The sequence below is a fragment of the Nyctibius grandis genome, chromosome 7 (genome assembly GCF_013368605.1).
Source record: "Nyctibius grandis isolate bNycGra1 chromosome 7, bNycGra1.pri, whole genome shotgun sequence".
In the NCBI taxonomy this organism is placed as follows: Eukaryota; Metazoa; Chordata; class Aves; order Nyctibiiformes; family Nyctibiidae; genus Nyctibius; species Nyctibius grandis.
Genome location: NC_090664.1, coordinates 32,377,639 through 32,625,584, shown reverse-complemented (window position 1 = coordinate 32,625,584; position 247,946 = coordinate 32,377,639). Strand labels below are relative to the sequence as shown.

At 40.1% G+C, this 247,946-nt stretch overlaps 1 protein-coding gene and 1 pseudogene across 3 annotated transcripts; both read right to left on the bottom strand.

Annotated features, from left to right (window-relative positions):
- Positions 1 to 4,432: 4,432 nt before the first annotated feature.
- Positions 4,433 to 148,389, bottom strand: CDK6 (cyclin dependent kinase 6). 3 transcript variants are annotated; one of them, XM_068404465.1, is made up of 8 exons: positions 148,221 to 148,389; positions 145,654 to 146,128; positions 119,251 to 119,386; positions 92,735 to 92,902; positions 51,856 to 51,965; positions 24,001 to 24,051; positions 19,901 to 20,036; positions 4,433 to 18,043 (listed from the first exon to the last, which is right to left on the bottom strand). In XM_068404465.1, the coding sequence occupies exons 2-8, from the start codon at positions 145,884 to 145,886 to the stop codon at positions 17,897 to 17,899; spliced, it is 981 nt and encodes a 326-aa protein (XP_068260566.1). In that variant the 5' UTR covers positions 145,887 to 146,128; positions 148,221 to 148,389; the 3' UTR covers positions 4,433 to 17,896. The 3 variants fall into 3 exon arrangements, with proteins under 3 accessions (XP_068260566.1, XP_068260567.1, XP_068260569.1); XM_068404466.1 differs by lacking the exon at positions 148,221 to 148,389 and adding an exon at positions 148,110 to 148,154; XM_068404468.1 differs by lacking the exon at positions 148,221 to 148,389 and adding an exon at positions 147,180 to 147,221.
- A 99,104-nt stretch (positions 148,390 to 247,493) lies between these two features.
- LOC137665970 (sterile alpha motif domain-containing protein 9-like) overlaps positions 247,494 to 247,946 on the bottom strand; it is a 10,753-nt pseudogene continuing 10,300 nt past the window's right edge.

The window sequence follows — 247,946 nt, the reverse complement described above, 5'->3', positions numbered from 1 at the left end:
GGTTAATATTGCACTAGGTTAATGCAAATGCTAAAGGAAGCCTGGGAGTTACCACGATCTAACTCAGAATTTCAGATGTCCTTTTCTTAAAATGTTGCTGTTAAAAATCACTCTGTGTTAGTTTTTAGCTTTGTAAACATGAATAAAAGTAATTACATATTAACACATTAATCATACAAAGCACAAATGAGTTTTGTTTCTGAAATAGCATTGCTGCGGTCATATTTAGCAATAGCTGGAAAAATTGGTGAGGCCACGGGAATTTGTGATACCAAGAGCAGGCTTTGAGGAACTAGAAGAAAACTAACAAGGTGACTACACCAGAACTGCAAGTAAAATTTGCTAATAAAATTTACTGTTAAAAATTGCAAGGTAGTGGATAAGGGAAGGGATAACTTTAATTCCTCAGAAAATAGTTGGCATGTTCTGAAACAAGGATGGCTACTCTGGAAAAACACCAGGCAGAAGTTCTCACTGAGCGCCTGTGATGCTGGAGGAGTACACCGAAGACAGAAGAAACAAACTGCATTAAATTATATAAAAAATAAGGAGTATTACTAAATATATTATGGTACCCCCTTTGTGAAGCATGGGACGTCCTGACCCTGAACACATTTTCAGATTTGGGCCGTTTTGGAGCACAGCCACGCAATCCAGCATTAGGTGACTACTGCCACAACACCGCCCTCGTGCAGGCTGTCCCCAGCGCTGCTGCAGCCCTTGGCGGCCCAAGGGTGGCCCCCAGGTGTGGGAGCATGGCTGTCTGCCTGTCCCTGCGCTCACAGGGTGGTAGGACTGCAGGTCTCACAGAATCACAGAATGTTAGGGATTGGAAGGGACCTCGAAAGATCATCTAGTCCAATCCCCCTGCCGGAGCAGGATTGCCTAGACCATATCACACAGGAACGCGTCCAGGCGGGTTTTGAATGTCTCCAGAGAAGGAGACTCCACAACCTCTCTGGGCAGCCTGTTCCAGTGTTCAGTCACCCTCACCGTAAAGAAGTTTTTCCTCAAATTTAAGTGGAACCTCCTGTGTTCCAGCTTGCACCCATTGCCCCTTGTCCTGTCAAGGGATGTCACTGAGAAGAGCCTGGCTCCATCCTCTTGACACTTGCCCTTTACATATTTATAAACATTAATGAGGTCACCCCTCAGTCTCCTCTTCTCTAAGCTAAAGAGACCCAGCTTCCTCAGCCTCTCCTCATAAGGGAGATGTTCCACTTCCTTAATCATCTTCGTGGCTCTGCGCTGGACTCTCTCTAGCAGTTCCCTGTCCTTCTTGAACGGAGGGGCCCAGAACTGGACACAATACTCCAGATGCGGCCTCACCAGGGCAGAGTAGAGGGGGAGGAGAACCTCTCTTGACCTGCTAACCACACCCCTTCTAATACACCCCAGGATGCCATTGGCCTTCTTGGCCACAAGGGCACATTGCTGGCTCATGGTCATCCTGCTGTCCACGAGGACCCCCAGGTCCCTTTCCCCTACGCTGGTCTCCAACAGGTCTGTCCCCAACTTGTACTGGTACATGGGGTTGTTCTTGCCCAGATGCAGGACTCTACACTTGCCCTTGTTATATTTCATTAAATTTCTCCCCGCCCAACTCTCCAGCCTGTCCATGTCTCTCTGAATGGCTGCGCAGCCTTCCGGTGTGTCAGCCACTCCTCCCAGTTTTGTGTCATCAGCGAACTTGCTGACAGTGCACTCTATTCCCTCATCCAAGTCATTAATGAATATATTGAATAGTACTGGTCCCAGTACCGACCCTTGAGGGACTCCGCTAGACACAGGCCTCCAACTGGACTCTGTCCCATTGACCACCACTCTCTGGCTTCGTTCCTTCAGCCAGTTCACAATCCACCTCACTACCCGATCATCCAGACCACACTTCCTCAGTTTAGCTGCGAGGATGCTGTGGGAGACCGTGTCAAACGCTTTACTGAAATCGAGATAGACCACATCCACAGCTTTACCATCATCTATCCACCGGGTTACGTCCTCATAAAAGGCTATCAAGTTGGTTAAGCATGACTTCCCTTTGGTGAAGCCATGCTGAGTGCCCCTAATGATCCCCCTATACTTGATGTGCCTAGAGACAGCACCAAGGACAAGTTGTTCCATCACCTTTCCGGGGATGGAGGTGAGGCTGACCGGTCTATAGTTACCCGGTCCTCCTTCTTGCCCTTTTTGAAGACTGGAGTGACATTCGCTTTCCTCCATGGGCTTCAGCTGAGCTGCAGCAGCATAGGCAATACCTAAGCTGCATGAAGTCTGCCAGGACAGAATTACTCTTCACAAATTTGAACCAGGAGAGTTTATTCATCCAACGTGTGAGGCTCTGGTGGCTTTGAGCTGGTGCCTAGTGCCTGAAAAGACGAAGACTTGACATTGCACGAAGCCGTGGGTGAGGAGTCCTTCCCTCCCAGTGCAGGCAGTGGGGAGAAGGGAGTCCTCCGCTGGGCATGCTGGAGTGTTTTAATTAGACTTCCATTAGCTTTTCTTCCCTGGCTGCGAAGGAGGCTTGGGAGTCCAGCCAGACAATTCAGCCAGCTAAATCAGATGTCTAAAAATGGATGAAAATACTGAGAGAAAGGACTTCTGTGTGACAGGAGACTGGCAGATGACCTCGTTTATTGAAGGGGGGGTGGGGTGGAAAGCAACACAACTGATGGGTGTAAAATAAGGAATGATACAGATATTGTAAATCTTGCTTTCTGTGTATCAGTAAATGGCAGGCAAATTATTTTAATCCTGGTAGACAAGGACGACGCGTTTAAATTTTTTAAAATGAACATTAGTTTCTATGGTGCTAATAAGCATGTGACATCTAGTGTCATTAGATAATTTTGAGGCAAAGAGGATGAGAATATTTATGTGAATAATAAGAAGAGTAACATTTGTTCTTATTTCCACAAGGTCCTTAGTATTTTGCTTAATGGATTTTTTTTTAAAATTTAATTTTCTCTTCCATAATTGGGTTATATGGACTTCATGGAGGGGATAAGTCACCTTCTCACAGATGAGGGCTAGGAAGAAAATTCCCATATGAAGAATTTGTTCCATAATTGTCCACAGGCTGTTAGATTTTCTTCTGTGGTATCTTGCCCTGAGCACTATCAGATATGACACTGGAGAGTATCCAGATCCATATGATAGCTCTTACTTCATCTGTTAAATATTTCCATTATTATTTCACTTTTTCACAACGCATTAGCTGTGGCTAATACGGGTATTTATGATGCTGACTGTTCTGCTCAGCCACAGGCCTCACGGCAGTTGATTTTGTGTCTGTCCCTGGCTGGACTGCTGCTTGTAATCTTATAATGTGCTTAAAGACTAATTTGGAATGTCACATAACGTAAAGGTAGCTGCTGTTTTTATTTAATGCTGCGTCACATCTGCAGTGTATATAACTATGTTTTGTGAAGGACTTTCATGGGTCGTTGTATTTTCTAGGGGCAGCACAAAGTTTTGGTTCTAAGTTATAAAATCGTTGGTGGCTTTGGGGTCTGGTTAGCTTTGCAATCATTTCTGTCTAGAGCTTTCACCCAGAAGCTGAAATCGGTTTGGATGCTTGAGCTAATAGTTTTTAGTTTCCTATGTCTGGTGGCTCATTGGAGGCCTCATTAGTAGAAACTAGTTGTATCCTGCTCTAAAGAGCACTTAATGATCTTTACAATAAGCTGAAGCTTTATTTGAGTTGTTTTGATGACGATTTTTTTGTTGGTTAGGAGCGAAGACAGAAAATATGCATCTGGTTTTAGAGTTTGATGTTGTGTCATTTTGTGTTTGAGTCAAAACATGCACTTTTACCATTTCTATATACCCAGAAATGTTATTAGTCATATTTGTAGCCAACAAAGAAAAAACAGTCAATGAAGTGTACTTAGATTCTTAAAAGATGGAAGATGAAAGCAGCAGAATCTTTAGGAATACATAAAATATCACGTGTTAGCGCAACAGTTGGATCAAGTAACATCTGGGGAAAATACCGCATTTCATGATGATGGATAGCTGAATGAAAGCACAATTTGCCTAAAACAACACAAAGAAGGTTTCAGTAAAGACAAACTAGTGCTGAAGGGTATAGCGTTCATAGCAATTGCAACTATTTTATGCCTTTGAAAGAAGAAGTGATCACTCAAATTTTTATTTTTTTAAATAGAATTTATCCTAGGTAAGCAATAAAGGAATTCAGAAATGAGAAATCAGGACAAAAATGAGGTTAGATTTTTATAAACTAAAGGTATATGGTAAGGTGCTTGAAAGGATGTGCGTGTGCTTATGTTTCTGTGTCTGGTTGTGTGTATGTATGTTTGTTGATTTTCTAGAATACCCAGGATGTTGAGAAAAACACTTGCAAACATAAACACTAGAAACCAATGTTGCTAATTTTCTGTATTTAATATACAATACTTACTTACTGCATTTGTATTCATTTTACATTTTTAGATAAAAGAAAAATATAGCTAGAAACATGAAGTAAACCTCAGGAAAGCAGTTTTAAATACAAAACTAATTTTTTGCCTTTTTACTTTCCAATAACTTGGGAACGACTAAAAAGAACTTGACACCATGAACATTTTTATTATATTGATTTTCATACTGAACCCTCAGCACCTAACAATAAATACACAACTTTGCTTTTCTTGCACTGCCAGCAGCAAAACGTTCAGTTCCAAAGGACTGTAATTCTGATATAATACAATATTGATAACCTTCTGTGTGCCTTAATTTAATTTCGCTGTATTGACACATGATTATTTTTGCAGTCAACCATCTTTACAAACTTGTAAAAGCCAGAGAATATGTTGTATGGCAAGGTGCATGCTCCGATGAACTTCAATGCAGTCAACATAAAGTAGCCCCAGCTGAGGGTGTTCTTAAAGCAGAAAGCCCCACGGGGCGAAATTTGGGACACAGAGCAGGCATGCAGTTAGATCAAGGGGCTTTGTTTGAAAGCTTGCAAAGGGAGCTCTAGAGTTTCCAAAGTGTCTGCATTATTTCCCAGCCATTTTCTGTACAGCAGAAATGTACTCGTTTCCAATGCGTATATGGTAATCGGCAGCTGTGCAAGAAGAGGCGAGAGGCTGCAAGATTTCATGTACAGCAACGGTGCAATACTTTTATATACCACAGTTTGCACGTTGTAGCCCCTTGATGTTGTATTGATGAATAAAAGGTAAACCAGTATATTTGAGTAACAATTCAGTAAATCACCGTTACGTTTTTCTGTACCTCTGTAGGTGATATTCCGTTTCACGCATCGGTGATTTTAATGCTGAATGCCAAGAATGTAAAGAACACTGAATAGTAACTATTAAGCACACAGAATAAAAAAAAAATGATGCACCTTTAAAAGAAACAGTAACACATGCACCTTTTCATGTTTGTACCCTGATTAAAAGAACACCATGAATTTCAAGTATGAAGTGATACAGTGAAATCATGTCCTGTGAATAGGTATCAATGGTAGTCTAGGTAGTACAGGTTGCACCGTAGGTAACTTTCTATCTTGCAAAATAAAATCCTACTGCATATGTAGGTAAAGTGACTTGAAATGCTAAAACTCGACGTGCCAGCTGTTTTGCTGGTGTAAGCTGATACAATGCTGTAGAAGTCAACAGGACTATGCTGATTTTCACCAGCTGAGTATATGCCCTAAGGTGAATGAAAAAAAAAATCCAAAACTGCTTTGCCAAGTTTTCCTTGAATTATCAAATCCTAGACACCTCGAGAGCAACAGTATTTTATTACCAAAAAAAGGGGGAGGAGGGGGGAGATAAAAAATAAGCCAAACAGCATTAGAGGCTGTTTTAACTTTCTGAATGTTTTTCATGTTATTTTTTGTAAAATCATACCAAGAAATAAAGGTACTGAGACAGATTTTTATTTGCTAATGGATGTTGGTCTGACGTAATATCAATTAAGTTACTCTGGATGTGTCTCAGAAGGTGTCCTCACCGTTCATAGTATTCTGTAAACCTGAAACCACAAATTTTAATACTCGCTTTTGAGAACATAACTTATCTTGCAGATTCTGAAACCAGTATCCCATGAGAGTTACAAACAGGCTTAACTTTATACATGTCTTCTGTTAACTTCAGTGGGATTTGTAACGCGTAAGGTAGGCACACATGGAGTGTCTGGAGCAGGAAAAACTGAATCTTATTTCTGATACATTTCTGTACCAGCATCATGCTTTTCTCCACATATCCTAATGCCACTAAGTGCACTTCTGAACTTTTGTATTAGAAAAGTAATGAATAGACATTTTGAGAGAAATAATGTTACTAGAGTTAAGATTTTTATCACACATTACTATTTATATAGTATTCTTGCTGATTTACTAAGCTTAAGTATCTTTATATAGACCCGAGCTGCCTGACACTGGAATTTGTAGACTTACAAGGTCAAATTCTTGGGTTTAATTTAACTGTAGTCAGTGGAGTTACAACAAGAGTAAATTACGCTAAATGATTTAAAATACTTTGAAACTTCAATCCTATTTCATGCTGTTGTCCATGCACAAAAAAAAAAACCCTAAATTTGCTGCCTTTATGCTTTTGTTTAGCCAACAATGTTACTTAAAGCCCAGACAGGCAACTTTATCACTGCAAAAAAAACTTTCTTCAGTTACAAGATGCCACAGAAGCTTGGCCCCTGGCTCAAGCGTCTGGAATCAACAGATACCTGCTGGACTTCTACAAACAAAATAAAGCCCAAGGCAGCCTATGTAATGTTTTCTAATTTTAATTTTCCAGACAACATTCCCCCACTATGTGTAAAATCAGCTCTACAATAGCATTTCAAAGTAATCTGCTTATTCCTTTACATATTAAAACAAACAAAAATACCCTAAAGCATAAAAATACTACATCTGAACACACGTACTACTCTAGTTGCAAAATTCAATGTACAGTATGAAGCTTATTTATAGGTTTTTTTTGACTGATCTAGCTTTCTGCCTCTCTATGAAACTAGCTTCACTTCAACAACCAAAGTGTATACTAAATGCAAATAAACAATAAAGCAGCAAGACCCGACACATTTTTTGGCAACTACCCTTTCACAGGACTAGTGTGTTTTCATAAGAAATAATATACTGAATTATAACAGCAATAATTTAGGTTAATGTCAATAGCTTGCAGATAAACGTGTCCACATCTTCAGTAAACACTGACCCCATTGGCTGGTGTCTTGGTGCTGTGTCCTCACATGTGTCCTCAGAACTGCAGTCAATGACTAAAGGAAAGCCTTTTTCCGCAAATACTTTTTGTGAGCGACTATACTCACATGAGTAACACCCCTCAGCCTTGAGTATTCATGTATTTGCATACTTGGGCCTTCAGACTGAAGAGTATCAAGCAAGTGAGGAAATACAACTACACGCTGTTACATAGAAAGTAGACGACCGACATACAGATGAAAGCACCCTGTGATGCTTTCGGGAGTTATAAACATAATTTCCAAAGTATGCCGTTCAACTTCTAAGACATCATTTTGAGGGTATGATTTTTCTTTAACTAGAGCACTCAAAGACATTGTACTTTTAAAGCTGTTCAAAGTAATTCAGCTAAATATTACATTGAAAGTAAAACCCATATGAGATTCAATGGCAGATATTGACCACTTAAATGAACTGGAATAAAACGGACCATAAATACATTAATCTGAATGCCTGAAAAGAATTTACAAAGAAATTAAAGACTGAAAGAATAAATGGGTGCCTGTGGGCTTGGTTTCAGTGCCAAAATCATACAGCTTTGTGTAGAAAACAGGTTCTATCAGAAAAATAAATGTCATCTTTATATTTTCTCTATCTATCATAAGTATTTTAAAATGTTCTTCTCACTTTAACAGAAGTGACTGCCTTGCCTGTGACAGGCACCTGGCTAAGAGTCCTCAAGACTCTTTCAGTCCTTATTTCAATTGGAACCGGCTCTCATTCCTTACTGAAAAGCACCACCATAATGTAAACTTCTTTTGCCCACATTGCTGTGACTCTAAGTGGGTTGCAGGGGGGGAGTTCAGTCTCCAGGAAAAGAGATTTTTGAACACTGTGGAGAATGACAGTGAGTTTATTTAACAGTGCTGAATGCAAGGAGGGTGTCATGTATTGAATTCTATTTGTTGGAATCTAAACAGAGACAAACAATTCACTTACTGACCACCAGAGAGTGATCAACATTTTTATCGACAGTGCTGGCCTGCTCTGGTTTTAAGCCGGTAAACTAGAGTAATGCTGTTCTATTCAACTTATTATGCACAATAGGAAGGAGAATGGTGGTGGTGGAGGTGAAATAAACCAAACCAAACCAAGCCAAAGCTGGAAAACCACTGGGTTGCTAGTCATCTAGAGAGAAAAAGGAAAGGATGGATCAATCTTTGTAACCCCTTCAGCCTCTAATCTCATGCCACTGCAGTTCTTCTGTCATGTTATGACAGGTAACTTCAGTTCAAAATGTGTGTGGCAATCAATGCTTTCAGATGAGCACATCCCCACTGAGCTTATGTAAGCCACCTTTTACAGCTTCACATCCACAAACTTCTTGCCAGCATCCACGTTCTGATGTACTTCTTTTTATAGTTGCAAGCCATGTTTACAGCCACCTTTGTAACAAGGGACTCCAAGTCCCTGCAACAAATCGTGATGGATTTTTGTGTCTTGCTGGAAAAAGACTGAGAAGCCCTGCTTATTTAACCAGCACTCTGCAGACCCGGCTGTATTTTGAACCCAGTTTGGTTTTTTTTTCTGTCACTGATGAAGGATGGTTGTTTGAGACACATCACCATCCACCTGGAATAAAACACTTTTGTCTTTTCCCACAGCATGTCCAGAATTCACAGTCATCCTTTTTGTGTAGTGAGGGAGGTTTCTTAGGGAAGTTCTTACAACACTGCTGTTCAAAATGCAAAAAAGTCAACTGTCATAGAAACAGTAAGCATAATGTCCCCTCTAGGTCCTGGAAAGACTTTTCCTCAGGAGGATATATTGGAGGTTAAGGTCTGTCTGTGCCTAGTACTTGTGGCAGGGCTCTGTACTCAAAACTGCCATGGCAAAAAAATGAGCTTGATTGCCTACATGCACCCCAGTTGAGAGTTGGGGACCTTCATATAAGGAAGAACTGTTTCTTAGTTGCTCTGCCTCATGCTGGGAGGAAACCTCTCCCTGGGAACAGTGATCTTGGGGAAGGGGAAGGGAAAGGGGGGTAAGCAGTAAGAGGCTGGCATTGCTAGTCTTGTTTGTATCTGTTAAAAACTTCTGTATAACAGAAGCATCATTGGCTGCTCTTGTAAACATGTACATCACAGACAGTTGTCTAGGGATCTTCTATACTTAGTAAATAATCTTCTGAATCAAAAATTGCTTTAGCTGATCAAACATACTGTGTTCAATCTAATCTGTTCTATTTCATCTCTTTGCTTGAACTGAAGAGTGTAAAAGTAGCATACACTTTGCCATATTCTACTGTAGGATTTCACAGTTCCTAATGAAAAGCAAGGAAAAACTACAGGACAAATCATTGGCTGCCTGCAGACTAGGGGGCTGCAGAATCACAAGGTAGTAATTTAGCTCACAGCTTCTTAAGTGGCCATGGAAGTATCAGCAGGGTCAGATACAAGTGACAGGTAATTGTCACTGCAGTGAGAGGAAGCAGGGTGTTGAAAGACTGTTGAGGCGTAGACTCCTCAGGGCTTCTTTCACAGTGTCACAGTAGGGTGATCTGGGATAAGGAAAGGACAGCTCGAGTGGCCAGGTGATCTATCACTATATGTATTTAACAAATACCAGAGAACTACTGTGTAGAATTACAGGTTTTCCATCCCTGGAACTGTGAAATTTGTCTCTGTGCCAAGCCTAGTTGCTCATGCTTAATGGAAGGACCAAAATTAGCCGCTCTGTGCCAACACTTACCCAGCCACCCTCACACATGGACTAAAGACAACAAAAAGCTACACAGGCCTTATGTTCTGTATTTTTGGAGGTGGCATAGCAATAGTTAACGGTAGCTGTCAGATTGGCACAGCAGCTCAGAAAGCTCCATTCCTGCTGTACAACCTACGAAAAGACTTTTTTTTCATGGCAGATGGTTCTGCAGTATTCCTTACACTGAAGGCGGACAGACTTGCTAGGCTCTCAGACTCGCTCCTGTAAGATGGTGAACCACTTGGACTGATCCAGCAAAACTTGCATGCGGATAATGTTATCAAAATCCAAGTGCTCAAAAACATGCCATTTTGGGTTGCCAAAGGATTTTCAATTTGCAGCAGGAGTCAGCTTGCAACGCACAACAATATTGCACACACTAATGGACACTGTCAGTGACTCTCCTGCATTAGAGCTGTACGTTCTCCATGTCTGCAGCTGAACTACAGGCAGTGTCTGTGTGGCCAGCTTAATCAGCTCCCAGGCTGTCTCATAAGACTTTATTTTTTGTATCTACACAGAAAAACCTCTAGCTTCTGCAAAATCTGATTTAAAAAATAGAGCTGTTGCTATGTTGAAAAACTGCACTGCAACTCATGACTTGAGCTGGCATAATAAGTAGCTGGAAATAAAATCCCGTGCAAAAGTCTTGCTCTGTCATCTTATGCTTACGAAAGTGAATGACAGGAGTAAACAAAACATGTGGAAAAAAAGTCTTCACCCTACACTTACACGTAACTTTTCCACATATTCAAATTCACTTGCCAAAATTTTCCTGAGCTCTCCTAATCTCTGCCCATTTTTCCTATCTTTGCAGCACTTCACAATTTTCCTCCCTCATCTAGCTACTCAAAATTGATCCTAACATTCAAGAACTGTTTTTTTTTTAAAAGAAAAGGCTGAGGATTTGCATAACATGCGATACATATGAAACATAGAATAAGAAAGGCTGCATATTGCAGAATGTTAATTACAGACTCTTTAGGAGTAATTGCACCAAGGAAGCTGGCAGGCTGTGAAAATTCATTTTCCGTTCAGTGGCAGAGACAGTGCTCTTTGGCTGGGTTTAACATGAGCATGTCAATGGGAGCAAGTATCCATGTAAATACTAGAAAAGGTGTTTTTTTTCTGGCATGTGGATGGGTTTAAGGTGCAGAAAGCTAAATAGTGTGGATGCAAATTTAGGTCACTCAAAAATGGACAGCGAGCTAGAGAGCTTAACAGCATATCCATGTAGACGTCACCAAAGTAAATCACAAGTTAAACATTACCTGTTTTCCCTTCTCCTTTCAGTCAAATAGAATAGGTTGCTTTAGTGCAAATGAACATTAAAATGGTAGTTAGAATAAGTTCATATTTGGATTCTTTTCTTCCATAAAACCCTAGCAACTTTGCAAGGTCAGTGAAAAACTATCAGTTTCAATGCATATTTAATACACACTGTTTGTATTTACATTTATCATATTATAAATATGCTCCTTTTCCCTTATACCAACAATATTTTCCCAATAGTTCCTTAAAATTTCCTTTTAAATCTTCACTAAGTGTCAGCTGTTTGTTGTTTTTAAAAGAAGGCAGTATCTTTTGTCTGATCTTTTTCTGGAAACAAAAAACCCTACTCTACCACAATCACCCAGTATCAAAATATCCATAACAGAATCCCTTCTTACTTTCTCTAGCCATACAAAAGTCTCATTGACGTTGGGCTGGATGAAGCCCACAAATATATTCTAACACAGATAAAACATTTACTCTGAAGGAAAGATAGCCACATGGTTAGGGAGTTTTGGTTTATCTTAGCTGTTTTGCACAGTCTTTCAGTGAAGGCTGGAAATTTGCATATTGCAGAAGCTCTCAAAGGACTTTATGTAAGTCCAGGTAAATTTTCCAGTAACTTTACTCACAGCAACCTTGGGCGTTTCTGCCCAGAAAGCAAAAGGCTCATCTAAGCATGGTGCAGGCTAATTTCAGCTTCCTCTGAACACATAAAGAACTGATGGTATCTACTTGGCCTTGCAGAATCAATTTTGAGAACGAGTTCCTAATTGATTCAGTTCTGCTTGGGTGCCTATCACTGTCTGAACTAAAAACATATACATAATTTTCAGGAATATTTTTTAATGAAAAAAGGCCTCTGTTTCAAAATTTTGAGTGTTTCAGTTAAAAGAATGTTTTTTAGCTGGTTTCTGCAAGAATCTACTGAGCCATTTTTTTATACTATCTGTGCACACTACTCCTAAGTGTTTCTTAGGGTTCTTGTATTGTGTATATATTGCATATCAGTATGCAATACTTGCTAAGCTTCAAACTAAAGGAAAGAAATAACACTTGGCAAAAGTATATTTGTCAGTTCATATGTCCACATCTATCTTCTTTTAATGGCCTAGTTCATTTAGATCGATTAGAAAGCTTCTTACTGTTTTACATAAATTACCAGGATTTGATGGTAACAGAGTCTGGTCCAGAAACTAGAATTATATTACAGCCATTATCTAATAATTTGCAAAACAAAGAGATATAATAAGCTAAACAGGTCACAAATAAAACTCATATTTGAGTTGTACAGCCTGTTAGACTGTTAAAATTGTAGTCGTGTTTTTGCGCACCTGAACTGTACTTGCACAAAGAAACTGGATACGAAATTGGAATTTGGAAGATTAAACATACAAAATCCCATAGTTTTCTAGAGGTTGTTCTGCTTTTTTTCTTCATGGAAAGTAATCTGTATACTCCAATACTTAGTAAACAAAGGAAGTAAAAGTGATAGCTTATTAACAGTCAGTTACTGAAGATTTCAGTATATAACATGTTATCATTCTCCGTGAAAGTAAAAATATATTTCTTAAATTTTCCCCCGCAACTGCAGTTTGGAAAAACACTTTTTCTAATATACTAGTTTCAAGAAAATCATTTCCACATTAAGAGAAGTGTGAAATCCTGTTAACATCAAAAAAGATCTTGATATTTAGAAGCAGTTTTGTAGCAATAAAAAAAATACGTTAGATTCCTAAGCTTGTGATCAGTTCAAGCTTCAAGCATCACACAACAAAATCACTCTAATAGCCTAGCATCTTCTAATTCACATTGTATATAAAAATCAGTCTATTCCTGAAACTACTGTATATGAAAAATACTAGCGAAGTGGTTCTATAAAACAGAGTTCTTAGAATAAACTTCCTCATTATTCAACTGTGTCTTATACATGGAACATAATTAATTTACATGGCCTTTTAAACCGAACTGTGTGGTTTATGATTCATATATATATATATATTTGACAACTGATGTGCTTTCAGTTGTGAGTCAGATAAGTGCTCCAAGTTTGTTGGCTAAAAGACCAAACCAGCATCTTTTCTCTTTATTTTCCATATTAAAGTTGGCCTAATACCTAACAGCAGAGAGAATCATATATGTAATAAAACATGCTTCTCAAAGACAGTGAGTGAACCTGTGAAAAGTAGCAATGCACAGTATTTTCTTCTTATTCACCAAAACAACCATTGAGTGTAAAAACCACATAAGAGTTACAATGCTGGATACCATTCCCCACACAGAAGATGCTCAAATGCTACAACTTACTGATTCCTTTCACGTAAAAGGCTCTGTACACATAGCACCACATTTCAGTATGTTGCAAACACGACGTCCTCATTTTTTGGTGTGCTTTAGGACAGAAACAACAGAGAAAGGTACTCTAACATTTACCATTGTGGACTAACAGGCTGAAAAAAAACCTGGAGTGTGGGCACAGCCTACACAGAAATATGCACAAATCCCATTTTTAGAATTTTATTTGGCACACAGAAAGCAACATAGGTGTTTGCAAAACTAAGGGTAAGCAAGGAGGTGCACAAAGAGATTCCTTTTTAATCATTGGTTCTGTGCTGCTGGACTAAAAGAAGCAACACTTGGTAATAGGGACGTAGGGGACACTGACACTGTGTAGCTATCAGAAGTTTGGAAGAATCTTGTTGGAAATAGCACCTGTGAGTGTCACTGAAATGTGTTTCCATAAGGGAGCTGAAGGAGAACTGGAGAGCTGGAGTGAGTGTGGAGATGGTGAAGAGAGAAAAGGGCTGCTCCAGCTGTATCGCTATGGTTCAGCAATTAGCACTTCAGTAGCTGGCTTTGGTGATTTTTTTCCTTGGCTATTGGTTCTGTTTTTCCTGCAGAATTATGTAGTAGTGACAAAAAAAAGGTTGGTGGGAGACAGAAATTGCACCTTCCACTACTTGGAACACCCTGTTCTCTGCTGAGAAAAGCACAGTGCCTGGTTGTGGGTGCTCTAGGAGCTAAACATCTATACTTATTTTTAATATATTTTTTGTTATTCAGTGTTTTTTAGCTGCTGTTGAACCGCTCCTGTAGAATATATACAGGCATAGTTATCGCTAAGAAGATTGCACTGTGAAGTCTTACTTAAAGGGAGTATGAAGAGTTTTCATCACAGTCTGGAACACGTGTGTCAAGGAGCACTTTCTTTTTCACATATCCAGTTCCTACGTCCTACACATATGGCAGTAATGAGTAAAGGTACTCAAATACTAGAGCTATATCAGTAAAATAAAAAGAGCAAGGGCATGGGCTCGAGCACAGTCCCACAGTTGTCTGTACTGTCTAATTACGAGCATGATTCCTGGCATGATTTTAGCCAGTGCCAGCACTTTGCCCCACCAGAGAACAGGCTTTCTTGTTTTGCTAGTGTAAGTGAAGCCCCATGGTTTGGTGGGGAAGGCTGGAATAAGAGTCAGCCTATGGCGTATCAAATGGAATTTCTTCCTAAAGAGATTTTGAAAAGGAGGTCATTTGAAAAGTCATTGGTCCTTTGAATCTAGGCCCTTGCTACCACAAGGACCCCATTAGATAAATCTTCTGCCTAAACCTGTCAAGACAGAACTTAGATCTCTTTTTTTGTTCCTGTCGTTCCCACTGGTAGGATGTTCCGGAACGTGATCATTACTGCAGCCTTTCTCAATCTGTTCTCCTGAATACCCCCATTTATAACCTGATCCTATATTAGACAACATACAACACCATGCTGCAGAAGCTCTGCTTCTGATTCCATAAACTAGCCCCTGTTTTTCTCTGCTGCTCTCTGAGCTCTTCTTCTGATACTACTGATTGGGAAATACTGCTCCAGTAGTTAACTTCCTTGTGATTTCCATATTGTCATTAGTTTTTGGGCCAACACTAAACTTTGGCTTAAAGTGTTCTCTTCCTCCTTTTTGTTTTACCCTAATAATGTACCTACATTCAGCAATCCTATTCTCTTCTAGCTTTTGCTTTGCTAAGCTTAAAACAGCAAGCTCTTCTAACACGGAACGATGCACATCTCTATCTGAGAGTTTCGAGCCTAATTTGAAAATACCCTCTCCTCCGCTAGATTTTCAGCCTGCGTTAGTTGTTGGAGAGCTCTGGAAGAGTTCCCTGACAGCTGCTGAAAGCCACACCAGCTAAATGTCCTGATCAAGTGTGTATGATAGCTCGGCGCTAGGTAAAATGTGGAATGTTTTTAAAAGTGCTAAACTATGTAGAAAACTTTTCTATTTGTTACTGTGAGAAGATTCTCCTGAATTTTGGCTCTGTTTGTTGTTCTAATTAGTGTTTAAAAATGGTTAGCAAAAATTTCACTCTGGCCCATCCTCTTCTATGACTGTTAAAACCTGTTCACACTCAGGTCCATTGACCCATGGAGAAACAGGGCTGGGACAACGCCAGCGCAGTGGGTTCGCAGTTCCCCTTGGATGTAGGAACAGAGAGAATGACAGAGACAAGGCCAAGATTAGAGAGTTAGCTGACGTGACTGCTCCCTGGCCTTCAGCTTGCCGCTCATAGAGCTTCCAAAATTCTTGTGTTATGCATCTGTAGTATCTCTGCGTGCAGATGCCTCGTGCATGCTCTTGCCAGGTGTAATTTGCAACTTGCCTGTTCATGCTGGTAGGTTTTGCATAGGCATCATTCTGGGCATGAAGAAAAGCACAGGCCACTGCATGCATGCGTGCAAGTGGTCCTTTTAAAATCTGGCTTAATTAAAACAGACCTAATTTAACCATACATCGTGTACTTATGTGTCTAACAGTAACGAAAAGCGTTATCCAAGAGACAGATAAGATCCACTCACTACCCTAGCAATGGACCCTGTCCCAGACAGTGCAGATACCTGAAACAGAGTTAACAGTGAAGTTCGCCACGACAGCCAGTCTGTCTCAGGAGTGAGAAACCTGCCAGGGAGACGGCTACATGTTCCTGTGCCACAGCTGGAAAAATTATATTGCTCAACTCACTGCTAAGGACCTGCTTCTGCCAAGCATGCTGTGAATGAGGATATCATGCTGGCTCACTAGCTAGGCAAGATGAAATAGAGATGAGGGAGACAGAAGCCTAAGGGACTATCACAGGAGTAAGCAAAGCTAGCTGCCTCACTTATCAGTTATACTGCAATAGGGTATATTTATGGTTTTATGGTAAGGGCTAACTCGTTGGACCAATATTCTCCCCTAAGTCATATTCAGGTAAATGCACTAAAGTCATGCTAGGGAACAGCTTTTGTGGATTTAAAATATTTCTTTTTCCCCAGTACAGTATTAAAAAAATAAAAGCTTCTTTTTAAAATGCTGAAAATATATTTTAGTTAAGGTAAAAATACTAAATATAAAAATTTAATGTAATATTTAAAATAACTGTGCTATAAAGGCATGTGAATTGCTTAGTTAGTTTGACATTCAACAATGGCACATTAACCCTGGTGGAGAAGCATGTGCCAGTATATCCACATGGTGGTTTCGGAGAGAAGCTCATGCATTTCTGCATAGAAAACAAGTCTGCTTAATAAATGACATCTGAGGGATTTTGAGACAGTAATATTCATGCACTTGTGATGCATGGGGGAGGTGTTGCAGTTAAGGCAGCGCAGTATACAGCATACAATTTGGCACAAATACATATCTGTGCTTATTACAGGTATAGGATTCTCTGCTTCTGAACTGGAAATAGTTTTTCTATTTTCCTTTCTGGCTGATAATCAGAACAGGTTGAAGGCAAAAAATCTGTATTGATTTTCATTGGCTCTGCTCATGTCTTTGAGCTGCATATCAGAAAATTTGGAATGAGATAAAGAAAATGTGCTTGCAGCTGCCTCCAGAGAGGAATGATGGGTTAGATGATAGGCTAGAATGTGCCTGGATTTCAACACAAACTGACCATTTGGAAACTGAAAGAGTCTTTAAGAACAGGACTCTAGAAGTTTTTTAAAACACTTTTTTTTGCAACACGCACACAAACGTAGCTAGATCATAACTCGTTTGTGTATGAAAAAAACTAAAAGTTGAGACATTTATTATGATCATCATCATCACTGTTGTCTTTATAGAGCAATGAAATGATAAAATAATCCATCAAGTTTTCAAGTGGGGAAGCACCTGCATATATGCTATGAATGAACAGTAGCTGGATGTATTAATGCATGTATCAGTTAACTGCAGGTTGCAGAGATCTGATATTTCAATGCCATTCTTTAAAGATCACTGTAAGAGATCACATAATAATAATTTACAAAGTACCAAATCATGCTTCAGCAGCTAGAGAGAGAGATTGCATCGTGTTTTGGCAGTGACTTGATCATCCTACTCCACACTGGCAGCATTCAATATTAAAAGGATAAAATGGCAGCAAAACTGATCAGCAGCTTCTCTTCATCTGGAGTTTTCCCAGGCAGATAAACAAAACAAACCCAAAACAAACATAAAGCTGCAATGGGAGCAGGTCAAAGCCCTGGCCCTTGCGTTGCTCTGATGAAAGTAAACTAGATTGATTTCCTTGGATAAGCACATCACAATCCCAAAATAAAAGGTAAGTGCATAAAACCTCCAAATAATTATCTTCGTTAGAACAGCTATGTGGTTTGTATGGGGCAGTGGCCTTGTCAGCTACACGTCTTGTTCATCTATGGTTCATCTTCAGTCAGCATTATGATACATTCACCTCACTGGAGTTTTGGCTGGATGACATGTGAGAGTCCAGATTCTCCTTGCATTTCTCCAGATCATGGAAATATGGGTGAGAGAGGGCAACATAGGCAGATATTCTCTTGGCTGGATTGAATGCTAAGCATTTCTGTAAGTATGAAAGAAGTTGGTTTTAACTAAAATGTACAGTTAACAATGCTAACATTGCATATATACATTAATGCATGCCACCTTCAATTTATGATCAGTATGAGACACAACAGCATCTCAGTAGGTGCTGCGTGATAAAGATGACCATCCATATTAAAACAAGCATTGGGGTCATAGTATATGAATATGGCATCCCCAAAGCTAATAGAAAATAACAAGTTAGAAAATTCAAGTATTCATAGTTTAGGAAATCCCAGAATTCAGGTTTTCTTGAATTCACATGCACAGGACATCTGTCTCACAGACTGCAGGGAGCAACTATTCATGAACAACTTCTGAATCCCCTCAGTGTCAATGCACTGTTCTTTTGTGGTTATATAAACATGGACAGCATCATAAGGTATATATTCATTCCTAGGCTCAGCATTTCTATAGGTGTTGGGTCTTTGACTTTATAACCTTCATATGCTAATGTTTTGTGTTCAGTTTCTCCTGTTTCTTTCTAGTTGTACTTTGCTCCTTCTTTCCAGATACTTATCCCAGCCTTTGTCCAGCTAGCACTGAAATCTCTCACAGCCTTGTGTTTTATACCTTGTTCTTCTATTTTCCTTCATTCATCTCCAAATCTTATTCTTCCTACTATCCTTGTCTAACCACTTCCTACTCCTATGTTCTTTTCTTGCATCAGAATTTCTATCATTTAACTTCTGAAATTTAATTCAGTGACTTCCAGTCCTACTCTCCCCTTTCATCTGTGGCTCCCAGTTCTCATCTCTTTGCCTAACAGGAATAGCTTCCATTCCCACCTCACCTTCTACGCATAGATATTTGCCTTCTTCCTCCCTCCCATCATGCCTCACACTCACTAAGCTCTCTGCCATATTTTATTCCTTGTTGTTCCCAGAATCTAATTCTTGTCCCATGTCTAGCTTCCATTTCCAGGCTGCCTGCAAGCACAACAGATGCGTTTCTCCCCTGTCAGTTCAAGTGTCCAGATGTAGTCCAGCTTACCACAGCTGGGAGCTGCAGCCATAAGGACAATGGAGGACGACCTGCTGTTCTGTGGAGATAACGTTGGCCAGAGACAGCAGTTCCTGAAGGCATGCAGCAAGTCTTTCAAGAGTTGCAATGAGCCCACTCTACTGAGCCCACGTGAGCCAAGATCTTTTAAAGGCTTCCAGAGAATAAATGTAGCTAGATTTCAACAAACACGGCAAAAGGCAAACTGAGGCAAGGCCATTGCCTATATTCCATTTCAAGACTGAACTTCAGGGCTGAGGTTTATAACATATCTATAAAAATGATGGAAATAATTTAATTTAATTCAGTGTTACCAGTTGTACTAGCACCATTTGCTTGCTTTTGTTCAATCCTGCCTTTTGTAAGAGGCAACAATTGGTGAATTCCAAATCTCAAGTTTTCAGCATTCAATAGAAGGCATGGAGATGTCATCTGCCTCTACAGCCTATTTTGTGCTTTATACTGGGTCCACTATACCATGAAAAATGATAGATAGGTTTTTGAACTCATGTCAGGCTTATACTGTAAGAATGGCTGAATCAGTGGCACAACAGTGGTCAGTAATGACGATCTAAGCATAAGGTCTAAAGACAGGTCAAACAGGTACTTCCCTGACACAGTTTCCTAGTCTCTTACTATTCTCACATCTGACACCTCTTGAGCCAAAGGTGGTGTCTTTCTGCTGATGTTTCACATTTACATGAAATTGTCTACCTGCTTTTGAGCTTTTCTTTAGTAACTTCATTAAATGGAAACGTAAATGTTTCTTGGCATATTGCATGCACAGTGGGAACTATCAGTCACGTGGCTTGGAGAACAACAAATAGAAACTCACAAGAAGCAAGTCTTTGCCCAGTTCATCAATATCTGGTACAAATTTTTCAATAGGTTGTGCGGGTCTGGAAGTGAAAGCATTTCTTGGAAGGGCAACGTCATTAGGCCAGTCCTCTTCTTCTGGGAGTCCAATTACACTGTGAAAGGAAAAACGGAATGTTAGGTCTGAACACTAATGCAGTCTCCCCTTTACATTTATTATACTGAGTGGCAGTTTACTTCATAAGTCTTTTCATTTAAATGAGATTAATTGTACAGTAGTGCACTGATCTCTGTGAATAGAGGCTGATGAGTGTAGGTCCTCAGTGTGCTTGGTAGAAAACATTCTGTGGCCAGCACAATTTTCTGGCCTAGGTCTCAATTTTCTGAGTCTTTTTGTTGAAAAGGGGCTGAGTGCTTTGGCAGAAAGTTGCTCAGCTCTTGACTGGATGGTGCAACATATGTCGCTCCAGGATGATTAAAAGCAGTAAGTTTCAAAGGGGAATTGCATGCAAGGATCTTTATTCACAAGAATAGGGACTGAGAGAAGAGTGTGGGTCAAGACGAGGGTAAGGCAATAAAAGGGATGTTTCATAATGCTTCAAAGCTATGTGCAGTAATTGTTGCCCAAATTTAAACAATTTATTTGCTTCACAATACGCGTTTTAAAGTCTCAATTCAGAAGTGCATAGGACTCGAGTGTCTTAATGTTTTTACTTTCAATTGTATTTTAGTTTTTCTTTAACCTTTAATAGAAGATTTTAATTTCTTTTTATAATTTATTTCTTTATTCTTAAAATTATAGAGGATACTTGTACTTATTAAATAACCATGCTAAGGCTTAAAACCCAAATAAATGAAATAGTAGGTAAACCTCCAATGATGGATCATGTCTCATGCATTTTGTGTTTTAGTGTGATGCTAATATTTGTGGGGTTGAAATGCCAGTTTCTGATGGAAACTCTGGAAAAGACCATACATTACTTGTCAGGTTTCAGGGAAAATCAATTTCTATAGCCTGTAAAATAGAGATTTTTAATGGAAACTCTGACGGGGTAAGATAAGAAGGAACATGGAAAAAAAGTCTCTGAATCCTTGGGTCTGCACTAAGCCCAATGCCACTAGGGAGCAGCATTGACCTTTCTTCTTACTGAGGTTGGTTGTAAGACTGGGTGAGGCCATGGGCCAAACACTTTGATGGAAATCATAGGTTACCTCAGTGAACTTAGTGGAATTACTCCACATCTACCTACATGGATTTTAGATTGTAATTTGGCTCATCTGAAATACCTCAAAAAATTAATACGTCCTCAAAACAACAGCACGGCTAGAAGGGCAAAGCAATTAAAATCTCAGGACAATTTAATTTTACTACATCTGAAGATATCGAAGCTCTTGGGAAATGATAAGTTAAATCTGTATGAAAAATTGAATTTGACACTTATCACCACAGGTGCGGTGGGGGTACAGGGAACTCCCTTGGCCATGGCGGTTAAAGCTATGTGATTAGCTGTCTGAGGATCTGGACCCGTATTAAATATAATACAAATAGCACCGTAGGAAGACGGGGAAGTTCAATATTTTAAATAACAATGAAGTTTAGCCTGCCATTCAGATGTGTTTGGTTAGTCCCAGTTTTTTTAACATTTGCATGAGAGAGCATGAACAGGGCAGACTAAGCACAGGCACAGGCAAAGCTAACAAAAAGAAACAAGGAGGCAGCCTGTCAGACAGGTAGGGTGGACAAGACCAAGAGTGGAAAGGAAAGACATTTTTAGTTACACACTCAGGCACTCAGGTAATACTCAAAACTCTTAATAATGAATGTCTGAGTAGATGCCCTCACTCTGATCTGGTAGCACTACCATTTCAGTGACTAAGTTTGTGAGTATCTTGGATGAGTTTCACCTCCGGCCAAAGGTTCAGGCCTGGTCTTGAGAAACGCTGAGTACTTTCCACTCCCATTGATCACAATGGGAGACAAGTCTGCTCAAACCATTGCAGTGTTTAGCCTGAAATCTATGAGGATATCCCACACACTGACAGTGTCCTGGAAAAGCAGGAAATAGTTTTGGGCCACCTCCGAGGGATTTACCCTCAAAACGCTGTAGAATTTTACCTGATGCAAATCAGAACGCACATGTAAAGCAAAGGTAGACCACAGACCCATTATCTGAAAGAATGCATCAGTCCAGATTGCACGAAAATCCCGAAACTACTTTCTGTCCAAATTAGTCTGGAGAATGAGTCACTACTGCAGAAAGAAACAATCTTCCTACAAGAAGAGCTATGCCTAACTGTAGGGGGTTCTCCAGCTGTGAAAACACAAAATAAACACTATTTAGCATAACCCCCCCCCAGAACCCAAGAAAGAAACTTTTGAACTATTTAAGGAGAACTGCACAAAAGAAGCAAAACCAAACTTTCTCTTTAAGTAGATGTGTAATAAGGCATTTCTTCTAAAATTAGCAAGGCATTTTCTCTTCTTGATGAATTCTTTTCTGCACAGGTAATCTCATCCCCTAGGGATGGAAAGATCCCCGTCGGAGGCTGCCGCTAGCAGCTATGCATTTAATCCTAGCCCAGTTAATTTTGATTTTTCCCCTTAAATGTCATAAACAAATCAAAATCCTTAAAAAAATCACAGCTATGTCTTTTTTAATTATAAAATATGTTGTATGTATCAAAACTGTCTTAATTTAATAAAGCAGAATATTGTAGGACTAACTGAGTAGCTTTGGCAGAAGAAGAAAAAGTGAACTTTAAGGACTGATTTTTCTGGATTGGGCAGGAAGAGCTATTCAGCGCATGACAAATTAACCACACAAGTGAGTCACATACACTGGTATGGTATGCAGGAAAGGGAAGTCAACTGTGTGAAATCAAGACCTGTAATTTAGGAACCTCATATTAAATAATGAAAATGCTTAGAAACAGATCTGTTATGATTTGAGAACTGGAAAAACGGTTAAACAGAGAAATTCATTATTTGTTCTGTTTAAGCTCTTCTCCCTAGAAATGTTACTATCTTCTCTTTGGAATATCTTCAAGAGATTAATATTTCAGCCTTCTTTCTCTCTCTCTTTGCCTATGTGTTTCTTATTTCATCAAGATCCCTGGATCTCTGAAGCCCCTCCATATGAAAAGGGAAGAGAGAGCTACAGAGGGAAATGGGCATTAATTCTCTGGAGTGGGACCAGCCCTATGTGACTTTGATTTCCTAACTTCATGATATATACATCAGATCTTAAATTTACACGGTTCTTATAAATTCAGAAACATTCCTTGCCCTGAAGAGCTATTACAAGAAAAAGTGATATAATCCTACTAAATCATTATATCGGTAATATTAATAACTTAATTTTTTTGTTTTTTAACTAAGAACGTCTTTTGGAAGAGAACTATTCTGCCTCAGAGTTTAGAGCCTCCCCACCTCCTCAATGCATTTGATGTATCTGAAGAAGAAAAACACAAACTCCTAGAATTGTAAAATGGTTTTGAAATAAAGCAGATTAGTTCATCTCCGACACAGCACATGTTAAAATGCTGATACTCCTTCTGTTCTCACAGTTACCTTCCCGACCAAAATACGGACTGTTAATCATTTTAACAGGCTACACAGTGTATTTTAAAAGCTAAAATATTTTCTTATGTACAGTCTTTTCTGCAAAGAAGCTGTTGGTAATAATCTTAGAGATTTCAGTTTAATAACAATTTTAAAGTATTCTAATGTTGTTTTCTGAAATACACAAAGAAGTTACTGAAAAATAAAACCTATGCATTTGTTTATGTGAAGAGACTCTCTTGGATCTAACTGTTTAGAAATACGCATGAATGGTACATGCACAATACGTTTAAGAGATTTAAAAAGCCCAAAACAGAAGTCTCTCATAACTTCCTGATGATGGCTGTTAGTTCTGCAGAACTATATTCCATGTTGCTTCCTCCTCCCACTCTGACACAGAATGCACGGAAATATCGTGTTGCATACGGTAGCAATAGGAAGTATGTTCTAGGAATACTTTGTTCTAGTCACATTATTGCATAAAAACATGGCAAAGAAAGCTTACAGTGTTTCAATGTTAAACAGATATTGACATAATGCAACTAGTTATTACTTACTCAAAGATTTTTCCTAGCTGATCAACATCTGAATTTCCACGGAAAAGTGGTCTGAAACAATAAAGAAATATTTTTAGCATGTGACTTGCTTTAATTAATGTGAATGTATATTTGTCATAGACAGCTGCCAACATAGGGTGAAAATGTGTTATTTTTTTGAGACCTCACTTCTTCTGCGTCCATGCTTTATCCGGTCTGTGAGCGTACCTTTCAAGTTTCTACTAAAACTAATAAAAAGGGGGACAGAGGAGACATATTTTTGAATATGCTACTGTTGAAAATTTAATTGCATCCTTTAACATTAATGAAATAACTTTCTCTCAACTAATACCATCCTGTGAATTATATCATTAATAAAATAGTTTTCACTATAAAGATCATACTTTAATAGCTGTTTAGAGAGACAAAAACAGAGTGAATGTCATGCAATTCATTAAAACATAATAAAATTAGAGATGAATTATTATGGATATAAATTCAAAATTAAATTTCTTGTAATATTATATTGGAAATGTGCTCCTAAGTTTAAGGGGTCAAATAAATGACAATAGATTTATGAAGGTCTGTAAAGAATAGGGTGTGAAACGGTGCAGATTTTACCTTGAAGGAGAGGAATACTTCTGCTGCATAAATAAAGATATGTTCAGGAAAGAAACAAATTAATAGGCTGAATGTCTGAAGGTATTCAGAAAAAACAGTGACTAAAAATACTTTCAGAGAGTGGTACACACTTTTTCTTTTCAAAGTGCAATTTAAAATATTTTCACTCATCCTTTATAAAATACTATCACTTCATAGTGCCTAAGTAAAATATGAAATTCAGATTTGTATGGTTATATGGCTGTATTGACATCTTTGTGTTGAATTCAGTAAGGTGTGATCAACAGTGGAATTTTATGTTTAAACTCCCAAGACGTTCCAACAGATTACTGATGGCTGGTTAAGGATCCAGCCAAAAATGAGGGCATCTGTGAAGATCACGCCCCAGATGTTGCATACCATTTTGGTTCAACAAATGGTAGATTACTCTAAGAAATGCAATTCAAACACACCGCAAACAGATACTAACTTGGGTCGACTGGTAGCCAGGCTGTCCCTCTCTTCTGGAGCACAGCTCTCAGAGTACTAAACATGCATTTTGTCTCCTTCATGTTTGCTGCCATTCAGGTCATGTGGTATCAACTTACACTGCAAACTGCTTTGTGCAGGGACATTCAGAGAACAATTTCATGAAGTCTGATTTGAAACTATACGACACCAGATTGAAACTGACAGGGTAAAATGCGGTAACCTGTTACTTGTCCTTAAAGGGCTTTATTTATTTTGACTCTGAATAAATATAAATAATGGTATGTGCTGCTTCCTAGATACACATGATATTTACTATCTGCAGCCTCTTTAACAAGATCGCTTCAACTCATACTTGGAGGTTTCTGTATTTTTTTAAGCTTTAAGGTATCCAGCAATACTGGCTTCTACAAAAAAACATGGCTTAACTTCACTCAGACAGCAGCATCTACTTCTGCTGTAAGTTGTGAGCCTGATTTTCAAAGCGGTCAGTAGCTACAATCCTAGTATTGTTTGTGGCAGCAGACACACTCCAGGTCTTCCAAAGTCAGACACTATGACAACCTTAGACATTTTTTTGAATGACTGCTTAAAATTATTAACATACAGTTACTCTGAGTATTTAATTTTGGCTCCAGCATTAGAATATTGGGGCCCTTTAAACTAAGAAAATCTACACAATCAAATAATCCTATCCATGCAAATGGAAAGCTGATTTAATGTTTTAAAATGTATGCTGAACCTCGCGTTAATGTGAAAGCTTGGCAAAGTCAGCCTTGTTCGCAAATCACCTTAGGCAGTGTCATGCCAAAACAAGTATGATTCTTGGGATTTTTAAGGGTGGTTTTTCCCATCGCTGCTTCTGTCTCAGATTCACTAAGGGCTGAAGCAAGAATTTAAATTCTTTTGAATATATAATTATACAATACAAGGTGACCTTCCAACATACTTTGATATTCCATCATAATGAAGTGTTATTAATTCATCTTTCAGCCTCCTATCCATCCCACCATCACGACTACAACAGAATGCCAACTCCAGGCTAGGCACCGCTCATATAATGAAATTTGCCTCATGAATTTTGGCTGGAGGTTCAATTGGAATATTGGACGGATGATTGGGGAAGTAGATCCACTTAATCAGCAGCTGTATGAAGATCTCATCTCATATTTTGGCACTAGTTACTCTTTAGTAATAACTTGCCAACACTGCAAGTCCAATACACATAAAAACTTTCACCTCAAGTCGATAATTTTAAAAATTCTATTCTTAAAGGTGGACATCACTCTCCCAGTACCACTGAACTGGGAGCATACTCAGCAGCCACAGAAATGTAAAATTTCACCTTTGTTCTTGGTATCTTTCACTTGACTCACTCACCCACTCACTCCCTGAGGTTTATTTATGCAAGTTGAATCCAGAAGTCCTTACTTGGGGATATGTTCTCCTCTCTGTGATGATAATCTGTGTAAGACTGTTTCAACTCTGAGAGTCTGATTAGTAGAATTCCTTCTTTTTTCCTTGGGAAAGGCATGGTGCTGGATTTGTCTCCTGTGGCAGAAGATGTGAGTCTGTCCTCTGACTTCAAAGAAATAAAATCTGTGTGTACGTGTGTTGCAGGAAAGAGAGTTACCCCAATGGAGGAAAGGGCTATCCATGGGGATACGCTTGCCTTTTGTGTGGTTCCTTGATTCTCTCAACCTTCCGTTACTTTGCTTGCTACAAAATCCATGTTCTGAGGGCTCCAACACCATTTCTGTTACAAAACACACACTCGAGGAGGGAAGAAGATAGAATGAAGATTTACAGTGCACATAAGATATTTAATTTCCCTATTTGCTCAAGAAGTCTCAGATGTTGTTGTGTCTCAATAATTTATGATTTTTGTTGGTTGTTGCTTCTTTGATTTTTTAGGGAGAGGAGAGGAGGGAAATGTTACAGGGAATCTGCGGGTGTTCATCTTGTTTGACCACTCCTCCAGGCCTTGGAGCTAGACTTTTATCCACTGCCTCTGGAATAGTGTCCACTGAATGGAGGAAAACCTCTTTCATGTCTAATGGAGGACCAGAATGCCCTTAGCCTACAGATGTGAAGATGAGTTGGAGGCACCATATTACTACCCTGTCCTCCTAAAATAAACTCCTACTGAGTCAATAAGCATGTACCTTAGTTCCTGAGGTACAAAATGTGCAGCTGCACAATTAAATAGATGATAGCTATGAGTCTGCATTGTGACTATTTTCACAGGATAAATCTACCTACTTTTTATGTGGCAGTCCAACACAAAGATGCATATAACTTTTGGGCTGCGTGAGGAACAGCGATGCCAGCAGGTCGAGGGAGATGATCCTTCTCTGCTCAGCACTGGTGAGGCCACACTTGGAATTCTGGGTCCAGTTCTGGGTTCCCCAGTACAAGAGAGACATGGACATACGTGAGAGAGACCAGCAAAGGGCCACAAAGATGATTAAGGGACTGGAGCATCTGACATATGAGGAAAGGCTGAGGGAGCTGCGACTGTTTAGCCTGGAGAAGAGAAGGCTCAGGGGGATCTTCTTAATACATACATATATAGCAGAAGGGAGGGTGCAAAGAAGATGGAGCCAGCCTCTTTTCAGTGGTGCCCAGTGACAGGACAAGAGGCAATGGGCACAAATGGAAGCACAGGAGGTTCCCTCTGAACATAAGGAAACACTTTCTTACTGTGAGGGCGACTGGGCACCTGCACAAAGAGGTTGTGGAGTCTCCAACCTTGGAGATATTCAAAAGCCATCTGGACATGGTCCTGGGCAACCAGTTCTAGGTGGCCCTGCTTGACCAGGAGGAATTGGACCAGATGATCTCCAGAGATCCCTTCCAAACTCAACCATTCTGTGATAATACAGAAATAAAAATACAGATCATGACATAAGGTTGTAATGTAAAGCCTCACAAATCCTGAAAAAGTTACCATCTGCTTATAGTTTAGAAGGACTTGCACCCCTAATCTTCTGGCTGAACAGCTCTCATGCTTATATGTAGCTGAACAAATTAGATTTTACCATTCACCAACTTTAGGCTCTTTTCTCTTGTCCAAAGGAATATACTCAGCTCATGTTGTTGTTTCATGCTGAGTTTCACCTTCACTGAATACTCTACCTATCTGAACTGGATATTGGTGTCTGAAAGGTTGAGTACTTTATTTTATAGACGCTATGTTTCATGTCTGTGCTACTCTGTAAAAACTGAGTTATAAACATTTAATAAGCAAGTCTCCATGAAAAAATTTTCCCTGCTGCAACTCCATGGACATGCCAAAGCAATTCGAAAAGTATTGTATACAATGATAATGCAATGACACCCAAAAGATAAATGAGGTTTAACTGTAAACTGGCCACATTACTTCTAGACTTTACTTTCAGCCTTTGCTCTACAATGCAAAGAGGGTCTGTAACTTTTCGTAAGAAAAGTTAGAATTTTCATAAAGATTGGAATTAAAGATATTGATAAGCACTGCTCTAGTCTATATTGCAGTGTAGACACAAGATAAAAATAGTCTAATAAAATCACAGAATCACAGAATCACAGAATCACAGAATGTTAGGGATTGGAAGGGACCTCGAAAGATCATCCAGTCCAATCCCCCTGCCGGGGCAGGATTACCTAGACCATATCACACAGGAACGCGTCCAGGCGGGTTTTGAATGTCTCCAGAGAAGGAGACTCCACAACCTCTCTGGGCAGCCTGTTCCAGTGTTCAGTCACCCTCACCGTAAAGAAGTTTTTCCTCAAATTTAAGTGGAACCTCCTGTGTTCCAGCTTGCACCCATTGCCCCTTGTCCTGTCAAGGGATGTCACTGAGAAGAGCCTGGCTCCATCCTCATGACACTTGCCCTTTACATATTTATAAACATTAATGAGGTCACCCCTCAGTCTCCTCTAAGCTAAAGAGACACAGATCCCTCAGCCTCTCCTCATAAGGGAGATGTTCCACTCCCTTAATCATCTTCGTGGCTCTGCGCTGGACTCTCTCTAGCACTTCCCTGTCCTTCTTGAACGGAGGGGCCCAGAACTGGACACAATACTCCAGGTGCGGCCTCACCAGGGCAGAGTAGAGGGGGAGGAGAACCTCTCTTGACCTGCTGACCACACCCCTTCTAATACACCCCAGGATGCCATTGGCCTTCTTGGCCACAAGGGCACACTGCTGGCTCATGGTCATCCTGTTGCCCATTAGGACCCCCAGGTCCCTTTCCCCTACGCTGCTCTCCAACAGGTCTACCCCCAACTTGTACTGGTACATGGGGTTGTTCTTGCCCAGATGCAGGACTCTACACTTGCCCTTGTTATATTTCATTAAATTTCTCCCTGCCCAACTCTCCAGCCTGTCCAGGTCTCTCTGAATGGCTGTGCAGCCTTCTGATGTGTCAGCCACTCCTCCCAGCTTTGTGTCATCAGCGAACTTGCTGACAGCACACTCTAATCCCTCATCCAAGTCATTAATGAATATATTGAATAGAACTGGTCCCAGAACCGACCCTTGAGGGACTCCGCTAGACACAGACCTCCAACTGGACTCTGTCCCACTGACCACCACTCTCTGGCTTCTTTCCTTCAGCCAGTTCACAATCCACCTCACTACCCGATCATCCAGACCACACTTCCCCAGTTTAGCTGCGAGGATGCTGTGGGAGACTGTGTCAAACGCTTTACTGAAATCGAGATAGACCACATCCACAGCTTTACCATCATCTATCCACCGGGTAACATCCTCATAAAAGGCTATCAAGTTGGTTGAGCAAGACTTCCCGTTGGTGAAGCCATGCTGAGTGCCCCTAATGATCCCCCTATCCTTGATGTGCCTAGAGACAGCACCAAGAACAAGTTGTTCCATCACCTTTCCGGGGATGGAGGTGAGGCTGACCGGTCTATAGTTACCCGTGTCCTCCTTCTTGCCCTTTTTGAAGACTGGAGTGACATTCGCTTTCCTCCAGTCCTCAGGCACCTCTCCCGTTGCCCACGACTTAGCAAAGATGATGGAGAGTGGCCTGGCAATGACTTCCGCCAGCTCCCTCAGCACCCGCGGGTGCATCCCATCAGGGCCCATGGATTTGTGGGCGTCCAAGTTGCTTAATTGGTCCCTGACCCAGCCCTCATCAACCAAGACAGATTCCTCCTCTATCCTGACTTCTTCTGAGGCCTCAGGGGTCCGGGGCTCCTCAGGACAGCCTCCAACAGTATAGACAGAGGCAAAGAAGGCATTCAGTAACTCCGCCTTCTTTTTATCCTCTGTCTCCAGGACCCCCACCTCATTCCTCAGTGGGCCTACATTGCCTCTAGTGTTGGCTTTACCTGCAATGTAAAATCACATGCATTGAGGCACAGGAAAAGATTTCTGCAGGTTTCTTGATAGTGGCTGGCATTTTGAACCAATTAGGGACGTTCTGATTCAATTTCTGACATTGAGTTATTAAACTACAGGTAAAATGGATACATGGAAGAAAGGTCATGTGAAGAAAAACGGTATTGAAGGAGGAAAAACAGTCAAGAAATTATCTTTCTAACCAAAACATATTACAGAGGTATCATGACAATTCTAGAGTTGCCAATACAATTGCCTCCAAGCCTAGACACGCCTTGTATCTTTCCAGATATGTAAGAAATAACTTCCAAAATTACCATCTGCATTCTTTCTGCTAGCCCATTTGCTCAGTGTGGTGACAGCAGCAGTGGGGAATCCCATCTGCTTCCTTGTTATCACAGAAAAACAATAAGGTTAATCTCTTGATTACTGACTTGAATATATAAAAAATTCTCAGTGAAAAGTCTGTATATTGGCAATCCACATGTACTCAGTGAAGTCGTACAAGAACTGGGAAAGGTACAACTTGTTTTTTGGGCAAGTAGGGCTTAGACAGTCTGGTTGAAGAGATGGCAAGAAGTGTTGTGAAGAAGATCAGACATTTCAGAACAGGTAGCTGCTGCTTTAAAGGCATTAGACAAGATGGGGGAGGTGTTCAAAGTCTATGATAATTTGACATACTGGAGAGAAAAATGTAAAGGGAAAGAATATAGCAGCAGGTCATGGAAGTGGTACAAGGAATTTTAGAAGTTGGTAAGGTCGTAGTAGTTAAGTCTAGGAGTTTGTATGTCTATGTGTATAAGAGCAACAAGGTGACAGTGAAGAAACTTAAAAAGCTAAAGCCAAGAAACATTTGCCAAGGAATCCTGCATCGTGCCATGGGAAACCTGCCAAGTTACATAGTCTGTGACTCAGAGATATATTTAAATGATTTTTTTTTTCTTTTCATATTACAAAATGTGAATAGCTGGCAAATAATTTTGTCAGATTCTTAGTTACTTGTTTTGTCAGATTCTTAGTCTGGTTGAAGAGGTGAAGGTTGAGGGCAGCCTTGGTTGTAGTGACCATGAGATGGTAGAGTTCAGGATCTCATGTGGCAGGAACAGAATAGCTAGCAGAATCACAACCCTGGACTTCAGGAGGGCCAACTTTGGCCTTTTCAAGCAATTGCTAGGGGAAATTCCATGGGACAGGGTACTAGAAGGTAAGGGGGCCCAAGATAGTTGGTTAGCATTCAAGGACTGCTTCTTCCGAGCTCAAGATCAGAGCATCCCAACAGGTAGGAAGTCAAGGAAGGGTAGCAGGAGACCTGCATGGTTAAAGAGGGAACTGCTGGGCAAACTCAAGTGGAAGAAGAGGGTGTACAGATCATGGAAGGAGGGGCTGGCCACTTGGGAGGAATATAAGTCTGTTGTCAGAGGATGTAGGGAGGCAACTAGGAAAGCTAAGGCCTCCTTGGAATTAAACCTTGCAAGAGAGGTCAAGGACAACAGAAAGGGCTTCTTCAAATACATGGCAGGTAAAGCCAACACTAGAGGCAATGTAGGCCCACTGAGGAATGAGGTGGGGGCCCTGGAGACAGACGATAAAAAGAAGGCGGAGTTACTGAATGCCTTCTTTGCCTCTGTCTATACTGTTGGAGGCTGTCCTGAGGAGCCCCAGACCCCTGAGGCCCCAGAAGAAGTCAGGATAGAGGAGGAATCTGTCTTGGTAGATGAGGGCTGGGTCAGGGACCAATTAAGCAATCTGGATGTCCATAAATCCATGGGCCCTGATGGGATGCACCCGCAGGTGCTGAGGGAGCTGGCGGAAGTCATTGCTAGGCCACTCTCCATCATCTTTGCTAAGTCGTGGACAACGGGAGAGGTGCCTGAGGACTGGAGGAAAGCGAATGTCACTCCAGTCTTCAAAAAGGGCAAGAAGGAGGACCCGGGTAACTATAGACCGGTCAGCCTCACCTCCATCCCCGGAAAGGTGATGGAACAACTTGTCCTTGGTGCTGTCTCTAGGCACATCAAGGACAGGGGGATCATTAGGGGCACTCAGCATGGCTTCACCAAGGGGAAGTCATGCTTAACCAACTTGATAGCCTTTTATGAGGACATAACCCGGTGGATAGATGATGGTAAAGCTGTGGATGTGGTCTATCTCGATTTCAGTAAAGCGTTTGACACAGTCTCCCACAGCATCCTCGCAGCTAAACTGAGGAAGTGTGGTCTGGATGATCGGGTAGTGAGGTGGATTGTGAACTGGCTGAAGGAAAGAAGCCAGAGAGTGGTGGTCAATGGGACTGAGTCCAGTTGGAGGCCTGTGTCTAGCGGAGTCCCTCAAGGGTCGGTACTGGGACCAGTACTATTCAATATATTCATTAATGACTTGGATGAGGGAATAGAGTGCACTGTCAGCAAGTTCGCTGATGACACAAATCTGGGAGGAGTGGCTGAGATGCCGGAAGGCTGCGCAGCCATTCAGAGAGACCTGGACAGGCTGGAGAGTTGGGCGGGGAGAAATTTAATGAAATATAACAAGGGCAAGTGTAGAGTCCTGCATCTGGGCAAGAACAACCCTATGTACCAGTACAAGTTGGGGACAGAGCTGTTGGAGAGCAGCGTAGGGGAAAGGGACCTGGGGGTCCTAATGGGCAACAGGATGACCATGAGCCAGCAGTGTGCCCTTGTGGCCAAGAAGGCCAATGGCATCCTGGGGTGTATTAGAAGGGGTGTGGTTAGCAGGTCGAGAGAGGTTCTCCTCCCCCTCTACTCTGCCCTGGTGAGGCCGCATCTGGAATATTGTGTCCAGTTCTGGGCCCCTCAGTTCAAGAAGGACAGGGAACTGCTAGAGAGAGTCCAGTGCAGAGCCACAAAGATGATTAAGGGAGTGGAACATCTCCCTTATGAGGAGAGGCTGAGGGAGCTGGGTCTCTTTAGCTTAGAGAAGAGGAGACTGAGGGGTGACCTCATTAATGTTTATAAATATGTAAAGGGCAAGTGTCATGAGGATGGAGCCAGGCTCTTCTCAGTGACATCCCTTGACAGGACAAGAGGCAATGGGTGCAAGCTGGAGCACAGGAGGTTCCACTTAAATTTGAGGAAAAACTTCTTTACGGTGAGGGTGACTGAACACTGGAACAGGCTGCCCAGAGAGGTTGTGGAGTCTCCTTCTCTGGAGACATTCAAAACCCGCCTGGACGTGTTCCTGTGTGATATGGTCCAGGCAATCCTGCTCCGGCAGGGGGATTTGACTAGATGATCTTTCGAGGTCCCTTCCAATCCCTAACATTCTGTGATTCTGTGATTCTGTGATTATGAAGAAAATATTTTCATTTTTAGAATTAAAAACAAATAAGTCCTAAAACTAGAATTATGACTAGACATAACATGATTTGGACTGTCCCGTGGAAACCTTTATTCAGAGGGATTATTTCTGAGCTGATTCCCCACTCTTGTTCCTACCACTGTTTCTCTTTGACAGATCCCCTGGACAAGTCTGTATGCAGGCATGAAAAGACAAACTAAGGCAAGATAAAAGGAAAAAATATGTATCACTGTTTAAAGATGATGATCATTGGCCCTCTGATAGGTAATATGAATATGGTACAGCATAAAACTTAACTCTGAAAACAGTCCACAGCTGACAACATTGCATGCTCTGGACAGTTACCCACTTCCAGTCACAAGTGACTTGCCTCAGCTGTTGTGCAATTCAGAGTTCTCATTTTAAACATCATTAACATTTTTTGTACTTCTCCCTCTCCTTTCCCTTTAATAATATCTTTGTGTGGGTGGGTGCCAGACACAGCATAGGAAGAAGTTACTTCATGTAGAGCTTATTATACTTGATCACAGATTGCTCAAAACTTTTAAGAAACTTCTCTTCTCCTACATATAAGAAGAAAGATGACATAGATAAACATTACGACTGAGGAAATACTCTTCAGCTAAAATCTGACAGAATACAGATCAGCCATCTTGAGTTTCTCATTTTAGTCTTTAACAGTCCAATTTTTTCACTTGAAATCTATCATTCTTCAAGTAGGATAGTACCACGATCATGAATAACATCTCCAAGATCATTTGGGCTATGTCAGTATTAAACTATTATTAGAATCAGACCTAATGCATCAAAATATTATTATTTTCTCTGGAGTTTCTCATGTCACCCAGTAGAGAGAAGCAGATAAAGGAAAACAGGTAGTTTCTTAAAAACTACTGCAAACTTCCAGTGCTGTAATCTGTTGAATTTGCTCCCCATTGTTATTTAAAGTGAAGCAAATGAATTCTAAAACTAACGATAATATTCTGACCCCTAAATACACATACAGTCTATTTCCTAAGAAATGTATGGGATTTCTGCCTGAACTGAGAAAGCAAGGTGCTTTCTGAGCTGTGTGTAGATACAAGGCAACAAGGGAAAGACCCAGCTGGTACAGTGAGCTTCTAGGACACTGTTCATGTACGGGTCCAAAGCTGCTAGAAATGTGGCTGGAAGCTGCAAAGCCACTGGTGTGCAAGAGGAGGTAAAATAGAAAAGAATAGTAATAGTGAGAGAGAACACATTAAAAAAGATTAGGCATCATTTTGGCAATCTACTTTGGGGTTATGATTGCTCGTCAGATGAATGTTTCCTGGTGTGGGTTTTCATCATGAAAAGTTTGCACTCCTTTGATGCAAATGATTGTATTACATGGAGCTGCTGGACTTCCTGAAGGTTTTTAACATACAGGTTGGCAGCCTGGGAAGAATCAGAGTTGTAAAGTGGACCAATCACAAGAAATTTGCAGATTGATATGCGTGTTCCCTTTGCATGCATAACTGAAAGAGAAACGTTAGTAAAAGAGAAACCCAACAGAGGCACTGTGTACAGCTTTATGACCAAAGCAGGGCCAGCCTACTGTGTAGATTCAGCTGTTGATTAAAAATACAGCAAAAAGCAAGAGAAAGAGCATCGATGAGAGAAAATATAAACATCTTCAAAGCTCCCTTAGGAACGGGGCAAAGGAAGATCTTTTTCTCAGTGCTTGACATTTGCTTGACACCTTTCATGTAAGCGTTGTGTTTCAAGGTCCCACCAGGTGGCCTTGGAGCAGAATCATGGGCCTCATGCCCCACTACTGACATAAAAGGGAGCTTTACCACAGACATCAATGACCTCAGGATCAAGCCAAGTCATATCTGGTTTCACAACCTCGATACGCATATATATATATAAAACACTCAAAAAGTAAGGTAAGTGCAGATATTATCTTTGACCAGAATATGCTCTAACGTGGGCAGATCTCATTTGTTCCTGGGCAGAACTGCTTCAGCATTCATCATTTAACACTACTTTTTGAAATGGAAGAGCCTTGATAGGTTGAACGTCCTTCACTTATTCCCTCAGCACGCACGTCACAGTTCTCTTATCTGTGGACATTTGCTTCTCCAGAAGATTTGTAGGTTTATTTCACCAGGGTTTTAAGAGTCGTTATCTCAGCTCAGGGAGAATGATGTAACAGTGGTATTTTGAAAATTGTCTGAACATTTGAAGCAAGTTCTGGAAATACATACACAACTGACCTTGGAAAAAGGGAAAGGAAAAAAATGTATGGTCTCTGCTCAGAGCAGAAAAAGAAGCATTCCTCTTGTTTGTACTGACAGTTCTACCAGCAATATGATTTAACCGTTTGTGTGTTAAGCACCCACCTCATCACTGCATACAGTTAAATTACATCTATCTTGTCAGTCAGAAGTTTGAAGTTTAATTATATAATTCAGCTGCAGGCTTCTGCATTTTTATAGCACCCTGAAAGAACTACTGGTATGACAAATACAATATGGTCGTGCTCTTCCCTTGATCATTCATTTAGTTTTCTGTATTCTCTTCTCTCTCATGAATCTATTTCGTATCCCCTTTCTAAACTTGCACTCTCTAAAACTGCCATGCTGCTTTGCTCTTCTTGTGCAACTCAGTTTTAGGGTTTGAAGGCGGTAATTGAACTATGGACTAGATAAAGGCTGTCTTGTGTGGATGGATAGGAGCCAAGAGGGCTCCTTCCTTTCCAGTTCACTCACATAAGCAATAGTGCAAACCAGTGTGCAGGATGCTGTGCACAGGCAGTGCATGTGTGTGTAAGGAGCTCAGGAAAATCCTCATTTCCAGGTGTTTGTGCCTGTGAATAAATTTGCCCATATTTTCCTTGAAAAGATCTAAATCCTCCTCCCAGAGCATGCCAGAGCTGTTTTTCACCACTCCTTTCATTTAGCTCATAATTTACTGCTCACTCAAAAATATAGCAGACAGCACTCCAGAATAACACATTTTAGTCAGTGTGAAGGTGCTCTTTAATGCTATATTTTAAAGAAGTGGTTTTAAAACATCTGTATGACAGCAAAGGACCTAACTTCAAGGTAAGCAATAGGAGTTTAAGTCTGTTTCTAGTCTTTATCAGTTACGCAAATAAAATGAAAGCAATCTTCTATATGAACTATCTACTCCTTTATCCTGTATGAAATTTCATTGTGAAAATCTATTCAAATCACAATTGTCAGAGATAGAGAATTAATTTTTTATAGTTCCACAACTTTTCTTGCAGTGCCAAGATGACTCTGAGAAAGCTCATCAGTTGACATCTACCGTATTTACTGGTCTAAAAAAACCTTTTAAAACGGACTTTGCTCTGAAAGTGCTTCTAATGCTGGAACTAGTTTTCATCAAGGGGATATGTAATAAGTTTTCAAGCCCTCTGATTAAAATCTAATTCATGTTCCACAAACTGAATATATTTTCAATCAGATTACTTATCCAGTAAAGCTTTAAACTGAAAGGTTTTGTGCCATTAGGTTGATTTCTCTTGGAATAAACTCTTTTTAACCAAATGTGTAACACCGTTGTCATTCTTGTATCAGCTGAAAGTCTATGCACACATAATGTGCATAGGAAACTAATTCTTACGTACCCCTGATTCTTCTATATCAAAGGAGAAGCAAGTTAATGCAAAAGGGACAGATGTATTGCACATACTGGTTCACTCAATCTGTCCAAAGATACTTAGCAAATTAACATCCAAGTATGTGTTTCCAGGTTTTCTAGGGTTTTATTTCTTTCTCAATAATGCTAAGCAAGGAGCTTCACAGACTGAAGTATACCCTATAGATAAAAGAGCTTATACTCTAAATATGTAATATAAAACCATGAGAAAGGACAGTGTTATAAATGATGCTTTAGTTCCATCATTATGAGTTACACATAAAACGGTACATCTATTTGACTAAATTACTAGTCTACTTTTTTAAAAAAAATCTAGGACTGGGAAGAGTAAAGCAGAAAAGCAAATATCCAACTATAAAAGCATTGGAAAAAAAATCTGAAAGACAAAATCTTTTCTGTCACCTGCAGTGGTACAGTAACAGAGTGATAATGAGGTAACAGAGGCTACACATGGGCACCCTCTGAGACTTCAGAAAAGAGAGCTCCAATAGATGTCAAATTTTCATATTTGAAGGGAAGTATTGAATTCAAAATGTTCTACACAATCTAGAACAGAAAATTCTCAACCCAGAATAAAATCCAGGAAAAAGGGATTTTTTTTTCCCCCTGTGAAAATGTTACAAACTAAGAGAGAGAATCCTTGGGTTTTCTCTCCAACTGGGCTTGAGCTGCTCCTGTGTGGTATTGCGTACATGTTTTGTTCTATGATCATTTCTGTTGCCCCCATATTAGGTGTTAATGGCACCTGTTGCACTAAAGCCTTTCTAAATCTTTGGATAAACCTGAAACATCTGAAGAACTTCCACCACCCTCCCCCCTCCCACCCCCTGCAACTAATATGTCTCATCACCTTCAGCTGTAATAAAACACTCTAGGTCAGAAAAAAAATCTCTGAAAGGGGATTACAACCCTTCAGACAAGAAAGGCAGGGAAAACGTTTCAGTACTAAACAGTAAACTGTGATGTAAGCAGAGGTGAAATTTCAACTTCAAACTTCACCAGCTGCTGAGTCTGAGTGTCAAAAGACATGAAAGTGGATTAGAAGGATGGTGTGAAGAAAATACTTTAATTTTTAGCAGCTGTGCTGGCTTAAAGTGAATTAATAAACACCTGCAGAAAACCTTGAGATAAGCATTTAAGGTAGAAAATATGTATAGCAACCATGCAAGGAAAACTGATACAGTTTTCAAAGGCCAGTTAAACTAGATATAATTTTGCCCTAAGCAATACTTTGTCCCATGCACTCTTACTCAGGCTGGAGAAGCTGCAAGATTTACATTCACTGGCCCCTAACAGTGCATTGTAATTTGAGGAACGGCTAAGGGAGCTGGGGTTGTTTAGCCTGGAGAAGAGGAGGCTCAGAGGTGACCTTGTTGCAGTCTACAACTACCTGAAGGGAGGTTGTAGTGGAGTGGGAGTCGGCCTCTTCTCCCAGGCAACTAGTGATAGGACAAGAGGACACAGCCTCAAGCTTCGCCAGGGGAGGTTCAGGTTGGACATTAGGAAGAATTTCTTTTCAGAAAGGGTCATTAGACATTGGAATGGGCTGCCCAGGGAGGTGGTGGAGTCACCATCTCTGGCTGTGTTTAAGAAAAGACTGGACATGGCATTTAGTGCCATGGTCTAGTTGACGTGGTGGTGTCAGGGCAATGGTTGGACTCGATGATCCCAGAGGTCTCTTCCAACCTGATTGATTCTGTGATTCTGTGATTCTGAGTTCACCTACTGAGAGCTCTCCAGTTACTTATCCTGTTCAGCTATTAGTGATTTCACGTGAAATCTTTTTTTCCCACTTGAATCTTGACTATAAGAAAGAGTAAGTTAATTTCTTACATTAAACAAAAAAAAAAATAAATATTTTCCAGGTGATGACACTGCTCAGATGCCACCCTTCCCTATGCAACTGCAGCATTAACACACTTTATGCTGTAGATTTGTGTATGTTTCAAAGCTTCCCAAATGAATTTTGGGACAATATTTATGCTATTATCTCTGCTTTGACATTACTGAGCCATAGCCCGGCTTCTGTGTTGCCTGTGGCACAACTCCATTGGCTTTTGACATTAATTTAATGGGAATAGCATATAACTCTGTCTTTACAGGATGAATGTGTCCTCAGTATCTGAAGTACTGAGCACCTGTAGCTCCTTGAGCCACCCCACATCTTGAACTTTTCAGTCCCCACATCACCAGGTTGTTCACCACCTTCGTGTCCACTACAAGGAATTCCCTAAGATCCAGATGGAGTTGGCTGTAATTTCTGAAAAAAAAATCTGATTTGCTCAGAATTAAAAAACCATAATCCTCTTCTGGATAAGTGAATAACAGTAAAAGCTTCCTTCCATGGTAAGCCATTTTACGCCTTCCTTTTCATACAGTTGTGACTGGAGTGTTTGCCAAACAGCGAGAGTTTACCAAAAAGTCTGGGCCGTCTTTAAACTCCTCTCTCACTTTCCAGCAAAGTGCCCTCACCATCAAACTCTTAAAAGACCTAGGAGATGAAAAACACCTACCTCTCCTTTTGCAATTACTTTCCAGAAAAGGAAAACTGATTCCAAGGCAGGAGAGAAGCAAGCAAGCCTGTTTCTGTGCCTCAGTGGGTAGGACACCCAGCTAGGATACAGTTCTGACTTGGAGTACATACACTTTTTCATTGCTAATGGTCTGATGAGATCTAGTTGTAACTGAGCATCTTCATTCTTACAGCGGCGGAGTATGATTCATCACTGCCAAACAGGCTTAATTTAACAGCTACAGATAGCAACATTACTGAAAAATCTCTTGCTATGTATACTTCTTTAAATGCTGAAAGCTTGCACTCCAATTATTTGGATATAAAGAGTACTTAAAAAATTATTCAATTGCATAGAACAGTGTGTATGCTGTACTGACATAATAATAAAACCTGTTTCATGGACGTAATATAATAAAAAATGATCTGATAACCCACTATAGTTGGTCAAATTCTGGATGATATAGCTGGTTGGTTGAGTCATTTATCTTTAGGTAACTGATTCAGACTTGGTCAAAATCAATAGTAACTGAATCTTCATGCCAATTTATTGTAGCTCAGTAGAATAAATGAGTGGAAATGAAATAATCCCTTGGATTAAATTCTTATTTGACAAATGTCTGTATTCCAAAAGCACTTCTTACTGACAAACCTGGATACATTAGGAGAGAAGCTATGAATATGGAGAATATTTAAGTAAAAGAAGAAATACTGCATTAGAGTTACTTCTAGTTGGTATGCATTCAGTGCATCTATAAAAGGAAAGCAGAGCACATTATGCATGAGTTTCTGGAAGAAGTCATATGGTTTGACCACACATAGCCAGACTGCCGTTTCCTCAAAGACTGCAAAATGAAGCATGCCGCCAGCATATGAGGGCAGCCAGGCATGTCACATGTTGACATCAAGAGCTCTCGACTTGTCAGATCCTGGCTCTGTCTCTAGCAGACTCAGCCTACCATGGTGGCCATGTCTCGCACGGACTCATTTGTACAGGGCCAGCGTGTCTGCAGGTGAAGCAGAGTATGCAAGCAAATGCGATGGCAGTGCCACAGGCATTGTGCAAACAAAAATGAGAAGCAGGGCAACACCACATGTATTCATATCACAAGGTGAACTGAGACTTCAAAGGAAGAGGGGACAGGAACTAGTGTGAGCTGTATCCTGCCACGCCTCTTTTCTACTTTTAGTACACAGCCAACACCTGGACCATAAGGACTAACGGCAAAGGCGTCTCCAGCTACGTGTGGGAACCACGTGTGCTGCTCTGTGGCAGTCAGCACGCACATGCAGGAGAGGCTGTGGCCACCTCCCTTCCTCCCCAAATTAGGACTCTATCTAGGTCTTTGACATCTGCAACTACAGCCAAAGCACAGACTGCCAGACCAGCTGGCAAGTTTCTCTGCAGTGGTCCGAACCCTGTAGCATAGGTAAGCGTTTCCACAAAGGCAGCGGGGAGCTGCCTCTGGGCACTGCGGTTCCCTTGGAGAAATGGTTTTCCAGAAATCTAAATATCAAAATCCCTCTTGCTTTCTCTTTGACATTTTGAGCTTTACTCTCACAGCCAATTATTTACTTTGTACAAAGTAGTACAACATTTCAGAAAGCTGTTAATGTTTTGCTTTGCTGTCCTTAGCTGCTTTTAAACTCCTGCTGTCATCTGTTCCTTTAGGTGCACTCTCCACTTCTCTCATGCAGATTTATGGTTTTTTTAGATATAGAGAACATCGAACAGCTTTGGTGAGCATCTGCATATGGAGAAATGCTAGTGTGAAGCTGTTGAAAAGAAAAGACACAAATGTGAGACAGATTTGTCCTACATACTTCTGAACTATTACATACTGTGTTTTACGACTGACCAATGGTAGCTAATTATTAGATTTCTTTTCTGGACAATCAAATACAGAAAACTCAAGTAAAGCTGCCCAGATCAAAATTTCTGACTAGACACTCAATTTGGAAAAAAAACCCCACACTTGGGAGCTCAGCAACATGAGCCACAGTTAAAATCTAGTCTTTCTCTCCCCTCTCTCCAGAGTGCACCAGTGTCCAGGAAAGGATCCTGTACCCCCACTTGGAGTGTAAATACCTTTTTGTAGCCATTTTCTTATGAAAGAGAAAAGTAAATAAAAACAATGTTTAGTTCTATTACAAGTCAAACAAAAGTACACAGAGCTTCCCCCGGCCAAACTCTAGGCAAAAAGCAAATCCTCTCTCAGCCAAGTTCCGGAAGAGGGAAGCTGTGTGAAAGAGCCAGGAGACCCTTTCAAAAGGAAAGTCTTTGGGTAGCGTACAGCTGGCTGTCCCTCTCTGGGGTGGAGACGAAGGGGCACGGGTAACATTGCTCTGCTGCTCTCCCGTTCTCTGGCTGGTGGAGCGACCTCTGAAAGCCATCTGCAGCTGGGGATACCATCAAAGCAGCCCTCAGGCTGCTCTGGCTTATCCCAGGAATGAACATGTCTCTGAGACGCTCCAGAAGACACAAAGGTGGTACACCTTCACATCGACCGGCCAGCAGCTGTGCCAAGCGCAGCTCAGCATGAGGGAGCCAGGCGTTTCTGCTGCCAGCTGCATTTCCAAATATCCATTACAAATGCTACAATGTTAATACCAAGGACTTACAAATATCTACAGCCTGACTGACATGTTGTGGTCATTCTCCTAGCCACAAGGTCTTTTCCTCTGACCTCTGGCCAGGCTAATTCAGATTGTCACAGAGTGGAATATCACCCCTCTAAGGAATGTATATTTTTTTAAGGATGATGTGTTCAGGGAGATTTCAGACTAGTGCTGTGCCACTCGCACATGAATAAGGTACGGGAAGCTTTCCAGGAGCGGAGCTCTCTCGTGAGCTCCTGCTGGGCTTGAGCTGTGTGCAGCCACCGGCTGCCAGCCTGGAGCCACCCAGCCCCGGTCCCTTGGCCACTGCCTGGCCTGACATGACCACACACCTGAACTTAACAGTCAAATTAAACTTGGTCAGCTAACACCGTTTCTGCGGGTCTCCTTACCCCTGCCTCAGGGTTCCCTTCTGTTTTTTTGTCATGGGTAGTGACAGTTTCTGGTTTCTATGGTTTATCAACGGTTTCCCTTACCAACAGATCTATTCCTCCGACTGAAAGTCTGGCACAGCTGGAAACTAGAAGGAAAACCACAAGTGAATGGCCTGGCACTTGCTTACCACTCATCTCCAACCACAGACCGATACAGTTACTGGATTTGACTAACGGCTATCAATCAGCCCAACTGTAGACACTTAGAAAGATATCAGCTAGAAAAGGCTTGAGGGAAAATGTGAGCTAAAAACCAACAAGGTATTTTACTATTAATGGGGTGATGCTGTCTTGGAAACTCACATCTATTTTGTACTTGATAATTAGTGATATTATTCTGACTGTTTGCCCTTCTCCATTAATGTGCGCTTGTCGTCTGCCCAAAGCCAATGGGAGTTCTGCCTCTGAGGTGAGATTAAACAGAAAACAATCCTGCTTATCCGAAAACTGGAATAACATGAACAAGTGCAGTCTTCTGCCTTCCCTTGTTAGTCAAGTTTGAAGCAAAATGTCATTGTTGTTCCATCAGATCACTAAGGTCAATAAGCTAAATTGTGGCTTGGGTCCATTCAACTTAAAAAATGCTTGAAAAAAATCTTTATAATAGGCTGGCCACCTATCTGGGGAGGAAGAAAAAATCCTGTTTTATTAGGTCTGGTTTGGAAAAACCATCAGCCTCCCACACACGCATATGCACATGAATGGCAGAAGAATAAAGGAGGAAAAGTGCAAAGCACAGAATTTTGAACACTGACAAGATCTTTCCAAGGAATAAACCTTCTCCCAGTACAGTTGGTCTGGACTGTGGTGAACTTTTATGGCACTTGCAACTTAAATCATTCTTGTAACAAAACAAGATAAATTTCCAAAAATGGCAAAAACAAACTCAGGCCAGAACTGTACAGTACCTTGGTTCAAAGGTTGCAAATCAAGCTGTGTAGCTTTTACAGTTTTAAGCTGCAACATCCACCTTTGCTTGTTAAAAGAAAGACAAAACAGGAAAGGAAAAAAAAAGTTGTTGTTTCAATTTTCCTGCTACCAAAATCTAACTGTGAGCAAGCAGACAAGTGAATGATTACACTTCAGAGCTCTTGGTCCACTAGATACGTTGGTTTAAGGTTCACGGAAAATACCAGATAATATGATTGCAAAGTTTGTGTTTACAAATGCTGCATGATAAAGAGAACAGTTCTCTCTTAAACCACATTTAAGACGTTTGCCAGTTTATATGGAAAACCCAATTTATAAGCAGCATTCATGGCTGTATTTAGTCAGTTGCTTTTTGCCTAGACGTCTCTGCTGTCTTGGTTTTATTATACCTTCCCTCCCAATATCCAGTTATACATCCTTTTTTTTTTCTTTCACGGATTCCTCTTCTGCTCCCTCTATTTCTCTCTTCTTTCCAACATAAAGGAGATTTGAAAATATATTACAGCTCTCTTCTCTCTCTGCTTTTGAAAGGCATTTCAGAAATGTGTTGAAAATAAGAGAACAGAGCACAAAAAGGGAGGGTTAAGCTAAGAGCTGAAAAAAAGGTAGAAACTTTACCATATGGAGAAATACAGGATCTAGTAGGCAAAGCAAAATATTCCTACTTCTGCACAGCTACAGTGCTCACTTAAAAACAGTGAGGACTAAATGTTCAGATATGCTGAAGCACAGGAAAATAACTGCTGAAGAATTAAAATGCATCTGAAACGAGACAAAGCCATGTCATAGAAGTATGCCTCACAATTCCTTACATGGCCAAATTAATATTTTAGTCTCTATTATCTTTAGAGTCTCTTTTCAGACTCTGTTCATGGTACTATTCTTGTATGTGCAGAAAGGTAAAACAAAACTGAAGTCTGCCCTACTATGAGTCAGAGTTGCCTTTCTTTCTCTTGTGTTCCATATGACCAGGATTTCATCTGCAATATCCATACACATAGCAAGAAGTTAAAAACCCAGTTTGGTGACAATTCACAACAGTGTGCAAACCAACTCTTAATAAAGATAATTTTAAAAAGCCAAGGAATATAATCCTTCCCTACAGAAATCCTGGTGATTTTTCCATGATTTCCTACCCTACATAAATCATGCTAAGTTTATCCATTGATTTCAGTTTGAAATAGAGTTTCGTTTATGGTGCATTATATGAATATGTGGTCTCTCTCTTCTGGTCCTGTCCAAACCAAAGTATTTTCAGTCACATCTTTGCCTGCACTGATGCACTTGGGCTATGGCAAGAATATGTACTGCACTTAGAAAAACAAGCTCCGTACTAAGTTGCATAGTGTTTTGCTGCTAATGTTCCAGTATATGATACTTTACTGCTGATTACAGGCTTTAAACAAATGTTTCTGCTTCCTTCCATGCTTTGGATAATTGAACAATATTAATACAAAATATTTTAAGTGATGACGTACTGTTACTTAATTTGAAGTGAGGGTCACTTAGCAGATATAAATCCTCCCATCAGGTATGCATTTGCAAAGTTACAGATTCATTGTCTGTTCCTCAAGACCATTCAACAGCAAAGCAACTCATCACAAGGAATGACTAACCCAGCATATGTCTGGAGTAGAGGAAAGAGTACTTCAAATTTCCAAGCAATTCTCCGCAACAGCAGAATTTCTATGAATCACTTTCCCCAAAGCCCAGTGTCCTCTCTACTTCATTCTCCAGATGAAGAACATGCTTAGTTGAGAACCTGTGGTTCTGCTGTTGAACATACGTTGCCAGATGTATACCTAATCTTTTCAAAGTGCAACCTTAGAAGACTACATCTGTGAGTGATTAGCACCTATAGGAACAGCTAATTCAGGCCAAATGAGTGCATGATGAAACTGTTGCTAGTTAGAACAGGCTCAAGGATGAACTGGACTGCAGACCTCTTCTGAGATAAAAGCTGCCTGTCCCATTCAAAGCACCAGAGAACCTGTAGGCTCTGTTACAAGTTATCACTTAGTTGCCTACTGGTAAAAAATGGGAGCATGTACCTCCTTCTCTGGGTAAGGACATGCATACAGTAGCTCATATACTCATGGCCTGATCTCCTTTGAAACTACCTTTTTGTGTATGTATGTGTGATATTTTGGCAGACAGATAATAACATTCATACTAGCAGAGTGGCTTAAATTCTTGCAAATTTTGCTTGAACACACTCTTTTGCTTGTGCTGCACGGTCTCAGGAAGACCATAAGAGAGACACTGCAAATTCCAGTCTCAGCTCTTCAACTGACAGTTCTTCATATCTCCCACACACATTGCAACCCTTATCTTGAATGAAAGTCTCACAGTCCTGGGGAGTTACCTGTTGAGGTTTATTTCACAGATAAGACAACTGAAAGCTTGTACAGGATCACTGAAAGATGTGCAAGGAATGGAAGCTGGGACAACACTCTTCTCCTTGCCAGTTTGCAACACCATCTTTTACAAAGATCCCTCCAACTAAGTGCTGTACTATGCACAGTAACAGAGATTAGCTCTGCCACTCTTTGTGCCACTCTGTCGCCCTGAATTGTTTCTAGAGAGGTTACAATCCCCTTTGAAGTCAGGGTTAATTTCAACAATGATTTCAGTGAAGCCAAGACTTTACCACGTGATCCAGATAAAAAGAGTTATTCTTTTAACTCAGTGATAGAAGTTCAAACTTTCCTGTCCAGCTCCAGGTCTGGAGCATAAAGCCAGGTGTTCCTGTTAGATTTAGCTATTTTCTTCTGCAACTGCTTGACCATATTTATCCCACAAAGCATTAACTGAAACTTAAGCTGCAGAGACGACTGCTCTTCCCTCGCTCACAAATACAGGTGGAATCCAGGGGCAGGTGGGTGCCCCATCTCCTTCCAGAGATCTATCCTACCACCTGGTTCTGCAGCTGACGCAGAAAAAGCACATGCAATGAATCTGATGACTGTGTTTCAAACTCCGCTAATAACCTATGGCTTATTTGGAAAGGAGAATAAAGATTTACTATATTTCAGTGTGAAAGATGCTTTACAATTACTCTATACTGTATCTATTCTTAGATACATTGTATCTAAGAATGAATATGTGTGTATTGCTAGTTTTTTTAAACCTGTTAAATGTTTTATTATTAAAGGCAGCCTGTAGGTCCCAAATCCAGTGCCCACATCACAGCCTGATCACCAGATGAGGCTCTAAGCTTTGATTTTATCCCATCTGTATACATTACCTAGAGCAACAAAGTCCTGGGCTCAAGGCTTTTCTACACACAACGATGTACCTCCTCTAATTGGACAAATTTATACCATTGAAAGATGATTTATATGCCTATAGCTTGTTTCCCTATGTCCGTTGTTTGTGCCCATCAGGGAAATTGTCCCATCATAGGTGTTTTAGTACAGTCACACATCTCTTATCTGCTGCTACAATTTTCAAGCATGGTTGGTAATGCAATAACTGTCTCACATATATTAGGAGCCAGCAGAGTAAGCTGAAAAATGAGACAACTGCTAAAAACATGATTTAATATTTAAAAATGAATCAATAATAACCTCATGCTATTTGTGCCAATCTTGTGGCTTATGAAATTCTGGGACTGATGATCTTACCAACAGCAGGCTGATAAAAACACCATGGAGCTGGTGCATGAACAGCCTCGGTAAGAAGCCCATCTGCATGGAATTAATTTCCCGCTCTCCGCTGGATGAAGCTTGGGGCACTGAGATAATACTGTTTTACTTTTGGTTTGGGGAGGTGGAAAAGATTTTTGGGAGAGGACTGTCTTTCAAGTTTTGGGTTTGAATTTGTACCTGTAATGTTCCTGAAGATTGCACACGCAGTCACAACACTGGCCGCCCTCAAATGTAAGACTTCTTCAGCTTGACTGGGCTGTGAATATAACATAGGCTACAAAAACTGATGGTCTCTTCTGATGATTTTTAGCTCTATATTTACTACAAAGGAAGACAAACTCAGTTGCTTGTGCAATAGTATAGTTAAACTTGCCTAGCTGGAATTATTATGTAGATATCTGACTCATTAGTCCCACATACGCACCTACTAACATCCTAGTCTGTGCAGGATTGAAATCATACAGGATTGTGGTTTTGAAGACTGAGCACATATAGATGCAGTAAGAATTAAGCATCAAAATATTTCAACATTTTTTCTCAAGACTGCCTACTCAGAAGAGAGTCCAAGACTGGTGATCCCTGCTTTCTTATATAGCTCATTTCACCCATATTCAGATTCCAGTCTTCTTCTCCTCTCACACTCATTCACCTTGATTAAGTATTACCTAATCCAAGCAAGAAGAGAGACAGTCCCTTCTTCCCTAAAACACTGTTCAAGGCTTCCTGCTTTGGAGCCGCCTGCAGTCCTTGAGCCAGCTGGAAGAGTTTCATGTATCCAGACAGAAGTGGATGCTACTCCCATGTTTGGCTTTCTCTTTAATGAGTTGTTCACTGAGCAGGAGGTGCAAGGCCCTTTCCTACTGGCCAGGAAAATACTCAGCCTCAGAGTGAAACCTTTTTATAAGTAATCCTTATTTTTACTTAAACATAAAAAAAAATGCTAATCTTGCTGTGCCAAAGGATGCCCCCATGCCATCGGGCCTCCCATCAGTCCTGCCAGCTGTATGTCTGAAGGATTCTGTGATGTGGTAGCAAGCCATAGCATACCTTACAATCTTACTTAGTGGTTATTATTATCAATGCACCATAGCTTTTAAATCACAAAGAAAACAGTCACTGTGACAAATATGTTCACACTTTTGTTCGATAAGGACAGTCCATCCAAATGTGTCTAGAAGTCACTGCAACCTACTTAATTAGACAGGAAATTTAAAAACTGAAACTCTCATATAAGGAAATTTTCAAGTAATGCTTTATTTACAGGTGCTCTTATCAGCAGTGCACATGGACGGAAAAAGATGCACAGCGCAGAATAGTTTCTGCATACATAACACATACACCTGACTACTTAGCATTTTATTGCTGATCTGGAAGCAGAGTAGGATCCTTGGGAATCTGTGCGAGTGGTTTCAGGATACAGCCTTTGAGCATTCATATACGCAGAAGCCTACAAATCTGCACCAATATTAAACTATGCATGTTTTAAATATAGCTATGACTTTATACAAACCTCAGATTGCAGGAGGACTGGAGTCTTCAGCTGAGAAGCGTCATTTGTTTAGCTGAATCAGCCAAGATGAGAGAAATGTTCAAATTTACTCTAGGTGTATCTATACAGATATGTATTTATTTTATTCTTTGTGTCTATGAATTCCTTTATGCACTTATGTGTATTTTGGATCTATTTCTTAAATAAATACTTTGTTTGCATTTGTCTTAAACTGTTTTGCATCAAAGGTGATGTAAATTCAATGAGATGCCTTCTACTTAGAGACATAGCAATCTGTAACACAGGGACTGGACCATTCATACAGAGCTCACTTCTCTCCTATGCTTGTCCAAACCTACAGCACCCTGACTGCCCACAAAACTATATTCTAGCAAACTCAAACTGTCAAATGTCTTCTTGGCATAAAAAGGATTCTGATATGTTTTGTGATGCTGTGTAGTGTTTTATTTTGAAATGTGTTCCAGTGAAGTGTCCATGATATAAAAAAGCCCAGAGGAGTCTCAGTCCATTTCTTAAAAATGACAGAGCTTTAAAGTCTTCCAAAAAGAAAGCAAAAGAGAGTAGGGAAAGGAGGCAACAAGTACCCAGTAAGACAGTAAAAAGAAAAGGTTTTCTCAATGTCAAACCAACATCTACTTCTAAGCTTTAGCTTCATTCTCATACTCTTACCCTATCAACACCAGTGGAAATGCAGATCGGTGATTACCCAAGGGCACTACCATTTTCCAGCAGAAATAGCTGTTGCATTGATTCAATCTTTTGGAAATAACCCATGGAGTTTGCAAATTTTTACAGTTTATTGCTACCAAGGTCACAGTAACATGGGTTTTCTTTTGCAATCCACCAGCAGAATCAGAAAGACAACATATATCATACAGAGAGTATTGAAACATTAACCCAATACAACAGTCCATGGAGATAGCATTCAGTGCTGTTCATTGTAGCTTTATGGCAATGAGCCTTGAGATTAGTCTTCCAAATCATGCTTGTACACTGAAGTATCTGAAAGTCATATTCCTTCCAAGGAAACAACATAGTACATACAGACTTGGCAGATTCCTGACCTCTACAGTTTTTGACAGTGTCCCAAATTTAGGACTGAGAATGTCAGACTGACCCTGCATTTGGCAAGAATAATAGAAGTCCAGGTTTTATCAAACTTTGCTTCAAGTCAGATCTCATTTCCATTAAAAAAAAAATCTGATTTTGTAATATTAATGTAGTATTTGCATTTGTAAACAAGTAGGAAATTTAACTGTCCCTAATTTAATTTACTGTGTTGGATTTGGAGAGTCATTGGCTCATACATCATAAAAGGAAAAATAAAATTAAATTGGTGGTGCTTGTATATGGCAATATTTCTTATCTGTCAGAATACTGCAAATTAAATGAGAAAAAAAAAGAGAGTTTTGAGCATGTAATAAAGTTCTGTGTTCAGCTGTTTGTCCTGTATCACTCTTATTGCAAATGCAAAAATGAAGGTGCTGATTCTGCTCTTTAAATCAGAAAAAATATCAATGGTTTAATGCTATTATGAACCCGTCAATATATGAGATAAGACTAAATCCTTAAAAGTTTGCAATGGAGGGTTTAATTGATACTCCTAAAATCTGCATTCTTTTTTTCTGTCATTTTCTGAGCTCATTTCTGAGTCAGAGACAGAGAGGGTGGAGTATAATAATTCTACCCAGGCTATTTGACCAGGCAAGAAGCCCAAGAAAAATGATTTTTCCATCTACTAACATTAATAAGTAGTAGAATCCCGAAGTTATTTTGCAAGTCTTCAATTAGTATTTTGAACTTCACATTGCATAAATTAAATAGTTGTTTCTCAAGGCCCTTGCAGTATGGCTTCTCCTTGTAAATTATACTGATATTGGTTTTTAGGCCACCCAGTGTATCATTTTCTTTTGCATTTTCTTTATGTATATTCTTTGATTTCATAGTGGGTGTTACAAAATGCTATACAGTTTCTACATGGAGATCATCCAGATGATGACAACATGCACCTTTTGCAGTAAGCTCAACCAAAATGCATGTGATGAAGACATATTTACCTTTTTAAGGTTCTTGGGGGTTTGCTCCTCTCCACACCCTACACAGTACAACCTCTATATTAGAGTCCTTCCATGGGGAAAGACCAGTACACAAATGTGCCTTTCACATTCACAACTCATCTTCATCCAGCTGTAATATTTTTATCGCAAGACAGTTCTGATGATAGCCAATTTAATCGAGTTGGCCAAAAAAAAAAAAGTCTTTTATCTGTTTTTTTTTGGACTACATTTAACATCTCTGTTACCCTACACTTAGGCTAAATAGCTTATTCTTAAAAAAATCCTACCCATTTCCCACCTCTAGAAATCAACTTTACAGTGACTTCTAAGATTTTGAATATGCCAAGAGGGAACTACCAGCAAACACCTGATGCTCCAATGCATAAACTCCAGAGCAAGAAGACTCTGCTGACCATCATGCCCTACTTTCCTCAGGGTAAATCCTTTACAGAAAACAGCATTACTCAAATTGATCAACAGCTTCTCTAGCCCACTTTTATCTGCATTTGGATTCAGGTGTAACAGGAGTACAACAATGCTCATACAGGCTTTACCAAGAGCTGAGGCAGACTCCCATCAAAAAAGAAAGACTACAAGATGGCAACAAGTATGAATCCACAAGGGGCATTTACATTTTGCACTGCAAATAAAACATCCTATCAGGCCTTTCCAATGTAAACATGATCCAGTGTATTGTACCAGACATTACTGCACATTTTTTCCTATTTCAAATGAAAAACATGAAGAAAATAAAACTGTATATCTTACTTTCGACGGAACATTTCTGCAAATATGCAGCCAACACTCCAAAGATCAACTGGTGTTGCATAGCTGGACTGAAGTAAAACTTCAGGAGCTCTATACCACAAAGTAACAACCTGTAAAACAAAAAGGAGCATAAGAGAGAGCATGCTTAGCTATGGAATTACAACCTCCTAAGTGTTGTGTATACAGCTCCCATTTAGTTTAATCCAAATTGTAAAATCTCACAGATTAGAGCAAACTGGTTTGGCCAGTGCATGGAAAAGGGTCCTGTATGGAAAATCTCAGTATGGATAGCAGCAGTGATGATGAGTTGGGAAGTGAGACCACTTCTTGTCAAGAAGAGTGCAGTTCAGGGTACAACAAAAATACAATAACAGAGTACAGCGTTGGTGTGATATCATAAAATCACAGCACACTACCAGAACAAGTCTTCAAAGCTTTTGCAACTTACAGACCCCAAACACTTTCCAGTGGAGATTTGGAGTCTCTGTAGAGCAAATGTTAGTCTATTGAACAAGGCCTCCTTTTCTTGAAACAATTCTTGTGGACCCCTTAGATGTAGTCACTAGAGCCAAACTGGAAACAAATAAGCTATGGAATACTGTGGGCTTACCCATAGGACAAATCAGAACCTGAAGCCCATGTCTGTCCTAATTCCTTCATAGTTTATGTATTATTTCTTGTAAAAGAAATGGGGTTAGTTCAAGTGTATGGGCCAACCTAGGTAAACATCTCTGACCTGTCTTAAAAATTCTCTCTGAAGAAACTGAAGAAATTATAACTTTTTTTTTTATCAGTTGGATACAGATTAAGTCAAACCCTCCCCAAAGCTGTCCCTTACCAAAGGCATTTAGTGCTGTCCACTGTGGTTTCCTCACACACAGAGGTACCTTAAACTGTCAGTTTTCAACTAAGCGACACAGCACAGGGATCCCTGGCAGATTCCTGACCTTTACAGTTGTGTGACTGTCTGTCCCCACGTGCTGCTGGTTAGACCAGCGCTAACTTCTCTCACGATTTATTTCCAAATGATACACTCTTTCCCAGGGACATATGCCACGTAAAGCATCTGCTTTTAGGCTGTTCTTGTCCTGGTGGTCATGTCGCAACGTGTTGTAGAGACCCAGTGGGAATTTTACTGGCACTGCTCCATCGATGTACTTTGATGAGTCCTGCACATGGGACCCACAACAGAGATGGGACAGTTTATATTTATCCTTTTGTTTCCCACAAGTAGACCAAATACAGATGAGGCTGACTGTATGGTCAGTATATTTACAGAAGAACATAAGGAGCTTCTTCAGAGTCCTGTGTGAGCTATTATATTGCTAGAATATAATCTTAGAGCCACAGGAGTATCCTGCTCCTGAATACAGTTATAATCCAGCCATAACAACACATGATCATCAGCTAAATACCATTATTTTCTTAGTGTGCTATAATTTAAAACTCTGAGTATTAATCTGGGGGTAGGGAGGGTCTCAACAATTATTGGTTTGTTTCTCCAACAAACACAAAGGTGGGAGATGCAGCATTCAGGAGGAGCATGAAACAAAGCAAAAACACTGCAAAGAAACAAGTGCAAAGATAAGAATGAAAATAACTTGTAAAATTATGTTAACTAGGATAGTGAGTTCTGAATTTCAAGACCAGTATAAAGAAATGTGTAAGAAGAGTGGTTTTTTTTAATGATAACAATATAATTGTCTTCTAAGCAAAAATAACAATGGAAGTAATCAGCCGAATTTGCTGGTCAAAGCCAGTTGAAACAAAAGCAAATACAACATTTATTACAATCATTACATGCCCTGACAGCCTTTGGAACTACTGAATGGCGATTGAAGGGAGGTTCACGGATATTTACACAAGTGGTCATATTTGCTAACAGTCCTCTTAAACGCTTTGATCTCTATTCATAAAATTTGTCTTTGAAACAGTTCAATAACACAGTGCAAAGTACTGCACTGGCAAGCTAGATTTCCAGATACCTGTCTACAGAAACAGATTCCTGTGTGGAAGCTGGGCATTATTTAACTCCATTTGTCTTGTTCCTGATTTGGTACCATACCAGTGATGCTTTTGCAAAATATTTCTCTCTATAAAAACCAGAGAAGTTTCTTCAAGAGATTCTCTCCAGGACAAGAACACAAATGCAACCGGAGGTCAGGGATTTTTACCGGAGCTGCCCTATCTGAGTCAGATAGGATTCCTCCTTAAAACACAGACATATTTTTTCCTGATGGAGATATGTCTCTCAAACTGAACTGCACTTTTATTCTCTCAGGACATTTGTGGAAATGCTTATTGAAGAAATGTTGCTTTGAGAAATTAGATATAACAATTTCAACCCATTATTGTTTCTCAATGGCTGGGTGCAGTGTCAGGAGCAAGAGCTGTGTGATCTCGGATCTGTGGGAATACCACCAAACCTCACGATTCCTGGTTTGAGATCCACATGGCTCTTCTCACACAGAGTGAAAGGGTGCTTTATTTTCCCCAATCCCATCAGCCCTGTCACATTAAGGCTCGGCGCCTTCATAGGCAAAGGATCAGGGGGATGCGTGGTTGTGAGGCAGTTTGAATAGTTCTGACAATGTATGCCCCAAACTGAAGTCCCTTTTCCAGGGAAATGTGGCCGAGGACAGCTGCTCCTTTCCTGAGAGGAGCGTGGCAGCTCGTGGCCGGCCCCCGGGTGCTCGCTCAGGGGGAACAGTGCTGTTTTCAGCCGGCTGCGGAAGCGCCCAGCACATCAGCTGCTTCTCCCACGTGACCTCTTACTGGCACAGTTCCCCAAGCGCTCGCACCCTGCTACGCTCCATGCATGCGTACACAGGGGACTGGGAGATTTTACTTCTGAGTAACTGGGGAACTTAAACCTTAAAAAAAAAATTATTTCTAAAGTGTTACAGTTAAATTCCAGCAAACGCCTGATTGCTTCATAGTCAGAGAGGAAGCAATCTGTGTTGAGCTGTTTTGGTATACTCTGTTGTTACTCTGTAATTATAAAAGTGGCCAAATAACCTTTCTGGCTTGTAATAGGCAAGTCTGTGTTTCAAAATGTGAACCTGAAAGGGATCAAAATGTACTGAATGTCAGTTTGCACATAAGTAATGCCACAGATGACTCCTCTAGTGGTCAGGGTCTTCTGAAAAGCACAGGATGATGCAGATGATGCAGTGGTTTTGACACAGAGTTTCACACACTCTTTCTCTTACCATAGAAACCAAGAAAATATTTGTGGACATTCCTTTAACATTTGCAGATAAGTAGAAATTAAAATTGTTCTGAACACAGGATATGGTGAGGCTGAACAACTAGATCATCACTTCCTCTTTAGCATGGTTCTGACTTAGAATGAAAAAATGCTTTGCTTAGGTAAGCCACACCACCAGTGAAACAGGCTCTCCTTGAAAGACAGAGCACTTGATAAAGAGCTGCTTGATAAAGCCCCATTTTTAGGATGAAAAAAGCAAGCACCTGCATTAGTACATTTCACTTAAATTCTGCCTTTCCTGAAAATCCGACACACACATTAATGTGGCACATGGTGATTGCTCTGTAGGAAAAGGGGTTCATGCTCATATGCTGATGGAGATCCTAACTTCAGCGCAAGACTCCTAAATACTTTGGAGGTTGTATGCTTTAGTGACCATGTCCCATTTTAGTCCTTTCATCTAATAAACTTCCCTCCTTTGCCTCCTCCTTGCTTCTCCTCACCTTGCCTGGCCTCTTTAGCTCCTCTCTGACACCAGCCAGGTTCCTCTCAGCTGTCCCCCTCACTCCTGGCTCCTCTTCCCTGCTTCTGCCTTTCTGCCCCAAGCCAGCGGCCCCCCCGACAGTATCACCGAACAAGCCTAACCCTCTGCTGATCACGTGCAATGCCCAGGTGGACGTGGCCTGCTGCCCCGCCATGTCCCATGTGCTCTGCTTTCCCTCACGTTCCCCCTCTGCTTCCTTGCACCCTCAAACTCCCCCAGATTTCACACCCTGTCCCTTCTTCTTCCAATTGCCTCCAAATGCTCCTGGGCCAAATTAGCTCCTTGTCCCCCTTTAGCTTCTCAGCCCACTCTGCCTGTCCTGAGGATACCCTATGACATTTGTATTTCATAGATTAAGCTACATATGAAAAGACTGAGAATAATTCATACACTGGAAGGAGCACGTACCTAAAGGAGTAACCATGCTTCTTTTCCAGTGCACAGTTTATGTTTCCACTACCCAGATAAGATGGGGTGGTATCAGATAAGAACGGTATCAGTAGCTGCAGATCAGTGCTTCTAACAATTCAAATGTCAACAGATTTAGGCAGCACTTCAGGATGAAAATAAATGAAATGTGTATCTGAGAGGCATTAGAAAGGAAAATAACACCTGCAAAAGTCTGCTGAGGCTGTGTCTGACCCCTAAAGAAGGAAATGGGCTTGCTGAGAAGCAAGGGGAAAGACACATTGAGAGTCAAAAGAAGAAAGAGAACTTTATTTTGAAATAAAGCTTTCTGCCTTATTATACCAGACAGATGTTGCTATCTGGGACCATCTAGCCCCAGGAGTTTCAATCCTGCACTTTCTGGTAGCTGTTTCTGATGAAAAATCAAATTAGTGGCAAGTATCTGCTCACTAGCAATGCGAACACAAGATCTACCCATTGTGTCAGTCTCATTTAATTTCCATTTATTTTGCAGAGCAGATTTTCACTTTTGGATAACTGCTTAATTTAAATGGATCTGCGCAATACACAGCCCTTTCCAAATATAATTGCTGTCTGAATAACATACAGTTCAAAAAAGACAAAGACAAACAGAGGTTTAGGGATGGGGTTGAGTAACATAGACAGGAAAGACTACATTTCAGTTTGCCACAGACTTTAAGTACAGACCAACGCTCAGTTGCACAGCTACAGGAACAAAGCAGGGATCAGACTGTAACACAGCGGCTATGTCTGTGCTAGGAAATTAAATGGGACAGGAAATGTTCCTTTGGCACTGAGACCAACAGGCACAGAGTGGCCTATGTCCATGTTATTAAATTCTCAGCCTCCCAAAAAAGGTGACCGCATGCAAACTGCTTATTGGGAATGGTCTTTGGTCCATGCTTAACTGTGCTGAGGAACTGTCTGGGGAAAGGCTGGTTGGCATAACTCAAAACCATGCCAGGAACCATTCTAATAATTTAACCGTATAGACAATTGAGGTCCGGTACCCGCGGATGTTTCCTGGCACTCTTTAATCTACCAGCCAGTGAGTCATGCTGTGGCCCTGGGTCTTCCTTTCACTCCAGGGAGAAGGCACTTTGCTATGCTTCCCTCATCCCTGCTGATTCAGAGGGGGCTCCAGGAGGGTGACGGGTGGGGGAGGCACAGCCCACTCCTCATCTCACCCAGCAACTGATCTTATTTTACCCTAAGTGTGTTGTACAGGTCAGATGAAGACATATTGCAATTGCTGACCATCTATGAGGAGAATCTAACTGACTGGCCCACATGTAGACATCTTACTTTTAGACATCTAAAGCTGGATGCGACTAATTCTACCCTAATTGAAGAGGCCTATAAAACCTTTTAAAATACTAGCTTTCATAGAAATCCTGCCACAAAAGCAATTAGCAACATGCTTAAATTAAACAAAGTATCCTTGAATCCAAATAAAAACCTTCTTCCAAATCTTTTGCTTTTGTGATTGTGATTTCTACTGTACTCTTTTTGGTGCTGATTTTGTTAATAATATATGCCATTAGACACTGGTTCATTTCATTGATTAAAGCATTTCAGCCTCATGAAAGACTATTTGTAAATTTTTTTTTTTAAGTTCCCTAACATGGTTTTTAAACTCAGTTATTTTGGTCAGTTCCCACTAACAGGGCTTTCACATTATCTTTGAGGCATCTTTTTGACTCTTTTTCATTTATTTTTTCTTTTTGATTAAAAATGAAGAAATGTAGCTATAGAATATATGGTGCAGTATGTAGAGTATAGCTCTCTAGTGTTACTTCATGGTCTCCCAACTTGACAAAAAATCTATCGCTTCAAACTGTTCTGGAAGATTTAAAGTGGAATCTTTCCAGCTTCACTGTGGAGCTGCTACTGCATGGCTTCTTCTTCAGGTCTGGGACTCTAAAATCACTTGCACAACTTTCTTCAAACTTTGTAGAAATATCTCTTCAGCTGTATGACTAAGCCTGACACATTCACCACAGAGTAGTTGGAGAGGACAGAATTACAGACGGCTAAAAATATAGGCTTGCATATTGATTGAAGCCTGGCTTCAATCTCCACCACGAAGAGACTCTCTCTCCCTAACCTACCTCCCTCTCACTTGCTAGAAATACCACGCTGAATCTCCACAGGGTCTGAAAAGAATAAACGTAATGTCTTAAATGAATGTGGTTAAAAATGGCTCACTGGTCTGACAGTGTAACGTTACTTAAAATGAAGTCAATGTAATATTAAAAATTGCTTAGGAAAAGAAAGAATTTGGCTAATCATGTTTCATTACCTGCAGCTTGGAATAGTGAGAGACATCCAGGATTGAGCAGGGCAGAGGTGGCAATTCAGAGGGCAGGTGACACTCAGTTACGAGGTGATGGCATTTCTGGAGGATCTGACACCTGCCCTGCATGCTGCTCTGTGCCTCCACGGGCAGCCCACAGTGGTCCTGCTCTGCGCTGTGCAGGCAGACCTTCAGCTACCTCATGCGCCCCAGGGACACCCCAAAGACCTGCAGGAGCACAGCACACCTATGCCATACAGGGGAAACTTTTTTTGTGTGTGCGTGCGTGTGTGTGTGAGTCACAGGAGACAAGGTAAGGGGTAGTCTGGGGTGTGCTGGAATGAGGGAGCAAGGAGAGAGGAGGATGAGGAAGGGAGAGAGGGATGATGCCTCACTGCACCCTGCAGCACCTTGCACAGCAACTTCCAGCATGAGGAGACAGCCCTTCCAAAACGCGCCTGTCCAAAAGGTGTAATAAGGCCAAGACAGGCGATGGCAGCGTAGGCTTTTTAGCCTTTGTACAATGACATCAATGCATTTTTCATCCCTCGTTTGGAAGAGGACTATGTCTGCTTTACTTGCTGGGGACTGCCTTATTGCATTTTCCCATTGCTGTCCTTAAATCGTTCACATGCTGTGTTTATAAAGCAAGCCTGGGGCTCTCTTTAATCTGTCTCTGAAGACCTATTATTATTTCTAACCGTGATGGAGAAGGTAATAATCACTACATTATAGAATGTGCTTTAGTTTCCAGGGATAATATCAGCCTGAATAATTATATTTGGTTAATCTCTTTCTTGAGTAGTGGTTCTTCCACTATTAGGTAAGTGTTTTCAGTTCCATCGCAGTGATAGGTATGGCTGGACAGAACGTTTCTTTCTTAAAGAAAGATTATTATATTTTGTCTGTTTATAGAAACATTAAAATAGTTTCCCTTTTAAAGTAAAAGTGAACCAAACAACCCTGGTGGCTTTTAGAAAGCACTTTATTTCTTGACAAAAGGTTTAATATATATATAAAAATGACATCCTTTCAAGTGCTATGGGTCTCATGAAGTGCACATGGTAATAGCAATTTTATCTCTTTATTCACACTTGTCTCCGTTTTAGGCACAAGCTGAATTAACTGCTTTGTGAAAAGTGGAAGGATCGTTGTTGTTCTTTCATTAGTTAAATCATCAAGCAAAAAATTATCTATTTACAGAATACACAAATCCTGATCACATGCACCAACTACTATCAAGTTGTTATTTTAGAATGTGATCTCCTCTTTTTGATGCTAAAACATTTGTGCTTTGAAGAAAGCAAGATTTAGCATCTACTGTAAGATAACTTGACAAATAAAGAAGCCATTCATTTCTTTGATGGTTTATACACACAAAACTAATCGGAATTTTGCTTTTTTTATTTCCAGGAAGAACCACATAACCCAGTGTGATGGTGGGGCTGAAGAATATTTCTAGGTACATCCGTTGTCAGTAGGAGTGTGTGTCTGTGTGTGCACATCATGCATGTGTATGTAAACACTAGCGGAAGATACTTTACCTACATTCAGTGGTTTTTACCTCAAAAGCCTCTGTGCACTAAGCAGCTGTATGCAATAGCTACTAGAAAGGAAAACTGTCTCTTAGATGAGGTAATGTTTTCAACCATTAGTGATAATTCAGAACTTACCTCAAAACTAATACAAGGAAATATATTTCCATTAAGCAGAATATTTCATAGAATTCTCTACTGACACCATATAGAGAACATTTCTGAGAGACTACCTGAAACTTCACTTGAAAAGTGTTTTGTCTTTATATGAAAAGAAAGAAGCAAAAATAATATCAGCAACACTGCCATACCTGATCCAGAGCCCACAAAAGTCAAAGAAAGACTTGACAGAGCTTGTTGTGTATTAAAATCAAAACCATGATGCCCTAATCTCTGAGCTGCAGAGCACCCTTCTATGGAATATGGGACAGTTCAGCTCTTTAGAGAAGTGGTCAGCTTTGCATGCAATGAGGCTTGTGCTGATATTGCAATGTATTTACCTGTAGAGATACTTGACAACACTGAGAGTGACATGCTTTAAAAAAAAGTAGCCATTCTTCAGTCATGCTTCAAGACTCAATAATCAAACAAAATTTGTAGACTGAAACAGCAAATTCTAATAATCCATCTCACAGCTGAAAAAAACACAAAGGCAGAAAGAAAGAAACACCATTGGCTTCTTACACTGATCAAGTTAAACATCTAATATAAGAAAGAAGAGAATTCCTTCCACAATACCAAAAGAAACAAAGCATTAAAAAGGTGGCAGCTTGTGACTCTGCCTTGGAGTACAGGTCTTGTTCTGGATCTGGCTGCAGCAATTTGGCACATTTCCACTCGTGTCAGTCACCTCTTGGCATTAGCTAGCTGAGGGAACAGTCATAATTTCTAGTACCAGGTCTTGGGGCCTTGTTCCAGTTGCTTTGCTTTACTCTACATCTTTAGGTAGCCACAAAACCAACTCATCTAGCACCCTACATATTCACACTGCATGGAATCCAGCTCTTTTACAATCTTTCACATCACTTATGCCCAGTCCCTGAGAGAAGGAGAACATGTAGCTCCAACTTGTGCCATGGACCAAACCATGGTCAGCTCCATGCTGGGATCCCCAGAAGCTGCCCTTGTGACTGCCTGGTCTCTTCCCGAGTTCATCACAGCTAGACTAGAGAATCTGAGACTTGCCACTTATGGTTTGGCTTTATAATGAAGACCAGCTTTCCATTGCTACTAGAAAAATAGAGTCTGGTTAATAGAAAAAAGTCTCCCCGCTTCCTGGGGTGCTGTGTTAGACTTCGGTTCTGAACAGAAAAAACCTAAATAAAGCAAAACCATGAAAGCCACCACAGACCTCTCTTCCATGGAACTTGAGCCCATTTCTGTTTCAAACCATCTTTAACAAAAGGAGACGATGCACAAAGAAAATACTGCCTCAAAGAATGGATTAAATACTTCCAGTTCTCTAGGTGAGAGGCTTTACCGTGGACTCTACAGCTGCTTCTAGACGAGAAAGAAGGTGGAATGAAAAAGTTTTTACTGAATACGACCATCAAAATTGGCCTGAACAAATGAGTCACTCTCAAAAAGAAATACTCTCTACCATTTTGAGTCAAATTTAACAACTGGGTGAGGGTTTAGCACAGAATTCTCTTAGGATCCTGAATTGTTATAGACTACTATGAATAAAACAAAGTTTTTTCAGCTTGGGACTCTAAAAATGGGGAAACTTGGTGCAAACAATTTTTACAAAATACTGTTTTCATTCAGTTGAGAATGAAAGTTATGAACTAATGCAGTGCTTTGAGCTAATGGACAGAGCTGAACAGAAAAGTAAGGATACAAATGGCAATCAGGGCATATAAGTAAGAGAGGTGTACCTTGTTTGCATATGGCAGGGTGAGCAGAGGACATGTGTGCATGAGCAGGTTAGCTGCTGAGTAAGAACTTACCTGATCTTTACCCAGAATGTGTAATGAAGGTAAAATAAGCTCAGTCCCAATTAATCTGAAAATATTTCTCCAAATGTCTTTTATACTGAAAGTCTGATTTGGACAAGAGTAGTCTCTGGCACATCTAAAATGAAGATATTTGTCTGGATAACTTATAAAGCTGATACGTACAAGAAATTTCATACCTCTACTACATTTTTGCTACAGTTGTTAAAAATTCTTGTTGTAACTTTGTGCTCTCTTCACTTCTATGTCCCATCAACTCCTAGAAGCACTCACCTACCAGTGGCACTAAGAGCTGTAACCTTTCCCCAGCAGCATGGCATGGTATGGTGGGAACTCCCATAGAACCTAATATAGTGTTATGCAGCCACGCAGCTCTCCTTTCCCAAAGCAGAATGGAGCTGTGATGCCTCTGTTGGAAGCGGAAACTCGTGCTCCTAGTGATACAGCCTCTACCAAGACTTGAGTAGGGGCCTGGATGCAAAGTACCAATTTCATTGATAGCCTAGTATAGTATATAACAGGACTGGTGGAGCAACATCTGTCAGTGATGCTCATGTGAAGCAATAGCTTACAGTTAAACCTCGTGTATTACAGCAAACCCCAAAGGGAATCCAGGGTTGCAAACAAGGCAGCTTCTCTGCAGTAGAAGCTCCTCTTGGGATGTACCTGCCCTCGCTACTTCACAAGGTGCAGAATTCAATCCTATTATCACCATGATGGCTGACGTGAAGCTGGATGTTCCTACATCTGTGGCATAAAGAATCTGCGCAACTCTAAACACTGCAAATCTGTTCTACATTTAAAATTGAATGCAGTAGATTTTACTATCGCTTTAAATAAATTCATGACTGTAAACTGAAGTAAATAACAATGTAAATAGTACCATAGAGATGAAACTCCTATGAAACGCCTTTCAAGGGCTCCTTGAAATCACATTTGGGAAACAAAACCCTCATGAAACATCTTTCTAAAAACAAATGAGAAAAGGTGTTTGGAGATATACAGGTTTCCAGAAAAAAAAAAGAAAAAGATGAACTTTCTATATACAGATGCAATATATGGATAGGTGTATGTGTTTATACATACTTAAACATACCACAGATCGTTAGAAATGAGTTGAGTTTTGAAGTAAATACCAGCAGGACAAGGATCTGCTGTAGACATATAGTTTCATGGCAAAACCAAGGACTGGATAGAAAGGACAAAAAGACCAAGGGGAGTCTTCAGGCTGTCTGAATCTCACATTTAAGTAGCTTTGTGAGCTTAAGACCAATAAAATGCTGAGCACAATCCTCTGACTTTCCAAAGCTATGAGCTTTGTAGGCATCTTTACTCATCAAATTCCTCTTCTTAGTCTGAAAGTGTCTATAGGTCTTAAGTGTAGATGGTTACACACATTAGAAAGGCCTGTGCTGGAGAAACAAGCATCTGCGTTTCAGCTGAACCTCTACTGCGTATGATGCATGTTCAGGCAGACAGACACCCTAGATAACTGGAAATTCTCAACAGAAGTCCATATGGAGTCCTACCCCGTGAAGCCTCTAACTAAGAGTGGTGGTGGAAGCAGTATGTGTTTGCATCCACATTAACTTCTTGTACAGATGTTATTATGTTAATCTCAAAGTGGAAACTCATCCTGAAGGGGACTTAATTGGCACCTCCTACATCCAAGCAAATACTTTGACCACTAAGCTAGGGTTTTTTTGTGTGACAGCTTGCCTTTGCTGAAGCCAAGTCGCTATTCTGCCAGGAGTATATGAGTCATGGGGCAAGACTGTGTCTGAAAGTAGCTGAGTGCTTAAGAACAATCAGCTGGAAGGGGCGAGGAGCTGAGTTTCTGGATACTGCTCTCTGGAATGTGTATGCATTTTACATTAGACCATCACTGGATAAAAATAAAAGCAGGCATTAATTACATTAACCAGGCTGGATTCTACTTTCGATCTAGGCAGATTGTATTCCATCTCTCTGACTCTAACGGATGGGACTCATAAAAACTCTAGAAGATGGCACTCAGTCTTGTTCTGTGGAGAAAGAAGCAAAATCTCCTCCCTTGCTACTTGATACACTACTCAGTAGCCAAAACTTAGGATTCACAGTACAAAGCAAAGCCCAAGATTTTTAAAGAATCCAAAAGAAAATTTCCTCCACTAATAAACACTAGAGGATTTTCTAAACTGATATTAAAAATCTGAAGATTTAGCAGAAAGCCAGGATATTACAGTTGGTCCAATACTAGACCTTGCTAGGCTTTATTTTCACATTTCAACTTCAAAGCTTGTATGATTAACTTATGTTATTTTCAAGAAGTCAGATTCCAAGGGAAATTAATTACAGATAACATATTGTATTAGTTGGATAAAAAAGATCTGAATTAGTCTAGATCACTGAAGACACTGCTCCAGAGTGGTTATAGCTTATAATAATATAAAATGTTCTATTTGTGAAAATGATGTTGTAGAACAGACTTCTACAGATGACTCCTCTCTCTCAAAATTGATACAAAGCATCTTATTTAAGCTAAAGAGATAATAGCTTAAGACAGTACAAACAGGAATGTTCAAGGTAATGAGTGCTTTCATGTTACAAGTTCTCATGTCTGAGGGCACTGCATCAGGCTAAAGGACAACGAGATAAGAACGATATTGCTAGTTACTAACAAATGACAGATAAAAGAGCTCTTCTGCATTCTGATTAAGTGACAGCATTCTACACATTCCTGTGAGTTGAGAAAGTTTGCCTGAGAACAGCAGCTATGTTACATGTGAAGTACCACTAAACAAGCATATCTCTATGTTTTCAAATTCCAGCATGAGTAATGGCTCTTTCCCTCATCTCTTTAACTTGAACAGAAGCTCCCTCTCTCGTTCTGGACATGCAGGAATAAGTTGCAGTGCTTCAGTTTCCATTAAGACGTATAAATGTATATGCGGAAAGTAAAGAGAAGTTCTGTAGGACTCCATGGCTGTGAGCCAATGTTTACAATCCCCTGGGTGGGAAATGCCGGGTGAAAGGCTCTCCATGGCAGGCTGTAGGAGTCTTTGCTGTTGCCGCCAATGACCTTCTGCCTCTGTTTTCAAAGTAGCTCCCTTCTTAACCCCTTGCACACTGTGTGCATAGAGGCCTTAGAGAGGAAACACTTTCTCTGAGAGTCCAAATCCACTTCCAGGCATCTGTTTGACAGACTCCGATTTCAGCAGTGGTTAAGGGAGTGTGGACTAATATAAGCACTCTGTATCTGCTGTTGGAGCTGTGGCACTGAGACATATTTTTAATAGTCCAGAACTGGGTTTAGCTGTGTTCTGCACTTTACAAAGTGAATGTTGTCAGCTTCAGGCAATGGACATCGGTTTACAGGCACAGGGGTTGTGAAACATGAGCATACTGAGTCTCCAGGAGAGAAGGAAACATCCAATTTACCGAGATTTGTTTAAGTTCTCTCTGGCCAATCGGTAGCAATATTGTTTGCTGGTAGTGGCAGTACCTCCTCCTGGGGTCTCCTTGGGAGAGGAATGATACTTAAAATTGAAGACAGGATGAACTGCCATTGGTACAATGAAGATACACCACAACGGAGCACCCAGTGTGGAATGGAGATCTACTTCTTTAAAAGGTTTTGTCCCTCTCCTGCCTGAGAATGAAAAATACAATATTCAGGAGGTCTCCTCCTGTGTCACATCCCTTTTGCAGCTCCGTGAATCACTCATGGCTCCTAATTGTTCAGGAAGAGTCCTTATAAAAATGACAAAAATGGACATACAAAAAAGGCCTTCTAAAATGTTCATCGCAATATGTAATCCATCCTTGAAAAGGGAGAATAAATCAAATGGGAACTAATATTCAAGAACTACTGTAAATGTTCTAATGATCTCAGAGAGGGGGACAAGAGCTCTTGTGATAACATCAACCTTACTACCAGCTGACCTTGGAATAATCAGTTTCATAGTCTATATGTGTTTCCCCATCATCATCGTGATGCTTGTCCATGCCTTTTCCCCAGAAAGATCTGTTCTCAGAAGCAACCATTCCTTGCAAAAATCTCCCTACATATTCCCTGCAAGGGAATAAGAGTGCCTGCCACCTCCAGAAAACTTCCAGAGCATTAAGAGCCACATAGTGACAGCAACATCCTACCCCCCTCCATGAACCTTCAGAGGAATTCCTGTAAATAACATCCTCATGTGGTCAGGAAATCCTTCAATGTGTGGCTCCATGGATGCTGAGGAGGAGAGAAAAGAGAAGCAGTGCTAGAAGCTAGAGTTTCTGCAGAGAGACCAAACCCAAGTGCCAACAGCTCTGAGATCGACACAGATCAATAGTCCCTACAGTTGCTGCATGGTCTAAGGGTCTAAACCTAAAGGCAGAGAAGGTACATAACAAGCTGATAGGCCCTCATGTATTCTTCTGAGACAAAAAATGTCATGCATGAAAAGGCTAATGTTATTAGGCTGTGTTAAAAAAGCCAAGTGGACATCTCATAAAAAGCTCCAACCTAACTCCAAATACGCATGGAGTTCCTACTGATTTCAGTGGAAGCTCTGGGTGGTTAGAGGAAGACATCTTCAGACAGTGGAATCATTTATATTTAGATCTATTCTTCGTTTTAATCGTTAATATTTTAAAAAGTAGAAACAAGAAATTAGAAATAACCTATGTTTTCTAGAGAGTATACAATTCAATCTAATAAATACTATATCTATTTTTTCTAGGATAGTAGTAGTCTGCAAAAAAAAGGAATTTTTAATGATAGCAAACAAAGAAAGTATTTAGTTTAGAATATTTTTCTTTTTTGTTAATATCTTGAAGTTATGTTACTGCTGTTTAAAATCATGAATGATTGTGGGATCAGAAACTAAGTGTTTTCAAGAGCTAACAGTATGATTGCTTTTAGAAGGATACTCTCAGGCTGAATTTAAAATATTAAGTTTTGTAATATGAACCTTTTACAAAACATGGGTCTAAATGACCCCTTCTTAAGCTTTTTTATTTACAAAGCATCTTTAAACACCAGATAAACTTTGTTTTGTTTTGGGCTACTGCAAGAAATCTGAAAATGAAACTTGTTGGAAACGAAGTAGGAACAAGAATAAAATAACCCATTAGTGTAATCCATCAGAAGGAAAACAGAAGTGAACAGCACAGCTAATAAGAAAACCAGAATGGATTTTAAATCTTTTAAGTTACACTAAAGGTGTTATCAGTAACAATAAAAGAGGCCTCTAGTGCTTCTTCTGAATAACTGAAATGTTAGTTTGGCAACATGCCTTGAAATCAATTATGTGGAGACTCACAGTATTTTTTAAAACAGTTCTGGGGTGTAATCTTCAGGCTGAAAAATAATGTAGCATACTGCAGATGACCTCTCCTAACCATCCTGTCGTTCCTGTCTCTAGGACCTGGGATGAACGACAGTGGACCGGGAAATGCTGTACACAAGAATGCCATGTGTTGTAGCTCACACGTGAGGCACAAATGTGATTTTAATCAATTACATCTCAGGCAAGTACAAAGTAGATTACTTACTGCTCCCATAATAAGTGATCTATAAATCAGCTTCTTTTTCAAAGTTTAAAAGACTTTCCTTGTCCTCGACTGGAGAAGGAACCAGTGTACTTACAGGAAATGAAGCCTATTCTAATTAACCTGACTTCCAGTGAAGTTTTACATATTTTATGGTGAATAGTAGCTCACTAGGTTGCGACTACATGATTTTTCATTTTCATGAGAGAAAAAGACAAATCTGTAATTTGGAAAGGAGTTTTGGTATCAGTACGTTTATGTTGCTAAGCACAGACCTGCTCTTGAACTTCGCTGACTTCAACGGGACTTAAGGAGTCTCATGCTTGTCAGTGATCAGTAGCTAGCCATGCTCATCTCTACCATAGATCTGGCCCGTTTCTTCATCTAGTGTTTTTACACCACTTTGACAGCTTGTTCCCAACTGACGTCCCTAATTGTGAATAAATTACATTTACTGATGCCATTAGGGACTGGAAATGTGTAGAGGGTCTTTAAGGTGAATAAGAATCAGTTTCCACATGTGGTAGGATACACAATGGTTGGTTATAAGGGTATGAAGAAGGGATCCATGCATAGGAAACAGCACACATATTAGTAAAAACTGAGTGATTTTGCACCTTGGCTTTTACTGAGGGAAACAGAAAGAACCCTTTGAGACTCTCTCAGAACTCTGCAGATTCCTCCTGGTAGGGGACAACCATCAGACGCAGCACGTATATAATACATTCAAGCTTCTAGCTTGGCCTGTTACTGAAGTTATTCGTATAAGACTCTGTTTTCAGCAGTTTTTAACTTCACCAAAATTTCACTGATTGCAATAACATTTTCCATGCTGGATTTCTCTGGAATATACTCAGCTTTACTGGAATATTTCAGTTGAAGCCTTTCAGGGGTTTCCATGAGTGAGGCTAGGGAACAATATATGGTTTGCCCATCTTAAATTTTGGTGACCTTCTTTTTGAGAAGGTGCCCTCATGTTTTGGAACAAGGGCTGTGGAACTTGGCCTCTATGTCAAGGAGAGGCCTCTTGCTGTCCTTGTAAAACTGGGCTCCAAATTTGGCCATGTCATAAATCTGAAAAACAGCACATGCTCAGTAAGGATTTATACTAGTGTATAATTATTACACTGTTGGAAGGTTTTGTTTTCAACGAGCATGCTTCAGGCCAGCTCCAGGGGGCTCAGTGGGATATCATGGTATCTCAAGCTTTTGACTGAGTGCAGAAAGCCTGTTACTCTATAAATGGTCTATCCCATCTTTGAAGAGGAACCTATCATCAGACTCAGACACAGAGATGAAAATAGCTGGAGACACTGGGGGAAGCTAGATTAAGAGAAGAGATTAAGACATCCCCTTGTTGGGTTGAAGAACAATGGGGAGTGGGAGTATGTGTGGAGACTTGGGGTAACCGACACTGACTGAGAAAGAAGACTATGAACTATGGAGGGAAGAAGAAGGAAAAATGACCAGTAAGGCATGTGAGACTGGGATCAGACAAAAACTTTTAAAGGAGATAGAGACTGCTGAGGAAGGCCTGAAGGTGAAAGCAGTGGAGACTGTGAAGTTGGTGAGGGGCATGTCTGGAGCCCAGAGGGAGGGCAGACTTCACAGAAGATTTTGGGTGGGAGCTAAATTTAGTAGAGAGAGGAGACTGGGCTGGAGGAGAGGTAGGAATACAGGTTTGAGAGGAAGGAATATCAGTAGTTGTGTGTTGGAAGATGAATGGGAAACTGGGAAACCCCTGGCAATGCATCCTGCTGCCTTCTAGTTTAATCAGCTACTTACAACAGCCACACTACAGCCACACAACCTGCTAGCTCAGGTTGAAGAATCTATGTGACTGATCCATAGGTTCAGCCCTGCTGATAACTAGCGTGCATATGAATATAATGCCAAGTGAATAAATTCCAATATATAAAGTATATTGAATAAAATTCAAAGTATATTGAATAAGTTTCAATATACTTTGCTTACAGAAGAATACTGCACATGTACAATGAAATAATGGAATAGATGACTTCCATATTTTGCAGCTAAAACCAATCACAAAAAAATCTGCCCTAAAACCAAAAACACAAACAAAGAAAGAAACAAAGTACTTAACGCCAGAAAGAACATGTGAGTTGGGAAGTGAAAACAAGCCTGTGGCAACAAGGGCCACTGGACACTGGAAGATGTACATTGAAAAATGCCATAGAAATATATGACAATTTAAGCTCATAACAATAATTTCTTTCCCATCAGTTGAACTACAGACCTACTGTAGCCGCAAACCCTGTCACTGCCCAGTACAGTTGCTTCTCTTCTCTATACATACTGACAGTCTTCACACCAACTTTCATCTTCTTTGGAGAGGCTGCCCAACATCTGCAAGGGTATTTTACCTGTAGAAGAAAATAACAGCAACCTGTTCTTGTTTCTTCTCTCCTTTGCTGTGTACTAGTAGTAGCAAAATCACTTACTACATCGCGTATAGTAAATCAGGAGTGTAAAACTTCCTTAGGAAGATGCCAATACCTTAACTGCTTGTAAGGAAAATAGAAAAACAGTATCAAACTAGCATGTTTATGCAGCCTCCTGTTTTTATCCAAGTGTTAATGCTATATTGTGGGCTTTTCCCTAAACCAGATAACTGTAAGGACTGATTTAATTGATGAGTTTAAAAAGGCAGCACATTCACTGCTACTGAGGGTCTCTTCCTTGCAGCTGTTGCTGTGATGGGTTGTACTTAATGAAATTTTCTCCTTCTTTCCTCTGAAAACTTAACACCTATAATTTAACATTTAAAACACAGCTTCTGTTTTAACATCTCACAACAGCAAAAATGCATATGCATTGACATAATTTTATTTCTTGTAACAAAATCATTAGATTCATGCAGCAACAACTGAACTGCTCCATACACAGTATATAGTTAAAACTGCACAACTGAAGCCAAAGTATGCACAGCTAAAAGGAATGTTACAGGGGGGCCTCTCTTAGTGAACAAAGCAGGCTCAGTTTGGCTCTTTTTCCCTAGCGCTACCACATCCGCACATCGTTAGTTGGAAAATTCCAGATATATGCTGTAATTTTTTGTGCTTTTTTTTTTCCCAGTACACTTGAGGCTTTAGTGTCCAGATGCCATTTTTCCCCCCTTATCTGTCCCTGCTAGTTTGGGTCTTTGCCAGTTGTGGTCAACAATTAATACAGCAAAAGAAAAATACAGTACACTCCCTGGCAACTGGCAGAGGCTCACAGGAAATACCAAATAAAAACTTTATTATGTATTGTTTAACTATTTTGTTTGCCTGTGGGCCACCCTGTTGTTGGTGTAATTTAGAAAAGCATGCTCCATCTGGATGATCTGTGCGCAGGCTCATTGTTCCCAGAATCTGTCACGCACAATCACTGCTTCAGCCTGTGGCCCTCTGCAGAAAGAAGCAAAGGCATGGCAGCCCTCCAGCCTGCATTCCTTTTCATTAGACAACTTGTGACCAAATGTTAGAATAGAAGAGCAACCTTTTAATATTCATGTAATTAATTTACTCTCCCCTTTAATTATAAACCTTCACGTGAAAAGAAGAAAATAAAAAGACTTCCCTTCATGATTCTCCTCCCTCCCCCATCCTTTCTATTTGTTTTTTGGGACACGGAAGGTGCTGGGAGTTTCATTATACATAGGTACCAATACCTCTGTGTACTGGGAAATTCTCATGGTCCTAATATGTTTGTGGGTTTTTACTTTATGTATTGATTACTCTGGTATGTGGAATAGATTTTGAATTACAATAAAATGGGAGAAATTAAATTCTTCCCTTCTATATGCAGCATCTTGCAGCATCTGCTTCCTTGTCTTAATCAGTGGGGTAATCCATTGAACACAAAGCCATTCTTCTATATTTGAAAACACAATAGACATCTAATTGAAGTTCCCTTTCATACTAAGGTCAGCATATGACTCAAAATACTGTGTCAGCTGGGATTTTGGTTCTGCAGGCTTAAGTGCATAGGCAGCACTTCGTCAGTTATGCTTTCCTGGAAAATGGTGCCATTTTTTTCAGCTGAGGTTAGACCAATGCTGAACTGATAAACGTGATGAAAAAGTTTGCTCCCCACAACTCAGAAAGTGCATTTGATTGCCAGGGAAAGCATCTGATCCTGTAAGGTCCCACCATATGAGTCAATTACAGCACACTGAACTGGGGCCCTGATTTCTGTGTGGGTAGTTTACCTCTTCATTGCTGCAGACTGTTCAAAGGAATCCAGTTGTAGTAGGTTGTAATTTGAGTAGATGAAGCTAAGATAGAAATTGCCTGTCTTCAGGTCGCAGCATTTAAGTTCTTGTTGCCTGATTTTGATTGCAGTTTCAATAGGCGATGAGGACATTAAGGGCTTGCAGAAAGCCACTCGGCATATCAAAGGATGGGGACCCAAAAGCAGTCAAGTATCCTATATAAGATGCAATGGTTTCTATGGCAACTGAGGAAATGTTACAGAACTTCACTCATTTTTCTTTTATTAAATAGGTATCCTGCCATGTAAGTCTGCAAAGTGATCAACGTAGACGTCAGATGTTTTGATGAGTTCGTGCACCAACTCATCACAGGAATGGAAAGTAGCACAAGAAATTTTCTGTTGTGGCCATGTGGGCACAAAGATAATGTAACAAGTCAGGTTGTTTTAGATGAGGGTAAGACTTAAAAAGTTTCTGGAATGTCTTTTAATTAGTTTTAAAATAGCACTTAATTGAGTTGGAATGATTCTGTCTGTGAAGCACCTTTAGCAGGGAATAGAACAAAAACGATGTCATTTGTCATATTAATTGCAAATTCAGGGTATAATATTTCACATATTCACTAGGAAAGAATTTCAGCTATGTGGCAAATTAAACTGCTTGCATATAAAAAAGTAGCATCTTCTGTCCAGAAGGCAAAGCAGCAACTAGAAATAAAAGTGAATTTAAACACTCCTTGGCCTAAAGCAACAAGAAATCAAAAAAACCCAAACAAGCAAAACCCAACAAAAAAATCCTTGCCATTGTATTTATTATGGCCTCATTTTCCCTGTCAATGCAATGACTGTCCTGGCCTTTTTATGCCTCCTCACTTTCTTTTTGCTCTGTTTTCTCCTAGCTCGCTCTACATACTCCACACAGAATATTAGGGATATGCCATCAAATACACAATATTTGCGGGAAACAAAGATGTTAGGAACTGTGCTAAGCAGAATTCAAAGAAAGAGGTAGGATGGGCTGTATGGTGCTGTTCAATAACTTTATAGATGATCTAGACGTAGAGTGCACCCTCAGTAAATTTGCAGATGACACCAAGCTGGGCGGGAGTGTTGATCTGCTGGAGGGTAGGAAGGCCCTACAGAGGGATCTGGACAGGTTAGATAGATAGGCCGAGACCAACGGCATGAGGTTCAACAAGAACAAGTGCCGGGTCTTACACTTCGGCCACAACAACCCCATGCAGCTCTACAGGCTGGGGGAAGAGTGGTTAGAAAGCGGTGCGGCGGAAAGAGACCTGGGGGTGCTGATCGACAGCCGGCTAAACATGAGCCAGCAGTGTGCCCAGGTGGCCAAGAAGGCCAGTGGCATCCTGGCCTCTATTAGGAATAGTGTAGCCAGCCAGTCTAGGGAAGTGATTGTCCCTCTGTACTCAGCACTGGTGAGGCTGCACCTTGAATACTGTGTCCAGTTCTGGGCCCCGCACTTCAAGAAAGATGTTGAGGTGTTGGAGCGAGTCCAGAGGAGGGTGACCAAGCTGGTGAAGGGTCTGGAGGGTATGACCTATGAGGAATGGCTGAGGGAGCTGGGGTTGTTTAGCCTGGAGAAGAGGAGGCTCAGAGGTGACCTTATTGCAGTCTGCAACTACCTGAAGGGAGGTTGTAGTGAAGTGGGAGTCAGCCTCTTCTCCTGGGCAACTAGCGAGAGGACAAGAGGACATAGCCTCAAGCTTCGCCAGGGGAGGTTCAGGTTGGACATTAGGAAGAATTTCTTCTCAGAAAGGGTCATTAGGCATTGGAACAGGCTGCCCAGGGAGGTGGTGGAGTCACCATCTCTGGCTGTGTTTAAGAAAAGACTGGCCATGGCACTTAGTGCCATGGTCTAGTTGACATGGTGGTGTCAGGGCAATGGTTGGGCTCGATGATCCCAAAGGTCTCTTCCAACCTGATTGATTCTGTGATTCTGTGATTCTGTATTCTAGCCAGAACACTGCAATTTTAAAAACTATTACAGTATACTTATGACAAGTGATTAAACATGTAACAGAGGTCAAGCTCCTCCTACAATTCCAAATTCTTCCCTATTTTCACTTCCTGACCAAATAAGCTTGAATACTAATGTAAAAACTCGGTAATTTAACTTACATGAATTTAAATTACATTCCTGGAAGGATAAAACACTGAGAATGAAGAGCAATATGCATAACTACACACAGATGCTTACAAATATCGAAGGAGAGTAATACACTCACATAAAGAAATCTTCTTTCCTCTGAGGAATAGGAGATATTGTTAAAATCCTTGATTGAAATAATTATGTTGACTAAGAGGAAAAATTAATATATTAAGTAGGAATTTATCATAGTGGAAAAATTTAATGCTTGGCCATAAATATGTAATATGATAAAATGTCTTCAAAAAAGGCTATGAAATAAAACTAGATCTTGATTCAAATTTGTACAGCTCTTAACACAACTATGTTCTGTCTCAAAAGGAATTGTTTCTGTTGAGGGAATTACGACAGCAAAGACTTAACTGTAGACAAGTTCTTTCCTGATATCAGAACATAAGTCTGTAGTTTCTCTGAATGAGCTTAGCCTGACAGGACAGTCCTATAAATTCCCTCATTTTACAGCCCATCCTCCTCAGTTCCACTGACCAAATCTGGAATCCTTTATAGTGTAAATACTGTCCCAATGCCATATGTATACACATACATGGCATGCAATAGGAGATTTCCTGAAGATTGTGGTGGAAGAACGCAGGAAGAGTTCTGTTGAGCTCTTCACTTAGACAAGGTGCTTATACAGACACATTAATTCTTGGAAATACCCAAAGCAGTGTTCAGGGCGGGACATTTCAGTCCTGAAATGAATGTTTAACCAGGATTAAAGGGCTTCTCTTCTCCATGTTAGCATGCACCTCACCAGGAATTACTGAGAGGTTTGTGCTCAAACCTCTGAATGGGCTCCAGAGCCTAAAGGACATGAAGGGAATCCTCAGAAGAAAATGTTAGATCCAACAGATATGATTGTCTGTTCAATACTCACGCTGTCTTTTCAGACTTCTGGGCTTAATTACAGCTACTGAGTTACAGCTACTGGGCTTAATTACAGCTACTGTCTACTGAGTTATTCATGTTATTAATCTAATGTAAATCTGACGTGAACATCTGCTCAAGGTACAAGGTGAAAGCTCCTCTGCCATGATGATTTGACTAGCAACACTGAAAAAGAAAATTAAGACCAGGATATCAACTGTATTAAAACCTTAACTCACTTCAGTTTCATAGAAAGCAGCGCGTGAACAGAGAGCCTACTTCAATGCACATCAAATACAAAATACATGGTTCCCTTCACCTTCAGCTGTTCTTCAGGATAAAGTATAAAGCGCCTTCCATTTTTTCATACTAGTTATCTGTGTACTGTAGCCTACTACCACTGCTTGTGATGTTACTGAATGTAAGGAGGAAAAAAAATCTCTTTGATTTTTAATATGACTTTAAAAGCTTCAGGTATTTTGCATATTTTTGATTGTACATGGCTATGATATGGGAAGATGTTCATAGTTCTCTTATTTTAAAAAATCTTTTTTTCATCCCTTGGTGTGAAAAATAATAAGAAAAACTTATTAGTGGAGTACCCAGGAGGAAGAGTGACACAATACACACAGTGATATTGAATACTCAGTATAAATAAGAATTAGCATCCACTTATGAACATTTTTATTTCTAGTCAGTCTAATAGCTTCCTCAGTTTGGTACGAATCTAAGAGTTTTTGAAAGATTTATGTATTTTACTTGCTAATAGTGTGAGGGTCAGATTACACTTGTGATGTATCAACTGTGGGAAAAGAAAGTTCTGCATAAGCATAGCAGTTCTCCTCTCAGACAACCTGGTGTTTGCACACTATCCTGCACACTAATGATGTAGAGAAGGGTAAATTATAGCTTCTTAATCCCTTCCTGGTGAATCCATTCTTGATAATAAAATTTATCTAAAAAAGGTGAGGACTGTCAGGCAGATCTGGATGACAAACATCACTCAGAATAGAAGGGAAATGAGAACATGTACACATAAAGTAAAAAAAAAAATAAAAGTTTTGGGGGAAAAGTATCATTGCTTGTAAATTCTAAGAACAGCTGTAGTTTTTGTCCTTGCTTTTCTGTGAGTTAGTGGCAATGTCCAAGACTACAGAAGGGGATAAATCTGTGCATGCGCTCAGAGTTAGCAGTGTACGACTCCCATTTTCAGAACCTGATGGTTTGATACTGGAGCAGTGCAGTAGTCAGTTTGTCAAAAGTGACTATACATAGAATATGCACAGAGCCTTCTCACAGCAGGGTGAGAACTCCACCCCCTTTAGGGCCTCAAGAAATCTCTACAGGGTAAATATATAGCTCATGTTGTAAACACAAAGTAGAGCGAGACAGAATTCAGGAAACTCAGGCTAAGTTCAGAACATGTTTACATTGACTATAAAAACCTGAAAACAGTGTTTACACTGAAAGAGGCTTTCTTCTTTTCTGGCTTAATACAGATTCTTTATCCAAACTTGTCAAAACCTAATGTACAGACTTTCTAATTTTTAAACTGAACTTACCCGATGCAAGCATTTTTTTTTCTTTGATTCACTTGTTTTACCTAATGCTGCTTTTTAAACAGTTGCATCTATTACTGCCTACCTCAAATTTAATTTTATAACATGGAAATGTTACTAGTTCAGTAGTTTCGTCAATAACTGCAGTTATGGATACATTTGCATTTTTATGCAGCAATGATTGTTGCATTAGATCTCAACTGGCTACTATGGTTTTAAAATTATGTACTCAAAGTCTTATTCAATAATGCCTTTCAATGTGAACTCATATTCTTGAACTGTCGTAAGATTTTTCATTCACTCTTGCATTAAAAACGGATCACCTGCAAGGCCTTGAGAGGTTTAATGTGTTATTAATATGCTATTGACACTGTTGTGTTAACACTAGGGGAAAAAAAAAGAGTCTATATTCTACAAAGTACCTGTGGGAATTCTGTGGCCAAAGCCCGTGAACTGGGTAGGCACTTATATCGATACCATTCCTGAAGGTCATTGCTGTTCTCTGTATACTCCACTCCTCCAAAGCAGCTTGAATATTTGTTCAGAGAAAGTGTCTGTATTTTTCAAATAGAATATGAAAACCTGGAATAAGATCCTGGCCACAATGAAGTTAAGGCGATGTTTCCCATTGACTGCATTGAAGCTAGGATTTCATACCATGGAGATTCAGCAATAGTGTGCCAGTTCACCTTCAGCAAAATTTGAAGCTAAATCCAAAATGGAGTAATTTTCTTGCTCCACATTTTTTCTTCTTTGTTTGTATCAAAAGATCCTTGCTACTGAAGTGACTATTTGTGTCTACACAAGTTTTATGTTTAAAACTTAGCTCATACTATAAATTCAGTTTTGCTACAGACTCATGGTTTTTACATTTTGAGATATTGATGGCAATACAAATAGCTTTGATTTCTGTTGAAAATAATTATTCACTTGTCCCATATATGACTTGAATTCATCTGGCTGCAGTGTATGACACTGTCTGCTTTTAATGTCCTCTGAAATTACGGTTCGAACCATGTTTAAAGGTCATAGCCAACTTCCCACAAACCAGAGAAGTCCATAGTTGAATAAAAATTTTTTTTCACTCTGTTCCATCTAGATAATATTTCCTCTAGAAAATCTGGTTGCATTTTTTATAAACTGATTATTTTTTTTTTTCACAGACTGGTGAAAACTAGTTTTCTGGAACTAGGTTATGCACGGACTTTGGTCCATTTAACAAGGTCAGACTGTTTATTCTTGACCAAATTCTTTCCCACTGTAAAAAGGTACTTTTAAATGCCACATTCCAAAATCAGTGCCAGTAAGTCACTGAAGCATATTTTCCCACAAGAACTGATACCGTGCACAGGCCCGTCCTTATTTAATTCTTCTGGCGTTTAAATTACATAAGGTGCAGGATGTCTTTAGTGTCACAAATCACTTAAATCTATCCATAGTTTAGTAGCACTGAATCTACACAGTGCCAGCTGTGTCTTTATTAACGTAAATAGTCCCATTCATTTCAAAGCAATAGTGTCTGAGCAGCATCAGACAGTGAAAGAGAAACAAAAAGACAATTAAGTACAAAATTTAAATATAAAATAAAAATAATCGGTATGCAAAATATTCACTGTTGATTTAAAGACAGACCCTCTTATTCGCCTTATAAATTGGCTTAGTCTGATAAAGCCATGCTGATTTATAGCAGCTGAAGTATGTGGCTATTATGACGTACTGCAATAGCCATAAGAAAATGTAAACCAGTAAAGCACTTCCAATTTTTAAGCTATGTTTCCAAGCTAGTTTTCATTTTATGGATCTACAATATAAATATGTAAACAAAATTAAGGAAAATAGCATTACATTAAGAAGAATAGACACAACATCCTCAGGCTGTATTTGTTTATAGCATCTTCTGCCTGAAAATTTAATCAAAATAGGGGACTCATATATTAATTTTTTATAGGCTAGGTGAGGAGGGGCAAGAAAACATGAAGTGATGATGGAAGTCATTTATTTCTTTGTTTTATTTCATAAAAAAAGGTGTAGAAAAACCTGTTTCCTTGGACAAATCAAACAGGAGGGTATAGTTTTCCTGCAGGACTTATTCCAAATACTCCATCCAGAAGCTCTCAGCTTTCTCAACATTTTGCTATATATGTTCCTATCGATGTCTGTGTGTGACTTGTGTGTGGGTACGTACTTGTGCACTGCTTCCCATTGCTTCTCTCACTCTCACATATATCTTCTCAAACACCACTGCCTCTTCTGTACTTCCATTCAGATTTCAGTCAAACCTGCTCACCCACATAGCTTAGATTCCTAGCTGGCCTTGCATATATCGTGTATTTTGGGTGGTGGTTCTTATTATTTCAGCTATATATTCCAGAAAAGTGCTTAATTGCTTTTACAGATTTATCCAAAACATACCACTGCTTTTATGCTTCAATTAGACTTCATTTCACCAGGAGCTGCCTCAGCTCTGCCCATATCGTGATGGAATCCTCGATAGTGATGTTCTTTATGACTCACCAAGAGCCCAAACGGCAATGGTATCAGGATTGACTTGTGATGGGCTCATCTCAGCTGACTTCAGATCTGAATACCATGTAGATGTTCGCATCTGAACTTGTCACCCTTGACAGTCAGTGGAAAGAAGTAGGTACTTTTAGAGTCTGATTCATCTGACCTATGTTAACTGTTGTCTTTAAGCTGAGATAACTCTCTTCACTTTACTGATTATACTGATTAGGAGATCTTCTTTGGTTACTACTAGGCTACTTACTCAGTGGACTAGCTTAGAGTTAGATGTCTGCTCTTGGTCAGATAAATCCCACTTACAGTATTTCTCTGTCAGGAGATATTCATATAGGCTTCCAAGTTCCCTTATAGTTTTTCCTCCTTTGTCCAATTTCCTTTCAATTATTTCTCAGATATCCCCAAGAAATGGTTTTTGCTTTTAACAATAATAGGTTGCCTGGGACACAGGGACACACCTTGATGGTTTTATCCTAATTGGGAATGTACCACTACTACAGTTTTTTCTACTTCCTTTCGGCAGCATGTATAGTATATATACTTGATAGGTGCTCAGTGGGGATTGGCTGGACAATGTTGAGTTTACTATAGGATCCATCTATTGGCTTCCTATTCACCACCCCATTTATTCATGTTAGCATTGGACAGTAGTACTCTCTGAATATCCTCAGTATTGATTTTTACCTCCTAATTTCTCCTAGCCCTCTGGGACAATATCAAACCCCCCTTTTTTAAAAGCTTTTGCACATGTTACAAGCCATTGCGCATTTTTAACTTATGAGAGATTTATCACCAATTTTTTCCTCAGAAAGGCATAAGCTCTTCCAAATTAGGACAGTTTCTTCATCAGCCAAGTGGTCCAAATCTCTTTGATTCCTGTCAGGAGATTCAATGTCCCTGCAGATCCATGCAGTGTCCATAATGTAAATGGAGATCATTAGCTCATACCTAGACATAATGAATGCTGAGGCACACTATAGATTTCATGACTTCTGTATGCTATCAGAATGAATATTATATGCCGATTCCAGTCCCTTTTGTGCTTGTTCTCCAAAGGTACACAGCTAAACTCCAGCTTTGACTGAAAAGTTTCGAAATTGCAGACTCCTGCCAGAATTCTTCACTTACGTTTGTGTGCAGTTTGCCTGGGATCCCGCACCTAGTGAAGAATTAATTCATTACAATGTCTCTTGGTTCCTTGCTTTGTGTATCTTCAGCCATCTCAAAAAATGGCCTACTGCTAACAGCTAATACTGACAAATGGGCTTCTCCTCCATGCTGAGGTCCAAACACATCGGTAGCCACGTGCTTCAGTGCTACTCTCAGTGATACTGTAGGAAAGTGGAACTATCTTTCTCTTAGGAAGAAACTTCTTTACCAATACAACAATGGCATATCTTGCACTTGTTTACCATTTTCTCAGTGCCCTCCACTAAGTAAAATTCTTCTTCTAGGTTGAGCAGGGATTTCCCAGTCCTAAAATGTGCAAGAGTTTAACAAGCACGGCTGAATCTTTCTTTCACTGATACCTGTAGGCATTGCCTGATCTTTCTCCCCACTCCTTTTTGATTCTGTATCTCATCTGTAACTTCCAGACTACTACCATCTGCCACCATAACTGTGTTATCCAAAGATGATACTAAATTCCACCTGCCAAACAACTTTTCAATTCACATATCATGATGCTCTCGTCTGAACAGGGGATCATTCCAGCTGTCCCAGTGGATAGGCCATAAACATTTGTCCTTCTGTAAACTACATGAAAGAAGAAAAAAAAAATCTTTTTGAGGATGCATGCTTCTTTGACAACATGTTCCTCATGGTTCCACTTAGGCCTGCGCTTGCAATCCGAACTTCGCCAAGGCACTCAATCTGTCCCATCCTCAAACTTTCTCTCATACAAATGACAGTGAAGATACTGTAGAGATTTAAGCAGTTCTAAATGTTTGGGTTTTGTTGAGTGGATTAAGTTCTTTCCATACTACTGAAATCATCATCTAAGTCTGTGGTGTTTCTGCATCAATATTGGCACGTAACTGTAAGCTCTAGAATTTGTGCGCAGTATGAGCCAAAAAGAGTTTTGAAAGGGTTTTGAAAAGAGATAGGTGAAGGGAGAAAAACTCCTCAGAACCATTTCCAACACTGAAAGTGAAAAAGTCTTACTCTTGTTCACTTATACAGCTTTTCACCTAAAATCAATTTGCAGTGTTGGTCAATGCATAAACAAACTTTCTGTAACAGGAACACAATGCTCCGTACAGGTGGGTGGCTGTGGAGTTGACAGTTCTGTACAGCTGCAAGTTTCTTGTCTTTAGTGGAAACTCCCTCATTCATAGACTGTGGGCACAAGGTAAAACATCTCTTTTGGAAGCAACTCACCAGCCAATAGGCATTCCTCCTGTTCTGCAGAACAGAATATATGTATTTTCAGATCATTTATGCTAGGAATAAGGCTGTTAAAAATGTTGAGTTTCTTCCAAAACCAGGTCATTTACCTTAAGTATGGCAGATGAATCTGTGCAGACTATGAGAAAGAAATACTGTGGACTGCCTTTTCCACTAGCTACTCAACTTGTCCCAGACAAAGACCTCTTACTCTGAATTGCCTCCAAAGTTTTTTGGATAGTTAGAGTACTTTCCCCTGTCCTTTGGACCTGCTTGACATTATCTGCTGCTAACAGTCAAGGTGAAAAACAAGTTCTACAGCATTAAGGGTACTACTTATTCATTGTAATATGCATTAATTGTTTTAAGTTAAAGGTATTAATTTTGGATGTTAATAGCCATACAAAATATGGTGCTGTCATTTTCTTCTGAATCATAGCTAAGGGTAAAGCCCAAGAACTAGCTGAAGGCACATCTCTGTCTCTACATATTTCTTCAAAACTTATTTCTTCTTTCCTGCTGGTCAACAATGAACTAACTGTTTAGATGGCAGATTTCCATGGTTACAATCTTGCATGGGGCCCACACGACACAACTTATATCTTTGTTAAATAAAAAAAAATATCTCCTGCTTCCTAAGCAGAAAGTCCCCACTCTTGTTATTCCTCTTTTAAATCTGCAACATGACTTCAGAAAAAAATCAGCATGAACTTGCAGGTGGTTGCTTTCCCTCCTTTTTTGCATCAGAGTTTTCTCCTGTATCTGTGCTTACGAGAGTCATTGCTCATGTTTTGTAGGGCTAGTTGTTTTTTTTTTCCTTTTTTTTATCTGCTCTTTGTCAGCAAATGATCAAAAATCTGATCCTGTTTCAAATCAGTCTGAACTTTAAAAGCAAAAATGTACTGAGTCTTCAAATAGTATGCAGTCATTCCTTTTTTTTTCTTCTTTACTGGGAAGCTACTACAAGATGCCTATGTCATTATGACGGTTGCCCTGGAGAGCATAACAACTTGCTGACTGCAAACCAACTGCCCACAAATCAGTTCTTCCATGTTGATCACAAGTTTAAAGGGTATTTTCATAGATCATATCTGTAGAACAACTTTGCCTTGCATTCATCACAGAGATAGCAAAATCCAAGGCAATCAGTTTATCCGCTACTTTAGCTGTTCTGATTTGCACTTGGATTCTACAGACTCCATTTCCAAATTCAGTTTTCCTGGTTTTGCAATGGACAACTTCTGTGTGCATTTCAGGACAATTAGAAGTTTTATTTTCAAATGTCCTGCTTAAGTTTTTTAGCATGTCTCATCCAGTAACTAATTTATGACCTTTCTGCACATTTCATAGAGCCAGATAAACATTTTAACAGACAAACATTTCAACTACTGCTATTCATCTGTCTGACCTAAACAAAAACTCAAGCCACTGCTTGTACCTCCAAGGTCTGACTTTCAGTCTAGAGGAATTTCCTGAACTATATTGGGAGTTTTTGATATATACTAATACGCCCTTGCTGGTTTTGTATTTTTGAAAAGCATTCTGCAGTCATCTTTCATGACACTTATGTCTTTTAAACATAGAACTGTTCTCCTAGAGTTTCAGACAAGCAGATTCTGCGGTAGCTATATCATCTTCTGATTCCTTTCCATAAGAAAATACCCGATTTCCATGGCAAATCTTACAGATCCCCAGAGAGCCTTTGGCTTCTTTGCTTTACCTTGATTGCAAAACCCAGTCATTGCTAATGTGTCTTGTCAGGCCCTGTGGCATCTATATTTTGTAAGAATGCAAGTGTCCTCAGGTGTCCCTCTCTTCTTCCTCTCTCTAGCTCTTAGTAGTATCCAAGCCCACTCAGGCTGATGGCTGTCCTTGACATATAGATCATGGCCTCATAGCAGATCTGAACAGCTGAGGCTGAGTATAAATTCTGAAGCACCATCAGAGCTGGGCTACCTAGAAAAGCTACTAGAAGTGCTCCTTTCTGCTCCTTTTCCTCACCATTCATACAGGGTACGACGCTGAAGTCAGCTTCCCTGGGATTTTCAGTAGGCATTTCTATTATTTAAGGTGGGAAAATGTAAGTCTGCAGGATGCACACTAAGTAAAAAAAATTATAAACAGTCTCCTGACAGGTTCATTTTCACATCCAGGTGTTCACTTTACTTCCACAGTAGCCTATGTTTCTGCTTACTTTCACGTGCTGATTTTTCAGCTCAAGTCCTTGTTGCAGGTTATTTCTGTTAGCCAGTTCCAAGTTTATCCAAGCTTTTCTGGTATCCCCTGTTTCATGGAAAGCCTTCTGATCAGGTTTTCAGCAGTCAGGTTGGTTGTTATTCACTGATGTGACTTGTCAGATTCATCCCACTTCCAGATGGGGAATGTGGCAACCAGACTTCCCACTCCATCTGGACTTTTTCAACTTGCTGTCCCAATGAAGGTTCCATTTTTGCCCTCATATCATCTTTCATCCCTACTTGGGAAACTTCCAGGTTGTCTTTTCACTTCTTTAGTGAAGTGTCTCTCTGTTTTATATCTCATTTTAATTCTTTACATTCTCATGCTAGCCTTTATTTTAACTGTAGCCTCCTCTGGTTTATGAGACCATCTCCACTATTTGCTCCATCTCATCTTAACAAAGCTAAGTAGCTCATCATTTCTTTCTTTGGAAAATGATTTTGCTCTGACATTTATGCCAATTCATCTGATCTGCTGAAAGCTCTTCCCATTTAGGGTGGAGCTCCTGAAGTGCATCTCTTTGATAAAGTTGACTATATAATGCACATGAAATCTTGAAGGGGCAAATACAGAGATAAGGAATTGGAATGGACTGCCTCAGTCATCAAGGTTTGCCAACTGCATCACAGACATTCATCAAGCTCTCTCTCAAAATCATTTGTATTTCTTGCCTGCATTGGTTGTATTGTAGGCTGCTTCAGAATCTCACTACTTGTTTTCTAACTTCCTGTCTAAAGTTATTTAAACTCAGTTTAAACTAACTACTTCTCATGCCGTCACTGTTTTTTTAACTCATATTCTCCCTCTCTGGCTCCTTCCTGATGCTTTTAGATATCAACTCTATCTACTCTCATGATTCATTTTGTAAAATTAAGTCAGGTTCTTCTTGCCTCACAGAAAATAGTGTCCCCCCTTCCCTGATTGTTAGAGAGAAATCTGTCCTTCCCCACGCTTGTTCCTGTCCAAAATCATCTCTCAACCAAGAGAAGCTGAACAGTATTCTAGATGAGGTCTGATCAAGTAATTTGTGTTGTGGCTTCAGTATTTTCTTATTTCTAATAAAATATCCTACACGTAACAGTCTAAATTTCCATTTGCTCATTTCATGCATCTAAACAGTGACTCATAGCCTGCCTGTAATCTTTGCAGCTTGTCACCAAGCTATTTGTAAGATTCCTAAAACCGAGGAATTCACCTTGTAGCTCAAGATTTCTTTTAGTGTAACATATTTTCTTCTGGATTTATTCACTTAATTCTAGAAGATGGGAAGTCTAGAGAAATCTACTTTAATTCATTGGTGCCCTATAATTTACTGAAGTCTGGATAATCTAGGTCTATTATAGCTCCACTGTTTATCAAATGAATTATCTTTTAATGTTTTGCAGGGACGAATGTATACAGCAACATGTAACTGATTCCTATAATGCAGGAAGCCAACTACAAGGCCTTGGTCATCTGCTACCATTCAGCATATAATAACAAAGAATATAACGGAGTTAAATTAAGAATGGGAAATTGAAGGCTGGACATCAAGGAAACTTTCTGAGAGTGATTATATAGAGGTTTTGGAACAGGCTCCCATGGGAAGCGATGGAATCCTTATTTCTTGTCACATTTAAAGTTAACATGGGCAAAACATTAGAAATTACATAACGGAGAACAATCCTGCCTGATTCAGAAAAGGACTGTATGATTTCATGTTTCTTCTGCTTTTGAGCTCTAGAATCCTACACCAGCGACACTGAACAAGTACTAAATATTATTAGGCTATGAGAAATTTCCTCAGGTGTACCTGTACAAGGGAATTTTCAGTTAGAAGTACCTTCTACAGCAGCACTTCGGCCAGTGCGCAGAGAAAATTTATGGATACTTCCCTGCCACAGCAAAAACATGTCAGTGACTCATTTTTATTATATATTAAGCCCTAAGAGTGTTTCCATCAGCAGTGTACTGACGCCTGCCTTCACTCTGGAATAGCATGAGCTCCAAGGAGGGTATGATATTTTCTCTACTCCCCTTCCTTTGGCTGTCTCACATTCAAGTACCAAACAGGCCCATGCCTGCTTATCCTGTGTGCTCTGATAAGAGCATAACCTGAGGCTGTATTTTAGTGTTTCAGGACGGTTTAAAATTATGTGGGAACAGTTTTGTAAATACACAGGGAGAGACCTTGTCAAACAATCAAATTGTTTTTACAATCCAACCCACCAATTATCTCTGGGAGTAGATGTAAAAACAGACCCGCTTAAATCAACAGAAAAATAGTACAAAGAAGATGTAAATCACTGGGTGGGGGAAATGCACCACATATTTTTATATCTGAAAACAGAAGATAGTAGTATGGTCACACAATAGCAGGATGCTCTTTTATAGTATACAGAAAATACACAGTAGTAATTTTCTGCCTTTCTTTCCCCCTTTTGCAACCTCCCCCCAGCCATTTTTTTTCGCAGATTAAGCGCAGCTTGTTCCTTATAAATTCCGTTCTACATCCTAAAGACCGTTCACCAGATAATTTGCATGAGAACTGTAAGTCAGTACCATACCATTACTAACAATATCTACTGTATGTCCTGAAGTGAAAGAGAAGGAAAACAAAGAGATGAGAAAAGAAAAAAGAACATTTCATTTTATCTTCACATCAACATGTGAAGGCCTACTTGCACTGAGTACATTTTTCTTGCACCAATGGAACCGTACTGCTGCAAAATAAGACCAAATTTCACCCAGAGGTGAAAAGGGAATGCTTCACAAAAGCAGAATTAAGAGGAACCTAAGTAAAACTATCAGGTGCCAGATTTAAACCAAAATAAAGAGCTTTTCTTACAGTGCAGAACATAACTGCAGCCCAAAGTATAAATGGTTCAAAAAGTAAGTAGATTAATTTATGGAGGATGGGTACTTCAGTAATTATTATAGACAATGATCCATATACAATTTCCAGCACTGGAAATATTGCTAAATTTCTGATTGCTGAAAGCTGGTTCTTACTCTCCTTCCTAAGCATCCTCCATTGGACATTATCCTTTGATAGTGTGCACAGTCAATGTTTGGTCTAGCCCAGCAGAAAATCCCTTTGTTCTGATATGAACTGTGCTCGAAGTTGTACCTTTTTTCCCTTTTTCCACCAGCACAAGGTAAATTTATTCTGCAAGGCTGCACTGGTACAGCTGCAGGGCTGCAAAACACGCTCAGCTCAGTGTGGACAAACTCTGTCATCACATGATATATATTCTAATGTTTGCAGCTCTGAAAAGGAGTTTTCTGGCACAGAAAATATTCTCATGTGGAGCCAATTTGCTTGTTTACTGTGAAATAATTTACTTTCTTTGAAAGATTAAAAGATAGGCTTTTTATGGTTGATGATAAACCTGGGCCTGAATCAGAGCTGAGGGTTGCATTCCCTGCATTCCTGACAGGTCTCAAGGGTGAGTTGTGGCATTAGCTGCAGAGGAACAGCACAGAGCCCTGAACCCAGGCCTTGGCATTGAGGGCGTAAAAAATACTTCAGACATTGATAAAGATACCCTTAAAACTTTTGTTAAAGTTGGATACAGCAGGAGCCTTAAATGAACCAGTAACTGGTTCATGTAACATCTTCAAAACAGTGTAAGTCAGCATGAGTTGCAAGGTTTTGAAACACATTTCCGCCTTTGAGTTAGTCTAGTTATTCGAGTCCTCAGCTGAAGACTTCAGATGTGGTTTCATAACTGACTCCAACAAATCTAAGACTGTGGTGTCTACAGAGTGGATGACCCCGTCTTTCTGCTCAGCCTCCCCTATGTGTCAGTGCTTTCACTCATGTCGCCGCGCGGTGATTTGCATCTGCTAATGCACCTGAAAATGAATAACTACTTTTTATGGGGTGCATTTTCAGTTGGACTGCAAGGGTGTGACCACTAATGCCAACGCAAGGGAAGTGATGGGAGCATGTGGTCAAAGGCAGGACCGTTCTTTCAGCAGCAGTAAAATGTTACATCTACTTATGCTGACTGTGAAACGGCACCCTTAGAAAATTATCTCTAGGATGTGTTTCTAAAAATAACAACCTTACCATAAGTCCTCCGTCTCTCTACGAGAGCAGCTAGTACTGCTCTGCCAGGCAAGTCTTAAAAACCTTAAAGTTTCTTAGGATGGGCAACAAAAATTATCAGTTTTGAAAATGATCTTATATGATCACAACGCAGATGAATAAGAGAAACTTCTAATTTCCTAACTTTGTCCACATGTATTTCTGTATTGCCTTTTTGATAATATTGTGATATTGAGCAATCCGTTTTTTCGTTGTTATTTTCATATAAATCTGAGCCCTCTTAGCGAACATCTGATCTGAGTGGAGTCAATGTATATATATATTGAAATGTTTTTAGTCAGCTACAGTCTTTACTGTCAATGTGCTGATAATGTTTTTTGTACTTAAGATGGCACCAGAGATAAATGACTCATTTTATGTGATGGAAATAACTTTCCTATAGAGTGTTTGGCAGGATGCAATAAAGATTCCTTCAGCTATCCAGATGTTAAAATATTAGAGAAATTCACTCGTTTGTTCACAAAGCCAGATACATGGGCTTTTTATGCAGAACTCTGTGTTAGTAGGGAAGACAGATTTTCCTTAAATAAACCAACCAATTTAATCATACTGCATTCCTAAATAGCCATAACCTTTCAGCAGCAGCACTGACAAGCTCAACAACACATATTTTGATCCTCTGGATGTCTGTCTGTGACTCATTTTCCTTTTCAGGGACATTTGGGTGGACCAGAGAAATGCACTATGAAGAAAGAAATGGATATTGGGGCTGAGATCTAAGGTGATGTGCTTCCTCAGAACAGTGAAGGCTCAGTGCATATCAAAACAATGTCACTTCCACCTGTCAGAGGGAGGAATATTTATGCTCTTATCAAATTATGTATGAGAGAAAATCTAGTGTCACTGTACTGATTCCATTAGGGCACTCTTTAACACAGCCCAGATGTTGACTTTGATTCTCTAGAGGCAGGTGCTTGATTAACTTCCATAGGTCTACTCCTATGTTTGATGTTAACTGCGAGCTTTAAATAGATTGCTCAATCAGATCCATTTAGAGATACCCAATGCATCTCAGGTTAAAGCTGTTCTGCAGCAGACTCCAGGTCTGCTGGAACATACCCAACATAGGAATGGACTCTGCAGGATGTATTACATACAAATAGATATGTGGATTTTTGGGAAGCATAGTATCAGGAAGAGGGAAAAACAAGGGGGAAAAAAAAAAACCAAAACAAGGCAAAGTAAAAGAAAGTTCTTTGACTGTGCTCTCAGCTACCATATTAGCTCAGACAAGAGTCTACATTCACATTATTTGCTAACAGGTGGCATTTATTAGAAAATTACAATGCAACAACCGTCAGAAAACAGCAAAGCACTTGTTCCTCTTTGGAAGAGGGTTTTTTTATCTTTTTTGTTGTTTTTTTTTGTTGCTGTAACTAATTTATATATTTATTTTTACAAAGTAAGCCCAGTTAGTGAAAGTTATTTTATGTTCCCTTGCTACTATACCAACAAAAAGAAATCCAAGTTCCTGCATGATGCGACATGTAAACCATTTGTGCTGAAGTGACTGCCAGAAATGGATGGAAAGTTTTCATCCTGAAGAAACACTCAAATAAAAAGCTAGCGCAATCTAAAATTATTCACTGACACTAACTGCAGGATTTTTTGTGTCTTCTCTTTTTAGTCATCAATTTAGCCGAGTCTAGTATTCAACAACTTAAGAGCATCAGCAGAGAAAGTGATGTGTTTTCCCTTCTGATGTTCAGTAAATCTGAAAATAAGTGTTTTTTTTTTTAAAGGAAGACATAAACCAATTTTGTTTGCATTTCATGCAAAAAAATCCCCATTAGTAGTGCTGGCATCTAAGGTAAAGCACACATCTTTTCAAAGAAAGCATTATGAGTGTGTTACAAACACTAACATTTTGCCAGTTTCACTCAGATCCTGATGCAGGTCAGGTTTTCAAAGCTGGACAGCCTCAGCTCCACCTAGATGCTGTGATCACAACTGCGTGCGCTTATCTCACTTAGCATTCTCATGTGCCATGATTCAGCTTCATTTCCTTTCTTTAAGGCAGTTAGAAGTCAACAAAAATAGATAAATGGCTTATTTCTTTTTCATAATACAACTTCAGATTTCCCAGACAGCCACTTGTTCCTTTGCTCAGAGAAACTTAGAACTGAGTGCCTGTTTTTCTGCACCAGGAAAAAAAAAGTGACAGTTCATTAGCTTTTGCTATCGAACTCTAAAATTACAGAGTCACAGCAATCCACCTCCTCTGCCCTATACAGCTTCTCTGTTATCACAAAACCCGTTCAAAATTTCCCCAAGGGCCAAGACCAACACTTGAAAAAGAGTCTAACTTTGTACGAAACCAAAAGCGTGCCCTATTACCCACCATCGGAGACACCCTTGCCCGACCTCGGTCTTTTAGTGCTGTTATTTCAGACCCATATCAGTTCTCAGTCTGACCACAGCTGGGAGTAGTGATCTCCATCCTGCACGCCCCGCCCCCCCAAGCTTCTGTAACATTAGTTTAAATCTTTCATTCATCCACTGACAGAAATATCAAGAGGTTTCTTTAAATGACAGCAATATGCCTGGATGACTGCTCTGCCAGAAGGATTCTTTAGCATTCTGGAAATAACTGGCTATCAGAGAGAGACTGCTTTGAAGTTACCATTTGCAGCTCCCAGAGTACTTGGGTTGGATCAGTTTGTACTGGATTACTTTCATGGCAAGCTCTTTTTGTCCCATCTGAAGAGTTTCTTTGTGAGCAAAGAATGAGGATGCATCTTGGGAATGATCTGATACTTCAAAAGATGATTCTTGTAGTTTATCTTGCAGTAGGCTACTCTTCTGAAGGAAATGCTGCAGAGCCCTCCTATTGATCACAATGATAGCGCATGCAATGTGCCTTTTATCACTGGGCTGTCTGCACCATAACTTTTCAATATAACTCTGAAGCAAATCATCGCAAGCTAGGACTTCTATTAATTGATATATGTGTAGATATATGCTGTCTTTTATAATGCACCTTTTTTTTTCTGCGAACACTTCAAAACAAAGCTGGTCCTGCTGAAGTCAATGAAAGTTTACTCACTGCCTGGCAAAGTTTTTTTAAAGTTTTGTTTCCTGTATTGAGTTTTAATGGAGGAAAAAAAAAGAATTCGCACACCAAAACAGCAAGCCAAAGGTAAAAGTTACATTCTGAAAAGGAAAACTGATGGCCTATGTCATCTAATACACATTTAGTAAAAGTATCTAACCAGCATGCAGACCGTAGGAGCAATGAGGACTGACATTTAAAACCATACCGCATTATCACATTGTAAGCAACGCTCCCCTATAGGTTTCTACATACCCAGACAAAAGGTGATTTGGAAGGTGTTAAACACTAAGTGTTTTAAAACCAATAATTTTTTAACTTAAAAAAGCCCTGGTCACAGCTGTTTTTTTAAAATAAGAAAATAATGAAACACTAAGTTCTAGGTGTGAAAGCCATTATTCACACCTATGCCCATATACTTTCTTTGTCATTGGTCACTGAATAATTCAATTATTTTAATACTCTTTCACATAGCTGCAATGACAATTGAATGCTTGTGCAAACCCAGTACAAACTTGCATGTGGACAATCCCTTAGTCTGAACAACTGTTGTTCACAGCAGCGCTAAAGGTACTAGCTAATGGGTTTTGAAACGATTTCTAGCACGCAAGTATTAGATCCTTGAGCATACATACATCCTTCACATAGCAATTCTGGCAACGTTCTCTTACAAGCAGGTCTTGGTACACTTTTGCCTCAGTAGATGCACTCTCTTTCTGGGTCTTTTGACCTTCCTTCCTACGCAGGCTACATGATCATGGACAAACTCCTGCTCAGTTCTGTAGACACTTTTTCCTCATTTTATGCAGAACTTTTAAAAAATGCACTGCTGGAAGCCTTACAGCACTCTGCAATTTTAGCTTAAAGAATTTTATGGATCAATAGAAATACTCATTGAAGCTGTTACTGACTGATAACTGGGAAACAAAGAATTACAGCAATTCAGGAACAACCTTTCTCTCCTTCTCTTCAAAGCTCTGTTTTTAGTTACAACATCATCAATCCTCACTGACCTCAGCAGAGAGATTCTTTCAGCTTTGCATTAGGCTACATCCTACAGGCAATTAAAAAAAACAGTCCCAAAATACAATTTTACATATGCTTTATGTGACAAGGATACTTTCCTATGTTTAGCAAGATGATGATATAATTTTCTGTTGCTTCCTGCCTTCATTCACACTGAAGCTGGGACCCAGGATGTCATAATTATATCACACAATAATGGGAAGACTCTTACAGTAACTAATAATAACAACGGATTTCTTTTTATCGTGAGACAGGCTAATTTCTACAATACAATGTAAAATGTAAAGTGGACTCCTTTCAGTTTCTTTTCTCAGCAGTTCTCCCTTTCCTGTCTTTAGCGTAAGTGATACTGCCATGGCAGTTGTGATGCCAGAATACAAAATGGAAACAAAAAAAATTCATGAGCAGGCAACATAACCAAATGACACCCACCATGCATACAGCACAGTTACTCTTCTATACACTTCAGAGATGCTGTGCCAAGCTAACAGCAGCTGATTCTGGGGGCAGGGCCAGCAAGCGTGGAAATGGGGTCAAAAAGCGAGGAGCTGGCAGGTCTTCTGTACCAGCATTAACACAGGAGGGGGCCAGACCTTCTGGGAGTGAGCTCATGTCTGAGCCAAGGACAACCAGGAGAGCTGCTGGGAGAAGGGCAACAGTGGCAGGGGGCCTAGAGATACTGGAGGTGCTCTTTAACAGCTGGCTTGGTAAAGAGCTGTGATTTTGGCTGCCAGGTCCACTTGAGCTGCCTCCAGCACAGCCCTGTTTGGAATCATTCAGTAACATATGGGAGCAAGCATCAAACCCATATTCACAGAGATGGAAAATCAGAGGGATAACAGTGTGGCATTTTCACAAGTATCTGTGTATTTTTTCAGGCAAGATACCTGGGGATTAGGAAGAGTTTTATCTTAAAACATGTACCTCTCAAACTTTCACCCTACTTGTCTGGCTTAATGTGCAAAAGAAGTCAGTATCACAACAGAAGCTAGACTGACAGAGTTCCAGAAACCTAGCACATACCTATCCTTCAGTAATCAGTCATGATTTAATTAGGAACCAGTAATCAGTAATTGATTACTTGTACAAAGTAACCACAACAACTTCAATTCTGTCTGGAAAACAATTGTTTTGGAGATACAAGTAACTTCAATTGCAGAGATGGTTTTAGAAGCAGCGTTATAATATGGGATAAAAAGCCAGGAACAGAGACAGTAAAGCGCACTGCTACATTAAAAGAAAAATAAAGCTTCCAGAAACTTACCACTGAGGTAAGAGCCATCTGAAAACTGTAGATTCGTGCAAGGCCAAAGTCAGCTAACTTTATCTGCCCGCTGCTGGTTACAAGGATATTTTGGGGTTTCAGGTCCCGATGCACCACACGATGTGAATGCAGAAAATCCAGTCCCCGAAACAGCTGAAGCATCATATCCTAAATATAAAGAAGAAATCAATATGCAATTATCAAGGCACGGTGGCAAACACGTAAACTCCCTGTCATAATCTGCAAAATTAATTTAATAAATATTGACTTAAATATGTGCACAGGAGATAAAAACAACTATTAATATAAAATGCACAGGATGTTGCTAGAACCAGCTGACTTGAGCAGGTGTCCTTATCAAGTTAATGTATTGTTTCTAGTTGGATTATTGAGGTTGATTGATAGAAGTATAAAGACTGGTCAACATACTTAAAAGGAATAGCAAAAGCACGTCTGTAAATCCCAGGACAACTTCAAAAGAATGCTGTCCGAGTAAGAAAAATACACAGCAGCTTTTTTTCTCTTAACTTTAAACCACACACCACTTCTCATCTCACAAGTTTATGCTTTGTCCTGCCCCAGTGAAGTGAAATTTTACCATTCAGTTCAACAGGCACAAGGATCTGTTTCAATCAGAAAAGCTGTTTAAATGACAAATTCGCCAGCATGTAATGTCATAGAGGGAAAAAGTGTACTCGGCAAAACGTGTTGTATAGAATTTACTGAATAGGACAGAAACTACCATTAGATCAAAGTTTAGCACTAAATCAGTGTAATAATCATAAGTAACAGTTCTCATTTTGCCTTCTGTTTTGTTACAGTGATGCAAACTTCTATGACATTTCCACAGCTGAAGAAACTATTTCATCTGTACTCATGTTTTCACATTAATCTTAGTAACGTGAAAGGAATGAACCAACAGACTCAAAACTAAATACTAGAAATCCCCTGAATTCCAAATTAGAAGGATACTGTCAACTTGAAAATTATATTTGCAAAACAGGCAGTTACAAGAAGATGCTGCAACAAGTAAGAAACAAAAGGGATAAAGAAAAAGCTTATTTTCTATATGCACTTGACTTGAGTTCGTGAAACTCCAGCTCTGTGTTTGCTGGTGACAGATGCCCTTTCCATAAGCCATGCAGCAGGGCATCCGCCAGTCCTGTTACTAGCAACCAAAATGATCTTGGAGAGGTGGATGGCATGAAACATGAGAAAAGGGAAGAAGGATAAATTGGTTGCTTTTGTTCTTCTCTATGGACTTGGACATGTTTCAAGTAAATATTCGAGTCACACTATTAAAAGGAATGATAACTGAAAACGGGTTTAAATATAGCTTAAAACATTCAACTTGACAATATTGCTTTAGCTGGATGCATTTTTAAGATACACTTTATATACATAGCTATATAATTTAATACAAAATTATTATTGTCATGTAATGTTCCCTGATCATCTCTACAGAAAGTATTACAAAATGTATAGATATTAAGGCTGGAAGCTCTAATCTGACCTCTGATAAAACATGGCCATTTCTATATACAGCCTATAACTCTGTCACAGAACCACAGAATCACAGAATGTTAGGGATTGGAAGGGACCTCGAAAGATCATCTAGTCCAATCCCCCTGCCGGAGCAGGATTACCTAGACCATATCACACAGGAACGCGTCCAGGCGGGTTTTGAATGTCTCCAGAGAAGGAGACTCCACAACCTCTCTGGGCAGCCTGTTCCAGTGTTCAGTCACCCTCACCGTAAAGAAGTTTTTCCTCAAATTTAAGTGGAACCTCCTGTGTTCCAGCTTGCACCCATTGCCCCTTGTCCTGTCAAGGGATGTCACTGAGAAGAGCCTGGCTCCATCCTCATGACACTTGCCCTTTACATATTTATAAACATTGATGAGGTCACCCCTCAGTCTCCTCTTCTGCAAGCTAAAGAGACCCAGCTCCCTCAGCCTCTCCTCATAAGGGAGATGTTCCACTCCCTACTGTCTACCAAACAGTAGTAACAGTGGACTGCTCATAAAGTAAACAGTTTTTATTTGAAGACCCTGATGATGGAGGTATTACCACGGAACTATGGATGCTGTGACAGCATTTAATTATTATCACCTCTGAAGGATGATGGTAAACTGAGAACCCCATTCCCTGTTAGCTGATGCCTTTTATTCCCTTTGCTTCCCAGGAAAAACTGAGATCTGATAATTTTGATAACTAGTATAATAGGGTTTGCACCTTTAAAACAAATACACAAAGTGTATTGAATCCTCTTGTATTTGTATAATTTCCCTTTGCAGTTCAGAAATATGTGGAAGAGCTAGGACAACAGCTCTGCAAGTTTCAGTCATTAGTAGAATTAATACATGTCTCATCTGCTCACTCTGTGCTATTATAACTTAAATCCCAACAGTCTTTGGATCAGTCTTGCAGGTGTAAAGAACACGCCAAGAACATTTAAGCACATGGTTATCTTAAGTATGTCCTTAATGGTTTCACTGAATTTGGGCCTAATTTTTTTTATTCCAGGTAGACATAATATCAGATAAAATGAGAAAATAATTTAAAGAACTTAAGGATTAGTCAGTAGACCCTGGTGAGTCCCTTCTTGGTGACATTTCTAAATCCTACTCATTTGTCAAGTATATAAACTCATTCCTGCAGTTACCAAACATACCAAGAATATTTTTTTCCTACAACTGATACTGGTTTTGTTTTGACTTTCTTCCTCAAGCTCAGCAAATGCAATTCTGCCCTGCTAGTTGCAAGCAATGTCTTCAGTTTTGAAATTCAGAGTCTTCTTCTCAGGCACAGGTAACAAAAGAAAATATTTGAAAATGGAAACTGGTATATCTTTCCCTCCTGCCACGGGACTCAAAAGATTAATATCATTTACTGAAGTTCTCTTCACACACAAAAAAATGAGATGTGCTGCAGAAAAGTGTACCAGGGAAGTGTAAATTTAAAAGGTATTAGAAGGAAGAAGGAAAACTGGGGGAAAGAGGGCTATATTTCCTCTTCCAGGAAATTCTGAGTTAGTCCATATAGGCTATTCTCTAGCATTCATTTTGGACTGTTGATTATGCTCTTTTGCTATCCCTTATTACTTACTATTACACATATGAAGAGATTTCAGTTCAAAATTATCTTGGAAGAACAGCCCAAAGATTCATGTGTGTAAAGAAGGGCACTTTGATGTAAAAAGACCGTTTGCTATTTGTGCTGCATGATTGTCGTGTTTTTAAATTCTCAGCCAGTTAGAAAAAGAGCAGAAACCAAAATCACATGACATAGGCTTATTATTATGCACTTTAAATACAGAATACCAAATTGTGCAGCTCAGCATTTGATATTTGTTTGCACAAACAGATTTTCAATATCAAAGCAAACAAAAGAGACAGCTTTTAAATTACTTTTTTATCCATAATGAATGATTAATTTTGTGCTGTACATAAGCCTAGTCAAAAACCATTACGCCTCACATTTAGAAAATGACTTCATACTCTTAGTCAGCCACTTGCAAGAAACATCAGTCAGTCTGGGCTGTGTGTTTTCTTTGATATCGTAACTAATATCAGAAGATACTAACCTTTGCTAGCAAACTGGATAAGGGCCATAAGCATGCATAAGCCAGATCACTAGCTAATTAAATCAGGATAATTCCACTCATCTGACAGAAATGCATCCATTTTTATTAGTGATGATTACCCAATATTATTGCAGTTACCAAGATCTAGAAATAACTGCAAGACAGTCTTCATGTGCCTCAAGGATTAGTTTGTTCCATGTCTGCTTTCCCCTGAGAAACTTTCTGTGGTAGCTAGGCATACCATACTTTGGAATTACAGTGAAAATCATATTTCAAAAATTAATTGAAAAATGATCAATTCTATTCAACAAACAACAAGATTCATGCCTTAGCACATTTAAGGAGCAAGCTCTAATGAGTCATGATCAAACCTCTACTGACATATATTAGATGTTCTTTGGATATTGTATGTTTACAAACATAGACACAGATTAGCGCTTGTTGCTTCAGATTAGAGATTTCTGCCATGCTTCTAATACCACAAAACCTATGATGGTTGTTGCCTGAGTTGAAGAGACATACATTATTCCACGGTGATTACTTTCAGATAATCACGGCTTTACAATGTTTTCCCTTTTCAGGCTACATTTGCAATGCGGTTTATGCACAAATCTAAAATATTTATCCGTAACTCAGTTGAAAACTGAACTATTTTGGGATGCAACGAACAAATACACTTTCCTTAGAGGCAAATATGTAGCTTTAATTTTGTAGAAGCCTCATAATGGAAACAGTTAGGAGCAAAATTTGTTATGGAAATGCTGCATCTTTTGCATGTTCCACCATATATGGTATCGGTGATGGCATTGCTCAGTCTGATATTTACTGAATTTACCAGTACTGAACATCAGGACCAAATTACAATGAACTTTTCAAGCAATACCATATTATGTCATGAGTCTCAGTAATACACAGAAATATGTCCTACATATTCTGCCTCTGGCATCAGCGAGGATGGGGATAGGCTTAGGCTAGGCTGAGCAGCTGCTGTTGCTGCCTCTGCCAAAGGTGGGCGGGCTTCACGGCTCACATTTCCTGACTCAGGGGCAGCAGGAGCAGAAAGCCTTGATTTCCTACAGACTTTTATCTCCTCCTTGTCCTATTCCCTCTCGATTCTATGCTTTGCTGACCCCTCTTAACCCTTCTCCGGCTCCTGATCCATAAATCCCTTCCAAGCCATTGGTTTTCAAAATACCACTCTGATCCTTTAAGAGCCACCCACTGTCTTGACTTCCAGCTAAAATATCTGTCAGTTGCCTGCAGTAACTTATTTCTTGTTTAAGACCATCCAGATTCTCTGGAGCACTCTGCCTGCCCAATCCAAAAGAGAATGGCATGGCTGTCAACCAAATAATTCAAGTATCATCTACTCAAAGAAAACAGAAAGTAGGGAGTTGTTTTGGGTGTTGGTGCCCATGTGCTGTTGGCCGGGGCTGCAGGGGCCTCTGTCAGGGGAGACCAGGGGCTGCCCTGTGCCAGACACAGTCAGTTCCAGACAGGTCCATCCAGGTCCAGCTGGCTCCAATGGACCCACCACAGGGCACAGCTGGGCCCGTCAGCCAAGATGGTGGTGCCTCCATGAAAACATATTTAAGAAAGGGCAGAAAAGGCTGGAGGGAAAGAGAAGGAGGGAACAAAAGGAGGGAGAAACAGCACAGGGAACACCAAGGTGAGAGGAAGAGAAGGAGGAGGAAGAGAAGAAAGAGGAGGCACTCCATGGTGGAGCAGATATCCACACTGCAGCTGTGGAGGACCTGCACTGGAGCAGGTGGATATTCCTGAGGGAACTGCAGCCTGTGGAGAGAACCTATGCTGGAGCAGGCAGAAAGTGTAAGAAAGAAGGAGCGGCAGAGAGGAGCTGCTGTGGACTAACCACAACCCCTCATACCCCATGCCCCTGTGCTGCTCAGGGTGGGGAGAGTCAGGAGCGATGTGGAGCCTGGAAAAAGGCAGGGGAAGGTGTTCTTCGAATGTTTGCTTTTTTTTCCCCACTACCCGAATTAGCAATTAAATATCTGTCTGAATTGGCATTAAGCTAAGTTCATTCTCCCCAATGTGAGTTTATTTTGCCCATAGCGGTAATGGGCAAGCAATCTCCTTGTCTTATCTCAGCCCATGAGCTTTCTTGTTCCTTGTTCTTCATTTTCTGTAGCCATCCTGCTGAGGCGGGGAAAGTTAGTGAGCAGCTGGGTGGGAGTTTGGCTGTTGGGCTAGGCTAACTCACTACCATGGTAAAGGTATAGACGCTAGATCTCATCTTTCTAAAGGGGGACATAGCACGATGCAACCTGAAGGAAAACACCAAGAGTAATAAGTCTTCAGAGAACACATACACCCAGAGGTAACATACACATATGAATGGCTGCTCATGTTGTGAAGGTCACGTTTTTCCTTCGTTGACTAGTATGTGAAGAAAGAAAAACCTTTAACCAGATTGCCCTTGGTCATGGTGACAGGAGTTCCTAATACCAGAGAAAGCAAGTCTGTGGAAGCCCACAAATATACTTGGTCATATCACCAAATAAAAGCAACACAGTAAAGATCCTTGTCAACTACAACAGATCCTAAATTTGTACTAACACACAGGCTTTTTATGTTTTTGTTTTTTTTTTTTACCTGCCTATTTTCCTCTTCCTGCTCAATTTCTGTGCTAACATTTAGTAAAACACAACAATTCTTTGGAATCTCCTAACATTTCTCCTGTTCCTCCGTGGAGTATCTCGTGCACCTGCACAACAACCTGCATCCTTCACACAGAGTTTCTCTCTACTTGTAACTCATTTTTCTCTTTTTGCTGAGTGGAATGGAACGTCCCTAATTTGGATGGCAGGTGTTGGGATACTCGTCCTGAACGTTTCCTGTAGGAGTGTTTGCGTAAGAGACAACTGCAAGTGTAAACAAAGGGGACAAGTTTTAGACAGCTATGTGTAATGAATCAGTCAAGCTAGTTTGATGAAAAGGCTCACTGCCTCTCACTGAACAGCACGACCTTCTCTGAGCAGAAGAGGAGAAGGATGAGGCTTCCTTTGTGTCCTACAGGATTATTCAGAATACCCAACCATCAAATTACTTTCATTTTAAAGGGTGTTTTTTAAACATGCTGGAATGAAAGTTTAAAGAGTTTTCACATTTTCTGGGGCCTATTTTTGAAGCAGAATAATTACAGCACTTCTGTGGTTATACTTTGTAACAAATAGTCAACATTAATGCCAAAAAAACAATGGCATTCCTGAGGAATTACACAGTACAGATACATGAATAGCAAAAGACATGATTAATGTTGTTACACTGAATCCCAAAGGCATTAGTAATAACGTAGTGACTCCTTGTTAAATGCAGTGATTTTCTTTTTTAAATCTTGTCCTCACACTGGGCTGGGAACCCATCACACCTGCCTATCTAAAATGCCATGACTGTGATGGTGGGGGCAGAGAAGCAATTTGCCACAGCCTGTGGAGCTGCAGCACGCTCTTCTCCATGCAGCCGTCTGGGTGCAGCAGCTGGGACACAGTAAGAGGCAGAGAGATCCCTGCCCTTGCGCCCTTTTCCTTCTTCTCTCAGGAGAAAGCTCTTATCAGTCTTCCTGCATGGCATTCAGAAAGGGGAGGAGGAGGCTGTGCTCTTTGCTTTCACCTAGACACCCTACAGCATCTCAGGCGTCATCCACGATCCAACCCCATATACACCCAGGATACAGAGCTCTTACTTTTCCTTATATTGAGTAACAGTTTATCTCAGAGTAGTCCTATTGCTTTCCATGAAAGTATTCAGAAGGTAAGGGTCAACCCCCAGAAGAGAAGACTACCACGATACTCCTGTCATCTAACTAAAGAGTACCAAAATGTGAACTTCACTGAATGTTCAATTTAAATATGTTCACTGTTTTGATAAGAGAACAATAAATCCAAATGACCCATTCACTTAGTCGTATTAATCAACCTTACTGTACAAGACAAAATGTTCATTTCCTGTTCATGGAATAAAATGCTGTGCAGAGAGAAAAATACAGCAAATTAATTTAGTGTATTATTAGCAGAAGGGAACTAATATCTGCCAAGTTCATGCAAGAAATTTGTCTAATAATTGTTGATGTTTTGTATGTTGCTACCCTAAAGTTAAACAATTTGTTGAAAACTAACTAACAGTTATATATATTTTAAAATATGAAGTAAAATATTTGCATAATTATTTTTGAATTGTAAAATTATTTTAATAATATCAAAGATACTTTAATACACTCAGAGAAGATTACCGGATATTGTAAAATATATTCTGATAAACAATTTCTAATCTATTTTAAACTACTTTTATAAGAAAGAAAGCACAGCTCAGACAAGTGATTATGGACTATCCAGTCGTTTGTTAGGATGAAGAACCCTACAGACACTCACAAAAGTATGCGTGTATGTATACATGCATTTTAGTGTTTTGAATAATCCCATTGATGGTGATGTTATCCATACTAGTCCACTGCAAAAGTATAAACACTGAAATGAATATAGTTGGGTTGGTTTTGGTTTTTCTTCTCTTTTTTGTTTGTTTGGGTTTTTTTTTTTTTTTAATGGCTAGAACTGTTTGTATAACAATTTAAAAGATACAATATCTGCAGGACTGGAGTCTCTAAAGCACTGTTTTGAAGACTATTTTGGTTGCTATTAGAAGTAGTAAGCTAATCAAGATTATAAAGTCCTAAATAAATTGCCATGGAATACAATAATCAGTCAATCAGTTAACAGTCAATCTAGTAAAACTTGCAAATGTTGCTGTTATGCATGGACCTGCCTGTATATCATGAACATTATATGTCAGTCAGAAGCAAAAGTATCGCAACTGTGCACAAGATTCAGGAAAAACGCAAAATTTTAACTGAATTATAAAGCTCCATAGTAGCCTCTGAAAAAGCTTGAGGCTTAACAATGCTATTGCATTGCCATAAGTTTATGATTGAATTTTATGTATGTATATAGTAGCTTTCAATATACTGAGGCACTATTTTCCTTTTATTGTCACGCTCCTGTTTGTAGACTGAATTCAATTAATGGCCAACACAGCAGGTTTAACATGTTCTAGTCCTTTTGCTTAAACTCATCAACTGTCCCTTCTGAGTCAGAAGGGAACCACTGAATTTGTACTGCCGCAGGAGATCCTGACCAAGTGTATTTTGGAGTGCTTCAAACACTCCCCCAACACCAGTGCTCACCAGCAGCAAAGGCGATATAACTAAGACTAGATTAAGACAAATAGATGCACCCGACTGTGTTCAAGGAACTGTTCTGAGTAACCTTCTGTCTGCTCTCCTTAAAACAGGGACCTGGATTAATATTTTAGAAGTCTTTAAAGTTTCAATCTTAGTACATGTCTGTTTTACCAGTATCTTAATATTGCCAGATTTTCATACTCATCTCAAAGACCAAATTCAGTATATGGAATGTGTACTTAACATCTGTGGGATACATACGTACATACACATGTATAGGCACACATGTGGATGCATTTCATTTTGGGTAGATCAATATTAATTTAAGTGTCTATAAGTCATTCCACATCAATTTCTCATTTTATAGCTCAACACCTGTCAAGTCAGTTTGCAATCTAGATCGTTCAAGTTTTACTTTATCAGCTGCTATTTTTCATATTTGATGAGAAGAATTTGCGTGACTGAAAGGAAACCTATACAATTATTGTCCTATTTACTTATTTTCAGTGATTCAGTGTACCAAAAATTCCTATCAAAGTGGAATTACCAGCCATGCAAATGAAGCACACAACATTTTCTATCTGGCTACTGGTATTTTTAAGAGAAAATACATGCAAATTAAATGAGAACGGAGGGGAACTTTGTTTTAACAATTTGTCAGAAATTGGCAAATGTGGCACTGTTACCCAGACCTGTCCTGGCTGTCAAATTTTTACAGCAGGTAATTGTAACTTTGTGATCAACAATCTTTTTCACCACTCAAACCTTTCCACTCTTTGTGCCCAGCAGAAAAAATAATAGCAGGCACGGCTCTTAACAGAATTTATGGATCTGAGCCTAGATAAGCAAACAAACAGATTTTTTTCCTATGTCTCTGGATAATATCATCACAGTTTTGTACATCCCCAAATACTTTCTGGGAACCTTCCTTTCTTTCATTACAAGCTTTTCGTAAAACTGTACTGGAGACAGTAGTCTCTCACAGTGCATCCTGGTTTGGCAGTTGTTACCCACTCTGTTCTTTTTTTTCCTCATACCATATGAAAAAGAGATGAGGACTAAAATGAACGAAGAAATCCCCCAAACTCTTTACTGGCTCACCCAGGTGGTAAGCCCCATACAAATGACTTGAAATAGCATCTGTAATTTGTATGCATTGGCTCTGAAGCCCCTTCTGGCACATGGCTGGGGACTGACACCAGTCAAAATTTGGTATCTAAGCATCACATCAAGTCAAGCTGGATAGCTGGGGCAGAGCTTCAGTCTGAATTCTGGAGTACACTTTTCATATAAATCCAGCTTCTTTAATGGTCATGTTTCTCAACAAGGCAAGTCATCCTTCCTTCAAATGATGCTATGAGCCTGTTCCTTCTGGGGTAAAACCCAGACTTCCGCTTGACTAAGTCAATCTATTCTGCAGCACTATGTATACTCCCCTATCTCTATCACTTCTCAGTAGAGCTTAGTACTTTCAGTTTTTAAAAAAGGTTTTTTTGATTGCTTCCAATAGTATGTATTTCCTTCTCTCATCGTGTGACATCACTGCCATTTACTCTTCATAGACTTTGCTTCTGCATTCCCAAGCTGTACTTTGGGACATTCTAAGCATATCATCACCTGTTGCAATCCTTGTAGAAGCTCTCCTGATGTAATCAGAGAAATTAGTCCACCCAGAAAATCCACAAAGCTGGATGCAACTCCCTTTAACTACTTCAGCATGCTTCTGAGAGGATTTCACAGGAAATCAGTCTCCCTCCCTGACAGAATCTACAAACTATAGTAAATTATCAACAACTGATGAGCCGATTCTCCTCCAGCGCTGCTCACACCGGTCCTTACAAGGAACGGTACCAACAAACAAACCCCTTCCCCAGAGGAGAACGCTGCTCAGCTATTTTCCAGCACCTTCGTGACACTGTTGGTCATAATAGCTCTTTTTAATTTACTCAGGCTCCATGAAGGGTTAAAAATATGGCATATGTTGACAGCCGACACTCCTCGCTAACAGGAAAGACACGTTGCTGTGGGGCCCAGATCTCGGCTCCTCCTTCCCTGCAGCTATCTGTGGATAGCAGCTAATTGTATCCACTTGTTTAACCTCCGGGATAGCATCTGGAGGGGACCAAGTGCCACAAGCATACTTTTTTTTTTTTAACGGTCATTTCCTCTCTGGTGTAACTTGCATGACAACATGTGACAAGCAGAAATTAATGGGGACACTGCTGTGCCAATACCTCCTGAATTGCTTTGACACTGGCTGCAGGCTGCCTGCTTGGCCACCCAGCCAAGACCTCACATGAAACGTGGCAAGGGGCCCACAGCTCTATTCACTAACAAGCCAGCTGGTCAGTGTTTAGAAAGCCGAAACAATGCTGTGCATATACATCAAGAAAAATGCTTTACGAACAGCTTTGGACTTAGGAGGTAAAGTCTCCTAGAAGAGTAAATCTGTAAATTTATCTTTTGGAGACTGCTAAGTTAAGCTAACATTAGATATAATGTGGAAGGCCCTGGAAGATGACTGCCCTACATTGTCACCTGAGCACAAGAAGGGCTAACCTCAGAACAAAGACTAACATCTTCACATGCTCAAAATCATGTGCCAACAGCTTAGACCACATGGATTCTGGTCCAGAGGAGCATTCAAATTATGTAAATACATAGAGATTTATGACAGACTACTCTTCCTAATGGTCTATCAACACCTTGGCAACATTACTGACATTTCTGCAGAAATTCTCATTGGATTTGTCTGCAGTGTGCCATCAAGAAGGCTGAGATTTGTTTATACGCTGACACATAACAACAAAGGATGAGACTTTAGAAGTATCCCAGGGGATCTGGATGACCAGATCTCCTACACCCAAGGCAGCTTTCAAGATTTCAGCCAAGAGTTTTTTGACAACTGTCAAATCCTTGGCTAGACACAAAAGGCTCAAGAAGACCGTTCCTTTAATTTCTCTCTCAGTTGTTTTTTTCAACGGTATCCACTAAAAATGCATGGGTTCTTTATGAAACACCTGCATGGCAACAAGAAAATAAGTTATGCTTTTTTAAAAGTGAGAAAAAAGCAGTCAATAGGATCCTACAGATTAGAAACCCAAACGTCATTTAAAATCAGTAAGACTTGGGCACCTAATTCCCATGGCTCCTTCAAAGTTAGAAACTCAGTCCAGTAACTTTTCTTTAATAGAAAACTTGTTTAAACTTATTATAACACAGGCTTGCTCCATTCCTGATATATAAGGAAATATATTTTGTGACATACACAGATACATAAGAGCTCAAGGCACTGTAAAAGAGGCTGGCAGGATAGCAGAGTCACTTTTGTGAATTAGAAATTTGGGTTACTGTAGAGTTTGGACTTCTAGCCTAATTAATTTTGTTTGCTTCCATCATAAAAATGTCTAGGAATTCAGCATGGTCATGAATGGCACTTACATGCTGAGGAAGAAGATGGCCTCATATTAGACACAACCAAAGCCCAGTGAAGTCACTGGGACTCTATCTATCAATTTTCAAAGACCGGAGCTGGTCCCACTGCTTTTTAATATCTCCATCCCCCTCCCACACTCACTGGAACCAGCAGGACCTTCAGAGAGATGTCGCCAACCTTCTCTGAGACAAAAGTGTCAGCATGACACCAGACATCAAAATACATCTATTCTCTAGTTAGACATTCTTTTAATAAATAGTTAATACTTTTTGTTAAAGATGTGAACACAAAGGAAAGTAAGAAGACAATCCCTTCCTAACCTCTTCAGGGAATACATAATAGACAAAGCTTGGTTGTGCGCTTTTTAAAAACCACTTTTCAATAATTTTTTTTGCTTGTAATGTACTTGCATGGCAGAAGTATCATGATGCTTGTCAGTGCTGTACAATGGCTCAATATTAGGGTCAATTACTACCTGAGCTCTAGTCACAGGAGTTCATTTAACTTTGCTGCCTCTCTTGCTCCATATTATAAATTCAGGGGTAATGGTTAACTACTTCATGAGTGTTGCAAAGATTAACTGGTTAATGTTTGTTAAGTACTCCAAAGATCTAGGATTTGCTTTCAGTTATAAAGGCATAACAACCTTCAAGAAAACCAAGGATATACATAAGAGGAAAGATTTCTTGGATATAAGTTATGGGTAGAAATGGGCTTCAAGGAAGAGATGAGAGGGGACAGTGACCTACTGGAACCAGGAGCCCCAATCCAAGAATTGTACATATAGCTTTGCAATGTTGTTCTAGCATTGTATGAACTGTCAAAATAGTCTTCAGGATGAGGATCCTACTGGTGCCTTAGTACACCTAAATCAAAAGTAGGGAAAAGGAGAATTGTTCCTTGGAAGCACACAGCAGATTGAGTTGTTCTACAGATTTGCAGTAGCAATTCATTCACAATTCTATTTCATTGAATTAAAAAATCAATATCTCTTGAACCAACAGTTTTACAAGGGGAACAGGCAAGCACTTTATCCTACAGACAAGGCATAGAGAAGAGATTCTGCAAGACGAATCAAACAAGTACACAAAGTCTTTTGTTTTCACTGAAAGCATGAGAAGTTTGCTGATAGCACCAGACTAGGGGAATGGCGGCCCATTCCATTCCACTTACACGGTCTATCACTTTCTCCTTTCTTTTCTGATTTCCTGCCTTCTCCTTTAGTTCTTTCTTTCCTCCTTTCATGTGCCCTGTTGTCCTTTCGTTCCCCATCCCCAGTTCTGACCCTTCTCTTCACCCCTTCACTGCACCCCATCCCACTCAGCCATTTCCTCTCCCATCACACTCACTCTCGGGCCCTGTGGTCCTACTCCATCCTTCGGGTTGCTGTCTCCCACAGGCTAGGTGATTGATTACCAAGAAAGGTAGATCAGCAGAAGATGCCAGCTATTAGCGTGCCTCAGCAGCTCATCTCTGGAATTCAGATATAACAAACTGTAACAGGTAGTGATGTGCCTGAGATGTTTGCTGTGGCTGCAGTGGTGCAATATGGTCCCACACATCTGCCGAGTCCCTCCAAAGTGCCATGGGCCACAGCCCCTCCAGTTCTGAGCAAAATGACACTGATTTACATTAGCGTAAATTAGTGTAAACCTCGTCTTGTTTTCTTTTGAACACTTCACTGGTTCTTAAAAAAGGAGGCATCTTCAACTCGCAGTGACACAATGAGCGATGAGCCTACTTATTTCTTAATGTTAGCACAGGAGACAAGAATCAGCTCTGCTTTGGGGGTGAAGGTGAGGCTTGGGGATGGGGGGAAAGGTGCAACATGAGAGTCAGTAGTCTTCTTGGGAGGGCAGAAGATTGCCTTCAATGTTTCACAGGCATGATATTCTCTCCCTTCCCCCACCTCCCCAAATGCTAAACAAAACAAACTCTAAGAGATTTTTAATAAAAAGCCAAAGGTATGCTAGAAGTTAACTTGTAAAAAGACCCAATCAATGGAACAAACTGCTTCCATGAAGAAATATCTTTTGAAAGTAAAGCGTCACAAATGATGCACATGACAAATGTAGCTTGTGACAAATGCATCATAGCTTCTCAAAAGGGTAACCTGTGAAAAGCAAAAAAGTATGCTATTGACTATGTAAGCCAATTTGGAAAAGAAAACTACATGTCTTCTTGTGTATCTTCACCGTAACCGTTAATGGAAAACCTATGAGAATAAAAGGAGCTACAATCCAGATGTGGAGCACATACGTTTGTGTTTTGCTGAATCAGGCCCTAGAAAGAGAAGTCTTTTGTTTTCCCTATTAACAAAAAAAACATTACAAATCATACCATACAATATCAAACTCTATGTTATTCCAAAATGACAGTTAATTAAGTAGAAACAAACTGTATCTTCAGAAGGGCAAATGAGAGAGGATAGGGTTCACTATCAAAGGACTTCTGTTTTCTTTTTTTTATTAAATAGCAACTGTATTATTTACTGCAGCTTTGCAAGATAGTGAGCAGCTGGGTGTAACACATTTCCATGCTGTGTAACCTCTCCTTATGCTTCGTTAGATTCCTTATCAGGACCAGAAGAAAAGAAATCTGTCTGTTATGCTTTTCCTGTGGCAAAGGAAAAGACAAGATGATGACTTTCCAGCTCATTTCACTTGTACAACGTTCTCATCAATCACCATGGGGTAGGTCTTTGTTATTTTCACTGAAGGACTGTTCTTAGTTTTCTGTCACAATAAAGCACGACTCCACTAACTAGCAAATCAAGGTTACCTCCACCACATTTGCAAAAGAACAAAATGCAAACATAAGGCTAAAGCTACTTCTGAAATATTTTCCAAGGCCCCGGTTTCACAGACATAAACCTAAGTTGAATTGGGTCTAAATTCTTGTCATTGAAATGAAGGTTAAAGTCTGAAACACTCAGAGCAGTTGAGGTAAGGAAGCTAAACTAACCATTTCATCAAGAACCAAAAGTTTTCTGCTTGTTTTGCGACTTTCTGCTCCAGAAACCAAGCAAAGAAACTGTGGTTTATTTTTATTTTAAACTCTCTGTCAAGTATGCATCTCTTTGCAGTTTTGGTTCACTATAGCCCACGCAGCTTGGCCTCTATTCTGCTTTCCCTATGTCTTCAACAAGCCCTACAGACATCAGCAGGAATTATGTGAGCAAACAAAAGGCAAGAAAGGGATATATTCTAATCAAGGCAAAAACAGAATAAAAAATGCTTTGTAAGATGGTCTCTCCTCCTTTAACTTCATGTTTTTATATGTCTTTTCCTTTTTGGTCTGTGTTGTTTCTCACTGAATGAGAGTTATACACAACATACTATTGTAATAACAAGCATATGGCTCAGAGATCGCTGTTGACTTTCTCAAGTCTCAAATTAGACATTTTTATTTAAAAAACATGAAAGACATCTGTATACTCTTTCATTAAATGCATTTTACATTTGTAACATCCTACGTATTCTTTTGGAACCATTTCCATTCAAATGCCGACTCTGAGTTTGGATAGCAAGTATTTCCTTTGTAACACTAAGGGAGAAGCATGTTACTGTCAAAATTTCTCTCTAAAAAGTCCTTGCTAAAATATTTACTCTGCTTGTCAGAACAGGAATATCTGAAGTTAATTCCAAACGAAAGAATATTTTAGAATGAATCATAAACTAGACATTAAAAAAAGGCAACACGCTGCCATTCCAGTGCCCCTTCCCTGCTATAAAACTAAATGAAAAATGACTCTGCATTTGCATCCACAGAATACTGTAACATTTCGGAGCCTTCTGAGATTCCTTAATTGTAGTTATGCAACAGAACTGTCACATCCTAAAACAAAGGACGAAAATTCAGCAGCTGAATTTATTGGCTTGGAAACGAAATGTTCTTAAGAGATGGCTAACATGTCTTCTTGATTATTTTTGGCATTTTAAAGTTACAGTGCAATGCTTCCTATTGCACAGACCAAAGACGTGGGACATTTTAGAAATACTTAGAATTTTTATGGCACTGTTTGTAAAGTCACATATTTAGCAACAGTGAAGACTGTTGATCAGTAACCTTCTTTGCAATTAAACCACTAATTTCAATGGGCCCTTTATGGTATAAGACACTGTTCAACATTAACAAAGATATAATGCGCTGACTTCTAATGAGTTGGTCATGATGGTAAAAAACAGCTTCCTCTTTTAAATGGGTATTCTCAAGGGTCACGATTTTCAAAGGCAAACGGGATAAATTCTGTGGCCAGAACAGTTATGTTATTAACGTATTCATGGAAAAAGAAATAAACAAACCAGTCCGTCAAACCTGTGATCCTCTGGAGCCTGTTTCCATTACTGAGTCAGTTTACTATGATGACCAACTATGACACACTTTTGTGGATAGTCAGGAGTCTGGTTCCAAAGGCACAGACATTGCTTACAGACAAGTTTTGAGGGAAGACTACTTCCTCGCTCTGACAAAGCATTTAAACACAAGCAAAATGCATGTTTATGACTAATCTGAGACTACGGAAACAATGGTTTCGATTCTTCTTTGCTCTAACCTTGGAATTCATCAGGTCAGTAGTACAGGATAACAACTGATTCTCCTTAGTTAGCTCCTCTAATTCACAGTCTTTGAACCTCACTTCTTCTAAAGCTGGAGCAATCTGTTTACATAAAATCAAGCAGAAGCTTAAGTGCTTTGCTGGAGCAGAGCCTCTGCTCCCTTAGGGGTTTCTCCTTTAAGGTCTGAAGTTGAACCAGAAGGTTCAGGTATATATTCCAGCATGCATTTAAATGTTTTATATATACTGACATAAGTGGTAGTACTGCATAGCTGTAACGATAACAGAGAAGTAAGAAGAACCTAAAATACTGATGTTTATGAGTCTTTGGATAAGACTTCCAACCCAAAAATTAAGGACAGATTTGATCTAGAAGCTTGAGCCTTTGTAATTTGCTCTTTCTTAATTGTAAATTGTTCAGGCTTTGCATGAAAACAAATGAAAGGCTGCTCACTAACTGATGCTAATAGCATTGCACCACACTCACCCCTGGAGGAACCCTAAGATGCCAACAGTTACACCACAGAAGAATTCGACCCATAGTTGTGCTCTGGAGTAGCAACATTGGCAAATATTACAAAACCATGTCTGCTTTATTAAAACTACAAATAAATTAATCATTTTAATTTCTAAATATTTGCCCTCGCTGTCACACCAAGAGCAAACAACAAACAGTATTTGTTATTTCACTCATGTTTCCATTCTAAATTTTCTGTCTTCTGGCAGCTGCTTGCGAACTTACTAATAATGTGGGTCTTTGTTTGGACTTCTTAAAAAGACGGGTATTCTCAAAATGGAAGAAAGCTCATTTTATTTCACTTTGAAACCTGAGAAACCTGTAACATGAACCATATGCTGATTACAGAGCACTGATATATAAAGGAAGCAGTTGTGTAAATGTGTGAAGTGGCTGTGGTAGGGAAACAGCAGAGCAGAGGAGAAGCATTATTTTAGACAAATAATGCTGTTGTAGGATCTGATTATCATGACTCATGTTTAACAAGGTATTGTGTAAGGCCAACCAAAAAGGAGGACCTATTATGGTGGTCACTATCCAGTCAAGGGTTTTCACATAGCCTCTTCCATTAAAAGCTCACAAATAAAATGGACAAGACAGACCCCAGGTGGAGAAACAGTGTGACAGTTCCATGATATTATTTTTTTAAGGGAGTAGAGTCAGTTAGGAGGGGATAAGCAATATGGAAAGAAAAATGATGGAGAGGAAAGTTCTGGAGGGAGGGAAAGAACAGAAGAGTGCTACACAGTGTAAATACAGAGTGAAAGTGAGGTAAAAAAATGAAGGTGGAAGGGAAGGATGGAAGGAAGAAAGGGCTAGAAAAAATGGGATTAGCACACACATTGGGTTCAAATCACTGGAAGCTCTCTGCGTGTCAGAGGTTTTGGCTTTGGTTGCTTCAGTAGCTGAGTGTAGCTGGCTGATGCCAGTGGCTGGTGCTTCTCTGCAGCTTTGTCTCTGATGACCAGAGGCCAGGAAGCAGGGAGGAACCGCGTCTCCTCTGGTATCTGCAGGGGCAGGTGGGACAGGGGCTCTCCATGTGTCTCTGATCTGACACACTGAGTAGGAGGGAGAGGCACAGCCTTGCCTGGGTCCCATTTTATTCCTTCCCTACGACAGTAAGAGCCCTCATTCCAGCTCAGCTGTATCTGATGATGAGCTGGAACATGAGCCTAGGGGATGGACTCTGGGAATCAGCAGATGTACATGTGTGTATATATATGTGTATGAGTATGTGTAGTATGCCTTCACATGTATACCTATAAAGACAATATATACCAAACCACTCCCTAGGCACAGGAGGAGAACTGGTACTACCCTTCTGTATTCTCGTACTTTTGACTTTTCTCTAAGCATTTGAGTTGCCAGTTCTGGCCTCTTCTGGCCCACAGATAAAATTTTGAGATCATGAACTTCACAGACAGTAAAGTGATGATCATCGAGTTTCCCTTTCCCTTTCTCCCACTTGCTCAAATAGCAACATTTTTTCTGTAAATATGTTAGAGGACTTTTACAACAATTATATGTATATACGTATGTGTGTCTATGTGCCTATATATATAAATAATTTAAAAATTCTTAAAGTTAATTTTAAGTTCTACATATGAAAACATCCAATACAAAAAAATTACGTCCCTATCCATTTGTATGGGACTTCGTTCTCTGACATAAGCTAAATACATCTGTTACAGAGGAAAAGAAGCAAACACAACATATCTTGATTAAATCAGTAGGTCACTAAAGCAAAACGCTTCAAATTAATTTTTACTGTGGCATACAATAACCTGCCTATTCACTGGCATAAAAGCAGTGCATGCAGCTAGCACAAGGGTATTAAATTTCTCTTGGGGTCGAATAGAGAAAAGAGTTTTATAAAAAATTAATTTAGTTGATTGCTATATTATCTTCTATTAGCTATGAATTGTCTGTGGCTAACTTGTGAATTATTTTACACTACAGCTGTATATTTGCTGTGAATAAATATGGACACTGTGAATATTCTAGTACAGAGAATCTGAGCTGCAGTAACTTGGGTTGGCTGAGATGGGAAAGGTATCCTGCGGCGATGCTTCAGATCAGCTGAGTTCGACCCTTAGAATCTAGAGTTCAACAAGAAAAAATACGTTGGCCAGGTTTCCCAAATATCTGTCTTGCCACAATTTGTGTCATTCTGTCTCCTCTTCCCCATCTCTGTGTACTTGTTTTGGGGTGAAGTATAGCTTTGCGGGTATGCAGAGGCATAGGGCCTGATTTCCTTCCAGTGCAGAAACTACTATTAAGAAAGTGATTCCTATCTGCCCCCATAAAAATCAAGAAAGGCTTTTTGAACATCTCTTTATCTCACATCTGCTGTAGTCCGACCTTCAAATTACTTGTCAAAAGTAACATATGGCTTGTAAACAAAATTTACAACATGGGTAAATCCAAGCATTTCAGTCTACTTTTCTGACGCTGCTTTATGTGCACCATGAGCTGCAACAGCTTTCTCTTAATTGCTTTAACTGTGGCATCTCATCTTTGATGATGAAAAAGACTCTGAAAACATGAATGACGCTTCTGCTGATCACTGAGGCACGATCTACTTGCAGAGCAAGTTGCGACTATACGCCGCCACCACCACGAGACAAAGCATCTCGCAAATACTCCCCACTCCGAGGAACTGCCACTGGCTCACTGCGGAACAGTACGGCACTGTCTCTGACATGCTGCCTGGCAGTCTGGCCCCCCTTTTACACCTGCTTGAGCATTATTCCTACCATGTGCTCGCTTTCTTTCTTTCAGCGTCACTAAAGCATTTCACATACCTATTGCTACCACACTGATGTTCCAATAGCAAAAACCCAGTGTCACTAATAATCTGAGAGCGTCTCAAGGGAATTCAGAGCAGTAGGATCCATAAGCTTTTTTTTTGCATCCCATCACCATCCAGCTCTGCAGAATTAACAGAAATGAAATGAGCTGACAGCAACATTTCACTTCCAGTGTTGGTAATAGTGCAATTTTGCAATCACATGATCATAAATTCTGTTCTACCAAAGGCTCAATCTCCATCCATGCCCACAATTCAGAATCTCTTCAGTTTCTTAATTCCCTTTGACTTTCTGAATAAAGATGATTTCTGGCCCTCCATCTATTGAAAACAATAGCTTCCTTCTGACTTCAAAAAGGATGTGTCCCTTAGGGCCCTACTGGACTGTACTGCTGCCTTGAGAGTTTGGGCCATAGAAGAAAAGTAGGTTGAGATGTCTATTTAGAGAGTCCTTGATAGACATCTTTTCATAGTGACATTTCTAATTCAGTGTTATTGTCTTGAAAGACAAAAATTATTATTTCAGGCAGGTTGCTTTCATGCATTATGCTACAATGTTGCTTGACTGCTTTCCAAACTGGAACAACCGAAAAAATGTGAAGCGCTCCAATGATTTTAAATCTCTCTAGTCAGGACAGAGTGATTTAAAATTATTGGAGTGCCTCACATTTTTATGAGCTCTCAGTTTGCAAGTAACGAAGGTCTGGGCAGTCCTGGGCTACAGCACTGCAAAAAACCAACTATGTATTATCATCAGTTTGAAAATGTTTGCATCTGAATTTGGAAATGGTAGGGATTTGGAGATATTTAATGCCACCATAATTAAAATCAGTGGTTGTTCACTGACTGTAAAAAGGTCCAAGCTAAAGAAGCAACTGTAGGGACACAACATCATATTTTGTAGCATCCTGTGCTCAGCAGTTCCTTCACTCGAATCACGGCTCCTCCTAGCCCCTTGGTCAGCCTGTACTTTACTACCTGCACCACCGCACCAAAGGAGATGTGGCTGTGTCTCTACATGCAGCACAGTATGGGAAAGAAACAACACCACCTGCAACAGAGGGAACCACCACCCTTTGGAGAATACCCTCTTTATAAGGTTTAGTTCCTTCAAAGCTGCCACTTGTGCAGGGTACCTGCTCTCTCTCCTGCTACCCTTCCAGGCAGCAGTCCAACTCCTGGTAGCAGGATAACAGAGAAGAAAATAAAAGATTTATCCCACAATAATCTATCAGTTCAGTCTTTTCCTTTTTCATTTAATTATAGTGGCAACTCTTCTTTAATTCATAATACAGATTCAGAACAAAATTTATTGCAAAAAAACCCACAAAGAATGACATCCTGAGCAGTTGTAAATGGGCATCATTTCACTGAAACTAATGGATTTACACCTCTTAGGATCAGTTGGGGATCTGCTCCATTACTTGTGGACTCTAAATTCCTCACTAAGTTTTGCTTCTTTCTTTCTTTACCACAAAAGTACTGACAGGAAAATATTAGTAACAGCTCTTCTCTTAGTATCTTTCTTATTAACTTGAGCAGGCTCTTTTTTTAGTGACTTTTAAGTTTGATGTTGTTAAATACAGCCACACTCTGAAGACTCTCAGTACTGGTTAATCTGTTTTCCTGGAATATCTTGTGCTGTTTTCAGAACTGAATGATTGTGTGACATCTGCTCCACATCTCATAAGTGATCGACTGAGTAGGTACAACTGTGGCAGATGGCTGATGACTCACCTCACAACACTGAACACTGGTTTGCTTTCTGAGAAGCAACATCTTCATATTTATTCTGAGTCTTGCAAAGACGTGACCGGTCTGCCTGGTTCGACAGCAGGGAATGTAAGTTACAGAAAATACACAGGGATGCAACAGCAACATTTATTCTAGGATGCGCGGTAGTATTTTAAAATTCAATTTATGAGCTACCATCAGATAAATCCACATAAGGAAATTAGGTTCACTGCTGTACTTTCTAAATTTTAGGCATCTAAACAGCAAAATCTGGATCCCTGAATCAGACAGAAATCTAGGCTTCCTATGCAAAGGAGATACAGAATAATATCTACAAAAGCCATTTGCTTGAGTGAGGAATCAGGAAACACCAGAGAAAAGGAGATACCTTAAACCCTGTTCTCTCTGTGACTTGGTTGCCCTGTTGCAGGCTGGGGGTAATACCATGAAGATTCACAGATCACAGACCTGGGTAGAAGGACATTCCCAGCTCTTCTAACATCCCATGATAGATAATGTATGCACCTGTTATACCAGGGACCTTTGTTCTGCTCCCTCCTCTGTTGACTGTCAGATTGAAACAGGCACAGCCCAGTTAGCACGTATAGCTTAGGTAGGCTAAGTTCTGATCAGTTGTAAGAAATCTATTGCACGAAGCCACAAGTTTACTTCTAATGACATTACCCTGCAAAGTTAACTTTGTTCATTGCTAAAATTAAGAACCTCGGTAACAGTTTGTTATCTCCTCTCATTCTTACAGACTCCTTAGCATGGTAGAACAAGATGACTGGAGGGAACTCCAAAGAGCCATTCCTAAACCACTTAATTTACAGCTCTATATACCAAGCCATCACATGTGTATATTACGTTAAAGATAAATATTGTTATATACATTGCACTAGCTTAAATCAATAAACATCAACTTGTTTGCATGCACATGATTTCTGTATTAGAAATGTAATTAGTGTTATAACAACCATATCCATATCCAGATCCTTTAGGATCAAAAAACACATGCCAGCCTCACAAGCATCACATCAAAATGTGATCACCCAGCTTAAACATGCTTCAGTCCCAAAGACTAACACATCAAAACGCTTTAGTGGCCTGCTAACTATTTTTTTTAATCTTTCTGTGGCAGAGACGTGTCATTCCCATTTCCACTACCCTTATGTCAACTAACAAAAGTTCCTAACGAGCCAAGTCTCTTGGAGGCTCAACTGCTAACGCCATTAACATTACCAAAGACCTGTGCATGACTAACAGCTGTGTCCTAAGGAAACTGAACTCATACCTTCCATTTCCACATAAACTGCCCTAAAGTTAAAGAGTATCCCAGGAAGGAAAGAAAGGAGGAGATGACTATTAGAGAGGAAAGAAGGAAGATGTTGTCATTGCTGATTCTGATTCATCCCGTATGGAATATAGATTAACCAGGTCTGACAGAGGAAGCCAGCAAGGGTGAGCAGGACTGTAATCCAATAGTTACAAAGACATATTAATTAGATTAAGGACTTGAACATAGTTCTCTTTCAAAGGTGAATGCCATGTCCACGAGTATTTGGAGTCATGTTCTCCATCCCTCTAGCCCAAAGTATACGCCATTAAAAAATGATGGAAGTGCTTCAGCAGAAAAGGTTTAAAATACCTCTATCCAGAATAACCTAGAACTCAGTTGCCAGAGCTACAGACACAGAAAAGGACTACAGCATTCATGCTCCTGGTAACAGGGAGGGAAAGCAAGCATGTCTGCCCTACATCCTGGGTAAATATTCCCACTACCAGGCAATGCCTCAAAGGGAAACTGCCTCTCTTCTATCATTTTATGGGTACCTGTGGATATGTTCCTAAAATACCCTCTGGGGTGACTCCCGCTGCCGGGCTTTAGAAATTAGAAAGTCATTGCTGAGCAACATTAAGACAAAAGCTTTAGTTGCGTTTAAATGATCGATATGGTTAGTTTCTCTGAACTGCTACAGTCTGATTACTATCCGCTAAACAAAAAGGAAATTCTTAAAATGGTACCAGTGTCACTTATATTCCTTGACAGTTGGTAACTAAAAATGCCAGCATGCTCCAAACCAGCAAAAGCTGAGTCTCCCTCCCCCAAATGGTATGTAATGATGGTAGTTAATTCACACAGAAAAGATCTTTTGGGGCTGATACTTCTCTCATAGTAATTTTATGTCATTCAAATTCCACTAACAACTGTTGAGTTTACACCATAGTGCCAAAGAGGTATATTAGATCCTTCAACTTCAAGCTATCCAAAGCTTACTTGGCTCATTTGACACCTCTGTGTTGCTGACACATGCAGAACTTTAACAGATGGTCTTACAATACCGGCAGTTGTTTTGCACTGTGCTAGTGGTGAGGGGAAATGCTCTACACAAATTGTCTGCAATTCTGGCAAAGAAATGAAGTACAAGTCTATATTAACCTCAAAAGCCAAACTATAAAAAGTCAGATTAGTCATTTAACAATGTATGTGCTCTGGGTTAGATGCTCAGCTGCTGCAAAATGGCAATATTTCCCTGCAGCCAGGAGAATTATGCTTTGCTTCAGTCCCTACCAGGAATAGCCATAAAGACTGTATCACTAGAAAGGTATTGATGTGATCAGCCCTGACTATCAGCAAAAGTACCTCCATAAACTGTGTGTTTTCACACAAATAGTGAAGCAACAGGGTGCAACTTAAGTTAACTGAACCTTTGTTTTTTTTCCTGTGCCAAAGAGAATTCAAGAAATAACACATCAGCTACTGTGCAAATGTTGAAATCAACAGCGACGACCAAGTAAACAGCAATTTTACGTTTTTCCTCACCCATTTAAAAAGAGCTGCATGTACCAGAAGCTGGATTTTACACTCACTAATTTCACTGGCTGCAGTGGAACTCGCACTGTACATAAAAGCCCAGAATTCTTCCTCCTTGTTTCTGTGTGGTTAAATTTTTCTCTTTTATTGTGCCAAATTATCAGATATATCAACTGGGTTGAACTAGTAAACCATGTATGCAGAATAATGTCTTTCAAAAGTAAACCAAACAATTTCCTTCACCAGTATATAACCTCCATGAAATGTATGTTCACACATATGTGTATTACTTTGCAAATTTAGAACGGACTTTTAGAAAATCACAAACGTTTTAGTTCAGTGCTCACCTCTTCTATTTGCTTTAAATGAAACATAGGTTGGAAGATATTTCAAAGTGAGATTTCAGAGCCTCGGTCATTCAGTTTCCATCCATTTCAATATATTTAGTTAGATACTATGTCAGTCACCTTGTACGTTTTTTTCACAATGTTAGTTATATTGAAATACAGTTCCTTTAGGTAGCTTCAACGCCCTAGAAGGAAGTAGAACCCTAAAAGCATTATCATAAGAGAGTCCTTCAAATGCAAGAGGTATATTCCAGTCTTCTGCTGGGACTGAATCAAAGGGGTATCCATTTTTTTAAAATTTTATTTTATCCACTAAGGTTGCTTAAAAAACATGGTTGCTGAAACTGCCTGATGTTACACATTTGTGACTTTGATAGAAGTGAAAAGATCTTTATCAGTTTTATGTCTAATTTTATACTGAAAGATCAAACAACTCCTAAGTTTGAATATGTTAACAAAAAGAATACTAAAACAACTATATTTCAGAAAGGTTTCATGTTTTCTTTTCCTCCCTCAGGACTTTTGCCAGACTAAGATGACACAACATACTTCCAGAAAGTACTTATACAAATGCAAAATAATCAGTCTCTGAAAGCATAAATTATTTTTCTTCATGAAAAAAAAGAAAAATTAAAAGAAATGTTAAACAGACACAGTCAAAGTGTAGGAACATCAATCCCTCTGCTTCTCTTCCCAGCCATAAATATTTTGTCAAACATTTCAAGCTATGATCCTCAATGTAGCACTTTGCTCTGAAATTCCCAGGAGAGAAGAGGAGTTGGTATACATATTTTAGTAGTAATAATGCAAGCACATCCTATCTTGGGAAGAGGTCCTCCCATACAGATGAGATATATGAGTTATATATATATATGAGATAACATGATGGGAAAACTTCATGATCATCCTTCCAGTTACTGAGAGCCTTCACAGCTTCTACAACAGCTGGTCATGCTACCCCCTTCCTTATTCCCTGCAGAGCTCACCATGGGTCCATGGTGAACATTTCTTGCTTTTGGAGCATATAGAAACTTTTCTGGCAAGAGGGACGTGAAACAAAAGGAGTCTCTTGGGGAAAAAAAAGGCAAAGGGAAGGGGATAGGAGCACAGGATTTATTTTATCCATTCTAACAATATCCAGCACTCCATCAGACACCTTCTAGGGAAGGTTCAAGTAGCCTTGGACTAAACAATAATGGAATCAACTGCCTACAGCTGCAAGCAAAGGTCATTCTTAATGATTTGGAAAGCTGTATTTGGTAAAACAGTAGAGATTCAGGGGATTTATAAATCTAAAAGAGAAAAAAAACCCAAGTGCAACCTTCCACAAAGAGATTACATCTGTTAGTGAATACAGATCTTTGTGCTGCAATTCATGTCCCAAGCTGGGCATTACTCAGTTTTGACATAACAAAATCCTATCAAATCAAAGCGCAGTTTGTCTTTGTGATTTATCTCTTCATCCTTCCTATTTAATATTTTCTATAATAACATACAAAATCTTTCTTCTTAAATACCTTTATAGTTTCAGTAGGCACTCCAGGCTCTGGAACTTTATCCAAGTAAGTAGTCAAGTCTTGATCCACGTGTTCAAACACTAATGTTAACTTGGTCTCTCTGTCTGTTCGTGACACAGTGCACACATCAAACAATCTGAGAGGAGGAAAAGAGGAGATAAGTATACAGGAACCAGTACAGACATACATACCTTGCAGCTCAAACATGTCTATTTAAATTCTTTACAGTATATAGAACGGAAAAAAAAGCCTTCCAAAGCTAGAGCAATCTTTGAGCTCTTGATTCACCAGGTAACTACTGATACATCAATAGCCTGGAGAAGAGAAGGCCTTCTAGCAGCCTTCCAGTACCTGAAGGGGGCCTACAGGAAAGCAGGAGAGGGGCTTTTTACAAGGGCAAGTAGTGACAGGACGAAAGGGAATGGTTTTAAACTGAAAGAGGGTAGATTTAGATTAGATATTAGGAAGAAATTTTTTACTGTGAGGGTGGTGAGACACTGGAACAGGTTGCCCGGAGAAGTTGTGGATGCCCCCTGCCTGGCAGTGTTCAAGGCCAGGTTGGATGGGGCTTTGAGCAACCTGGTCTAGAGGAAAGATGCCCCTGCCTGTGGCAGGGGGGTTGGAACTAGATGATCTTTAAGGTCGCTTCCGACCCAAACCATTCTATGATTCTATAACATCATATCTCTCTCTCTCACATGTGGATTCTGAAATAGGATTAAGAATTAAGAATTCATCAGCGTTCAAAGTAAAATAATTACATGAAAAGAAAATATTTTTTGGGCAGAGCAACTAGAGTTAATACAGAAAATGACTGGATATTTGTCCACATTCTATGCTGTAGCACTTACAGGCATTTTAAATAAAAATTTGTGAGAAACATTTTTGAGAAAAAATATACAGAGTGTTTGCATGCACCTTCAGTTTCTTCACACGTAACTCCCATGTTCACCATTACACAGCTTTACAATTAAATCTCCTTTGGCAGAAACAGATTTTTTTTTGCTGATTACTGTTGTAAGTTCCTGGATGCAAGGAATACCTTCAGAGTCAGGATACAGACTGGGAAAAAAGCTTCGTGCACAAGATGCCACTACTAAGAAAGCTTTCTTCTCTCATCACTTTCTGCCATTCTTTACAGAAATTTCTTTATCATTCCACCTTGTTGCACAACATTGAATTCAAACTAATTTGCAAAGCCTTTCATAATGTCACATTCCTGATTACTCTGTTTTCTATTGTTTTCTCTTTTTACTTAGGATTTCTCTCACCTTCTCCACTTCATCTGCTGTACCAGCTTTAATCACTGTTTTATCTTTTTCACAAACATTTGCCCATCCTTCTGTGCTTCACACATATACTCATATCAGCGACTTTCACTATCCTTCCTCAAGTCCCACTTCTACAAAATCACAATAGGAAACCATCTTACAGATGGAAGGACACTTGTTCCCCTCTCACATACTCTACTAATGTGTTTATTCATTTAGTTTTAAGTTATACAGATCTGATTGCCTTTCTCTCTGAAGCAAGGCAGAAAATCAACTGCTACTTTTATTAGGTGACAGTAGATTTAAAAAAATATATGAATACAGTTATTGAGAAAAACGTCTACACTGTTAAACTGAAGAACCTATCATCGATAACAAACCAAAGCAGCATTGATACTACTGCTTATTTTGGTCAACTTCATTGCAGTTATGTTGTTTTATTACATGTGTCTTTCATCCTCTTACTTAGAATAACTGCTTCCTTACTTTGTGCAAGGTGCAGGATTTCTGATAACATTATAAGTAATATTTTTGTTCTTTGTACTAGGACTAAAGGCTTTATATGCAGGATCTGTAGACAACAGATCACACACAAAGCCTTGGGGGCCACTGCCTTTTCAAGGAGGACATCTGACAAACAGACTAGGAAAACACTTTGTACTGAGTTTTTACTTTTTACCTTAAATCTCAAAGTATTTCACAAGAGAAGGGAAGATAAAAATTGGCATAACTATATCTGTGAAGACTGTAATCCAGGTTTAAGAGTGAGTTGTACGTGAGAGTATGTTCATGTGAGATGATATAGATTTAACATATTAAGGCCGTGGTCCCACTTTAACAGCATTTCCTAAATAATCTTTGGTCAGATGCTTAAAAATTGTTTATTAGCCACCATGTTTTGAAAATTGATGCATGCACATTCCTTTTAGCTTAAAGAGGCTTTTCAGTGAGTAATAGTTGAGGAACTGGAGTTATAGAATATGGAGAGACTGTCACCCTACTTCTACTAGAAGAATAATCTGTACTTAAGCTGTAATCATCATATGAACAAATATTAATTGAATTATTATGGTAACATAGTGACTGTAACAGCAAATATCTCGGCACATTTCTCATAAAGACAAATACTGTTCTCCTTATGATTCCCTTAATAGGGCGTACATGGAAGACATATGTCCTGTACAGAATAAATCAGTTTTGTGAAAAGTCACAAACCTTCCCAAAAAGTGAAATTTGCTGGTATTTGGCTGGAGGTTAATAATCTGCAATATATTTATATGAATCAATGTGGAATGTAGCTGGACTGCCTATAACCCCAACACATGCAAATAGAGAGGAGCCAGACAGGTCTGAACATCTGAACATAAACACTGGAAAATATTTCCAACTGTATGATTCCTTTGTGTTGACTTACATTTACCTAAAAATGTTCTAAAACACCTTTTTTTTTTGCCAGGTATTTAATACACTGGCAAAATTATCTTTTCAACTATAGCAAAACTATAATTCAAGAAAAAAAGGAAAAAAGATTTCACTGTATAGAATATAGAAGCAACACAGAATTTCCAACTCACTGTGGAGGGAAATGCTGATTCTCTGTTTAATTCTTCTGTATGTGGCTTATTTTGATTCTGGCATTTCTGGCACAGCAAAATAAGGAACTCTGAGGAGTGCAATTCTAGTCACCTATTACTGAGTAATAATATTATCACTGAGTTATAATATTATTATATTATCTTTCCTTTTTATACACCCTTTATGTGAAACTCTAAATGCTTTACTGTTAATAATAAAAACTCCAGATCCTGCACAGGGCTGGGTAGAAGCACATTGTGCTTACTCACAGAAAATATAGCTGCTGTGTTAGAAAGTTAATAATTTAAAGCACAGCTTACATGAATCCACAATATTACAAAAAGACAACATCTGGTATTGCCCATCCTAATCATTCTGGAAACAGATTGAGAAAGACACAGCCTCTTTATTTCGTAGTTTCCATAGGGATAAAACTACTTTTTTATAAATTATATTCTTTTACATCCACTGTGCGAAAATCACCCATAAAGTTCTCTTTAGTCAGGAACACCTCTGCTGTCTACAGTGCACATCTGTCAAGCCATTTCCTCATGATTTTCTGTACGTGATGGGTTAGTTTTGCGTGCGATTGCCTCTCTGGAACAAGCAACAGCAAAAGGCCTTTTATTTAAAGAGTTACTACGTGGCTACTGTCCTAAGTGAAGTAAATGTACCTCAATTAATACAGGATTTCCATACTGAATACTTTGTAAACACAAGCCCTGGCCTTCTATTGTACTTACAAAAGAAACGTTTGAGTTATTTGATTAACGTAAGATCCGCTGTGGGAAATCCTGCAAGTATTTAACAAGATGTTTGGCTGGGAGTCATACACTGCTTGATGTGTTGATCTGAACTGGAACATTGTTGAACAGACACTTACGGAGTACCTGTGTTTTAATGCAGACATTTTTTCAAGTTAACTGCACTGAAGTAAAAAAAGCTACAAAATCTATGTCTCTGTTTTACTTTATGTGTCTAGTGCCTAGTGGATCTTACCATAACCTAGCAGAATACTTGCTTTCCTACAAAATACTTTGGTTTTTTTGAATGCAGAAAAGTAGATGATACGTCTTGAAGTCTCCAGAGCTTCTTACAACATGTAATCTGACAAATGCAACCTCAGTTCATCTTTGTTTTACAATGTACAATCTGAATGCTTAATGCTTTTATAAGAAAAGACACAGTTATGCCAACTCCTTTGAAAACTATTGTGTCTGCTAACTGGTACTAATTTGGTAACTGCTTCTAGAAAGTCCTTAAATGTTGGACTAATCCAACATGAACACATATCCCTTTACTTTGCTGGTCACTCACAGCACTGAACAAAAACACAATCCTTGCCCTCTAAAGTTTTTCAATAACATGGATTTACTTTAATTTTCTTGGGAACAGTGTCTTCCTAGGAAGAGTTACTTCCTAGCCTATGCATGAGAGTGAAAGAGAACAGGAGCCATTGATTTATGAGTAGGAGAAATGTTTAAGATGACTGTGGTGTGGTTAAGTAGTGGCACAGTAATATGCTACAGTTTTAAGATTTCATAAGTTTGGACAAAGACTGAGATGGAAAGAGTCTGGTGGTCTTAACCTAACTTTGAAAGGTATTTATCCACATGACAGAAAACCTGTACAGAATTTATGTGTGACTGACAGTGTTTATGCAAACACCACAAGATTGGGATACCAAGACTATTACAGGTCATGATTGAGGTTTATTGACAAATATGTGGGGGGGAGCCTGAATAGTTTCTGCTTTCACTACCTTTGGCTCAGGTTAATCATGTGAGTCCATAATTTTCAAGGGCACGGAAAATTTCAGCCTCTCATACCTAAAAGCATTGAAGAATGCCAGTCAGACATCCTTTGAGTCCAAATTTCAGGAGCAGCCCTAGACCCTTCTGACTTCTCTAGAAGCCACTCAGCAGCAAGCTCTTTGTTCACCCCAACTTCTTAAACTATGTACTCTTTGAAAAAAACAGTTTTTCCCATACTATTAACATTAGCTACCTTCTTCTTTCTCACTTTTGAAGAGGAAGAAGACTCTGGTAACAGAAACTAGTCTCTACTTGGAATCACATATACCAATGTATTGTAACAAAGGGGTCGTATTTCAGATGAAGAAGACAATAGCTGGGCAAGTGGAGTGGAACATGTGCATTACGAGAACCATGTCCTACATAGCAAAACAGGAAATAGAGCTTCACACTCTGAAACATATGACAGAGCTCTTTCCCTTTGTTCAGGACATGCTGCTTTGTCTCACCTACTCCTCCATGCCTCTGAAAGCTGGTATTTCAGATGTAGAATTTTTTCTCTCGAGGGAGCTTTAGTAAAGTACTTTCAGATGAAAAAAGAGCACATGCAGATGAACAGGACACTAAATTCAAAGTATCTCATATTTTAAGTGCATTTTTTTCTGGGATAACATTGCCTCCCCGGCAGACTGCAACATAATGCAGAGACACTTAGACCACTTAGACCATGCTCAGCTGACCCACCCTGGTACTGAAAACATACAGCATGACAGCACAGCACAGCACTGCCTGCAGCATGGTAAGCGAGCCCACCGTGAGCTCCATCCAGCAGCAGGCAGATGCCTAGAGTCAAACTCTATTAATTAAAATAAGCTTGGGTATCTCTGCAGTGCTCATGGCAACTTTACGTCTCAAATCCTTATTCTCTTCATTTCTACTGTGTTCTTGGAGTTCGTGAACATTTTTCCTGCTTCGCTACCCTTCCAGGACAGAGTAGCAGGATCTCTTCTTGTCTTCGGAAGAAACCTCTTTCAGGCAAATAGCAGAAAAGGTCAGAACATAACATCAGATAAAATGAATGAATTTATCTAGGACAGGCAGATGTTATGCAGATAGACATTTTCAACTCTGCAGTCACTCATTCATTATCTGCTGTGCACAGAGCAGAAAGAGCTACCGGGAAGAAGCAATTGCATGATGAGAGCAAGGCAGCTGAAAGTCCTGTCCTGGAGAGCTACTCCAGCAGAGCCCAGCCAATATTCTTGCTTATAGCCCACTCACCGGTGAGGTTTAAGGGAAGGAAGGGGGATATTAGGATGACAAGGCAATCGTTCATCTGCAAGCTGAGCTTTGTGCTGTAATTTTTTCCATTCTCTCTCCCTTTCTGACTTGGAAAAATTATTTAAAATGCTTAGCTGCATAAAAGATGCTTTTGTTCTTTAGGTGTGTGTGAGGAAGAGAGACAGAGAAAGTGACAGAGAGAAACAGATGCTCTTGAAAGCGAAGTAAATAGCACTGGCTAAAGTCCGATAGTGTGGGCTGACTGGGCAAGCTTTCAACGCTCAGTATGGGCTGCAGCCCTGACCTGCAACACCCCTGCTCTCCTGCGCCGGGCCCCACTCGAGCAACGGACAAGCCCTGGTGCCAGACTGAATGGTTTTGTGATGCAGACAAATGTCTGCTCCGATGAAACCACCAAAACTAATTTTTATTTTCAACAGAAGGCAAGATTTGTGCCCAAAAGATGAAAAGGCCAAGTACATTTACTCACCGTGCCACCCAAGTCACTAAAAGATGCAGTTGTTAAAGAGCTTTACTTCAAGGAAAAACATGCCTGACAAGACATTCTCTGCAACTCCATCTTTTTTAGCACTCACACTGCCATTTCTTGTTCACCTTCCTTGCGAAGGGAGATCATTTTTAATAGGCAAGGACCAGAAATGGATCTGGTAAGGCCCAGTAATTCAAACAATATCCTGCCTTGCAGAACTTCACTCTCAGGGCTTGTCCTACAGTTCACCAGTTTTTGAAACACTTAACTCCTCATCAGTCCATTAACAGTTTCAACTCATTGATTTTAAATCCAAACTGGCCACACACTGAGCAATTGCCATTACCAAGGGAAAATACCAGCCTGCTGGTGCCTACGCTTATTCCTGTATGCTGCCATACCAAACACTGTCAGATTCTCTCTGCGAGGGACAGGCCAAGTCACTCCCAAATCAGAAAAATAACGTGGCCTGTTAAGAAGACAGTCGCTGACAGATTGCTTAGGATCAGCAATAGCTGTCTGACCTATTCATAGCGCTCTCATGTGATCCTCAAGCAAGCAAATGTACACTGCCTTTCAGAGTCATGTATGCTGCTGTTACACAGTACTGACAGCTTCCAGTAAGCTTCCATAAGCTTCCAGTTCAGAGTACAAATTAAAGATGCTCCCATTCATTGCCAGTGCACGTGCATCTTTTAATAAGTGTTTTAGATTTTCTGTAGAATACCTTCCTCAGGGAAAGCTGCATTCCTTTTTACATTCCCAAAATTGCTCAACATGTAAATAAAACTTAGGTCTGAATATTGATTTTGTTTAATTCAAAAGAAAGGAGCAGAGAAGTTATTCTGGACTCCCAGCTGTACCTGGTGCAAGATGGGATACAACAAAATCCAGTCTTTATTCCTGCGTAGCTCACCGTCAAACTGATTGTTACAGACTCCATATTTCAGTTTACTTTTTGAATTCATGCTTGTGCAAAATCTGCAGGTTCTAAATCTAAGTTGATCATCTCTTTCCTAGATTTAAATAAAACCAACAACTCATCTTTGGAAGATTTGGCAACAGTATAAATTATCATTCAGTCTTTAGTAGCTTAATAATCTAATGTATCTACACTTGAGACTTAATGGTGACGCCAACATATCAGAAATAACAAAGGAAATAATAACCCTCCACTCCATATAAAAAGTATTCACAGCAAAAAATCAAATGTCCTTTTTCATACTCTGTACCATCTCATATAGTTTTTTAAATCCTTGCAATATCACACTAGTTTCTGAGGTGTTTAATTCAGCATTTTTTTAAGTGGTAAGTAATTCCAATGAAAATTTGACTCCAAGCTCTTGCTTTTTAGAGATGCATGGGGAAACCTAAAAAACAAAAACTGTGAACCGTTGCTTCCCCAGCCTTTACCTGGGGGACTAGAAAACAGCAACGGATATGAACAGTTCTTGCTATCTTACAAATAGAAACAGCAATTTAACACCAGATAGTTAAACCACATGAAAACAACTTTAAAAAAAATGTCTAAATCTGTTGAAAGAATCTGTTTATGGATTCACTAGAACTGCTCAAAATTTCCTGAAAACAGACCAAACATATCCACCCATTCCAATGCAACACGGTGGTTAGGCAGGCAGAGAACGCAGTTGCCACATTCAGAAATAGACCGAGTGAAAATCCAAAAGGTGTCTTACATTTTGTGTGTTGATTTCCATACATGCTTGACCAGCATGAGGTTAAAAGACATAAAAATAGAGAGCAGTTCACAGTGCTCTTTGGCTACACTTGATATGGGGAATGACTTTGATCAGGCTTTGATGCCAGATGTATTCCCAAGAAGCCCGTGTGCTGTGATGCCAGGGGCACCATTAACTTCAGACAAAGGGAATTCCTCCATTCACTTCAGCAAAACCTGGAAGGGAGTACAGTGAACTCAACCGACCTCCCAGTGGCACCGTACCATGTCCTGTTGCCACCACTCAACGTGCTACAAATCACATCCCATCTGCCCAAAAGTAAATAGCACTCAGGTGATTTCCAAAAATCAAAAGACAAAGGCAATTGCTCACATGGGTAAGGAAAACAGGATTTGGCCATGTTTTGGGAGGCAGCACCTAAACATTGTACTCCTCTTTATAAGTTGCATTCTAAAAGAAAAAATGAGTGGCAGAGAGTAATATATAACTTTATAAGAGAAAGATAACAGTGAGGGGATATTTATTCTAAAACCAAAGCTTCAAAACTAAGGGAATACAAAGTTAAGGTAACACTTAAATTCAGCACACACAGAAGGCAGATTTAAGGTTTGCAAAACAACTAAACTCTGTTGAATGCAGCTGTCTTTGGCTACCCAATCAGACAGTTCAAATGCCATCCATCTACACAACAGCTTAGCAGAGCTCGTGGAGTGCCGAGTTCTCCTCTCAGCTACCGTGGAAGTGATATAACTCATGTAATGGAGCTGCTCAGGGGTTTGGCGGTTAGTCTGAATGGGTCAGGTAGGCCTCCATATATTCAAGGGAAAGAAGTAGGTTACTCTTTCCCAGGAAGACTATAATGGAGCAATTTCACCTTGTGGGATTCCAGATTATGTTCAATTGATTTTTGAAGATATTTTAAAATATTTCTTCTCATGAGGAACTTAAAACAAAATGAGAAAGAAGTTGAAGGAAAAAAAAAAAGAGACTGAAAACACCTCTGCCCTATTCACTCAGCCCCCACAGACCAGGATCAATCCTAAAAAAGCTCTGCACACGAGAGCCTTTACCTAAGCCTTGTGAAGTCAGTACATGTATTTAACTGGCTTTGGCTCAGGTCCAGAATTTCCTTTAATTTGAAAAGGAGTTTCACCTGTGACAGACTTGCAGGATTGAGTTCAATATTCATGTTGTACAGAACAGAAACAAATGGGACTAATAAATCTTCAATAGAAATTTATAAGATTTTTCTGGCTGAATAAATTTAGCCAGGGGGCAATCGCTCTTAAACACTTGATACATAAAAAGGGATCCTCGTTTCCATTAGCATGCAAATTCCTTACACGTTTCATCAGAATTTAAGACATTATATCTTACAAGTTTTTAAAAATGTGGACTTCATGGCTGCTCTTTTTCCCATTCACAGTCATTCACACGGGGCCATACAAGCTCCTTGGCTGTCATGTCATTTCTTCTACTAAGCTGTATTTTTTAAAATTTTAAATTTAAAATTTAAGCACATGCAAAGAAAACTAAAAATGTCTATTTCTGTAAGATTCTCAGGTGCTTTCATCTTCCAGTTCTTCAGGTAGATGTCTAATGCACATTTCCTCCTTTTCCAGCCAGTTTACATGGCGTTGTGAGCCAGTCATTTAAAGATTAATGCACATGGAGTGAAGTATTCTACAGGCTGTACAGCGCCTTAAGTATTTCCTTTAAGCTCTTGCACACATATGTAAAAGAAAACAAATTAAAGATTATTTGCAGAGTTTGGCAATGAAAATGAGGTGTTAGTAGCATTTTGAGCTGGCAATAAATTTTATTCGACTGTTTTATTACTTCAGGGCAAAGGCAAGTATTTCTTTTGGGGCGTCTTTTAGCAGCATGAGATGAGGGTTTGCATTTTAATGCATGGATAGTTTTGAAATAAATTCAGCATTTTGTAAATGATAGTGTATGTCAGACGTAAATACATGACAAAACTGTATTTTGGTTGTTTTGCAACAACGTCTTTCACATTTCTGAAAGAAATGAGCAAACTATAACAAATCTTGCAAAACAAGGTCTGGTTCCTGGAGCGCTAAACATTTTTACATCTAGACAAATGAAAACAAAGTACATCTACCCAAACTCTGCATGCAAAGGAGAGCGTGCTCTGCGACTTCCAGGCAGCCAGTGTCAGCTCCGGCTGAGGAAGATATGAGGATAGCCGAGCGGAATGGCCGAGGCTCCGCAGCGCTTAACATGGCTACGTGGCTTCCAGCTGGCTCAAAGTACCGGCACAGCAAGTAGGCATCTGCCTGGGAACGAGGCAGGGCTGGCTCACATCTGCTTGCAAACGCTGCATGGACTTACAAAGCAGTGGACACAGATTACATAAGATCACAGAACAAGTTGGTGTCAAAACTGTCGAGCCTTAATTTGCCAGGATTACCACTTCAGGTCTGTCCTGCTCTTACACCATTCCCTAAAATATCTGCTCTTTCTCACTTCAGAAAAATACTGGGTGAGATAGAAATTGTTCTAACCCTTTCTAAGCCATGTATGAATTGTTTTATTAATATAATTATTTTTATTTCAAGAATAAGTCGAGAGACATCGAGAGCTGAAGGAGTTGCTTCTCATTATTTTCTCTAATCCATCCCCAAACCCTACAATCATCCTATTTACCTCTGTTCGGAGAAACAGCACAGAAACTTATACCAGAGCTGATGGATGGTCTTGAGCCTTTGTACAGTTGACTAAACAGGCAACACTACACACCATTCAGAGCCCACAGAATCAGCACAGTCTATAAAAGCCTCTTCTGGCTGTGGTCAGCTTGCCTGTTCCAATGACACATTACTGGTTTTTTTTCTTCAATTTCCACCTTTTTCCATCTAACAGAAGCAATTATTAGCCCTCTTAGTTCTTCTTTAGAGCTTCAATTTATCTTCTATTTAAATACCTAGTCTAGGAAAAGCCAAATTTTCATACTGTGAGATGTATGCAATCATACTGGACATCAGTATTTATGTACAATTTTTATATGAATTTTCAGGCTTATTGCACCACAGGCTTTCAATGAAGATGTCACTGGACTAACAATTATATCAATTGCTGTACTGTGTAACTTCTACGTGTGTATGGGCGAACACTTACCAGTGGCACTGGCCAACAAAGACAAATGTTTTTTTTTTCACCCACATGGCCAATATACAATGGAATAGTGTGAGTTAGAAAATAAAATAAGATTCCAAACTCAAGGAGTCAAGAGTTTAAATTGAATAGATACAGGGAACACATTAAGGAAATGTATAATCTTAGATAGTAAAGATATGGCTGCATTAATTGCAAGGGGAAAAAAAAGATATCATAAAACTGTCAAGATAAGTTAAGTGATTTAGGAACTAAGGTCCCAAATTACAAAATAACCTAGGTATTTAGGGTTGTCAGTACACATGACAATCACTTGTTGTCCAAAGTGTCACTTCTCGATGATTTTCAATTAGTATCCCAATGCCTAAATCATAAGACTATAGGACTGGAAGAAAAAAATGAGACTAGCACCCATGCATTAATAAGCCCCCATGCAAGAGACATTTATGAGGATGTTCAGGCACCGCAGGCTACAAGATGCCCCCTACCATCCTGCACCAAATGCAGAGCTAGAACAAGAGCTACGGCCCTGGAGCTTTTCCTTACAGTGCACTTTAATTTGAGAGCCTCATCGTCACTCCAGGTCCCTACAGCAGTAGGATATTCGTGAAATAAAACTCCTAAGTTATTCCAGGAAGCTGACCTCTACCATTTTACACAGGATATTAAATAGACCCCAGCTGTCTCCACTTAGAAGTTACTTAGTTCATATGTTTTATAAAGGTCTATTCAGCCGTTTTCTGAGTTATCACAGAATTGAAGTGACTTTCTGTGAAGAAAAAGTCAAACTTTCTGGTGATTTCCCTTACCTACTTTTCATGCAGGCATGTCTTGGTTTTCAAACATCACAACTGGCATCTATATGTTCTGAAACAAGAATCTGTGTCTGGATTATGAAAATATTTGACTGAGAAATAACCATCGCAAGTCCATTTGGAAGAAACACACACAGTAGTGCCTTTTTTTTGCTAAATCCAAGAAGAAACAGTAGTCTTCATTTCCATGAATGCCTCTGTACCCAAGCCTCTATGGTATATGACTATTGATCTAAGTGCAGTACAGTCTGCATTTTTCCACTCCAGAAGGCAGAGAAGTGACATGGATTTAGATTTTCCAAAGCACAAGAGCACTTTTTGAGGCTTGTGAAAATGACAATGATCAATATATTAGAAATGCCATGATAATCATGTCCATCCAGAAAATTTTAGTTAAATTATTTCAAGAACTCAATAGTCTTTTTAAGAAAAGACTCCATTTAAAAGCTGGCAAGATGATATTGCAATAATTTTGTATAAAGGATGTGCTCCAGGATGAATGAGTTCTGGAACTGAGTGAATAATGCAATTTAAAGATGGCAATTTCATGCTTGAAAGAGGAAAGATCAAAGTGACCTTAAATTTTACAAGATTTGAAAAATTTTAAAAAGCGTCAATATTAAAAGGAGACACATAATCCCATCATCTAAATATTCCCTAGAGCCTTTAAATATATCTATTTGTACTGCACAGAGGAGGAAAAAAATGCCATAATCTGTTTCAAAAATTAGTTCTGCTGCTTTTAAATATTGACATCCCCTGTTCCATTGCCTGCTTCAGCAGACTGTGCCCCACTTAGGTTAAGTCATTAGATGTTTACTCTTTTGGATATTGCCTGGGCTCTTTGCCACTCACATCAGGCTTTATAATTTTCATTTACTCTTTCCAGAATACATTTAATAAAATATACTATTTTATTATACTTAGGAGTGAGATGGCATTTCAGTTCCAAGTTCCAATTTTCAATGTCATGTAACTTTTTGAAAACAATTAGCTTTTGGGATGTTTTTTTTCCTGGCTTGACTTCATTCCCTTTCAATTTTTTCTTTTAACTTTAAAACAGAAAACTGTTCAAATATTTTTAAGGCACAGACTTTAAACTAACTGCAGTCCTACATGTCTAACAATCCTCATCCATGTTACAAAATAATAATTCTGAACTTCCTGGTGTAAATGCAATCAAATACTGAAATTTTCATGGTTTTTCTTTTCCACATATACACACATGCACACAAGTAATATGCATATCCAAAAAGCTTAATAGAGCAGCTTATTTGCTTTACTACAATTATATTGTCATAGTGGTTCCATAATAAAAAGCTGTTTTCAAGATTTGTAAATCAAGCTATAAAAGAAAGAGCTCCAACAGATACTCAACATAAAAAATGATGGAGCAGAATCTGTTAGCATTATTGACTGATTTTCATTTTGCAGGCTATTACCAAGCAATGTGGGCTGATATGTTTGAGATTAAGGAAAAATAAAACTTTATATTAAAAAAAAACTATTCCAAGAGATAAAGGTATAGTACCTGCTTTCCAAGCACTCAGGTCTTAGATAATTCAGAGCGGAACATAAGTTAGACACCAGAATTTTCCAACTACTTGCAATTGTACAATCACGTAATTTGCTTGAAAGGAATTTGAGGCAATGAAATTACGTGTACTATCAGAATTTTATCAATAATGAGATAATTAGCCCACTGTATGAGACCAGTATACCACAGTGAAGGGAAATGAGAAAAATACGCAAGGGAAACTACATCTGAGAAAGCTTTGAAAGGTGCCTTAAACCACTCGTAGGCTGCATGACTGGCCATCTACAACACACATCTTCAGCTACTCTTTCTCTTGTAAAAGATTAACAAGTTTTGACCAAAATGGCTTCTGCTGGAGCTTAAAATTGGGTGCAGGGTAACCAGGCAATGCCCACCCATTCCAGTTACATCCTGCTCCCCTTAGTACTTTAATGCCAAGCACAAACTAGAAGCAGATTGTCTGAAGCCAGTACATTTCACAGAAACCCACACTCCACTATTAGGAAAAGTACATCATTTTTGCCAACTGAGAAAAAAAGTGTCTTGTACAAACCATTACCAACAATCCATATACTATAGACTTGGGTAAAAAAAAATAAGTTCCCCTATAACACTAATACCTTATTTCATTACCTCCTCTAATTTCTCATAGTTCAAGTGTCCTCTGATTTCAATACTAGCTTTTTGTTCCCCCACCCCCAAAATAACTTCCTATTTGCTTTTGTAACTTCTCTTATTTGCTGTATAAACTCCTTACTAACGTTTCCACTTTCCACCTTCAAACTTGAACCATACTGACTGGCATTAACCTCATCTAGCTGTAGCAGGCTACAGTTGGGTGTCCACTCTGCATTAGCTACCTGGGTGCTCTCTGGAGTCAACAGGAGAGAGGCTGGCGTATCCAGAGGGCAATTCATTGTGCTCCAGGGTGGATACAGAGGGCGAGTGGGATGAATTATTCTCAGAAAGCACATCCTCTCTCTGCACTTGCTATGGGGAGACTCTAAATGACTGGGATGGAGTGTACTTTTAATATTCAGATGATTAAAGTTAGATGTCTGCTCACAATTACCTTACATTCCTGGTTTAATTTTTACTCATGGCTCTGTGTACCTTGTGCACAACCATCATGATATACTGCAGCAGAGCCATAAAAGAGGTGGAGAAAGTTTAGTGTCTCCCTTTGACACCCCCCACCCCTCCGGAGAGTGAGGAACCAATACATTTAAACTGTCCTGCTATATCTAGTGCTCAGGAAGAGGCTATAGATCCAAAGCAGCAGCCAGGATTTCCAGTGACTGGACAGAGCATCACACCAGGGAAAGGTGTATGACCCAAGTGACAAAATGTGCTGCTACAAATCCCTGTTTATTTAAGTACCTACCATGTTAAAACTAAGCATTTTCATATCCTTCCTCTTGACTGCTGAATTTTTGATTACCTCCTGTTTCTTAATCTCTCTTTTCTAAAGCCTATTGTTACTACATCAAGTTTGGGAATCATCCCTTTCCCAAAAATATCAGATTTCATTACTGTGGCCACTATGACTGTGTGTCTTGACTATAAGAATTTCTTAAACCAGCTATTACAAGTTACTTCAGGCTATGCAGAGAGTGTTCCTTGTACTCCAGGAACAGCTGCTTCATTGACGGTGTCTGTAAATTTTGTCTTTAAACCTTGTCTGATTTGTTCACTTTATTATAAACAGAGGTTGAAATTGTCTTTTGTTACTGTTTTAATAAACATAGTTGACTTTCCAGCTTCTTCTAGAATTATAGGCTCAATATCCTTTCACTGATCCAGAGGATGGCAGAAGATTTAAATTTGCTTTTTATAACTTAAGCTTTGTTTCTGCAGAATGGTCTTATCCACTCTCAACTCTGGGTTACTGGAAACCAAGCAGTCTTTGAAATGTGTGTTCTTATGGACATCACAATATCCTATTGATTCAGGACATTCCAATATACTTAAAATGTCTTCTAAAAAGACTCCCTCATCAGTATTATTCACCTATCTGGGTTTCTACCTCTAGCCACAAATACCTTTCCTTTTTAGTCAAATGGGTTACCTGGCTCTTCTGTGCAACTCCTAACTATTCTTGCTGTTATACTGCCATGGTCTTCAGTTCCACTCTCATTTCTGTTTTTATTTTTTCACTTCTGCATAAAGATTTGCTTTTGAAATAACTGACATCTCTAAAAGATGCTTTCATCTGACCAAATAAAATTAAAAAGTAATAAAACCTTTTTGATACCTTAAAAAGAGAGACAACATGAATAATAAGCAGCAGAGAATTAAGTAATGCTAGGTAACACTTTTTTTTTAATGATGTTACGAACATAAAGGCAATGTGATGAACTGGATTCCATGCAATGAAGAGATACAGGTGCTCAGTTCTGCAGAAGTACTAACTTGTCTGGCCCCTTCCAAGAATGCCAAATCTTTTAACTTTAGTGAGACATTTAATGCTGATTTTCAGAGTATAGTCATTGATTCAAACCTGTCTGGATATGGGTATTATTGCTTTGATCAAAACTTGTTGCTCAGCATTTTATAAAAAGCAGAGACAAACATTAACGCAACAAATTGATTAGAGATATCTGTGAGGAAACCACAAAGATCAGTGGGTAGGCCTATCTCCATTAACAATCTAGAAGGTTATCTAAGGATAAACAACACACTAATTAAAAGTGCAGATGCTGCTCAATCTCTATGTCATAAAGATCACAAATATAAACAAAGTATGCTGTTAGATAAAATTAGCAAAATGAGATTCACCTTATAACCTACTTCCTAGTAGAGAAAAATAATACAGGTCATTAACTTTCACTGTCCCAAAGAAACCTTGAAATCAATAATGAAGTTTCTAGTGCTGTGCTAGTGTATAACAAGTTAGACATAAACTTTCAATGCTCTACAGCCACCAGAAAGTCTCCTAATTGTAGCTATAGAAGCATTTTCTCTTGAAGAAGGGAGATGTACATGGTACTGAAATGACCGTGGCTGTGATGCAACATGGAGTTCAGGGGTAAGCACAGCATTGTACAACACACAATGAGGTGACAACATAGAGATAGACATCCAATATTGCAGAGGGGACATACTAAGGTAGAGAAGAATTATTTGTGGTGCTAAAAGGGAATGTAATTAGGAGGAGTGAAACAAGTCAACAGAAACTCCGAGTCCACATCAGTGAAAAACCTCCTAATAAAATAACTATTTTTATACCCCCGTTTGGTGAACTCAATAGTTGCAGCACCTAAATCTGAATGGTAAAGTCTCAAATGTGCATGCTTGATGGGACACCTCTGCGCAGTCTGTCTCTCCTAATGTATTTTTGTTCATCTTAACATTAGGAATTTATGATTTGAACAACCAGAGCTGTTTGAATCAGTGTAGCTCTATGGACTTTAACTTCACCAGCAGAAACTCAAGCCTTAAATTTACAACTGCATTCTTGGATTAGCTGGAAGCTGTGGATGCAACTGCCCTGTCAGTAGCGAGTGTTAGGTTGCTCATATAGATGAACAGTTAACTGTGCATATTGGTTTTCAGAACATAATATGAGACTAAGCAGAAGATCTTACTTCTGGTTAAAATATTGTATATATGACGATCCACTACTGCAAAGTCAGAGCACTTAAGGATCAGAACTGTCTTTTCTGGAGAATACCATCTGACTATAATTTATTGAAGGGCTGTCATTCATTACGAGACACATTGATATTCTAGACAGCCACAGGAGTTTTTCTAAGAAAATTATTTGATCACCAGTGAGGGCAACTGAAAAGCAAAAGTCATATATAATACACAAGTACTGTAAATCTGAAGAATCTAATTTCATCTTTAATATGCAACATAAAAAACCATCACAATATATTTATATGATGAGGAAAGGGGTAGAAAGTCAAAGCTAGGAAATAACAAGAAGGTGGCAGTCTTACTAAAACTTACTGAAAGGGATACAATTTTAACATTGATACAATATATATATGAGAAACACACCATATTTCTATTTATATGTTGGATTTCATTATAACTTTATTCAAAATACTGTTGCTATGGATGTTTAAGTTTGTTGCAAATAAAAGACTTTCATATCCTTTATCTGTTTTTAATATAATTTTTTTTAAATGTATGATTATATATTTCTATACATTAAAGGTTTCCATTTTTTTGTAGAAACCTTCACAAGGAGTCCAATTCCTTGTCATAATGAGTGAAAGTTAAATGCGACATTCAATGGCTTCACAGCCCTCCCTTTTCATGGGGAAGGAGCAGAGTGGGCAAAGTCCTCTAAGGTTGTTTCACTTCGGCGGTAGCTGTGTATCCAAACGAATCCTCCCCTAAACTTCTAAGCACAGTCAGTACATTCGCAACTCCTACTGCCAAGTTAAAATGAAAACAGTCTTAGTTCAGAAATGATTGAGGTGGTTTGCTCTAATCAAATTAAACCAGCCAAATGTTCTTTTCAAAGGTAACTGTCTACTCTGCAGCTGTATGCAAAATACCACATCAAATGTGAAAAAAAAAAAGTGATAGAATTCTATCCTTACAGTAGAGCCCTGGCTCCACAGATGAAGAGAAACAAAAGCACCAGTGCAGCTAGGAATTATATTCACAGAAAGCTCCTAGAAATATGCTAAGTTAAGAAGCAGTGAACAAAGTACTGAGATTTCCAGTTTATAATTAATTGATTTGAGGGAGAAGGGAATTCTCTGACATTGTTAAACAGCAACAGACACCTTCAGTTATTTATCATAGTGACCACACTTCAAATAGATATTAAAAGACCAGCCAAAGCTTCACATAAAAGAGAGAAAAAAATCACACAGGCTTTTCCATTCTATTTCTCACTTCCTGTCTCTGTTTCTATCAAAATATGTAACATTCTGCACTGACTAATGTTGCAAAAGTCCAAACTAAATAGGTTTCATTTAAACTCAGTATGATTCATCTGCATTAGAACTGAGCTTTCAGTCATTAAATATGGGAAATTCCTGCAAAGGTGAATGCATATGCGAGTTATTTTTTTATATTCTTTTATTAAGGAAAGATCAGTCACCTGTTAATGATAATCCAGAGTGATAACCAGTCAGTGTTAGTATGAACACTTTTAAAACAGTATAGAACTTTTTGCTAAGCTTGTAAATTGTTTGCTAGATATGTCATGGGAAATCTACCCCAGGGCAACTCTACCAGTATGAGCAAATTGGCACATTCCAGTACACGCTGTATTTAGGTATCTGAAATCACTGCCTGGTCCTAAAATTATGTGGGATGCTTCTTAGGCTAGAGACCTGTCCTCTTCTAAAACCCTAAAAAGACATCTAAAGCATCATATGGAAGTTTCTCATTACTCATATAAAACATTCTTTATTCCACCTGAAGAAAATACAACTTATTAGAATTATTCTGTGTTATTAGAATTTTAAAGCCTTCTTTTAAAAGGATTACTTAGTGGAATACTTCCTTGTGAACATTTTCTAAGGACGGGACAAATTTTCAAAGGCTAAGGGTAAATAGATAAATAGGAAAATCAATACAATAATTTGGATGCAATGAGGTATTTTGAAACAGTTCGGAAGTCAACAGTCACATTTCCACTCGTTGATGATCATCTCATCAAAAGCTTCCCAAATGGAGGTTTCCCAAATGGAAAATGTCAAAGCACACAATGGAAAAAAACACTCCTTGGAAAATTCTAAAGTGATTTGTTTATTAAATACAGACGCTTTGTAGTTTAAAGGTATAGCTGTTAAATAATCATGCACACGTAATTTAAAATATTTTTCAGTATATAAGAAAAATATGTGAAGAACTGATATAGCAGGAGAAATTTGCTCTCTTTTGAATGAAAAAATCACAGCTTAGTTATAAAAGGGCATATTTATCTTTTGATAATTTGTTAGATCATTAAGAATCAACTTGTTCAGCAAAACTGGAAAACAACTAGATTTCATACAAAGAGTAAACACCAAATGCTCTATATACAGCTGCAAAGTTTTGGAATGAACAGCAACTTCTATTTTATTTAGGGTCATGAAACTTTATAAAATAATTTTAAATCTTCAGAACTAAATTATGTCAACTAAGAATTACTACAAAGACAAATAACCGCTCTTGATGCCAAATTCACATTACTGCTATATCAGGATAGTTATATTATTTATCCTGCATTATTTATTTTAATATTTAATAGAAAAATTCTCTAGAAATAAGGCCTCAGTTAATGTAATACATGAGTAAGAATCAATATCTGGGATTCATATTCTTATGTACATTATCTCTGAACTGTATTCAGAAAAGCATTTTAAAATTCAGTGCGTATTTAATATCATAGCTATTTCTATTTGATAATGTGTTTACATCTGTGCTAAACTTCAAACAATGACTTAAATCCCACCGAGTGTACCTGAGGGACTCACTCAGTGCTTTGCTAAGTCTCAGCCTCCAGCCCAGTCTCTTTCAAACACCTGGAAAGCAAGCACTTTCCTTCTCTCTGCTCTGTTCTGCACTTCAGCCAGCAGTAGGTACCATGAAGCTAACTGGAAAGTCCCAATTAATCTGCCCTGGCCCCTGTTTGCTGGGGTGGACCATCCATTCTCCTGTCCATTTCAAAGCTCAGTTTTGAATCCTGGACCCCACTCCATTAACCCAGGGGATGCTGACGCTTTGCCTGGCAATCACAGGCTGTCACCAGCAATGGTAGTGGTGAAATGAGTTGGTTTTCCATTCTGGGCAGGACCCAGCAAGACCAGATCTCTTTAAGAACAGCATAGACACAACCATCCATGGATTTAAAGAAGGAAGGGAGCACTGGACATAATCTAAAATCACTAACGTTTACTCACACAAAGACTGGAAACATGTTTTTTGTAAAAAGCTTAGATTCAGAATAAGATAAAATAGTTTTTGAAGAAAGCTTGTATTCACTCCAGAAACTGAATTTCCTAAGGCTCAGCCTTATTCCATATTCAGCCCTTCCTTCCTGACATGCTCTTATCTTGTCCTGTTTCTGGCAGACCATATATTCAAACTAAATCATCACATCCATTTCTAATAAACAATTCATACGGACAGGAAGAACATCAGTTATTTTCCCTGTATGTGCTTATTCTGTGTACTGCAGGGTTGCAAGCAGATGACAGGCCAGCATTCATCTGCAGTCACTTCACAGTGTCCTCTGCCAACTTATAAAACTTCTCCAAATCCTACCTACTGCCAAACCCTGTTCAGTGTCAACCACATCATTCCCCTTTACCCTCTTGCCATCAGAGAAGCCATATTCCCAGATAGGCAGTCTCTCCCTCCCCAAGACCTTTGCAGTTTCCCTCCTCGCAGTGGCCAGTCAGTGCAGGGACCATCTCCTTTCCCCTACGACCAACACCGCTCTCCAGCCTGGAAATGCCTCTCTCCCGCCAAGGCACTTCCCGTCTTCACATCTGCCTCGAAGACCATCCTGTTTGTGTTAGACTAAAACTCACTCTGAAGCTCATTCAGTTTTTCCTTCCCATTACTCATCCACCTCTTCTACCTCAGCTGAGACTCATCTGCCACATTAATCCCTTTAACCTTGGCAAGTTTCAAGTTCAGTTCCTTCTGCTTCACTCCATCCCTGCATCTTATTTTACTCTTTCTGCATGCAAGACAATCCCTGTACCTAGCAATGTAGAGGTGTCACAGTTTAAACCCTAACTGTTTCTTTCTCTCCAGGGGCCTGCCAGATGCCATGAGAGTGGTGCTGCACAAAAATAAATTGTACCGCACAATACAGCACACTGCTGATCTGTAAGAATGATGTCACACCGTAGAAGTTTAACATTAGCTTGGCAGAAAAAGGAAGTAAGGAAGGAAGCAGAATTCACTGGAGAAAAACACTCCCTAAAATAGAAATGTTTCACTTGACGGGATGGAACATCTCAATGATTTTGAGAAGATCATCCTTTAAACTTATTAACAGTACAGTAATAAAGCCAGCAGCCAATATCAGCGTCACCATGAACTGGAATGAGAAACAAAATTAGCTACTGCATTTTGAAATTCTTTTCCCTCTGTATGTTCCCATATCATTTCAGTTTAACAAACACAACAAAGCAAAACAACTACAAGTTCAAATTGCCTTGCAAAAGGTTAGCTAGGTACTGATGAGCTGCTACAAATGTGTTCTGAATGCTCCATCAGGTTAGACAGGGAATTTTAAGACAGTTGTAAAGAGACACCTTCTAAGTACAATGCAATTTTAAGCACCAAGCTATTATATACTTCTGGGACCTTTGAGGAGAGTTAAGCGCTGGTCTTTCTGTTTGGGGACATGGGGATGGGGGAATTGCGTGTGCCCCAGCCTCTTCCCCCCACACTCAGGTTGCCTGGCCAAGGGAATCACTTGATGGGCTCCATCAACTACTCACGTGCAAACCAAGAAATAACAGCATGGACGACTGGACTGCAAAAGCAGGGAAGAAGCAACATGACAGTATTGCTGTACCACAGAGGGCAGTTTACAGTGTCATTTATATTTCAATGGTTATAAAATAACATAAAACTTTGAACGTGGCATCATTGTGCAAACACTCGTAATTACTGGGTTTCCCCCACATTGCTCCGTATACCAAAAAGACGGAATAGAGCGACACTTCCAGCTAGGTGGATCATTCTCTTGAACCTAAGTCAATTAGCTGGGGCACCTATTCTGCAAGTTAACAGGAAGGAGAGAACTAAGATCTTAAATTCCTTATTATATGGTAATGATGACCTTGGATGGCAAGATTTCTGAAACTTATCTTTGAAATAATAACCCAGATTTTATTATATTCTAATAGATTATATTCAAGATAATTTTGGTTATTTTAAAATTGAATACTTATTAACCTATGAAAATACTAAAAAAAAGTTGTATTTATCAAAAAACTATGAGCCAGGAAGCAAAAATACAGAGCTTTGCAGGTCTGCTCTATTTGCTTAACATTTAACGCTATTAAAACTGTTAAATATATATATGTTAGAAAACAAGCACGACAAGAATTGCAGTATTCTGTCTTGTATATCACCTTCCCAGAGTGCAAATTCAGAGTTAGATAGATGAATAACATTAGGAGAAAATTATTCATCTGATTACCAGCAGGAGAGAGATAAAATGAACACAATATATTGCTGAATTTAGCATTATAATCACAAGAAGAATTTTTACAGATATATTGCAGCAGGGAATACTCCCAGTTTTACACACAGGAATTTCCTGAATCTAATATGTCATTTATTCCTGGCAAAGTCTGTCCTTTGTCTACATATATTTCATTTTTCCCAAACAGAACAGCACTAAGCTACATATGTGCTGGATCAACTTTTGCCAGATTTAACTACTGTATATAGTAAAGCTTTAGTTCATTTTATTATCTGAAAGGTGAGCTAGAGGAGCACCTTAATCATCCTACCAGTTACAAAGGACATTTCAAAGCCTATAACATACCTCATTTTAGAGCAATTCGCAGTAAGATTTACTCATGAATATTCTATATTTTACTCTTTTTTTTTTGTGAAGATAAATAGAACGGAGTAAGGTGTCCTGATGGAGGGGAACAAGGGCAAATGTGAACAGAAGAGGATTTTAAGCAAATAGCAATCATCCTTTTAACTGTATTTTTCCCATGCCTTTCTATATCCTATTTTTGACAGTTTTAAAAAATTTTAGATCAGTCCTCCAGGCCTTCTTTCCATTACAGTCAATTGTCCAGAGACTTCTACTACCATCACTTTTCTGATGAAGATTAGACTTCCTTTCACTTATCTTGCACCTCATTTTGCTTTATTCTGCAGTGAAGTCTTATCTAACATTATTTTTTGTTGTAAAAGGAACTGTGCTGCAAAAAATGTATCTCTTCACTGTATGAATATGGAAACAACAGACTTGGAGAGAAGGAACGCGAAACAAAGCTCTCGTAATCAGCAAGCGGTAGCATGGGAAACTATGATAAATATTTTGTTTAAAATTTTTCTATGCTATTTAGACATTTATACTTTATGGAGCAAATTCTCTTCCATCCCCAATGCCAAGCACTGGAAACCAGTTTTGGCTCTAAGCATTTTTCAGGATTTTAGAAGAAGGGAATCTATGACCGCTATGACAAACTTGGGCTGCAGCAGCAATACTGGTCCTGCATCCTGGCTCTGGGACCAACAAAGCCACGGAGCTCTATCTCTGCCTAGCAAGTACTGGATCTTTTCCTTACCAAACAGTTCTTCACATTCAGCACCACTTCATGGAGACAGAGAACATTGGACTGCTGAGCTCCTTACTGTACTCTCTGGAGATGCCTAGACCTACCATTTGAGTTCAGCACGACATTCAGCACAAGTTCCTGTGGCCAGTGACTTCTGCTGTTGCCGTCAGCTGATGCCAGAGTACCACAGCCGAGCACACGGAGTATGCGGCTCGTCTGCTTGGAGTCTGTCTAAATTTTGACTCACAGAATGACTGTTGGTTTGCATTGAGCGACTCATGGATCACACATGCCATTACTCAGAGGTAACAGATTCAACATTATATCTGCTGTTCTCACTTATTTCTCTCAGGCTAGTCGCCTGCAATATTAAGAAAAAAGCTAGACATCCCCTCAAAATAAAAAAAAAAATTATTTCAAATATTTGTGGTGTTATCCCAGTGCTCTGAAAATGATGTACATTTTAATCCACTATGTAGACAATGCATTTAGCATTATTTTTATTTAGTAGCCCGGCCATGATACCAGTTTCCAGAATGCATGCCCACACAATGACCATTTTTATGAGCATAATATGTTCAATAATTAAGTACAGCTCGGTCAGCTGCTTAAAATTGCAGATCTTCTTTTACAGTATTTCCTTTTCTGAGTATATTTACATAATACAAAAATAGACCTGTAATTTCAACAAATTACAAACTCTTCTACTGTATTTTGTAATGGAACTGGGACATTTAAATATTTTCAAATAATCTTTCAGTATAAGGATATTATTTCTGTCACTCCAAAGTGCTACTTATAGATTCATCTGCTCTACAGATTAAAAACATGCACAACAGAGGTGAATTTTTAAATAGCATTCCTCATGTTTTAGAAGAGAGAATGCTTGAAATTGCTTCACAACATCACTATGAGGACCTGGAACACACTTTCAGAGATTTTTATGTCAAAACTACATTCTCATATTGCTGGTTGAAATACTTACTGCTTGCAGAGAATGAATTTTCATTCAAACTTGTAAAAATATTTTAAACTTCAATGTATTTATGCAACGCTATGTCAAGATTGCACTGCACTTAAACCCAAGGAAAACAAGCCTGCAGCTGCAAAGCCAGTTCATCAAATAGCTCTTTGGAAAACAAGAATTTTATTTTCATGATTTTGCTGAATTCAGGATTAGAAAGCTCTTAAAAAAAATCTTTTACTTCACATGGAAAGATCGCAATGGCAGAAAAATTCATAAGTATTGTTATGTTGAATTATTCCCAAACAAGGTTTACAGTTTTCAAATATGTAAATGTCTAAACCTGGACAAATGGAGAAGTGTGAGCTGTGGCCTGTATCCCATTGCTCACTGCAGTGAGACCCATGACGGGCATTCCTTTATCAGTATTTCAGAATACACATGCTTTGCCTATTCAGTTTAGACAGAAATGAGACTGTTGTATTACGCTGCCTTGAGATGAACAAAAATTAATTTATCTCTAGCTATTCACTTTTGTATTTTAAATCTTATTCTCTGTCTCATCTTTCCTCTTGCATCTACTATAAACCCCCTCATCTCAGACCCTAAAACTGGAGGATCACAGCTACAAGCCATTCTGAAGGTCACCTCTAACTTCAGAGTATCTATTTCTCTAGGACTGAAATAGTCTTGGTGTTAGCAAAGTATAAAACATTTTCCTTTTGCTGCGCAATATGTGCGTACAATAACGCAAATAACAGGAAATATTCTTGTTAATACAGCACCATCAGCAAGATGCTGACCAGTTTCAAATCATTGCATACCTGGGTATCTGCTAAGTGAAGCTTACTTCTTAAAGTTAATAATATTAATAAAAGACACTCACAGGCTGCTGGAGGTTTCCAGCTATAGAAAAATGTAAGAGGTTACAGTAGGGCCAGCCTTACCATTGAGAGAATCTGTTCAAGAACACAGGTCATTTATCTGGGGTTTATGCTACCGACATGACAGAAAGGACATCCTGGGGCCACTGCCACCATTTTGCAAGCAAGGCTTGATGTCTGTACTGTAGCACTATCACCAGCACGTGGTGAAAACAGTATCAGTCAGAGTCTTCAACCGTAAGGCCGCCTGCAAAGCTTGAAGTCTTAACCTGTTACTTCTCTTTAACACGACAATCTACAACTCTCTATAAGAATCTGAAAAAGGTAGAACGCCCATTCCACTACCGCTGTCATAATCTTTGCCATTTTGATAACGAATAGAGCTGCTAAATTTCAGCTGCAGCTGGCAGAACTAATACTTGAGACAAAACCAGGGAGACGCTGGGTTTTTTTCATTCCCTCTTATGCCTGAGGAAATAGCATATATATGGCTCCTTGCCCATTCACTCAAACATTTAAGTCACACACCTATGCCTCTGGAGATGGGTTTTTGTGTGTGTGGAAGGCAATGCACAGGGATGAGGCGAGGTCTGGCAGGCAGCACCATGGCCTGCTGAAACCTCAAACCACACTACCTGTGCACAGTTTAGTGCTCGCTTCATCCACAAACCCAAACTAGTGTCCAGTCCATTTATGTACCCAAACTCTTGCTTGCCCAATTCATGTATGAAAACCAGGACCCCACTGATCGGGACACCTGTCCCACTTCCTCACCTGACCACATTGGGGTGCTCGAACGTCTCTAGGTGCCTCAAAACTGCCACCTCTCGGATGGTGGAGAGCGGCATCCCCTCCTCGCTGGTCTGCACCCGTACCCGCTTCAGCGCAACAAAGCGACCTCCGTTCTTCAAGTCTCGGGCTTTGAACACCTTCCCGTAGGCTCCTTCCCCAATCTCAGCCACACATTCATACTGCTGGTCAGCCAGGTTTGTGCTGTCCTTATCCATGCTGGCACCACTCCTCTTCCTCCCGTGCTCCAAGTGCTTCGGGGTAGCTCTCAGTCTCACCTGCTTTCTGAAAACTAGTACTTTGCTCACGTACTTGGTCCCTGTGCCAGAGGGGCAGTAGGAAGCTCTTGCCCTCCTGTTCTCGTTCCTCTTCTGTGCGGGTCCCAATGTGCCTCCTCTTTCGGCCACCAGGAATTATCATACAGTCTTTGGGAGCATTGTCTGTGGAAAGCCAATTAGATCTGGAGGACAAACCAAGCAAGAAAAGTGAGTTTAGTTTACTTCATTACTTTGCACTGTTCAAAAACTGAGAAAATTAAGCTAACATAGCAGATAGCTACACGCAAAGCAAAAACTTGGTGCAAAGGAAGACATGAACCACCGGGGTGACATGTGTATCAACGTCCCTGCATGGTTGCACAACACTACAGAGTTATCATGGTCTGCACAGAAGGCTACAACATGCAGCTACAGAGCAACCGCATGCTCTGGGATTTTGCTGAGCAATGGGCTGAATACGATGACCCCGTGAGACACTGGTGATGGGGATGGCAGAGCTAACTATACATGTGTGAGAGGAAGTTATGTCCAGGAACTTATGTCAGGATTGCAGGACTCAAAGGGCTCTTCAGTGCACATAGTGGAGTTTTGGAAATATATCCCATGTCATGTTACTGTTACTTGTTTGTAAACAATCGCATTTGGAGGTTTCAGCCTTGATCTGCTCTCCCCTGTGCTAAGCCCTGCATGAACACATTGCAGGAGACAAGTTCCTGCCTCAAAGCGCCTGTGGGGAGGAGAAATATGTACATATTTAAATGACGATAATAATACACTCCCGAGCATTGTGCGCTGAGGTAGATTCAGAAATGTACACTTCAGCAAACTTATTAACACGCACGGGTTTGGGCTGTGGATATTGCTACTGCTGGATGTGTGACTGGCAGTTCCTTGCAGAGCAGCATGATGACAGATGGTCTTCAGGATCAGCACGCTCTGCTGTGCAGTGCATGAGGGTGCAGAGCTGAAGCCCTTCTCTCTGTATCCAGTTTCATCCACACTTTCTGCAGGACTGTGGGCAAATTCTCTCCCCTCACAAAGCTCCACATCAATCCTCTCCCTTCCCCCTGCCCCTTTTTAGTATAATGGTATTGTGACCTCCGGGGCTATGACCCTCTCCCTACACTGCATTTTTGCCGTACTAGAATGCAAGTGCCCCAGAAAGCTCCGCTGGGGACCCCCTAACTTGAACCACGCAATAAAGCCAGAGGTATTTTGCACATTTATGCTGACCTTACACCTTAGCTGCAGATGAAAAGAAGAGCAATCTGAAGGAAACCTGTGCCCGCCGCTCATACACTCTTCCCGGCTGCAGCAGAGGCCCCACCCTGCCCCGCTGACTTCAGCTGCCACCACCGGAGCTGCCACCACCGGAGCTGCCACTGCACCGCCCCGTCCAGCGCGCAACCCCGCACCTCCGCGTCCGCAGCATCAGCAGGCGGCGCCGAGCGCGGACAGCCGCGCCTCGTCCCCGCCGCCGCGGGGGGACACCTGCCCCGCATCCCGCCCCGCATCCCGCCCCTCGCATCCCTCCCGGCGCCGCGCATCCCGCACCCCCTTCAGCATCCCGCACCGCGCTGCTGCGGAGGGCGCCCCCGGGCGGCGGGCGGCGGCGACGCGCGTGTGCGTGGCCGGGGGCGGCGGGGCCTGCCTCGGCGGCCGCTGCGCCGGGTGGAAAGCTACCGCTCGCCCTCGCCGGGCCCGGCGGGATACCGGGGGGTGCTCCTGGCCTCCGCGCCCCCCCCCGCCTCAGCACCGAGCTCCCCTTCGCGGGCGCCCCTCACGCGGCGGGGGGTGGCGGCGGGCGACACGCGAAGAGCCACGTCCCTCCGCTTCCTCTCAGGGGACGGAACGGGGGCCCCAGCTCGGCTGCTCGGCAGGACGCCGAGGGGACCCCCCCAGCGGCTCCCCGGGAGGGCAGCCCCCTCCCCCGCGGCCCCCTCCGCGGCCACCGATACGGGGGGCGCCCCCACGCCGACCCCGAAGGGGGGTGCGGCGGCACCGCGGGGCGAGCTGCCCCCGGCCCCAGCCACCGAAGGGACGCGTCCGCGGTGCCGTCCGCGGGGGGCTGCGCGGCGTGGGCTCCCCGGGCCGGGCGGGGGGGCGGCGTGTGGGCCACGCCGCTGGGCCGGGTGCGCGGAGCACATGGGCGCCCCGCGTTACCTGGTGTGCGCCACGGCCGCCTCCACCCGCCACCAGATCCCCAAATAATCCTCAGCCCCGGGAGGGGTGGGGGGGTGGGGAAGGAGGGGGTGAGTCCTCCCTAAAACAAACCTCCCATTGAGCGAGGCGGGGTGGAGAGCCGGCCCGGGGTCTGCCCCTTCACATGGCGATGTCTCCGGCAGGTCCCGGCAGCGGCCGCCTGGGCCACACAGGTAGCTGTTCCGCGGCTCGGCCGCCCTCGGCTCTCATCCTCCTGCCGCCGCCGCCGCCGCCGGGCTGCACCTTGGCGCAGAAGGCAGCTCGCACTCGTCCCCCAGCCCGCTCCTCCCGCCCCCACCCTGCCCGGGGAAAATGAAAACGCGAAGTAAAAATCGCGGCCGGCGGCCCCTGGGGAGCTGCAGAGCCGCGACCGCAGCCCCGCCGGCCGCAGCCTGCCGGTGCGGGGGCTCGGGCACACGGCCTTCGGTTGCTGCCGCCGCTCCGCCGCTGGCCCCGGCGCTGCGCTGCCTCTGCTCGCTCGCTCCCTCGGCCTCTGTTCAGCCTGGGAGCAGCAGCAGCTTGCTGCCTTTTTTTTTTTTTTCCCCTCTCCTCAAGTTTTTTTTTCCCCTTGCTTTCCCACGCTGGCTGAATGTGACTTGACCCCGTTTCAAAAAAGTTTGACATAGTGCTTCAACATTTCCGCATTCCTCCCCGACTACAAAGGCTGCAGCCGCCTCCTTCTGCTTTCTGTCTCTGCTCTCTGTCTTCACACTCAATGAAATCCTTCATGTGCCTCTGCCAAAGGCAGCCGCATACCGCAAGGGTCGCCGCGAGCGCCGCGGCCAGGCATGGCCCGGGGCGAGTCGTCCCGGGGGGTCCTGGCAGGGCCCGGCCCCGGCCCGGCCCCGGCCCCGGCCCCGGCCCCGCCGCCGTGCTCGGCGCTGCACGGACGCGGGCTCAGCCGGCTGCGGCAGCACTGAGAAGCCTGACTCATTCCTAGGGCTCAGTGTGCAAGGCGCTGGGAAATAACCCTTTTGGGGTTTGGTGGTTTTTTTTTTTTTATCCTTCCTGGGAAATAACCATTTTTTTTTCTCCAGAAAAACGCCCGTTCTTCTGTGCTTTTTTGCTACTTTCCATTCACAGAGAGCACAGAGCTCCGGCAGGAAGTAAGCGCCCATGAATGCTTTCGGGAAGCATCAAGAAACTTCATTGCTGAAGAACCTCCCCCCCCCCCCCGCAAAGTCTTTGCCCCGACAGGCTTGCAGCTGGAGGTGCACGGGGCAGGGGGGCGAGGAGGGCAGGTTGCGTGGGGGAGCCGGGTGCGCAGTCAGCCCGTTCTCTGAGGCAGAGAACATTTTGTACGGAGCCGATTCCTACAAATATTGAAATTCACTGCAGAAAAAAAATCACAAAACAGATGCTGATCTACTTCATCTCAATGAGGAAAAACACACATCTGGAATGCGGAATTCCCAGTTATCCCAGCTGGTATCCCCCAGCACATGCTTTTCAGGACCTCAAGGATGATTATGGTCCAGCTCCAGAACCAGCTCTTATGGTGGTTTGACTGGGAGGGAGTGGACCCAGATCCCCTCTTACAATGGGAAGCACAATTTAACTAAGTGGGTTTATAACACAAAAAGTGTATGTCGAGGACTTGGCATCATACAATGATTTAGAATAAGTAAAAAAATAGATATAATACTGTACAAACAAAAAGAATTCATATCAGAAAGCAGCATATAATTACTCTGTCGGGACTCACAGTGCTACCAAGCATATATGAAATCCTATAGCTTAAATAAAATTTGTTTTCCTGGCTTCAAAACTGACCCCAGCAATTCCACATGCCCTTCCTATTTCTGAGAGGTCTAGAAGCAGCTCCTGGGGGGCTGGTGAGGGGAAACTGGCTGAGAGCAGAGGGAGACCTCTGATTTCCCCTGGGGGAAAAGAGGGAGCTTGGTACCACTCACGCCTTCAAGGAAAGGCCGGTGGTGTGTGTTTGCAGGAGACCATGCATACTTTGTAAGAACTTAATTTATGCTCATAATATATTTTAGTATAAACCACAGAAATTCCTCAGCAACTTCTGAAGTCCATGATTTGTCAGAAAAAGATGCTGAAGTTAATGGCAAACCCCATAACCTTTAAATGTGAAAGTGTCAAAGATTCAAATACACAGATCAAATCTTTTTTTAAAAAAAAAGATGTGAAAAATCACATCATATTACAAGGTTCATAAGTACATACACTACCTCCTTCTGTTTCTCTGTTTTGTAACATTTATGGTGTTCTTAAATGTGTCTTCCTTTCCTTTTTCCTTTCCTTTTCTTTCTTTTCTTTCTTTTCTTTCTTTCTCTCTTTCTTTCTCTCTTTCTCTTCTTTTATTTTTCTTTCTTTTTTTTAACCTAATATTTAAGCAGCTGTAACAAGCTTGGTACAGAGAACCCTCCTTAGTTTCCAGGGGCATAAGCTGTCTCACTTTACATGCAAAAGGCTTCACTTTTGGGGAAGGAGAAGTGAAGTCTTGGTTGCTGTCTCCCCCCTGAAGATCACTGGATCTTTAAACTCCAGTCAGAGTTTAAAACTCCTCCTCTGTTCCCGAGAAGGGACTGAGGGGCACTGGGTCCTTTGGCCAGGTAAATGTGCAGCTTCACGTTCAGGATGAACGTGGAAGGGAGATTTCTGCAGTCCCCTGACATTCACCTCTGTGCTCAAATGTGCTGATTTATCATCCTCCTGATAACCAGTGCTCAACATAAACTCCCCCTTTCATCCTATATTCTCCCAATATTTTGAGGGGACTATATGTAATGGTGCTGTCCTTCGGAAGTGTTCTATCTGCTTTGCTGTGTGGTGATGTCAGTAGAGATTCCTGTGGGAGATTATAATGCTCATGCTATCAAACTGAATGAATTTAAAACATAAAAGTGCCACATAGTTAATGTGGCTATAAATGATCCTCAGATTTTTTTCAGGAACTTTTTAAAAAAAATATTGTGACTTTTTTTTTCCTTTCTCTCCACCTGAAGATCCGGTAATCAAACTACTTTTTCTCCCAAAGTACAGAGTTCAAAGGAGCTATACAAACCTCTAAAATGACCTAAACCAATTTTCTCAATTTTCTTTATATAAAGTTAAGTGATTTCAGGAAGAAATTTCCAAACATGATTAAATATAAACGTCAGCTAAAATGGATGATATTACAAGTAATTTGTTGTAGAGGCTGAAATTACTTATCTGAATTGTCGTAATTCTTTGAAAATATAAGATCTACTGCATTTGTTTTAAAGTTTAAAGTTAAGAAGATGTTTCAAATAATATACATTTTAGAACAGCTATAAATCATCAAAAAATACATTTGAAATAAATTTTTTTTAAACAACCTTTAAAAATGTTTAATCTTTAGTTTCATGAAAGCAACATTCTCCTTTTAACATTTCTAATTTAGAATAGGTAAATATACATATTTTATCAACAACAGAAGTTTCCCCATAGAGAATATAATAAATCCCTTATTTCTTTTATAACTGAAAACATCTTAATTTTTAGACATTTACAGCTATTTTGAGAAATTAGTGTTTTAAGAAGCTTATTAAATATTGTTACGAAATTAATTCCAAATACCATTTGTTGCTAATTCTAAAATTACTTAATTCTAAATTATTTTTTGATCTGGAAAAACAAAAATTTGGGAATGTGTATCGAAAGAGGAAAAAAAGCAATTTCTTTCTACGTCACTGTTTTCCAATTTTCCATCAACCTTTTCTTTGTGAAAATAAGTTTTTCAATATTTTTCAATTCCAGTATTTTTAATTCTAGTATTTTTTTTTAAATCACAGCGAAAAAGAGAAACAACTTACATTGAAATGCATTTAAAAAGGAAAATTCTAATGTATTATTTGAATTGGAATTAAATTGCAATCAAACTCCATTAAAACCCAAAAGAAATTATGTTACATGCTGTATAGAAATCTTTTTCATAAAATGAGGTCTGTAATGTTTTGCTGGAAATAATGAATAAGCCAGTGGTGTGGAAATGGATAACAAGCAATTACCACAATGAGTGTAAAGCAGTTGATTAAAATAAGCTGGTAGTGGTGGGCAATACCAAGAAGTGTGATGAATAGACTAAGACTTTCAGAAAGGATGAGACACAGTGTATTGTTTTGCTTTGTGCATTTTTTCTGTGTTTCTGGAACAACTGAGGTTCTGCTGGGGATTCACAGTTTGATCTTACAAGAAGTGCAAGATCAAAAATTACAAAACAGTGTGAAACTTCAAAGTACAGATTTTCATAAAGCTTTTGGAAATTAGTTTGCTTTGGTTATGGTGTTATTGCCAGGTTTTGTTTGTTAACGTGCATCTTCCATCTCAGTTAATAAGATTTTTAACCAATATCTCTGGGCATTTATCCTCAAGAAAACACCTGAACTGATGAGACCAGCTATTGTTGTAGTAGAGAGACATCAGTCAACTATTGTGTATATGAATATTTAGAACCTGCAGTAGGCAGAATTTGTTTTAAAACAGTAGCATAAATTATGTTTTTTTAGAAGTTCCCTTTAGCAAGCTGAAAGAGGTTCTATAAACAAAACAATTAGTATTTATGCTGCTTAGAAAATTGTTCCTGAAAACATTTCAGATATCACATCTCATACTGAACTTGGGAAATAATTATTTTCACCTGTCATTAGCTGTGTTGTATGTGTGTGAAAATGGACTATAAATATATACTAAATATTTTAAAGCTCCTTTTAATGAACCATAGGCATAATGAGAAATGTGATATAACTGAACAGTCAGAATTAATTCCAATGTGAAATATTAAAATATTTTCCATATGTACCTTCTTAGATAGTTGATCAAGAACACCGAAAAATCTAAATCATTATTACAGAAAAACAATTCATTAACATTCACATAACGTTTTAACTAATACAAGAAAGTACTGTCTAATGCATGTAAAATGTATGCAGCCACTGCATATAATTGGCAGTGATTAAGGTATCTAAGCCAATTACAGTATGATTGTTTAGTTTATTTCTCTTTCAATCAGAGCCTTTGTTTATAGCAGATAATTTTATGCTTTACAAATTGTATCTTTCTGTTATTACAGTAATAAACTGTACTGTGGGGCTATTGTTTCTTAGTACAAAGAACCATAACATAATGTTAGGCATTTAAGCTCACACATATTTCCCCATATTTGTTTGTGTATGCTTTAGTAATTACCAGTCGCAGGAGTGGCCAGGAAACATGCCATGTGAAAAGCGTGCCTACAACTAACGCAAGCCTGTTTGCACCAATAGTCTCTGAATACTCCAAGGAACGCACCTGAGTGAATCCACCAGCCGTATTTTCTTATCCAGCTCTCAAGGCAAGAGCCAGCAAACTTCATTGGCTTTCTTCAGAAAGCTGACTTTGGCGATTATTACACAATGGAAGATCAAGGGGCAAAATGTATACCTACTGCCAAGAAAACAGCTCGCTATTTGTATTGCATCGTTCTCCTCCAAGCTTTAGCTAGGACACTGGGGTCCCCCTCTTGCACTCCAGGCTATGCAGCATCACACTGAAAGGCAGGCTTTGCACCAAATGCCTTGCAGTCCGAGCCGGGGAAATGGAAGGACAGAGAAGGGGAAAGATTTGCTGAAAATCCCACTGCAGATCAGTAGGGAACAAAATAGAGCAAGAGATGGAGATTTCTGGAGCCCTGATCCTATGATCTAGCACAGAGGAAGATAAACTGTGGCATGCATCCTGCAGACAGTGTCCAAGGGCGGTGGGGGTCCTGGTGGCACGTTTTACACCACGGGACTGGCAGCCAGGCTGTGCCGCTCTGGAAGCTGCTAGGTAATCCAAATCCCTAACAGGAGCGACAGCAGGGAATCAAGCCAGTGGGGTCTGCCGTGACAGGCACTGCCAGCTCATCCCAGGGCCCCACGGCATGCAGCACAAGGTGGGACTGCAGAGGAGCCAGTGCCATCTCCCATCTGTGGTCTCTGGCTGGCAATCTTCCTTTCAGCTCAGAGTGCTGAGCCGAGGGTATCTGTCCTTGGCCTCAAGACTAGAGAGTTTTTTTGGAATGGGGCTCATAGGGGCAGAAAATATCGGCACCCTGAAGTTGGCAGCAGTCAGCGATTGAGGGACACAGTAGAGAAGGGACCTGTGTTTATTTTCTTCAAGTGTTTTCCCTAATTGGCAGTCACTGCTCATTGGCATATTCTACACTTCTTCATAGCAATATTTGGCATGGCTAAGATTCTTCCCCCTTCCTTTCTGCTCTCTTTCTTTGTTTTAGCAGCTTTTACATCTGCTTCAGATAAGTGTATTTACATCTGTGCATATATATTCAGTGCATGGCCGTACCTTTTTTTCTTCATGCCTTTTGTAGAACGCTTATTCTTAATCTCTGTTTTCCATTCAGTGTAAGAGAGAAGCAGAGACAGATCTTCAGCTGTGAAAACTGATGTTGTCCATGGAAGCTTTCAAAGAAAACCCTGTTTGATTTGTACACCATAACCTTAAACTTTTTGTGTCACTCAGGTCTTAAAAAATGACTCACAATATGACATATTTTAGAGTGTAGCTGTGATCAGGAAAGTTGGCCACAGAAAATAGGACTTTACTCAGCTGATCTGGCCCCGAGTAAACATAGCCTTATCTGTTGGTAACAGTGACTAACACAAGATTTTATAATTTTTTCTTCTGTTAGTGTTTCACAGAAAGGGAACAGACTTTGAATGTAGATAATGTATGGACAAGTTCTTAACATGTTTCCAGTTGTGGTTTCCATTCTGTCATGCAGAAAGAACCTACCTTATCCCAGAGCCCACACAGTGTTTATCCAGTGGGTGGCCAGTAAGCCTTTTTGTGCTGCACTTGGGAATAAGTAAATTTGATCTGGAAATCGCCAGTTCACCCAGAACCCCAGCATGCCATCTGTAGAGTCACATTTTGGAGAGAAATTGCGTATTTGTTCCTGCTTAATGAAAAAATGCAGTAACGTTTGTCACAGCATGCTTAGAAAACTGGTGTACGAGATAGGAATGTGCCCAAAGTATGATAGTGACTGTAAGTAATGAACATCTAGCCAATAAATCAAATAGAAATAGACCACATACAATCTCTGTTGTCAGTCAGTAAAAAATAAATGTAATGCAAATTAAGTTGAAATTACATAGCATTTGACTGCAGAAAAAATGAATAGTGGTAAAACTGCTGGAGCTGGTAGAAACTGGCTGCCCTAAGCACCAAAGAAGCACCATGTCATATCAGTCAGCGATGGAGGGGGATAAGGAATGGCTGCCATTCAGCACTGCAAATAGGGAGCTATGTTTTTATTATGTAAAATAACTTGGAGTTACAGTTGTATATCATAGATTGCTTTACATGGGTCTATCAGATCTGTCCTGTTTATTGATTACATGTTTCAAGAAAAAATTGACTTAATTTACGGAACAGATCTATGTTAGGCATTAAAAAACACTTTCTAAAAGACAAGCATATAGTTAAGTACAAGTATTCTAGCACAGGGTCAGGCAACCACAAGAGGCAAATATCTTTTGGGAATGATCTAATCCTGCTCCAGAGAACTGGGATGGACTAGGTCGTTCTGAGATGATCTCCCATCTAGCTGTATGCGTTTCTGATTACATACCATTCCTGAGTACAAAGACAGTAATAGTGTATAAGCATCAACAACAGCTGTCACAGAATGCTTAACATTTTGGATAAGAAAGTGATTTTATATATTCTGGAAAAGCACTGGGAATGTGGAAACCCCGTAGCTAACTGCTCTCTAACATTTAATAGCAAGTGTTTAATACTGATCACTCTGTCTACAGTGTCACGTCAGTGCACCCACATCTGTTTCTTCCCAGTTAGCTGGTAAATCACAGAATGGTTGGGGTTGGAAGGGACCTCTGGAGATCATCTAGTCCAACCCTCTGCCAAAGCAGATTGCACATGGTTATGTCCAGGTGGGTTTTGAATATCTCCAGAGAAGGAGACACCACAACCTCCCTGGGCAGCCTGTTCCAGTGCTCTGACACACTAAAGTAAAGAAGTTTTTTTCTCATATTTAGATGGAACTTCCCATGTTTCAGTTTGTGCATTTGTAAATGTGATGTAATACTACAGTATGAAAAAGACTTAGGAAACTACTGTTGAGCATACACTATCTCATTTTAGGAACATTCCAGATTCATAAATAAATGAGCTGTTTATTATCCACCCATACCAGAAAGCTTCTATCAAATACAATTATGCAGTAGATTATGTACAATGGATGCCTGCCAATATTCCCTACTTGTACGACCACTATTATAGGCTGGTCAGTTCTGAGTATGCAGTCTGGCCTTCATGAAGAGATACTCTCCTTAAGCTGCTTTAGAAAAATAATTTTTTGTTTTCATGCCTGGTGCAAGCAATGTGCAGTAGTTATTAAAAGCCAACGTTGATGTCAGGATGTCACATTTCTAATTTCTATACCAAGCAGAGGAGGTAAACATGGGATTTCAGGTACCAGATAATGGCAACAGACAATTTAAAAAAAAAAATGAACAGCTACACTGGGTCAGAACAAAGATCTCTGTAGTGCAGTCTCTGACAGTGGTTAATAACGTATGCCTAGGAGAAGAGTTTTAAGCACAGTACTATCGGTTCCTTGCTCTACAATTACTTTTTCAAGATAAAGAAAATTGTCTGATGCCTTGAACTAGGGACTAAAACCCCAAAGTTCAAGTTCCTAGCCTTGCCTCTGCCATTAGTACATAAAGCTGAGCAAATAAGAAACAGCGTGTGCACCAGCCCAGCCATTGCTAACGTGATTCTCTTATCCCTGTTTCACAGGGTGAAGACCGTGAAGGGTCCTACACAAGGCAGCACTGTCATTGTTTATGACAGTGAAGTAAAACCATTACTTATCTCTTCCTAGCTAAGAATATCCCAAACTTTAATGGGAAATTGCATCACCTTTCAAGCGTGGGTGTACATAGGCGCACAGGCGTGTACACACACAGCTCAAATATTTTGCTCTAAACAAGATCTAACACAGCTGACAAAACCTCACCAGGTATTAAAAAGACATGACATTAAAAGGCAAAATAATTACCTGAGGGTTAATCTGTATAATTGAGTATTTTGTGATAATGTAAATATATTGAAATCAGATCTAATAAATGACAAAGTTATGAACAAAATTGTACCGAATACTTGGGCTCCTTCTAAGCTGAGAGACCCGGGAGTGCTGCAGTACTCCATGTCAGGACAAGACCAGGGTGTGTACAACTCCCTCTTCCTCCTCCTTTCCCTATTCTCTATGCGCCACTTTCTGCAGAAAGTAAACCCAGATTTCTGGGCTGGGCAGGACTTGTGGCACCTTCCTGCCAGGACGGAGAGGCAGAACCCAGTGACTTACTGGGGTTCCTCACTGCAGATCAGCTTAGACGTACTTCTGAGATTTCTAACACCCGACTAACAGTATTTATTATTTTTTTCTTTCCTAAAAGCTTTGCCATGTCAAAATTTACTGCACATATTTTCTAAGTACTTTAGGGAAAAACAAACCAGAAGCAAGAACAGAAACCAGTAAAGGAGATGATAGGTGCATACAGCCTGCTTCATCCAGCCTGTCCATTATTGGTGTAAGAGCAGCTCTTATTGAAATCTTTCAAGTTTCTCTGCTTCACTGATTAAACTTCCCTGATCTGTTTTTATGTCACAACTGAAAACATCGACCAGATCTACCCTTTGGCACAGTTCAGAAGTGAACCTCTCCGTACTATTTCTATGACTGAATGTTTCAGTTTATTCTTATATATGGCTCAATTCCAGGAAAGACAAATGCATCAAAATGTAACTTGCAAGGAATTTGGATGTCCAGATTTATAATCACAGTCGTGAAAACTCCCACTCTTCTACTGCCTAAACTGAAGTACACTGAATTCAGTAATTCAGGTTTCTGCATTTGGGGATACAGCTGTTTCCAGAAATGTCCAAGAGTAATGTAGCACAGAAGTCATTAAGACAGTAAAAATCTATGAAGAACAACAGGCTTCTCATAACTCTATCTAAAGTCAGAAGTCAGACTGGTTTCTTTCCAAGTATAAGTTTACATATTGTTTCCACAGTCCTTGAAAGTTCTTAACAGTTATGAGTAACAGCTTTGCTGTAACACCTGCCATTCAGAGAAAACCAGATTGTTGCAGTTAAAAACTAAAGGTGTTCTTATATTTATTGTATAGAGTACTTTCCCATACTTAAACCACTGTTTATCAGAGACTAATTACCCAAAGGATTTTATTGAAAGAATCTTATTGCAATTTTCACTTTTTTATTGCATGAGTATGCAGTGGCTAAAATACAAACATGCTGCACAGGACTGCCTTTTCTTCTGAAACCATGCCTAAAGGAAAAAAAGTCATGTGGCACCACAGAAAATATTGCTTCTGTCAAGGTTCATTCTATCAGCTTCAGTCTCCTTAGGAAAATGTGAATCCCTTTCTTTGCTGTTCTAAAAACAGTGTAAAAGATTGGGATCACATGACAGATGTTTTTCTTACCGTGCTTTGCATCACCAAAGAATGCATCCCCTGACCTTTTCTCTTGGCCATACTTCAGTTGAGAAAGCAGTAAAAAATCAGTGTTCCCTTCCAGTGCTGTTAATAAACAAATTGAGACAAACCCCTGAATTAGGAAGAACTGGGAAACACCTGAAAACTATTAGATTTGGGGTTTTAGGTAGAGATGCAGTGAGTTTTGAGGGCCAGGCAGTGATCATTCATACCTAACCTCAATGTACTCTATAAAGACACTGCGAAGCCCTGCAAAACTGCTAAACTCAGTAAAGACACTGCATAATATTCATGGATAGGAAAACGGAGACAAAAAGACTAGTTAGTGCAAGGCAGAGACAATGGAGGAAAAACTGAATTTTGCCACCTTGATTCGCGAGCAGGCCGTTCCTACCACAGGAAAGGGAAAGGCAGGGCTAAGGAATGAGCTAGGACAGGACTCTGCAGAGCTGAGCTGGATCCAGTTGCCATCACAGGAGGGAAGGGGAGGGAGAGATAGAGGCACCGGAGACCTGCGGCGCTTGGGGGCCAGCTTGCCCAGCGTGGCTACCAGGAGTGTCATTGCATCCCCATCCTGCCAGCAGTTGTCCCCGACTTTTGGCGTAGGCAAAGCAGGCAGCGAGGCCATAGACATTTTGCTGCACCCTTCCTCCCCTCGCCCCCAGCCCCCATTTTGCCATTTTGTTGAATAAAAGTATTTATTGGTATAGCCATGCCCTCCTTCCTTACTGTCTTAGTGATCTCTTGCTGCTATTTTAGCATTTCTCTAGCATATATACATGCTTGCCAGGACATGGAGCATGTTCTCATCCCCCAAACACAAATTATCCCTAAATATCAGAAACTACAGCATAATGACAAGTAAAGCTGCTTTCTGAGTGATGGAGAGAAGGGGAAAGGGTACTTCTGTATGTCAAAGACTCTTTCACTTTATACAGGGCCCAGCATTGATGCACTAGAGTAAAAGGAATCATTCTTGAAGAGTTTGGGTTCAGCCTGCCACAAAATTGTGCTCAGGGGAGTCTCAGACTGCAAGGAGGAGCTGAACACCCATTCACTGAAGGCAAAGTAAGTTCAAGGCTTTTGCACCTCCAAAAGAGGCTCAGTGCCTTTTAGGACTGAACCAACAGTTAATTTGTAGGGCAATTTGCATTTATAGTTATGATGTTTAAAATGTTTATCTTTTTTTTAAGTAAGAACCACAATAACAAGGGAAGAAGGCACTGAGCTAGCTGGAAATCTACAGACACTGGGATGCATCAAAAGCGACAGCTTTTTGTATCGGATGTGACAGCTCCTCTAAAAAAACTATTTAAAGTTCGAGGGAGAAAAGCATGCAAATGGGATGCCTGGTTTTCAAAAGTCCATCCAGCAGCTTGCATGAGCTTCCAGGGGAGCTGCTGGGAACTCAGAGGCTTTCAAGGACTCTAAAGATTTTAAAAAACAGGTCTATTATTTAGATGTCTAACTTGAGGCTCCTGCTTCCAAAGTCATGTTTTATATCTCCATAATGGGTTGGGGACTTATTCATGCACCAAAAGAAAGAGATCTGAGGGTAGAGATTATGGACTAATTTCACTTATTATCCATCAATGAAATTTTTGGTGCTCATCATCCAAAAGAACAAATTAAGAGTGCTGCAACAGACTCATTGTTCGGTAATGTTATATCAACTCTTAATGATTCAGCACATAAAAAACATAGGAATGAAGCCAGTAACTGTGGTTATTGCTTATCAGCTACACAACAAGAAATTTGACTCAGCAAAGTAAGCTGTCAGTGCCGCACACATCAGCTTAAGCACACAACTGCCTTTTGCTGCAGGATAATAACCAATGTACAAACTTAAAATGAAACTACAAATTGGTTATTCTGAATGCCCATCATGATACGAAAAGGTCAACAAAAATTACTGACATGAAGTGCCTTTGTCTTCCCGTGTGCTGAACTTTGGATATTTGGAAACTGATTTTTATTTAGTTGTTCAGTCCTCTAGCAGAAAGGAAAATACACATTATTATTGAAAAATATGGAGTTTATGTGAGTTGTTGCTAAGTTTACCCATTGCAATGAATGTGTAAAAGTATAATTTTAAAGTAAATTAACAAGGTTACTGTGAATTCAGCATTTTACTTGGTAGCCAAAGAAGCCTAAAAAAGACTCCTGCAGTATATCCGTACCAGTTCAGGCATTTGGAATATAGAAGTTGAGCAAATTACTTCCTGTCTCCCAATTGGAAAAAGTATCACTGGAGATCTGTATCATAGTATTTAAAAGCCTGTAACTGCAAAAGCAGAATCCATGGGTAAACATATGAGGAAAAAATGGATCTGGATAGCCAGGCTCCCATGAGGTAAACAGTTCTGTAGAAATCCACTGAAGTCAAAGGCTGGACATTTCTTGTTGCCTCAGAAATATACAGCAGTCCTAATTAATTGAAATAGGCTTTGGAAGTGCATAAAAATAACTGAAATAGAGGAAAAATGCAAACTGAAAACCTCAGTTCCCCTATTTGTGTTTTAAGGTCCCTGAATTGAAAATGCAATATAAATAAATATTGTTATCAAATAAATAAGCATTTTGATATGTAAAGGAATAAGAATAGACCTCTAAGATGTATTCTAGCACAGCATATACACAAGTTAACAAGGAATTTGCCATGGTTCCAGAAATGTGCCAACTCCACACTCAGGAGCTGGTCGTTCCCTGCCATGCTAGCAAAGACCATTTTCACCAGGCAGAGGCACCTTCAAAATGTTATTTCTATAGTTGCAGATTATTGTCTGATAGGAGTTGTCTGCTTATGTAGCTATTCTGAAAGACACGCAATAGTCAGATACTATGGAGAGGTTCATCTTCCCAAATTCTAGCTATCTAAAATTTAGGCAGCTACTCTAAACAAACTAGCTAGTTTCCCTCCATAGTTACTAGAGGCTAGGCACTTCCAGAGAATTATTCATATTACTGCTCTTAACTATCTATTTTAAGGCAAGATGACTCATGCTATGAGTATCTACCTCCTCCTAAACTTAACACCTATCTTCTAGATCACCAAATGTAGGCGAGATGAATGTTCTCTTTGGTGTAGGGGAATGTGCCTTTCCTTAAGGGAACTGCACCTCACAAAAAGACAGTATGAATGCTCTGTGCCCGCTGACTCAGAGCTGGGGTAGTGGTGAAAAGCAGCTAGTCCATTTTTTTTGGAGTGGGTAAACTGTAGGATTTAAAACAGGGAACCAACCTGAGCAGTTCAGCTTTGGAACCTTATCATCAGATGCTGGACCCTAAGCCCCTGGTACCTGAGGCATCAGTAATAAGACTGTGCTTAGGAGCTTTAAGGGTAAGTTGGAGCATTAGAAATTTTTGGTAAGATCAAAAAATTAAGGAGAATGATCATTGTCCCAATGCAAACAAAATGTTACGAATGGCTTCAGTCTGAATATCTTTCAGAGCTGACAACACACAGCTTGAAAAAATGATGCATGATCATAACTCTAAAAACCAAATAGATTTTTAAAAATGCTTAAAATTAGGTTATGCAGAGTAGCCTTTGGGATCCTGTGCCCAAAGTCGTTCATAGTGTTCTGTTCTCTTGCCCTTCCAGGCATCTCTCAATTCTGTGCTGTTTCTGATTTTAATTAAATGGAAAAAATGATACAAGGTATCTTCTTTCATGTAGCCCAGAAGGGAGAATGAGAATTATAAAAGGTAAAGAAATACTTTAGACTCAAGGAAGTAGGGATTATGAATTACAGGAAATATACTATTATATTAAACATTCTTTTAAATCAGCATGGTTTGTTTCTATCAAAGGCTTGCTTTTAGCTCCTAGTTCCACTACCTACCTTTTGAAACGGATGCCAGGACTCCCCTTCTTTTTGAGTTTGGTCGTTTCATCCGGGGGTGGGAGATTAATGTTAGAAAATGGGAAAAAATACTTTGTCTCAAAGCGTGCAAAAAAAGGGAGCTGAATACTAGCACTCTGTGGACAAAAATCTGTACTGACTACATTTTAGGCCAATCTACTGACTGCAGTAAGAGTTGGAATCAGTACAACTGAAAAGTTGTCTCCATTTAATGTAAGAAGGGAACCTCTCTTGATTTGTACCTATTTCCATAAAAAGTTTGAATTACACAGAATCACAGAATCACAGAATCACAGAATGTTAGGGATTGGAAGGGACCTCGAAAGATCATCTAGTCCAATCCCCCTGCAGGGGCAGGATTGCCTAGACCATATCACACAGGAACGCGTCCAGGCGGGTTTTGAATGTCTCCAGAGAAGGAGACTCCACAACCTCTCTGGGCAGCCTGTTCCAGTGTTCAGTCACCCTTACAGTAAAGAAGTTTTTCCTCAAATTTAAGTGGAACCTCCTGTGCTCCAGCTTGCACCCATTGCCCCTTGTCCTGTCAAGGGATGTCACTGAGAAGAGCCTGGCTCCATCCTCTTGACACTTGCCCTTTACATATTTATAAACATTAATGAGGTCACCCCTCAGTCTCCTCTTCTCCAAGCTAAAGAGACCCAGCTCCCTCAGCCTCTCCTCATAAGGGAGATGTTCCACTCCCTTAATCATCTTCGTGGCTCTGCGCTGGACTCTCTCTAGCAGTTCCCTGTCCTTCTTGAACTGAGGGGCCCAGAACTGGACACAATATTCCAGATGCGGCCTCACCAGGGCAGAGTAGAGGGGGAGGAGAACCTCTCTCGACCTGCTGACCACACCCCTTCTAATACACCCCAGGATGCCATTGGCCTTCTTGGCCACAAGGGCACACTGCTGGCTCATGGTCATCCTGTTGTCCACTAGGACCCCCAGGTCCCTTTCCCTTACGCTGGTCTCCAACAGCTCTGTCCCCAACTTGTACAGGTACATGGGGTTGTTCTTGCCCAGATGCAATTACAATAATCTATGTTAATTAGGTTTAGCATAATTTGCTTTTTTGTTGATTTTTTGGTTGGAACAGTCTTTCTCTAACTAAATAGAGCCTTTAAACAACAGGGCCCCACCATTCAAGCCTTTTGTCAGTGGTGTAGAAACAAGAACTTTCATAAAAGTGATTCCTTCAATCAGGCTTTTTTCAGTGAAAGTTACAGGGTAACAGTTGGTGATGAGAGACAGTCTTGTAAAATTTGATGATATTACAAAGTATTTTAGTAATTTTAAACACACAGCTTAGGAAACACACAAATTTTGCATTAAATCATGATGTCAGCTTCTTTGAGAATCTGAATTACTGTTGAAGTTGGTACCACATTCTGTGATCAGCTTGGGAAAGAAGCTATTTTCCATGTGAATCTTACTATATAGTTGGGCCAGATTCCTTCTCAGCCCCTTTGATCTAGAAATCCCCCTGCAATGTGGAAAAAACAAGAGATTTCTAGATATTCTGCATTTTCAGTTGGGTCAGAAATACCATCAGAGAATTGTTCTTGTGGCATTTTGAGATCTGATATCTAAGGAAACTAAGAAGTAAAGAAGCTAAAACTATACAAAAAGCAAGAGAAGGCTGAACATATTTTTCAAGTAAAAACCATAAACCAACATAAGTTGAGAAAAACGATAGTTACCTTTCACTTTCAATTAAATTTATGTTATGTCTACAAACTGAAGTTGGTTCTTATTATATCCACAGAATCACAGAATGGTTGAGACTGGAAGGTACCTTTGGAGGTCGTCTGTTCCAACTTCCCTGCTCAAGCAGGGTCACCTAGAGCTAGTTGCCTAGGACCATGTCCAGATGGCTTCTGAATATCTCCAAGGATGGAAACTCCACAACCTATCCAGGCAACCTGTAGCATTTGTTCACGAAAATAAACGAATGAGAAAAAAGACTTTGTTCTTGGTTCCTGCCATGACTTAGAAAAGTACCTCTCACTTCTGTGAATCAAGGATTCAGGGTGGATTTCATCAGCTGCTTCTTTCCCTCTACTTCTTCTTCATGCTTGATTGATATTGATGACCTAACAGTCACGAGACACAGGGAAAACTGATTTTAGTAAACTTCATGTCTAATCTAAAGATACTTGTTTCTTAAGAGGGAACATTGGCTCCCACCACACAAAATAACACTGAGTCTGTGGCTCTGGAGCTACAAATACACCTTCAGGGCATCGTGTGTGGCTCTAATGGAATCCAGAGGAGCTGAGGGAATTCCTCTCTGTGGTTGGGGACTGCAGGAGAACCGTGCTTTTTGCAAGAGTGATTCCTGCGACCCATATAAAACAGGACAGGGACAGCTGAGCAAACATGGCACCAATAACAGGCTGAGCTTTGCATTATGGCATCTGTGTGTCTTCTCCAAATCTGATGATCAAAGGTCAATGCATTCTACTCTTTGACGGTATTTTGCGTAACAGTGAAACTTGAGGAGGACAATTTGTATTATCTCAATTTCTATGCCCCTATGCAGATCTACTGTGGAACAATTATTAAAAAACCCCAAGCCAACACAACAAAAAAACCAACCCAGTCTTGAAGTTGGTGGCAAACAAATAATGACAATGTTTTGCTCTCTAGGCTCCCTCTTCTGGCTCTGGACTAGCAGTTTTCTAATAAGCACTGTTTCTGGAATCATATTAATTTCTGTTGACTGAATGATGACTTCAATGCATGAAGAAATAAAGAGGAAATATTGGGGAAATAGGATAAACTCCATTCTTGCCCAAGGGAAGAACTGGATCAGTATCCCAAGAAAAGTTTAGCATTTTTAAGGTGTGGTGGCAAAAGCAATTTAAACAGCAGAAAAGTACTCTGCTAGTTATTAGTAAATATACAATATGCTGTATGTTAGGTGATGAATGTTTTAGTTGTAATGCATTAGATCCAGTAAATTAATAAATCAATATCCCTCTACAGCTTCTGTGACTCATTTGTCAATAACCGTTGTACTGGGACTGAAATATTTCTGTAGTTTAAATATAGCTTTTTCCACAGTGGCTTCAGTAGACCATAACAAACTAGCTTGAAGCCTAGAAGATGTAAATCTGGTCTTTGAATTCAGAAATAAATGTATTTTCATTGACAAACCTAATCACAACTAAAGACCTAGTCATATCAATGAGGGAATGGCACAGAGCCGCAGCAGAGCACAGGTGCGTATTTGGCTCAGGGCATGCCAATAAATTTTTTTTCTCTGGCCATAAAAACCAGAAAACAGGCAGTTGCTTGAGGAAAAATGAAGTTTTGTGTGTGGCACCTTCCCCCCCCGCCAAAAAAGTACTTGGTATGTGTACAGAAAGAGAGCTAGAGACTTCAGTAATAATATACCATTTTGTTTTTCTGTTCACTTTTCCCACTTAACACAGCAGCTAAATGATCAACCTTGCAGTTTTTTTCCCCAAAAAAGTTCTTACCAGATTTGATAAATCTTAAAGGATTCAAAAAAGTCCCTTAGAAAGCATTTTCAAAGGCATCTTATACTGTGGGAAAATTTACAGTTAATCACTGGCCAGGTTTTCAGGAGTGCTGGGTGATTACCTCTCCCACAGGAGTTGGCAGGAGCTGTGGGTACCTCTGAAAATCAGGTCAGAACTCTTTCGAGACAGAACTGCCAGACATCAGTTACCAGATTCATTCTTGTTTTTATCATACTAAAGCGCAATAAATAGCTTGTACCGAGGGATTAACTTGGCCAATGTTTGTTGGTTTGGTTTGGCCCCATAGTCGTTGAATCCGTCTTTCTAACCTGCTGGAGAACTTTTGTCCTGATCGGAATTGCCAAACAGTTACAAAGATATCCCACCACTTGGCTTCCAGGCTGCTGGGCTCCCACTGGGATAAACTGAAACCCATCCTGTCATTTCAGTGGGGGGGACAGGGAGCACAATGACTGCTATAAAAGACATTGATTTAAAAATAAAAGAAAAGAGGGGACCCCTCCTTAAAGAGAACCATGAAATATAGACTGAAAGGGATCCTTTTCACTGCAAATTCCCTCTGCATTGCCTGATTTGCTTGCTATTAACTATCTGAGAGCAAAGTGCTCTTGACTTAAATGAGTTTCATCCCTGAGCTTTAAACAGTACAAGTATCTATCCTTCTACCCACCCCTTCAACCAGTATTTCCACTGCTGCATGCAGCTATACGTGAATATGTCTATCACAACATATAACAGGGCTGTAAGAATAGATTGTTTATTTCTGGATTACAGCAGCTCTGAAAAAAAGATATACAATGCCTGTGAAGAGGAAGTCTAACTTTACTCTCTAAGGATCTCTGTTATGTTGTTTTACAAAGAGCTGAAATACAACACAGGGGCAGTATAAGTTCCCCTTATCTCTAGGATGCCTAATGCTTTCAACCACATTAAAATATCATTAATTTTGTTTGAAAAGTTTCCATATCTCCATGGTTTTCAAATAGCCTTTGAAATTTGGCAGCGGTATAGTCTTGGAGTCAATAAAATGCTTTTTGTGGGAACTTTGTAGATCTGTTCAAAACTAGCCAAATTATAAGATGTCAAGATCCTGACCTTTTCTGTCTTTCAGATGGCACAGCTTGGTTTTGGCTCTGTACCAGAGTTCCCTGAGATTAGCTAACACTGAATATGCACTTGGCCAACCTCTTAGCCTTGCTGTCAGTACCCAGAATGAATACTCAAGATGGGACATGCTAAACAGATCCTTCTCCTTATCCTTCTGCCATCATTTTCATGGGGATCCAAGAGACCATTCATTCTGGATCTTTTCTCACTGTGGTGCATGAATTCTCGTCGTACTTTCATGCTGATGGCTTGTTAAGTTAGGACTGCAGAACCTGCAAAAGAATTCTCATTCCTTTGGATGGCCAATGCCATCTTGAGGCTTTGCTGCTGACTCGCAACAAATCTGAGAAATGTGTACTGGCATACCCACTGAGAGGGGCTGCTCCTACAGATAAAGTCTGCTGTGGTTTGTGTAAGGGATGGAGCTCCTGTCAGTTAATCATCTTGCTAAAACATGTCAACACTATGTTTTACTGCACTTTGTTGTTTAAATAGAGAATACTGTGATTACTTTCTTCTCTCTCTTAAAAGTTGTGGTGTAGCCCACAGCGCACTGCTGTTGCTGGAGACATCTCCAGGATGATCCAGTACAACTATGTTCAACAGCAGGGTTATTCTGTAAGGTTGTACCTGAGTTACTCACCCAAATTTCACAATGTGTCCCAGAGCAATGCATAGAAATTTCTGTGAATATAGCATTATAGTAGATTTATTTGACAAATAAAGGATATCCACTGAGCAGGAGTAAGAAAAGAGGTTTTTTGGCTTGGTTCTGATATTATTTGTTGTATCTTCTCTTAGATGCAGGCAGAATGTGTGTGCAATGCAGTATTTTCACATTTTTTGGTGCAACTGTGATATTACAGACTTGCAGCCTTCTGGAATCACATGGAACACAAAAAAACATTGACAGTACTGTCTTTGTTTACATCCAACTCTACCACAAAATCTTTTCCTCATACTTGTTGTTTCATGCAAGCTCTAAGGCATTTAATGAATACAGACCCTAGAGACAACTTTTATCTAGCTACTCTGCTCTGCCAACTTGGTCCTTAGTAAATCTCTGTTCATTTACATCTCTGGATGTTATTGGGGACATAATCATTTATGGAATGCTGTAAGATAACACAGGTCCTGCTATGAAAAGCTTAAAATGTACAATGCACAAAGAAGTAAATTACTGTGCACAACAATTGCAAAGCTGTTTGGTTATTACAGAAGATGGCTCTAAACAGATATCAATAATTTGCAACTTGTCTAGCCTTGAACGCCTCAGAGGTTTGGAAGCAGCTGGGGCTGCCCGGTGTGATCCACTTTCACTCGGTTCTTCTCAGCTGCTTTTCTGAGCCACAAACTGTTTTCAGTGCATGGAGGTGTTGGCTTTCTTAGCATGGGCATCTCTAAAGAGAGGGGTTAACATACAGATGCTTTGCTCTGTGCTCAACACTCAGTGTTGTTTACATGAAAAAAAAAATCCAAAACATTTTATGTCTTTCATGTGTTTCAACATGATTTAAAGGCTGGAAATGAGAAGGAGCTATAAGAATATAACAGGTGAATACCGATATCGAGCAATACTTCTTGAATTACTGCCAATAGGCACAGTATCAAAACAAATGCAATTAAATTCATGATATTAAGTGTAAGCCTATAGATGTAGAACTGATGAAAAGGCAAAAGGATACCTGGACATCTTCCTATGCAGGCAATAAACCAAGTGGTGTACCTTTTTCTGAGTCATTACAAGATGATGGAGTGTAAGAAGTGCTCTAGATAACTAGGCCTTAGGTGTAATTTCCCACACCAGGTATACATTTTTTTCATGCCCAGGGGTGGGACATGATGAACAGAGAAAGTGGGAAAAGTCCTTTGATGGTGATGTTTAAGACTATGAGGAAAATAGTCTGAAGAGAGATTGCACGGGGAATGAAGAGGATATGAACAGAAAACAAAGCACAGGAAATAGGGAGATGATAACTGATGAGAGAGGGTACTGGATTTGTGCATCATAGGGCACAGGTAGAAGGTTTAGGAGTTGGAAAGAGGAGATGTGTTGTGCCACGAGAATGAGGACAACAGTTAGCACCTGGAAGAACAGCTCAGATTGGACAACTGAAAGAGAGAAAAAGGAGAAAAATATATTATGATGGTTTTAGGAGCCTTTGAACATTAAAGCAGCTGATACCAAATTAAGCAGACACCGCACTATTTGATGATTATAAGGTCTTCCTCTCCTACCTCCATACTCTGTAGTACCCATTCACAGAGACATTCCCTTCTCTTTGGTGTTGCTCTGAGAACTGAACTTTAAGCTGACTGTGTCCATGGCTCAGGTCAGATTTACAGTGAGTCCAGCTTGGGGAACCCTGAGAATTGCTGCTGCAACAATTCACACAAGTGATCTGGCCTCAAGAGCGGGTTTAAAGGCGGAAAAGTATAAGATTTGCAAGCTATCACTAAATTTAGTAGTTTAAGAATCTTCCCAAGTAGGCATTGCTTGTCACTGTTGAAAACTGTGTACGCAGGGAGGTTAGACTTGATTTCCTATGCCCTGAGGCAGGAAGTTTGCACACTCTCATCACAAGGTTGGCTTGTAGAGCTACAAATGTTAACGAACAAACAACTAATGAACAATCCTTTCTTAAAATCCAGTGGCAGCAGTCTTGCAACTACCTCCTGCAGTGATGAATTCCAGTCTGACTGCACACTGTTGAAGGAAATATTTCCTTTTCTTCGTCAGAAATGCACTGCATTTTTCATTTTTTGGTCTACCACTGCACTGCTGGGGACAGCAGATGGGCTGTGAGTTTCTGTGGAATCTCTGAGAATTCTCACTATTTCAGTCAAGTGCCTTTCAACTTTTTGTTTTCTTTAGGATTAAAATCATATTAATCTTTATAAGCTCTGCATGCACCTGAGACCATTTATCCTCTATGTTACCCATCTTTTCACACTGTACTAGAGGACTGTAAAGGCAAGTTGATATACAAAGGACACCTTACCAGAACTGAGCATTCTCTTTGCTAGCTTTTTGCTCTGTGTTTTGGACAAAGGGCAAGTTTTGTTACAAATTGTTACAAAGAAGTAAGACAGTATTGCATTTAATACCCCTATACACCCAAATGACCATTGCTAACATTAGTTGCTGACAAGAAATAGAAATGCATTTTATTGTAATTCTGTGTCCTCCTTTGCAAAGAATCAGAGTTTATCAGCAGACAAAAAATGTTTTTTAAGTATGTCTTCTCATATGTTTTTCCAAAAATAGTTTTCATCTCTGGTATTCAATCACCTTCAGCCATGGTACAAGAATTCAATGAGAAAGTGAAGATGGAATTTCCACTCCCCATAATATTTATCCATTTTAATCTTGTTCTAATGAAAAAAATGGCTTGGAAAACCAAGATTATTCTATTTCCTTTTTCAGGTCTTATCAAACCTTTTGAAAGCCAGTAGGCTTTCAAAATAGCCAATTACATCTCCTGTTCCTCCAGCTGGTGTTTAACTTTGAATATAACACCTTTTCAAAATGAAAATTGACTTCCTCTTTCATGGTATGAGTTCTAAGTGCATTAAATAGCACCATTGCCCATAGCAGCAACTGGCATATTTTACTATTATTTTTTATCATTCTGAAGAGCACCTGTTCATTATTACTTTGATTTTATCACTTAAAAAATTTTTAATCCAGACAAGCTGTTTGCCCAATGGTGCATGATTATTTGACTTCCTTATTAATTTATTATCAAAACTTTCTGAAATCCATGTAAATTACATCTCCCAGGTTGTTTTTATCTACAGATTTATAACCTACCCAAATCCTGTCAGGTTATATTATGTTTACTTACACTTTGCAGTTTCCGTAGGACTGTGAGGAGTCTGGGCAGTCAAGTTGTTCCAAAATCCTTCTTAGACAATTTTTTTTAAGATGCATAGTAATACAGTAAGAGCAGCTTTTAAGATTCTAGATATGATTTCTACTCTGAAGAGCATATTGTTTATGCGGTTCAAATCTCAGCTTTTTCAGAATTCTATTTCTTAAGACTTCCCATTCTTACCCACCCCAGTTAGTAATATCACCTCAATAGTTTATGTAGCTCCGGAATATCTCCCAGGATGAAATGTACTCAGATTATTAGTCTATGTGCTTTTGTGATGATAGTACTATTCTAGAATTTTCTGCTCTGACATTAATGTAAAATATTCTACCTGCCTTCTCAATTTGGTTAATTTATACCCTTTGACATGTTCTAGGTCTACTGGTAAGCAAGGACAACACTGGCATGTGAGACTGCAAGCTATGGTGCTGTAGGACAGATATTTCAGTGGGGGCTTCTCTACTTTCTTAGTTAATGCTGGGACAATACTAAGGGAGACATGCTGTATCTTTTGAATAAGACATAAGTAGAGATTTTGACCGTTAATCCTATGTCATCTTGGAAAAATAGGGTTACAACAACCTGATTTTTTACCTAAGCTCTGATTGGGACCACTGTCCTATACTCTGACTGCTCCCTGTTTCCATTAGTGCAAAACTGGGCTTTAACACATCTTCATTACAGATTTTAAGGACTGAAGGGGGCACAGGAAGTTTGTTTGACCTCTGACATAGCACAAGCCATATCTTTTTACTCTCACTACCTGCATCACAGTCTATTAAATGTCACTCACCCTGTGCTGATCATAATACATTGTGTTTGACTATACTGTAATTTTCACTAAAACTTCTATTCTTTATTTAGACACAACAAGAGATGAAGAATCAATTATTACTTTTGCACAAGATTAATCCATGCTCTCACAGACCGTGTCAGGGAGTCTTTAAGCTAACAGACTGTCCTAAAGCTTTCTACCTGCATTCATGAACTGAAGATTTTGTTCATCTATGCTATGCTACCCATCACCTCTTGGCTTTTTTTTTTTTTTTTTTTGCTCCATTTCCTTTCAAGACTGCCTGACCAAGATCAACCAGCTAGATAAATTCCAACACTGCACAACAGATGATCCTTTTTCAAAAAATCAGTAAAATGTTGCTTACAGGAAAAAACAGCACATGACAGTTCTGAAATTTTCATTTACGATTCAGGCTACTGAGTACATTGTACAAATCTGCAATATGTTGGGGTAGGAAAAACTATGAAGAACTTAATTTTAATTTTTTTTTACAAATTTTTTTTACAAATTAACTGATTAATAAAAAATTAAAAATATTTGCCAGTGTTTTCTGAATTTTGCTGTTATTAGAGGAGGGCCAAATTGAAGGAAGAAAAAAAAAAGAAAGAAAGAAGTAACTATCTGATTTCTAAATTCAGGCATCTACCATTGACTCAGATAGATACCCAGATGCCATCAGCTACATCTGTAATTTATTGCAGATAAATGCGGGAACAAATGAGATGTTAGCTGCCTTCTTCCAAGAACTGTGAACATAAAGATAACATTCTGTTTGCTGGATAAAGAACAAGGAAATATTATTAAACCATTCTGTAAAAGAACTTTAGCAAGGTCATTTTATGGCACTCAATAGTAACTTAATCCTTTGTGAATTTCCTAGCTAATGTCAATTGAACTACATAAAGGATGAGTTGGACCCATTAAATAAAATTGTTGAAAAAGTAGAGCTTATTTTATCAGATACCTTAACAATTGCATGCCACGGCACTTTCCTTTTCTCTTTTTCTTTTCCTCTTTCTTTCCTTCCTTTATTTTTCCCTTTCTCCCTCTCTTTCCCCCCCTACCCCCCCATCCCGATTTTGTATTGAACTAGAGGCCTGAAAACTGTAAAAACTCATCTGTAAGAAACAAACAAAAAAAGAAAAATTAAATAAAAAGAAAAAAGAATACAGGACTTTTACAAACAGATGTGGGATCTACAGAAGATTTTATGAATACTCTAGGGAAACTCATTGTCATTTTTTTAATAGATTAAAAATTTACTTTGAAATTCTCCATTGAATGAATTAGCTCAGTGCACAAGTCTTAAAATTTGGCTTCTAATTTTTTTTCTGGAAAAGTTGATGCAGTATGTGGTATGGTTACAGTAAAGCAGACCTAACATGTGAATTCCTCAGTTATTCTCCCAGCTTTTTGGTGGGGAAGTTAATTAACAAATACCCTGGCCTATTTGATTTACTTTTAAGCATCTGAGCATTTGAAGCACTTCCTGCTATTCACCCAAAGCTCCTTCTAATAGGATACCTTTTTGTTTTAAAAAAAGGTTAACAATTATATACTCAGAAAATCAACATATGTTTCTAAAAAGCAATCTTATTCATACATTTTATAGATTCCTATGAAAGTGTGCATTGTGACCTGGAGCATGAGAAATGTCAGGCTTTATAGCCTTAAAGCAAACTTAATGGAAAACTGCCTGTAAGAGGCACCTATGTTCCAAAATGTAGGTTTAAATATGGATACAATTATTTGTGACCAATCACAGAAACTTTGTGACACTGAATGCAATTGTTAAAGTGTTGGTTTAGGTCATGAAACAAGTACATGGGTATGGATTTCAAACACAGTATATTATATTCCAGTTTACCTTTGAAGGGATGACGTACACTAATTTGAAATACAACAGCAGCTTGGTAAAGATGTAAGTGACCTTCTGATTTAATGATTGCAATCCAGATGTCCGCGGAGCATTGCTCCTACCAAGCTCTCAGAAGAAAGAGAACTTTCATAGGATTTCCCTGTTGAAAATTTTGGCTGAAGTCAAAAGAATACTGCCTGCCATACCAAGAGCTTGGGAGATTAGCTCAGTTATTAGCAATCAACAATCCCACTACTTGGCTTTCTTCAAGTGAGTGAGTGAACTGTCTAATTTGAATTTTGAGTCTCCTCTTTAATCATGATGTTCTTGTAAGAAACAAATAATAATAAATGACCTAACTGGGGATTAAAAGAAGGTGTTTTGGCTGCTATTCTGTCAACCAAATCATTAAAGCATCTGTTTGACCTAATGTTTGTTTTGTTGATATAATTCACCAAGCCTATAACTTCAGATGCAATCTGCAAGAGACAGCCTGATGCCTCAGCATAGCCTGCTTGGGTAAATAAAAAAACCCCGACTACATAAATAAACCATTTTAAAAGGGTTTAGGCTTCCCCTCCTACCTCATTTATTAAGTGCAATTATTCCACAATATAGGAATATTAGGCAGAGGTTCTTAAGGATGTCCACAGTTCAATGTTAATTTGGATGAAAGCAGGATGTGAATTAAGGGCAGAATTATTTTTCCTCATATTCTTGCCATTTGGACAGGAATAAGTTTAGCTAGAACAACCCTTTGTATGCCCAGAATTAAACTAATGATTGAACACAATAAAATTAAGAAAACACATTAAGTCATATTTTACTTTATATACAGGGTAGATAAAGAGTATTCACATGGGATGTGTAGCAGTTTCACTGATTAGCAATGTCTTCCTATCCATGACATTGTAGTTACATGCTTGTACTACACAAGGGTCATCACAGAGTCATTTAGGCATAGCAGAGCTCTCTGTAGACAAACCCTGAGCAAACAAACAGAGAAGCCTTCTTCAACAACCTCCTTTGAATGGGTCCTATTTGAAGATCTTGGCTAGAAGGAGGAAGGAACCAAACCTGCCAGTCAGTTGCTGACTTCCATCTCCTGAAATAACGGCCACCATGCCACATGCAGTTCATGGTGCCTGTAAAATTGGGACTTCCCCAGCACACCGTAAAGCTGGAATTGGTTTTACCATTGTACTGTGTCTTGGTACAAGCAGGTTCAGCCATTTCATTTTACACTAGAGGTACAATCACCTGCTGATCTGTCATATGTCGTGGAAGAGAAAGGAGCTCAGGCTTCCTTGTCTCTCTCTGGGAAAGACGTCTCTGACATGACCACTTACAACCCAAGCAATTAGAGAGGAAAACATCAGCATCTCAGTTGTGCTGAACTCCATTACACTCTCCACTACTGGTATCAGAGGGCATCAAATACAAATGGGAATCAGACTCGTTATTTCTTTTGCACCCTGCAGCACAACTGGCCCTAGTTCCTATTATTTAGATCATGTTTGTCCTAGACAGATCTTATTTGCCCTGCTCCTTTTCTGCTACTTTTTCCCTTCTGTCTCACAGGACTCTGGGTTAGTTAGCCAGGACAAATCTAATCTTGCGACACTTTGCTGTGATTAGTTTGGCAAGCTACAAACCATTCCCCAGCAGTGCAATCTTGGTTAATAAAACCCTCTCTGTTTTCCACAGAATAGCCAAGGGAAAGTAAGAGCCAGCCAGCCTGTAGAGCCAGCAAAAGAAAGCTGATGTCCAAGAACAGCGAAGGGGTTTGCATGCCATGTGCTATACCTGCAGTCTTCCAGCAACTGAACTGTGGCATCATGCTTAGAAACAATTTTTATTTACCTATGGCTGTTCTTCTAGCTTGACCTGCATGTATGCCTTCACCTTAAAAACAGAGATGGAAGAATCTCACCTATAGTTTCTTATAAAGTGCTAATATATTTTATTGGGGTAAAAAAAGAATTTATTTGTAGTACTAGGACACGTTCAGCTGAGGTTATCCCTCACAGAGGAATTTATACAAATGCTGGGAGAAGGAAGACGACAGCAACATTTGGAATAAATCAACGTCAAGTCATGAAAACCTGTTTTTTTAAACATTTCTGTATGCATGAGAGTGTTTATTGGGCTATATAAAGCAGCCCTTTTCCTCTGCTCTCTTCCCCTTAAGGGTTAAGCCATTTACTCAAGGACTGTCAGGAAGATGCTTCCTTCCCTTTACAGCTGAACCCTCTATCAAGGATAGCCTTGTTCTGGGAGAGTGTTGCTACAAATTTACCCAGTCAGCATCTTACACCCCTTCCTGACCTACCTAGACCTAGTTCTCTTCCACAGACCTCATGAGAGCAGTCCCATAAGAAATCATTCTCCCCTTGCAGAAGGGTCAGCACCAGGCTTCTGCACAGCAGTAGACAGAAAATTCAGTATGAGATACAGTGTTATCTTTTACAGTATTCAACAACCTTCTGCTAAACAGGAACACAGAAAAAAGCTTAAGGCACACATGGTCTAGACAACCCCAACAGCAAGCAAGAGCCATTGACCAAACTGACAAATTCACTCTACCTGCCAGGTACTTGCAAGATCATCTGAATTTCAGAGACTCTGGATCCAGCCATCAGGAACCCACTTCCTTCCCTTCAAAACTGAACTAAGTTCACAAAAAGAATTTCCTTCCCTTCTAGTGTGACTCCCTGCCCTCTAAGGTAAAGTCTTTTTACAGCATCAGCTGCAATTGCATACAGCTTGTCGACTTCCTGCCCCTCCAAGGGGCTGCAGTTAACTCCTCCTCTGCCTCTCTGTGTGCGTGGACTGTACACAGCTCCTCGTTATCCTCAGCACTACCCTCCTCTTGACAGCTAGCTGAGCCTTCACAAACTCTCACTGCACCACCACTTCGTTATCTCCTAGCTAAAGACTACAAGCATATCCCCTTGTAATTTAACTTGCTCAATTAAACAAGTGACTTTTCCCATTGAATTTATTCCTTGCTTTTTAAAGACTGAAGTGAGGAAAAAAGGCATTAATGAAGGATGTTTTGGCTATGTAATGATGCTTTCCAGAAAGGCGCTGGCACCTGGCTGCAATGTGTTGATACCTCCCAGAGTGTTTCTGTGAGGCTGGGACTCCAGAGGCACCTGGCAGGGTCAGATCAGTTCAGTCAAATCACTGACATGCATATGCATGCTCATGTATACATCTGGAACATTATTCTTCAATATATCGTTCAAGGAACAGAATATCTTCAAATGTGTTATTAGGGGTCATTAAAATCCAAGCTGTGGAAAGGTTGACATTTTCAAGGGAAACTGTTTATAAATTTGCTAAAGTATATATCTGAGAAATGTCTTCACTTGTTAAAAAAAAGTGTACCCCCTACTTTTTAATGCTCTGATTCTGCTTAAATTTCCAAAAACACTACTTCACTTTTGGGCAGAAAATACTGGGCATTTCAGTCCAGTGATCAATTTATTTTTAAAGGCATAACTAAACGAAAAAAAAAAAGAGAAGTAGGCAAGGATTTTCTTTTAAACTATAAAGCTATCAGTAAGAAAACAGCCAACAACTGTCATATCCTCACACTCACACCTCTGATCCCGATACTGCAAACAGTTGCACATCTGATAACTCCTATGAACATGAATAGTGTGAGCTCTCCCACACAGTGCTCTTTGTGCATGTGCAGTTCCAGGAAACCTGAGCTAATTTGTCACCGTAATCTCAAAACATCTAGCCCTGAGTGTCTGCAAAATGGGGGACTATTAAAACATACAACATATTTCTAAAAATTGTTGTTCGAAGACATGAGTTCTTAAAAGGACCTATTAAATTTTCACAATTACATAATAAAACCAAATTCGAATTTGTTATTAGACACTGAGATCTATACGTTATTGCACCTAAAAGGAAAACAAAAAAGGCTAAAAATAACGCTTAATTATCTGCTGATTTTTTCCAGACACACGTAGTGCTGAGGTTTTGTCCTTGTTAAGAAGATTATCTTCGCTTTTTCCTCTTGAATGCATGTAAAACAGCTCTTGCCTTGCTTCAAGCTTTAGGAAAAAAGTCCACTGCTAAATTACCTGTTGTCTGGGGACTTTCATTTTGCCATAAGCTGCTGAAATTGCATTTTAATAAGGAGTCTTGACCTGTGCTGCGCATTTCCCTTCAAGGCTCTATGAGCCATTTTTCTTATGGAGGTCCTGACCTGAGAAGCTTAACCTGGATAACCACAGCCAGAGGGGGATAAAATGCAACACCTAGGAGATTTCAGTAAACAGTAAAACCATTTCAACTTAATCTGTGCTAAAATGCTTGGAATGTGAGAGCCACCGATGATGCCCCTTGTCTGTGTGTCTGACTGAATCCTTTCTTTTCTCCGAGGAAAGCAGAGCCTGGGAACTAGGCCAAATGCCTGCCACTTACCTTAAATTGATCAGCCACTTTAAGATTAAAAACACTGAAAACTGCAACACCACGAAAACAAGGCTTCCTTCACATTAAATGCAAAATGCAACATTGGGCTTGCTGTGATCTTTTTTCCATTTTACTCAGTGTACACTTTTTTCCATTTCTGCTCAAAGGCAGAAGCCAATAGTTACAGTCTCTTGGCCAAGTATTCATTAAGGTTTATAAAAAAGAAATTTATGGTTATTTAGGAGTTGGCATAAAAGCACGCCATTGCTGGAGAAGAAATATAGTTTTGAAACAGTCTGAAACATTGCATGTCTTATTTCAAGTAAAAGCTATATTCTATCTTTGCCTGTTGTATTTAGAGAAGTATTGAAGTATGTGCTTGGGATAATCAGTAGGTAAATTTCTCAGTGGTTTTATGTACTGTAAATACATAGTCAAATCAAGAATTTACTTTGTTCTGCAGGAATTATTTCATTGTTGCAATAAATGTAGAGATAAAATAATGGAACAAAGTCATAATTCATTGAAGCAGGTGCATCTACATGAAATAAAGATTTTTTCCGTGTCTGTCTTTTCTAGAAGAACTGATTAAAAGTACAGTAGCAAAGGCCTATGTGACAGAAAAAAATCCAGGCAGGATCCACACTCAAATATGGATACACCCAGACCATGGTACTGGCAAAGTCTTCTAGCAAAAACAGTACTTTGGCTTGTAGATTTAACATCACTTCCTCAACTTAAACAAGTCAATCAAAGAAGACACATTTAAATCGAAATTACTGTGTCTATATTTCAATTTTTCTTTGAATGGAGCTAGCTAGAAATACTTTCTTTCTAACATATGTTGGCAGAAGTGCCAATATGAAACCTGGTGTCCTGTAATTTCAGCTGTTCCAAGTGCTGCATGGCTTAATTAAATTATCTGAACTGTTTCTCTCTGGTATTTCTTGACAGTCATAAAAACCACCATCTTGTAACATAACAGTTGTTCACATAACATCACCACGCCGTTGCTGTGCATCTGCAGTCAGTCCTGTGGGAACGACGGTGAGCTCGTGCCGGGTGGACTGTGGTGTCCATGCAGGCTCCCCAGAGACCACCCTGAGCGTTCACTCGGAGGCCCATGATGAAGGCAAGGGGGAGCGTTCTCCTGCTCTGTTGCTGCTGTGTGCCTGCCAGCAGCTGGATTTTCTCCCTTCTCTCTTAGGAGAGTCATTTGCTTGTTTTTAATCCTTTTCTTCTCATTTTAAGGTCAGATCAAGCAGAAAAGACACATGACTTTCTGGCCGTGCATGTCTTAGAAGCCGTAAGATGCTGGCCCTCCAATGGGTTGGCTTAATTACGGGGAGGTCAGCCAGCGAAAGAAGGCCAAAAGGAAAACAGAATAATATACTCCCTTGGAGGCAGATTAGATTGGTTAAAAGAAGAAAAGCTCATGTTAGATTTACAAAACCTAATGCTCAACAATGTCTGATTTTAGATTTGTCTCTACATATTTCTGCAACTGCAGCAACATCTGGAGTTACTGATCAGCATGGCCACAGCACAGGAGGACAGACAGTTCTGATCTAAGGCCTGGAGGTCTGCACTCATAACTGCACAGTTATTTGGGAGCAGAAGGAGCAGAGATATCTCTTCTCTGAACCTTGAGGAATTATGTCGGTGCCTTCTTGTTTATCAGGATTAGGCCCCCTACATGAAAGAAGCAGAAAGCAACAGAAAGCAACTGTTGCTCCAAAGAATTTATAAGACAAACTTATAATGGAAGCAACAATTTCCTTTTTTGAAAATGCATCCAGTAACTTTAGAGACCTTTTTTTGTCTTCCACCAAAATAATATATAAGCCCACTTGTAGATTTATAGGCTGCATAGAATGTCACTAGTGAAAAAGTGTCACCTGAAAGACATAAGGCAATGAAGAATACATACCTCAGCCCTGGTGTGTGGAGATCTTTCAGAAAAAGCATAAGGACATTGGGTTAATCAATGGTCTCATTAAACCCATGGCCAAAGGCAAATGACTGTGGAAAATAATAGAACATTGGCTGAATATGGGAAGATACTGTTCATGGGAGTATTGCATTTGGAAATTTGTGCTTTGCGGAATTCCTGAGCCACATGATGTCTTTTCATCATAGACTTTTTCAAAGCTATTTAGACTTTTGGTACTTAAACTGTCCTTGGACAATGAGCTGTGTGATGAAATTGAGTGCTTTATATTCCTCATTTGTTTTAAATCTGCTGTCTGAGAATTTTATCTGGCGATTCCTTATTCTTGAGATAGGTGTAAATGAGTGAGCTTCTGTTTCTACTCATCCTCTCCTTTCACTACCCTCTGAATTTCTACTCTGTCCTCCATAAATTATTCTTTTCTAGGTCTGAAAGTCCTACCTGTGCAATTTCTCCATGCATAGAAGTCTTTCTCTACCTCTGATTATCAATATTGTATCCCTGTGCCTGTTCTAGTTCTTTCATAAATGTTTAGAAAAAGCTTCCCAGAATGGTAAACAATACTAATTTTTTTTTGGCACAAAATGATAATATAGTAGCATAATGTTGCTTTCCCACTTTATTCTTGCTTTCTTTCCCACTACGTATTTTCATTTTTTGAGCAGTCTCAGGCATGGAACTGATATCTTTAGAGAACTAACCAAAATGGGCCCAAGATTTCTATTTTCATTGCCATTTTTAGTGCACAGTTACCTTATCAAGTGATATCACGAGAGCCTTCTTTTTTTCCTCTTTTTAGTACAACTCCTTAGAGACTCTGCAGGTAGTGAAGACCAACTATCTACTCATACCTTTGTCCCTTGATTGCTAAATACTTTTTTATTCATGGAATGACCTTCCTCCAATGGCTTTTATAATAATTTCTGTTGAGCATTGTCAAAGACTTTTTGGAAATCCAATGAAGCTGTATAAACCATCAGTGCTTTTCTAAAATGGGAGTCCTGCAAATATCTTCAATGGCCTGGAGAGGTGTGGTTTTTCTGCAAAAGGTGTGTTAATGACTTTTCTAATCTCTTCTAATCTCTTTTAATTCAATATTTCTATATTTTTATACCATTTTTCTGGTGCAGAAAGAACAGTTTTTCAAATATTTACTAAAAGTCCTTTAAAAATTGAAGTACATTGGCCAGCTTTAGTTCCTTTAATTTAGTTTGGTATTGGTTGAACTTAAGTGATGACATAGCTAAATAGTACATCTTGTAGTTCAGGAACTACAAATCTGAGTTCCTTTAGAACATCTGGTTCTGGTGATTTGTTCCTGTTTATTGAATAGATTTGTTTGAAACCTCTTCTGCTGACACGTCAATTTGATACAGTGCCTCAAACTCCTTGCTTCTGAAGAAAGGCTGTGTGGATTCTCCCTAAGGCTCTTTGTGATGAATATCAATACAATAGCTCATTTAGCAACTTTGCCATGGCTGTGTCTTTCTCAGGTGCTTGTTTTAAATTATGATCACCTATTCAGCAGATTCTGACAGGCTTCCGGCTGCTGATATGTTTGAAAAAGTTTTTATGAGTAGTTATTATCTGCTCAGCTAGTGATTCCTCAGAATATTATCTGGCCTGTTTTATTATGGCTTTACAGTTAACTTGCTGTATCTTATACACTCTAAGATTTTCCTCACTTGAACACAACTTCTACTTTTTGAAAGACCAACTACTCTCTTTAAATTTCTAATATTCTCCTCTACTGTTTAAATATGGTGATTTTTGGGGGGAAGGGTCAGTTGGGCTTTTTTGTGTGACTGTTTAAAAGTCTCTTTGAATTGATATTATTCATTTACCTTGAGATTATAATATGATGCCAGTAAACATTCTCCATGCCACATGCAAACATTTTACCCTTTTAGATCACAGTTTCAATTTTATTTTAAAAAGTGCTCTCAGTGTAATGAAATGCTACTGAAGAGGGTAGCTCACTTTGACTTGTTGTAACAAGGATCCTGAATTAAAAAATGTTGGTATCCCTTCTACCCTGCGAGTTCTTAATTGGTCCCCCGTGCACTGCTTAGGACTACATCAAGAGTTGCCTTTTCTCTTATGAATTGCTAACTAGTTGGTCTAGGAAGGCAACAAAAATTCAGTCTCTGCACTGTAACCTCTCAAGATGGGCATAAATGAACTCTACAGTTGTTACTGTGCTTTTTCCTCAGTTGGCTCCCTTGACTCCCTTGGCATGTCACAGTCATTGTCACTCTCTGAGCTGGGTGACTGGTGGGATAGCCCTGACGTTACACCCTCAATATTTCACTGTCTCATTGCTTTCACCAATTTCTCTCTACTACCTGCTATTTTAACACCTTCATTTATCATCTAGTATTCCAGATCATCCAGCTGTTTTTAGACTTGCAGCATATATGTTGAAATCCATATAAGTTTCTTGTCAGCCTGCTTGTCTGTTTTTACATCCTCTGCTTAAACATGACTTTACTTGAACCTGTTCTTCACTGTTTCCTTCTTCAGTTGTATCAACTTCTGTTCTATCTTTTATTCAAGGATACAGGGTTTTATAACTTCATATCTAGAGGATGCAGCATTCCAAAATCTTCACCTGCCAGCTTTCCTTCAAACTTAAAAAATTTCCATTTGACCTTTTCTATTTTTAGTGTCAGCAGCCTGATTCCGTTTTGGTTTACCTGAAGTTCATCCTTCCTGCTCTATTTATTAAAAAATTTTCCCTCATAAATCAATCCCTTCTTTCCCTTATTACATTCATCGCCATGCACTGAAACTTAGTTTTCTGTTTTTTATGGTTGCATTGATGGTGAGATAGATCAAGACTTGCTTTCCAGATAATGTAAGCTTTGAAATTAGTTAAGACCTGTATTTGAAATCTGTGGATTTCTTTTAATCTATGATGTTCAACTGCTAGGCTCTAAAATGTACTAAAACCTAACAGACTAGAGTTTAAACTCTCTAATTTTTTCTTTCACAAAACTAAATTGTACAGTCTTAGCATATGTCAAAATCTGACCAAACTTGGAGCCTACAAGCTCTGCCTGAAATTAAATGTTAAAACATAAATGCTTCTGAAGACTGGCTAAGGTGCAGAATTAAAATTTATTTTTGTAGGTTTTAAAATTTATTAAAGTCCAAAATTGAATTTAGTCTAAGTAATTTCCTAAATCAGAGATTAAAATTTTGAAAGCAGAGGTCACTGAGAGGTTTAGTTGGAAACTTGTAGATTCTGAGTAGCAAAACTACAAGTTCACCTAGAGTCCCTTAGGAAGTTTAAACTGAAAATACTTGTGTCCATGAACAGGGAACACTGTGTAGGTGAACATGCAACCATAATGTCCTGGTGGACTTTTGCCTTTGCCCCTTGCGCTATTAAAAATGGGACTAATGCAGTATTTTTGAAGGCACAAGTGTTAGTTAGGTACCTGTTGACCACTGTAAGTTAATGGGAATTGTATCCCATACGTCTCTTGAGCCTTTGACATCCTTTCTTTCAGGCTCCAAAGTGACTGATGTGTTTTTGAAAATATTATCCAGAGGTCATTTTTTGCTTAAATAAGATTATCTTTGAAAAAAGTAACAATTTGATCTCAGAATTATAATACTGAGATTAAGCAGGAATACAAGGATCCAGGGGCTCAGGAAAAGCAAAGGACATGTTGATCCCAGGAAAATGAAGAAATAGCTCTTTCATCTTCTGACCACATAAGATTTTTACCAGTAACTTAAATTTTTAGTGATTGACAAAGACCCTGGGAATCATTCTTTGCAATTGGATCTATCTCCAGGAAGTTACCTTCAAAGAAGCAATCATAAAAATGATTGGAAAAATGTTCTTGGCTCAAATAAGGAACATACACCTGCTAAAACAAAACTCCAAAAGAAATAAAGCATGGCTTTAGCTTACATACCAGAAAGGTAAGCAGGAATTTTTCAGGATTCATTGCAGTGTTTCATACCCTAAATGCCCTGAATATGTCAACTGCTGCACAGCACAGTTGGTCTGCTCTTTCTGGTGAACACCGGACAAATGACTGTCAAATGTTTCAAAGTTCTTACTTAACAAAGCAAGCACTATGAATAAGAGTGCTTAAAAAAAAAGGTCACATTTTAAAACTAAATTTAAAAGGAGAAAAACAAAAGGAGAGGAAAAGGAGAACAAACATTGTTTCTATAGCTCTTACTATAAAGTAAAACAGCAAATGACCTGCATTTTCTGGATTATTTTCCATGGGCAAAAGTGAATGTCTGTGGGTTCTGGACTGTATTTTTTGGACCTAACCTTAGACTTAAGCTAAGAGATCACACTAAACTCCCTGTCCCAGAAAGACCTAGAAATCTCTAGAGGGCAATTTAGACCTTAGATGAACGAAACTGCCTCCAGGAGTAAGAATAAAAATTAAACAAGAGTATTTAAGTTTGCAGTTCAGTTGTTTCAGTTATGTGTCAAAAGTTGGGTAGTTTGAATATGGGCCCAATGTCTTACATAAATGTCCTTCCATGTGGCTTGAGTTAAGAAGAGAGAGCTCTTTATCAGTGTCCTTGTCCCTCATTGTGCACAGCTCTTCCCCTGTCGGCTGAATGCCCTTTGGAAGTGATACAGCCCAGCCCCGTATATCCTAAACTGCAAGCGCCATTGCATTTCTTGTGTAGGAAATGAAGGGCCTGGACCAAAGTCTTTTATGTCCATCTCATGACTGGAAGCTGCTGTAGTTCTTGCTAACTCTAGAAGTTAGAGAACTTTTCTTTCACAATTGTTCAAGCATCCTGGGCAGGATAAATGCACTACATCGTTAGACCCTGGGATTCTTTTACCTTGAAAGATTTGTTTGATAGTCTAGCCTGAGGTCAACAAATATTTTTCTTGGGTCCTTTATGATAGGATTTCCCTTTTCCATTTTCTCTCCCCTTCCTCTGTTCCTCTGCACACATCACTGTGCACATTTTATAAAGAGGCAATAGCAAGATGCAATAGATATATCTGTTTCAGTCTAGGCCACTTGAGAGACTGGTCAGAAGAAGTACTGAAAGACTTTTGTTGCCATAATACTGAATAGGTATTTCAGTCTTCAAGCAGAACAGAAGAGTAATGACTTCCCAGCTCTGAGGTTCATGCCTTTCAAAAATATCATGGCAAGAAGCTTTAGCTGAGATTTTGAAAGGAATTCGTACTCTAAATTCTCATTCTAATTTTATAGCCAATGGATACTTCTAACATTTATGATAATTTTTTTCTATATACAAGATAGTTCTTTATTTTGAGTGCTATTCAATCAATGAAGATATGGAACAAAAAAATCTACACACTTTTCTGATTTATTCTATTGAAGATAAAAAATGTATGAGTCTTCATGGTGTTATTTGACTAAGAGCTAGTTTGGTACTCCGCCTTTTATATTGCTTCAAATACCCTCACACACCTTTTTTTCCTCTTATAGTCACAGGTTTCTCCCTTGTCTCTCTTTTTTCTAAATGCTTACCATTAGTGCTAACATATCAACCCTTTTATCTTTAAAAAGTCAAAAAATGTATCTAAGAGGGGTAGAAGAAAGATTCAGAGTAGCTCCTGATGACTTGATGTTTTTCTTATCAGCAAAGCCTACAGTTTGCTCATCTTTTCTCTCAGGAAACAAATGCACAATCCTTGTGCTTAGTTGTGATGGATGTCTACCATAGACAGGGGCCAACAGGACACAGCTCATAATAAAAACTATATGTGTTAAAAAATAAACAGTTTCTCTTGCACCTTAAAAAAAATAATAAAAAAAATTAAGCAGCAATATTCTTCTCCCACACCATTACCTTTTGAATCCTGAAATTTGGAACAAAATGATCATTTTCTACCTTGCAAATAAAAAAGATGATCCTATGTTACAAACATTTAATTGCAAAATTGCAGTAGCTGTCACCTTTGACATCTTCCCCATGTGAGCTGTGGACAGGAAGGAAAGATGAATGTGGACAAAGAGTTTAGCAGGCTGCTGAGACCTCTTTGCTTTTACCCCCATTCAAAGTTAGCTTTAAGAAAAGGAGTGGCCTGCATCTGCCTCAAGAAGAAGGTAAAGATAGCTAAAAGCAAATTTGCTATATGCAATAAACCATTATTTTTCTGGACAGAGTGATGAATCTGATTTTCTTCCTGTTTTGGGGAAAGAGGACCAGGAAACTAATGAAGGTACGAAAGCTGCCTCAGACCCCTTCAAAAACAAACCCCCAAAATAGGGTAAAGCTGGGGCTGTGCTGTGTTTTTCACAAATGTCGTTTTGCTGACATATGTCTAGCCTAGTGCGATTATGCCATGTTTCACTGAATTAATCAGTAAGAATGACATGAATCATAATAAGAATTGACAGCCTACTCTGTTGTCTTTGTACAGGCTTCAAAATTCAGCAATGAGCAACACTCAGAAGCAGCGGGTTGAGATCACAGGCAGATTTTGGGCAGTCATGAACATGCACAATTGAACATACAGAATGAACTTTCAGAATGAATGTGAACAGTGAATCAATTCTTCCCATTTTCCCAACACTGAACAGAGTTCTAGACACTGATGATGTGAATGTCATTCTCTAGGTGGGGCAAAAACAAAGCAATACCAGAGAGAAGTCAGAAAAATATTCTGCCTACTTTCTAACTCATGCCTATTCCAAAGTAATATGAAAGTAGGTCACAGGAGATTCAAAAGTGAAAGAGAGTGAACGTTTGGACACAGTATAAATTTTTGCTTAAGAGTGGGCAGCCTCTTGGATTGTGTGCATTTCTGAATCTCCAAAATGGTCTTATTTATTTATTTATATATGAACTCTTAAAATCAAACTTTGACAGCTCTAGGATAAGAAATATTTTTACATTAAATGCAACAAAAACTTGCAGTGACTTCTTCCATAGCAAAGATGGGACTGAAATGGATCCAAACTAAAAAGAGTCCCACATCCAAGTCCCTTCATCATTGTGAAAGTATTTATTAAAGAATCGTAAAAAGAATCCTTCCTCAAAGCAGTATCAGATAGACTTGTCTCATCACTACCAGATGTTATCTAACCTGTTATTTCCTTCAACAACAGGGATTCCATACTTCCCAGGACTATCCACACTAGCACTTCCATAAGTTCAGAATTTTTTAACTTCCCTTGTTAGATTTTTTTTCACTTCCCTTAAGTCAGAATTTTTTCCAGATCTCTGTCTGAAAACTTTTCTTTAATCCCTCTTTGTCATTTTTGTCTTTAGACATCCTTCTATAAAGCCATGAGGTACCAGGAATTCTCCACACTTAAACCTTCCACAAAATGTAGCACTGGCAGAGATCTTCCCCATGCCAGCCTGCATATTCTCAAGACAGACTTGTTAACAACCAATAAGACAAAGCTAACAGTTAACTGTAACAAAGTAAAGCTAAAGACTGCAGAATTAATGAGCTATGCTATTTAATTCTCCCTCTTTCGGTGATTCAATGTTCGCTTACCGTGCTTGCCTGTGATCTCCAGCACATACAAACACCTACTCCAGATTGATGGCTGCTCTGGACAAACACTTGATTTTCTTCTCTGTAAATCCCTCAGTTGTTGTTGGCACTTTCCAGTGACAGGAGTAATGAATAATACATATTTCATTTATATTGTGATGGGCTCCTTCTCCCTTTTCTGAAGTGCTGGGGAATGTGACTTGAAAATGCAGAGAAGAAGCTTAGATAGCTGAGCTGGAGGTGAAGCTGCCTGAACTGTGCTTTGAGGGTTTCTGATTGCACTCAGGCTGGTTGGATTTTTCTTTCAAATATCCCAATAGTTCAATATTTTAGAGAAATAAACACACTTTTACCCTTGTCATGTTTACAATAGAAACCCTGCAGTATGACAGTCAAATCACAGGGGGAAGTGAAAATACAAAGTCCATTGCTGCCTGGAACCTTTTGCAAAAGCCCGTGACGACCTGCCTGCAATATAATATGATGATTCTGAGAGACCTACACTGGAAAAGGCTGTCACCAAGAAATACATCAAAGCAAGGAAGATGTATCTGTCGAGTAGATTTACTATGTTTAATAAAGCATATAGGCAACTTATGTTTCTAAATTTGTTGATTCATGCAAGTAAGATTTGCTTGTATGGCTTACTGCTAATCTGAGATAGAAAAGAACCATCAATAAGGCAGGAAGAACTGCACAGTAACAAAATGTTTTGTCAATAATATATCACTGGCAATACAATTACATCCATTGTTTTAGTACTTGATTAAATAGGTGAACAATTATAACCATTTTGATCAGGCAAGTTTTCTTGGTCACCAGCATCCCTTCAAAGGAACTCTGGCTGATAAAGTGGCAATAAAGTGCTGCTGTTCAGGCATATCAGATTGCACTTGATTATTTAGAAAAAAAAATATTTGCAGTTGAGGTTTGACACACAGTAAAATGAAGTTACAAAGGAGACCGGTTTTCTGTTTGTTAGCAGCAGCTGCAGATATTAAATTAGCTGCTCCCAGAAGAGCACAGCTCACAGAGCACTTCAGAACAGCTAATTTTTCTCCACCCAACTGTTTGAATATAGAATATTTGAACCAACTACTTTAAAACCTTTGAGGTTTTTCCATGGATAGAGAGGGCAAGGAATGAGGTGAAATGCAAATTAGATCTGGAACAATCAAGGTTCAGAAAAACAAACTGTTTTAAGAAAGTGCCCAGTTAATAAAAATATCATACTTTTTGGGTCTTGGTCATTTTCCTTCACTCTTTTGGAAAACAATAGTTTCTCCACCAACCTAAATTGAACTGTATTTTGTAAATGACAAAGCACACTTCTGCTTAATCTGAAAATGCAGATTAAAGTTGTCAGTGTCTCATTTTTATGTGGTTTGCATCCACCCGTTTGTGACAAAAATACAGATGGCTGGCTAGACAAAGATTAGCAATTTGATTTAATGTCAAAGCAATTGTAATGCAATTAAATTAAAACACACACTTTTGCAAATAAGCACATGCAGTTTTTCAGTTTCTTTTTCTTAAGATTCATTCTGTGCCCAGATCAACTTTTTTCTATAATGAGTGACAGAATCACAGAATCACAGAATCAGCCAGGTTGGAAGAGACCTCTGGGATCATCGAGTTCAACCGTTGCCCTGACACCACCATGTCAACTAGATCATGGCACTAAGTGCCATGTTCAGTCTTTCTTAAACACAGCCAGAGATGGTGACTCCACCACCTCCCTGGGCAGCCCATTCCAATGTCTAATAACCCTTTCTGAGAAGAAATTCTTCCTAATGTCCAACCTGAACCTCCCCTGGCGAAGCTTGAGGCTGTGTCCTCTTGTCCTATCACTAGCTGCCCGGGAGAAGAGGCCGACTCCCACTTCACTACAACCTCCCTTCAGGTAGTTGCAGACTGCAATAAGGTCACCTCTGAGCCTCCTCTTCTCCAGGCTAAACAACCCCAGCTCCCTCAGCCATTCCTCGTAGGTCAGACCCTCCAGACCCTTCACCAGCTTGGTCGCCCTCCTCTGGACTCGCTCCAACACCTCAACATCTTTCTTGAAGTGCGGGGCCCAGAACTGGACACAATATTCAAGGTGCGGCCTCACCAGTGTCGAGTAGAGAGGGACGATCACTTCCCTAGACCGGATGGCTACACTATTCCTAATAGAGGCCAGGATGCCATTGGCCTTCTTGGCCACCTGGGCACACTGCTGGCTCATGTTTAGCCGGCTGTCGATCAGCACCCCCAAGTCTCTTTCCGCTGCGCCGCTTTCTAACCACTCTTCCCCCAGCCTGTAGCACTGCATGGGGTTGTTGTGGCCGAAGTGTAAGACCCGGCACTTGTTCTTGTTGAACCTCATGCCGTTGGTCTCGGCCCATCTATCTAACCTGTCCAGATCCCTCTGTAGGGCCTTCCTACCCTCCAGCAGATAGACACTCCCACCCAGATTGGTGTCATCTGCAAATTTACTGAGGGTGCGCTCAATCCCTACGTCTAGATCATCTATAAAGATATTGAACAGCACTGGCCCCAGAACTGAGCCCTGGGGAACACCACTAGTGACCGGCCGCCAGTTGGACTTTGCCCCATTCACCACCACTCTCTGGGCTCGGCCATCCAGCCAGTTTTTAACCCATTGAAGACTCCACCCACCCAAGCCTCGGGCAGCTAGTTTGTCTAGGAGGATGCTGTGGGAGACAGTGTCGAATGCCTTACTGAAGTCTAAATAGACTACATCCACAGCCCTGCCCTCATCTACTAAGCGCGTCACTTTGTCATAGAAGGAGACCAGGTTGGTCAAGGAGGACCTGCCTTTCATGAATCCATGTTGGCTGGCCCCAATGCCCATGGCCTGGAAGATGGCATCGCTCTGGGGATCAGTGAAGGACTGTGAAGACTTCCTGGTCCAGGTCACAGATTTGTGTGTAGACCAGTGCAACATTGACGGAAAGTTACTGCTATCTAACAAGCATACAGCGGCAAAATTAAATACATGTGTCAGTCCACGTGTCCACATCACAAAAACCGGGACTACCACACATTTGCTGGCAATTCTCTCTGTGTCAAAACCCAAAAAAACAAGCATGGAAATTTAGCTGTTTTTACTCCTCAGAGATAGCCCAACCTTTCAGGCTTGAGGGATGTTAACAACATAATATGGAAAAGTTTGCTGACTCGTGTAGTCAGTTTATGTATACATAGACATCAGCACAGCTGAGTGAATACTGCAAGGAGTATTTGTGCAGAGCCCTTTACATTCTGAATACCTCTTTATTCATACTGCTATGCAGGCACTTTTGAGGGTTTTGTCTGTTTGTTTATCTTCTGGGTAGGAGGAGTGGGGTCAAAATGGCTAATTGTCATAAGGTAAAACTGCAAAACATGAGGTGAGCTGCCTCTCACTGAGCAGCAGTAATGAATTTGAACTCCCATGCAGAGATTGATGAAATTTATCATGACTAACTTCAGCCATTTCAGAGCTGTGCCCAGCTGCAGCCAGGCATCTAGAGTCCTTCTACAACCAATGCAAAAACATGGGTACCTCCAGAAGGTGGTTCATCCAACCTACCTTACACAACTATCTTAGGGGGCTTCTTTCCCTCCACTCACTGTAGAGAAGGTCTTGAGGATGAGCTTAGACTAGACACTTAACTTTTAGGTGGCTAAATGTAGATGTGATGAATCCTATCCACCCAGACAAATGTAGTCCAACAAGAGCATTCCACTTACTACCCTTCTGATTAAAACAGTTTGATACAGCCCAAACCTAAACCAGTAGTCTGGGGTCAAGGTGATAAGTTTGGTAGTTTGACAAACAGATGAAGTGTTAGACAGTCAATAAGGAAATTCCTAAATAGGGTTATTAATATTCCCTGTTCTGTGGGCAGTGACAGCAAGTTTGTCATTCAGTAATTCATGACCCCATGCACACACAAAACAATGCCTTCTTTGTCTAAATCAACAATTACACCAGACAATCCCACTCTCTGAGAGGTTTAATACATAGGATCATCAGGATATGATCCATTGTCTTCTTCAAAAAAAATATTCTTTTTAGAGCTGAGATTTTACTCGTCTCTATCATTTTCTGTAACATTACTTTGTAATCCTCAGATCCTATAAGAAGGGGAGATACTGAGAGGATGAAGGCGTACTCCAGGAAACAAAAGGACCTGCTACAGCTGTACTGTTACTCATACAAAGTGTTTTTACCAACCTTTCCTTCTCTTTTTTTTTTTTGCATCAGTATCAGGGACAGGTTTTGCAGCTTCATCATGAAACAAGCAAATTGTTATTCACCTGTGGAGGCTACAGTGTCCCTCCTACATAAGGCTGAAAGATTTTCAATGCACAGACTGACTTTGCAGTGCCTAGCTCTAAAAAGTTTCTTTTTAACAGACCAGTGGGGTAAATGTTGAAGTCACTTGGAACAAGCACGTGCACCTCTCTGTTCAAATTGCTGAAGAGGAGCTCCAAGTAAAGAATGGAATAAAATCTTCTCTCCCTAGAATAAATGAGTAGAAGGACAAGAATCTTTTCAACTGTACACAACATAAACTTGTACCCCATATCTCCTAAGGAGGACTGTAGAGTTGTATAGTTCCAAGAGAGAATGAACCCTATATAGCCTTTTAACAAAATTCTTTTCCAGCATACTACTACACTTTAAAGCTCTGATCTGTACTTCCTCATTTTTTTTTTATTCTAAACAAAATACAATTCTAGTTTTCATTTGGCTTCTTATGCTTCACTGCTGGATGCTCTTCTACCACGAACTAGATATTATTTAACATTTTGAGATTTTTCTTCAGAATTTTTTCCTTATTTCTCAGTTCTTGGGACTCTCAGCCCATCTTTTAGAAGTGTTGAAGTGTCTCTTAGAAGTGTTAGTGGGCCCTAACGAGAAGGAGGAATCCAAGCTGAAGATATTCCTTGAAGAAGACAGAATAATGATTGTAGCCATTTCATGCATGGGCTAATGGAGGTCATTAAAAAAAGAGGGCTGAAACTAATGAAGGGTGTGGATCTAGACCAGAGGAAAGAAGGACGTTTCTTGTGTTCCTTGGAAGGTGCAACAAATCCAAGTGGCAGGCACAGAACTGGGATTTCTCAGCATGAATTCAATATAAATCATCAGGAAACCAAGTTTTTTTTAAAGAGCCAGAAGATGTTGGACAAGCCAGTAGGAGTCTTATGGGAGACCTGAAACTGAGTCCTGAGCTCACTTCCTTACTACTGGGCAAGAGAATGAGAAAACGGTAGATGCTGCAAGCTCAGCTCGTTTTTGTGGCCCTGGCAGCTATATTAATGATGTACTAGAGAGACATGCACCCTACTCTGACTGAGCAAGGTGGAGATTACCAGGTGGAAAAGAAAAAGGCTCTGGAAGGGCCTGTCTCCAAACCGTGTATATATTAAGTAACAATAAATCAGCATATGTTGGATTTTATTTGATTACTTTCCATGCTTTCCCTTAACACTAATCATATAAGGCATAAACCCCTGTCAGCACTGGAATGGTATATATTATATGAATTACTAAGAACTGTACACATCCTAGATCATCTTTATGTTGCACTAATTTAGTACCTTCACATTTCTGCCTAAGAGAATCTAACAGTCCATAAAGCAATAGTAAAATGTAACAGAATCCTAGAGAACTGCTTAAAATCTGACATTAAGTATACAGACAATTGCTTTCACAGCAGTTTATTTGTAAGCAGAAGGCGAGTCCAATTTGGTCTATGAAAACATCACCTTACCAAGAAATGCTGTCTTGGCATCTTCAGAAGACTCTTCTTTCCTAAGAATAAATACAGATTCTCCATTTGTATGATGTCAGTGCAATCATCCCAAATAAGAAAAAAAGCAGAACTAATCAAGGTACATAGAGTTACACAGGGAGTAGAAAAGGGGAGAAGGAGGAAGCAGAGGAAAGATCAGATTTTTCAGGAGAAATCCTGAATTCTTTGAAGTCTGCATTCAAGATGAGGGGGCCATTGACAGACGTGTAATTACAGACAGAAAACTGATAAATGTGTGATTATAGACAGATGGTTAGCTCGGCAGGAGTTTCTGACAGCTGGGCTCCAGCACTTCTTCTCGTAAGTCTTTATGACCTGATCTTTCTTCAGCACATAAATATTCATGTACTTACATTTTTATGTATGATTTATGTGTAAAACAAGCAATGGTTCTGCAAGGTGCTCAAGAGCCTTGCCTTTAAAATTAACCACGAAATCTTATGCCAGATGGTTAAATTTAAGCGGTCTGCTGACTTCATTCATTTTCATGAATCCTTCTATTGGATTCACTGGTCGGTGTCTCAAATGAATTCGGGTATCTAAAGTCAGTTGTCTATTTTAAAAGAGCCTTCAAAGCTCCCTTTGACTCTCTGGAGAGGAGTGACAACCTTCAGAAGGAAACTCCTTCTACCTCAGTAGGATGTCTCAAGCATGTGGGAACAATCAATAACTAGTTTGGAGGAATTTTTAGTTTGGTTAATATTAAATAAAATGAACATTGGCATTGCATGCTCTGGGACATTTAAAAAAAAAAACCAAACAGGAAAATTCCTCTTGTTTTCAAATGAACTTCTCCAAAGCAAAAATGGCATGATGGCTATGTCCCAGCTGAGGATTTTAGAGCACTTCTGTGTTCTTCAGTTTGGGTGCATGGGTGTAATTGTGCACAAAATCGATACTAGGACCAGGCGTAGACAGGCATTCAGCCTTTCCTTTCTAGGCAAAGGGCAACCAACATTGTGGGTAGGAGGGAACGGACAGTTTGCTCTGATCAGGCTCCTAAACCACATAATCTGTGGTGACAGATTCAGGGGCAAGCTAAAAAAATCCCATAAGACTGAAGTCAGCTCTTCCCTTTCCCTCAGACTTTACTTCTTTTCACCTCTCTTTTCATTCTTTCACTCTTCATAACAATTCCTCAGCACAGGCAGGGAGATAGACTTCTTGATCATTCCATAAGAATTGCAAAATCTGAGGTACCCTAGACAGAGATATACCAGATAAAAAACTTCCTCTCATCATTATTTCAGCTTTTTGCAAGTAGAGCAAACAGTGTCACATTTTTCATATCAGTAGCCTGAGTGCCTTGACAGCTGTAAATGAGCCAGTCTGTAGATGTGGCTATGAGGTCTTTGGGTCTTGTTACTACGTCAGTTGTCTGATGTTTTAGCTTAAGAAAACTGCTTCTGAATTTCCCTTCTGTCTTACCAATTCTAGGTTATTCTTCCTGAAAATGTTTTGTTCTAAGGCAACTTTATAGTTGTTAAAGAAACTCAAAGAAAAAGCACCAAACATTTCAAGACAAATTTCTGTAGCTGGTCTCCTAGTTTTGGACCTCTTACCTCTTCTCACATGCATTTAGCAATTAGTCTATTGTGCTCAGCTCCCAGCCAAGTCATGCAGTGTTACACCATGCTGTGGTTTCTACATGGAGCTCAATAGCAAATTTACCAGTGTGAATTTTGAAGTGGTAGCTACTTTTGCAGAACTGTCAAAACCACATACAGCCAACAAATAGTTCCATACCTTCAATTAAAATGCATCTCAGTCTTCTCTGCACTCATTAAATGCTAGATCTCCTTCAACACTTGTCTTGCAAACTCTGCTGAATGTAATTATTATGTTTTTAGAACAAGACATTTTCCACACAGAACTAAGCCAGGGATATATTACGCCACTGCATCTCTGCAGTTTGAACATGGTCTTACTTTTGAAATGAAGAGGTATTATTGGCTCTCTTTTAATTATGATAAGCTATCTTTGTTGCCACTGGTTTTGAAGATCTGACATTAAACCAAATATATCATATGATAAGGTGCAGAAAGAGTAATACAACTTCAGTCTTCCTAACTGCTAGTTGTATACAAACTTTTTTAGTTCTAGTACACAGGTCTAGAGCAAAACCCATGTAATAAAACTAAAGCACTGTCATTATTGCAACTTTCCTGAGCAACTCAGCAATCTTTCCAACTCCTGAGATACAAAAAGTCACACACTGATATTTTAGACCTGGAAAACTGTTACTCTAGTGGAGACAGTGATGTTCTCTCTTGCAAGAACCTGTACTTATAATTCACACTGTCTCCTGAAAGCGTTCAAAAAGACTCTTTGACTGTTGTATACTACTTTCTCCATTTAGGGTCATTGACGATGACCCTCTGAAACTGTACTATACGTTACCTGCCACAGAGCAGGCTCCAAACGCAGTCCATGGAAATCTTTACTCACCAGCTAGGTAAATGTGTGTCTCTTGGATTGAAGCAGGGGTGAGGTATCTGTGGTCTAGTCTTCAGTGTTGTTTTATGTGGCTCCCAATCATGTGATCCTTTTATTCCTTATTCCTGGGTAACATTACACTGTGTAGTATAGATATGCAATTTGCCGGGTGTGTCTAAAAGGCCTCAGAAAAGATGGAGTTCCTCATCTGTGCATTAACCAAAAGCAGCTATCATCCCGTCATGCCAGATGTGTTTCAGCAGGGATGAAGCCAAAACACTGTGCAAAAGAACAGTGGTATTTAAAATTAGCAAAGACTGTGATTAAAAAAAATTCATAATTGTATGTAAAGAGCTTATGTGAGAAGGCCAGTTGGAAAGAGAAGGTTCCTTGTATGCAATTCCTATCTTTATATATGGAACTGGTTTTGTTCATTCTGTTTAACTGCACTCATTGGGGCATTCTAGCAAAGCAAATTATGACTGAGCCTGGCTGGTAGCTTGTCTGATGCAATGTAGTTCTAGATTTCAGGAGTGCTGCTTTCTGAAGAATATAGTGATCTTAGACCTCTATTATACTGATTGTGTTTTTGCTGAAAAAAGTCCACTTTTGTCAGTTATTTAACAGGTATTTCTTTTGAAATCACAGCAAAAGGCTATCAGAAAATAACTGCACCAAGTTCATAAACTTCTCCGAAGAATCAACTTCTTTTTGAAAGACAAGTTGGATTTTGTTTTTCTTTATCCAGTGGCAGTTTCAAGCTTCTTGTCTGGTGTATTACATCAAAGCTGCAAGTACAAGTGCTACGTCCATTTGCAGCTGCTTAATTCTAAGGTTGGTTCTGCTCTGGTCCTGGTGTTCCTCACAGCAGAGTCCTCCCTGAGCCTGACTGCCAATTTAAGAAAGGCTGGGAACTGGTAGTGCAGGAGATCCAGCTGACATCTGGCTCATTTTTTCCAAATCATTAGAAATTTTAGTAGAAAAAGAATATCTGTTCATCCAAGGATAATTTAAGGACTCCTTCTGAGTTGGCAGAAGACTTTCTGAAGGTATTGCTAGCTTCTGTGAAGTTGTTTCCTAGGAACCCTTCAAGTAAATGTAAAGGAACACATATGAAAGGCACTGATTGTCCACTTCCATTTCCTAACCATTTGCAAGCAAGAAACTACTGTAAAATTAGCATGAGATCATTTTATAATCACTCTACATACAGTGGACCTGCCATATCCAATGCTTCTGGTCAATTTTTCTTCAGTGTAACCTTCCCCATGTAATGGTGCAGAACTTGTAAAGAGGTATGAAAGGAGGTTTGATTTCAGCTTACTCAGGATAATATAAATTAGCCAGGTGCAGATCTAGTGCAAAATGGAATCAGTTCTATAAAATGAAAAGAGGGAGTTCACTTCTGTAAGAAGTATTTACCTCATGATACCTTTTGCCTTAACAGATCCTGTTATTTTTATTACAATCACCTAAAAACAACTTAGTTAAGTAAATATTTATAATTTTTGAGAAACCAGATACCTTAAACTGCTTCAAGCTGAGCTGAAATCTATACCTTTAAGTACTGGAGACTGCTAAAATGTCTAATACAGCCCAATTAATTTGTAACCAGCCAGTGCTGTGGGAAACATTTGTTCTACTTTCATAAGTGTTGTTAGCCTATGTTCACCATTTAAATTAACATTCAGTTTTTAATATCAAAGCTATAAGTGTATTGCTAATTTCCTGTCATCAATAATTTTATGCATGTGTAAAAGATGGCCGTATAAAATAAGATAACGAGGAAGTGATATTTTTGGCATGTTCCTCTATAGGGACTAAAGGGTTCAGTGTTATCCCCTTTGCAGAGACACATGAATATGCTTGTTATATAGAAGTCCAATCCTATGAAAGAAGCTCTTGTGAGAAACTAGTCACCATAAGATGCTGTATCCACAGTAAAATGTAGAAGATAGATAAACTTTAAGCTGACTAATTCAAAGGCCTCTTCAGGATCAAGAGACAAATGTTATGGGTTATGCCTTATTATTTTATACATCTGTTTCACAGTATTACAGAACAATCTACTATCAATTAATTCTGCTTGGTTGAGATGAACAAAGCTCCTGGGGACCATTTCAAAACTCTGAGATTATCTGCCAGTAGGTCAGAGTCTGCATTTATTAATGACACTGGATATTTGCTTAAGCAAATACCTCTCATGTATCTCCAGTATTTAGAATTATTTTAAGAAGACTTTTCTTATTTTAGCTTATAAAGACGCATCATCCAACACTGATTTGCTTATTTGTCTATGAACAGCCATTAGCACCAATCTGTAAACCTAAGTAAAAATTTTCTGAGATCCCATATAGTCTGAAGTTTTGCTGATTTTCTTGGTATTAATTTCAACCCTTATTTTTTCTGCTATGGTCTCATTCAAAATGTATTTTTTGTCTCCTTTTAGACATTGACATTCTACTAAATTAAAATAAACAAAATGTAATCTTCTGCACTTTAGCATTCTCTTCTGTAGACTCCACAGATAATGCCTTAATATTAATTTGTTTTCTTATCTGTGATCAACTCAGTCTTATTAGGTGTGCATCTATATTCCAGTAACTCACACAGTTTTTCTTTTTGACAAAATCTGAAAAGAGTCCAATTCTGCTAACACAACTTCAATATTCGGGCTTTGATCGTACTGTTTGTACAGACTTAGATGCATTTTATCAAAAGATTTACATTTTTCAGTTTACTCTTTTTTTTTTTTCCTACTAATTTACAGTGTTGGTAGAAAAAATAATTACTCTGAATTTAAACCAGAGTTTTGAGTATTTGAACCAATACCCTGATGGCTTTCTCCTATCCTACGTGAACAGTATAAATAGTGTATTAGAATGCCCCCTTGAGGAACATTGCCAATGACTATCTATTTCCGCCGTCATGTTTTCAGGGAGGGATCTAAAAAATCTCCAATTTTAGTTCATTCCAAAACTGACTGCAGTATTAGCTGGTTAGAACAAGACACAGCCTGTTCAGAACAGGAAAAATACAAGGAGGTAAGATTCAGATACCTAGGTTCCTATTTTAAAAGGAGAGCATGCTGTTTTTCTGTTTGGGGCAGGTAAGAAAAAATATCCTGCATGTATCTACAAGCTGAGATCAAATGTGTTCATTGTTTGTGCAAATTCCCAGCTTTATACCCCAGACTTCAGTATCTCATCTCTCACAGATGTTATTGAGATCAAGATTTCAGTGTTCATGTGCAATTAGATAAGAAGCTCCTCTCCACATGTATTTTTTGTTGGCTACACGTCTGGTGCTGGACTCGACATGTTTCTCACTGTAATGGAATGGAAGAATTGGGGCAAGTATGATGGGGGTTGCCACTTACACAGAGTAAAATGGGAATCATGAAGGTTTGGGCAGATGGAGAGGGGATGACCAGAAGTTTTATATGTTATTTCTATAAATAGCACAGTTTTAGGAAAATATACAGCCCATTTGGAGTCACTGGAAGATGAAAAATAAAATTAAAACAAGGGTAAAAACTAACCAGACAACTCACTATTTTTTTAAAGCAAGGCTGCAGAAGACAAGAACCAAAACCAGCTTCACCTCAGCCCACTATCTCTTAATTGACCAAGACACTGTCTCGTCCCCAGGTGCAGTGGAATTTAATCCTATGCATTATTCAGCAAGAAGGACAGGATCTTCTTTGGAGGAGCACTTATCGGTCACAGAACTTTTTTCTGAGAGATCTTCACATGTCGTAAATAGAGAATAAAGAAAGGGTAGAAGAGTGCTGAAACTAGAGGTTTTGTCTTTCCTTTATAGTATCTGTAGGCGTTAGAGTCTCTCATTCCCTGTGAGGCAGGAGAATGGCATCTCAGACTGTAGCCTACATCCTCAGCAGTCACCCACTGCTAGTAGAGATAACAACCCCCCTGTCTGCGTTCTTCTTCGATATTTGGCATGACTAATAAGAAGGGAGATGGTACTACAGATCAGAGACATAGATTCTGATCAGTGCTGATTTACACTAGCAGAGGACTTGGCCCAGTGTTCCTTACCTAGGGAGACACCAGGAGATACTTGCCTCCCTGTTGAAAACAAAATAATTCAATACCCTGAATATTTTACTAATATGTGATTCAGGATGACATAGCTGGATGAGATAACCAAATTCCTAATAACAAAATTCCTAAAATGGATCAACCTAACCCAGCTGTCTCATTTAAGGATGATTTAAAGCTAATGAAATATGAAAATGGCATTTTTAAAAAACTTAAACCAAAAAATAACAAGAAATCCTGAAGATTTCAATTGACTGAATGAGTATGAACAACATTTTTTAGGAAACTGTTTGAATTTGCTGATCAAAAACCATCTGAATGAGCACTGAATTCAGAGTTCATTTCTGCCGTAACTCTAACTTGAGCTCGTATTCTCTGGAATTCAGTGGCCTGAACACGGCTCAGGGTGCTTAGACCAACTAAAGTCACCCATTTAAGGAGCTTGTGAGTCAAACTGGAGGAAACACACCTCACATCTCCCACTAAAAAGAGCTGAATAGTTAAAAACTATTAAATAAAACTGTACTCTCTTCTAAACAGTCAGACAGAAACTTACCCTGGCCATCATAGATACTATCAGTTGTTTGGGCATTGTAGATTTTTCTTTGATCTCTTTTTAGAAGAGAAAATAGCAGATTGAATTTCTCAGGTATTTCTCAACATATAGGACTTTTACTGTTTAAATTCAGAAGAGAGTAAGAAAGAGATGGTCAATGTAACCTTAAAACACAGCATCTGAAAAAAAATACTTAAAAACAAAGCACCTGTGTTTTCTGGCTGGACAACAGTGTATCAGCCAAAATAACTGTTTTAACAATTCTGGCTGTGGTGAGCTAGCTCCCCATAATTCATTTCATAATTGGGAAAAAATGTAGGATTTTCTGACATCACCTCAGTGCAGTTTTGGACACATTGTACTGCAGAGAATCCAACAATAACCACTTAATTTTCCTCTCCATGATTTAAGAAGAATCCACTGACCGGGACTGCATATGGTGGCAATACATGTTCATTTGGGTTTTCTGTTTCAAAATCTAGACACAAATAATTAATGTGCATTTGAGTATAAATTAAATTGTATCTATGAACTTGTATTCTTTCTCTTTCCCTGCTTTTAAAAACAAATAATATCTGGGTCTTACACTTCGGCCACAACAACCCCATGCAGTGCTACAGGCTGGGGGAAGAGTGGTTAGAAAGCGGCGCAGCGGAAAGAGACTTGGGGGTGCTGATCGACAGCCGGCTAAACATGAGCCAGCAGTGTGCCCAGGTGGCCAAGGAGGCCAACGGCATCCTGGCCTCCATTAGGAATAGTGTAGCCATCCGGTCTAGGGAAGTGATCGTCCCTCTCTACTCGACACTGGTGAGGCCGCACCTTGAATATTGTGTCCAGTTCTGGGCCCCGCACTTCAAGAAAGATGTTGAGGTGTTGGAGCGAGTCCAGAGGAGGGCGACCAAGCTGGTGAAGGGTCTGGAGGGTCTGACCTACGAGGAACGGCTGAGGGAGCTGGGGTTGTTTAGCCTGGAGAAGAGGAGGCTCAGAGGTGACCTTATTGCAGTCTGCAACTACCTGAAGGGAGGTTGTAGTGAAGTGGGAGTCGGCCTCTTCTCCCGGGCAACTAGCGAGAGGACAAGAGGACACAGCCTCAAGCTTCGCCAGGGGAGGTTCAGGTTGGACATTAGGAAGAATTTCTTCTGTGAAATCAAAGAATCAGACTCAGAAGTTTCAGAGGCCAGAATCTGAAACCTAGATGTCAGACTCTCTGGGAGAGGATAAAGGTGTCATCTCTCCTTTTTGTGGTTTGGAGTTATATTTAAATGTTATCACTCAGTGTTTTTTTCTCTCCAGTCCCTATCTCAGTGGTAACTGTCTCGTATCTTATTACTTGTTTATTACTAATTTTAAACTACAGGCCCAATCACACAACTACGCTCAGAATTCCTCTGTGTCACATATGAGTAAAATCTGTGTGTGAACTTCAGCTGGCAGATCTCCCTCCACAGCTGAGCGGGTTGTTGCAGAAGGAACTGTTTTTGGAGAGGAAGTGATCTTCCCACCAGAAATTGACTGCAATTCTAGGAAAATAATTACTACAAACATGGCAGCAAAATCCTGATTCTGACCTTGGCCATCCTGATGCAAATCCTGAATACAACTCCGTTGTGTTACTCTGAATGTATAGATAGAAGGATATAATTTGACTTTTTCTTCTACAGGGAAACAGGGACAGGTTCTGAGAATGCTCTGGTGTTTTTCATCATGTGAGAGTTTTCTGCTGAGAAACTGGCAGGTGGCAGTCAGGCTGCCATTTCTGGCTTATTTTGCTTTACCTGATCTGATTTAAGACAGATAAGAGAAAGTGATGCAGATGGACACAGGTCTATGAAGGAAACAGAGAGGATGCAGCAAATACAAAGCAGATAAGGATGGTGCCCGTTCAATTCCACCTGGCTGCCTGTCTCCAGGGTGACTGTCATTATCAGGGAACACAACCAAGTCCTATTTTTAACTTGAGTAAAAAAAGCAATTGTCCTCTAATTTATATTGAAAACTCACTGAATAACAACTCCTGTCTGGGAGAGAATGTCTAAGATTCTGCAAGATCAGCTTGTAGAGAATGGCCCAAGAATTACAAATCTAAACAAAAACTCAGTTGTCTATTGACATAAATCTTTCCAGGTTCCTTCACTGTCCCTCTGTCTAGCGCCATTTGGAATTGAGTGGGAAGGGGATATGGAGACAGAAATGAAAATGAAGGGAAGTGAAATGGACACAGAAAGAAGATAAAAAGTAAAGAGCAGCAGAAAGAGGTGGAGAAAACAACTGCAAAATTCTGCTAAAAAGATCTTAAAAATTGCATGTCACATCCAATTCTTCAAACATAACCCATGACAGAGCTGCAATGTAAACTTTCTCATGATCCAGTCTTCAGTTTGTTCATGTATTGCATAAAAGGGAACATTCATAAAGGGATTATAAAGACTAACAAATGATTAATGACTATTATATATATGCTACAGACCTGAATGGTATGTGTTACACCTGGCTTTAGATATAGCAGTAGAAGAGTTACATACGGTTAGAAGTCATACTGTAAACCTCAAATCCTTTATTAGGAGCTCACTTGATTTTGCAATTCAGCTTTAATGTAATAAGGATGAGTTAAAAATTGTCAAAGATGAAAAGTCTCATCATCTCTATAACCAACTAATTGCAGCTGAAAAGTCGTATTTCTGAGGCAGTATTTTAATTTTTACTGGCGCTACATCAGTGATCTAGCCGGTATTTAATGGGAATAGAACTACAGCAAGATTTCTCAGCACTGTAGGTAAACCCAATAACATCACCTACAGCTGAAGTACTCTGACACTTTATAAGACTACCACTAGTGGTCTATAATTTTATTAAAATATGACTTCTGGAATTACATTATCCATATACTCTGCCTCAGTCTGGTTAGTCCTTGTTGCAGCAGAAACATTTCAGATGTTTCCAAGAAACAGATCACCAGCAGTACATTATCTTTCCATTATAAATTCTTAAAAGTGCTTTTGAGAACAGGTCTAAGTGCCATATTTTGCACCAGGGTTGTGTGAGTGACATGACTTTTTAGAGTCCAGAAAAAATGTATCAAATTAGGCCAATGTGTAAGAATTTGAACAATCTGGGCTTTGCCTGTTTAAGTCTTGAAATAATCTGTCTCATCTGATCATACTTACAATCATGCCTATGAAAATGATCATCAGAATCTTCTGCCTGGATGCTAATTAGACCATGGCTGAAGACATTACCCAAAGACAAGCTTTCACTGCTGTAGCTAGGCACCGAAGTAAGCAGCCTCCTAATGTTCTGCCCATACAGTTCAGGGAACATCTTGGATGAAGCGATCACATAGGAGAAACGAAGCACATGGGTTGTGGTAGTAGCGTATGAAGGAATGGTAAGACTGAGATTGGGAGTCAGGAGTGTTAGAAGCACAATGAAAAACTGGGACCAGCTGAGCAAGTATGGGGCTAACAGCTGGGACTCATATCAGGAATAATGGAGAAAGAAGATGGGATGACGAATAGAGTGAGTAGAGACAAGCTAGTTACTGGAACAAGTAACACCAGGCAGAATCAGGCAGAGTTTAGGCAAAGAGGGATGCTTGTGTAACCATAATTCCCTCCAGCATCTGGAACTGAGCTGAACATCTCTCTCCTGTCTATAAACACCAGTGGAAAAAGGCATGTATCATCCCATCTTGTGTCTGCTCCACATCGTGGATGGCAATTTGCTTGTTTTATCAATTATTCTGTTCTTTCCAGTGCCAGAAGTCAGTTCTCTGGTTGAAAAAGGTTCACTCCTATCTAAGGTGATGGTGATTTGTGGAGGAGTAGTGTGATTTTCTGTACAAGAGAAGTGGTACAAGGCTATACAGAGCTGAGTGATGTGTGTTTTTAAAATAATTTGGGTTTACATCCAATTGCATAGCACCAAAAAGCCAAGGACACAGTACTTCCATAACAGTACTTCCATAACAGTACAAGGTAGTGGCTATTGTCAATGGTGACTGAGAATACAAATGACCCTGAAGGAGACATGCTTAATGTCTCTGTGGTTGATCTGTGAATAGTTGTTTAAAATACTGATATGTGTGATCAGTTTTTGATCATACGCTTCTTCATCCTCTATAATAGTGCTGACATTTGAAGCCAAAAATGTGACAACAGATTATACCATGGCTTCTGTGGTTCAGCTCACTGACTATGTGCTTCAAGTTCAGTTTACCATAATACAGAACAGTGGTGCTTAAAAACGGCCTGGAAAAGGTGCAGACTCCCATGCAGCATATGTAGACTGAGAAACCTGTATCAGAGTACCAAGATCAAAGTGCTGCTAAACTGAATGGTCTCTAAATATGATGCTGTATATGTGCTGAGTTTCTACTGTTAAATGCTGTTCTAGGAGATTCTTGTGTTAACAGACATGTTGGCTGAATGCTTGTTCAAAAAGAAATTAAAATGCTATATATTTAAGAAACTGGCTAACACGGAAGAAACTCATGTAGTTCACTCTGTATTTGAAACCATGTAACCCTACCTGGAAAAGTAAACTGCAACTCTTGACAGTTTATCAGAAAATCTGCTTCTGACTGCATATTGAAAAACAAAATTCTTGTGAATGAATGCAAATGACTAAAAAATAATGCCAGCACAAGTCATTGTGAATGGGTTTCACTATAGTCAGTTAAAGGATGATTCCTTGAATTCAACTAACTGTTATGGCATAGGATTTTTAGAGAGAGTTTTCTTAACTTCCCTTTGCATTGTCAAATCAAACAACAATTTAACACTGTTGGAGAGAGCTGGCTACAGCCATGTTTCTCAGCTTCTTTCCCAAAGTACAATGTAAGATGAAGATCCTTTTTTTTAAACAGTGTAATTAATTTTTGTATTAAAAGCTCCAGTATTAAAAACCAGAATTACATCTCGTAGACAAAGTATTGATTCTTATTGATTCTATGACAGCAAATGAAAACTCTAGCGCTTTAGCACTCTTTCTGACAAAGACAGAAAATGTGCACATTTTCAAATACAATCATATGTAAAAATAATCAAATTTGCTGCTATAACTGTCAACAATTGCCAACAAAAAACATAGGGAGTAAGTAAGCTAGTAATACATGTGTCTCAAAGAAATTTTAGTATAATAGAGTGTTTAGTATAACTTCACTGTGATAGTTAGTGTAAAGATTTTTAAAGTCATGTCATTTATAGAAGTCAACAGAACTAACTGGCATAAAATCCACAAAATCCTTACACTGTGCCTATATTTGGAAGGAAGAAATATTCATGGTGACTTCAATTATTGGTTATTTCAGAGAAATAGCTGCCTCTTGATGCTTTTGAACATGTCTAAGACAAATCCAAGACCTTTAACAGAAATTGTTATGGTGTCTAACTTTTGTTCCAGGCAGGCTAGGACTACAGACACAGAGCCAACTCTGTATTTGGCCTAACTCCACTCACAAAATTTGGCCAAAGATAAATTTGTCACATTGATTTCAAGTAAAGTTCGGATCCTGTGTGGTGCTCAGGGCTCTTCCAGAACAAATTGTAATACAGGAAGTCTATAAAACCACAGTTGGAACTGAAGGCTTTGAATTACTATTCTTTCTATGACTTCCATATAAATGACTGAGATTGCATTTTTCTAGGGTTATTGCAGTTGAGTCTTTCTCTATTTATCACAGCTATTTATTAAAACAAATCATCATTTGTTTTCATGGATACTATACAAACACCAGAGAAGGTGCCCTATTGTAAAGACTGCCTGGGTAGATGGAAGGAGAAAAAAAAAGTACAATTAAAGTTGACATATAGCAACGGAATACATCTTGACAATGTCAATTTTAAGAATGTTTTTCTAAAACTAAAGGCAAAGAGATTTCTAAACTGTCTCCCAGGTTTGCTATTTTCAATCATTTAGTTTATTGCAGTCATAGATTTATTATATAGATTTATTGCAGATATAGAAATTGTTCCAAAAACAGGTCTTGCAGAGTTACAGTGCAGAAAATAAAGGTCCTGTGACCCAGCTGAGGAACAAAGCTTATGAAGATTACGCATAGGAAACACCAGGGAGGAAAGCATGGAAAACAGATTTGAGAGAGGCAGATAAATGGAAAACAAAGACTGACATCTTTGATGCACCATATGGAGTGACGGGGTGACATAAAAAGGGGCAAAATAGTCCAAATACTGTGGACTTGGTAGACAAGGCCAACAAGTTTGTTTGCAGCAGTTATTTCAGAGATTCAGATCGGAAGGATGATAAATATTTATGAGGAAGCTTTTAAATTGCCATGGTGAAAGAACATGGTCAGTCTGTTAAAGGAATTACTGTTTGGTATCAGCACTGAACATAAGATACTCTGATTAGCGTATATTTTATACCAGATGGTAGAAACTGTTCTCTCATTGGAGTAAGGAAACCATGATCTCTGTACAATTACAAGTTCTCCATTTTTCGTCACTTCTTCTGAGAATCTGATATTTCCCACATGTAACTAAGATCTCAGCAATGAACATAATTGTGCAAAAGCATGTGCAAAAGCCCTTTATTTCTTGTTGCTTAAATGCTTCTGCAATGATAAAATGAAAATCTTTCAAGCCAGTCCACAGATTGTACAAGCTGTAGTAACACACCTCTGCAGAAATTCAGTTTAAGTTGTTGCATTTTATGTTTACAGCTCTGATAATGTCTTGTGTGAGGATCTAAATGCTTAACTGGTTGCTGCAGGAGCAAACTGGAAGGCACAGGTGAGTTGGGTTAAGGCTTTTGTTGGTTGGCACTGACCGTAAGGAATGCAAGCATAGGTTTTGGCAAATTCCTTGGCTCTGGGTGATTTCTGAAGACTCCATCTGAGACAGCGGCTGGTGAGTTAGACAAGCTGCATGGAACCAACTTAGGTATCAGTTTCTCTTTACAGGTACAAGTAGGACAAAAAAAGTGTGAGAATCCATGCAGCATGCCTTAGTACGAGCAGAAGGCAGGGAGGCTGTTTGAGAGTCTTAGTGCCAGGCTGCAGCTGGGATAAGCACTTTTCAGTGCACACCCTTAGCTCTAGATAGTCCATCTCCTTGCAGCAGGTCAATGCTGCAGTTGTGGGATCCTCACTCTTTAAATGCAAGACATGTTTCTCTACTCCCCAAATACTGGCACATATTTGGCATAGTTCTGCGGTAAAGGAGAAAGTACACCTACACTTTGAACCCCAAATATCTCTCCAGTAGCAGTCTCTAGGAAGAATGACTATCAGTAGGCTAAAAGTACAATTAACTTCCCAACTTTGTGAACAGGTATCACTACTGATCACACCTGTGTGGAAGCTCCCCGTATCGATACAGAGACATCTAGCAGAAAAACATCAAACCCACAAAAAAAATAGTAAGGAAAAAGAGTCTTCAGTGGCCAGCGGACTGCAAGCTTCTTTTATCAAGGCAAGGGTGATGTCTGAGTGCAGTGTGTGTTATCTTGCCCCACTGTCCATTCAGAATATAGATGACAAATACATATGGGAAAATATCCAATTCTCACATCCAGGGAGGACAAGAAAATATGTCTTTCTCCTCAACCGCGGAGAAATATTTGGTATTCTTCTATTGTGTGCAAGTTACTCACGGCCTGCCAGATTGAGGATATATTTTGTTTTACCAGCTGAGTTACAAAACTTTAGTCATTGCTATGAGAACATGGATATGCATTTGTTTAGCCATTTTACTTTCCAGGGCACACAGCAAAACTGAACTTGGCATCTGATAAAAACGTGAGATACCTGGTTTTCCTGAAGCTTCATCTGATGCTTTAAAACAAAACTTGTGCCAGTGAAATAATACAAATTCATGTTACTAGCAGGTATTTTAAACTAATATTTCTCCTCCTTTGTAGTTTTTTTACCCTACTGCCACATAAAGAGTTGGAGTGGACTGATTGTTTCACAGTAATCCACTTACGCCAGGACTATATGGCAGCATGTCCTGGCCATCGCGTAAGGCTTCAGGCCTACTTCTAATTGCTCTTGGTACCATTTCTTCAAGCCTGCATCTTCCTGCTTTTCTGCCAGATTGGTTCTTTAAGTACGTAGTTTATTCTTCTAGCTCATGCCTTTTTCATTCAGTATTGATACTGATTTGGGTTCTGTCAAGTGCTTTTTTGCACATTTGTGTTCACTGCACCCACTCAGTGCGAGAAGCTGTGCCTTCAGAGTTCTGTGAAACTGTTAAGCATCTGCCTGAGGCAATAAAATGTCCTTTCCATCTGCTGCCATACCGTATCTTTTAAGATTGTTTCCAAGATTTTCTCATATGCTTGCTGTTAAGTCCATTGATCTACAGCTTCCTGGTTTATCTTTTCAAGTTTTGGAAGTATGCATTTATAAAAATACTGTAGTTTCCAGGAACTTATCCTAACTCCAGTGAATATTTACATTTTTCATTTCAGAATTTCACCTATTTCTGTGCCAGTTCTCTTTCAGTTATTTTCCTGCCATAGGCAAAAGTTCAAGTCTTACTTCATCATTTAATTTAAAATATTCAGATATACATTATTTGTCCTTAATGTTTTTTCTGTCTTTAGTGCCTATAGTCTTCTGTTTGCACATTTCCCCACCCTACCAATATACTTAAAACTGTCTCTTCTCAACAGATATTGATCTCCTTCCTATAAATATTGAGTTGGGGGCATTGTGTTTACGCCATCATAAATCATTCCCACTTAAGAGTGATTTCTCTTTTTTGTTTTACTGACTTTACATAGATTTATATGTATTTTTCTGAACTTCCAGTTTCTCCTCTAATCTGATGATTTATCTTCTATTATCATCTCTTTAGTGTTTTCTTTTTTTCCTTCTTTACTTTTTTCCTGAATTATATTTCTGCAACTAGGAAAGTAATTCTCAATATCTATCCTTCCCATATTCTCTAATAATTTAAAAGTACCCTACCATTTCTCCTTATTTGCTCTGATGTGACATGGTGGTTCCTATTGTATGTGACTGGATTTGGAGTTTGCATAACCCCCGCCTGTGCTGAATCAGTCCCCAGCTATGGATTTTCTGTACATTACTGAATTCCAACAAATTTCCTTTACCTTCTCATACTATTCTAAAATCTGTTTGCAAACATCAATATTTGTTACTAAATACAGTCTATATAAATCCCAATCAAGTTTTTCAAGCCTAAGTGCTTGACCTCTTAGGTCTGATTCCAGTTTCACACAAGCAGGCTTTGCATTTGTCATTTCATTGATATTAGTGGATTTTCTTCTCACCCACAGTGGTATAAAGCAAGGCTCAGCTCCTCTGATTCACAGAATGCGACAAAGACTGATACAGAGAATGTAACAAACTGCTCACAGTTTGTTATGCTTGCCCCATTTCCAGCTATTAGGTATAAAATTGTTTCAGCTCTAGTTGGCTCTTGTGTGGTACATTTCAACTTGTTTTCAGTTTGTTGGACTTCCGCCAACTAACAAACACATTGTATTCAAACCCAAAAAACTATCAGAAGTGAAAAGAACAGTTAAAGACATTTCTTTGGTCTGACTCAGATAAGCAATTAAGATACAGATTTCCCCCCAGATTTATTAGTTTAATGTTACCCTTGTGAATTGTACTTCAGAAATAGATGCATCAGCTACTTGTATCAGCTGAACAAAACAGTGAGACTGTAAGTAAGAAGGAGCATGTTTTTTTAAGCCATGCACCCCTAAAATAGTACCAATTCTGGTTAACTTTGTTCTCAACAAGCTTCTCAGTTTACCACTGTTCCTCCTTGCCCTCTGTTCCCTGTAAGCTCTAACCTTCTCAAGGTGTCTCAAGTGACCAATCTTAGAAACTGTAAATATATGAATACTATTGAGCACTGATGTTCATGCTACATCAGTTCCCTTTCAGCAGCAGCTGATGCTCTAATCTTGCTCTTTTACAAATGGCTTGCTCAATATTTCAACCTGTTATTAGAACAGCTAAAAAAAAAGCCCAGTTAATTCTATTGAGGCTGGTGCCCATGCAGAGAATGAAAGATAACAGGTAAGACATCTGTGGACTATTAAACAAGACAAACTTTAAACAAGACAAAGAAAAAATACTTGAGCTCACTACCAATCAGCATATTTTACACTTCTACGGTTTTTCTCCTGAGGATCTTGAGACCATATAAACAAGAAAAGCTGGATTATGTCACCAGAATGCATCTCAGTACGTGGATTTACTGCTGTGTTTCAAATGTGATGGTAACAAGCAGTAAAGGTATTCCTAATGACAGAAGAAAGGCAAGTATCACATTAAACTTCAGTAAGGGAAAGAGGGATGATTTATAGGCCAGTCAGCTTCGTATCTGCTCCCAGAAAGACTATGAAACAAATCCTCCTGGATGCCATTTCTGGGCACATGAAAGACAAGAGGGTGACTGGAAACAGCCAGCATAGATGTACCAAGGGCAAATTAAGTCTGACCAATCTAATTGCTTTTCATGATGAAATGACTGGCTTTGTGGACAGAGGGACAGTAGTGGATGATGTTTACTTTGACTTCAGCAAGGCTTTTGGCATGGCCTCCCATAGTCACATCAGTGATATATTGTTTGGTTCAGTGGACAACAGATATTTGGAAAACTGGTTAGATTGCTGGGCTCAAAGCATTGTGATCAAAGTTCAACCAATGGATGGTTACTAGTGGCATTCTTCAGGGATTAATCTGATACTGAGGCCAATATTATTTAATGTCTAAAAAAGACCTGTGTGTTGGGATGCAATGCACCTGTAGAAGCTTCACAGGTGACACCCTCTTGAGGGGAATGCGGTGAGATACAGTAAAAGGCAGGTCTGCTATTTAGAGCATCTGGAGAAATAGACTGACAGGAATCTTATGCCTAAGAGCAGAGTCCTGCACATTTGATGGAGTCAGCCATGCAGCAGCATAGGCTGAGTGACAACTGGCTGGAAAGCAGCTCTGCAGAAAGTATTGGTACCCCAGGAATCCTAGTGGACAAGCTGAGCATGAACACTTGGGTTGCTCTTATGGTGAGGAAAGCCAGCTGCACACTGGGCTGTGCAGGACTGTAGCTGGCAGGTTGAGGGAAGACATTCTCTTCTGTTCAGCACTTGTGAGACCAGATTTGTAGTCCTGTGTTCAGTGTGGGGGCTCCCTAGTACAAGAAAGTCATTGATGTACTACCATGAATCTGGCAGTGGGCCATGAAGATCATTGGAGGCTGAAATGCATTATTTCAAGGAAAAGCTGAGAGAACTGTTTTAGTTTCACATTAAGAACAGAAATCTAAGGAGGATTTTATCATCTTGTTCACCTACCTAATGGCAGGGTTTAGAGAAGATGGAGGACTAGCGACAGGACTAGGAGGTAACAGAAACAAGTTGGAACATGGAAATTCTGATCAGATAGAAGGGGGGAAAAATTCTTATGAGAATGGCCAACTACTGGAACAGGTGCCCAGAGAGGCTGTGGAATCTCCATCCTTCAAGATATGCAAAACTCGACTGGACAAGGTCTAAGCAACCTGATCTAAGTGCCTAAGAGCTGAAGGGCATCTAAATCTATGAGGTGAGATCCAGATGTCCCTTCCAACCTAAATTCTTCTGTAATTCTGTCCTCCCAAATCCTGCCTCTGGTTTAGAGCTTTAGAAATGGACAGGCAAAAAAAGACTCTTCCTGAGGCTTTTAAACAAACAAACAAAACCCCAGAAAAACCCTAGCCAAAAAGTTAACAGAGCTGAAAAAAGTCTATTGGAAGAGCAAGGTTACCAGTATTTGTCCTATAATTTTCTGGTTTTAATGAAAGCCAAATGTTGGAAGTAGTAATTAGAATGTTTACTGTGAAGTGCAGTTTTATCTACAGCATACCCATGCCTGACAGGTTTTGATTAATAATGGCAAGCCACAAAATAGGCTGTTCTTTCAGTAACATGATGCAATATCCAAGATATGTCAGTCAGAGTGTGTCTGCTTCCCCATCTCCCCTCCTGACTTTACGGGCTGGTGAATCCCTAGCAGTAAAGGACCTATCCAAAGAGAACGCTGTTGTCCTATGCAGTCTCTGGTTGAGCAGGGTAAATACCAAAGTTTGATCAGGTTGCATGGGGCTTTTTAAGATAAGTTTTGTGTATCTCCAAGGATGAAGATTTCACAGCCTCTGTGGGCAACTTGCTCCAGTGCTTCATAGCCCTCAACAGTTCTCTCTTCAGAAATACTGCCGCTTGGTTCTATTTCCAGACAGTCTGTTCTTAGTACTTTTAGCTCTGTTTATGCTAACAGTCAAAGCAGGGGCAGGATCCCGAGTTTTCCATACTGTTTAATTGTTACATTAGCATGGTTTTGGTTTGTGCTAGTCAGCAATTCCCCAACCAGTGCTTGGGAAAGGCACTTGATATGCACTATGAATCATTGTAATAGTGACTGCCCGCAGTAGACGGTTCAGGTATGTCCACCCTGTGCTGGATGAAGGAGAAATAAGATGCATGAACACATAGCTAACACCTTTTTGCCTAAATGATGCACATTTAACCTTGTGGCTTAAATGTGCATCAGAACAAGAGAACAATCCCAAACCTGTTCTCTTTAGTAGTATAGCTGTGATTCCCCCTCACAAGTCCCCAGGGCTTCTTTTCTCTTATCTTGAAGCACTAACATGGGCAGTTGTTGCTGAATTGTGAGAGGAGAAGTTATTATTAAATAGAAACGGTAAATTTCTTCTGACACAGAAGACAAACAATGTATTCTGACCTCATGAGGAGGTCTGAGTTGGTGAGCAGGGTACAAGGCTAGCTATCCTATTAGGATACATGGGAGTCATAAAGAGATGTCTGCCAGCTCAGTTCTATATTCCAGTCAAATAGACATTATTTTCTCTTTACCCTTGTGTAACCTGGTTACAGTCTGCCCCACATATACATGTCTCCTTTTACTGCTTCCATTCTACTGATTCCTTGATTTAATCTTCGTTCATACACACTGTTCATGTACACATAAAATGGTGCATTGCTACTCTTGTAGAAGTGCTAGTATTACACTGGGAATGGAAAGTCACACTAAAATACGACCTCTGTGCATGTTGTCTAATCATTATATTAGTAGTGAATAATATACAGACATAAGTTGTCATAAAACTAGAAATTTTCTGTTGATGTGCCGCAGTCTTATATGAAAACTTTTGCCTTGACTTTGTCTGTCCAGATGGAACTGCTTAATATGCATGAAAGACAAGAAGGCACACAGGCTTTAAAAACTTTAAAAGAGATGAAAATGCTGAAGGGTATTGTATTTGATGGTGAATCTCAAACCTTAGAAGTAGTGTGCTGCACTCTTCCAATAATATGAAAAGAAGGAAGTTTTAAGGAACTGCCAAAGTTCCAGTAAGGAAAAGGTTGAGAACTCCTGAAATAAACTATTAATACAGCTGAAGTTCTCATGCCACAGTGGACCAGAAAGACAGTTTTCTATTTCATTACCTAGACACACAACATCTCCCAGACTTTGAAATCTCATCTGGGATATACATGGAATAATGTATTTTTCGCTTGTGATTTCACTGTGGTGCAGCATTAACTTGTTCAGTGCTCTGTTTCAGGCTCTTAGTAATGCACAGTACTGCAGCAAGTCACAATTTATATAACTGAACAGAATGAAAGTCATCACATCACATGCAGTCTAAGAATGTAAGATACATCTGTGTTATGAGTCCATCCACATGCCATGCAACATATGCTTCATGAGTAGTCACAATAATAGTGATAATGAGATTTCTGTAGAAGTCATAAGGCAGAGGCAGAGACAATAAAAGGAAGTATGTTGCTGCAGCCACATGTGAGCTGAAATAGATGCATGGTTTTCACTTCAATTTGAGCAAGCCTTACTCAGGGTGCTGCAGAGGAAGGATTCCAAGAGCTCAAGCATCTACCGACAGAAGGGGGAAGTTTAGCTTGTCAACAGAGGATCTAGCTTGCTACTTCTATTCTTCTAGCACGCACTAGTGGAAGGACTTCGGCAGGACTGTAGAACAGCACAGTAGCTAACAATACACATTTACACCAACCTTTTCCAGATGCTGCTTTCTTACCACTCCTGGCTACACCACTTTGGACCTCTTAGACATGCATGGAGAAAAACGTCGTAACTTTGTCACTGAATATCCTCTGCAAAAGGAAGAAAATTGTGCCAGAAGTACAGGGTGAGTCCAAGCTGGCAGTGGCCAGGTTTCTACACAACCTGTAACTGTGCTGAAAATCAGACCTATTTATGGTAGTGTTGGTGCTCTGACCTGAGCAAAGGTAAGTTTTTTCTGGTAAAATTTTTTGATCCTCCAATTGAAAAAAAACAAAAACTAATAGCAGAGAAAGTGAAAGAAAAAGTGACAAGAAAAGGAGAAAAGAAAGAAAATAATTAAGAGAAGAATAAAAGGAATTGAAAACACAAGGATAAGAGGAGAAAGAAAAATAGCTTCAGAAAAATTGAGTCATAAAATAGGGAGGGGGATACTGAGGAAAGGGAACAGAGGAGAAAGGAACAGAATAGAATGTAATACAGCATTTCTGTAATTTAAAATTGCCCTTAAATCCAAAATCTATTTAAAACTTAGTCGTGCTGTTGCTGTGTACATGCAACACCCACAGTCCTTGCATCCCAAATGCAAATCCAGTGATGTAAACTAATGTTATTCCGTTCCAGTTCTACAGGAGCAGAAAGGGCCTCATGAAGGCAGTTTAGCTAGTGAGAGAAAGGCAGACATAGTATTTTCTTCCACTGAGAGCATTAAGTTCACTAGAAGAAAAAATGCAGCATTTGTAACATGCACAAAGTACATATCACTTACAAAGTATGTCTGCACATGAACTGATACCATATATAAATCAGCTGCTTATCATCCTTCTTTGAGCATTGACTCATTCTATCATTGTATGCTTCCAAGGCAACTAAAATCTTGTAGAAATTGACATCTATGTGAAAATCTTAAATAAAGCAATATTGATCAACTAATTGCCAGATCTAGAAACATAATGGAGAGAAGTGTATCTTTATAAAAACAATCTGAAATCTGAAAAAAATTTCTGAACAACCTGAAGTAGAATTTGTGAACAAACAACAGTACAGAGGTAAGTAACAGACCTTCCAAAAGCATTTTTTTGCCTGATTACAGTTGTCAAAAAAGCACCAGGACTTTACAAGAAAATATCTATTTCCTTTTCTCTTCATGTTTTTATACTGCAAATTTTTAAACCGCCATTTTTTAAACCTGCAATTGGGGAAATAAAGAAATTTGATGGAAACAGTCCAGAAGTTACTAATACTGGGAAAGGGACAAATTCAATTAAACTAAAATCAAAGTTCCAGTATGAGTGGAGAGTTTCAAGTGTTTTGAATACCAACATTTTGTCTTAGTATTATCATCTCAAATAAGTCTCTTCTGTTTTTGACCTTCACTTGTTCACATGTGGCAAAAACTAGCTGAAGTGCTTCTTGTACATCTGAAAGACACCTAGAAATATAACTATGATGGCAATTTAAGAACCAGAATAAAGCAGAATTCACTTTAGGCTCAACTTCTTCTTTGGTTATGACATAGTCCTCAAGTGAGAGGAAAAAAAGTGTGGACCTTTTATGGCTGATCAGTGAAGATCTCCTAAGTGGCCTGCTCTGAATTACCCTCAAGGCATTACTGACTCTAAAGACAGTTTAACCTACCAATTTATTAAAATAGGCAAATCCCCCCAACAGAAATCCCTGTGCAACACACTGACCACAGATGTCGTCAGGCTGCCTCCTGGAATTGCCTGCGCCCAGGACCAGGTCAGCTTTTCCCAAAGTCAGCACTAGTTATGGATGCATAACATCTCAGAAAGCTAGATCTTAAAAGATCATACAGGCTACCCAAGCAAATATAACTGAAAATATCTGCTACTCACTTAGGAAAGTGGATGGTAATGGTACTTTTGCATTTAGAATATAACTTACATGGATTTCTTTCCACATATCAAGGCAACACCTGGGAGCCCAAGGGTAGACAAGGATCCCATATGCTATTATACAGACACAGCACAAAATGATGGACCCTGGCTGAGGAAACTTAAAATCTGAGGATGGTGTTTCTGTGACTTATGTGTAAACTTTTTTAATCTACTAGTTGCATGGTGCAGTGAATTCATTAGGTAGTCAGGTAGTAGCAGATAACTGGGCAGTTGCTCTAGGTCAACCAGACATGAAGCAGCTCTGATTCTGATACAATTACTGTGGTGCTGAGATCCCATTAAATGAGGTCTGATTCAAAGCCAGAGAAATGTGATTACAAGGCTTCTGGATCAGAGCTGGCTTTCTCTCAGGCAGTTTGGAGCATAGAGGAAGTAGCCACGCAGTTGTCTACTTCCCTAAGCAGATATGTTATGCAGCTGTGTTTCAAGTTTCAAATGCCTTTTTTTTTTAATTTTCTTTGGGGAGCAGATTAGGGTAACCTAAAAATCCCCACAGCCTGGAAAAATACTGGGTGGGTGGGAACCTTGCTAAGCATGATAAAATTGTATGTTACTTCCAGTTGACTAAAAATGTATTAAGTAAAGTAAAAAAAACTGTAAAGAAAACATACCCTTGAGACTGATTTCATGCTATCCAGTACCTACTATCTATTTGAAAATGTATGTAAAGTGCATGGTGCACACTTGGCACTGATCACTTACTAGGTACAATTGTAGATGACTTCATGCATTGTAGGGCAATACCTCTATAGTGAGCCTGCAAGGTAATGACTTGATCCTGTGCCTTGCACCATCAATGGTAAGGTTTTCCATGCCTTCAGTCATTTAGGATCCAGACACTAGAATGACATCTGGAAAAAGCCAGTCTGATTGTATGAACCTAGATTCCCAAAACAATTCTTCACCAGTTCCTTAGAAATTCCATTCCCTTAACACTACACTATGGTACATTTTATCCCAACGCTGTTTGGGTGTATGCTTCATGTCATCCAGAAGCATGCATTCTTTTGATGCATACTGTTTTCAGGGCAATCACACTGATGTGGAAAAAAGAGGAATCACTCAAAACACGGTTTTGACACTGAGCTACTCAGCACTGTCTGGGATTTATTATTCTTCATACAAAAATGAAGTGAAAGGCAAAAATCTTGTGAACATGACTTGATAAGCATTTTGCATGTAGAATTCCCTTTGACAACACGCCTTTGGTGGTACAAAGGGCTCATCTTACCCCTTTGCACATTAACTGGTGAAACATGCCAAATACTGCGACGCTCAATTAGAAATGAGTTACAAGACCACCTTGAAATTAAACTAATTTAAATTTGCCTTCACATGAAAAGAATGGCGTTGCTTTCTACAAACATCAACTGTAAAATTGTATGAAATGATCCAGTATTTCCTACAGCCATAAATTACGTGGATGCTGTGTGCAAGCTGTGTAAGTGAGCCTGTAAGATTCCAGTGCAAACGCTGAAAAGAAAAGGACACCCTGTGTTTGTGGAGGATCTCATGTAGCATTTCTCTCAAATGGAGAGTATCCAAAAGTTAAACCATCTGCTGGGGCCTACATTCAAGATTAAGCACTCAGCCTGTCAGCCAAGAAGCATGATTGATTCCTAGTTTTAGGACACAAAAATGTTAATGTGATATATATTTTTTCTTATGCTCTTTGTGAATATTTCCCTTTTTAACCTGAGCCCTCTTAGGACTAATGAGATCAGCATGGTTTGTTATACTGAAGTACTTGTTCTACCTGCACACATCTGAGACTGTTTCCCATGTTTTTGTATGTCTAGAAAGAAACTTTAAAAAAAATGGAAAAAAGGTGGAAAAAAATGTTTGCACAGAAGATGGAACTGTCAAAGAACATGCAAATCTGAGTTAGCTTCTTTTCAGGTGTAAACAGGTCCTCCTGAGGCAGCCTGACTAACATTTACACACTGGTGTATTACATACCTCTCAAAGATTGCCACAGTAAACTTTTCAGTTTTAGGAATCTGAAAAAAATTCTGCTTCTTAACCAGGCATGCTTTTAACCTTGTTTACTTGGGGAAAAAAAAAAAAAGATATCTCCTCCTTTTGTTGAATAGCCAACTCCCTGTTCTAGGAACAAGTGATTCTAAAATAATAAAGGCTTTCTGTCTCTCCTGAGGTTCTTAGGTCCTTATTAGTGCTTTTGGATGATGCTCACCTCCTGTTTAGATTTGCTGAATGCATTTATCCTGGCTGACAGGCCTTCCGATACCTGTAGAGGTGACTTGCAGAGTTGTGTGTGTGCACAAGTGTGCATGGATTCTAACAAAACACCTTGTTTACATGGTCTGTCCCTAACCAGGGACGTGCTATTTTCTTTCTTTTGTTTAAGTACTCACCACAATGACCCGTTAGACTAAACGACCTTATACTGCTGACAACAAACCACCTGAAGGAGTGTTGACCACAAATACCAACCCTGATACTTGTCGCTCTCTCTTTGTGGAGCTTTCCAGAGGACACTCCATTTCCAGCTACACGAGTATCAAATCTGCACTGATGCGACTGAGCAGAGCTGTGACTGACTCACCTACAGGCCAGTGATGACATTGTGAAAACCAGTGCTCAGACTTCTACTCACCACAGATCTAAGAACTATGAGAGGAGAGGATTTAGAAGCTGATCACAGCAGGACCCTGACAGAAATACAGGCTTTGACTTCTCTGAGGGAGCCTATGTCTCTTCGCCAATCGCTAGGAAGCCCCGGAAGACCAGCCAGGTACCCATGCAACTGAAACTGGAGAATTTGAAATTCAACCTCCCCATCATGAGTGAGGTGAAGTACTGGGGCCTCCATCCTGCCAGCTGATTTTTGTGGGTGAACTCCTGAAAAATTACTGTTATTTGTTACTGTGTGTGGTGATCTTGTGTGATTAAGTTCTATACAAAAACCACTTTAAAAGTGTTTTGTGCTTCTAGAGCTACCACTGCTTACCCATTACTAAATTAGCAGTATAGTAATGTAGGCCTTCCTGTAGGCACAGTGACTGAAGAAGAAACCACTTCAGGCTGACTGATATGAGTAAGCAGTGATGGAGCATTTTGTGTGGGAGCACAAGGCAGCATGTGTACATGTGCGTTTTTTTTTTTTCCCCAAAAGAATATATAAAATTAGGTATCCAAGATACCTATATGAAGGCTTGTTTCACAGTCATGACTCTAAACACATTTACGTATGTGTTTAGACGTATTTGCTACAGGCTATTTTTAAATACCATGTAAATTAACTTTTACCATTTGCTTACACCTAAAACCAAGACCAGTCATAAGGATAGCTTCTAAAGATATTTGATGTGAAAACCACTATAGGTAGGTACTAAAAGAATGCATGCTCTCTATAGTTCTCAGTTTAGAGAGCTCAGTTACACCACATATATACATATATAAATATACACAAAGAAAAGCTACATTAAATAAAAAGTGGCAATAAGGAGTTATTGAAAAGTCAGAACTCTGAACAGTTTAATCCTATGATTCAGTTCTAAAAGACAAGTAAAATTATTGATGAGCATTGTGCAAAATGCAGAAATACTCAACAGATGTTCCTGTCCCGTCTCTGGAAAGAAACAAGATTACACATTTCTCATGCATTGATGATGGAGTAGTTTGCAGCCTATTAGTAACTATGGAGGATGTTAAACGACATCTATTGGAAACAAAGATTTTTAAATCAGCAAGCTAGATAACTAGCACCCAAAAGTCCCTTGAAGAGCTTGTTGAGGAAACGTCTGGTATGACAATGCTGTTTTTTAATAAATCTTGGAATAGTGAGAAAAGTCTAGAAGAGTAGAAATGGCCCAGACAGAATAATAGGAAATAAGACATGCAATTCAGTTAATAGAGCGAATGGATGGGAATGGAATTCATGTTTTTCAGTAAAGTTTTATGTTCTTTAAATTGAGGATTTTAAACTAAACTGTTGCCATTTTTAAAAAAGATTCCAAGTTTGCTTGGTAGAGGTAACTGGACAGGTAAAACAGTGTAATTCATAGGATGTTTAAGTCTTACCTTAAGATTTAATGCATCATGCATTAAAACAGTTTATGAACAAGATTAACAAGAGTTTTAAAAAGTAATTGACAAATCAGAACCATTTTTCCCTGGAGACTCATTCTGTCATTATTATGCCCCATGCTATTCAGCAGTTTTGCAAATGATCTGGGAGTAAATATGAAACTACGTGTGCTAAAGCTAGCAGGCATAGAAATGGTTGCTGGAATAATGCAGAGGAACCAGATTAAGTAATAAGCTGATCCCATTCCAGCAAGACACATTTTAATACAGCTAAATAGAAGACATACATGGAGGAAGAAGGCATGATGACAACACCTTCCGACTGGGGAACAGCAAAGAAAATTTTATATGGAAAAGGTTAGTTTAGCTGTCCTAATAAAAAGACAATACTTATCCCTGTATCTTGTCTTGCTCATAGACTTAACTAAACCAGGACTGCAAAGCTACCACGTCTATTCAAGCTGAAACACTCAGAAGTTACAGGTCATGCTGGAGATGAAGTTTCACATGAACACCTAGTGTGAAACATACATCCCTGGATACGCTTACTCGGGGTATTGGACAAGAGAGATGATGGCACCTCTGTGAATTGAGTTGGTGTGCCCAACATTATGATACTACGCACAGTCCTGCGATGGAATTTGTCTCACTTAATCACACACAGTCACAGCATAGACTTCTGCATGTGTTAATCTCTAGATGGCTTTCATAGTTAACAGAAATGAGCTCATTTAAGGTGATATCTTTTCATTATAAAAGACATCCTAAAATAGCTTGAAGATGGCTGACCGTGGCACCGTAAGTGCTTCTCCTTAGGTTAAACAAATCACTTCTGTAGTGTCAGATACTTTAAAAAATACCGAGAAACTGGAGAGCATGTAAAGTTATTTCAAGCTGCCTGAGAATCATGTACAAGAAGAATCCACAATTTTTAATGTTATCAGAAGACTGAAAAATGACTTGGAATAAGGAAGAAACAGAATAACAAAAGTATAAAATGGTGGTAGCTAAACAGGGAGCAAACTACTAAAGGGAAATAGAGAAATCTCCTGTCTGAAGAACAATCAGATATCTTCTTATCTTCATGGTTTAGCTGAAGACAAGATAGAATATAGCAGTGAATGAGTGAAAAGCGATGGCCTGCGATGTACTAATTAGACCGGATGATCTAATGATCTCTTGTGATCTTAACCTTGATGAGACAATGAGTTGCTCAGTTTAACTACAGGAAAGAGAAGCTTCGGATGTAGAAATGCTCCCAGTATAAGAATGGAGGCATGATTATTAGCAAATAGTTAAGACAAGCTGCATACCTGTGATATAAACTTTATTACGTGTTAGTTAATAGTGTTTGTTTTTTTCCATAGAGTTAAATTTCACAGCTTTTTGTGGGTCTGCTTGGTGCTAAAGCTATGGCACAAACAGGGTTTTATTATGGGGTAGGGACCATATAGAAGAAAAAAACAAATATTATGTGAGTTTTTTAGAATGCAGGTGGAAGACAAGTAATAATAAAAGGCGGATAACTCCCATGTTGGCCTGTCTTAACTAAATAGTTATGACTACTAACCCCTTGCCTATATTCTGGAAATGTTTGGTTAAAGATAAGCAGTCTTTTGTGCTGTTAATGCATCAAATAACGTATTACCAAGGCACAGCTTTGTCATGTCCACCTAAAGAGCTAGAGCTGTACCTCTTCAGGCTTGCCTTATGGTGCAGGAAAGTATGTATATGTCCATGCAGACCTCCATACTGGGCTGAAGTCTGCTCCTAGTGGTTCTCCCACCTTAAAATGGGACAGTGCAATTGAGTAGGTTGCTTTACTGGTAGATGAACTTCCCAAGGACCAGCTCTTTCTAAGAAACTGCAGCAAGCTCTATTCATACCACAATGCCCAATAAGGTAGTAAGAAAACGTATGGTGGGTAGAAAAAAAGAGCAGAAAAGATTTGCAGAAGTATGTTTGATTTTGTTAACTTCATCACATACATGCAGGGATCCGTAAAATATGCAACAACAGATTAGGAACTGCACACAGAAAGTAGCATTAATATAGAGCGAGTGACTTACCACTATCACTTCCTAGCAACATGAACAGAACTTTGGTAATAGGGAATGAACATTTCAGCAGTGAGTACAAAGACCAGAAGAAAATGTATCTGAATGTGATGTGTACACTGATTTACCCTTAACTCACTGCTCCTCCTGATGCATGTCTAGTCCAGAATGCACAGCACAATTCCCAATTTTTTTACTTCTTCTAAATTAATCAATCCCACTCTAAAATATGCAGTTGAATGTTAACGAAACAGCTAGTCAGAAAATAAAAGTGTCCAAAAGCAAGTTGCATTGTCCTCCAGCTTCTACTATTTTTTCCCAGCCCTCAGTCTTGTACTCTTAATTTTCTTATACGGAGTAAGTATCAACCATTGTTTTGCTAGCTTGAGTAAGCCACCCTTTTTGCTTCATTCTGTTCCCCTTCAGACCATGCTAGTTGTTCTCTGCAGCTACGCCATGTAGAGTTTTTCTTGCATGTGAATGACCACGGCTCTACCCAGCATTCCCGATATTAAAAGGCTGCCAAATGGAGACCTGATCATGGATATGACAGAGCTCACTAGCCAGAGTGGATGTTGTACACTGTGTAGATACACTAAGAGAGAGAAGCTCTTCTTCAAAGAGCTGACAATAGACAATATAGCTGAGGTGGACAAAAGGTGTGATGTGAGATGGAAGGTCTTGCTTCACTAGGGTGAGGTAAGAAGCTGAGGGCTGATATTAAAAAATACTTAAGGGTCTCAAGTAGATTTGTAGTAAGAGTTTCAAAAATGCCGTAGCTGACTAGGCACTTAAATCTTGCTGATTGCACTAGAAGCTGGGTTCCTTATCTGCCAATTGCAAATCCTCATCTTCAGGTTAGCAGCAACCCAGGAAGTCTCTGAGGTAGAAGAATGAGGTGCTGGATTCCTCACAGTTTCTACAATTTTCACCAGTTGCCTTGTCCCACTAGTTTGGGGATGACAGAGCATTAAGAGCCACACATCATAAACCAGATAAGTGTAATGCCAAGTGAATTAACTCCTTAAAACGTGAGCTCCTCCCTGTCGGGGAAACCTCCTGAAAGCTACCATGCTCTGATGGTGCCAATAGGTGGCAAGGAGCCAGGTTCTAGGCTAGGTAGTTTATTTCCTAGGCACAAACATGACCCATTTCTCTAGAGAGAGATATTAATACCCTCTCTTATGATGGGGCCAGCATCTATCAACTACGGCAATGTTAGTTTTAAAAACCTTTACAAACCATCACTAGCTCTCCCAGATCAAGGATACCATTCCTGAATTTTCAGAAAAAATTGCTCTGTGATCTGGCACTTCCAAACTCGTATTCAGTTGGACATATATTTGAAGTAGATAAAGTAGTTTGAAAGGGAGGAGGGGAAGGAAACTCCATCTTATTCATACAGTGCTAACAATGTTAAAAAAAGTGAGCACGCCAATAGTTAATGCAACATTTACAAGTCTTTGCAGGTTCTATCCAAGCTGTATCCCTGTCCAGCTAGTGAAAATGCTGTAACCTCCCATCCAAACATGCCCCTCTAACCCTTACTAATTCCTACATTTTCCTCATTCCTCTGCTGTAATGTTAGCTTGCTTACAAAATTGTGGGTACCTAACTTGAGGTCCAGCTGCTACTGTTTGTGAGCCAATCCATAGGACTCTGCATATTTTTGAAACACTGAGGCTGCTGTTTCCCCGTAGAAAGTAAGTGTTTCCCCGATAATGCACAACCAGCTGGCTGACCAGTTTTTGCACACGTGCAGTCAAGGTCTATTGTTCTTCATTTTGCAGTGTTCTGAGAGATTCACCACTGATCAGTGTCCCGAAAGAAAACTTACCATCTCTTAATTGATTCACTCAGAATTCCCATGCTTAAATTCTTCATGCTCATCAGATCTTAAAAGAAAACAAGAGAAAAAGATTTATTACTGTCTGACCTAAAGGGATTTATTAAAGATGATACTTTATGCAGGATTTAAATAGACATTTGTAAAGCAAGACAAACTTTGCAAACAGTAATTTTATGTTACTACAGATAACTATGGATAAATACAGAAGGAAAAATAAATGTGATGAACTATGGTATGAAATACTTTAGCTTTTGTTTAAACTGAGTTTTAATGTCTTAAAAAGACATTTATGTTGTGGTATGTTTCCTGGACTGAGTATCTATGTTATATAAAGGCCACTGAAGTGCTCCCTTCCCCCTTCCATTTGTAGCCTTTTCAGTTTAGATCAATCGTCATCCATCTGAACATGAAAAGCCACTTCTGATATTTTTCAGTCAGTGTTTTCTCTATCTGCAGCAATCAATAAAAGAAATAAAAAAAATAAAAAGAAGAAATCAATGAAATTTTATCAAGCATGAAATGGCGTTTTAACAAAACAGGGGGTTTTGCTGAAGTAATGTTTCAGTAAGGAAGGAAATACCATTGACTTTATTACAGCTGCCTAATGTTTTCCACGAACTGCAGAAAATAATTCATTGTATCTTAGTGACCTACAATAACAGCTGACTGCTTGCACTTGATGGAAATGTGATTTGTGCCTACTAAAAATTAACTATTTAACTTCTCCATATTCTTCTCTCTGGTAACACATCAGTTTCCTTTGCATTCGTTTTGAACTGCTTCCTGAGGTGTGAACTCCAGTAAACACAAACACCAATTGCTATGCAACGTTCTTCCATGAAAGAAGAAAAATTGGGCAGAGTGTGTGTTTCTGTGAGCTGTAAAACCCATGCTGGGCTCTAAAAGACTCCACTTAGATGAGGCTCCTTCTTTTTAACAGTCATTTTATCTCAAAGGTTTAATAACATAATAAATATAAAGGAACATTTCTGACAGTTGCACATGTGCAGACACATGCATACACATATACACTCAACAGAAAGTTCCAGGGTGAGAATGTTAGAGAAGATGCAAAACCAGTCAAGGTTCAGGGCTCAATTGGATGAAGTGACAATGTAAAGGGAAAAGTAATAATTTGACTAAGTAGTGTGGAGAAAAATGAGTGGGGATGAGGCAGGAAGAATGGGAACAAAATCTTTGTCTATTGAGACTTGTTAGAAGATTTACTCCCGCCATTGTTGCTGCCTCTGAGAAACAGGAGATGGATTCAAGCTGTCCTGCTGCAACTGACTTTGTGAAAGTCCAACAGATTTCATATTTGCCATGTAATACCATCCCTCAATTACACAACTTACAGAATATGTTTTGTCCCTACTCGCTAATAGCACCTAGATATTGTACACACATCTATGAAGTTAATACTGTACATATACACAGTGTCTATCCACAATGTGTAAAACTGTATATGTAGGTACATCACATATACAATATCTATGAACATATACATCTACATTGCATGTATATACAACTACTAATGGATAGCTGTGCTGTTTACTAGGGAAGGCGAATTTGGCCAGGGATCGTGAGCAAATTTTACTTTAATAGAAGGTGACCTGGGATCCTTCATGTCCATTCAGAATAAAGAAGAATGAACATTTCACCTCTAAATTTGACCAGTAGTATATGCCCCCATAAATTGTATGAAAAACAGATATGAAAAAGATATACCTCCTTTGATTTTTACTGTATATGGCACATAAAGAGGACTCTTTCTTCACACTTGAAAAGCAGCTGTATATCTTTGAAGTGTGCTCCTGTTTTTTCTAGTCTTACTAGTTCAAATTAGGATAACTAGCATGAACCTGCGATTACTTCCACTGAAGTAATGCAAGTACACAGAGGTAAAACTAGTGCAAGGAGACCCTGGGGTCTCTGTTCTACCATTCCACACTGGTGGGATTTTGTTTTATTCTTTCAAATGTGTGAATGGAAGGACCACTTCACATTACTGAAATGAAACAAGACTATAAGCAAGGAAGTGTTAAGATATTACTGGAATTGGAGATCAGCCCTTTTAAACTGGTTGAACCACTGTATTATTAAGATTGCTATAGAAGTCTAGACCTCCATTTTATATGCTAGTCAGAAAATGTCATAGTGAACACCACAGTGGCTCTCATCAGAAAGGAAACTGTTTTCCAGCTTACTCATGGCATGATGCCACTCACTGAAACATGAATATCAGTTCCTGAGAGGTTTATGCTTAAAATATTAAGTAGTCTTGCTTATGAAGTGAGCACTTCTAATATCAGAAGCCAAGAGAACATGCCTGTTATTTAATCCTATCCTTTCTCTGCAACATCTGTAACATCCACTCTATTTCCCAGCTGCTGCTTAACGTACTGGGCTCATGTGTCAATTGCCTCTATGCACATCAAGATGCAACTGGACTTAAAGAATAGCTGAAATATCAAAGTGAGAAGGAACTTGTGGCTGTCGAACCACAACAAGCTTATATAATGAAAAGTTTCACTCTTCTGTCACTGGGAAGTCATTCAACAAAGTTCCCTGAGATTGTTCAGTTTTTGTTGGGCTTTTTATTTCTTTTATCCTTCCTGTCAAAGGGAAATGATTGGGTAATCAATTGGCACAAGCTACAAGCAGACTTAATGCCCCCATGAGTACCTTTATATTGAGTTCACTTTTACCTGGTGAAAAGAAGCTTATATTCATATAGTCCTACATTTTTCCTTTTCAGGCATTTAATGAATGAAGAGAAAACATGTAATGTAAACCTTGATGAACAGGTTCCGAATGATGGCCATATACCTAAATATAGTGAAAATCAAATTCTGCAGAAGGGGAACACTCATCATTGAGAGCTGTGTCATAACAGGCCTTTCAGATCAATGTACCCCATAGCTAGCTTATGCAGTTCTTAAGAACTGAAGGTGGATATGTCTGTCAGATTTTGTCTTTGCTTAGCCTCATAGAAAACATTTATATGATGTAAACAAATGTTTGAACCATTTTATAAAAAATACTGCAAAGCTTTCTGTCTCAGTGGGTATTCCAATAGCATGCTTCAGATATTCATTGTGTAGAAAACAGCACTCACTGATACTCATTTTTTATTACTAATTTCACTGGATATACTCTTTGGGATATAAGAAGCAAAATACAAATGCCTAAATGGCTTTCTCTACACCATTTTCTACACTTCACCTTCTCTTCTAATATCCCTTCTCCCTAAACTAAATTGCCTCAAAATTTTTAATCTGCCTTTTTGTTGAAATCTTTCTCTGCCCTAGTAAGAATTAACAAGAGAGTAAAAATAAAGTTATATTTCCCATATTGGTTTTGAGCTTGTGTGATCTTAACACTCAGAGAGGTAAAACTGTTTCTATGTGGCGTTAAAGTGTTTACAGTATTATTCTCAATGTTTTTCTTAGAGTGACTTAATTTCTTACTTGCTTTTCAATGAGAGTTAAAAATGGAGTGGATTTTTTTAGTTTATAATCATACATAGGTTTTCACAGCTGATTTATAGCACATTAACATGCACAAGCAGTTTGACTTCCTTGACTTACCCACACTGAATTCTGTATGTCGTCATGTTTCTACACTTTGTTATTTCCTCTTGATGTTTTTCACTAGCCTCTTGCCATTTTACTACACCTTTTCCCTCTTTTATGAACACTTATCATAGAATCATAGAATCGTTTTGGTTGGAAAGGACCTTTAAGATCATCAAGTCCAACCATTAACCTAACACTACCAAGTCTGGAACAGGTTGCCCAGGGAGGTTGTGGCTGCCCCCCTCCCTGCCAGTGTTTAAGGCCAGGTTGGATGGGGCCTTGAGCAACCTGGTCTAGAGGAAAGGTGTCCCTGCCTGTGGCAGGGGGGTTGGAACTAGATGATCTTTAAGGTCCCTTCCAACCCAAACCATTCTACGATTCTATGATTCTAAGTCCACCACTAAACCATGTCCCTAAGCACCACATCTACTCATCTTTTAAATACCTCCAGGGATGGTGACTCCACCACTTCCCTGGGCAGCCTGTTCCAGTGCTTGACAACCCTTCACACTTGTACTGATTCGTAAGGCTATTTTTTTTTCCAGGTTAAACATTAGGTGAGGAACTCTCACTTAGAATAAGATCTTAGAGAGTCCTAACCAAATATTACTATACTGTAGAATTTTATATTTTAATGTTATTATTTAAAAAATGCCTTACTGAAAAATGTGCACTGAGAAATCTGCACAAAGATTACTTACACCACCAGTAGATAACGGTGCTCCCAGTGGCACCAATGCCATTGGGAATGATAGCACTGAAGTAAATGTAGTTACAAGACATAGCTGTATCAGTGCTAAGGCAGAAAAGAATCAGTTCCATAATGATTGGTTATACATCTGCACGATATTATTTAAAGAATATAACATAAATTCAGACTATTTTTTTTCCTACAGGACACCTTCCAGATGAGCATGCAGTAATATCTTGTACACTTTTGCATTCCTGTGTGTGTATACATTGTCCAAAAGTGTATGTATTGGATGTGTTGTCTTCTACTGTCAACATATTTGTTCTCAAGTACAGTTCAGAAGATGAAATGGTAACCACCCGTGCACTTTCCCAGGTTACAGACATTCTTAAACACAACCTGTGGAGTTGAGAGATCACCCTTCAATGAATTTACCCTTGTGTGCACCAAAGCACATACAAGTGAGGGGTGTAAAATTAATGCCTGTAGTGTAGTAAACATTTAAAAGTATTTCAGTCAATGGTTGCTATTCAGTCTCACCTTGGTGAGTGTTTCAGTATGAGATACATCAACATTTTCTTACTGTAGCTTCTTAACAGAGGCTCGGTATGTTTCTCTAGCGGAGTTAGATGCATGTAACTGAAGCTATGTCAATTACTGTACCGTGGGTGTGTAGCAAAACACAACTCCAGTGTTCTGCTTGGCATGTCTTTAGTGAGCTGACAGCTTTCCAGACAAATGTAGACGTTTAGAGTGTACTGTAGCAGAGAAACCACTACATGCTACAATGGAAGAGTTAAGATCGGAAGCCCTACGAAACATAAACCACTAATAATCATGCTACAAAAAGGTACTTAGTAAGTAACATATGGTAATAAGCTGTATTTTTGCAGGCTACCCTAACTGATCTTCTGTGGAAATATAGTCTTCTCTCATACTTGTAAATATATCCAGACAATGAGACAGCTTGCTTGCCAGGTGGATTTTTTTTTTTTTTAATTCTTGTGGAATAGTAGAGATAAATCCATGCCTAGGTTACCACACTAGTTGTTGAAGAGAGTGATGCAAGTCCATATAAGCGAAATATTTGGTGCTGAGCCAATATTGTACTTTTCAGGGGCCTTAGCTAAAAGAAACTTGACATAGACACTTGATAGAGAAATTGGAGTCTCTTGCAGGTTTGCCTCTCTCATGGATGGTGGCTTCCATGTCTAGCATCAAAAAGTACCTTTCAGTGGCATCTGTCAGGTTTACCAGGGTGCTCTGCCATTTCAGAGCCCTGTCAATCCACACACTCCATCCTCCACAATGAATACAGGCAAGTGGGACATCTCTTTTTCACATGCTAAAAGGACTCTGTGTATGTATCTTGCTAGGAGCTGGTGCAGGTAAGCAGTTCCTGGAATGGTGAAACAGCTCATCTGTAAATTGCTTTTGCTTTAGTTCCACAGCTGCAAGAGCAGCAAACGCTGGAGCCAGAAGCATCCAGAGAAGAGACTTTGCTAAAGGCTGGCCAGGAAGCCAAGCCACAGGCAGAGACACTGGTACATAAAATGCATTCCAGTGGTTGGCATCTGGGCCCTGCAGCTGCCAAGCACACCCAGTGTGTGGCCATGGGTGTTGGCTTCAATACTAGAACATTTTGAGGAGGAGGCCAACAACCAGTAACCAGAGAAGACAGTGCCAAGTTACTACAGAAATTACATTCATGTGCCAATTTTCTTGCTATTTCAAAAGACAAAATTTTATCTCATAAGTATTGTTTTGAACATACCCACACAACAGTTAACAGAAATATGCTGATATTTGCTAGTGGGGGGAGGGGTAAAATACAAGTGAAACGATGCTCCTTGGGGCACTGGTTAACAAAACAAAACCATACCCATTATACTATTCCTTAATTAATGCACGAGTTTCCTTAGAGACCACAGCTCTGTTGGGGGACACAAGTCTGGTGTATATCTTTCCAAGAGACAGTGTGGGGACAGTTATATAAAACAAAGATAGAGGTGAAATGAAAGATATGCAACAAGGCTGAGCAAGTTTCAGCTCCAAAGACAGGCTTTGTGCACTATTAATGTGTGAGAAGATCAGAGCATCATGTAAAACCAGAAAGGTTGTATTAAACCTTTAGAACATAATAGAATTGAACACATGGCTTGGAGTACAGTATATCTAATGGGATGCATGCTACACAGTCGCAAACTGTATCAGGCTGTATATCCAGCTCTCTGCACTGGAGATTATGTCATACCAGATGATTACATTTAATAATGTGTTAAGAGTATATGGGGTCAATGTATAAGCAGAATTTTTGCCTCCTTCCTGGAAGAGTTACCTTTAAAAAATAAAAGCCCTTAGATACTAAAAATACTTAATCTGTGTTAGCAAAAACTTCATAAAGGCTAATTTACCAATTAGATCACATGTTAATTATCCAAAGGAATTATTATTTTAAACACAGTGTTCATTTTCCTTTGAACGAGGCTCAAGCATATTGCTTCTGCACGATTCTGCCGTCCCTGTCTCCCCAAGCCCAAAAGCAATGCTGGAGCTCTCTAAAAATGTAAGGGTAAGATCCCGTCTCAATGCCTCTCACAGACCTCCCACCAAATCTTCTCACTTCGCAGCATCTGCAAATTCAGTTAAGAATCTGAATGTCAATCAATGGTTTTCTCTGGCTCAGTAATCATTCACAATAATGATTTTGTTATTGAAACTTCAGCACCAGTTCTGTTGAAGATTTACAGACCAGAATGGAATCCAGCTCTCTGGCCTTTAATTATCCTAGCTCTATAGTGCTAAAAAACATAGAGAAAAAAATCAAAAGCCACTGAATTAGGCAGATATAACTTTACAAGCTCTTGGGACATATTAATTGAGAAAGACAACATGGCCAATTGAAATAAAAAATCCTAAGTTTCTATCATATATGGACTTGAATAAATAAAAACAAAACAAGAAACCTCAAATTGCACCAGAAACCTGCCAACAATCTACTCTCATAATTTTCTTCTGAGATCTTGGCTTTTAAATGCCTATCTCATTCAGACTATAAATTAGTGGGGAACTCTTCAGCAGTTAAAATGGCAAGATGTAATAGCTAACAGGAATGTTTTCTTAACTTCAGTTAAAGACTGCAAAGTGAGAAACAACTACCTTAAATCCCAGTTTAACTCAATAATTATTTTGCCTCTGAACACAGCTGTTGCATATTAAGTGTTTGATTTTAATCCCTTTGTTATAATTGAGAATTTACTCACCAAATTACCATGTTCATGTCAATATAAAAATATTGTATGTGTATCACAGGAGAGCCTGTGAATTCAAATGGTAATGAGATCTTTTCTTTTCTGTTTCTGTGTTACAGGACTAGATTGTGCTGTACTGGGGCTTCTTAACAGTTTGATGTCTGTAGAACAGATGGCTGAACAGAATGAGTTACTGATGCAGATGCAAAGTTGACACAGAACCATCTCCAGGCAGTGATAATAGAGATGGATGGCTCTGGGAAGGAAAGTTCACACATTGATGTTTCTTGTCAGCACACTGTAGACCCTAAGTCCTTAACATTTCAGCTCATTCTCAAGAAAGATGATTTCTCTTTGCTATTATGCTCATTTTGTTTCTTTTGATAGTTGCCTTTTCATGACCACTGCAGGCTGAAGAAATTTAACCATAAAGATTAGTTCTATTTTCTTGTTCTTCTGTAGAAACCCTACTTGCAAGACTTGTTACAAACAACTTAACTAGGAAGGACTTTGTGTTTCTCCTTTTAACAAGACTCTCATTCCTGCTCTATCTTTGCCTTCTACTTGGCCTTTTGGGAGAGCACATGCATATACCAACATATAACTCCCAAATGATCCCTGTGTCCACGCTGATCACCATTATCTTGAGATCTCCTATACACTGATGCCAATAGGAGTTTTACAAAGGATCTCAACTGCTGTTTCTTACATTCCTCTGCTGTGCAGTCCACTGGTCAGTCTATCATGAGGCAGTAACTCATGCAACATTGCATTCATAGTATTGAGCACACCTGAGGTATTTTTTGTAACTCTTCCCATATTTTGTTTCATTGGAGCACTCACATCCTGCCATATGCATAAACTGGATCCATCTCGCCTGCTTGAACTAAAACAGTCAGTCTATGCTCTTTTCTCATTTCCCTGAGTTACAGGACTTAATACAGGAATTACTGCTGAAGACGACAGGAAGCTAGATGAGGACAGGTCTTCTCTCTCTTCTTTCTCACTCCTCATTATTATCAATTCAAAACTCTTTCTCATTATTATCATTTCAAAACTCTTTCTCATTATTATCATTATTAATTCATAACAGTTCTGAATCAATTAGCAAAGTTCTTTGCTGTTGCAATTTTCTCCTTCAGTCTCCCACCTGCTGTGAAGCCTGACCTCTCCCAACACAGCCATAGCTGCACTGAAACTGGTGCTACAGTTTGGCTCCGCAAGAAGTGGTGGAGCCCTAAGCTCCTCTCAGGTAACACAGCTACTGAGTGGGAAAGAGTATGTTTTTCATTCTGAGCTTTTAAGCAACAGCCAGGAACAAGCAAGTGCCTATGAAAGGAAGTCAGAAGTTGTCTTGTGACAGGTTACATAAACTGAAGGTTTGTGGTTCCAATAGGCAAAGGGAAACCAGAAAACACTTTCTGCAGCAGTGCTCAAATTAAAGCAATATGGATTTGTCACTGACAATACTCCCCTCACTGGAGGGTGGGTTGTACTTCTAGCTGGGATCAGCCCAAAGTGAGAAACTCCTTGTGGTGCTGGCTCTCCTCAGTCCCCCTGGGCAAGAGTAAGTCCCTCCAGTTGAGCCCAGTCACTCTCCTCCCGTCCTTTTCACTCAGGATGCATTAAATCTTGCCACACTGCGGCCTGGATCAGGCCCTGTGTGATGCATCCCAGCTTGGGTGTTTTGCAGTTAGACAAAGTCCGGGTCGCTCATTGCAGCCCCATCAGTCTCTGTTCCTTCTACTCAGCATCTGCCAAAAGGGTGGCATCCTCGGAGAGGGCCTGTCACTGCCCTGGCACAGGGGACACCCTCAGAGGGGTCTGCGCTCAGTCCCCTCACGACACCGCTGATGGTTACCCTCATGTGTGTTTGTGACACAGGAGCGAGGTGGTCGGGAAGGGGAAGGCCCTGTCCCACTCGGGATGGATTTTTCTCGTGGTTGCTCTTATGCAGCTTCTGGAGCAATTTCGCCACCCACAGCTGTGGCACTTCCCCTGAGATGGCCCCCGCCACACGTGGGTGCCCTTTTCGTTGTCCCTCTCACGCAGGACGAGTGGTCTCTTACCACGGCGACCAAAGCCCCTCTCTTCCCTCGCCCCGCTGGCGGCAGCGGCGCCTTCCCCTTGGCCTCTGCCGGTTCCACGGGGCTCGCGTGCCCGCGGCGGCGGAGCGCGGCCCGCGCACAGCCCCGCGCGCGGAGCAACAGCGCCACCTTCTGGCCCCCTCGCAGACCCGGGGGCGGGCGGGCCGCCGCTCCCCCGCCGCTCCCGCCCTCCTGCCATGTTGTGGCCGGAGCTGGCACAGGCCGGCAGCGCTGGTTTCTTATCCCCTTTTCTCTTCTGTGGCTAAGAATTAAATATCTGTGGCCTTTTTTTTTTTTTTTTTTTTTTGGTAGAAACACGGGTCGTTGCATGTACCAAAAGCCCCCTGGTTCATCTCTCGTCCAGCACCCATACGGGTGAGTGTGTGGCGGCTGCTGGCCGGGAGCGGCCTCTTCCTCAGGGCCTTCCTCCGCAGCCTGCCCTGGGCAGGGGGCTGCTCCTGGCCTGCCCAGCACTGGGATCTCCTCAGGTTTTCACTACCGCTGAGTTTTTGTGTGAATCATCTCTGTTGTTCCTGCCACACAAGACTGCAGTTGCCGCCTGCCTCATCGGCCCTGAAGATAAGCCCAGCTCTCATTTGTGATAAAATTCCTCCTGCCTTATTTTCCCATTCCTCAGATATTTGAGTTTATTTCAGCTGCAAGTCCTTTAAGTCTGGTATGCATTTTTGTGGCAAAACCCCCACAACAATCCAGAAATAAATGGAAGGGTATTTGTTTGTAGAAAGCCTTGGGCCACACCCTTTCAGTTTGAAATAAAAAGTGTGAAGCACAATAGACATACTGCTCCTTCCACCAGATAGAGGCGGGAGGAGGACTAGGCAGCAGGAGTCTGTTGACTTTTAATACACAAATATTAAGTTATTCTTACATCTTTACTACGAGTACATAGTAGTATGTTCATTTTACAGATAGATAGAAATAGTGGCATAAAATTGCTTACCTTATGTCACATGGAGAATAAATGACAGACTTGAGATTTCAGTTAGGTAGTACCAGATAACATGTGTGGTACATGCAGCTACCCACCTCAAATTTATGAAAAGAGGTTTTTTTCCTATTGAGTAGCTATTCATTATAAAGAAATATCAATAAAACGTGCTGAATCATCTTTTTTTACTCATATCATATACTCTTATAGAGATATGCTCAAATCTCAAAGTGGATAGCTGAAGTTAAAGAGGTGCTGATGACAAGGCTGTCACAGTCTGTAACGACAATGGCCTCTAAGGTGAAAAGACATGCTCTTACCACATACTTTGACACTTAATTACATATAGATTGGGTATGGTGAGAAGAGGAAAATGTTTCATTTTGATAGACACATTCTTTGCATAGGCAAAGGAGGGGAGTATGGCAATAAAGCTACATAATCTTTGTCTTTGAATAGCTAGGGGTGGGACTATGGCATCAGCAGGAGTTGGCAGAACTGCAGAGAAGACAGAACACCAAAATAATTTTCATCTCTGCCTCTAAGAGGTGGCTGGAATCTCCTCTGACGCTGAGCATCTAGGAGAAGTCCTCTGTGGATATTTTCCCCAGGAATACATTTAGGATGGCATGATGCTAAAGTTTTCTTTGCCCTGGGTCCAGGATCTGAGGATCTAGGAAGCTCTGTGACCAACTGAGCATGTTTATTACTGTCAGGGGACCTCTATGGCTGCAACCTGGCACAAGTGGCTTGACGCACTTGGTTTGCCAGCTCTTATTCTCTTCCATCCTTCTCCTCAGGGCTGCTCTCAATCCATTCTCTGCCTAGCCTGTGTTTGTATTGGGATTGCCTGGACCCATGTGCAGGACCTTGCACTTGACCTTGTTGAACTTCATGTGGTTCGCACAGATCCACCTCTCAAGCCTGTCAAGGTCCCTCTGGATGGCATCCCTTCCCTCCAGCGTGTCAGCTGCACCACACAGCTTGGTATTGTTGTCAAACTTGCTTTTATATGCTTCTAATGTTTATAATACAGAGAAAGAATAGCTCAAACTGTGTTAGAAATGGACTTGCCCTTTTCACTTGGCCATACAACAGGGACGTGAGCAGTTATTTGAGCAATGTAAAGCTCTTTGCTACCTTTGCTGCCTGAGCCTTCACTTCTTTTTGGAGACAATCAGAAGAGACAAAAAACAGGTATGGTGAGAAAAGGAAGGAGCGAGAATATGGCTTGATTTCCAGAAAGAAAGTATACTCTGGAGCAACAGCAGAAAATGCTTAATATAGGAAATGTTTGGGTTTTTTTTGGCTACCTGGATTAAACTTAGAACTTAGCTGTTTAAACATTTGACATATCATGTCTATTAAATAATAGTATACTTAAGTAATCTTTATTGAGAAATACCTGGAAAATTTTATACAAAAAGAAGTTGCTTTGTCTTCTTGGATGCTCATTTCCCACTTGTGTTCTATAGCCTTGGCATAGCAGGTAAATAAAGAAATTGGGTGGGAAAGTACAAGGCAAAAGAGTTAACACAGTAATAGGAAATGTACAGTTGGCACTCTCTTAGGAGAGGAGGCAGTTTTACTCCTCTCTTAGGAGTGTGCAGACAGTAAGTGGAATCTCCATTCATACGAGCAGAGGGAAGCACACTTTTTTGCATAAGTTGACTTTTTAATCTGAAACTATCATCACACACATCAGCAAAAGAAGACAGAGGAATTTCAAGCCAAAAAGCAGAGTATTTATTTATTTAGCGGAGACATTTATTTTTTTAAAATGTCATGATTCAAGATGGAAATCTCATGATTTTTGGGGTCTGGTTTGTGACTTTTTTTTGTTCCCTTTGAGGTTTGAGCTATTATAATACCTGACAGGTGGGAAAGGTAATTTTTAACAAAAATTTTTTAATCATGTGGTCATGATAAAACCACATTGCAGGAATAGTCTCAGCTGTAATCAAACAAACAAGTGGTGCAGAATTTAGCTAATTCCACAGTCTGTAGTTTGTCACTCATGCTCACACAACCCGTCTCTCCACATCAGTTGGGTTCCTCAGGGATAGATGAGGAAGCAGGTCTTTTTGCTATGTCTCCTTAAGCTTAGATGCAATCTGAGTATCTTTGCAATGGGCGGGGTTGGGGTACAGAGGCCTTTGGTCTGATGCCTTCAAAGCCACAGAGTATTTATGGGAGACTGGGTAGAAGCATGAAGCATTTAAGGAAGGGCTGTCCTAAGCAGGGGAGTTTGATCCTGGCAGGCATTTCTTTTATCTAACAATAACAAAATTCATATTAAAATTGCTTTTGCTAATACCTTTGACGGTGATTCTTTAAGCGATCTAAATCACTCATCTGCGACACATGGAAAAGTAAGTCTAAAAAAGAGCTTAAGAGATCCTCTAGACTATTATAGAGTGGATGACTTACAACTATTGAATCTATCTCAAAAGTTTGCCTACTCCATTTTTCAAGACCTGCAAAGACAGATTCCCATGATGTTCCAGTCTATCCCAGTATATCAATTTTACTGATTTTACTGATACTTCCTCCCCCAAGGTATAGCTTGAATCCTTCCTATGGTATGTTTTTACCCTCACTCCATGCCCACCTTGGGCCTGGAGAACATTTTACTGCCTTCATTTTTATCAGCTTCTTTGCAGCAACCTTTTATCTATCAGAAGACAGCGTGTCCTCCTCCATGTTCTCTTTTCTAGAGAATCTCTATTTGTTCTGTCTTACCTCGTGAGTCTTACAGTCCCTGCCCTGGCGGTACATCTTGAGAGTCTTCAGCCCAGGAAATTTTCCTGTAGGAATTACAATCCCCTTCAGACACAGAGCTGAGGGCCTTTGCACACCTCTGTGCACACCTTCTCTGTGGCTCGATCAGCTGGTGTGATGCCAGCAGCTGACTTTGTTCTTCCTTTCCCTTCCCTTCATGCCAGCAGCTGACCTTGTTCTTCCCTTCCCTTCCCTTCCCTTCCCTTCCCTTCCCTTCCCTTCCCTTCCCTTCCCTTCCCTTCCCTTCCCTTCCCTTCCCTTCCCTTCCCTTCCCTTCCCTTCCCTTCCCTTCCCTTCCCTTCCCTTCCCTTCCCTTCCTCTCCCCTCCCCTCCCCTCCCCTTCCTTTCTCCCTTGTGTGCTTTTTTGTTTCATTAAGCTTCTTTCCCTTGAGTACCATGGCTCTCCATATCTGCTGCCTCCTGTCCCCTCACCTTCTGATATCTGTTTCTCAATTCTTGTTCCCTTTTGCCTAGTCTAGACTCTGCCACTGTTTCTATCCTAAATCTTAGCAGCTGTGCTCCAGTCTGTTTCACCTAAGATCTCCTTAGTGGAAATTCTCCTTTCTGTTACCAGTTGTGAAGCCCCCTCCACGTTCTGTAGTTCTAGCTCTGATTTTAGACAGAGAAGTATCCTTAGTACTCTTAACTTCCACCCCCCGAACTGATTTTTGCAGGCCTTGCACTCCTCCAGGAGAGGATTCCTCAGCTCCTGTTCCTACACAAGAGTTCAGTCCACAAATACTGCTTGGGCGCAGCAGGGATCCTGGCTGGCACACCTGAGGGAGCTGCTGAGGTAGGATCACAATGGTTTGGTAAGTCAAAAGCTTCTTGGGCCTCCCTGCCTCTCCTCCTTCCTGCAGACCTGGCTTCTGCTCCTGTACAACCAGGTTGTACCAGCTTGTCTCCTCCAGGTTTCTAGACTCAGCACTGACAGCACAGGGCTGAGCTCTGAGCTTTGACTTCTCCATCACAGCCCAGACCTGCAACTTCTGGGGCTGTCATCTGTGTGCAGACTCTGCTGTTAAAACCTGTTTGCATATGCCCGTATATGAATGGCAGTCTTTTCAGACCTTGCAGCTTGATAAAATTAGGATTGTGCAGAAAAATTTCCCCTCACATCTACCCTTTTTTAAACACCGCTCCAAAGAATTCCTGAGCGTGCTGGAAAAAGCTGGTAGAGTTGTTTAACATGGGCAATACAACATATTTTTTTCTTGACCTCACACTTGGAAGCTACTGAGCCCTTTGGCTTTAATTAACACAAAATACGTCTGAGGCAGATACTTGGCATGGGAGAGTTTAGTTTTCAAAATGCAAAGATTAACAAAGCTATGAGCCATGAAAAAATGGTCTTACAAAGTAATTGAAAATAGGAAATACTTGTAAAAAGAAGTTCTTTCAGCCTTTGTGTGTGATATGTATCATCAAATACAGTTCCACACTGTGCAGTTAAGGATGTTATCAAATATCTGTATTTATTAATGAGCTATTGCTGATAAAAATACAATTTTATAACAGCCAGCCTGATATATACAAATAAGAAAATCTGTATTTCTTTAAACTCACACAGGCATATAGTGCAATGTCTAGCATGTAATACACTGCACCAAATCCCAAAGGTTATTAGTAAATGTACACGTGTTGTGGGCAAAACGGCCTCAACTTGGGAGTTTCACTTAATTTATTGACAATCAACATAAACGTTTCATTACTGATTGGGGTATTGAGAAAACAAGAAGACAAAGAACTAAGCAAACACTTAGAAAAATGCCTTTCTTTCCCTTCCAACTTCAGTCAAACACTTCTCCTTCCCCCTTCCTAGACACAACTCCCCTTGTTTTCACCTCTGCTCAGTCTTTCCCAATCCCTCTGCCAAGGTGATGAGCCTGCAGCGAAGGAGGTCGGTCTCAGTGTGTAGAGGTTTATTTTTGCTGCTTCTTGCTTCTGATTATTTTCTTCTGCTTCTCCACTGCTCCTTCCTTCTTGTTTCCTCTGCCCTGGCATGTGTTGCCCATGGGCTGCAGTCCCTCAGGGGTGTCCCTGTCCTGGTGTGGGTCACCCATGGGCTGCAGTCCGTCAGGGGTGTCCATGCCTTGGCATGCGTCACCCATGGGCTGCAGTCCCTCAGGGGTGTCCGTGCCCCGGCTTGAGTCACCCATGGGCTGCAGTCCCTCAGGGGTGTCCATGCCCTGGCATGTATCGCCCATGGGCCGCAGTCCCTCAGGGGTGTCCATGCCCTGGCGTGTGTCGCCCATGGGCTGCAGTCCCTCAGGGGTGTCCATGCCCTGGTGTGTGTCGCCCATGGGCTGCAGTCCCTCGGGGGTGTCCATGCCTTGGCATGTGTCGCCCATGGGCTGCAGTCCCTCAGGGGTGTCCATGCCTCGGCATGGGTCACCCATGGGCTGCAGTCCCTCAGGGGTGTCCATGCCCTGATGTGGGATGCCCCTTTCCAGAAGCGCGTCTCCAGCCGTGCCCCAACGATGTCCCCTTCACATGTCTCCAACAGCATCTCCTCCACCATTTCTCCTGCCCGTCACAGCTGCTGCTCTTGCTTAAACTTGTCTGATAGCCATGGGCTCCCCTGAATGGCAGAGGTTTGGTGGGTGATGGGGTGCTCACATTGGTGCTGGAGGTGGCTGGAACCAGCTGTGACCGGCCCAGGGCAGTTCATTGCTTCCCACCACCAGGCACCCTGCAGCCCCCTGCCACCACACCCTGCCGAGTGTGCCCAATGCACCACCCTACCCAGCACAGCTGAGTTTGAGCATGTAAAAATACTTGCAGTTCTTAGGAGATGTGACTGACTGAGATGAAGATTGAAGTCTTCAATTGCCATGAAGACATGGTAAATTATTTGCTGTAAATCTTTATTTGGAAGGGTAAATACTTTAGTCATTAATAAACTGTGGGGCGATATCCTGATATCTATTTGGCTAGAGTTAAAAAGCAGTCTGGATTATATAATAAAACTCCTTATCCATATTTACAACTAAAAGAGGAGCTGCACTAGAGCAGAATGGTTCGCTGCTTTATTCTTTTTCTTTTTGTCAATTTGTTTTTATTAATCTGTTGAGATGTCACTTATTTTTGCCCGCTTGACACAAAGAGCAAAGAGGAATGCAAACACACAATGGGTTTATTTCAGAAGTTCCTGGGTGTAGTTTTTTGTCCTGCTTTAATGCAAAACTGTGTAATGATCCTAAACGATCCCTTCTGTCCTTAAAAACTGTGAACTGGAAGACATAGGTTGAAATCCGTCCATGTAACTGAATAGAAGTGAAATATGCAAAACTATGACTTGTGAGGTGATGAAAGAGCCATCCTGCAGACCTCTTTCAGGCAGTTAATTGCATTGAACTCCTCTGGTTTCCATGAATCATATGCACATAGTGCAAAGTGCAACACTTTGCACTCCCCAGACAGTAGTAACTTCTTCTTTCTGGTGCTTTGCACCAGTCTCTCTTCCTTTTTTGGAACATTAATTATGTCTAAACAGAGCAGGCAGTTTTATACACATGAGGAAGGCAATGACCACTTAAGCATTTAAATTGCCTATTTTTGCGAGGATCCAAGTTGATAAGAAATATATCACTGGAAGGAACTAATGGAACTTATAAGGAAAGGAATGACCAACCAGCTTCAATTTTATATAAAGTAAAAGCAGACCCACCACAAAAGAATAAGATCTACTACGCCACAGCGTCTCCCTGGTGACAGGGGGCTGTGTGCGCTGTGAGCAGGTAGATGATCTGCTCGGCTGAGCGGCACAGCTGCAAAGCCAGGTTGAAAGGCTTCAAGCAGAAGTAGAAAGGCTTAGGAGCATTCGGGAGGTTGAAATGGAGATAGACTGGTGGAGCCAACCTCTGCCCTCCCTGCAACAAAAATGGGAGCACCTGCCGGAGAGCTCCCAGGATCAACGAGCCCCTGTACTCTGCCCCTCTCAGGTGGAAAACAATAACCTAAATGAAAGGAGTGAGTGGAGGCAAGTTTATGGTCGTGGCAAAAGGCGAGTGGTGCCCTCCTTGCCTACCTTGCCTCCACAGGTGCCTCTGAGCAATAGATATGAAGCCCTAGTGGAATACAGCCGGTCCAATGGGGATGTGGTGGAGAGGCAACCTATATCAGAGGCCCACCACAGTCAGAAAAACCTGACAGGCGTATAGCTACCTCCTCCAGAAGGAAGAAGAGAAGAGTTTTAGTGGTTGGAGACTCGCTCCTAAATGGAACTGAGGGCCCAATATGCAGGGCTGACCCCCATCACAGGGAGGTCTGCAGTCTGCCTAGAGCCCGAATCAGGGATATCACCAGGCAACTCCCCAACCTGGTGAAGGCCACAGACTACTACCCCCTGCTGATCTTCCAGACAGGTGGGGAAGAAGCTGCATCCCGTAGTCTGAGGGGGATGAAGAAAGACTACAAGGCCCTAGGACGGTTGGAGAAAGAGTATGGGGCGCAAGTTATTTTCTCCTCCCTACTTCCATTTTTGGGTGATGATGTGGGATGGAATAGTAGGATTCTCTCTATAAATGCCTGGCTACAAGACTGGTGCTACAGGCAGGGCTTTGGGTTCTTTGATAATGGCTGGTTTTATAAGACACCAGGCGTGACCGTAATACATGGGAAAGGCTTATGTCGTAGGGGCAAAAGGGTTCTGGGACAGGAATTAGCAGGGCTCATTTGGAGAGCTTTAAACTAGATTTGAAGGGGGATGGGGTAGTAGCTGGGCTTGCACCACTGGGGCAACGCTCTAGTGTTGAGGTAGACCAGGACGCCTCCCATTCCCCTAGGGTGAAATCAGTGTGCTCAGCTCGCTCCCTGAAATGCCTGTACACCAATGCACGCAGCATGGGGAATAAACAGGAGGAGTTAGAAATCCATGTTTGGTTGGGGGGCTATGATCTAGTGGCAATTACAGAGACTTGGTGGGACACGTCACATGACTGGAATGTGGTCATGGATGGCTATGTCCTGTTCAGGAAAGACAGGCCACTAAGGAGAGGTGGTGGAGTTGCTCTTTATGTGAGTGAGCAGTTAGAATGTATTGAGTTCTGTCCAGGGGTGGATCAGGAGCGAGTTGAGAGTTTGTGGGTGCGAATTAAGGGGCAGGCTGGCAGGGGTGATACTGTTGTGGGTGTCTATTACAGGCCACCGGATCAGGATGAGGAGGGTGATGAGGCCTTCTACAGGCAGCTGAGAGCAGTCTCTCAATTACAGAGCCTGGTTGTCATAGGGGATTTCAACTACCCTGATATTTGCTGGGAGGCCTACTCAGCCAGCCATCCTCAGTCCAGGAGGTTCCTCCAGTGCATTGATGATAACTTTCTGATGCAAATGGTGGATGAGCCAACTAGGAGAGGAGCGCTGCTGGATCTTGTTCTCGCTAACAAGGAGGGTCTGGTTGAAGCAGTGAAGGTTGAGGGCAGCCTTGGTTGTAGTGACCATGAGATGGTAGAGTTCAGGATCTCATGTGGCAGGAACAGAATAGCTAGCAAAATCACAACCCTGGACTTCAGGAGGGCCAACTTTGGCCTTTTCAAGCAATTGCTAGGGGAATTCCCATGGGACAGGGTACTAGAAGGTAAGGGTGCTCAAGATAGTTGGTTAGCATTCAAGGACTGCTTCTTCTGAGCTCAAGATCAGAGCATCCCAGCAGGTAGGAAGTCAAGAAAGGGTACCAGGAAGCCTGCATGGTTAAACAGGGAACTGCTGGGCAAACTCAAGTGGAAGAAGAGGGTGTACAGATCACGGAAGGAGGGGCTGGCCACTTGGGAGGAATATAAGTCTGTTGTCAGAGGATGTAGGGAGGCAACTAGGAAAGCTAAGGCCTCCTTGGAATTAAACCTCCTCTCGGTCAAGGACAACAGAAAAGGCTTCTTCAAATACATTGCAGGTAAAACCAACACTAGAGGCAATGTAGGCCCACTGATGAATGAGGTGGGGGCCCTGGAGACAGAGGATAAAAAGAAGGCGGAGTTACTGAATGCCTTCTTTGCCTCTGTCTATACTGCTGGAGGCTGTCCTGAGGAGCCCCGGACCCCTGAGGCCCCAGAAGAAGTCAGGATAGAGGAGGAATCTGTCTTGGTTGATGAGGGCTGGGTCAGGGACCAGTTAAACAATCTGGATGTCCATAAATCCATGGGCCCTGATGGGATGCACCCGCGGGTGCTGAGGGAGCTGGCGGAAGTCATTGCTAGGCCACTCTCCATCATCTTTGCTAAGTCATGGGCAACGGGAGAGGTGCCTGAGGACTGAAGGAAAGCGAATGTCACTCCAGTCTTCAAAAAGGGCAAGAAGGAGGACCCGGGTAACTATAGACCGGTCAGCCTCACCTCCATCCCCGGAAAGGTGATGGAGCAACTTGTTCTTGGTGCTGTCTCTAGGCACATCAAGGACAGGGGGATCATTAGGAGCAGTCAACATGGCTTCACCAACGGGAAGTCATGCTTAACCAACTTGATAGCCTTTTATGAGGATGTAACCCGGTGGATAGATGATGGTAAAGCTGTGGATGTGGTCTATCTTGATGTCAGTAAAGCATTTGACACGGTCTCCCACAGCATCCTTGCAGCTAAACTGAGGAAGTGTGGTCTGGATGATCGGATAGTGAGGTGGATTGTGAACTGGCTGAAGGAAAGAAGCCAGAGAGTGGTGGTCAATGGGACAGAGTCCAGTTGGAGGCCTGTGTCTAGTGGAGTCCCTCAAGGGTCAGTACTGGGACCAGTACTATTCAATATATTCATTAATGACTTGGATGAGGGAATAGAGTGCACTGTCAGCAAGTTTGCTGATGACACAAAACTGGGAGGAGTGGCTGACACACCGGAAGGCTGCGCAGCCATTCAGAGAGACCTAGACAGGCTGGAGAGTTGGGCGGGGAGAAATTTAATGAAATATAACAAGGGCAAGTGTAGAGTCCTGCATCTGGGCAAGAACAACCCCATGTACCAGTACAAGTTGGGGGTAGACCTGTTGGAGAGCAGCGTAGGGGAAAGGGACCTGGGGGTCCTAGTGGACAGCAGGATGACCATGAGCCAGCAGTGTGCCCTTGTGGCCAAGAAGGCCAATGGCATCCTGGGGTGTATTAGAAGGGGTGTGGTTAGCAGGTCAAGAGAGGTTCTCCTCCCCCTCTACTCTGCCCTGGTGAGGCTGCATCTGGAATATTGTGTCCAGTTCTGGGCCCCTCAGTTCAAGAAGGACAGGGAAGTGCTAGAGAGAGTCCAGCGCAGAGCCACGAAGATGATTAAGGGGGTGGAACATCTCCCTTATGAGGAGAGGCTGAGGGAGCTGGGTCTCTTTAGCTTAGAGAAGAGGAGACTGAGGGGTGACCTCATTAATGTTTATAAATATGTAAAGGGCAAGTGTCATGAGGATGGAGCCAGGCTCTTCTCAGTGACATCCCTTGACAGGACAAGGGGCAATGGGTGCAAGCTGGAACACAGGAGGTTCCACATAAATATGAGGAAAAACTTCTTTACGGTGAGGGTGACCGAACACTGGAACAGGCTGCCCAGAGAGGTTGTGGAGTCTCCTTCTCTGGAGACATTCAAAACCCGCCTGGACGTGTTCCTGTGTGATATGGTCTAGGTAATCCTGCCCCGGCAGGGGGATTGGACTAGATGATCTTTCGAGGTCCCTTCCAATCCCTAACATTCTGTGATTCTGTGATTCTGTGATCTATTTAAGACGGACATCAAATGCCAACTGGTGTGTGCTTTTACAGTACAGCAGAAAGTAGTGGTATCTTTAATAACCACATATTTGGAAATGTCCTGAGAAGGTAAAAGACCAGTGCTTCTGCCCTCCCACAAGATGTACACCTTGGCCATTAATACAGGCCCATATACAAATGCATTACATTGTTCAAGCATGTACAATAACAACAGAGAAAAAGATGCTGTTTTGCAACTGAATGGCCTTTTGCATTACCCTTGTGCCAAAATGACACCAGATACAGTGGAGCATCAGGAAATGTTACATGATACATGTTTTCTAACATACATTCCTTGTTCTTACGTTACTTATCCAAGAGTATGAACATTGAGGTGAGACATCCTTCATTACAAGCAATGGCAAAAATTCAAGATTATAGGGTTCTTAAAAGTGATGGTATTTAAAGAAAACAGTTTCAAAATATTCTTTTTTAGAATTCTTTTTTTTTTAATAATTTGTCATGTTATTATCAACCAAAAACTTTGAGTAGTAGTGACCAGTCTACGGGACTAACTGCACCAACATTTCAGTTTGACTGACTGTCCAAACAGCAGATATCATAGAATCATAGAATCATAGAATGTTAGGGGTTGGAAGGGACCTCTGGAGATCATGGAGTCCAATCCCCCTGCCAGAGCAGGACTAATCTAGGGCAGGTTACACAGGAACGCATCCAAACAGGTCTTGAAAGTCTCCAGAGAAGGAGACTCCACAACCTCTCTGGGGAGCTTGTTCCGGTGCTCTGTAACCCTTACGGTAAAGAAGTTCTTCCTCATGTTGAGGTTGAACTTCCTGTGCTCTAGCTTGCATCCATTGCCCGTTGTCCTATCGCAGGGCACAAGTGAAAAGAGGTTGCACCTTTCCTCTTGACACCCAGCCCTCATATATTTATACACATTAATCAGATCCCCTCTCAGTCTTCTCCAGACTAAAAAGCCCTAGGTCTCTCAACCTTTCCTCATAGGGCAGGTGTTCCAGTCCCTTAATCATCCTCGTAGCCCTCCGTTGGACTCTCTCCAGTAGATCTCTGTCCCTCTTGAACTGGGGAGCCCAGAACTGAACACAATACTCCAGGTGAGGTCTCACCAGGGTAGAGTAGAGGGGGAGGAGGACCTCCCTCGATCTGCTGGACACACTCTTCTTAATGCACTCCAGGATACTATTGGCCTTCTTGGCCACAAGGGCACATTGCTGTCCCATGGATAACTTGTTGTCCACCAGGACTCCAAGGTCCTTCTCCACGGAGCTGCTCTCTAGCAGATCGCCTCCTAACCTGTACTGGTGCATTTTATTACTCCTTCCCAGGTGCAGGACTCTGCACTTATTCTTGTTGAGCCTCATTAGGTTCCTCTTTGCCCAGCTCTCCAGTCTGTCCAAATCACGCTGAATGGCTGCACAGCCTTCAGGTGTATCAGCCAAACCTCCCAGCTTCGTATCATCAGCAAACTTGCTGAGAAGACACTCTGTCCCTTCATCAAGGTCGTTGATGAAGATGTTGAACAGGACTGGACCCAGCACTGATCCTTGTGGGACTCCACTAGTTACAGGTCTCCATCTGGACTTGGCACCATTGATTACCACTCTTCGGGCTCTATTGTGTAGCCATTTCTTAATCCATCTCACTGTCTGTTCTTCTACCTCACACTTCCTGAGTTTGCTCACGAGGAAACTGTGTCAAATGCCTTGCTAAGGTCAAGGCAGACTACATCCGCTGGTCTCCCTGCATCTACCCATTCAGTCATGACATCATAGAATGCTATCAGGTTAGTCAAGCATGATTTCCCCTTGGTAAATTCATGCTGACTACTCCTGATAACCTTCTTCTCTTCCATGTGCTTAGAGATGACCTCCAGAATGAGCCGTTCCATCATTTTTCCAGGGATGGAGGTGAGGCTGCCTGGTCTGTAGTTTGCTGTAGATATGACAGAAGAGAGACAGTTCTGCATGGGACTGACAGACTAACATAATGAGGAAGGAAATATAATGGGTAGCCTGAGGTTGTAATTTGCAACTGTTGACCAAAAAAAAAAAAAAAACCCAAAATGAGAACCAGTTAGTTAAAAGATAATTTTGCCTGAAAAAGCCTTGTAGCTGAGAAACTGCAAAACCTATTGTTTTAATGACAGACTTTGTGTGTTGTATGCCAGGAGACCAGCAATGGAAAACCCAAGGTAAAAAGACACTCCTCCTATGTTTGGGGCATTTTTCAACAGGCACGAGGGAACAGTCTGTGCTGGTATCCTAAAGGTTTCATTGCTGCCATAGTCTATGTAGATAACCTTGCCCTCAGCTCTTCCATCCAAAGGAAGCAAAAGATCTTGAACAGCCTGTTCCTTCCAGATATTTCCACTCTGCCAGAGGGAATACAGTTCCTGTTCTGAAAGTAAACTAAAAAGCTGATCTATTTTTCCTTTGTGAACGAATCTGTTCAGGCCACTGCCTTTTGCCAGATAGAAAAGAGTCAAACGCTGCCTGGAACGATGTAGGGTTCCATAGAGCTCTTTGAAAGACTCACTTAAGCACCTAACAAAAGTTTCCATTTTCCTGGAATCTTCATTTAG

What these genes read in the sequence shown, in the direction of transcription:
- CDK6 (XM_068404465.1), bottom strand. Translation starts at nt 145,886, where the DNA reads ATGGATAAGGACAGCACAAACCTGGCTGACCAGCAGTATGAATGTGTG. An exon ending in CAGCTAGGAAAAATCTTTGA is followed by an intron (nt 20,037 to 24,000) that starts GTAAGTAATAAC and finishes TTCCTTTCACAG; the next exon opens with TGTAATTGGACTCCCAGAAG. An exon ending in TGGGCAAAGACTTGCTTCTT is followed by an intron (nt 18,044 to 19,900) that starts GTGAGTTTCTAT and finishes TCATACTTACAG; the next exon opens with AAATGCTTAGCATTCAATCC.